The sequence below is a fragment of the Megalobrama amblycephala genome, linkage group LG3 (genome assembly GCF_018812025.1).
Source record: "Megalobrama amblycephala isolate DHTTF-2021 linkage group LG3, ASM1881202v1, whole genome shotgun sequence".
Taxonomy (NCBI): Eukaryota; Metazoa; Chordata; class Actinopteri; order Cypriniformes; family Xenocyprididae; genus Megalobrama; species Megalobrama amblycephala.
In genome coordinates this window covers 11,963,495-12,251,852 of record NC_063046.1, presented here as the reverse complement: position 1 = coordinate 12,251,852, position 288,358 = coordinate 11,963,495, and the positions used below count along the sequence as shown (strand labels likewise).

Sequence of the window (288,358 nt, the reverse complement as noted above, 5' to 3'; positions counted from 1 at the left end):
GAACACACCGCTAAGAACACACACAAAATACTCCCGTTAACCAATAATTCACCACTAATGCAGTGCATATATTTATACTTTATAAATGTATTGCTACAACATCAAAGTACTGCAGGTCAAAAATGTGTTTTGAGGCTTTAGAGAACTTGTATAACTTGTTTTCTTTATCGTGGGGCACTTTGGCATTGTCTTTCTAAGAAAAAGCATAGGAAATAAATTCTTTTATTAATGCATACATTCACACAATGCGTTTCGGGGAGCAACCAGGAAGGTTCATCAAAGGGGACATACCCTGTAATTTAATAGGACTTAAGGATTTGTCGAGACAGATAAAAAACAAAGAGACAAACTACAACCTCAGAATGAGAACCAGCAAGTAAAACCGGTACAGCAAGCACTGCAGGTGAGGTAAATGCACACAATTATAGTTCTGCTGGTGGTGTTCTTAATACGTATAATAAGGTTTCATTTATAGATGTAAAAATATAATGTGTGTGGTATTGTAAATGCGTCCTTGTCCTATATAAGTCATTCCTTATGCAGATGATCACAGAATTGTGAAAGCAAATGCACATCAAAATGATAAATAAAAACTTTCTGTCTTGAGAAAATTAAATTGTTAGTTCACCCAAAAATGAAATTTCTGTCATTTATTACTCACCCTCAAATCCATAAGACCTTCGTTCATCTTCGGAACACAAATTAAGATATTTTTGATGAAATCCGAGGGTATCTGAACCACACATAGGCAGCAACGTCACTTTTCAAGGCCCAGAAAGGTAGCAAAGACATTGTTAAAATAGTCCATGTGACTACAGTGATTCAACCTTAATGTTATGAAGCGACAAATACTTTTTTTGTGCAAAAACATAACAAAAATAACGACTGTATTCAACAATTTAGTCTCTTCCCTGTCATTCTCCTACGCTGTTTATGTTGTAGACGCAGTGCAGCGCTTCCGGGTTCTACTTGAGAACGCCGTCTCAGTATTGGCCGGCTCCTGCGTCAGCATCACACGCATGAGTCATGCTGCTCACGTGTATAGCGTCGACCAATTCTGAGTCGGCATTCCCGGAAGAACCAGGAAGCGCTGCACTGCGTCTACAACATAAACAGCGTTTAGCATTAAGATTGAACCACTGTAGTCAAGTTGACTATTTTAACAATGTCTTTGCTACCTTTCTGGGCCTTGAAAAGTGCAATGACGTTGCTGCCCATGTGCGGTTCAGAAACCCTCGGATTTCATCAAAAATATCTTAATTTGTGTTTCGAATATGAACAAAGGTCTTACGGCTTTAGCACAACATGAGGGTGAGTACTTAATGACAGAAATCAAATTTTTGGGTGAACTATCCCTTTAAAGGTGATAGAGAGGATTTTTTCGTCGACTGAGAATCCAAAGACTGTTACTGAGTTTTTGAAATGAGCGCATGCGTAAGAACAACCCCCCTCCTTCACAGCTCATTTCAAAGGAACGCCTCCCAAAACTCGTAAACACTCGTATTGGAACACGAGTGTTTACCACCGGCATTCGCTGTGTCGTGTTTTTTGGATTCATTATGTCAGACTCACCGCAGGTAACTCATAATCTGCAGTTGTTACTCCTGTCTCCTGACAAAAACATTGCAGGAGATTACTGCATTACTGGAGCGCGCAGCCGCGCACGTCTCTCAAAAGGAACGTCACGGCAGTGATTGACAAGCCAGAGGGCCAATCGTTTACGCGATGATCGCGTAAACGATTGGCTGATGTTTTTAAGGCCCTACCTCGTGCACAGATGATGTATATTAATATTATTACTTTCAGTGCACCTAATAAATAGTCTTTTATCAGTTAGTAAAGACAGTTTCAAGTAATATTGCAAAAATGTATAAAACAAAACATCCTCTTTAGCACCTTTAAGTCAGATAAAAATTCACTATACAAACCAAGATACTGACTTAAATGGTAACAAATAAAATATGTTTGAATATATAAAATAATACATTAAACCTAATTTAAATTCATGAATTAACATGACTGTTTTATTGAAATTAACATTTGTGACATTGTGAGCATGATTTTTTTCTAAAAGTCATTAGGTTTTTAGATTACAATGTATATATTTATATTTATTACTACAACAGAAAGTGTATGTTTTTAGATGCCGGTCAACTTTTTCATGAATTTCATTAACCTATTAAATGTTTTGCAGTTCACTTAAATGTAGTTTGACATCATTATTAAAATATAAATGTTCAATGAAGTCTTAATTAATGTGAGTTCATAAAACTAGAAGTATAATAATTGCTGTATAAAATAATTTTAGATGAAGATCACACCACAGTCACTGCTAAACATGTCATGTCAACTGCCCCTATGCGTTTTCAATAATTGTGTTTTGTTTTACTGCTTGAGCTCCTGGGATCTTCTGGATGTCACTATTAGTGGCCTGTTGTAACAGGTGTTGCCTGGCAACAACATGAGCATGACACAGGATGACCCAGGAGAATGAGCCAAGGCCCCATCCCACCATGAGGCCCTTCTGTCTATAATCACTGTAATCACTCCACTCCACCCTACATTTAAACTCTTAAATTTAATTAGCTTATCATAATGTCTTTAGTTAACAGTGAGAGATGGCATTTTTTACATTTGAACTAAGACTTACGCTAACATGTAAGATCACAGATAGCTTGAGGTAAATGGCAGATGTTTTCTAGGCTCCATTAATTGGCTGTAATTAAACGCTGTGAGGTTATCACTAATTGTCTAATTTGTCTCAACTTGTCAAGACTGAAAAAAGCAGATGATGTTTTTGTAGATTTGTTATCATATTGATTCTGCTGTTCTCCTCATTTGTAAGTCACTTTAGATAAAAGCATCTGCTTAATGATTAAATGTAAAAGCATTACTCATTCAAGATCCACAACGTTAAAGGTTGCGCTGACTAGTCAACTAGTTCTGCTACTAAGCATTATTAATTTGAACACAAACACACACTCTTACCATTGTGGCAGCGTGTGCCCGTCCATCCTGCTGGACATTCACACTGGTATGGAGCGACACAGCGCCCTCCATTGAGACACGGTAGGATGCAGATCGCTGCAAAAAAGAAAAAAGAAAAAAAAGGCACATGCACTATGAAATTGTGTAACATTTGGGTTGAAGAGACAGGAATAAATCAGAATTAGTTCAGTTAACTTTTTAAAACCAAACTTTCAACTTCAGTATGAGACAAAATGTTGTTTCAACCTCTCTACTTTCCATATATTCATGCATGTACAGAAATTCACACCACATAATGAAGGAGTGAAGCCACAGACAGAAATGCAGCTTGGTCTGTGGGATGACTAGCAGCGCTTTTTAAGAAGCTGTTGTGATGCACACTGTTTTTATCCATGACTGCTGTCATGTAGAAATATTAATAATCTCTGTTTGTGTATGCTGTTGTTGTTATTGTGCATGTTTGTGTGTGTACTTACGCTCCTCGCAAAATCGGCCCATCCATCCCTCTGGACAGGAGCAAGTGTTTGGTCTTTGGCACACACCTCCATTTTGACATTGGGCCCAACACACAGCTGTACAAACACATGATTAGTACAATAATGAAATTGACACAATCTTAAAAAAGCAGAAACTGTACACAGTGACACTCTCCAACAGAATTCTAACAGAAAGACATGCAGCATTCAAAGAACTAGATGTTAGCTGTTGCACTGATCAGAGTTCATTTCTGCAAGCACCCAAACCAGTGCCGGTATACACCGGTATGCAGTACTGTCACTTCTATATTTTAAGCTGTAGCATTACCCTCACTTTTTCTTGCGTACTGGCACTTCTCACATGTTGCCGGTACCAGGGGCGTCACTAGGCCTACTTAATTTTTAAATTAAAATGTATTATTGTGAATGTGGCATTAGATTAACATCATGTACAGAAATTATTAAAGACACAATCACACTGTGAAAATGTTTTGTTGAATGTGACATTTATAGCTTTAGTGTAAAGGGATTTGTGGTTTTTGACGTCACTCTGAATTATAGAAGGGGCAAACTGATAGATTCATGTTGGTTAAAAGGAATGTTTTAACATAGGGCAGATTAAACCAATCTAGACAATTACAGTTATATAAGGTTTGTCTATATTCTAAATGAATATTAATTTAGAACTTTCCATTAGTATGAGACAATTAGCATTCACAGACAGAAATGCATCTTGGTTTGTAGGATGACTGTTAATGAGCAGTGCTTTTTAAGAAGCTGTTGTGACGCCTTCCAGCACTGACTCAAAATAACTGAGCTAAAGACTCCAAGACCAAAAGAGAGGCTGAGAAGGGCAAGGTTAAAACATCAACATGCCAAAAATTAAAGCTCTATTTAGTGAATCATTCATGCTTTGTTAAAAAGAGTGACATCCATACCAAAGCCCATCCTTATAATCTCTGTGAGACAACGCTGTTGTTCAATGGCTATTATAAAATAAATTCTGGCCCCGCATTTGTCAATATAGCATTCTAGCTATGCTAAAATAAAGTAACATTTATGACACAAAGTAACAGTTGGCTATACTGCATATCATTGCACAGCACCTAAAACATTATTATTATATACTGTTCATGTCAGATACTATAACTTAAAGACAATTAAAATTATTATAAAATAATATTTTATAAGGAGCTTAAGGGTAATACTATATCCGAAGGCAAAGCCTTATTGCACTCACGTTAAAAAAGTTTGGGGTCAACAAGTTCTTTTGAACTTTCTATTCATCAAAGGAGCCTGACAAAAATGTATCACAGTTTCCACAAAAATATTAGGCAGCACAAATGTTTTCAACTGATGAAAATAAGAAATTTTCTTGAGCACTAAATCAGCATATTATAATGATTTCTGAAGAATCACTGAAGACTGATGTAACTACGGAAGAGGATTAGGGCCAAGTAATAATAAAAAAAAAAAACCATCTCGAGATTAAAGTTGTTAAATTTCGAGAAAAAACTCGTTAAATTTCGAGAAAAAAGCTGAGATAAAATGTTGAGAATAAAGTTATTAAATTAGGAGAAAAAAGTCGTTAGATTATGAGAACAAATTCGTTAAATTAAGAAAAAAAACTCGTTAAATTTCGAGAAAAAACCCGTTAAATTTTGAGAAAAAAGTTGAGATAAAATGTTGAGAATAAAGTCATTAAATTACGAGAAAAAGTTGTTAAATTACGAGAAACAAATTGTTAAATTAAGAAAAAAAGTCGTTAAATTTCGAGAAAAAAAGTCGAGATAAAATGTTGAGAATATCTCTTGAAATTTAACGAGTTTTTTCTCGTAATTTAATGAGTTTATTCTCAAAATTTTATCTCGACCTTTTTCTCGAAATTTAACAAGTTTTTTCTCGAAATTTAACAAGTTTATTCTTAACATTTTATTTCGACTTTTTTCTTGAAATTTAACAACTTTAATTTCGAGATGGTTTTATTTTTTTATTATTGCTTGGCCCTAATCCTCTTCCGTAAGTAACAGCTGCGGAAAATTCAGCTATTGAAAAAAAAAAAAATACAAAACAGTTAGTTAAATTGTTACAGCATCACTATTTTTACTGTATTTTGATCAAATAAATGCAGCCTTGGTGAGCATTAGAGACTTTGCCAGAAATTTAAAAAAAATTCTACCACCCCCAAACTTTTCAATGGTAGGTCAACATGTTAAATATTATCTATTTGCAGTAATGTACAGAAAGGGAATGGGACTTTGCATTTTCTTTGCAATAAATTTAGTGAGACTCTTGTCACCAAAAGTGCACAAACAGGGCTAGTAAATCTCAAGCCATTGACTAGCAGTGTTGCTTAATAGTCATTAGCTATAAAGATACTATAGTCTAAAGGGCCCAGTGCTTGTGTTTATGTGTAAATGTGCAAGACCAGCCAAAAGGAGTGACAGGATTGTGCAAAGGTGCAGAGAAAGGCTGAAGGCAGAAATCCAAGTGGGATTTAAGGGCAGGTCCTTGTGCTACCTTTGCAGGTAGGGGGTGGGGTCCAAGTGCCATTCTCCAAGCACACACTCCTGCTAGAACCCTCCATGGTGTAGCCTGCGTAACATGAGTACACCACCACATCTCCAAACTGGAACACTGCCCCGCGGACTACCCCATTTTCCACGTACAGTGGTGGGCCGCAGGACACCCCTGTGTGTGATTAAAATGGACCGGACCAGTAGGTTAGAAAGGAAGATTCTCAGCAAGGCTGAGCAGTCCATTGAAGAACTAAAGAGAGCTTTCTGGGTCTGGCATTTTCGAGCTCTCTCATTTCAATCTTTTTAGGTAGATGTATTTTCAAATATTTGACAAGTCTTTCATGTAACAGGAAGCATAATTAGTGTTGGGAACATACAAACATAACTACAAAACAGGAGATGGTGCACAAGAAATGCACATTTGAGATGATATAGTATTCTCTAACATCTGATAACAGTAATCCTACAGGCAGTGAGTGAAATTCAACAGGTGTCTCACAGAGAGAAAAGTGAACCTACACACATACTGTTCAGATTCAGGCAATAACCAGTTATAAATGTGCACACAATCCATCATATACATACGCATGTCATATTACAGAGCTAGCATGCAAATTGCCTAAGGATCAAAATATCACAAATAATACAGCGCAAAAAAGGAACATTAACTAACTGTGAGAGAAAAGGCTTGTATTGTTTTGTATGATAACATGCAGAAGCAACGGGGACAGAGGAAAATAGAGGCGAAAATTTCAAACAAAACAGACAATATGAAAGAGATTCCATGCACTGAAAAACGCAATTGTTTACAATCAATGTGACGCATAATGTTCCAAAACCTTGTTAGCTAATGAAATTGATTTTAATAGAGTTTGATGTTAGCATGTTGGTATGCTAATGGTAAAACATTATAGTAACAATCATAAAAATATTGCCACAGCCACACAAATATTGGGTAAACTAATGTCTTTTTAATTACAGATACAGTATTCCACTTAATACTGAAAAGTGTTGATTGATTCAGTTTATTTTATCAATGTTTCTCTCATCTCATCTGCCATCTTGGAATTATTTATTTTTCACTGAACTAACTATAATGTATTCTGAGACTTATAGTTTGGCCAAAACAAGAATCTCAGAAATAGTAAAGATATCTATTTTTGCATCGGGAGCGTGCCTAAAATGCATTAAAATTCTGCTTCTGTAGACAGCTCACTAGGGTTTGGAACAGATCATTTGTCTTCAACACCATTAGCATTTGCACACATATAAGGTATGTGTCTAATAAAACTTTCCACAATTACATTACTGCAGCCTGAATGAGGAACAAATGTCATCTTACTCAAGCTGTTGTAATCAGCAGCTGTGCTTGAGTCAGCACCATTACACAAAGTGGAAGTGCTTAGAGACTAAATTAATAGTGTCTTAACTCATCACAATATGACAAATCTCCAGCTCATCAAATCAGGAAGTCTATTTGCTCTAGATTTTGTTAAATGCAAGTTGTGTGCACAGTATGTGGTTTAGAAATGTTCATGCTCTACATGTTCAGATTTATAATTGGATAATTGGATGTTTTAAAATATGGCCCAAACATCTTGGAAAAGTATTTTAGATTCTGCCTGTGCTGAACAATTTGAGATCGATTTGGGGATAGATTTGCCTCACATTAGGTGCAAAATGCTTTTGGGCATAAAAATAAATTCATATATTAAAGCTATATTTTGTCATTCAATGCAACTAATAAATATTGTAAAGATGGAAATAATGAATGCTTGTACTCACTCTCACACACCGCAGTGATTGGGGTCCAGGTCTGATCACTCCTGCAAGTTAAAGTGGCGATACCTTTTCCCTGGTTACCTTTGAACCGCTGACCTTTAGGACAACTGACTGGTACTGACTGGCCTACCAGGAAAGCCGTCTGAGTAACGTTGACTTTACCTCCAGTCCAGCCAGGAGGAGGGGGGCATGATTTGGCTGTGGGGAGGGGGGGGTTAAGTGATAAGATTTGAGTCATGTATTACTGTAAAGCCTTGCTGATTAAATAAAAAAGCAGACCTATAATGCAGTTAGTAGCATCTTAACTTCTTAGGAATGTAAATTTAGTTTGTATGTTTCTTGGTGGAAGATAGGGTGTTTCGCAATTCTCTCATTGACGAAGGCCTAACAAAAGACTTTTACCGGCTTGGTGGTGAAATTTCTTTCCCCAAAATGTCTGTTGTGCAAAGTCTTGCGAAGTTTGCATACAGAAAGAAATGTCTGTTTTTGAAAGACGTGTGAGTGAACTAAAAACTTCAATAGAGAAATTAACAAATACATAAATCAAATCTTAGAGGGAATTCACTAAAAATAAATGGCACTAAAAAAATAAATAGTGTGCAATGGTGCAGTGCCAACTGCTGGAAGGTACAATCTATAATGAGCCTAATTTTCAAACAATGGAAGTGTGTTTGAGCAGAAAAGAGTTAACTTTAATTTAGTTAACTTCTTATGACTGTATTTTCAGCACATTTAACACCAGGTTTGTGAGTGGTTAGTGAATAAAATGCAAATTTTTTCAGAATCTAAGTCTCTCATCTAGAGAGCTTCCCTTCAAATGTTGTCAGAGTATTTGAAACCATAGTGCTTGACATACGTATACAGACAGGGAAGGGTGAACTCCAGGAGCCGTTTCCCACACACATGATAAGAGACTCTCCCTGCAGTGTGTAGCCTTTGTCACAGTGGAACTCAAGAGCACGCCCACTGGACAGGTTGTGCTCATGCACTTTTCCATTCAATAAATCTGTTATCTTCTCACAGCCTCCTGAAACTGAGAGTTTGTGTATGTGCATTTGTGAAAAAGAGAAAGGAAGAGGAAAGAATGGAAAGAAAAGGTTAGATAGAGAACTTGTGCTGTTTCTTAAAGCTAAAGAGTGACCGTTTATCTGTTCTTACCTTCACACGCTGGTGTAGGTAAGCTCCATGTTCCGTCGGCTTGACAAGTGAGGTTCTGTGAACCAACCAATCTCATCCCTGGATGACACATGTAACTCACAATACTCTGGTATGTCTGACCACTTGACAAAGTAACTGCATGGGGAACCACTGGTGGAGGACCACATGACACTGCTAAACAAAAAAAAGTTTAGAGATAAAGAAGAATGAATGTGTAATAAAAACATCAATAACGGTATAACAAATAACATATTTTTCTTGTTAAGCATAAAACGATCAATAATTTGGTGCTTAATTTTATGAAATTATGCTTACAACAAGAAAAACATGCCTAATCTTGTTAATTATTAAAGATAACCAGAAAAGACGACAAAAAATCTGATTAAAAAAACGTTTTTTTTTTTCTTACCAGCACACACTGCCTGAGTTCCACTCCAGGTTTTATCACCTTGACATATTTGAACAGAGTCCCCCTGGATGATGTAAAATAATAATATAAATATATACATGCTTACTAACTCTAATTCACCAGTATTATAAATTCATTTATTAGGGCAATGATTTGGGGGGAATATGGATTTAGATAATATAAGGACTAATCCCTGTTATTAACTGGGATATTAGAGTGTTTCCCTGCCTATGGCCTGAGACACTGGGATAGGTTTCTGCATCCCTGTGACCCTACACAGGTCAAGTAGTTTAAAAATGGATGGATAAATATGTACCTGTAGTTCAAATCCCGGTAGACAAGTATAGCTAATAATATCTCCATAATTGTAGCTCTTGCCCTCAACCAAACCATTAGGAATGGGGAGAGGCTTCTCACAAATAACAGGGACACAGGACTTGGAAGAGAAAGATGGAGACCATTTGCCCGAGGTCTGGATGAAATAAAAGGAAAATAACATTGAGACATATTTAGAAAATGACAATTTTATCACCAAATGATGCAAGGAGTGTCTACACAGAATGATGATCTTAGCATATCACTTACTGCACACTCAGATAATCCAGGTCCCTCAAGAAAGTACCCTGGTATACAAGAGATTATGACTACGCCCCCTACAGGTGTGAGCTGCTTGCCTGTGACAACTACATTGGTGAGGTTAGCAGGCAGGCTGCAGGGTGAAAGTCGACATCTGACGCCGTGTTTGGACCAGGTGCCATCACTTTCACAGGTAATTGAGTCCGTCTTTGTTGCTAACTCAAATCCTTCTTTACACCTGTGTCAAGTGGAAACTTTCAGTTCAATGCTCCTCAGCATTTTTATGTGTACAATTTAGCTTTTACTGAATGTTTATGTTATGCAATTTTACCTGTACTGAGCTTTGCTGCCATAGGTTAACACCACTCCCGCAGTCTCTGCATTTGGGATGAGAGGAGGCACTCCACAAGAAACGGGTTCACAGCTCAGGTTGGGCTCTCCCCATCTACCCAACCTTCCACAGGAAAGATTGGGGAAACCTTTCAAATGATATCCTGGCCTACAGCGGTAGGTCACTGTATCAATAGAGTAGGCAGCACTGCCTTGTACAACAGCATTAGGCACAGCCGGGGGAGGGCTGGAACATCTCCCTCGGGTGCAGATAGGTACTCCTGGACTCCACACTCCGCCCTTGTCACATATTGCATCTGCTGGGCCAAGAATTTTATAGCCATCATCACATCGAAACCAGATGCTTGCACCACAGGTGTGGTCTCGGCCGAGAATAGTGCCGTACTTCAGAACCGGGGGACTGCAGACACATGGTCGGCATTCTGGAACTTGCCCCAGCCAGACACCCTCGGCAGCACATCGTAAAACCGGACTGCCAACAACCTCATAGCCTGGAAAGCAAATATACTCCACAACATCATCGAAATTAAAGCTTGATCCATTCAGGTACCCATGGCTAATGTCCTCAGGTGGGTCGCATGTGACTATGTCGCACCGTGGAGGAGGGTCATCCCATAGTCCATCAGCTCTGCATATTAGCGTAGGATTTCCAGTCAAGACGTATCCAATGTCACACGCATACCTAACCATACCGTTGTAGCCATAATCCGTGCCTGTTACTCTGCCATTTTCAATTACTGGTGGTTGACCACAGTAGGCTGGTAGGCACTTCGGAGGAGCCTCACTCCAACTGCCATTGGCCGAACAAACACTGGTCGGCGCTCCCTGTAGGATGAAGCCAAGATTGCAGCTGAACAACAACCTTTTACCAAACGTATAGTCGTCTCCTCTTACTAAAACATCCTTTGATACAACAGGGCGCCCACAGGAGACTGCTCTACATGTTGGAGCTTTGTTGTCCCATTTCCCATCAACCTGGCAAGTTCTAGTTTTAACACCCTCAAGGACAAACCCTTTATGGCATTCATAATGAATAAGCATCTTGACGTGAAAGGATTTTCCAACCACCTCACCATTCGCAATGCCTCCAGGATTACCACATGAGATGGGCAAACAGCGAGGAGCATCATCACTCCACTGCTGCCCAGAGATACACTGTCGGATTGTCTGTCCACTGAGCTCGTAACCCTCTTCACAACTGTACTCAGCGAGGCTGCCAAGTGGGCTATTTGTTACCATAACTGATCCATATTCAGGGCTGGGTGGAGTCTCACATTTTGCCGGAGAACACACAGGTGCGGTTCCATTCCACATGCCATCTTCTTGGCACATCAACACGACACCACCTTTTATTTCATACCCGGCATGACAATGATATTGAACCAGGGAACCGTGTAAAAAGCTGTTGTCTACTGGTAAATGTTGGCTTGTAAGTGTGTCATCTTCTGCTGATAGTTCTTTGACCTTCGAGTAGTCACCAAAATCAATGTGCGGAGGCAGGCCGCAGTCAGCAGGAGTACATTTTGGCTCAGAGCTTGACCAGCCATGTTCTTCACAAGTGAGATGATTATTACCCACTAGCAGGAAACCTGGGAAGCAGCTATAGAAAATAGTAACCCCAAACTTGCGGTCCCGTCCTTCTACAAAGCCGTTGTCAATTGGTTTTGGAGGAGAACAGTAAATCTGCACACAAGAAGGAGCCTCTTGGTGCCACTGTCCATTCTCCAGACAGGTGAGGGTTCCTGGGCCTTGTAAGCGGTACCCCCTTTGGCAGGAATATGTAACTGATTGGCTAAACTGTAGCCTGGAGTACCTAACAGAGCCATTGGGAATCTCCTTGGGTGCAGCACACTTAACAGGGTGACATACAGGTATACCTCCTATCCACAGTCCACTTTGACCACAAAGCACTGTGCTGTTACCTACTAAGTCATACCCTGCCTTACAGCTATAGATGGCAGTACTAAGATACATTAGTCCGTGAACATCCACAATTCCATTTGGTATGTCCTCAGGCTGTGGGCATTCAACAGGAATGCACTCAGGATAAGGTTTACTCCAGTTCCCATCTGCCTGGCAACGGACAGAAGCTTCCTTCCGGAGTGTAAAGCCATCCATGCAAGAGTAGGTCACCACACTAGCAAAGTAGGACAGTGTGTCTGATGGGTCACCAAAGGCAACCTCAGGTGGAGGTCCACAAAACACTTGTTTGCAGACAGGGAAAGAATCATTCCACTCTTGGGATGGGGTACAACGAAGAGTTCGTGCTCCATGGAGGACATACCCTTCCTCACAAGAAAGCTCCACAGTGCCCGACTCAGAATCCAATCCACGCAGTACAAGGTGATTCTCCTCTAAAGGTGGTTCAGGGCACTGTACTGGGGAACAACGTGGGGTTACGGTCTTGTCCCAATTTCCAAACTTTAAACAAGTCCATACAGAATCGCCAATGAGTTCATATCCTTCATTGCAGACAAACTCCACCTTGCTGCCAACTTCAAAGGTGGAGCCATGATAACGGCCATTTTTGATATCAGGTGGGGTAGGGCAGGTGAGGAGGACACAAACAGGAGGGTTGTTGTTCGACCACTGCTTATTGGCCATGCATATACGTTCCGGCTTCCCAGTAAGGCGATAACCATCATTGCAAGCATAGGTCACTCTACTGCTGTATACATAGCCATTCTTTCTTATTTGGCCCTATGTAGAGAAAAAAAAAATTGTACATGTTTAATAATGTATGTGAAATGATCAAGGATTACATTGATTTTAGAATTCTATACTGTTTTGTAATATATATACAGTGCACAGCATAAATGAGTACACCCCCTCTGGACAAATACAAAAGATGTATTTTCTTTATGATCACTAATACAATTCATGGAAAGATGGCAAAACTAAAATGTATTAAACATATACATAATAAAAACTGAGAAATATCTGTCATTAATAGCCATAAAATAATTAAATTAGCCAATTTTGTTTAAATTAAGGATTGCAGAAATGAGTACACCCTAGATTTAATTCAACAAATGTATAATATTCTTGTACTTAGTATGCCCTACATAATTTTGAATATACTGCTCTGACCCTTCTTGGCACGGAGTGTACAAGTCCATGACAAATTGTCACATCTGTCCTGTTTAACTCCTGGATGATGAGCTTCTTAAATGCCCTGATCTTTAATAGGGAGTGTTGCTCAACTCGTCTCAACAGAATCCCCCACAGGGGCTCAAGAGTGCTAAGATTGAGTGCAATACATGTCCACAGAAAGTTTTTCACCATGGGAGAATGCATATCCTCATTGTCATGTTGAAAAAATGCCCAACAATGCAGAGAATGAGGAAAGAGTAACATCTTCTGTTCAAGTTTGTGTATTAAATTACACAGTGGTGTGGGAATTCATGACAGCAATGATTAAGCACAACTCCCTCACACCTTCAGCTCTCACACATCAATATATAAGAGCCTTACTACCATTGAACTTTACTGTGGGAACAAGGCACTTCTCACAGTACTCCTCCTCTAGCAAAACCATAACATTTTGGATGCTGTAAGATCCAAAATGATTGATTTGGTCTCATGAGACCAGAGTATTGATTCCCAGAATCTATATTTTGTAAATATGGGCTTTGGAAATGGCTAACTGACTTTATTGTGTTTTGGCAACAGTAGGTAGTTCCAGTGAGAACAACAACCATGCATGTCATTTGTGCAGGCTGCATCTTACTCTGTGAGATAAACAGTCACTCTTTTCATAGCTTTTGCTGGCTGTGAGATACTCACTTGGTATTTCTCCAGATCTTTGTCTGGCAAAAAAATCCCTCACCACTAAATGAAAGCTTTAAATGAAGGCCTGATTATTTCAGGGGACTTGTCACAAGTCCATTGTTTTTGAATTTCTGTGTTACTTTTGCAATATTTTCACAATTGAAACAATGATTTGGTAATCCTCTCGTACCACTGTCCTCTTTTGTGCTAAGAAATAAGTCTCCTGACAGTTCTCTCCCAAGTGGTTCCATTGTTGTCAGCATTAAGTCTGAGAATGATTCAGTGGGCTATATAACACTTTTAATTGTCAAGAAATTACTTCTCTTTAAATGGTTTGGTTCAACATACTTACCTGTTGATCAAACATTGCCTTAAACTTACACCAGAACATTTTTTTTTTTTTTATTTTGTAACTTTTTGGAGGGTGTACTCATTTTTGCTACACAACATTTTATCACCTTGATAAGAAAATCGTATTTTCCTGAATCATTTTGATACGCTTCTTTGGTAATTGACTGGCTGGAACATTGTATCTCTAAAGAACACTAACAAGTCTTCTAATTAATTGAGTAATTGCTGACTTTCAGAAGTTTCAGAGGGTGTGTACTCATTTATGCTGTGCACTGTATAAATGTATATATATATATATTGGTAACATGGTGCCAATATCTCATGCTCCCAGATAGACAGTATTGAATTTACCTGGATGAAACCATTTGCCAAGCGAGGTGGGCTGGGACAGGAAATAGGCTGGCATGTGGGCAAGACACCTCCCCACTCACCGTTGGCTTTACAAATTCTCCTCTTCTCTCCTCGAATGAAATACCCTTTATCACAGCTGTACGCAATTACCGCTCCAAAACTATAATTGCTCCCACTTACATAGCCCTTCTCAATACTGTCTGGCTTTGAGCATCTGACAGGCATACAGCCAATGTCCATAGGCGAGGGTGTCCACTCTCCCCCTATCATGCACTTCAGGGTTCCTGTTGTGTTGAGAACAAAGCCCTCTTCACACTTGTAGTTGACCTCTGTGTTGCTAGCATACTTCTGTTTGTTTATGGAGTCCAGAATGGCATGAGGTAAATCTGGGGGACGCTGGCAGAAGTTGGCAATGCAGTGAGGAATGCCAAAGCCATCTGGAGGTGCCCAAACACCTTGGGCATTACAGAACAGTTTCGTATTGTTACCAGCAGTGTAGCCATCATCGCAGAAATAGATAGCAGTGTCCCCAAAAAGCTGGTGTCCAGTGTCAGGTAGGGCATGGTCAACTTGGGGTGGTGGCCCACAAGACAGAGGCACACACTGGGCAGAATTATGAGTCCAGTTGCCACTTGGGAGGCATTCTTGTGTTTCTGTGCCAAGCAGGGTGTAACTACAATAAAACAGATTTTACAAATCATTGTTGTCAAATCATTACTACAGTGATTGAAAAAGATATTTTAAAGGACATCAAACATCTGTTTTTGCTGAACACCGACAAATATAATTGGATCAAACTCCTTGGCACAAAAGTTTACATAAATGAAGCTAGTTACCCCTCTTTGCAAATATAGATGATTCTGCTACCCAGCGTAAAGTTGTCGCCCTTAATCACAGCGTCCCTCAAAGGAGGAGGTTTGCCACAGTCCACCCTGGCACAGATGGGGGGAGGAGATGCCCACTCTCCTGATGACTCACACTTCAGTTCCATGGCACCCTGCAATCTTTACACACACAAAAAACAAGGTGAGTCAACACATTCTCTGACATCTAGATTGTGTAAAACCAACCATACAATCTAAAAATGTTTTTCTGTACAGTCCCTGCTACAAGAGTCAGTGATGAAAATGTATCAGACTTTACCTGTATCCCTCTATGCAGGTGTAGGTTAACGTGGAGAGGTAGACTTTCCCATTTTGGGTATACTCGGCATAATCCACCACTGGGGGCTCACCACAGGTTACAGGCTTACAAATATGGGGCTCTCTGCTCCACTTCAAATCAGATTGACACTGGCTTTCTACTGGCTCCTGAGGGACATAGCCCTTCTCACAACTGCAGCAGAGCAGAAAATGCAAAGATTAGCTACACACAAAAATACCATTCTTTCCCATTATGTTATTAATTAAAACAGTTAACAATTTCTTATATTCAAATAGGTCTCTTAAAAGTGGCTATACAATACCTCTAGAAACCGACTCTACATCTAACACTGAGAGTGATACCTGAAAGTCACCTTGCTTCCGTATGTGAAGTTTGCCCCTTTTAGGATTCCATATTCTGGAAGAGTGGGATGAGCACAGGAAAGGGCTGTGGGGGGAGGTCATTAGAAGTAGATTACGTTCAATGTTTTCAATGCACTTCAGACTTCAGACTGTAATTGTTTTCGTCATTGCATTAAATTCATTAAAAATCAATGCATCTGGAGACTGTCGGGAATCTGCCAAAGCAAAATGCATGTAAACACTGATTGGCATACAGTAATGTGGGTTTACCAGGCATAAAAGCCTCATAAAAGCTGCTGGCTGAGGTTCAGGATAACGTTCAGTCTGCTGGCAATGCAAAAATACTACAATGGACTGAACAAAGCTGAAGAATTTTTGGATGACCATGTCACTCTTTCAGGTTAAAAAGCCTTTATTACCAGACCCTTAGACCAAACCCTAGGCCACAGAGCATGTTTTATAGCCACAGAGACTATATTTTTCCCAGAGATGCACTCTCTACTATTGGACTTTGTTTAAAGCTGAACAATTGTTTATCAGATAAGATACGTATATATACACAGAATGTCTCTATCAGATCAATTCCCAACCCCAAAACCCAGCAGTAAGATTAATAAATAATGTATCTGCGTTGTATGTGGCTAGATTACACAAACATTTACATATAAATTGGAGGGTCCAACCATTTGGATCCCAATACAAGCTCAAATTAGTTACTATTACAAAATAACATTAGTACATTAATGGAATATTTGCATTAGCTTGCCTCTTTTAATTCTAGTGAAGAATAAAACAAGAATTATGTTCAAATCATTGTTTTGTGTGCTAGCTTTGTTTTCTTATTTTCTACACTACTGTTTTAAAAGTTTGAGGTTTTGAAAGAAGCTTATGCTCACCAAGGCTTCATTTATTTGATTTAAAAATACTACTACTACTAATAATAATAAAGAGATTTGTGAAAATATTACTACAATTTAAAATAATGTTTTTTTTTATTTTAATATATTTTAAAATTGAATTAATTCCTATAATGGCAAGGCTGAATTTTTAGCAGTCCTTACTTCAGGCTTCAGTGCCACATGATCCTTCAGATATCATTATATGCTGATTTGGTGCTCAAGAAACATTTCTTTTTATTATCAATGTTGAAAAAGTTTAGTTGAAAAAGTTGCTGCTTAATATTTTTGTATATATATATGAATACAATTACAATTATTAATTCCTTTAAAAAAAAATCATATTGAGCCCAAACTTTGGAAAGGTAGTGTATGTAGGCAAACAGTAGCACCAATATACAGATCTGAAAGCCAGGCCTACTGTACCTTTGCAGTATGGGACATCCTCCTTCCAAATTCCTTCCTCTGTGCAGGAAAGACGGGATGAGCCAATCAACTCATAGCCTTCCTTACAGGAAAAGACCACCTCACTGCCCATGATGAAATTACTGCCCTCACGATGCCCAAACTCCGGAGCACCTGGATCTTTACATTTTACAGGCTCTTGTGAAAATAAAGAAAAATAAAATTGTCTTCAGTTTATGAATGTATTTGTTAAGTAAAACATATTAGTGATTCTAGAAACTTGTGGTGGACAATATGTTGTCCGATTGGTAAAGGATTGGCAGACTGGGTCCAAAATGCACAACTGCAATAATAATCATGCAACTGTGTGGACTGGCAGTGCACTCATCAAGAGACTGCTACTTGTGGAAACTTATTTGTCCATATAAATTGTCCAAATTATAACGAGATGTTACCTGTGCAGTTTCTTCCATCTCCACTGTAAGGAGGTATGCAGGTGCATATATGAGAGCCATCAGTGTTCTGGCAACTAGCATGTTCATCACATTCAGAGCCCAGAGAACATTCATCCACATCTGTAGTATGAGCACAAACCAACATAAAACAAAGGCATGCAAAATGTAAATGATAAATGAAAGACCAAATGTAAAATGATATTCCAGGTTCCATGTGCACCTGTGCATAGTAGTGTTTGATAACTTAATATAGACCTATTGTCTATTCACTCTGCCTATCTGGTTCTTTCAAACATTTGCTGTGTATCACTTACCCAGACAAGCAGGTGGGTTGCCAATCCATTTGCCATTATTGGTACACAGCAACTTACTCTCTCCGAGGAGATAGAACCCGTGTTTACATTGATAAAGCACTGAGCTCCCAGCATAGAAATCCTCTCCATGATACTGGCCATGCTCCAGATCAGGGGGAGGACCACACTCCACACCTACATATACAGAGAAAAGCCCTGGTACAGATTAATGACGGTTCTGGTACATGGTAATCAGTAACGTTAATATATGCAGTACATGTGAGTGTGTGCACAAAGTGTCTATTTGTGTTATGGCATGTGTTTATTTGCATTTTAAATTGTTAAAGATAAGTTGTATGATTGTATATCAGTACAGTGTAAGTATATTGTGGTATACGTGGCTGTGATGGTAGTTCTGAACGTGTCATTTTTTAAACAGTCAATGTATGCTTTTGTGTCTTTTATTGTTTATCTGTGCATTCACATCACTCACGTTCACATATCGGCTCTGCATGGCTCCACTGGCCTCTGTTTAAGCACTGCTGCACTGGCTCCCCCACCAGATAGAAGCCAGGACTGCAAGAGAACTGCACCTTAGAGCCTGGACTCACAGCTTTACTGGATGAGCGCAGTTGAGGAACAAAAGATTCCACCAGGGGGCAGTCTAACAAAGACCAAAACAGTGGACAACAAATGTTACACTTGAACATGCCTACATGGTTAGGATAATATGTGTTTGGTCGTTACACATCAGGATACATTTGATAATGTGAGTACAGTTGTTGTTATGTAGTAGTATGTAAAATTCACACCAAGACCAGCAGAGAAACAGTTTTGTTCGCCATTGCACACACAGTTGATAGACAATAATAGATCAATTGTTACCAGCGCAGAAAGTGCTCTTGCTGCTGGTCTTTACTCGGCCCGTGACCCCTCCTAAGAAGTCAGGCCAGGCAAACACGTTCCCTTTCTGCAGATCACGTGGACAGCTGCTGGCCAGAGATCGGATCTGACAATAGTTGGAAATATGTTTAGTTTCTGATCTCACAGCCGTTCAGAAAAATAACTTTTTTCAGGCTCAGTGAACTCTATACACTGTTACATGACAGTAAGAGTAAGGAATGTGTATAAAGTGTTACCTGCTGTGGTGATAAAACATAGTTCCATATATTAAGTTGGCTAACAGTGCCCACAAAGGACTCTACTGGGTTGAAGCCATCCCCCCTCTGGTCCTGATCCTGTCCAAGTACCAGAGCGCCCCCTCCTGTTTGATGTATAGAGCAAACATTTCATCAGCTGGATGCACTTTCTCTTTGAAGCACCATAAAGTAATAAAGGTGTCTTAATAAACTGGCAGTGTATTTGAATTGTTTATCAGGTATAAAGATCAACCTGGTATTGTAGTGCCAACTGATAGTCCTTTTCCTCCATCTGAAGGGCTCCCATCAATATAGACTCTCCAATCGCCATCCTTGCTGCGCCATGATACACCAATGTGGTGCCAGAGGCCATCATTTACTGCTGGGCAGTCAGTGATTCGCTCCTTTCCATTAACATACAAGACCCACCTGAAAGTATGAATGTAAGAAAAACAAGGGAAGAGAGACAGAAGAGAATGCAAGAAAAAGAGTGAGGGTTAAACAAGTAAAATCAAACCTTTTTGTTTGGCTTTTATATTTGTTTGAGTGTTGGTAAGATCAGCTTACACAAAATACAGCTTACACAAAGACTTTAAAGAGATAGTTCACCCAGAAATGAAAATTTGATGTTTATCTGCTTACCCCCAGGGCATCCAAGATGTAGGCGACTTTGTTTCTTCAGTAGAACACAAATGATGATTTTTAACTCCAACCATTGCGGTCTGTCAGTCGTATAATGCATGTCAATGGGAACTTCGTCTATAAGAGTAAAAAAAAACATGCACAGACAAATCCAAATTAAACCCTGCGGCTCGTGACGGCACATTGATGTCCTAAGACACGAAACAATCGGTTTGTGCAAGAAACCGAACAGTATTTATATCCATTTTTTACCTCTAAAACACCACCATGTCCAACTGCCGTCCACATCCGATTGGTGAGGTAGGAAAACACGTTCTGATGACAGAAGTGATCTCTCGCGTTTTGCTTCAATGAGTGCGAGAGATCACTTCCGGTGTCAGAGCGCGTTCAGACCTCACTAACCGGATATGCAGGGCAGTTGGACATAGTGGTGTATTAGAGGTAAAATATTATATACATACTGTTCGGTTTCTCGCACAAACCGATCGTTTCGTGTCTTAGGACATCAATCTGTCATCACGAGCCGCAGGGTTTAATTTGGATTTTCCTGTGCATGTTTTTTTTTTACTCTTATAGACAAAGTTCCCACTGACATGCATTATAAGACTGACAGACCGCAACGGCTGGAGTTAAAAATCATCATTTGTGTTCTACTGAAGAAACAAAGTCACCTACATCTTGGATGCCCTGGGGGTAAGCAGATAAACATCAAATTTTCATTTTTGGGTGAACTATCCCTTTAAACAGGTCATAGCATATAAATTGAGGTATGTAAATGAAAACACATCTCTCACCCATTATAGTCGATGAGGAGGAAGGCATTGTCACTTCCTTCTACAGCATAGGAGATGGGAGTTCCATAATTAACAGTGTCTGATGACCTCATCCAGAATGTACACGTGATCTGTGTAAGAGATGGCATCTGACCGTCCATCATCACATAACCATGGATACCAGAAACTTCAAACTCCAGATCAAAAGAGTAGGGCATTTCTGTTTGAAAAAAAAAAAAAAAAGATAACAGATGATACGTGATTATCACTGGGGGTCATAAATGATTTTTAAATATGTCTGAGATGAAATTATAATGTTAATTAGGTTTTAACCCAAATATTATAGAATAAATGTATATAAACAAATATAAATTATATAATTTATCTTTAATGTTAATGTATTCATTTGTGTTTATGTTTTTGTAGCTTAATTCTAATAAATGGTCTTTTTGGACTGGGGAAGAAGTTTGTTGTCACAGTACATCGAACTTTATCTGAAAACATCAATGAAAAAAATTATTCTGTATAACAGGGTGTGAAAATTGACAATCTATTAGTATTATTTTAGATCATTTTAAGTGCTGCTGGGAATTTTCCAAACTTTTCTGGGAACACATCTCAATTAAAGTGTCTCTAACAAGCCTTTTAAAACTTATCTCTATGATGATGGTGATTTCCATGATTTTTTCATCTCTTTCCCTCAATACCTGTCTCACACCTGGTTCCGTTGAACCCAGGAGGGCATCGGCAGCTGAAAGTGGCCACTCCATCCACACAGGTTGCGCCATTCAAACACAAATTCGGATCACAGTCATCTACGTCCACCTGGCACAGTCTGCCTTTGTATCCATTCACACATTCACACCTGATCGCAAATGTGAGACAAAGTCTGTTATCTATTATATGTCTGTGGTTGATTGCATTATAAACATCTTCCTAATGCATATGCATGAACAGTTTCCACAAATGCTTCCTCACTAACCTGAAATCATTGACAGCATCCACACATGTACCTCCATTCAGACAGGGGGCGCTGTAGCACTCATCAACGTCAACCTCACAATTGTCGCCAGTGAAGCCCTGAGGACATGTGCAGAAATACCCACCCTCCAAATCTTTACAAACACCTCCGTTTTGGCACGGGCTGGAAGCACACTCATTTATTTCCAACTCGCAATGTGGACCTAGATGTAAATGACAAAGAAATTCCTTGAAACCCATTGAGTACTGCGTTAGAATTGAAGAGCATTCAGTTCAATGTATTATACTATATCTGACAATATATGCAAGTGAAGAGGTGTGACAGAGGTGAAGTGCTGACCTGTGAATCCATCTGGACAGCTACATGTGAAGCGATTCACTTCATCCACACAGACTCCTTCATTCTGACATGGAGAAGAGCTGCATTCGTTCACCTCTGCCTCACACAGCAAGCCTTCCAGAGACAAAACAGACACATAAACACAAAGACATATGGAACAACCTGATACTTGGGACAATCAACAAGCAACCAACACATTATTATTTCTATTATAATTCATGTTGCCATGTTTTCTATTAAACTAAGTCACATCACAGTCTCTTCGAGATCTTGTGTTAATGTGGCAGGTCCTCCTCTCACTTTTCACCTGTATTCTGCTGTTACACCCTCACATTCATGGCATGCTTTAAGGCCACTTTGAGAACACCATGAGCTCAAGGGAGGCCAAGGAGATGTCTTTATCAGCTGTTGTCACTAGCCAAATTTCCATTCAAGGATTTTTAGTGCATCAAAATGTTTACAGATATAGCCGATAAATGCTAATCGATACAATTGCGACAAAGTGCTGACACAATCTTGGTTTGTTTAACATCAGTGTATAAATTCTATGTTGATTCTTCAAAAACATTTCACTGTATCAGTTTATATAACGGTCCCATTACATGAAAAAGTTTTTTCCCACGTTGTCGATAACAGAACAAAGCAAAAGGTGGATGGAAACTTGACTAATGTTGAGCTCGTATTTCATAATATTTATCATTGTACTTTCTTTTCCAATTTTTCTGTAAAGATGTGTCTCTTTTGCCACCTTGGATAAACACCCGAGACCCATACATAGATTCAGAAAGGAACAAAAATGCTTCAATTCAAATTCACCATATCTAGGGCAGCCACATGCTTAATCACGGCCACGTTTTAAAGAGGAGAGACAATGGCCTGAATGGAAAAGTGTTGTAAGGTTCTGAGAATGAGAGCTTGTGTAGTTTCACTGCCAGACTCGAGAGATTCAGAGACAGCTAAATCCATCACAATAGTGAGACTAAAGGAAACTTTCAACAGAGAGGAATTTTGGGGTTGGGGTTTAATTGCCTCAAACATTTCAATCGTACAACTTGGTTTTTGCAGTTCTTTTGGGATTCCCCAGTGTGAATCTGAGCTGTCAGATTATGTGAGTGGACTTTCTCATACCTACAAACCCAGGCTGACACTGACATTGGAAATCTCCCATGCCATCTCTGCACAAGCCACCATTTTGACAAGGAGCAGAATCACATTCATCAATGTCGCTCTCACACTTGGCTCCTATAAGGCAATGAATTCGGAAAATGGGAAAAGAGTGGACAGTGATTGGCAGTGATTAACTCAACCACAGAGGCTAAGGTAAATCTATCAAAATAGTATAGTGTAATACCAGACACACATTGCAGAACATAGCACAACAGATATTTTGAGACAACAGCAATTAACTATAAAAGTTTAAAATGTTGTTTTCTTTAAGCAAGCTGTTTTTTACATGTGAGCTATGATTATAGAACATGCCAAACCTGTGAATCCCGGAAGACAGGTGCATACATATCCGACCCCGACTTCCTCACAAGTGCCTTGGTTTTGACACGGATTCAGGAGGCATTCATGGAACATCTGCGGGAGAGAATATAGCTACATTTTCAGCTATTTTATTCCAGCCCCCAGGGGATGCTGTGACACCAACAAAAAGTTATAAACGCTATTCACTGAAGTCATGTCATTGCATTAAATAATAAAACAGAAAACCAACTGGCATCTTTAAACAGATGATGCAAGATCTTTCTTTAGGACTAACTATTTAACCACAGTATTAACTATTTAATGGCTTTTATAATGTTAGTTCTTCTAAAGTTCACACAAATATGCTTTTGTTTGATGTTTTGTTTGTGCCATCTTTTTTTTAAAATAAAACACTTGTTATTTGTATTTAGTATAATGGCATTCATACATTTAGTGGTGTGACTTAGGTGTCCAAATACATTTTAGGGTCAATATATGTAATCCAAACACACCAGGAGCACGTTTTAAAGTTCCAAATATTTCCAGATTCAGGTACCAACCGATGAAATTGAGAAAACGACTCACCTGGCTACTGGCTTGATAATCCTTTCTCACGACCACTTCTGGCGCTGTAGTTGCACTTTCCTCTTTAGGCAGAAAACTAGAGCCAAAGCCTGAGTCAGACCAAGAGAAAAGAGGGAAAAAAGTACAACGAGACAGAAATGAGAAAATGAAACAGACAGAATAAGCACAACATACACATAAAAAAGATGTGAAAGAGGAGAATTTCTGCTGTCAAAACTGGAAAACATTTTCCAAAGGCATTCATCATCCTCATCTTTTCCACACTGATGCACTTTTTCCCTGCGTGTACAGAGAATCAGATTCCATTATGTGCATTGGATTCTCATTGCAAATCGTTCACACACCTACCCAGAGCCTGAAAATGGCCCATATATTCCACTGGTGAATGAATGAAGAAACCCTCTGCACACCACTGTCTTGCACAAGCAACACTTTATAACACATTAAAGGTAAAGCGTGTCATTTTTTATGTTAAAATACTTCCTCTAACCAAGTTAGAGTACATAAAATAAGCTAGGTTGGGGGGTCCACATTGGTTGAAAATGCATTCCAGAGACGGGGCGGTCAGAGTACCGGCAACATGTGAGAAGTGGCGGTATGCAAAAAATAGTAAGGGAGAAACAGATTAAAATATAGAAGACCGGCCCATTTCAAGCAATGCTTTGATCAAATAAATGCAGACTTGAGCCTTGTTTGGACAGTTGTTGTTTCTCATGTGGACGTCTGTAAAACTAAATTTGCATGGTACCTCAGTGATAAAACTCATGCTTTCAAATGGCGATTTATTGATTGAGCGTTAATGTTGTATGCTTGTAATAATACGAATAAATTCATACTTATTTTAATAATAGGAAAATAATATCCTATTTATTATAAATCTGTTTTAAATCTCCTGGTTTAGGCCTATATTTTGAATTTATATAACTGTATATGATACATTTTTAAAAAATTTTTAAAAACAGCCCATTTCGAAGGTTTATATGCTGTTTTTCTCTTTCTCCTTTCGCTGAGGTGGAGCAGTGATGAAATATTGTTCCCTGCATTTCAGTAATAAGAGTGTACATATTTAAAATGCATGCAAATTACAGTGTGTCACAGTCATGTTCAGATTGCCTTAGTTTTCATGGACTTTCAGTTTGTTTTCTTTAATCACACGTGTTCCTTTGTTCTATTTTCCCGCCACAATCCGTCACCATGGAGACTGCACCAATCATCACAGCTGTTTGTCATTTGAGTTAATCGTCTGTGTATTTAAGTTTAGTTCTGTTGGTTTGTCTTTGTCTAGTCTCGTTTCGATTACAGTTCTGTTAGATAAGATTGCTTTTTTGTTGGATTGTACCTGTGTGGATTATTAAAGACTACCTGTTTGTTCTCATCTTCATCTTTGTGTGTGTTTACACCACCTGTGTGATACAGAAGACCAGACCTAGAAAAAGATTAGTGGCATGTTTTGTTGAAGCGTTTTTGTTTGTGTTTTGTGATTATGCATTTTTGGTTTCTTTCAGCATTATGGACCACTTTGCAGCAGTCAAACTGTTATGCCTTGAGCATAAGGACCTAACCGCTCCCTTGAGGAACATTTGGAGGAATTCCTCAGCCTTGTGCCAGCTACGTCTTTCCCGGACAACTGCCTTTGCAGCTTCCTGTATGCCGGCCTCAACGCCGCCACCAAAGAGCAGATGTCCAGGGAAGGCCCTTGAGGGAGCTTCGCCAGATGCATAGAGTGGGTGCTGGTGTCCACCCACAGTGGACGTCATCGTCGACGATGACACTAGCCCCACTAGCTACCCAGTGCCCAGCCAACACCACCCAGACTGCGGGGATTGGCAGCATGAGCCCAAAGCAGAATGCGAAAGGGACTTCGCCCTGACGTTCAAGTCAGCGCCAACGAGAGCAGAACATCACCACAGAGCCTGAGAAACGTGGATCTGACAAGGTGTGTGAGCCGGCTGCACCATCTGTTGCCAAGGGAGTGCTAGTGGAATTCGAGGTTATGGAAGTAAGCCCCACCCACCCTCCCTTCACTGAGAGTGAGTTTTTCCCAAACACATGGAGGAACTGTTTTGATTTTGGAGAGGTTAACTTTCTGCCCGTCTTGCTACCATCTGAATCTGACAGTTATGTCTCCAATGGTGGTTTTCCACTGCGTGGTACTACTCAGCTCAGCTCAGTTCGGCACGGCACGGCTCGGCTTGGCTCGGCTCGCTTGCTTTCGGTTTGCTTTTCCACTGCAGTTAGTACCGCTTCAAAATGGGTGGGATTAATAGACTGATCGTTATCGTTGCGCCGCCTTTACTGGCGTGGATCCACTCCTCGTCTACCAACAAGTCTGCACCTCGTCTACTGACCACGATACAGCCATTTCTTTTTTTCAAGTTGCGTGTGACGGCCGTTTAAAGCAAGTCATTTAAACAAAGTCGCATGAACAAATGATACTGCGGTGGTACTGACTACTTAAATCTAGCGGGTTTGGTGTCATGTTTCAAATCCAATGACGCTGGTAGTGACCAATCAGTGATCAGCAGTATTTACACATCACATTTAGTATCGGTACTGCACGCTTCGAACCTCAACTGAGGTGGTACTCTTTAAGCGAGCTGTACCGTTCCATACCGAGCCACCCCATGCAGTGGAAAAGTGCCAAAAAGTGAGCCGAACCATACCATGCAGTGGAAAAGCAGCAAAATACTCTGGTCCTGCCTAACCTCCTTCTCCCACCACCTCTGCAAAATGTTTTCGAGAGCTTATTTTTTGTTGGATTTTTGCATCACTCTCCAAGCTCCTCTCCAGTCCCCAGTCACACCTGCCATCCAGTCATCGCTGCCTCCCATCAGCCCTTCAGTTTAACCTCAGCCTCCGGTGGTATGGATCCACCTCAGGACTGCTGTGAGCCATCTCCTCCTGGGTGTGAAGAGCCCATGGCTCTGCCTCTGGCCTCAGAGTGCTCAACTCCCCCTCAACCCATCGCCCTGGCTCCTACGCCTACACTCCTTCCACCCTTGACATCAGCAGTTACCTTCAGGCATTCGGCCTCGTTGGGCTCCCTTGGCACATCGTCGCTGCGGCTTCGTCGCAATCACCTAGGCCATTGCTGTCCCTTCACTTCATCGGCTGCACGTCATTGTCAACTCCTGTTGTCCCCATGGTGGTGTCACTGAGAACTTCTCCATGGTGCCACCATGGGGCACAGTCTCAGCTGTGGCCTGGGTCAGCGACCATCTTCCTCTGCTCAATGCTCGTCCATGGCTTTCACCACCATCTGCACCACCCTAGACACTTGTGTTCCACCTCTTCCCGGTCGGCCGCCCACCTCCAGCACATCCTTCTGTGTCCTCTACCTGTTTTTGCCTACCCTTTCGGCATCCCCCTCATCCTCTTCATCTCTTTTCTAAGGTGTGAGGTCACGCCTTGCTGGAGGGGGGTGTAATGTCACAGTCATGTTCAGTTTGCCTTAAGGCCAGAACACACCAAGCCGATGCCGACAAACTAGTGGCAACGAAAGCAGACTGTGGGGTTGGATCACGTTGGCAGCGTCTGTGTCCAAAGTTGGCCTGACACACCAAACCGATGCTAAACAGCCGACGGCCAAGTAGCACGTCAGTTCTGCGCATGCGTGAGATGAAATGCCTTTCCGTACCAGTAGGCGGCAGTAGCTGACCAGCCAATCAGAATGATCAGAATGATCCGACGGACCGACGAGCTCCAATGCCGATTCAACATTTCGAATCTGCCGAAAAAAGCAGACGACGACCAACTTCAGCCAACGGTGCAGAACACACTGAGAAAACTTAGTCAGCCGCCGAAGAAAAACTGCCCGACGGCCGACCGTCAGCTTGGTGTGTTCCTGCCTTTAGTTTTCATGGACTTTCAGTTTGTTTTCTTTAATTACATGTGTTCCTTTGTTCTATTTTCCTGCCACAGTACGTCACCATGGACATTGCACTAATCATCACAGCTGTTTGTCATTTGAGTTAATCGTCTGTGCATTTCAGTTCTGTTGTGTCTTTGTCTGGTCATGTTTCGATTACGACTGTGTAGGACAAGATTGCTTCATTGTTGGATTGTACCTGTGTGGATTATTACAGACTACCTGTTTATTCTCATCTTCATCTTTGTGTTTCTACAGCCTGTGTGTTACACAGTGAAGCGCAACAGTTATCATAATGTTCTGTAGTGATCAAAAAGGATTTAAACTGTGAATTTTGACTTGATCTCCTCTTGTAAACTCAGAGATGTGAATTTGAATGGCAATTAAATTACCACACGACCTTGATGCTTGTCAAAAAACATTAGGAAATTTGGCCAGGGATTTTTATGTGGGTGGTGGGAGGAAAAACACTGACATTCTGGCTTCGGATGACAAAATCAGACTAGCCCCTGTAAATGTTGAAAAATACCTTAGGTCCCTATGAGAAACAATTACCAGCCGAATAGGGCTTTGGTGAGCGTAAGCGATGAAATCACTGACCACAAACATTGGTGTACTTAATATAAATAAGAGAACAAAGGAAAAGACACATACTGGAGCACTGTTGGATGGCTTTAGCTCCGGTTATCGTGGTGGTACCGTAAAAGGGGCAGGAGAGGCAATAGGAACGTCCCTCCTCAGGCTGGTAATAATCTCTGGGACATGGGTAACATGGAACCAGACCAGTACGAGAGAAATGACCCGCGGAACATGGTACTGGGAAGACAGAGAGAAAGAGAAACCAAATGTATTCAGAAACCAAATGGAACTATTCCCCTGAATAAGTCTTTTATTTAGTCTTGTATTTTTAAGTAATTCTTAGGTATTTATTCAGTTGTTACATCTCACCACCGCACTCATTGACATCCATAGCCCCTCTGTTGACAGTGGTCGTGGTAGGAGGGCAGGTGAGACAGACCTGAGAGCCGAAACCTGGCTGGTATTCCCCTAGAGGACAGGACTCACACGTCTCCAACCCAGTTAATGACGAGCTGCCAGGCTGGCACTGCGCTGGAAATATGCAGACACATGCAGGTATGCACACATACAAAGACAGAGACACACTTAGAGATCCCATCTATAAGCAGTCTTCTGCTGGAATGGAATAGAGTGACGAGTAGATTGAAGAACAAACATATAGACCGCAAACTGATTACCTTTGCACTCAGCCAGGCTGCGTGAATGGAGGTAAGGAGTGGAGAAGCCATCCGGGCATGACTTACACTCCATCTGGCCCTCCTCATCTTGATATGACCCTCTCCAGCAGCTCTCACACTCAGCATACTCCAGGGAGAAATAGGTCCCTACTGGACATTGCACTATGGGTCAAAATCAACAGGGAGGTCAAAAAGGTGCATTCGTTGCAGCCAATTCATATGCCATTGGCTGGCGCTGTGCAAACCAGTTTTTTTGTGGTAAAACTGCAGTTAATTTGTGGCAAAATTACAGAAAATGCAACAGTTTACCACAAATGTTTTCCAGACGTTCACAGATCTTCACACTAACCCAAAAAAGCTTTAAATGTCTGTCACATCTTTCACTCCTGAATCTGTATCAGATGTGTCCTGTTGAATGTGTATTTCATTTTCAAACTCACCACACACCCTGCCTTTGAGAACAGACCCTGGCCGGCAGTATAGTGCAGCCTTTTTACTTTCCAATGATTTGGGGTCCGCTACGATCATCTCTGATGACACATGGAAGGTAGAGAACGGTTGCTTGCTCAATGTCCGCTTAAGCCGATTGGTTAGCTGCTCAAGTGCCCTCAGTAAACGTTTTTGATTGACCATTTCCGCAGAGTCATTCCTCGACAAGGGCAGTGGGATGCTTGCTGGGAAAAAGGAATGGTGTTGGAAGAAGTTGCAACTGGCTTTGGGAGTAAAACTAAGGCTCCATTTACACTGCAAGCCTGAATGCACAAATCAGATGTTTTGACCTTATGCGTTTTTTTGTTCCTTGAGTTTTGAATGGCCATACTAAAATTATTTATATAATTCACATCGGGTGGCACCACAATTATTTGCCAGCATGGATAAGTTAAAAGCTGTCATGGATGTTTGCTGCGCAAAATCTGACTGAATGGATATAGACCGGAAAATAAAAGCATTTGTTCATTTGTTATTTTATCTATGGCTCGTTAGATCTAGAATTCTGAAGTGAAATAAAGTAGTGCAATAAGATTACATTTATTTGAATGAATTCGAATGAGAGAGAGAGAGAGAGAGAGAGAGAGAGATTGTGAGTGTGAATTACCTCCATGCATTTGTACAGCATCTCTCTGTAATAGTGAAGCTTGTGCGTTTAATTACAAAAACAGTAAAGTTATCACCTCATTGCTGAGAAATATTCACTGGGCAGAGATTGAAAACCAGTTTTTATGCTCCTGAATGTTTCTCAGTTTCTATGCTCCTGAATGTTTCTATGTGTGCACAATTTCTTACCTATACAGGTGCTGGTCATATAATTAGAATATCATCAAAAAGTTATTTTTTTTATTGTAAATTATTTTTAAAAATGAAACTTTCATATATTCTAGATTCCCTATATGTAAAGTTTTTTACAGCTCATGAAAGTCCAAAATCCAGTATCTCAAAATATTAGAATATTTCCTAAGATCAATCAAAAAATGGATTTGCAAAACAGAAAAGTTTAAGTTCTTTAAAGTATGTTCATTTGTACACTCAATACTTGGTCAGCAGCACATATTACAGCAAATGACTTGCTCCTAGCACAAATTACAGCATCAGTGAAGTGTGGCATGGAAGTGATCAGCCTGTGGCACTGCTGAGGCAATACTGAGCCTTCAGATCATCTGTATATTGTTGGATCGACTGTTTCTCATCTTTCTCTTGAAAATATCCCATAGATTCAGGGGTCAGGCATGTTGGCTGGCCAATAAAGCACAGTAATATCATGGTCAGCAAACCACTTGGAAGTGGTTTTTGCACTGTGGGCAGGTGCTAAAGTCCTGCTGGAAAAGGAAATCAGCATCTCCATAAAGCTTGTCAGCAGATGGAAGCATAAAGTGCTCCAAAATCTCGGAAGAAGGCTGCATTGACTTTGCACTTGATAAAACACAATGGACCAACACCAGCAGACGTCACGGCCCCCCAAATCATTACTAACTTCAGAAACTTCCCACTAGACTTCAAGCAGCTTGGATTCTGTGCCTCTCCAGTCTTCCTTCAGACTCTGGGACCATGATTTCAACATGAAATGCAAAATTTACTTTTATCTGTAAAGAGGACTTTCGACCACTGTTCACTGTCCAGTTCTTTTTTTCCTTATCCCAGGTAAGATGCTTCTGACATTGTTTCTGTTTCAGAAGTGGCTTGATAGTCCTTTTCCTGAAGATGTCTGAGTGTGGTGACTCTTGATGCGCTGACTCCGGCTTCATTTGACTCATTGTGAAGCTCTCCCAAGTGTTTGAATCGGCTTTACTTGACAGTATTCTCAAGCTTGCGGTCATCCCTGTTGCTTGTGCACCTTTGCCTACCCAATTTCTTCCTTCCAGTCAACTTTGCATTCAATATGCTTTGATACATCACTCTGTAAACAGCCACCACATTCAGTAATGACCTTCTGTGACTTACTCTCTTTGTGGAGGGTGTCAATGATTGTCTCCTGGACCATTGCCAAGTCAGCAGTCTTCCCCATTAGTGTGGTTTCAAAGAATAAGAGATACCCAGAATTTATACTGTAGGGATGGTCATTTAATGAAACTCAAATGTAAATATTCTAATATTTTGAGATACTGGATTTTGGACTTTCATTAGCTGTACGCTCTAATCAACAAATTAAAAAAAAAAAAAAACTTTTGAAATGTTTTACTTTACATGTAGGGAATCTAGAATATATGAAAGTTTCATTTTTTTAAATAATTTACAATAAAAAAACATTTTCATGATATTCTAATTATATGACCAGCACCTGTATATAAAGTTTCCACCTTAATAAAAAAAAGAATTTTAGTGCGAGTGCATACAGGCACATCTGCTTCATAATACTACTATACTATCTTTGTGGGCAGACGTGTTGTCTTCGCCTTGTGGTGGCATGGAATTCCAAACGGAATTACATTATATATACGTGTTTCGACGTAGGTCAGATGCCCAGATATTGGATATGTATCTGATTTGAAACCACATTTGGAAATGGCTTTCTGTGTTTACACGTGTGCAACAAATTCAGATCTGTATCATATGCAAGAAAAAATGGATTTTTTTGTGCCAGTGTAAATGCAGCCTAATTATCAACAGGTGCAATAACAACACAGGACCTAACTAGCCCAAAAGTTGGTATTTCTCTACCTGTGATGTTGAAATAGATTTGAATTTTCTGCTCTCTGGTAGGGCCAGAGATTTTCCGATGACGTTTGGTCCTCATGTGATAGCCATGCTGTGATGAAGCATCTTGCTGTAAGTGGTGCTCTGGAGCAAAACCAGTGTCAAAATATGCATAGTCCTGACCATTCTGAGAGCCCCAATTACTGCCCCATCCTCCAGGCCCTGAGGAGAAGGGGGAAAAAAAAGGTTTTTCTCTAAACCATTCTACATATTTTTTGCTAATCAGTAGGGATGCACCGATACCAATTTTTACAGTTCAATACTGATATTTTTATTTTTAGTATTGCCGATACGGAGTACTGATAGCTGTATTTTCATTGAATTTTTTAATTTTTAAAAATATTGGGCAAAGAAACCAAAAGAATATGATTCAAATGAATTGGCTTAGCAAATAGATATTTTCTTCAGTTATTTTCATGCCTAATTATGCCTGTTAAAATGTATTGTAGGAGCTACTGTTACTGTTCATATTATTGCTCTATTATATTTTTTCTTTAATTTATTTAGAGCTGCTCCAGCAGGGCTCACCCAGTCAAAAGCAGTGAGTGGTTTTCTCTCTGTCTTTTGTTGTTAGATTAAATTTAATAGGCTATTTGCATGCTGTCTGAGAGGCAGCGTTCTGGGCACGTGCTTTGGATGTTTGCGCACAGAAAACGTCTTGAAAACGTCACGTGATTACTGTACCGCCTTCCTGTAACAATGTAGGGAACCACTCGTTACACATAAATGATGTAACAGTTCATGTTTTTACTTGCACATATGATTTGGTTTTAATTCAAATGTTGCATGTGTGCTGAGAGAACGATCAGCAAGAGTTGTTGGTATCGGAGCATTTTAATGTATGAGTATGAGTACATGAGTGCAGTTTTAGTTTTAGCAATTTATTTAGTGCTCTTCAACTTAAACCTTTTTCAGGTAGTTTCCAAATCAACATTTCTAATTTTTGCTTAAGTTTAAAGTTTTTAATTTAATATTATATTATATTTAATTTTATTTTAGCTTCATTTCAATTACAAAAATTACAGATTTTTAATAGTTTTAGTTTTAGTTAACAATAACAACACTGACTGGTGAAAAAGATAAAGTCACTCCACATTAGCATGTCATTATTTACCAATAGAAAATCCATTTGGATAGTCATAGTTATACTCTAGGCACTGTCCAGGTACATTCATTTCCAGTTTGCAGCTGACATCTCCACCGCAGATGTTAGGGACCTGTGGGATTATGATTATTGTTTAAAATACAATGAGAGTTAACAAGATAAAAATTAAATCATGTGGCTACAGTATATGTGTATGTGTATGTGTCAGATCTCACCATATCTTTAAGAACAGTTGAAAACTCTCCCGTGAAGGACTTTAGCAAGTCAAGATCATCACAGCGGGATGCTTTAAACAGCATCTCAAAGGGCTTAAAGCCATTGTTTGCAATTCTGTTCACTGTACACAGGAGATACATAGAGCAAAATGCTTACAACAAACTCAAAGAAAAGCATAAAAATCAAGAGATTTGTTTGTGCACAGTGTAAGACAGTATGTGTATGAATCCGTGTTGTGAAAAGAGGAAATTATGAACAGTGGAGCAAAAATGAAAGACAAATGTTGAGTAACACTGAAGCAATACTCACGGGAGCAATCAGGTCTGTCTGGTGAGCGGGGCGGCTCCCAGATTCCATTATTGGCACAAAAGTAGCTGTGCACAGCATCCTGAGCAAGACTGTAACCCTGTCTGCATATCAAAGTGCAGTTCATCCCCTCCTCCGTCTTGGCACATGAGAAATCCGCATTCACTGGTACAAATGGCTTCTCACAGGTTGAACCTGAGGTTAGAAACATCCTTCAGTGCCAGTGAATTAACTAGTTTATTTAAATAGGAATAGTGTAATCTGGAAAAATTCACAGCATTTAGCTTAACTGGCTAGACAGATCCGAAGACAGATTATAGCATAGTACACATTCTTTTTTAAGAAAAACTCTTGGCATGAAACAAACTAGATAGAATAATAGATTGTAGCATGCTTTGTGGAATAAACTTTTGAGTCAACAATGAGAAAGTTTATGCAAAGTTCACTCTAACATACCTTGTACAGTAACGATGAGCTCACAAGTACGATTGTTGCCGGAAGGGTCTGTGGCTGTGTAGTAAACTGAAGTTTCTCCCACAGGAAATACATCACCAGATGAGTGAGTACTGGAGATATTCAGATAGCCTCCTGAGAAAGAAAAATAAACAAATAAATAACTTAATATTGGCAAGGAAGCAGCACACTATTATATACACAGTTAAAAAAGTTTGGGGTGAGTGGAATTTTTTTTTTCAAAATAAAAACTTTTATTTAGCAAGGATGCTGAAGTGATCAAAAGTGACAGTAAAGACTTTTAAAAAACCCTATTTCAAATAAATGCTGTTCTTTTAAACTTCCTATTCATTAAAGAATAGAAAGTACCTGAAAAAATGCATCATGGTTTCCACAAAAATATGAGCACCAAATCAGCATATTAGAATAATTATTGAAGGATCATGTGACACTGAACACTGGAGTAATGATGCTGAAAACTCAGCTTTGCACTCAGTGATAAATTGCATTTTAAAATATATTAAAAATAGAAAAAAGTTGTTTAATTGTAATAATATTTCACAATGTATCACTGTACTTTTTGATCAAATAAATGCAGCCTTGGTGAGCATAAGCAACGTCTTTAAAAAAAAAAAAAAAAAAAAAAAAACCTTACTGACCCCAAGACGTTTGGAATAGTAGTGTACAATACATGTCATATAATATAAAAGTAAGAGTACATCAACATGTACTTGTATATTTAATATCAAAACCATCTGTATATTCTCTTTGCAGCTATAACAGCTTACACACTTCTGGGCAGGCTTTCCACTAGATGCTGGAACATGGAAGCAGGATTTGTTCCTATTCAGACACAAGGGTGTCCAAATCACCCCAAAGGAAGTCAGGTCTGGGCTTTGTGCAGGCCAGACAAGTCTTTAAACACTAGACTCAGTAATCAGTTTCTCTGTGGACTTCGCTTTGTGCACTGGAGCATCATAATGCTGGAGCAGAAAAATGCCTCACCTAAATTGTTGCAACAAATTCGGAAGCACACAGTTCTCTAGAAAGTCACTATAATGTTTAGCATAAAGATTTATCTTCACTGGAATTACTAGAACAGCTTAACCTGTTAATTAGAAGTGGCTGTCCACATACTTTTGGCATTGTAGTGTATACTGTATGTCTGCATCTGTTTGCGATATCGCAGACATCGCCTGTGTTGTGCAATCTGGCAGTAGCCAATGATGTAACAGGTATTTTCACAGACATTTACCACAGGGAGCAATGTGGAGCTCCACAAGGACTCGCTTCGGTCAACCACAAAGTCCTACAAAGGGCGATACGCTACTGTACTGCTCCTCATGAGGCCTGGGAATAACAGGCCTTGGTGCCAAAGGAGAGTAATTGCTAGATTGTTTAATGACACAGAACTAAGGGTGCTACACTGCGGTCAGACAATAGACTTTCAAGGATCATACACACTCCACATACTCAAAGACTCTCACACACACACACACACTCACAATTATTTGCATGCGCATATCAGTACCCATAACTATAATGAAACCTTCATACATACATGCACTAAAATAAGGTTTTGTGACCACACTGAGGCTGCTTGTCGACGTCACACCACGCTGCCCCAACGTCAGCATGTTTTGTTTTTCCATGCCCACACCCTGACGCTGGTTTATATTTAGTACAGACAAAACTCCCTCCAAAACCCGCCAGACCCAGACATTTGTCAGACAGTTTGGAATAGCCCTGGAACTTCTCTCTGGAAAAGTGTGTGTGTATTCACGTCTGGAATGGTTAAGAACAAAATGAATTATGAATTTGCAGTACATGCGCATTTGTACAAATGCCTTTGTGTGTATGAATTATTATCTTCAAATACTTATCTTGTTTTATACCAATAATCTCCATACTCACCATATACCTAATTTCTTTCTTTGTTCACTGGATTTGCAGTAAGAGAATAAAACTAAAGCCATTTCACCTGTCTGAGACCAAAAGCCTGATTTCAATCCTTATCGCTGCTTATGGAGCCAATTCAATAAATACTTTTTGTCGGAAAACATTTCCTTCCCAGAGTTCTTAAAATGTCCATAAATCAAACCATTTCCATTCTCTACAGCTACTGTAAAAATTCATTCAACCCTGTTCAACCTCCACAGGTGTTCTGAAGCAAATCCTCTCTGTGATGATTCTACCAAACCTCAATCCCTGAGGAGAATCCCTCCCTTTCCAGAAAGGCCTACATTTTTTCCTGGACCCGTTTAATATTTGATCTTAACACAAAAATAAACTATAAACACGATAAAAGTGTGGCCTAATAATTGGCATTGTTCCTCTTTTTGCTGTCTATATTTATTAAAACAGCAAGAGAACATGTTAAATTATTTTAGTGTGACCTAATTAATATTCATGCGTACCCTTTCTCCTACTAAATGTCAGGGTACTGGTGTGTTCTAGTCACCATAGACGAGGAAATACTGATGCAAAGACTTTATTCTAAATGCAAGAGATAATAGGAGAATCAAACACAAGAGAAAACAGGAGAATCTTGAACACACTCTACATTAAGACAATACAGGACAAAGAACTAACTCAAATTGAGGGCTTATATACAGAGCAGACAAGGGGAGAAACTAACTAGACACACCTGAACTGAGGAATCTAATCACTTACTAACCACAGAAACCAACAGGGAGAGAACAGAGGAGAATTGAACTAATTAACAGACTAGAAGATTAACAGGAAGCACAACATAAAGAAACCTGAATGAAAACAGAACATGCACTACCGTTCAAAAGTTTGGGATCGGAAGATTTTTAATATTTTTAAAAGAAGTTTTGTCTGCTCACCAAGATTGCATTTCTTTAATTAAAAATACAGTAAAAACAGTGATATTGTGAAATATTATTACAATTTAAAATAACTGTTTTCTATTGGAATATAATATAGTGTTTTGGAAAAGCTGAATTTTCAGCATCGTTACTCCAGTCTTCAGTGTCACATGATCCTTCAGAAATCATTTTGATATGATGATTTGCTGCTCAATAAACATTTATGATTATTTTCAATGTTGAAAACAGTTGTGTACTTTTTTTTTCAGGATTCCTTGATGAATAGAAAGTTCAAAAGAACAGCATTTATCTGAAATACAAAGCTTTTGTAACATTATACACTACCGTTCAAAAGTTTGGGGTCAGTAAGAATTTTTTTTTTTTTTTTTTTTTTTAGAAGAATTTAAAGAAATTAATATTTTTTTCAGCAAGGATGCATTAAATCGATCAAAAGTGACAGTAAAGACATTTAAAATGTAACAACAGAAAAAAAAAATATTGTACACAAATATTTTGTACATCTGTACACAATAAATGTTTCTTGAGCAGCAAATCAGCATATTAAAATGATTTCTTAAGGATCATGTGACACTGAAGACTGGAGTAATGATGCTGAAAATTCAGCTTTGCCATCACAAGAATAAGTTTTCAAATATTTTCAAATAGAAAACAGTTATTTTAAATTGTAATAATATTTCACAATATTACTGATTTTACTGTTTTTTTTTAATTAAATAAATGCAGCCTTGGTGAGCAGACGAAACTTCTTTATAAAACATTAAAGGTCCCGTTTTTCGTGGTTTTTTTTAAGCTTTGATTGTGTTTATAGTGTGCAATATAACATGTGTTCATGTTTCGCGTGTAAAAAAACACAGTATTTTTCACATAATTTACTTATCTGTATACCGCTGTTTCCACTGTCATAAAAACGGGCTGATGACTTCCTTGTTCTATGAAGTCCCTCCTTCAGAAATACGTAACGAGTTCTGATTGTGCCAGCGGTTCCTGTGTTGTGATTGTAAACATGTCTTTAATTTTACCCTATCAATTTGAGCCGGAATCAGACCCGGTGATGAAAATAACAGCGTTTCGACGACATGGCGACAAACACACTCTACAAACGCAACTCTTGTGTATTCCTGTGGGCGGAGGTTAGTCAAAAAACTGTTTTAGTGACATCATTAAAGAAGGAAGTAGAGGGATGTAGTCCTGGCCGTTCGATGTAGGCGACTTCTGTTAAATAAAATATCTCGCTTGGCATTGAACTTTGAGCTTTAAAATTTTACAGATTTTATTTATACTCTAACAACAACATTACACACTAACTAAAGTTTGAAACATGGGATCACGAAGAACGGGACCTTTAAAAATGTTACCGATCCCAAATTTTTGAACGGTAGTGTACATGTGACAATAAAACACTTTTTCTCTTTTTCTACTCTCTTTTAAATTAATTTATATGTACCTGAGTTGTCTGAAAACTGAGGTTCTTCCCAGTATACTGCAGTTTTTCTTCCAGAGGCCTTAACAGTGGGTGGAGATCGACATCTGTCAATCAAAGGCGGTTCCGTATCTAAGGAAACAAAGATTTTTTTATAGAGCTTTTTTTTTAAATGTAGCAAAAATAAATGTCTTATTTTTTTCTATTCTGTAAATTCTACAATGTATTAAAAAATGTACAAGAAAGGAAACTGCACAGAAAAATGTTGAATATAGTAAATAAATAATATATTAATTATGTAGTAGTTTTGTTTTTGCAAAACAGTAAATGACCATGTAAATAAATATTAGTTGTACAAAGAAATCCAACCTTACCAACTACAGTAACAGTGAAAGAGCAGTTGGCCTTGTTTCCTGTGCGGTCGGTTGCTGTGTATGTTATGAACTCTGTTCCTATAGGGAAAGGCTGCATGGGGTTTAGAACAGGGGTCACCTGCACCACAACCTGAAGAAGAAAGGCAAGTCCTCATTTTAAAACAACATGCACAAACCTGTGTCTTTAATTCAAAAAGGGGTGGGAAAGCTGATGCAAAACTCACCTCATCTCCAGAATTGTCCCTCAGCATGGGTGCGCTCAGACTGACGTTAGCTGATCTCTGATGTTCATCTGTCTCTGTGATGACATCACCAGGGCACTGAATCCATGGAGGCTCTATATCTACAAAAGAGAAGAAAATAAGTTCAGTGCTCAAAAGTCTCCATAACGTCAACCCTATTACCAATTACTGATTCAATTACTGATGTAAACATGACAATGATGTCACTCATTACCTCCAGCTATCTCATCTTTAATCTTATGCTCTGTGTAAAACATCTGTAGTGTAAAAAGATTTCATCCCTTTTAGAGTTCGACGGCCCCCGGTTACTGTATGTTTTCATTGTACACTGCAAGAAAAATTGTTTTCTTTATCTGTAAAAATCTTGCCATCGGTGAATTCCCACTTTAAGCCAAATTAAAGATTTTTAGGGGTGTTTAGATATTTTTACTATTCACTTAAAGGGTTAGTTCACCAAAAAATGAAAATTCTGTCATTAATTACTCACCCTCATGCCGTTCCACACCTGTAAGACCTTCGTTAATCTTCGGAACACAAATTAAGATATTTTAGTTGAAATCCGATGGCTCTGTGAGGCCTCCATAGGGAGCAATGACATTTCCTCTCTCAAGATCCATAAAGGTACTAAAAACATATTTAAATCAGTTCATGTGAGTACAGTGGTTCAATATTAATATGATAAAGCGACGAGAATATTTTTGGTGCGCCAAAAAAACAAAATAACGACTTATATAGTGATTTCAAAACACTGCTTCAGGAAGATTCGGAGCACAAATGAATCAGTGTTTCGAATCATGATTCAGATCGCGTGTCAAAGTGCCAACGGCTGAAATCATGTGACTTTGGCGCTCTGAACAGCAGATTCGATACACTGATTAATTTGTGCTCCGATGCTTCCTGAAGCAATGTTTTGAAATCGGCGTCGTATCGAAGTCGTATGAATCGAAGTCGTTATTTTGTTTTTTTGGGCGCACCAAAAATATTCTCGTCGCTTTATAATATTAATATTGAGCCACTGTACTCACATGAACCGATTTAAATGTGTTTTTAGTACATTTATGGATCTCAAGAGAGGAAATGTCATTGCTCCCTATGGAGGCCTCACGGAGCCATCGGATTTCAACTAAAATATCTTAATTTGCGCTCCGAAGATGAATTAAAGTCTTACGGGTGTGGAACGGCATGAGGGTGAGTAATAAATTACAGAATTTTCATTTTTGGGTGAACTAAACCTTTAATGTTAATGTTTTTTTGTTTTGGAAAAGGGCAGCGTGAACATACCGCTAAATATCACTATTTGTGATCCTTGGAAAGGATAAAGTCATGCAGGTTTGGAACATGAGGGTGAGTAAATGATGACAGAAATATCACTATCTGTTTGATGATGTGACTCTAGATTCATGTTGAGAAATTGTTGGTGTGTCATTATCACATGCAGCTCAGAGTATAACTTACTAATAACATTGTCTGTGTTTTGTCTATCCAAGCCAAACAAATAGTTCATTGTTACAGTAACTGGGCCAAAAATGAACAAAAATGAAAATTCTGTCACAATTTCCTTACCCTAACATTGTTCCAAACCCATAAGTCTTAATGCGACTCTAGATTCATGTTGAGTCTATGAGCACAGAACAGTTGTTGGTCTTGAGATTTATTGACTGAACTGTCAATTATTATCACATCCAGGTTGGAGTAGACCTTATTAATCACACAGCCTCTGCTGTTCCTCCAAGCTAAACAATTACTTCATCTTTTGACAGCCCCAGAAAGAACCTAGATTAGATGAATATGGTAAATATTCTTTTTTTCCTCTCTGCCCTAATCTCTATAGACACCGATAAGACACAAGCTCACAAAAATACACAAACACAATGTCTCCTCTCATCAGTAAATCATAAAGGTTCAGGTGTGAAAGCCAAAACTAATTGAAGCTTTGTTCAGTTCCAGATTGGAGGGGCAGTTTTTGAGTTTTATGATCTTGGAATCCTTTAGTTTTCCACACTGGACTACTTTCTTCTATCATCTTAAAGATTTTAGAGCGACAAATTTAATGGACCTGTTTTACTGGCAGTACATCTGTCCCATTGCAAAACATCATATTACAGCAGTGAGTGAGGACTAAATACAGATGTTTCAGACACACAGGGTTATGCAATACATATCCTTGCATGTCCTTATAAACACAAACAGAAAACAAATCACCTGTACAGGTTGCTTTATGTAGATTTTCACTCCAGTTTCCAGAAGGCAGACATTTGACTTCAGAGTCACCAAGGAGACGATAACTACGGGGACAGGTTAACTGACACGATGTTCCGGTCTTGACCTCATTCTCCCCACAAGTAGAGGGTGACAGATGGATATGCTTCAAGGTAACAATCGGAGGACAGCGCACCTCTTAGAAAGAGAGGGAAAAAAGGGACAGTAAAACAAAAACAACAAACATTTTCCTCAAAGATAAATCAAAAGAATGAGAGAGCAAGAGAGTGAGAGAAAGCATGCAAAAATATTTCCAGAAAGGGAAATGTAAGAGCGGTTGTTGACCACACTGCTGGACATTCTTGGAAACGACCTCAAAACATGCATACTCGCACAAACAAATGATTTTCAATTTGACATCAGGATCGCCCTGTCCTGCCAAAGCAAGAGAGATTGATGAGCACAGAGTGGAATAGAGTAAAAGAATTACAGTGAAGACAAGAAAACGTCAAACAACTCAAACGGGCAAAAAAAATGGAGTATCAGTTCAAATGGTCCAACTACAAAAGACTGATGAAACCGAGAAGAGCAAAGCAATGCTGACTGAGTGATGGACAGATCAAAATACATAAACAGTTGTTCAAGATGGAAGTTGATAAAATATATAAAAGATTATTTTGGAGGCCATGCTTACAAATGTCTTTTACTTTTATATAGGAAACCAAGCATGACGTAGGTTTGTGGGTAAAAACTAGCAAAGATGCTGCTATAGCTTAGCTGCTGTGTGTATGTTTATGTCTGATGAAGCACAGAGAAAAAACAAAACGCAAAATTATGTATTCAGTTACATCAGACTGATTGACTGTCTTGTAGTGGAGATCAGAGACAGTTACAAAAACAAAGCTTGGGCATTGTTGTGGGACTGATGCCTATGCTATCCGTAGGCGGGCATAAATGGTGCAATTTTATCATTTTGCAAGTTTTTTCTAGTTAAAGGATTAGTTCACTTTAAAATAAAAATTACCACAAGATTTACTCACCATCAAGCTATCCAAAAAAGATTTTGTCTCTTATGCTGAATAAGGCTGCATTTATTTGATCAAAAATACAGTAAAAAGTAATACTGTGAAATATTACAATTTAAAACAACTGTTTTATATTATAATATATTTCAAAGTGTAATTTATTCTATGATGGAAAAGCAATCAAATTTGTCCCATGATTCTTTGATGAATAGAAAGTTCAAAAGAAAAATGTTTGTCTCAACTGGATTTTTTTGAGTAGATATTTTCTTTTTCCAAGAAGATTTTTTTTTTTTTTTTTTTTGCAAAAATGTAAAAGTCTTTACACACATAGATTCTCTATCTTACCGACACACCGGGGCTGTGGTCCACTCCACTGTGAGTTGGCCAGGCAGGTGAGTCTGCCTCTGCCCTGCAGCCTGTAGCCCTGTTCACAGCGCACAGAACACTCCAGCCTGTAGGGGGCAGTACGCTCACTGCAGTTCAGTACCCCGTGATGCGGAGGGGAGAGATCTGGGCAAGAGCGAACTATGGGAAAAATAACACACACACCAGATATGGGTTAGAGCATCGCACAGAAAGTCCAGTCCTATGTCATTAAAACTTCGCTGTATTGGATAAACTTTAAATGATTCCATGGAACAGCACTGAGCTAAAATGAACAGCCAGGGAGAAACAAAATTGGAAAAGATGGACAGACTAGAGAAGAAGAGAGATTTTAACCCTTGTACCGTGTTCGGGTCATTTTGACCCGGAGAAGATTTTCTTTTTTCCGAAAATACTAGTTAATGTTATTGCATTGGACTGAAACTTTGTGACTTTGTTCACACAGGGTATAACTACTTCTCAATTTTTTTTTTGATAATTTTCATGCTTTTTAGTGTCACCTTGTCACACTTGTGGTGTTCCCGGTCAAAAATGACCGGCTTACAAAAAATTGCTTATAAATGTCTCATTATGCTACTTTATCACCAAATATTGGATTCAATCTTTTTGTCAGTTTGTTTTCTTTCATTTAGGACTGTTTTTTTATTTCTTTTTGCATCTGATTAATCGTAGGCACCTCAGATTTTTAATTTTTTTTACAAAAAATCTGAAAAAAATTGCATTGTTTATCACACTAGTTTAAGCAGGAAATGTGTTTTGAAATATATTTTTATTTTGGTTTTTATTTATTACAAAAAGGTATAAAATCACACTCGTGGTGTTCCTGGTCAAAAATGACCGGTCTACAAAAAAAAGCTTATAAATCACTTGTTACGCTATTTTATCACCAAATATTGGATTCAATCTTTTTGTCAACTTGATTTCTTTAAATTAGGACAGGTTTTGTATTTATTTTTGTAGGCCTCATTGATCTGAGCTTATATTGGTCAAAAATGACCGCCCATTGAAAATGAATGGGGGAGAGAAACAATTAGTGTTCAGGAGCGTGTTCATCATGTTCACATATACACATGTGGATGAGCAAAAATAAAGGCCTCGGACCTCTGCATGTGTGGATACATGCATACTCGTGCATCTGTGCACATACACACATGTTAATGTACACAAACAAACTATGTTGAGTATTACAGGCTTTCTTTTACACAGAGATGAACTTTATCCTCAAATCAGTGAGGCTCAGATCGATGAGGCCTACGATCAATCAGTTTCAAAAATGAATACATAGCCTGTCCTAATTTAAAGAAAACAAGTTGACAAAAAGATTGAATCCAATATTTGGTAATAAAGTAGCATAACAAGTGATTTTTCTGCAGGCTGGTCATTTTCGACCGGGAACACCACAAGTGTGATTTTGGGCCATTTTGTAATAAATAAAAACAAAATAAAACCATTTCAAAACAAATTTCCAGCTTAAACATTAGAGCACACTAGTGTGATAAACAGTTCAAATTATTTTCATATTTTGAGCAAAATTGACAAAATTATCCACAAAAAAAAAAACACCTTTTTCACTCAAAAACTGAGGTACATGAGCTCAGATAAATAAGGTCTACGATCGTTCCGTTCCAAAAATAAACACAAAACATGTCCTAACTGAAAGAAAACAAGCTGACAAAAAGATCAAATCCAATATTTCGTGATAAGGTAGCATAACGAGAGATTTATAAGCAATATTTTGCAGGCCGGTCATTTTTGACCGGGAACACCACGCTTGTGATAGGATTTTCAACACAGCACAAGGGTTAAGAGAAAACGGGAAGAAAAGAAAGAAAGAAAAAAAAGAGGGTGGCTGGTAGCTAAGTCTGTGCTTAGGACTTTGAGACCTGTAATTTATTTCCAAACAAAGAAAATCCAAAATATTATTTCAGGGCTGAGGTCACAAGAAGGAAACTCTTCACAGGTCAGCTTGCATACATGCATCTGTCTGAGCGTGTTATTTAGTGTGTGTGTGTGTAGGTGAATATTCATATTGTATTCATTTGTTGGTGTGTTGAAGTGTGCAAGCACTCACATAGTTGGCAAAGCATTCAAGTTTACTTTCCAGCTATCTAAACACACATTAACTCAGAACTCTGCAGGCCGACATGCAGAGAAATAGCTTTATGAGCCCCACTGCATACACGCATACATACTCACAGGCTGCAGTATATTAGCGTTTCTGGGGGTGATGAAACATATGGTGACTAAAAGCCCTTTGAGCTATCAACTGTGTAACACATAAACTGACAATAAAAACAATATGTTTTCCGCTTAGATGGAATCAGAGGCAAAAAATAGCACAAAAGAGTGGGGAGGGGGTGAGTGAACGGAAGAAGGAGTGACAGAAAAGGAAGAGAAAAGAAAAACAACAGATAAATCAGTTTATTTTCAATTTATAGGACTGGTGATGTCATAAACTCCAGGGCCCGGTTGCATGAAAGACCTATAGTTCACCCAAAAATGAAAGTTTGATGTTTATCTGCTTACCCCCAGCGCATCCAAGATGTAGGTGACTTTGTTTCTTCAGTAGAACACAAATGATGATTTTTAACTCCAACCGTTGCCTTCTGTCAGTCAAATAACAGGAGTGAATGGGAACTTGGATCAATAAGAGTCGAAAAACCTTGCATAGACAAATCGAAATTAAACCCTGCGGCTCGAGACGATCGGTTTGTGCGAGAAACCGAACAGTATTTATATCATTTTTTACCTCTAAAACACCACTATGACCAACTGCGTTCAGCACTCGCTTAGTGAGGTCTGATCGCGCTCTGACAACGGCAGTGATGTCTCGCGCATAGACTTCAATGAGTGCCAGACATCACTGCCATCGTCAGAGCGCGATCAGACCTCACTAAGCGAGTGACGGCAGACGGTTGAAGTTAAAAATCATAATTTGTGTTTTACTGAAGAAATAAAGTCACCTACATCTTGGATGCCCTGGGAGTAAGCAGATAAACATCAAATTTTCATTTTTGGGTGAACTATCCCTTTAAGAAAACCCAAAGTTATAAGGTTAAAGGTACCTTTAAGCCAGGTTCACACTGTAAGATTTTGGCCACGATTTGGCCGTCTGAGACTAATTTTGTGAATCCTAAAAGAGGCGTCTTTGATCATTAGTTAGACGTGTTCACCGACAGCTGATTAAAGACCATTGTGATCAAATTTTGCCTCAGATGAAATTCTGGCAGTGTCAAAAGATTTGATGCACAGTTCTGTAGTGTGACTTCTCCCACGACAACCTTCAAATCAAAAACGAATATGAGTGCCAAACCTGATGACACAATTAGTGAGACAACAAAAAACCACCACTTGCTCCATGCATCGTCTTTGTTTTTTTCCCGTTGTCTTTTCAAGAGAAGCCATGATCAAAATAAATGTTAGATTGTTTTTGTTTGCTAGCCACCATTTCAATTCTGCATCTAAAATGCAGCTCATTCAAGTCCAGGGTAATGGGTATACTTAGTTTTTTGACGCATTCGCTGATGTATGTGCACAGTCGAACGCACAGCCTTGCAAAGTATACTTCATTTAACTTGTACGTGTACACAGGCGTTCGATGCATACGCAGTTTTGAACAATCTCTCGCCACAAGTTACAACCCATGTAAACAACTTTGTATTCTTTGTACAAATGAGGGTACTTTCTAAGCTCTTTGCACAATATTTCGTCTATGTAGGCCTCCACTGTTGCTGTAGCTTGCATGCGTTCCCGTCTTTTCTGTTTATGCAGTTTTTCTTTGAAACCTTGTGAATCGAAGCACCCAGGCCATTGCCACCTTGTGGAGAAACTAATTATTGTAACAACAACAACAACAAAAAAAGCACATTTGCGATCTGCATGTAAAAGTATGTGAGGATACAAAAATCCGGCAGTGAGCGTACAGTACGCGCTTACTCATCTGATGACAAAATTCACGTCACACGCACTGTACGCTGACCCTCACATACGAATAAAAAGTGAAGTATACTTTGGGCTTCACTGAACGTGTCACAGATTGTTGATGTAAAACTGCGGACAAGTCTTCTTGACAGTCTGACATTAATAACAACTGAGATCCCTCAGTGTGATATGGCTTACAGCTGGGATCATGTTCGTACAGTCTGATAAGAAATAGTCGTAATGGACTATTATAAATTTTACAGTGTGCACCAGGCTTTAGTGAAACATGGGTTGCAGGAAAAAACCTAATGGTCCACTTAAGGAACCTCAAGGCTGTCATTAAGTATTTTCCCTTAATTACTTAAGTATTCCCTTAAGTTCTGTTATTTGTCCCTTAAGACATCTGCTGACCTCAAACGAGATGGATGGTTTCGTGTTAATTGAGGAGAAGGAAGTACCGATGTTTATTTTTAGCAATCAAAATAAGCCTGTTGAAAGTATGACATGAAATGGAGTGTATTGTCAGAAAAAAAAATTTGGATGAACAATAACATTTTAATATTATTCATCACTTCAACCGCGCTTGAATTAATTAACTCATGCCAGTCTTTCATCTTGTGTGCAAGAGTGACTGATTTTAGTGGCAGGCTTGAGTAGGGTGTTTCCCTATTTTAAAAGAATAGCTTTTTTTGTCCTTGGTCTAGTTTGGATTAGATTTCTTATTTCCAGTACTGTAAAGCCGGTTAGCACACAGGACTATGGTGAGTCGCATCACGGCAAGGACAACAACCACTATTCTGTACTTTCATGCTTAAGTTCAAAGCAGCAAAATCAGTGAATCTAATCACCATATGCCACTTAAGTGGCATCGATGTGTAAGTACAATAACAACAAGTTGGACAAATACATTGTAATTTAATGGAAAACTTGCTCAAAGGATTTTGAGCATCCTCCTATGTCATAGCAGTGTGTGTACACTCGTAGAAAAAATGTGCTCAAATTTTAGGACACTCTGTATCGTTCGTCAGACCCCCTTTAATAATCCCCTTAACTCAAATATTGTAGTACTGCTGTAGTTTAGTAAATGTTTACTGTATTGTTCCGAATATAAGATGGTGTTTTTTTTCTTGGAAATACATCTGACAAAATTTGCTCATCTAGACTTTTACATGTCAATAACAATAGCCTAAAAAGACAGTCTTAAAAATGCTAACAGTCAAAGAAAAGCTTACCGCAGTCCTAAAAGCAGCCACTTCGAATGACAGGCAAGTGTGTCAGTTCATAGCCGAAAAAGAAATGAGGGTCTGCCCATAACCAGAGCTGTCCTCCAGCTGAAGCCAAAAAGACCAAAGAGCTGAACTTACCCACCAGCGAGCCCCTCATGTCTTATTTCAGCTACGTACTGACACACATGCCTGTCAATTTCTTTGAAGCGGCCACTTTAATGCGACGTAACAGTGCGTGTCCACTGGCTCGGAGCAGAGCGAGCGTTTTCAGTTCATTCCTAAGGAAGTTGAGCTTCATGCTCACACGCAATTTATGGTGTGCCAAAAAGTCTTTATTTTTAAATGTGATTGTTTGTACATTTTACCAGTATTTACCATACTTTCAATATAAAAATTTTAAATTAAAATATGAAAAATATGCAATATGAAAATTATTTTTTGAAATACAAGCATTTTCTTTCTAAAAGACAAGATTTGTTCAAGGAACTATAGCAACCGCTTCTCCATTGCCATGTTTTGCCATAAACTATCGCGAAATGCTTAGAATAAACACTTAGGTAAGGGTGGCGGTTAAAGGGTTAGTTCACCCAAAAATTCTGTTATTAATTACTCACCCTCATGTCGTTCCAAACCCATAATACTTTCGTTCATCTTCGGAACACAAATGAAGGCTTTTCGTGAATAAAAGCCTTGGTTTGGAAAGATGTGAGGGTGAGTAATTAATGACAGAATTTTCATTTTTGGGTGAACTAACCCTTGACGTTTGTTGCAACGCTTTTAAATAAATTCCTTCCCTCTGGGATTTCTTCCCCTCAGGGATACCTTTAAATCAAACCACTTAAAGGTGCCCTAGAACTTTTTAAAAGATGTAATATAAGTCTAAGGTGTCCCCTGAATGTGTCTGTGAAGTTTCAGCTCAAAATACCCCATGGATTTTTTTTAATTCATTTTTTTAACTGCCTATTTTGGGGCATCATTAACTATGCACCGATATATAGGTTGCGGCCCCTTTAATTCTCGTGCTCCTCCGCCCCTGAAGCTCGCGCTTGCCTTGAACAGCATAAACACAGTTCACACAGCTAATATAACCCTCAAAATGGATCTTTACAAGATGTTCATCATGCATGCTGCATGCATACATCGGATCATGTGAGTATTGTATTTATTTGGATGTTTACATTTGATTCTGAATGAGTTTGAGGCTATGCTCCGTGGCTAAAGTTGTGTTTATGCATTATACAGACTGCAAGTGTTTAAAAATTAAAATAGTGACGGCTCTTGTTTCCGTGAATACAGTAATAAATGATGGTAACTTTGACCACATTTAACAGTACATTAGCAACATGCTAACGAAACATTTAGAAAGACAATTCACAAATATCACTAAAAATATCATGATATCATGGATCATGTCAGTTATTATTGCTCCATCTGCCATTTTTCGCTATTGTTCTTGCTTGCTTACCTAGTCTGATGATTCAGCTGTGCACATCCAGACGTTCTGCCCTTGTCTAATGGCTTGAACATGAGCTGGCATATGCAAATATTGGGAGCGTACATATTAATGATCCCGACTGTTACGTAAAGGTAAATTCAATATTTAATTCTAGGGCACCTTTAAGAGGTTTCATCACCTCTGCAGCTAGGCAGCTAGGCAGCTAGGCTCTCACCTCTGCAGCTAGGCTGAACTCCTGACCAGGTCCCGTCTGGCTGGCATAGTCTGATTCCATCTCCCTGCAGGTCAAAGCCTGTGAGACAGCGCACCCCACATGCAGAGTTAAACTGATTATTACACACATTCTGGATAAAGAAGCCATTCTCTGGAGGAGAGAGAACTGGACAGACCACCACTGCAGTAGGGAGAATAGAGAACAAGAGAGTAGGAGAGTTAAATGATTATATTTTGTGTTTGAAATAGCATGCATACAGACACATATCTATAAACAAATGTTAACAGATGCATGGTTATAGAAATAATGCGGATAGATCAGCACCTTGGCATGTGTTGTTGAGTGGTCTGAAGCCTTCCATACACACACAGTCTGATACATCTGTACTCCCAGGTCTGGATGTGTGATGAGGATCTGGGCAGGGCAGGCAGGTACTCACACCTCCAGAAACTGATTCAGGTTTATATGTGCCAGAGGGACAAGCTATGAAAAAAAAAGTGAAAGAAAAGGGTAAAAAAGAGTGAGTTTGATATAAATGACTTAAAGTCGGAATGAAATGGAAATTCATCTTTTTAAATTCACATTTTCTAAATGCATGTTACTGATCTTATTCTGAACAATTCATCTATGTTATTCTTTCATTTTTTTGACCTTGTAATGTTAAACCAAAATGTTTTCTCAAATCAAGCAAAGTTATATTAAACGTGCCCTAGATTATGTTTTTAAAAGATGTAATATAAGTCTAAGGTGTCCCCTGAATGTGTCTGTGAAGTTTCAGCTCAAAATACCACAGAGATTTATTTTTATACATTTTTTTAACTGCCTATTTTGGGGCATCATTATAAACGCGCCGATTTATGCTGCGGCCCTTTTAAATCCCGTGCTCTCCACCCACAGAGCTCGCGCTTGCCTTAAACAGTGCCGTAACAAAGTTTACACAGCTAATATATCCCTCAAAATGGATCTTTACAAAGTGTTCGTCATGCATGCGGCATGCATACATCGGATTATGTGAGTATTGTATACTGTTATATTGTTTACATTGATTCTGAATGAGTTTGAGGCTATGCTGCGTGGCTAAAGCTAACATTACACACTGTTGGAGAGATTTATAAAGAATGAAGTTGTGTTTATGAATTATACAGACTGCAAGTGTTTAAAAATGAAAATAGCGACGGCTCTTGTCTCTGTGAATACAGTAAGAAACGATGGTAACTTTAACCACATTTAACAGTACATTAGCAACATGCTAACGAAACATTTAGAAAGACAATTTACAAATATCACTAAAAATATCATGATATCATGGATCATGTCAGTTATTATTGCTCCATCTGCCATTTTTCGCTGTTGTTCTTGCTTGCTTACCTAGTCTGTTGATTCAGACGTTTTGCCCTTGTCTAATGCCTTTCATAATGATAATGTTGGGACCGTGGGCTGGCATATGCAAATATTGGGGCATACATATTAATGATCCCGACTGTTACGTAACAGTCTGTGTTATGTTGAGATTCGCCTGTTCTTCGGCTGTCTTTTAAACAAATGAGATTTATATAAGAAGGAGGAAACAATGGAGTTTGAGACTCACTGTATGTCATTTTCATGTACTGAACTCTTGTTATTTAACTATGGCAAGATAAATTCAATTTTTCATTCGAGGGAACCTTTAAAAATATAACATAAAATGTTTGAAATGTTGAAATTATGCAATAATCTGTTTCTGCAACTATGATTCCAAACCTTTTTTGGTATACATGCCACAAGAAAATTAAGTCAAACACTAGACACAAACCCTTGTGATAAGATGTTGTGTCAGATAACATGTTACTGAAATGGAAGACTCCCCAGCACTAACTTTCCACTTCTTAAATGACATATACAATATGTTTTGGAGGTTAAGACAGGATTCATTAAATTCCAAGAGTATTTTTCAGACTATTTAGAAAAGTAACTGATGTGTTTTTCACTGGAACAATTTTGGCTGAAATACCTAAAAACCTCCCCACATAAGCTCATGTAAAATATCAAAGACACTTCACTTGTGGAGGGAGGAACAACCCAGACACTCTTTATCAATAGATGCTCTACAGTCAGCCAGACATCTCAACTTAGTCAAAGTGGAGAAAAAACACTTTGTTTGGACTCTAGTTGGAGATTAAATTAAGGTATTGGGTCACTTCTTCCATCATTTAAAAATCAGTCACATTCTTTCTCCACTCTCAATCCATCTCTCTTTCTCTTCTTTCAACGGTACCTACTGTCAGAAGTCATCTTGAGAGACGATCTGGTCGATTAAACAACAAAACCCACATCTAACGTAACAAATTTCCATTTATAGGTGTTGCTGATATTAGTAACAGACTCCCGTCCATCACTGAGCTGACATCTCAAGTGGCTAGTCAGACAACTACCATATTGTTTCACTGGTTACATAACATGTAATATGCAAGAGTACTGTAAATAAGGTTTCCACCCAGTATCCTTGGCATCATGTCTACTATTTCATTTTGGTCATTTTTCATGCAAATAACACCCAGCTGCTTTTGAAACAGTTGCAATACTGTGCTATTCTGAGTTTTGATGGGGGAAGACAGTTTCTATAAACTGGTGCTGATGGGTGGTCATCCGCTCTGAAACACTGGGCCTAAAGGACAGGCAGTTGGGCAAAAGGCACAGAGAAAGAAAAACTACCAAACACAAAGACACAAACAGACAAGCAGATGGTGGAATTTATGTAAGGAGAACCGAAATAAACAAAGAGAGATTGACTGTGAAACTGAGACAGGAAGAGAGAAGTAAACAGACAGATGGTGAAAAAGAATGTAAGGCAGGAATACAACCAAAACCAATGAAAAAATGTATGCATCTGTGCTCAAGTGAGAGAAACAGACGTACAGATGGATGGACGGAATAAGTTAGATACAGGGAGAAATCAGAAAGCTGGAAAGATGATTGGTTTCCTTTCTCAAAGAAGTGCTGGGAAAAACGTTGAGCAACTGGTTATTAAATTTCGCCACCTTTACACACATGCCCTGATGTTTTAATGTGTCTACTGAAGACATTTTGTCGCTCATCCAAATTGCTTTTAAGAGCTGTCTGATGGCTGGAATTCCCCAGAATCCAACAGCTGATGAAGTCATTGAGATGGGTGGTGAAGCATCTTCATTGGAAAGTCGAATTGCTTGCGAATACATTCTTCCAGACATTTTACACTGACCTGGTTTAATGAAAATTTTCATAAACGTTATGCGTATGTTACAATAGCTTTCTCTGTATTTTGTCAAATGAAATACACTAGATGGTTTTTGGTTTGGTTTGATTGGTGTAATTTAAAGGGTTAGTTCACCCAAAAATGAAAATTCTGTCATTAATTACTCACCCTCATGTCGTTCCACACCCGTAAGACCTTCGTTCATCTTCGTAAGACAAATTAAGATATTTTTGATAAAATCTGATGGCTCAGTGAGGCCTGCATTGCCAGCAAGACAATTAACACTTTCAATGCCCAGAAAGCTACTAAAGATGTATTTAAAACAGTTCATGTGACTACAGTGGTTCAACCTTATTGTTATAAAGCGTTGAGAATACTTTTTGTGTGCCAGAAAAACAAAATAACGACTTTACTCAACAATATCTAATGATGGGCGATCTCAAAACACTGCTTTGAAGCTTCGAAACTTCATGAATCTTTTGTTTCGAATCAGAGGTTCGGAGCGTGATTTCAGTTAATGAGTTGTTATGTCATAAGTGTTTTGAAACTTCAATGGTTCACGTGACTTTAGCAGTTTGAAACAATTTGTCGAAATCGAAATCGATTTGTGAAGCTTCAAAGCTTCATGAAGCAGTGTTTTGAGATCGCCCATCACTAGATATTGTTAAATAAAGTAGTTATTTTGTTTTTGTGGCACACAAAAAATATTCTAGTCGCTTTATATTAAGGTTGAACCACTGTAGTCACATGAACTGTATTAAATATGTCTTTAGTAGCTTTCTGGGCATTGTAAGTGTTAATTATCTTGCTGGCGATGCAGGCCTCACTGAGCCATCGGATTTTATCAAATATACTTTAAATTGTGTTCTGAAGATGAACAAAGGTCTTCAGGGTGTGGAACGGCATGAGGGTGAGTAATTAATGACAGAATTTTCATTTTTGGGCGAACTAACCCTTTGAAGTGTCAGTTGCATAGCTGTCTATGGAGGGACAGAAAGCTCACAGATTTCATCAAAAAGATCTTCATTTGCATTCCGAAGATGAACGAAAGTCTTACGAGTTTGGAATGACATGAGAGTGAGTAATTAATGACAGAATTTTCATTTTTGGGTAAACTATCCCTTTAAAGGATTTGATTTACCCTCAAGCCACCCTATATCTTCTTTCAGACTAACACAATCAGAGATATATTTAAAAATATCCTTAGTCCTCCAAAGTTTATAATGGTTGTGACTGGTACCCCAAATTCTGTGTAACTCTGTTGTATGTCAGGATAAGCTAGTCTGATAATCATGTGATAGAAACTTGTTGCCAACCTGGAAGCTTTAGCTATTTTTATATTTAGAGTTTTTACACTTTTTAAAATAAGAACTTCACAAGTTCTGTATTGGTGTTAATAAGAAGAGAGAGTGAACTAAGAAGAGGATGAGAGGAGGTTTTACAGTGCTAGCATGTCTTTAGCATGTCAGATGGGTGAGTGGCTATGGAAGGTAGGTTTATTTTGATTTTCTGGTGAAGTTGTGAAAAGTCAAACCCAACTGAAACACCATGCAATTCCTGACAATGCTTTATGTAGCATAAACTATAGCATTTTGCACAAACTATAGCATTTTTGCACAAAGCTACAGCCAAATGGATCTAGCTCATATGACAGACATTTGTCATGATTCTACATGCCCAAAACACAGACAAACTTGTTTAGGAATCAAAGAAAATGTGGACACAGGGTAATTTTAGACTTCAACCACATTACAGACCCCACTAGAATTATTCTGAACAATTTCAATCCTCTCTGCTCTTAGTGGCACAGAGAATAAACAACTTCATCACGCTATGTTGGGCTTCTTGTAAAAGAGACTTTAAAATATAAACGCACTGTACTCAACTCTCTATGGACACACTGAAGCTCAAGTTGCCACTGGTTAGTACATTTTTTATTTTACTTGCCAAATTTTTTTCATGAAATGCAAAACAATGCAAATGAAAAAATTCGACATAAATATATATATCAGGTAGATCTAACAGTAGTTAGATACAAATTAGGTAGATTAGGTACTGAAATTGAATAAAATAATAAAAATAACACTAGTCTTCACTTTATAAATTAAATATAGTTACAAAAGTTATTCAGTCAAGAACACTGAGTGTTTTTTTTGTTGCAGTGAATCTGTTGTTTGATTAAAATTAAAAACACACGCAGCAGCAGGAATATTAGGCTTCTGTCACTTTACGAGCTAATGCACTGATCCAATATACTGATACTATTACACGTGCATTATCTTTCTCGTGTTCATGTTCACTTAAGACTGACTATGTTTTCAAGGATACTTGCCAAGAAGGGCACTCTGACATAATTTTGTGTGAAATTTCCATTCAAGAAAACAAGAAAGAGAGCTCAATTCAGGCTTAAGGTGCTGTCAGACGCGGAAAGAAAGAGTTTGCCCAGGAAGAGTTATCTTTCGCGGATTCTTGCGCTTGAATGTTTAAATTGGCAAGGCTTAAAAATGCATGCAAATGATAAAGTTTCATGACAGTGACAGTTATTTCAACGAGCCCTGCATGTGCTCTCTCCTTCTCTCAGGGTGAGTGCGCGTGTGTGAGAGAAAGCGACAGAGGGCGCTCTCAGCCAAGCGATGGTCCGTAAAGCTCAGCAGGCACTAAAGTGATATCTGCACTAAACTTATTTTTTGCCTCTAACTCAATTACAGGTGACTGCAATCGTACAATTTACTAGCCATTGGCTAATAAACATTTTTTTGTCACCTCTCATGAAATTTGGTTCCATATGTGAGTGATTTACTCGCATTGTAGAGGGTTGGTATTCTAAAAGCAGGACTACATGTCACAAAATTGTAGATGCAATGCAGATGTAAAACCAATAGAATATACAACTGCTTGCACTGCTCATAAGCAGCTTTGAAAAATATTGCACACAGTGACCTCTCTTTACCTGATTGAGCATTTGTGTATGATGCAAGGTTATGGTAATAAACAATAATCCACATCTGCAAACCACAGGATGCAACAGATGCACCTTATAAACTATTGTAAATAACTGTTCTAAATGACATCACCATTCATGCTACCATTGGTTCACCACATTCTCCTGTTTTCAGCCACAAAAATGTCACTCTGCATGTTTATATGGATCTCATTCTTTCCCTTTTGTTTGGGTATTGAACATGAGGTCAACCTCAAATGCAATTGTTTTGCTTTGTGTCATTGTGACAAAAGATTTCCTGTTTCCATCTCAGCTCAGATCTGGATTCTGGAAAAGAGTAATTATCGTTGATGTCATGTGTTGTCTCTCTTGACAACTTTTAATGAATTAGTAAACTTCTGTCATCATTTACTCACTCTTATATCATTCTACATCCCATTTTGGTAAACATCTTCCCAAAAAACTTCTCTCTGGTCAACCTGTGGCAAAGGGTATGAGGTTCAGTTGCAAAGACCTCTATCTGCAGTGAGTTATAGCATGGTCTTGAGAGAGGGGCCTCCTAAAAGCACATGCTTTGATGGACAGAGATGAAGGGGCAAAGAATGTAACGCTCACACTCACTACTCATCTCTTTTGTACTCTCTTTTTTCCTTACACGCACGTGCATAGACACACACTTGCATACCTAGAAGAAGGCACAATTGATCAATTAAAAGGCCACTCCAATGGAAATAGGCAGGAAATAATGAAATGACATTGGGAGAGGTGAAGAGGTGAAACTGACAGAAAAATAAAGAAATAAATAAGACTTAGAGAGAGAAAAATAGGGTTGTTCTTTCATAGTAAGCCTTTAAAGCCAGAGCAGGTATCATAAAACATTTCCAATGGGATTTTTAATGGCAGTGAAGGCGAAATAGAGGGCGAAATAGAGGGCAGAATAACCATTACAGCATACCGGTCCGGTGTGACACTTGCAGGTCATTCTCAAGAATGGAATCAGAGCGGAATTAAATAGGACTGTTTGGACATACTGTAAATCTGTTTTTATAACTGGATACACTGACAAAGTGAGCTACTCTGTAATTGGCAAGGGTAAAGGGGGAAATAAGAAGGAAGAAAAATAGAAAGAGGGGGAAGAACACTTGTAAGGTTCGTTAGGTTCAGCTACTGACTCTTTTCACAAGATCCCATTTGTCACCCCCACCTGCTGTTGGCCCTAATTGCAGCCAGTTTACAGTCAACACACACACACGCACAGCTCCTAACAAGCAAATTTATGGTTATGCACATGCCTCTCGTATGCACAAGTGTCTATTTATGACCCAAAGTAAGAGTTACTTTACAAGATCACACAGTTTCTACAACCTATAAACTTGCCTCCTTTTTCCAAAGGCATTAATCAAGACAGTTTACCACTCAGTGGCAGGCTGAGGAATTCTTAATTTGTCACTGAGGCATTAAGGAGCCACTGACCTCAGTCACTTCAAATATCTAACCATTACTCATTGCCACTGAAAGTGAAAAACGGACATGAGGTCAGCATAACAACGCAATGTCTCAATAACCAAGATGCCTTGTTTAGAAACCTTCACATGTCTGTCTTTCTGGAACAAACCAAAATCTTCACTTTAATCTGATCTAGTTTAAAAAACTGAGGTGAACCCAATTGACTCTGAACCTTTTTGTCCCTTGAGATTCAGAGGCATCTGCACTTTTTGGCCAAGAGATCCTGGAGCAGAGCACACCAGGAGTTGAGCAACCATCCGCCTTTATCTGAAAAAGGACTTTGAAGTAACTGGGTTCAAATGATTTTTTCAGCAGTACATGAGGAGACCAATCATGCATTTTGTATTTATGTAACGCATTTAAAGTAATGTCATTTAAATGAACACAGTTGTTGTATTTCAGGCTGATAACATAGGGGTGTGCGACATGTATCATCTAAGACAATATCGTAATTGTTGTTTTAAGACACTACATTGCCAATATTGTCTGTTTTTGCTCTATTTGTCAACGAAAATAGTTCCAAACAAAGCCGCAACGACTAACTCATTAAGGCTTTTCACCACCAACTGCCGTAATTTAGTTCGATATTTGAATTTTAACAAAAGTAAAAATAATATTGTTCAATATTCAAAATATTATTTTTTAAACATTAATCTCAAAGCAATATTCATGCAATTGTAATTGCAGTGTAAATACATCTAAATGCTGCTCTTGATGCAACATCTGTTCCACTTCTGATTTAGTTGATACTGATTTCATTTAATTTGTAACAGCCTATACTAGAGTGTCATATTATTGTACATCTAATGTTAGAAAAAATTGCCATTGTAATAGTAAAAATTCCCCTGGAAATCAAGTTAAGGTGGCAAATTTCTCCCCTTAAAGTTAATTTCTGTCACTGCTGTGAACTACCCACTGCACAGAATATGAAGAATATAAAATGCTTTGAGAGCCAGCTGTTCACGACAAGCCTAAATCAGTCAAGGTACCAGTACAAAAACACTTAGCAAAATAACATCTAATTATCGCATTTGACAAAATCCTAGAAAATATAAAAAAATATTACCAAATAACAACATTGTATGAATGACAGGCACACGGGCATTGACACAAATTTCATGATTCGATTCGATTCACAAACTTGTGAATTAATTTAATTTTGATTTTAATTCAGGCCTATCAAGTACAGTACATGGGAAATTTCCTCAAGGAAAAAAATATATTTCAACTAATGCTGTAAATAGAAAGCAAAAACAGACAATATTGGCAATATAGTGTCTTAAAACAACAACTATGATATTGTCTTAGATGATAATACACGCACACCCATACAGTATGTTATCAGACTGAAATACATCACTTTAATATTAAAGGTTAAAATTAACTACTTACATTTAAATTAATAATACATAATACATTTAATAAAACATAAGGAAGTTTTTTATAAACTCTCGGGAGTTCATTTTTCTAGCTGACTAATGAGTTTTGAATGGCTTTTAAACATTACGTGACATTGTTTATAAGCTGTTTTTTTGACGTCTTTCGGCGGTTGAAACAATGATTGAGTGATTGCATGTGACATGACATGAATTCGGTAAGTTGGACTGTATCTTTCAGCATATTACCTCCATGTTCATTCATGTTTATTTTGTGCTGTAACTAGTAAAGCGGAAAAAAGATGATCCATTCATGTTCGCTTCAAGCTGCCTTTGCGTTGCAACTAAGGCGCTACATCGTTCTGTCACGCCACATTAAAGAGTGCCAAAATGGTATTTATTGTTAGAATTTTGTAACAGAATTGCCAGAATTTGAAAACTGAGACTTCATATAATAGATAACAAAGCACAAAGCTAATTGGATGGCAGGAGCACTACAAAGTTTTGTTCATCCATCAGCTGAAAACAGTAGACTCAAAGATTGATTCTTGGAATTTAAAAATCGATATAGGTTCTTCAAAATGAGAATCGATTAAAATCGAGAAATCTGTATTTTTAACCCAGCCCTTGTGCTTGTTACTGTAAGTGTAAAGCATGCATAAGCACAAGGCATACTTGTTCTGAATATGAATGATGTGGCTTGGATCTTTTGACCTACCAAACACCTAAGCCACCTTTACAACCACAACACCCTAGCATCATGGCATTTTAGCATAAATGGCAAAAGTCATTGCATTTTCTTCAGAAAACGTAAAAATCTAGCCTAGTTGCAATTTGCATTTAACAGTATACATCAGATAACCAGATGATGCCATGATCTCAACAGTCCAGGTCCAGCATGAGATCAGTGGCCTAAATCGGGCCCTTTTCTTATTAAACTATGCTGATGATACAGTCCAGTCCAGCTAGGATTAAGCAGGATGACTTTATACAAAACAGTTAGGCAAAATCAAACTATGAAAGAAATGAAAAGGGCTGATAAGTCTAACTAATATAACATACTCTATAAACCCGAGGAACAAACACTCAAGAGTAAAAAGGTGGTTGGGGTTTAGGACAAAGTCATTAGTTTCACACTTCATAGAACACCGAGTACTTGGAGTGATAAAACCACACTAAAATCTTTTTCCAGATTGTTTGCTGAAGCCCAGGTTGGCTCTGCACTGCAGCAGAAATAAAAGGTCCCTGAAGCCAAACATGCATTACATCTCTTCTGACTTCATTGCTGGCTCTAAGATATCGAAGCAGGTAGGAAACCAGCACCAGGAGTTTTATTGTGATAAGAAAAATAATGATAAAGGGACAGAGGGGTGAGAGGAGAAAATCTAAAACAAAAGGAGAGACATGGCCATGTGGCATGGAGGTTTGGATAGTGAGAGAGTGATGAGGCATGAAAAATGAGGAATAAGAAAATTATGAGGCCTGGGAGAGCACTGATCCCTTCATCTTGGATTTGTGAGATGGGATGTTCACCCTGTGTCTGGTGTGTGGTATGGAAGAGATCAGAGATACAAATGAAGAAAGAGGAACGAAGGAGGAGATACAAAGTGTAAGATTAAAAGTAGAAGAAGAAGGGGCAAACAGTATCGGAGCACAATGCAGACTAGCTCAGTGGCCACACAACATTTACAAAGAAGGGTTGAAAGTGAAACTGTGCTACTCAGCTGAATAATATCTATGCATAGTGAATCAATTTACTTGCATAATCCAATGAAAGCATGGTTATACATCAGTTCGGGCAGAAATAGTCTGGGACAAAACAGATGTGTCACAATATTGGATCTGTGCATTAGACCGTGAAGTGTTAATGCAGCCAATGTATCTTGAGCATCTTTTTTTTTTAAAGAAATTATTTTATTCAGCAAGGATGCATTAAATTGATCAAAAGTGACAGTAAAGAAGACATTTACAATTTTACAAAAGGTTTATATTTAAAAATAAATGCTGTTCTTTAAAAAAAAAATTGTATTCATTTAAGAGAAAAAAACCGATATGCAGAAAATTCAGCGATCACCACAGGAATAAATTACATTTACATTTTAATATATTAAAATATAAACGTTATTTTGAACTAATAATATTTCACAGTATTACTGTTTTTACTGTATTTTTTGCTCAAATAAATGCAGTCTTGGTGAGCATAAGAGATGTTCAAAAACGGACAACAATAGTGTCGATTATTGCCAAAGCAACTGAGTGAAATAAGACTGATAACTCTGCAGTCCTGTGAAGCTTTATAAAGTGATACAGCCTCATGGGCGTAGCTGGACATCTGAGCTCGGGGGATCAGACCGAGCCAGTCGATTTGGTCAATCACCATTTTAATCGCATTTTAGCTTTTCGTACATTTAACTCCATTAAGCCAATAAAGGAGTGAAAAATTACAAACCCTCTGTTTTAAAACAGACATCCGTTAGCCTGTTATCCGCCAAAATGCAGAATTCATCATCATGTGACATTTGATACTGAAAATATAATTTATTTGTAACCATCCCCTCCCCCCACCCATGTACAACCCATGGCTAAATACAAAGATGTCTACAGCTAGAGATGTGTAAGATTGGTGAGCTGAAAGGATCGTGATATGCGCTTGGAAAATTCTAGAATCAAGACTTGGAGACATATTCGATTTCAGACTTGGAGAGGTATTAGACTGTAGAGTTGTTTACTGGAAGTCTGCCTGTCACCATGTCTGATGAATGTCTTCACTGCGGCCCTCCAGTCTTCCCATCTAATATATCATAACTACTGATGCGTTTCTCGATTTAAAACCAAATGCATGTTATTGCGAGCAAGACCGTAGCTGTCCCATGTGTGCAAATGCATGCACGATTATATGCATAAATATGAACAGACAAAACAACACATTCTGCTTTACAGAAACTAAATCTAGCGAGAGTACATTTTTATTGACTCTAGAGACCATATGGGGGTGTTATTGGTCACAGGGCTGCAGGGGGTGAAAAGGAGGGGGAAATAGACAGAGGGAGCAGGAGGAGGTCAAACACAAAAAAAAAACACGATTGCAACATTTCCTTACACAGTACCTAGCCAACATTTCCCAGATTCCTTCTACTTTCCTCTTTTCTGGAAGTTTTTTTTCCTTGGATAGATTTATGTTTGTATAGGGGCTTGCATGTGGAATCTGGGCCGTTCTGCTGAAGGTAAATATTTACGAGCCCTGATTTAAGGAAATAAAACAGGGTCTCTTCCTCAACTAGCCTTGACCTTTGACATATGACAACCGGTCCTTGTCACACCAGCTGAGATGCATTATGGTGCCTGGTGATGTATTACACTGGCTAGGTTAACCCATAATGTGACACTGGATAAAATGTCAGGTCATTATAGCACCACTGGAATGCTAGAGCCAAAAAAAACGCAACACACATCTTCACAAATGCCGTCATTTATCTTTTCTCTGTATCTGTTCATCCTGTTTTACTTTCAAGAAACAGTGGCAAGAGGTCAGTTGAGGCCAAAATGGCCTTTAGTCTTGTTATTAAGCACTGATTAGACATCAAGACTTTGCAGGCTTTCCAGGAAATTCTAATGATACTCATAGCATCTTTCTTTTTTTAAATCCCTACAGATCAACTAAAGATTAAAAACTTGACCTGTGGGAACAAATTTGATCCAGGCAATAACTTTCTCTCCACAGAAGCAAAACAGCACGTCCGGAAAAATACTGTGACTCAAAAACATGACCTTACCAGGGTCAGCTTATGGTCCTTTTGCTTTTTATGGTATGATATATTGCATTCATTATTAAAACAGCACCCAGATCAGACACAAAAAAACCCTGGCCTTCATTTTGTTTTTCCGGTGGCTTCCATAGAGAGAGCGAACCCCTTCTGGCCTGCTGTGAGTTTGTATTCTGTCATTAATTAAAGCATTCTGCTGTTTATTAACAGCCAGACAGAAGTTAATTGTGAGAAATGCTATTGCCCTAACAATATGTGATTGCAATTCACAACTAAGTTTATGGTCATTGTTATCACATCCAAAATAAATAGGACAAAGGAGAAGCACAATAAAACAGACAACAGAGAAAGATAAAACAGAGAAAGTCTCTTCTGCAAATTTGCCCTGCCTTCTAAATAAAGGAGCCAATTGGTCAAGTCATTGGGTGAGTCCCAATGCACGCACTTACACACTATTCTATGACGTTTTGCAGTATAAATAGTGTGAGTAGTGTGTACACACCGAAAATTCCAAAAACAAAAAGTGCACTTTAAATACCTGGATGATGCACTTAATTAACTGAAAAAACTAAGTAAGGAATGCTGGACACTTCTGTCACAGCTTTAATTACGTAGCGGAGGGGGAGAAGCTATCAGACTCCGATGCTGAATGACTTAATAACCATATAAAGTTCAGACACTACACGGTTGAGTACATAGTGTTTAAGTACATAGTGTATAAGTGCATAGTGTATTGTGCGTCATTTGGGACACAACTATTGCATCACTGCAGCTGCCGTTAGAAGCCCCGATTACTCCAAGGGACTGTAGGGTGTCCCATTCATTAAAGGGATAGTTCACCCAAAAATGAAAATTTTATGTTTATCTGCTTACCCCCAGCGCATCCAAGATGTAGGTGACTTTGTTTCTTCAGTAGAACACAAATGATGATTTTTAACTCCAACCGTTGCCTTCTGTTAGTCTTGTAATGTGGGTCAATGGAAACTTCTTTTATAAGAGTAAATAAAACATGCATAGACAAATCCAAATTAAACCCTGTGGCTCGTGACGACACACTGATGTCCTAAGACACGAAACGATCGGTTTGGGCGAGAAACCGAACAGTATTTATATCATCTTTTACCTCTAATACACCACTATGTCCAACTGCGTTCAGCACTCGCTTAGTGAGGTCTGATCGCGCTCTGACAACGGCAGTCTCGCACGTATACTTCAATGAGTGCCCACATTATAAGACTGACAGACGGCAACGGTTGGAGTTAAAAATCATCATTTGTGTTCTACTGAAGAAACAAAGTCACCTACATCTTGGATGCGCTGGGGGTAAGCAGATAAACATCAAATTTTCATTTTTGGGTGAACTATCCCTTTAATTTAGGTTTCAGAAGGGTGCTCGCGAGCACCCCCTTTGCGGCCACTATGCACCCTCAATGCGCACTTCCGCTGAACCCGCAAGTTTGTGAGCTACGCAGAGAACTTTACCCGGCAGACAAAGCGGCATTAGACTTCAAGGCATTTACACATGACATCTCATGGGGATTGAGTGTCTCTGCTGAGAAAGAGAACGAAATACAGCTGCAAAACGACAAAGTGGGAAAGCAAGCAAGCAATAAAAACATCTGTTGAAAGGTTAGCCCTCCATCATATAAAATCTCTAGTTCACCCTGTGTTTGTACATCTAACACTTTCCTGCCACCTCATTCCTCAGTTTAATTAGTCAGTTTATTATTTTAGAACTGTCTCAATATGAGCTCTTTTTTACCACAGCATGAAAAATAGCTTTAATAGGACTACATTTCATAAACGTAAACAAAAATAGATCTTAATTCAAATGAAGCATTGCTTTTTCTTCAAGCAGTTTTATGAGGTGGGCAAAAAGTAGGGTTGCCAGATTAAGATGAAGTTATGTAAACTGCAAAAAAGTGTTGACATAGCATATTATGTGGTATACTGCAGTGCACAAAGAGTTGATTGTGAATGTGTTAAATCATGTATATGGTTTTCTTATGAAAGCTAAATGGGAGCTAAAGCACCACTTTGGCATTACGCTTCATTGTCCCATCTATTTGTATGCTGTTTTCTCTGTCACTATGGTTATTTGGTGGACATGTTTCTTTTACTTAATTTCAGGAGAGGAATTGGCATTCGATTCACATTTCAGCCTTACACATCCCTAAGCAAATTTATTGAGTAATAAACTGGACTTGTCTAAAGGAACTCATTCCATTCCTTCAAAACTTTTAATCTGAGATGGAAAACCAAACTTTGCATACAGATCACGCCCCTTACCTGTGCACTCATGTTGAAGTCCTTTTCCATAGTATCCCCTCTCACACACACAATCGTACTGTCCTGTGTGTGTACCGCATTTACAGCTGGCCATTATGTCACAACAGTTCTTTCCTTCTTCACACAATGATGAACACTGGGACGGATCTTCCTGAATATAACTTCCAGTTGGTAGATCTGGAAGAGAAAATAGCATTGAATATCAGACTTTGCACTATTCTCTGACGCAAAAGAAAATAATTTATTAGCTTAAAAAATAATTTTGGCCTTACAATGCATCCAATCCTACCATTCTAACTGAAGTCCAAGCTGCTCTGGAAAAGTGAACATGTGTTTCAGTATTGGCATCTTCTGCATTACTAACTATAAAAACCTTCACTTTGGCTGGAGCATTTTGTCTCCCTAAATACAAACAAATGCACTGCTCCAGATGTTGGCATACACAGACAGGCTATGCAGCTGGAGGAGTCTGCACAATCTTGAACAAAGAATACGACAGACATGATATCTCTAAGGGAGGTGAGAACAAACAATGCCACAGGTTTAGTCAGGCCTGCCCTTGCCCAAAGCTAATGAGTGATTCAGAAAAGTTCTTTGTTTTATATCTCTCTGGGTTCAGCGTAGGTGGGTGATATCATTGTGAAGAAAGGGGTCTTTTGAGTTCATGTGGCTGACTGTGCTCAGAGCTCTGTGATAAGAAGAATCTGCAATAGCCAGACAGCCAAAGGAAATAATAACGCTGAAGTATTTTCGTACCAGTTTTCTTTTACACTGGGATTAACAAGGGCTCATATTTGTCAAGCTCAAGAAAAATGAGATGGATTGGCCTTCACTTTGACTTTACAAACATTCACCATGGTAACCATAGTTTCTGTTTTAATATCACAGCTACTATTATTACTAACAGATTGGTATAAGTCACCACTGACATCCAAATAAAGTTTTGAATATGAGTATGACTCATATTCTATTAATTTGCCATGCATGATAACTATAGTATTTAGTGAAAAACTATTATAAAGATTAGTTTTATATAGATTTTATATAAAATAGTACCATAGAGTACTTTATAGCCTTAAAGGGATAGTTCACCCAAAAATGAAAATTTGATGACACGAGACGATCGGTTTGTGCAAGAAACTGAACAGTATTTATATAATTTTTTACCTCTAATACACCATTATGTCTAACTGCCTTGAGCATCTGGTTGGTGAGGTCTGAATGCACTCTAACGCCGGAAGTGATCTCTCGTACTCATTGACGTATACACGCGAGAAATCACTTCCGGCATCAGAACGCATTTTCAGACCTCACACACTGGATGCTAGTGGTGTATTAGAGGTAAAAAATTATATAAATACTGTTCGGTTTCTCACACAAACCGATCGTTTCGTGTCTTAGGACATCAATGTGTCGTCACGAGCCACAGGGTTTAATTTGGATTTGTCTGTGCATGGTTTTTTTTGACTCTTATAGATGGAGTTCCCATTGACATGCATCATAAGACTGACAGCCCGCAACGGTTGGAGTTAAAAATCATCATTTGTGTTCTTCTGAAGAAACAAAGTCACCTACATCTTGGATGCCCTGGGGGTAAGCAGATAAACATCAAATTTTCATTTCTGGGTGAACTATCCCTTTAAGTTCTCACGCTTACCCTTTGGTTTAGGCTACATTTTGACAAGTGTTTTAGCTCCTCACTTTTGATGGTTGTGCTAAAGTAATACAGTGTGAAAGGCAGGGGTGCTAAAATGTGACCGTGAGTTGTGTAGAAAAAGAAAATAACATGCCTATGCCAAAATATTTATACATTTATACAGTCGCAGAAACCTTGACGCTGGTTTAGTATAAATACCTGAGGTAAAATGTACATCAGCGACATCAAACTTGTTACCTGGGGACTTTATATGCAAATAAGAGCGAAGAAACCCAGAACCCAGAAGGAATCGTAAAACAAGATAACCTAGAAATAGTTTTCTCAAGGTTAATGATGACCATATGTTAACATTTTCAGGTCCTATTCTTTGAATATGACTTTGGTCTTTTTGGACTTTATGACAAGGTCGCCTTTGGCTTGCTTAGTTGGGGACACTTGACATTTGACATTTGATAATCAACAGTGCTTGATCTGTACCAGTTATCAATGTAAAGCTGCTTTGACACAATCTACATTGTAAAAAGCGCTATATAAATAAAGTTGACTTGACTTGACTATTCTGAGTTCTCACCTTCATGAAGGGCGCGCCGAGCCAGCGCTTCAAATTCAGCGAAGTTGTGCACTAAGTAGCAGTGCTGATCCTTGGGGTGCGAGGCCATGTCGTGGAGCTCGCGGATGTTTCCCTGCCAGATGCCCAGCGTAAAAATCTCCACACCCCTCTCCCTCAGCGCTGCTGCCACCGGCCGCGGGTCTCCGCCGTTTGAGTAACCGTCAGTGATAAGGAAAATCACCTTCGTGGCGTTCTCCCGCGACTGCCTCAGGATTTGCTGTGAGTTCAAAGACAGAAAGTAAAATGTTGACCCAGTGTGTATCCCCACCATAGTAAAACACGCATATAGTACAATGTATTCCATGCTATGATTTATTTACATTTTATTTTGATAATTCAGTATAGATTATGACATACACAACAATTTAATAATGTCACGATTGAGTTACAAATGATTAAAAATATTGAATATGATTCGACTGTGTGAAGAACAGGTCGATATTTCTCTTTGTGTTGGAGAACCGGGTCATTCCGATACATGAACAAATCGTGCAGAGCAGACTGCTATGTGTGAACTGGATCAACAGATTAATTTAAAGGTGCCCTAGAATCAGAATTTGAATTTACCTCGGCATAGTTGAATAACAAGAGTTCATTACATGGAAAAGACATACATTGAGTTTCAAACCCCATTGTTTCCTTCTTCTTATGTAAATCTCATTTGTTTAAAAGACTTCCGGAAAACACTCGGATCTCAACATAACACCGACTGTTACGTAACATAACGGCTGGATCTGTGCACAGACAAGGTAAGCAACAACTTCATTCTTTATAAATCTCTCCAACAGTGTGTAATGTTAGCTTTAGCCACAGAGCATAGCCTCAAACTCACACAGAATCAAACGTAACCATCTAAATAAATACTTTACTCACATAATTCGAAGCATGCATACAGCATGCATGACGAACATCTTGTAAAGATCCATTTGAGGGTTATATTAGCTGTGTGAACTTTGTTTATGCCATGTATATATAGTCGAGAGCTTGTGGAGCAGAGGGAGCGCATCTCTTAAAGGGGCCGTGCTGAAAAAATCAGTGCATAGTTAATGATGCCCCAAAATAGGCAGTTAAAAAAATTAATAAAAAAAAATCTATGGAGTATTTTGAGCTGAAACTTCACAGACACATTCAGGGGACACCTAGGACTTATATTACATCTTGTAAAAAAACAATCTAGGGCACCTTTAAAGTCCCCCTGTAGTTAATTATTTTATCCCTTAAAACTCATCTTTTATCACAAAAATGACATATTTAAAAAAAAAGTGAAAAAAATGTCTTCATGCCTTAAAATAGCTTCAATGTAACTCTACTACACCCTTGCCTCATTTAATATGCACGGAATAATGAATATGCAAATTAGCCCCACCTCCACTTGCTCACGCCAGCTCGGAGAGTCTATTGTTGCTGTAGTGACGAGCAATTTGTTGTTTGTGTTGTGGATATTTAGGAAAAAAGCTTGCTTCGCTTCGTATATTCATATAAACAACATTAAAAACTTGATTTTAAAGGATTAGTTCACTTTCAAATGGCTCAGGGAGTTAATAAAGTCCTTCTAAAGTGAAGCGATACATTTGGGTAAGAAAAACATTTTTTCTTGTTCGAGAAGCCATTTCTCTCGGATATATGTCACAATAAAGAAGAAAAGGCTATTACAACTTCCATTTCATGGCAACTTTAAATGGGAATAATAGATGATGACAGTTGTTTTTTTTTCCTTAACCACTCCCTCCTATACATCCAAAAATCTAGAAATTCTTCCTGGAATACACAGCTGGCATCACAAAAACACCAAAATAGCAGAAAAAACACAACTACATTTTAACATCACAAGCATGCACATTTGTTTACAGAACTTTTTTTTTTTTTATGTCTAAACATGTAATTAGGAGGCTTGGTTGAGGAACAGAAAGAACATCTGTTCATTTTCTCTAAGGTGCTCTAAGTGGAGCACAATTTACTGTCATTTTGCTTCAGACAGAGAGAGAAGAGGGGCTTGTGAAAGTCAATAGACAAGGCCAATTCAAGGACTGCTTGAAAATGGAGCAGCTTTGCTCTTTATTGTCTAATTGGCTGTGGTTCAAGCATTTCAGACAGCAACAATTATTACAAAGCCTGGAGCCTGACTTGCATCCAATTACACGCACATAGGGATACAGCACACATCTCAAATCTGGAATCTCCTGCATCAGTGCTTTTCAGTCGTTCTCTCTCTCTAACACACACAGACCCAGACACAAATATACAGATGCTGCTGATTGTCACCACAGTGATGTCAACTGTGGTCAGGCCCCAAGGGAGTAGGTCCATGGGTTAAAACAGGGTGTGATTGTGGCCGTTTATGGGGCGGCAGCTCAAAGACACTGAAGGCGTAAGGGGTTTTAGATATGAGTCAGAGGTGGTCATGGTACACAAACATGTCTGCACATCATTAGAGGAGGGTAGACACAACTGTCGGAGATTACAGAAATAGGACAAAGAAAACAGCTACTGACGCACCGAGATGTGTAATTTGACAAACTTATTAGAAGCCACATATACTGTGTTTGTACCCACAGAATTACACACTACTTTAGTCACTCCTACATTATAAACCCACTTGATTTTTATACACAAACACACACACATCTTGTCCCCTATCAAAGCAAAAGTGGTTAATTGCTTACATTAGTGGCTAATCTGATTATCTCAGTTTAAAGGCAGTTTATGACAAAACAAAGTTTACAAGTTATTTAGGCACAATAACAGCATTATGAGTATATATAAGTAAGTATATATGAGTATATACTGTATAAATCACAGTATTATGAGTATATAAACAGCTGTTTGTTTCACTATAGTGCCAAATTGTCTCTCTCAATTTTTTTTAAAGTGTCATGAACTCCCCTCCCCCCATGTTTGGTGCAGGAGAGTGTGTGAAATACAACTATAATAACTTTAAACACACATACTTCAGTCTGTATATGATCAATAATCCACGTGGCGAGTGTTGTTAAACTCATCGCGGAGCTCCGCGCTGAAACCGATCATATGCGCGCTCCACATGTATATAATAACAATCTTATTTTTCATGTGTTTGTATTCAAATTCCAGTTCTGACCACATCGCGGGCAAAATACAAACAACACTCATGTGCTTGCTGTGCTGAGGGAAACATACACACGGCTCATGTGTCCAAACGCAGAGCAGGCAGGTGAATGAGCAGCACTTTTTTGACATTTGAATTCTCCGCTGTAATGCGATCTCATGCCAACATATTTTCCATTTGTGCTGAAAAACAAACCGCCAGTACCAAAACTTCAGCTCTGGTCATGTCGCAGGGAAACGCCGTTTTGTATTGTAGCACTGAGGGAAACAAGCACCTACGACCCATGTCTCTGAATGACCACAATAGGCAATGAGACAGAAGCAACAGAAGTGATACTTCCTCATGCATAATACCACAATTATAATCTTATGCATACTATGGTGCAGGGATTGGACTGAACGAGCTCTTTCTCATGAATAAATGCAGAAAAGTGCTCAGAACCCGGACGAACGCGCAAGCCTATCTACACACTCCTAGGCCCGAATCTAGGTCAGATTTTGTGACGTAGCTTCAACTTTGCTTTTCAAACTGGAAAAATGCAAAAATAACCAATTCCCACTTGTTGATAAACTTTATGAGTGCTATTAGTGTTTTCAGTGACATGCAACCTGTACATATCTGTTCACATCTCAAAAAATGTGTTGTGGGGTTTCATAACCCTTTAAATAGTTTATGCGAGTTTAGGCCAATTGGCAGCCTAAGACACTTTTTAAGTACTGAGGGTCACCTATAAAATTAGTTTCAGGCTCAGACGGTTTAGTCTGTTACTGACCGTCTGATGCATGTTGCTGGAAAGTATTTTCTATGCTTTGATGTGAAGGCTGACTTTCAACTTCTGGGAGTAAGAACACAGGTTTTTTTTAATCAGACCGCCTGGAAACAAAGTTGTGTTTACAAGGTACCATACTTTGAACAGGAAAATCACAAAGTGTGCACATTTTCAGCTGGTCTAATATGTAGTATAGACTATTTTTCACCTTAATGTGGTTGGTCACTTTACATGTCAGTCAGACAGCTTTTCCTGTCTAGACAATCGGTTCTCGAGCAGAATAAGCTGCAGTGTGGACCAGACCTTATGCTGTATGTCAAAGATCAAGCCTCAGCTGTGTGTTTGTATGTATGTCTGAAAATATGGGTGTTTTTATGCAAGTATGATTAAGATGCAGCAGTTCATACTGCTTTGTCTTGGATGTCTTTAAGGTGCCCCTATTATGCCTTTTTTAAGTTTCCTAATATTGTTTTGGGAGTCTCCTACAATAGGCTTACATGCATGCAAGCTCAAAAAACACTTTCTTTTTCTCATAACATACATTTAATTTCACCTCAGTTCTCATTGTTTTGTAAACGATTCATAGAAGCTCTAAACCCCTCCTTTCCGTGAGTCTACTCTGCTCTGATTGGTCAGATGGCCCAATCCTTTGTGATTGGTCTACAGCGCGCACCGCACGCCCATTGCCAAAACTGAATGACAGCTATCAATTCGCAAGACATTGTATACAATGTATGGACCTGGTATGGACGGAAAAGATAGCATCGATTTTACCGTATCAACTCAAGCCCGATTCCGACGATGAAACATCTGAAGTAGTCGATCAACCAGAAACTGATTCCAATTATGACTGCAGTAGGACGTTTCTCTATGGTAAGTGTCACCTTAGTTTGTGTTATTTATAAGATGTGACAGCAGAGTCACTGTTGTAGGTTGTTGTACTTGTTGTACTTTATGTAGGTGCACCTGTGGGAACTTTATCAGAATTCCAAGCGAAGCTGAAAACCTCTAACATAAGCTAAAAATTTTTAGGCCAGATGTGTACACAGACTTTTTCATCATAACATAACAATGTTTACAGAGAAAATACTTCAACTAGTTAGCGCAGACTAGCATCTTAACATCCTATTATAATACAGATAGAGCTCCACTCAACTGTAATAATAAAAATGCAGAGAAAAAAACAGTTTGTTTTACAGTTATGTATGCAAACCGGGCCTACAGCCATGTTGTAAACTCCCACGTTAGCTGAGCACAAACGTGAATATCTGATAATGCATTACACTCTGTAAACAAAAGTCATGCTCCATCCTTGATCATTACTCCAAGTAATAAGACAGACAAGCTGCATTAATCGACACATTTTTAGACAATATTGGACCCACATCTGAATAGCAGAGCTACAGAAATGCGAGTTAGCTGGTTAGCAGGAGACATATACAGACTAGTGTGTACGTTACACAACATAACATACAAAACTACGAATTTTGCTAGAAAATATAAACATCAATTATTAATCATACTTACAGGTTGAGATTCAGAGGAGCAAGCTGGTCCAAATAAACTGGGCATTGATCTGTATTTTAAGCGTTTTCTCCTGAGCTAAAATCCAGAGGTTTGAGAAGCAGTCGTCAGTAAAAGGACGGGATCACAACAAAAGGTATTGTTGAAAAAATGATTTTTCCCTGGCGTCTGCGTGCGCAGTAAGTGGGAGGGCAATATGCTAATGTTTCATTGTGACATCACAGCGAAACGGCTTGGGAATCGTTTTACAAACGACTCGTTTAATTGACTCAGAGTCGACTCTTACTTTTGAGAGACAATAACATTATATATACACATATATATATATTATATTACACTTTCAGATTTAAAACTTTGCAGGATGTTTTCATTCACTACATTCACACACTACATGAAAGGTAATTTTCAAAAATCCATGATAGGGATACTTTAAACATTTCACACTGTATAATGTTGGCCTTCTCACTTCGCGTGATCTAAGTACTAACATGTGTTGTGTATATGTTTTTAGGCATTAAAAGAGGAGCCTCAGCAGCCTGTGAGTCTCTGCTGTGAGAGATAAGAGAAAGTCCAGAGACTTTCTGTGAGATTGTCTATCTACTTTTGATATATCACTGCCGTTCAACAGTTAGGGTCAGTAAGATGTTTTGAAAGAAGTTAATACTTTATACAGCAAGGATGCATATAAAGTAATTGATCAAAAGGGATAGTAAAGACTTTTAAGTTGTTATTTTTAAATTCTTTATGCGTTCTATTCATCAAAGAATCCTGAAGAAATGTTATTTTCAGCATATCAGAATGACTTCTGAAGAATCATTTGACACTGAAGACTGAAGTAATGGCTGAATTCAGCTTTGCCATCACAGGAATAAATTATTAAATTTTAAATTATTTAAATGTATTAAAATGAAAATAGATTGTAATAATATTTCACAATATTATTATTGTTTTTGATCAATTTTACTATTTTTGATCAAATAATCATGACAACCCCAAGCTCTTGAACAGTTGTGTACAATACTACCACGTTACCACTAGATCAGCAAGACATTTAATATATTTGCGGATCCATAATTTTTATCTAGTGACCTACAAAATCCTGAGCTGTGTCTGAAATTGCCCCCATGTAATTAAATAGTTCACTATTTCAAGTGTCAGCCTTTTGTAGTGGTGTCCAAAACCATAATGGAGATTGTATAGTACACATGGTCATTCATTTTTGTAATTATTAAAATTAAAAATTTCATAATTCGCAACTGCAATAAGAAGTGCACAACCCAAGTACACTAAAAGACTAAAGAATGCACATATAACATTGCTTTCTCTGGTGCACAATATTTACAAAAGTGTCTGAACTCGCTCAATCCTGACATTCACTATATAGGGAATAGTGAATGAGGGGAAAGATTTCAGACACGGCTCTGGAACTGATGGCGGCAAATGTAGGGATCAGTAGGGGTCTGTCACGTTCAGTTAGTTTTAGTTTCATTTTCATGGACTCTTATTATATTTCTCTTTGTTGCTGTCTGCCTTTGTTCCTGTTTGCACGTCATTTGTCACTTATCATGGTTTTTCATTATGTTCCTAATTAGTGCACACCTGTTTCTACCTGAGTTTGTCACCTTGTGTATTTAAGTTCCTCTGTCTCTCATGGTCATTGTCCGGTATTGTTTGTGCTAGCCACGCTGTCGCATTGTGTTTGTTACCTTGATTATCTGTTTTGCCTTATTTAATAAAACTGCTCTATTTTAAACCACCTCACTTATCTTCATCATCTGTGTACATTAACATTGCAGGTTCATTTGAGCACTCATTTGGGACAGCAAAAATTCTTTATTAATGACATCTTGTTTTTCGTAAATCATAATATTATTGTTAACATTTAAGTTTTTGTGACTTAGATATGAGCAAACAATCTAGCAATCTCCATGGGGTCAACATGTCTGCACAGAATCTCACTTTCTTTGATCAGTGAGTCTTTTACAACTGTTAATGTAAACATAATCCTCTGTTCAGTTCCTGTTTTGGGTTAATGGGAATGCTTAGTGGACCATGATCATCACACCAGGGTATTCTATTTCAAAACCTTGCAGACATCTTACCATGTTATAAAGCTGATCGAAGGCCAGTAATCTCTAACAAGACCACATTGTTCATAACTAAATGCTGGGATGTTTCCCTCAGCTGCAAGTGTTATTCCAGATTGCTGAGATCAGTGGAATACAGCTGAATATCAAAATTTCTAATTTGTGGAGTTTTGCTTCTAATAGGGTGGTTGAGGAGGTATACCTCCATCTGAAGCATTCCAGAATAGAGTAAGCCTGACCTGAGTGCATTCATGGATGTCTGAGCTGCTTTGACATGTTATGGTTCCAGTGGCAAAGAATACCAGCAACATGAAACTACAAAGCAAAAACAAGCCCACTAGATGGACCCAACCATTTCAAACCATAGTCCTGAGCAGCAGAAACCGCTCCCTGTGCAATTACTAGATATTTTTTTCCCCCAAGTCTGCAATAAATCCTGTAAAAAACATTTGAGGGTAAACATTTTGCTCTGCAAAGCTGATCTGTTGAAATCCTAGATATAAACCACAGTTTGATTTTGCACGTGGGAGACTCCCGTTGCATGCCTGAAATTTATATGCCTCCCACTGTGTGCTAGTATGTTCTCCTTTAGTTCTACTTGAGTGATTGCAATTGATTTAATTTCCTCAACATGTCAGACACACTCGGCCAGCTACACCTCATTTAGAAGGACAGGAGCAGAGAGCTTTGGACTAACGGATGAGGTAGGCCTATACATCTACTGACTGCTGGAAGTCCCTAGGTCCTTATTACAGTTCTCTCTGTCTGTGAAGTGAACTGAAGAGGATGTATAAGTGTGTGTGGATGGATTGAGTTTGATAATAATTGGTCTGGATAAAACACTGGGACTCAGGGTTGGCGGAGTATGGTTAGTTGGTTCCTGTCAAAACACTATTTATCAATCTGAAGACGGACACAGGGGAAATCATTTTTAAAGGTGCCCTAGAATTAAATATTGAATTTATATCGGCATAGTTGAATAACAAGAGTTCAGTACATGGAAATGACATACACTGAGTTTCAAACTCCATTGTTTCCTCCTTATTTAAATCTCATTTGTTTAAAAGACCTCCGAAGAACAGGCGAATCTCAACATAACACCAACTGTTATGTAACAGTCGGGGTGTACACCCCCAATATTTGCATATGCCAGCCCATGATCGAGGCATTACACAAGGGCAGGACGTCTGGATGTGCACAGCTGAATCATCAGACTAGGTAAGCAAGCAAGAACAATTGCGAAAAATGGCAGATGGAGCAATAATAACTGACATGATCCATGATAACATGATATTTTTAGTGATATTTGTGAATTGTCTTTCTAAATGTTTCATTAGCATGTTGCTAATGTACTGTTAAATGTGGTTAAAGTTACCATCGTTTATTACTGTATTCACGGAGACAAGACAGCCGTCACTATTTTCATTTTTAAACACTTGCAGTCTGTATAATTCATAAACACAATTGAGTTTACATTGAGTTTCAAACCCCATTGTTTCCTTCTTCTTATGTAAATCTCATTTGTTTAAAAGACTTCCGGAAAACACTCGGATCTCAACATAACACCGACTGTTACGTAACATAACGGCTGGATCTGTGCACAGACAAGGTAAGCAACAACTTCATTCTTTACAAATCTCTCCAACAGTGTGTAATGTTATCTTTAGCCACGGAGCACTATCAAACTCATTCAGAATCAAATGTAATACATCCAAATAAATACTATACTCACATAATCTGACGCATGCATGCAGCATGCATGACGAACATCTTGTAAAGATCCATTTTGAGGGTTATATTAGCTGTGTTAACTGTTTTTATGCTGTTCAAGGCAAGTGCAAGCTCCAGGGCGGGGGAGCAGGAGATTTAAAGGGGCCGCAACCTATATAACGGTGCATAGTTAATGATGCCCCAAAATAGGCAGTTTAAAAAATGAATTTAAAAAAATCTATGGGGTATTTTGAGCTGAAACTTCACAGACACATTCCGGGGACACCTTAGACTTATATTACATCTTTTAAAAAGAAGTTCTAGGGCACCTTTAAAAGAAAGATGGCCTTGATCATATTTCATATAATGCAATGGCAAATTTGGTCTTTCTGGTCCTCTGATGCTGCCAGCCATGTATTAGGAACTCAATACAAGAAAAAAGTTAGCCAAGAGCAAAAAGAGTCTGGAGTTGGTCTCTTAGATTAAAATTCTGTTATTTTGGATCTTCAGGCCAAAACAGAGACCAAAAAAAATATTAAAAGTGCTTTTTATGAAATGTATTGTGACATTCCCTGTAATTGAAAGCAAATTTGAATGATAGGAGTAAATGCTTGTGAAACCAAACAAGCCTTATTACTATAACTAGACTCTTGGTCTGCTAGATGACAAAAAGGTACATGCCATAATAGACAAAAGCCACCAAATAGATGTCTATGTAGAAGAGAAAAACACTGAAATAAAAACAATTAAAACAAAACGATTCTAAAACAAAAATTGGTGACTGGAGATCTAGGATATTACTGGATTTTTTTATTATTAGGGACCGATGGTGCTCAGCCAATTATTCTTCTCCGAAATGAATCACATTTCTGAGGGCCTAAACATACTCGAAAACTCATGAAACTTTACAGATTCGTCAGAAGTGGTGAAAAATTTACATATGGGTTTCAGAATTAGGGGTGTCAAAATGGCTTGATAGCGGCACCTACAAAATTTCAATTTTGGTGCTACGTTTCACATACAGGTATGAAATTCGGTAGACACATGTAACAGCCCAATACATACCCAACAGGAAGTGAGATATTTAGAATTTTCTCTGCAAAATTTTGGCAGTTTTTGCCATTTCCACACGTTGTACTTTAATGAACTCCTCCTAGAGCTTTAATCAGATCAACATCATTTTTGGTCAGTCTAATCTAAAGGCCTTTGTGATGTTGGGAAGATCTAGAGTTTTCGCTGAAGGGTGTGTCCGTGGCGGCCTGACAAAGTTCGATGTTTCGCCATGAAACAGGAAGTTGTTGTATCTCGGGTATAAAATGTTGGATCTGCCCCAAACTTCACATTTGATAATAGTCCTGGCCTGAAGACATCTACATGGCAATATTCAGTTACGGTCAAAGCGCCAACTGTTGGCAGCAGGAAGTGTGGCACTTTGTAATGAATTTGCCATAATTCTCCTGTATTCACTCACTTACATGCATGTCGCCCACTGTTTTCCTGATGCCAACGGGTGCGGGGGCCCTTTCATCGCTGCTTGCAGCTTTAATTATTATTATTTAACTTTCATTTTTTACTTTGGAGTGGTCTAAATGTGGTTTAAAGAAAATCTATTTAGCATTACTGAGTAAATTGCTTAATCAAACCACAGTGTGATTAAATGAGTGGGGAGTGAAATAACACAAGGGGGTGAAATAAAAGCTCAGTTAATAAGCCAGTAAACAAGCCTTGGCTTTATGGTGTACAGACACTGTCTGTTGATATTAGTTTTTTTTTTTTTTTTTTTGGCCTTATTGTGCTTATACTAAATGCCAAGTTATGAACCTCACATTGAACATTTATGTAACATTTATTATAGATAAAAATGCACTAGTTGAACATGGTTCTAATAACAACAAGGTCATGGGTTCGATTCCCAGAGAATGCACATAATGGTTAAAAAATGTTATTGACATTTTAAGTTGCTTTGTTAATAAGTTGCTTTAAATAAAAAAAATCCACCAAATGCATAAATGTAAGTCCATGTAGATTAAATCTTCCCTCAAATCCTTTTGAACCTTTAGACCCCGTCCTCTGTTTACCTACTCTGTTTACCGTCCACCTACTGTCCATCATTCCTGCCTCCCTTTTTCTGCAAAACCAGAGCTGTTTGAGCTGCAGATGTTCTGCCCTGAGGCTGAGCAGGAGAGTTAAACTCTAATCTGTCCTGTCTATTACAGTGATCCTGTCTCTGTTCTGGGCTTCCCCAACGTTTGCCTTTTTTTTTTGAGCCTTGAGAGCCCAGAGCAGAAGAGTGTCAGCGTTCCTCAATCCACCTCAGCTGGACCTGATTAAAAACACCTGGTTGAGGAGTAGTGATATCACTGATCTTGACTGAGAGGACAGTCTGGTTCTATTTTTTTTTTTTCATGTGGATTGAGTTGGCATAAACAGAATAGGAAGAATCTTTTTAGAAATCAAAATAATTTAATTATTCATTCAATCTAAAATAAAATGCCCATAAAATTTCGGACTGCATGTTCTTCATGGTTTTTGATGGAAGTCATCCAGCAAGTGGAGCCCAGAGAGAGTAGGTTGGTTGAAGAAAATGCTTAAATTACAATTTAGAACACCCATAACTACATGGTTGCCTGTGAATAACAACAGTGCATATTTTGATATTATGTAACTCCACTGTGTATAATTGTGAAACATATGTTTATCTTCATAAAAAAATTGCCTTCCCTTTATGATCATTACTGATGGGCAGACCTGAAGCTACAATTTTACAAAGACAGCTCTACCATAATTTATTATCATAATTTTTGTTGTTGTTTCTTTGATTTAAAAAATGCATGTTACCTACTGATATCAAACGGAAAAAAATGTGTCAAATAGATCATGGCAACAACCAGTACCAAGTACAGCACATGTTGTAATGCATCCTAAAACCATTGCCACTGGTTCTCATCTTCAAAAGCATTGTGAATGTAGTCACTGAAATATCTAGAAATTCACGACGGCACCTAGATAAGATGTTTTCCAGACCGGCGTCTAGGAAACACACAGGTCAATAATGTGAGGCAGTAATAGCACAGTGGGGAGAGCGAGGAATCTATTTTCAGTGAGAACAGACTGTGTGTTGCTGTTGACAGACTGAACTGTTATCCATTTCAACACTTCCTTGGCTTCTTCTCTGTGGTATGTCCTACCCCTCCCCCTCAACACACATGTACACAAGCACATACGTGAATGTTCACAATTGCAGACAATACACAAGTTACACACTAAGTGCTACCTAGAATGTTGTGGGTAGGACTTTTCTTTTTTTCTTTGATTTCTAAAGGGCATAACTGTGTGGTAGCTGTGAGGTATTTTAAGTGAGACTCCTGGAAAGCCTGTACAGAGCTGCCAATTACTGTCCCTCATATCATAGTGTGGTATATAGATCAGGTGCCTTTGAAGAGGGCCCTTTTTAACAAGTTCTGCCTCTGGAATTGTACAGTAGATAATAGTGCTTCTGAAATATTGCATTCTTTAAGAGATTTATTGCATTTACAAATTTAGGCTGCGTCCGAAAGCCGGAAATATGCTGCCTCCACAGGCAGCGTACGGATGTAGGAAGGCAACAAGGCACGTCCGAATCCATTGATCGTGTCACATCCTGTCTGGTGAGATATCTCCATCAGATCAATTTTTCAAGGCAGCATAGATTTTTCCTTCACTGCCTTTGTTATTATGTTGTTCCATTCAGTGACAGTTGAGATAAAAAAATAAATATGGCATCTAAAAGTTCTGGTTTGTGGTCAGTTTATCTGTAAATGTATATTTGTGACTACTTTTTCCGCTTTTGATGTAATTTCTAACAAGAAATTACTATAATAGTAATTAAATAATTGCTATCACCAAAGCTGTCTTTATTTTTTGTAGATCATTAAACTGTTATGCTGCCTCAGAAAGTCTGTCCAAAATCAGTTTCAGGAGGTACCTTCATGCGCAAACGCTGCCTGCAGAGTCACTGTCTGATAAGGCAGCGAGGCAACAAGTCAGCTGCCTAAGCTTTTGGACACAGCCTTATAATGTTTTAGAATAACAATGTAACTAGAACTTTTTAGTCTTTGTAATAATAATAATAGTGCTTATAGTAATTGCACACATTTTGCCATTTAAGATTTACAGGTGCAGGTTCCGAGGTAAACAACACATTTTGCAAGCATTTATAAAAATAATAGGGTATGTGACACCCTTAATTTGCTTTATTTATTTATTTATTTTGTCCAAAAGCGCTATACAAGTACCTAAATAAAAAGTAAAAATCAAAGATAAAAAATCAACATCACAATTTTTTTTTTTCTTCAGGAAAGCCAATGAGATTGCATGCTCATTGGCTTATAAATACTTGGGTATCATTTGCCTTAGCAGTGCAGTTCAGAAACTTCTACCTTTCCACCTTTCCCAGCTCCACCTGTATAGATCTGCTATGGGAAATTCATGTATGCTATATTGTACAGCAGCGGCATGTCTTACTTGCTCACAGCAGCATGTCGTGTATGTATTGGCAGTAGCAAGTCTCGTTCTTGCTCTGCAGCAGCAGCAATAACCTACAGCAATAGCGATCTATTCCACCAAGACCAAACATATCAACATTGTCATACCTATTGGTATAGGTATTGTCATACCTACCTATGTATGTATGTATATATATATATATATATATATATATATATATATATATATATATATATATATATATATATATATATATATATATATATATATATATATAATTTCACTTCAGAGGCCTGTGCCAACAAAATTTATCACTGGCCCTACGAACCTATATTGTATGTTATGAAAGCAAAATTCCTGGATCCACACTCTTAATTTGAAACATTGTCAGACATCACCCGTTGCCATTTATGACTCCCAAAGCCACAGTGGTCTCCTAAAACAAAAATAACATCTGGGAGTTGCAGGTGATTCTGGATGATGAAGTGGGCCTCCACACATATGTTACGCTCTCTTGGTGGTGCATGTTTGCAGCTGGTGGAAAAAAGCATGCTTTCATCTTCGCATGCTTCAGAGCAGAAACGTGACCTCTTGCATTGTAACAGAAATTACCTCATTGTATGGGGCCATTAATAGTGCTAAAATAAACAGCAACTCTGTCTTTAGTCTATTATTTTCTTCTTTTTTTCTCTCAATAATATCATGCATTTCTTGGCAGTGCAGCAGACTGTGCTGTCCTGGTGGTGCATTCAGAATGAGAAACCCCACTGCTCTATATTTGACTTACTCCAGTTACCACTAATCACTGTGCTGAAGCATTTTGCAGTGTGTAAATGTTCCAAAGTGCTTTGCGTGTTTAGATCTCAGGGTGTGGAAAAGGGCACTCCTGGTGTTTTGGTTAATAGTGGTAATAATCTGAGGGCAGACTAAAAGTTTGGCTGAAACTGCAGGCGACACAAATTATTTCAAATTAATATAACTTTTGTGACTATAATTATGTTCTGTCTTAATGTTCCAGTAGCTACAGGGTGTTTGGTTACTAAATGAGCATGTCTCTATAGCAGTAGTTCTTGATCTTTTTGACTCCAAGGCCCCCCCATTGTTCAAAACGTTCCAATGACTTTTCCAGTTGTTTGTGATGTACTGGATAAATGTTAAGGATAAAGATTTTTTTAAATTATTTTTACTCACATTTTCTACTTAATTAAAATATTTTGGTATTTTGGACTTTTTTATGTCTAGAAATCACACTTTTAAAACTTGGCTATATATCCAGTCAGTCATTCCAAATATGTATACATTTATAATAAAAAATATTTAGATTTTTACTTGTTTTAGCTTATTTTAATGTATTATTTTAAATAATTCTAAGTCATTCTGAGGCCCACTTTGAAGTTATCTGAAGCCCCCTAGTGGGCCCTGGGCCCCTTGATTAAAACCATTTGAGAACCAGAGGAAGTCCTCCCATATACATGTTTATAAACCCATATAAAAGTGATGGCCCTGCTTTTTTATTATTTAATTTATTAGGTGGTGATTATATATTTTTTTCGTTATTTTTGCCTACTGTGGACAAAAAAAATAACACATGAGACGTAATTAACACATAACACGTAATTTTACCCAGCTATAAGTGTTCTTGCTTCCCTGCAGTATGGACAATTGATGGATGAAGAACAGATGAAGGTTTTCTCATGCCATCACATTGCATTCATTACATTTTACCATCACATGTGTGTCCCAGACAATAAGCCTCTTTTTATCTTGTCTCATGCATTTATCATGTGTCTGATGATATACAGTAATTGGTGCCATAAAAGAAATTTCTGGGAATGGTAAACGTATAACATATATTAAAGGGATAGTTCACCCAAAAATGAAAATTATGCCATGATTTACTCACCCTCAAGCCATCCTAGGTGTATATGACTATCTTCTTTCAGATGAAAACAATTGGAGATATATTTAAAAATATCCTTAGTCCTCCAACGTTTATAATGGTTGTGAATGGGGGGGCCACGTTTTAAAGGTGCCCTAGATTGTTTTTTTACAAGTCCTATGTAATATAAGTCCTAGGTGTCCCCTGAATGTGTCTGTGAAGTTTCAGCTCAAAATACCCCATAGATTTTTTTTAATAAATTTTTTTAGCTGCCTATTTTGGGGCATCATTAACTATGCACTGATTTTTTCAGCACGGCCCCTTTAAGAGATGCGCTCCATCTGCCACACGAGCTGTCGACTATATTACAGTGCATTTACAAAGTTCACACAGCTAATATAACCCTCAAATGGATCTTTACAAGATGTTCGTCATGCATGCTGTATGCATGCTTCGAATTATGTGAGTAAAGTATTTATTTAGATGGTTACGTTTGATTCTGTGTGAGTTTGAGGCTATGCTCTGTGGCTAAAGCTAACATTACACACTGTTGGAGAGATTTATAAAGAATGAACTTGTGTTTATGCATTATACAGACTGCACGTGTTTAAAAATGAAAATAGCAACGACTCTCGTCTCCGTGAATACAGTAAGAAACGATGGTAACTTTAACCACATTTAACAGTATATTAGCAACATGCTAATGAAACATTTAGAAAGACAATTTACAAATATCACTAAAAATATCATGATATCAGGGATCATGTCAGTTATTATTGCTCCATCTGCCATTTTTCGCTGTTGTTCTTGCTTGCTTACCTTGTCTGTGCACAGATCCAGCCGTTAATACTGCCTTTCTTGTCTAATGCGTCGAATGGGCTGGCATTATGCAAATATTGGGGGCGTACATATTAATGATCCCGACTGTTACGTAACAGTAGGTGTTATGTTGAGATCCGAGTGTTTTCCGGAAGTCTTTTAAACATATGAGATTTACATAAGAAGGAGGAAACAATGGGGTTTGAAACTCAATGTATGTCTTTTCCATGTACTGAACTCGTTATTCAACTATGCAGAGGTAAATTCAATTTCTGATTCTAGGGCACCTTTAAAAATGCATCCATCCATAATCAAAGTAATCCATACGGCTCCAGAGGGTTAATAAAGACCTTTTGAAGCAAAGGGATGTGTTTTTGTAAGAAAAATATCCATATTTAAAAATTTATAAATTCAAATAACTAGCTTTTGGCAGACGACTGTACGCAGAATGCGCAAGTCAACTTGGGCGGAAGAGCAACCTTTGACCCGACGCGATGACGAATGTGGAGGCGCAGAAGAAAGAGCAAAACAAAACACCAGTCATGAATTAGAAGTCTAAAATGAGAAATTTTAAAAGAGAAATGTCAGAGGATTTCGATATATAATTGAAGAGGGGCTTGAGTTTGTTGCACAGCCCTATTAGTTTGAACCGTGAGAGGCGTCTAAGCTTACAATACTCCTACATCCTGCGTCATACATCGCGTCAGAGGATTACTCATTGGCGCAAGTTGACTTGCGCAGTATGTGTACGGTTGTCCGCCAGAAGCTAGTTATTTGAATTTATAAAGTTTTGAATATGGATATTTTACTTACAAAAATGCATCCCTTCACTTTAAAAGGCCTTTATTAACCACTGAAGCTGTATGGATTACTTTGATTATGAATGGATGCATTTTTTTGTTTTTTAAACGTGGCCCCCCCATTCACAACCATTATAAACCTTGGAGGACTAAGGATATTTTTAAATATATCTCTGACTGTGTTTGTCTGAAAGAAGATTGTCATATACACATAGGATGGCTTGAGGGTGAGTAAAGGATTATTTTCATTTTTGGATGAACTATCCCTTTAAAAGGAAAATTGTCAAAAATTGTCATCATTGTCATCACCCTCATGTTGTTTCAAACCTGTATGAGTTTCTTTCTTCTGTTGAACACAAAAGAAGATATTTTAAAGAATATTCTAAACCAGACAGTTGATGGAACCCATTGACTTCCATATGCATCAGTGGCTACCGTCATACTCATGGCTACTGTCAACTGTTTGATTACCAACATTCTTTAGAATTTTGTGTTCAACAGCAGAAAATCTTGGAACATCTTGAGGGTAAGTAATGACAATTTTTATATTTGGATGAGCTATCCTTCAAAGGGGCTATGAGAATTTTCATGTATAAATCACTTTTTTATTGCCAATGTGTGAACAGCTTGTAATGAAACTGAGACCGTTCCCTGACTTCTTAGGTTGTCTATGAAAGCCTGTAGTAGAATGACTTTTATGTGAAGGACTCGGACATTTTTTGCTGGGAAAATCAAAAGGATGTTACTTTTATGTGAGCTCCTGAGTCCTGAGAGCCTCTCTTCTGTTCTATGATACATGAAATTTATGTTTATACAATGTTCAGGTGGTTAATGTTCAATGTGTCATGGAAAGAAGAGTGTGGATGGCATCTGAATGTTCTTTACTATATTGCTGCAAAGGGATTTCCAACATCTTTTTACTTCTAAGCAAAGAATGAAAAAGAACTTCGCCATGAGTATATCAGGGCATTGAATCACGTTCAGTTTTTTATTTGTTATGTGTGCACAAGTGCGAGCACGAGCAGTAAGTTCATTCAACGCCGCCGGTGTCGCTAATAGCAAGGGTTTCTAAATTCAACATATAGCCCCTTTAAGGTACTGTAAAGAATGCAAAGCTATTACAAGCACTCCGTTCCTTCAACACAACTCAGAGTTGCCGTTTAGCCCCAAACTAGGACTGATTCATTGTAAAACATGTTGCCTCTTCAGACAGTTAAAGACCGAATGGCCCTTATCTGGCTGTCTGCAGACATATCTGTGGCTCTCAGGCTGGTTTAAAGGCATTCCTGGCTGTTTTATCAGGGTTCGTGGAGTACAGGCTGTCTCTCATAAGGATCTCCCTAATCAGTCTTAATTAATAAAACAAATACAGCCTTAGGAAGTGCCAGAGTTTCATTAGTGCATGCAAGGCCAAAAAGAGGCTCTCCCTCTCTCTTATTATTACTACTTTATTGGTTTCTCTGGAAAAAAGTGATCTTCTCCAAGTAGACATTAAAATATTGTACCTGTAATGCATTCATAGTGAATTTCCAGGCATTTGTATCAACACCAAACATCACATTTGTGTTTTTTGACATCTGTCCCAGCTCTTTCATTGTGTTTCTTTGCTTTTATGTCCCTGGTTTTTGCACGGCACATTCTGAGGCTTGCTGACAGATGTTTTTGCAGACACAATATGAGATATTTGGACATGCTGATCTGTCTAGACTCGATGACAGTAACGCTGCTGCTGCCATGTGCTTTAAAAAACAGGTCACAGGGGTCAATGGCACTTTAAAGAAACATTCTCTGGAATTTCTGATGAGGGATTGTAGGAGAAAGGGTCATGTAGGGATGAAATAGTAGTAGGGATGTATGCTAACAATAACAATCCCTATCTCACCTCCATACTACTTGCATGAGATAAATTGGCATGAATAGTCAGAAAGAATGACTCTTGATATGTATGTATCTTGGTGTGTGTGTGTGTGTGTGTGTGTGTGTGTTTTCAAATGTGCTTGTAGAATTCCCATAGACTTCCCCTTTTGAATAGAATCCCTGCTGGGAAAAGGAAGAATCCTACTGGAGTCAAGCATTCATCGGAAATAGGAAATTTCAAATCCATTTGGTCAAGGACTTCGATGTAATGACTCCCTATGGAGGCTGATCAGAAAAGCAGGCAAAGAATTTGGAAAGCACTAAAAGCATTTGCTGACATTCAAAAGGACACCAGAAAGAGAGAAAGAAGTTTTATAGATAGCTAGTTCTGCTCTAGTTTGGCAAATGGAATGGAGTTGGGGATCTGGCAACCCAGGATGCCCACTAAGTGCAAACAAACACTGAGGTTAGAGGGAGAAGCAGCAGGAGTATGAGGGGAACCTAAGAGAAATTACATAAGAACAGAAAGATTGCCATATTGTGTTGTGGAAGCGCTGGCTGGCTACCTATCTACCTCTCTCTCTCTCTCTCTAAATGTTGTCAAACCAACATTCAAAGTGTGTCTTGACAAACTTTGCATTATAGTTAAGGTAAACATTGTTAAAAGTTTTTTTCTTTTTTAAGTTTAATTCTTTTTAATTCTGCTTTGTTATTAGGGCCCGAGCACCTACTGTAATTGCTGAGTCAATTCTTCTTCTTCTCCGAAATGAATCATATTTTTTAGGGCCTAAACATGCTTGAAAACTCATGAAACTTTGCACAAGTGTCAGAACTGATGAAAATTTATATCTGATATGGGTTTCTGAGCTAGGTGTGGCAAACTGGCGCTACGTTTCATGTACAGGTATGAAATTCAGTAGACACATGTAACAGCCTAATACCTACAGATAAATTCAAGGGTGCAAAATCTGTAAACCCAACAGGAAGTGAGATATTTTGAATTTTCTTTGCAAAAGACGTTGACATTTCCAGACGTTGACATTGTACGAACTCCTCCTAGAACTTTAATCAGATCAATGTCATATTTAGTCAGTCTAATCTAAAGACCTTGGTGACATTAAATTGCGAAGATCTAGAGTTTTCGTTGAAGGGCGTGTCTGTGGCGGCCTGACAAATATCGACGTTTCGCCATGAAACAGGAAGTTGTTGTAACTCGGACATACAATGTCCGATCTGCCCCAAACTTCACATGTTTTATTAGAGTCCTGGCCTGAAGACATCTATATGGCAATATTCAGCCACCTGTGAGCAACAGGAAATGACATGTTTTACACTGTGATTAACTCCTCATAGAGATTTAACCAGATCAACATCATACTTGTTCTGTCTAATCTTAAGGCCTTAGCAATGTTAACTTGCGAAGATCTTAAATTTTCGTTTAAGGGCGTGTTCGTGGCGGCCAAAGTCTGATGTTTCGCCATGAAAGAGGAAGCTGTTGTAACTCAGGCATACAGGGCCCTATTTTAACGATCTAAGCTCATGGTCTAAAGCGCACGACGCAAGTGCACTTGATAAGAGTCCTGGCCTGAAGACATGTATATGCCAATATTCAGTTAGTCATAGCGCCACCTGCTGGCAACAGGAAATGGTATGCTTTGCACTGTAATTCAGTCCCAGAAAGACATTTGTATATGCTGTGAAGTACCAAACATGCTAGAAAAACGTTAAATCATGCAACACTTGGCTAAGTGCTAATGTATGTGATTCCACTTTTGCTAGTTTAAGGACGGGAAAATGGTCGGTGCGCCCGGTGCATTGTCTGATATGGTTGTCCCTGTTCTCTTAATGAGTAATGTGTGTGTTTTGGACGTAACGCGCAATAAACCAACAAGAGACTCGTCTCCCATTCCCTTTAAAAGCCAGTTGCGCTCACGCCATGGCGTATTCGCTAATTACAAGGTAGAATTTGCAAGCGGAAAAACTAAATGCGTCTATGGTGAGGAAACAGATCTGCTTGTGTGCGAGGTTAAAGCACACGGGCAGACCAATTACGGGAAAAGACGAATTCCACCAAAGCATTTTTATCTTTATACAATAATAATCTTTTACATTGTAATCCTTTTATTTTTAATATTTGGCATGTTTGTGTGCTGCTGTGCGTCCTTGTGTGCATAAGTCAAGTCAAGTCACCTTTATTTATATAGCGCTTTTTACAATGTAGATTGTATCAAAGCAGCTTTACATTGATAACTGGTACATAATTTTGGCTGCACAGCAACTCTTAAAGAATAGTGTCAATGCAGGCAGATCAAAGCACTATTGAATATCAAATGTCAAGTCAAATGTCAAGTGTCCCCAACTAAGCAAGCCAAAGGCGACAGCAGCAAGGAACCCAAACTCCAACAGGTGGCATAACAAGCAGAGGGCGCACAAATGGGTGCAAATACATTTGCTATTTAAACAACGTGGCGCAGGACGTGAAAATGATAACTGCGCCGGGCTGAAACTAACAAAAAACACTTGCATTGCGCCGGGTGTATGATAGGGCCCACAGTGTCTGAACTGCCCCAAACTTCACAGGTTTGATAAGAGTCCTGGCCTGAAGATATGTATATGCCAATATTCAGCTAGTCAGAGCGCCACCTGCTGGCAACAGGAAATGGTATGCTTTGCACTGTAATTCAGTCCCAGAAACACATTTGTATATGCTATGACATACCAAACATGCTAGAAACATGTTAAATCATGCAACACTTGGCTAAGTGCTAATGTATGCGATTAACGCCACGAAACAGGAAGTTGTTGTAACTCAGGGATACAATGTCCGATCTGCTCCAATCTTCACATGTTTGATAATAATCATGGCCTGAAGACATCTACATGGCAATATTCAGTAATAGTCAAAATGCCACCTGCTGGCAGCAGGAACTGTGGTGCTTCAAAATGCCATATTTCTCATCTATTTATCCGCTTAAATGAATATCGCCCACTGTTCAGTTTTTTCTAAGCCCACCTGGTGGCGGTGAGCCCAGGTGCGAGGGCCCTTTCATCACTGCTTGAAGCTTTAATTTCATTTAGAGTCCTATTTGAATGAAATTGTTCCATCCTGTTTGCTTCCTCAATTAAAATTTTTTAATTTATCAGGCTAAATGGTTAAACATCCTGCTGTTTATTAGCATGTTGGGTTTGTGAGACTACACAATGTAGTCTTTATCCATCATCAGCCTTAGAAAATAAATGCATTTAGAGCCAACCCAGCATCTCATTCTCCAAATCAAGTAAAGTAAATGAATTAAAGGCTTGGCAATTGAGGATGTTCTTGCTTAAAGGCAAATCTGATCAGAGAGGGTTGGCCTTTCTGTGCACTTCGGCTGGGCAGCAGAACTGTGGATAAGGCCTTCGACCTCAGCTCTGAAAGATTGAAAATCTGTCTGGTAAAAGCTTCCAGACCTCCACGCCATTTAGACTGAAGGGATGGAGCCAAAAGTCATGAAATATAACAGTTTGACTGCAATGCCAATTAATTGCATACGAACAAAAGCACTTTCCTGCTGTGCTTCCATAACTTAATACATTTGCAGATCAGGGTTAGCGAAACCATTTTTCAAACCACAAATGTCATTCAGGACAAGAAAAATGTCTGAAAACACGGACGTCATAATCATTTGTAACGGAAAAAAGGAGTAGAAGCTGCAGTAGGCTGCAAGACGAGGCAATAAATCATTTTGCAGCAATTTATAGCATTGCTGTTAAGTGAGACAGGGTAAGTTAAAATAAAAATGTGTTTGTCTGATACGAGTCGCCACTGCTGCTATCTTTTGCTTTCAGCTGGATTCTGAAGTTCTCAAATAGTTCCAACCTACATGGCATTAATGTTGTTTGTTTGTTTTTGTTTTTTTACAAAAAAAGAGTGACCTACAGTTCTAGACAGTCCTGCATAGATAGTTGCTCACTGTGGTTATCTTTCCCAGATTATAGTGCACAGGAAACCTTGTGGTGTTAACTTAGAGATGACATCTGGAAGTACCTTATCAGGAATGAAGACTTTTGTGTTGTTCATCCATCATTTCGACTTTGCAGTTCTGTTTCTGCTAAATGTGCTTCAGTGATTTAGATTCAATAGCTATCTATTCATCCGTTTGTTAAAGAACATTAAAGAGCAACTGAAGAATGTAGAATAATTTCAACATAAATCAATGCCTGAACATTCATCAACTCAATCTAGATGATACACTGACCGTTATGGTTCCTTGCAGCTCTTCCCCACCCCCGACTCAATTACTTTCATTATTTCTTCTTTCATTATTGCCTCTAAATATTGTGTTTCATCTAGTACTTAAATTGTTTCTCACATCCATAAACTCAAACAATGTGATTACACAGCTGCTCTTACCGCTGCACGCTGGAAAGCCCCCCTGGTGTAGGTGCCACCTCCTCTGTAGGTGATGGAGGGGATCTCTTTGCTGAAGAGCGAGCACTTGTGCTGGTGGGCTTTGGGTGCGGACACATAGTCCACTCTAGTAACCACATGGCTCTTGGAGCTAAATGTCACCAGCGCTACACGTGTTGCCTCAGGCGCCACCGGAAAATCTGACAGCAGCTTCCTCACAAATCGCAGCTCGCTCCCAAAGTTGGAAGCTCCCACGCTGGACGACTCATCCACGAGGAAGACCAGATCCAGACAACCTCCCCGCTCCCGAAGAAGACGCACGTTCTTTCGGAAAACCTGGCCAAGACGTTCTACTTTGCTCTCTGCACTCTCAGACAGGTTTTGCCGGGTTTGGGCCGCCTGACGCAGAGCCTGTAGGGAAAGCTGCTGAGCCTGGCTCGGCCAGCCGGCACAGCCTGACCAGTACAGAAGCAGTAAGGTGAACCTTAAAGTCAATGTAAGTCTTAGCGTCACCATGTTAATGACACAAACACCAGTGTCCAATAGTGGTGCAAGTTTGTTGCAGTCCTCCTGTTGTTTCTCTTCTTTTGTTTTCTCTATCTCTTCCAAGCAGAGTGAGTCTCCTATTTCTCCGTGGGTCTCAGGCATCTGTGGAGCTCCTGCATTTTAGACACCCTCCAAATACGTCTCCCCTCTCTCTCAAAATCATTTAAGAAGAGCGAGACAGTGAAAAAAAGTTCGGTGAGAACGAGAGAGGGTGTGTGTGCTGGTGTGAGACTGAGGGAAGGAGTGAAAAGGAAGAGGGAGAGAGCAGCGGCGGAGGAGGAAAAAATGGGCAGTCAGAGGCGTGAGTGTCTCTCTCTTTTTCTTCTCGTCCCGTTCGCTTTCTTGTTCCTTACTTGTTCTCCTCTTCTCTCTTTCTTTTTCCTCTGCTTGTCCTGGAGTGCTTGGGTTTGGTTGTGTGTCATTGGAGCACTCCAGACTGTCTGTCAGCCAATGCCTTTGTGAGAGAATAAGTGTGTGTGTGTGTGTGTGTGTGTGTGTGAAGGAGAGAGAGAGAGAGACGTTTGTCTATCGGCCTGTCAACATGCCCAAAGAAAACATCAGCACGGGGCCTGTTGATCAAATCCATATGTCTGGCACTCATCTGCTCTCGGACAAACACTCTCACCAAACCACCAGGCAGATATCAAGAGAGCCATCTGCTAATGAGAATAAATGGCTGGAGCTGTAGACAAAACAAGCATGTAATGGATACAAAAGCATCGCAATTTGACAAGCAGAAAAGCTGTTAACAGGTTTTAAATCGAAGCAACGTTATATTAAGAGTCCACATGTCACGTGAAAGTTTTGTAAGCAGAGCCTCCAGTCTTTATTACTTCCTCTTGTTTTCTCTTGGTGGTCTTGTGGGGAGAGAAATCTCAAGTAGGATCTGACCCCCTTCTCTCTCTCTCTTTTATTCGTTCCTCCTCTCTTTTGTGATTTTTATCTGTAACCAAAACAAAGTCCCAATGCTTAACGCAGTTTTAGGTGGGCTGGCCACATTTTGGCTGTATAACAGAGCATTTTGAGCCAGGCTAAAACTTGTATTTACTAAAGTAATACAAATGAACACCACTTGTGAAGAATCCCAGCTGTCATTGCTTTGACAGGACAAAACAGACAAGGATTTGCAGTATTGTGAGATTATAGCACAGAGAGCTACTGATTCTTGACTGAAACAACATGCTGAGTATTAAGTGTTGTCTATAAAGTTAACTGTGAACTTTGTGACTGACAGCAATAGAGGACATTGGTGTTTGGCTTGCTAAGTCCAAGCAGCTGGTGCTTCCTTCTTACAGGGACACATACATTATATATATGTAAGTATCTGTGTATCTATCTATCTATCTAGATATATGTATTTATTTGTTAATGTATTCAACCTGCATGCCAACATGATATACTGTAGCCTACACACATATTGCTAGTTATACACATGAACCGTAAATCCACCCTGACTGGTAAATAGTGTCCTGTTTCTTCTGTCTTTCATCTGATTGGCAGAAGTGATGTGGTGGTGACACATTCTTGACATCCAAACAAGAGGGACAAAACACTTAATTGCTCATAACATCAGTGTTAAGCAATTTGCTGTTCCATATTTAAATATACAGATCTCAAAAAAAAAAACATATCTATACTTGTTCTGATGCATTTGATTTTAACAGTAGAGTTGCAAGCCCTTTTCCTCAGGCTTGGCAAAGCAAAGTGTCTTATTTAAAAACTTAAAAATTGTAGAATAGTGCCCTCTACAGGTTAATAAAGGGAACTTGTTATTCAGTTGTTTACAGAAATCCAGTGTTTGTCATAAATACCAGTGAAACTATTTTGCAAAACCAATCCTTTGAGTTGGGAACATTGTCAGAGCAGAAGGAAGCTATTTTTCTTCCAGGAAAACCTTGTATGCGGCTTGAGTCATGCATCCTTCACAATGATGGATCTGCCTGATTCCAGTCTTACTGAAGATCCCCCAGATCATCACCAATCAAATTTCACAGTGGGTATGAGACACTGTGGGTTGTAGGCCTCTCCATGTCTCTGTCTAACCATTAGAGGACCATATGTTGGGCAAAGCTGAAAACTGTACTCATCAGAGAAGATCAGAATAAGGCAGGCATTGGCCAGCCCAAACTCCAGACTTGAACCCCATTGAAAGCTCTGGAATGTGATCAAGTGGAATATGAAAGGTCAAAAGCTATCAAACCAAGCCAAGCTGCTTAAATTTTTGCACCAGGAGTGATTTATTAGCACGTGCCCACACAAAAAGGTGTAAAGCTGTCATCCCTTACGGAACAAAAATATATGGGAATATACTGCAAAATATAATGCAATATGTTACATAATACATTTCGATATATGGGAAACTAGTGCTTATATTTTATAATATACTGTAATATATGCATTGACCATATGGCTTTATATTGATACATATAAAATAAATAGAAATGAAGACAAAAATAGCATTACATGTAATATTCATGAAGTTTTATCCTTTAATTAACAATTACCAATTGTAAAAAGCGCTATATAAATAAATTTGACTTGACTTGACTTGACTAATGTGTACATATATTGCACATACATGTTCCCATATAAATGTGAATGTATGTACAAATATACACACATTCACGGAATGAGTTACAGCAGATTTCTAGCTCCCAGCATGCTTTCCTTCTGACTGTTAAAGGAGAGTAAATGTTTAAATTAAGTGTTATTTCATGTTTTGCTCAATATTAATATAGGGGGTGATCTGTTAATGTTTAATAATTTTGGAATTTAAAAGGTTTTCTGGTATGTGTGAGTTTTTGGGGTTACCATTGTGCTGAAAAGTAGAGCCTGTGGTTAGATTGACGATTGGCCGAACATCTTTAAGACAATATATTACTTAATTTAAAAAGTTGTGGCTGTGCTCTCTTCAGCACAGTGAGAGTCTCTTTGCTAAATACTTTAATACATGCAGGCTTGCTAGTGCTATTGTTAAATGAATAAAACATTTATAATAAAATAATTATAAAATATGAAAAATATATTACATTATATATATATATATATATATATATATATATATATATATATATATATATATATATATATATATATATATATATACACACACACACACAAACCCAATTCCAAAAAAGTTGGGACACTGTACAAATTGTGAATAAAAACAGAATGCAATGATGTGGAAGTTTCAAATTTCAATATTTTATTCAGAATACAACATAGATGACATATCAAATGTTTAAACTGAGAAAATGTATCATTTTAAGGGAAAAATAAGTTGATTTTAAATTTCATGGCATCAACACATCTCAAAAAAGTTGGGACAAGGCCATGTTTACCACTGTGTTGTGGCTCCTGACCCGCCATGTCAGCCCACGGCCCCTGACCCGCCATGGCCGCCCTCGTCTCCAGACCCGCCATGGCTGCCCTCGTCTCCAGACCTGCCATGGCGGCTTAGACTCATAGACTCGTCCTGGAGATCTCCGGTCATGTCCGTCCCTCTCCCTGCACCGGCGTGAGGTCTCCAGGACGCCCACCCCCCCTTCCTGGTTGTTACATCTACGGCGCGAGGACACGCCTACCGGGAGGGGGAGGTACTGTCACAGATCCCTTGTCTCCCGGACTCCATTTCCCATCATCCTCCTGTTTCCACACCTGCACTCACTTCCCTCGTCAGTTTTCCACTTTGCCACAGTCCATTTTAACTGAGCCTTTGCCCAGAGTAAATGCCTGCGCTTCTGAATCATGTTTAGATATGGCCTCTTTTTTGACCTATAGAGTTTTAGCCGGCAACGGCGAATGGCACGGTGGGTTGTGTTCACCGACAATTTTTTCTGGAAGTATTTCTGAGCCCATGTTGTGATTTCCATTACAGTAGCATTCCTGTATGTGATGCAGTGCCGTCTAAGGGCCCGAAGATCACGGGCATCCAATATGGTTTTCCAGCCTTGACCCTTACGCACCGAGATTGTTCCAGATTTTCTGAATCTTTGGATGATATTATTTATATTACATTACATTACATTTACATTTAGTCATTTAGCAGACGCTTTTATCCAAAGCGACTTACAAATGAGAATAGTAGAATCAATCAAATCAACATGAGAACAACAGTATATAAGTGCTGTGTGAAGTCACAGTTATGACAGTAAAGTGCTCGTAGCAAGGATTTTTTTTTTTACAATAAATACACAAATAGGTGGGAGAAGAATAGAAATCAAGGTAAGTGCTGCTATAACTGGGTCAAGTGCTGACGAAAAAGATATGTCTTTAGCATTTTTTTGAAAATGGCTAGAGACTCAGCTGCTTGGATAGAGCGTGGCAGGTCATTCCACCAGCCAGGAACAGACCCGGAGAAGGTCCGTGAGAATGATTTTGTGTCCCTTTGTGATGGCACCACAAGTTGTCGTTCACTTGCAGAATGCAAGTTTCTGGAGGGTGCATAAGTCTGAAGTAGCGAATTAAGGTATAACGGTGCAGAGCCAGCGGTCGTTCTGTAGGCAAACATCAGAGCCTTGAATTGGATGCGAGCAGCTACTGGCAGCCAATGCAGACTGATGAAGAGAAGAGTGACGTGCGCTCTCTTCGGTTCGTTGAAGACCAGTCTTGCTGCAGCATTCTGGATCAGTTGTAGAGGCTTGACAGTTCATGCTGGAAGACCAGCCAAGAGAGCATTACAATAGTCCAGTCTAGATAGAACAAGAGCTTGGACAAGGATTTGTGTGGAATGCTCTGATAGGAAGGGTCTAATCTTCCTGATGTTGTACAAGGCAAATCTGCAGGAGCGGGCCGTTGTCGAAACATGATCTGTGAAGCTTAAACAATCATCCATCACCACTCCAAGGTTCCTGGCTGTCCTGGAAGGAGTAATGGTTGACGACCCAAGTTGAATTGAAAGGTTATGATGAAGTGTTGGGTCGGCACCGACCACAAGCAGTTCCATTTTTGCAAGGTTGAGTTGAAGGTGGTGGTCCTTCATCCAGGTAGAAATGGCTGTCAGGCAGGCTGCGATGCGACCAGCAACCGTCGGATCATCTGGTTGGAATGAGAGGTAGAGTTGTGTGTCATCAGCGTAACAGTGATAGGAAAAACCATGATCCTGAATGACAGATCCTAGTGATGACATGTAGATGGAGAAGAGAAGTGGTCCAAGCACGGAGCCCTGAGGTACCCCAGTAGCAAGATGATGTTATTATTATTATGCACTGTAGATGGTGATAACTTCAAACTCTTTGCGATTTTTCTCTGAAAAACTCCTTTCTGATATTGCTCCACTATTTTTTGCCGCAACATTGGGGGAATTGGTGATCCTCTTCCCATCTTGACTTCTGAGAGACACTGCCACTCTGAGAGGCTCTTTTTATACCCAATCATGTTGCCAATTGACCTAATAAGTTGCAAATTGGTCCTCCAGCTGTTCCTTATATGTACATTTAACTTTTCCGGCCTCTTATTGCTACCTGTCCCAACTTTTTTGGAATGTGTAGCTCTCATGAAATCCAAAATGAGCCAATATTTGGCATGACATTTCAAAATGTCTCACTTTCAACATTTGATATGTTATCTATATTCTATTGTGAATAAAATATAAGTTTGTACAGTGTCCAAACTTTTTTGGAATCGGGTTTGTTTATATATATGTTTATATATATATATATATATATATATATATATATATATATATATATATATATATATATATATATATATTGTACATACTGCATGAGTAAATATGTGTGAAATATATTTATACACATGCAGTATCACATCTATATGTTATGAAATGCAGCCTATTGATCATTTATTTATAGGGAAATATATTTCCTTTGCATGAGGGATTGCAAATAGTGCTTATATGTACAGTAGTCTACTGATTCCATCTATTAGAATGAAAAGATGCATGTGTGCAACTCTGACCCCATTAAATTAAAATTGAAGTTTTGTAGCATTTTGTCCATGTTTGTTAGCTTTAAGGCCATGTTTATGCCAATGTGCTCCTAAATAATGACAAAAAAGCAATTTTAGTACTCCATTTCATGCTTTTAAGTACCCCCAAAACAGAATCGAACACTGGTAAAACAATATTTGCCATTTAAATGTTGCATGCAAATTTAATTTACATTTTATATGCTCAATTGGGAAAGAAGCTGTTTAAACCCAGATGTTGTAATTATAGCTTTCACCAGCAGAGGCTGTTGGGGCCATGCTAACCAAGAGTTTACTCACTGCAGAGCCAATAGGTGGAGCTTGACCCCTCTCTGCATGTAATGAGTGGAGCTTGAAGGTCTGGCCACACCATAACCCTATTCCTAAGCCCAATTAGGTCAAGCTCCACCCATTAGGTCCACAGAGGTGGAGGTAGAGCTAGACTAGGTCAATTTCCTCCCATTACACCCAGAGAGGGGGAGCTGTACATCATTTGGCTCTGCAGTAAGCACCACTTGTGTTAACCAGCCATACTGTGCACTGCACAGATACTAATGTCCCTCCCTGCATGCAACCAACAAGCAATTAGCAAATCAATAATTCATGACTGTGAACAAAGCTACTGGCTTTTTAAAGGCTTTGTTTAAATAACACATCATAACATCCTAAAGCTTTATTCATGTTTTTAATAATTATTTGCCTGCTTGAAAGTAAATATTTTACAGTGTATAGGATGTACAGTGACTAGCATTAGCTCAGAACACAACAACTCTGACATTCTGAAATGTTTATTTTCTGTTGAATTTTTTTTATTGTGGTTGTTGTAAAAACAGCATTTAGCATATCATGCGTGTCTGTCCTCAAGCAGTCAGCGCCCACCATAAAGATGTAACGATCGGTGTGGTAGTGCAGGTTCTCAGAGATATTTTTAGCACAACCTCTGACGTAAATATGAATAATTCATGTGCTCTGCGGCTGAATGATGGGCCACGCCATGCTGTGACATCGTAATACATCACTGACGTAAGATTATAACATCTGCAAAAGAAAAGGATGCATTTATCATTAATATTTATCATATTTATCCAGTTATGTTAACGTAAAATAATATAGCATGCAGAGAAGCAAACCACAATATGTGTGTGAAATGTGAAACCGCTGCAATTCTGAGAGAAGGTCTTGGTCATTCCAAGAAATATGGTATAGGGAAACATGTTGCTCCTCTCTCACACACTTATGAAGAGAGAGGAGCACAGAAACAGTTATTTTCCCTTGCTCTAGCATTTAAAAGACAAGCTGACACACAATGACTAAACACATACACTACACAGCCTACAACACAACTCTATATGGTTCCACACTTGTTGACAGAGTAATGTGTTAATATGCTGACTAGAAAAAAAAAATCTCACACACGTGCAAAAACCAGAAGACCGAAGGGGAGCAAAAGTGAATGTCTCAGATGAGACAGCAGTGTTGGAATGAAAACAGCCAGAGAGGAGAGAAAAGGGGGAGAAATCAGAGGAGACTGGATTGAACCAGCGTTCCAAAAACACGATCACGCTGAGGAGAGCGTGAGGAGATGAGTGAAAACAGAGACCACTGGGTAGAAGGGGAGAGACCAAACTGGCAAATAGGGAGAAAGAGGAAAACAGTATTCCAGAAAAGCAAACAAATATAACAGGAAAACAGAATTGTATGGGATAGTAATGAAAGTTCTGTCATTATTTACTCACCCTCATGCTGTTCCAAACCTGTGTATCTTTCTATTATGCAAAAGAAGATACTCTGAAGAGTGTTTTTAACCAAACAATTTTGGTGACTTGCATTGTATTGAAAAATATTTATTTTTTATGTCCCACGGATGAAAGAAACTAGAAAGTCATACAGGTTTGGAACAATAATGATACCATTTTTATATTTGGGTGGATTAAATACAATGGACTAAAGTATAAAAGTATTAAAAACTCAAGATGTGACATGCATGACTAAAGCTTTCGTAATATAATTATCAGATAATGAAAGATGGTGATGATCAGTTTAACAATGATGGTTAAATGAAATTAACACTCTGCTATTGTGCTGATGATGAAAACACTGATCCCAGATCACTTTGATTGATCACTGAAATGCCCACCTTTGATTAAAAACAAAAGACAGCCTCTTACTCCACAAAAAAAAAAGTAAATACACTATAAGGAAACATAGTGGGAAGGATGCAAAACAAAGCCAGTGTGTTGAACCACACATATCAAACTGTACATGTGTGCAGATTAATATTAAAAGGGTAGTTCACCCAAAATGAATATTCAGAAATCATTTACTCAACCTTCACAAAAGAATATATTTTTCACAACAAAAACATTTGCACTCATGGCAATAAGACAGACAAATCATATGATGTAGAACTGAATGTGACACAAACACATATTTATATGTAAATATAGTTTTATTCCTCTGAGTATGTGTTCCGTTACTGGATAAATATCTATGTTCTTGGACATATTATTCTTTGCCACATGTGCTCTCTGTGTATGGTAAACAGACGTATCAAATTACACTTCCTAGAAATACTCAAGCCCCCTCACTACATGCTTCTCGCTTTCTTTTTTCTTCTCTTTCTCTCACTCACACTCTTTCTTATTATCTCTTTCTCTCACACATAACGAAAAAGCACATTCACTTTTTTGATTTCCATATCAGAAATTGCAGTTAGCAAATGTAAATCCATAACTAAGTTCATAATTCTCAGTGTTCACACAAACACAAATGATGCATGTACACGTAAACAGACACACACGGCCATGTGCACATGTACCATATGCAGGTGCAGACATGCTGGTTTAAAATGCAGCACCATCTATCCAGTGTTTCATTTCCTCCATTCCCTCTCTCTATCACAACTAAAGGGAACTTCATCCACATTGCGTAACACTCCTTGTGTCTTGGTAAATAAGGTGGGTGTCCAGGCATCGTTACCAAATGCGGTACGTGTGGCAGAGCATGACTCAACAGCACAGGCCTGCAGCCCTGAGGTCAACAACTCAAAAAAGTGCTGCTGCTCTGTCATGTGTGCCACCTGTTTGAGTGCAGAAGCAATATACAGGAAAGACTGGTCTTTGCTGTCAGTCATAATTTAGCTTGATTTCTAAAGTACTTTTGCAGTCACTAGAAGAAAAAATTGCAGTTATGACATCAGTAGGTCCAAAAAATCTGAGACATTTTAAAGAAGTGTGTTTTATTTTATTTAAACCTCAAAAGAAATAACGTTTTAGGGTTTGGAAAGTTATTAGTTAAAATTAATTGTATTTCTAGGTCACCAGTCTAATATGTAACTGTGTGACATTGAGCATGTGAACTTCTTTGTACAGAAGGTCAGATGTTGCTTGCTCTTTTGAAAATTCACAAATGTGAAATTAAGATTAGATTTTTATTTCATTCATATTATATATCAGTGTTGTTATTGTTAACTAAAGCTAAATCTATTAAAATGTTTTCATTAATTGAAATAAAGCTTAAATAAAATTGTCACGATTCCCTGTCTCTGTGTTCAAGGACTTTTATTTTGATGAAACCCTGACTGAACATGTATGTGCATGACGTCATCATGTTCACAGATATGCGTTTTTGTTGTTTACACAGAGACCGTTTTCAAAAGTTTGCGTTTTCAGGCCACCAAAAAGCCATTATCGTGTAAATGAGTGGCCAAAATGCATAAAAAGTTTTCTGTTTTTAGTTGAAAAAGGTGTTGTGTAAACAGTCCCTTAGTTCCTGTTGCATTGTAATCGTATTAGTATCCATAGAAACCCTTGTTTGTTATCATGCCACTGATCATCTACACCTGTCCTTCACTTAGTGTCTTGTTACCTTTATGTATTTAAACCTCCAGTCATCCTCTGATCATTGTCTTGTGTTAATGTTTTGTGCTGCTGTTTCTCTGTTCCTAGTGATTATTAAATGTGAGTTCATCATCCTTCTGCATCATGCAACTTTGTTGCGGGTTATCAAGTCAAGTCAGTACATGACAAAAATATAAATATTAGAGGAAAAACATACATGAAAATTAGAAATGTTGCTTTGGCAATTAACAGAAATATAGTAAGTTTAACATGTAGAACCAAAAAAAAAAAAAAAAGTTAATTCAAAATATTCATAAATTCTATAATCATATATAAATAAAACTAAAATAACAAGGTTATACACTCAAATTACTATGCTGAGATCATTTGCAATACTTTTTTTTTTTTTTTTTGCATTAGAAAAATGTAAAATAGAAACATTTTACTGAATGTATGAATTTAAGTGATTTACCAGTTTTAATATAACCCTGGGAAAATGAGATGTCACTTGCCATATCCATTGATCTAAAGATATTACTGTGTCAGTATATAAGAACCGGCCATAAAAAGTGTTGCTGCTTAGGCAATATCTATCTATATCCTGCATGGTGCTCTGAATTAGCCTATATCTGAATTAAACTGTCTCTTAAGAAAATTTAAAGCTAAAATCTCTGGGTATTAATTAACCTCATCTCTCTGCAAATCACAGTGGTTTATAGTGCCTCCTTATCACTGAAAAAGTTTGTGTGAAGCATTTGACAAGACAGTGACGGAGAGCCAAAGGGTAATAGTGGCCATATCAACATAAGCAGCCCCTTTATCAGTGTGTTGAAGGCTAAATGTTGCTGACATCTGACAATCAACTGGAGTTTAAACTCAGTATTCTGCCTTTCTCTCCAGCCATGATCGTCCTCTCTGCCTTTTCTTCTTTAGTTTGTATGTTTCAGTCTGAAATGCATCATTCCCGTTGTCTCAGCCCTTTTCTCCCTCCACACATTATAACTTGTAGTTTTGTGTCCTTCAGCATTTTGCACTCTTCACAGGTATCGTTTATCAAACTGATAAGACAGAAAGTCTTCATCAAAACAGCTGTCTGCAACTTCCTCAGGCCTTGTGCTGAACGTGCCACTCACTCATGTGGATTTGACATGTTTATCTGTCCACTGTCTTGCTGATTAAAAGGAGGAGATTGGGTCAGTCCAGACGAGATTAGTGCATTCAAACACATTCACACAGTTTATACAGACAAGTTCACACTTCTGAATGCTTTTAGACAACACCATGATCACCAGATGATTCATGACATCTTTTCTTTATGTCTTTGATGGCAGGTATAATTTATGGGGACAAAAGCAGCAAAAGCATTAAAGTGATGTGTGACATATTTGAATGATTTTAAAATACTGAGTTGCAATATTATATTACATTATAATTATCAGTATTTCTTTTAGCTTTGATATTGTGGTCACCCCATTTTCAAACAGTTTTTCTTGTTTAAAAAGGTTTAATTTTAAACCAAGAAGGAAACATAACTTAATTTCAGTTAGAAACTACTGTGATGTACTGTTGTGAAAATATAACGGCTGAAATATTATGAAAACAACTCTCTTCGTCACATTCATTGAGCTTCATTGCATGAATTAGAGATGAAGAGATATGAGTAAATAGGCTGTGCCAAACTTAAAGAATGAATGTTGATCATGTTGTCAAATTAACTTCGTCTCATTATCAAACCGAATGTCATATTGACCTGTGAAAGCTGCTTTGAGAGCTGCACCCTTGTACTACACGGCTGTCTGGTGTTTGTAAGATGCTATTTAACGGCTGAGTTTGACCCAATGCCCTGCTTCCACTCACTGAGCAAATGAATGAGAAAGGAGACCATCATGAGGGCCGCGTGTGGCTCTGTGTACTGTGTGTGTGTGTGTGTGTGCGTATGAGAGCCATTAAGATATCAAGCAATAGCCCATTTATCTATGACAGCACAGCTGTGCCAACACAGTCCTAGTGTCTTCTTGTCCACTTTGATTCACACCATAATGAATGATGAGATACACTGGCAAAAATGTCACATTTACCTCAACTGCTCTCTTGCTCTCATTTTTTTTCTGTCAATGTTATCTCTTTATTGCTTTCATGAGAATGAAGAACATTTATGACCATAGTATCTCTCTCAAAGAAATGCACTTTGACCAACTAAGACAATTAATGTACATATTTCTTTATGGATGCTGTAAACTGAAAGCTGAAAATGCTGCCTTCATAGTATATGGAGATAGTAAGGCAACAAGACACATCCTATCTATTAAGGTGTCTGGTCAGATTTTGAAGGCAGCACAGATTCGCTGTAGGGGGAGAGAGGGGCACAACCTAACGCTTTTTGACTTTCTCAGTTTGTGTAAGTCTACTTAAATTCAGAGCATTTTTTTCCAAATTAATTTCACACATTTCTGGTACAAATATGTGGCTTTGTTTCATTAATACAGTCTATACTTTTTTCACATTGTAACACAGCCATAGGACAGCTTAAAATATTATCTGATCTAATCAATAAATATACATGACAAACTAAAATATTTTGTCAATAAAAGACAATTATAATTTTTTCAATAATTATTAAAACACCCCCCTCCCTCCACTCACAGCTCTCACAGAGCAGATAAATAGACAAGCCAGTACAAATGCTGTAAATTTCTTGAAATAATATTTTCTAAATGTTCAGGTTAGTTAAATTCAGCATAAATTGGGAAAACTTGTGTTGCTCGCGTTTGTGCACATATTGCGGGGCGGAGCTATGTAATCAGCAGAGACGCATATCTCGTCCTGCTGACTTCTCATGCAACATCGATGCACTGTATACTGATCAGCCTTTTGGTGCTGTTTGTCCCAGGCCCAGTAAAGCAACTTTGAGTGACCATCCACCTGATCTCAGCCTGAATTATTCCATCCAACACACACAGAGTCACATTGGTGCCGTGACCCGGATGGGAGTGAGGTTTAGGGGGTTGAGTGTAACGGAGGCCAGCTAGTAGCCGCTGTGCGAGTAAACCTCACTCCTCTGATCTCAAGAGATGCTCTAGCGACTGATGCTAGAGGTTGCAGTCTTTAGCCTCCTCGTTAGAGCGTCCAACTCCCATGCCGGAGAACCAGGTTCGAGGCCCACACATCGCAGGGCGAGTAGGACCTGGGTAGAGGGGTTTATATATATATATACACACATATATATATATACACATATATATATATATACACATATATATATATATATATATATATATATATATATATATACAGGGTGCGATTTGTAGGGGGGATGGGGGGGATTTCCCCCCTTCTGATCTATGTATGCCTGCCTTTGCTGAATTATTTTTATCCCCAGCGGTGGGGGTAAAAAAATATCCCTCCCGGGTGATGTTACTTCACAAACCACCAACAGAGCATATAGAATATCAAAAATACATATTTTTTTTTAAACATCGCCAAGTAAAATGCTGCGTTTATATAGAACTGTCTCTTTACGAACACAGCAAATGAGACACTTTTCAGATGCGCATTACAAATTCAAAAACTAAATGGGACCAAATGCAATTGAATGTAGAGGCTTGTATCTTGTATTCTATTAAAAAAATCAATACTGATTGATTGAACCTCCACTGGGGTTTATGATTTATTTTCAAGGGGGAAAGACAAAAAAAATTCAAAACATCCCCCCCTCTGTTTTTTTTCACAAATCACACCCTTAATATATATATAAATTCTATCCCCAATACACTAACCCTACCCCTAAACCTTCCCATCTCAGAAAACCGCACATTTTATTTTACATTTTATTATGTTTATTAATACATTTTCCTTGTGAGGACCAGCAAAAAGTCCTCACAAAGTAGGGAATCTCAAGTTTTACAATCCTTGTGGGGACATTTGATCCTCACAAGTAGACCTATAGCTAAACATATAGGGGCGGTTTCCCGGACAGGGTTTAAATAAAGACAGGATAGGCCTTAATCTAGAATAGATTAAAAAATGGCTTTCTGAAACACAGATTAAGTACAGATTACTAAAACCTGGACTATGGAGTCCTGAATTAAAATAAACTAGATTAATTTAAAACCAACTGTGCTAATCTGAATTAGCATGAGAGAGGTTGCCTAGAAAACATGGAATGAAAATTGCATGGAACTAAGAAGCAAATCCAAGGAAAACAATGGCAGCAGAAGAAGACTGCAATAATAATAAAAAACTTTAGTAAACAAGAGACGGTTCTTTTAAAGCAAGCAAAATACATCAGCTGTAGGGGGAAAAAGAAATGCCTGGAAATATTTTTGTAATGAATTCTATTTAAGTACATAGCCCACATAAATACATACATACAGTGTATAGCAATCAATATCGATATATATCCAAGTAATACATGTGTCTTCTTTGAAACAGTGTTAATCTGAAGTTAAACCTGCCTCCTGGAAGGTTTAATTTAAGCCTCAGTTTAGTCCTGGAGTAGATCTAGTCTTCCTACAGGAAATCAGCTTATTAAACTCTGGACTAGACTAAGTCTAGGACTATTTTAAACCATGACAGAGACAGCAGATTTCTGTTAATCTGGTTTAATCCCCCCCCCCCACACACACACCCCCACCCCCCTCACACACACACACACACACACACACACACACACAGACACACACACATACAGTATGTATGATTATTAATTTATTATTAATTTATTTTTTCCTCCATACGTGCGATGTTTCGTAGACGTTTGTTTTGCTGCGCTCAAGCCGTTGTTATGGTTACATCTCCAGCACGCAAATGCGCATTATTGATCTCAAGGGTCTGTTTTGTGGCAGCAGGTGAAAATACGGGCTCCTACTAACTTTTGTAATGACTAAAACGCTTGAAAATCTTGTTGAACCGTGTACATACATAGAAGAGCATTTGTTAAAAAAAAGAAAAAAAAATTACATATGTATTTAAAAGCCCCCAAGCCTTCTTGTGAGAAAGCAGCAAATGTTTTCAGCAATCTTTGAAAGCACTGAGATGTTTAGGTTCAGGTAGGTCATATTCCTTACCGTGCAGTTCAGCTTGCCAACCGCTTGCCAGGGCTTTATGAGGAGGCGTGTAGAGTCGACCACAAAAACAAGAGCAGAGACGTGACGCGGGGGGAAGGGGAGGAGGCGCGACTGTACTTATGGTGCGGGTTGGGAGGGGATTGACATATGGAGTAAATACTACAGTCTGTGGAGGCGCTTGGACCACTGGTGCGTTGGATATCGCTGGAGACGCGGACGGTCTGCAGCGCGCGGACACTGATCTACCTAAGGGCGTTTGGCAAGAATCCATGTGAATGCACGCCTTGTTTTAAGAACCAGGAAGCACCGGTATTTTATAGGTAGGCTACAGGAAATAAAAGGTGAAACCTGTGATTTGGTTTTCGGCGTGTCTAGCGTGGTGTTTGGGTTTAAACGGCAGATTAAACCCTGCGTAAGCTCCATCACGGACGCAACAAACGGACACAATAGCCTAAAAGTTGCGATTGGAGCATAACTGTAGTATTTGTTATGCCCGAAATTAGTGCTTTATGTGGATTTTTGACGCTCGAAAAGGAAATCTAGCATTTCCATGTGTGCTTTGTTTTTAATTGAATTTTATAGACCTCCACGGCAGTAGCTCATCTTGCTCATTGTTACTTTGCCACTAGGCAATAAATAGCCTACTGACACATGCTTTAAAGCAGTCTCACGTAGATAAGAAAGGATAGATAAAGTGCTCATAGCTGCATATTTTGCTCGACATAGTATTCAGGCTGTTTATGTATTAAAGACGCTATCTCAGAACTGAACAGCGGTACACTCTCTAGCATCACCGCTCTATATCGAGGACTGAACATCTCAATTACCAACATGACGGATGGACCGAGACAAAGAGGCAGCGCAGCCCCGAGCACCAGTGAGGATGGAGCAGCAGACGCGGGGAAAGCAGCAGGACAGTCATCGGTGGCGTTGAAGAAGGAGATCGGTCTCGTCAGTGCATGTGGCATCATTGTCGGTGAGTGTTAATTTTGTATCTTTTACAGGTATTTTCATATGGGTTGGTGTGTTTTAAAAGGAAGCATGGTCAGTCGTGCACAGCTTGATTGGATAATGCTGATTGAGAGTCTCTCATACTAATCAGTCATATGAAATGGAAAAGAGGTTATTTAAAAATTTGTTGAAAATATATTATATAGCCTACGCTCAGACCTGTTGTGCTGTTGTTTAGTGGTCCGATAAGGGTTATTCTAATGGTCGATCCCAATATAATGTTGATTTTAGAGATAAGCCAGTAATTGTTTTGGCCTATATTTAAGATATGAATCATCGATTGCTGTTGTTGTTGTTGTATAAAATATTCGTGCACATTCTGTTTTAATTGTTGTAGTCTAATGATTAGGCCCTATTTATCCTTGTGATGATCTGTAAAATATTCAGTAGGCCTATTGTAAAGGACAGGTCATGCAAAACAGTATTGATGATGTCTTGTAGTTAAATATTTTAAATAAAAAATACAATTAAATAATTTAAGTATAACAAACGCTTCGTACAAAAGAACAATTATTTTACCTAAATATTTATTATTAAATAATAACTAAAGAATATTTGAAAATACAAAATGTGCATTATCCATTAACAAGGCTGTCAGCAGATTTGAAAACTGGCCAAATATCAGTCGATTTTTTTTTTGATCTAGTAAACAGAAATGTATTGGTCTAGCTAGCAAACTGCAAAACAACCATGTGCTTTTTTTTCTCAATAGTATTATGGCTTAAAATACAGAAGGTAAATAATAATAAAAATGCACCTGCCTTTCCCATGTTGAATTGGTGTTCTTTTGTCTCTAATATTTTCGCTTCTGGTTTCATAAAGGAAAAAAAATCAGGTCAGAAAGACTTATAGCGGAGACACTGCAAATATAATAGGAAGTGGAGAGAGGAAACGTGACTTAACCCTTGTCAGTTTATTGAGCATGTCACATGGTAGTTTTCATTTATTGCTTTAGGCAGCATTAAGCTATAAAATATAATTAATGTAATGATAAGAGTTAAGGAAAAGTAAAACCCACCCAAGATAATCCCAGCTAACATTTTAACTGCAGCTATATGATAATCCTCTTCGGTAACCTTGATCGGGTCAGGTCACATATTCACATGCTCTCAGTTGCCCCACGTGAACATCATTATCAGGTGATTGTCGCTTCGGATCGCTCAAAGCTTTCCTCAAGCCTTTGTTCTCCATGTACTTCATTAGATTTATCAGAATACTTTATAACTTCTGCCACTCTCATCCTTATCAACCCCTTTGCTGGAACCCTTTGTGAGCTGAAAATGAAGCATGGACCTGAAAGTGAACTTTCTGTGGTTTTTGACTTGCTTAGCCCCATTTTTTGATGTTGAATTTTTGGATTATGGCCTTTAGTAATCTGTAGGGAATGACAGAATGGAAACAGGTGCCAATAACATAGTTTTAGTAGTAGAAGGAGATTGTAAGATGATGCAGGTAAAAAAGTGATCTGTATATATTTTGTTAAGGGCAAACTGGCGATGCTTATGGATTGATTTAAGAACATGATACATCAGTCTGGCTGCAAAGGATTTGATGTGAGCCAAAATAGATGTAACCAGTTAGCAACCCAATAGATATTTAATGGCATTCCATTATTTTTTGTCAGACAGGTTTTTGATCTGATACAGTCATTAAATGTTAGTGATTGGTTAATTCTCCAGTAAGCCGATTAAAATCCTACTGAAAATGTTTGATGTATGTATTGATGTAGAACTTAAAACTGCAAGCTCAGTGTCTAAAGATAAATATCATAGACCTTCATTAGCTGAAAACTAAACCAGTGTTTTTAGTATGGGTTTTTTGATGATCATCCAAAAGATACATGTTAAAGGGTTAGTTCACCCAAAAATGAAAATAATGTAATTTATTACTCACCCTCATGTCATTCTATACCCTGTAAGGCCTTCGTTCATCTTCAGAACACAAATTAAGATATTTTTGATGAAATCCGATGGCTCAGTGAGGCCTGCATTCAGAGCAATGGCATTTCCTCTCTCAAGATCCATAAAGGTACTAAAAACATTTAAAACAGTTCATGTGAGTTCAGTAGTTCTACCTTAATATTATAAAGCAACGAGAATACTTTTTGTGCGCCAAAAAACCCAAAATAATGACTTTTCAACAATAAAGTGATGGGCCGATTTCAAAACACTCGAATCGAATCAGTGACTCGGATCTCCTATCAAACGGCTAAACTGCTGAAATCATGTGACTTTGGGTTTTTGGCGCACAAAAAGTATTCTTGTTGCTTTATAACCTTTATAACTCACATGAACTGTTTTAAATATGTTTTTAGTACCTTTTATGGATCTTGAGAGAGGAAATGTCATTGTTGTGAATGCAGGCCTCACTGAGCCATCGGATTTAATCAAAAATATCTTAATTTGTGTTCCGAAGATGAACGAAGGTCTTACGGGTGTAGAACGACATGAGGGTGAGTAATAAATTTTCATTTTTTGGGTGAACTAACCCTTTACACAACATTTAGCATAATTCTAGTAACTTTTTGTAAATCTATCCACTTACTATTAATTGCAGATCACAGATCACAGTTGAACCCATTTTATTTGATGAAAGGAGACATTGTTATGTGTAAATGACTTGCTTCATTAACCCAAACTCTGATTTTTATATGTGAATTTGTAAAAGGGAAACATCTGGCTATCAAGGCTACAGACCCACAGAAACAGTTTGATCAATGGAGGCATGAAAGAAAATCAATACGACAGTTGAAAGGGATTCGCCTCAGCAAACTGGTTAGCAAGAGTAATAAATAGAAGTACAAGTGAATGTAACATCACTGCGCAATAAATGAGACCCATCTTTGCACAATGATCGACATGCATATATGATAAGATGATAGCAAAGAGTGAACTGACTTTAAGGTGAGTCAGTTCACTGCGGCCACTTCGGTACCACCCTCTGCAGGTATATTCCTATGCAGTAGGTGCTATCGGTCTACTTGAATGGCGATAAACCTAAACCTTGAATAAAAGTGCAGACACATTAGCATTGCAAGTTCATTGTCTATTGTTAATAGTGTAGCAATAAAGCACAGCTCACAAAGAAGTCACTTTTAAACCAAGCAGCTTTCTGTTTAGGCTGAATGCGACAAATTTGCGTAACCAACTTGAACCCATTATAAAATCTGTGCGGGGAAATCTTTCGTGTTCTCACGAGATTTCCTATTGTGTGGATTCCTATTGAAATGTCTGTAATTTGCCAGTGAAAATTCACACCTTAACATTTCAGACATTGACTTGATCTAAAAGCTTAACTGACACTTTGAATAGAAAGGTGGGGCTTCTCTGTAATCCTTCCATCTATGTGTTTGACAAGGCTTAGCACAGTATGATTAGATCAATTTGAGTAGACTGTCAAGCTAGAATGTTAAATCAGGGATTGCTGCTGCATTGCTTGTGATGTTTGTGCAGTGAACACACACAAGGGGAACAAGAGAGGATGCATGAAAAGGAAATCCATCTGCATTAATTCCACAACAGTCAGCAAGACCACTCGATGTACAACTGTGCACAATAATCTGTCAGTCTCTTGAAGGCGTAAAACCTGTTGATTTCCATATTTCCCAGCTGGTTTGCTTAGTCAATTAATACACAAGCTGGCTGAAACCAGATCAATCCCTACATGCTTTGGCAATAGTAAAAGATACCCTTTGATTGTATAAAGTTGTGTAACTTGTACTTTGAGGTCATGGGACATGCTGAAGTTTGTGATAATCATATCTTGACTGAGTTTTTTCACAGCAGAGATTAAGGGAGGGACATGAAGTGGGAGAACAGCCAAAGAAAGAAGCTGAATGCTCAGCTGTAATCATGAAGGTTTATGGATATTCTTTTAGAGCAGATCGTTTTGTGAATACATCATGGCAGCAGTGGCTACAGAGAAGTTTGTACTTGTTTACAGTGACTATGTTCAACAGACATTTGTATCCAAAGTGATTCACAGAACATAATTGCACTGACAATCCCACAGGAAAACCTGGATTAATTTACTCAAGGGCACAGATGTAATAGGGCGTTGATTACCTGAATTTCCACATACAGTTTGTTTTAAAAGCCCAGACATGAAGCACGATCAGGGAAGATAAAAGAATAAACCACAGTTACATGTGTAGAATCACAGTCTGCCTCCCACTTGTACAGTAAGTTCACATTCTAGTTCAGCATTTAGTTCCCAAAGCATCATTTAAGTGTGCTAGTTTTGTTTGTCTACCTTCTATTGTAATAGTTGTGTAGGTCTAAATTAGTTCTTCTGTAAGATCAACAGTTGTTTTGTTGTAGAAATAGTGGTTAACAATTTATGGATGGGTTCCTTGGGATATGTGTGCTAAAATTGACCATGGTTAAAAATAATTCCAACAATGCCTCAGATAAGGGAAATTAGTTTCACACCTGGTTTGATGTTTTTGTATTGAATACAATGAAATTCATAGATTTGTCCAAATAATGTATATCACAAACATGCATGGATCACAAAGTAGTGGTGCACTATTGCACTAAGTGCACACACTGTTGTATGGCTGGACAAATACACACTTCCCCATATATTTGCTGTGTGTACTCACTCCATTAGTCACGCTAAATACCAACTCAGCAAATTATGCTCTCACCACCTACTTTCTCTCTCTTGGTTCTCCCTCTTCCATCTTTTTCTGCCACACTGACATTTTCATTTCCTTGTAATTCATACACTGTCCTGCTTTTCTTTGGTGGTTTTCAATATCGCCCCTTTTCTCTTTGCCATCTCTATATCTCCTGGGTGAATTGTGTCACACTGTCATCGCATCATGCTTTCATATGAGTTTTAGGGAGACATACAATTTAGGGAAGCGCCATATTTTGTTATTTATTTTTGTATTAAATATTATCGGCCATTATTGGATATTTATCAGCTAAAATTGGAAATCTATTCAGCTTTTTTTTTAACATAAACGCAGACGTCATTCACTTCCAGTTATTTTTTATCTGTACAAAATTGCTTATTATGCTACGTGATATTGCAAACTGGTATTTCTTGCCGTATTTTAATATATTATTGTTGCAATCATAAACACACCAGTTTGTAGCCCAAATAGTTTTACCATTTACTGCACTTTCTTATTCTGCTAGTTATCTATCCAATAGCGGCTAATAATCAAAATAAGGTGGTTTTGTTTCTGTCTATTTTAAAGATTAGTGTAGATTAAGACGTTTTATCTTTAAGAGTGCATGTTGGAATGAATTTCTGTGTGCACATAATGATAGTTTTTAGTATGTATTTAATTTACTTTTTTAACAGAGTAGTATAGATTTATAATATTGATCATAACGTGAAAATAATTATCGACATACATGTCGGCTACAATTTCAAAATGTGTATCCCCAATGCATTTCTGTCAAATCTAAAATCTCTTTAAATCCTTTACTCAGGATAAAGTCTGTTTCATTCAAAAGGATTTTAAATTGGAGCACTTTAGTAGATTCATTCAGACATCCAGGTCTGTTATATAATCAGTGCTTTTTTTGGAGATCTTGGTGAGGAGTGAACGCTTATGTGATGGCGTTGGCTTGACAGCTCAACCTCGTTTTTCACACACAATAAATCCTTCTCTTTTTCTGACCTGCTTTCTACATTAATTCCCATTTCTAATATTCAACCTCTCTGTTTTCTCTTTTAAAGGTAACATCATAGGCTCTGGAATCTTTGTCAGTCCAAAGGGAGTATTGGAAAATGCCAGTTCAGTGGGCCTGGCGCTCATCGTATGGATCATCACAGGCCTTATAACAGCAATTGGAGCGCTCTGTTATGCTGAGCTGGGCGTCACTATCCCCAAATCTGGAGGCGACTACTCTTATGTCAAGGACATCTTCGGAGGACTGGCAGGGTGAGGTTTTCAGCCACACATTGGTTTTAATAATACTTCCAGAGTGTTAGTAAATACTGCTAATCAATCAAATCATTATTAAATACTGCTAATCAATCCATATTGTTTCTAAAATCTGTAACCTTTTTCAATTTTTAAGTAGGTGACTTAATTATTGGTAATGCAGAACATGATTGAATTTATCTTGGTGTTCATATAAGTCAGAGATAATAGAATAACAACTCTTCTCACTCCATAGGAAGGAATCCTATATTTTTTCTGTCAAAACACCTGCAATCTCATGTAATAACCATGTAACAGTTTACAGTGACAGTAAACACCTTTCATTGTATGGTAATTAGCTTGTTAACAGCGCTAGCATTGCTGCTGTCTGCTGAAGTACTTGTAGCTCTGATTTAACATTAATCCACTAATAGGTACCCAGCAGTCAATCAAATCTTTCAGCTTTGGCTTTGCTTACATGTCAACAACCTTTGCTTAGCACAGTGACTGCTCTAATGAATGATACTGCCAGAGAACAACCATTAGCTCTTCATTCCCTTGTAAGTCTATCTCACCCCAAACAAATGATGGCAATAAATCTTGTATACACATATTGAGTTTATCCTAAGAATAAAGACTATATAAAGGCAAATAACACAATGTGTATCACTAGCTAAAAATAACCATGGTATTAAAGGATTAGTTCACTTTCAAATAAAAATTTACTAATAATTTACTCACCCCCATGTCATCCAAGATGTTCATGTCTTTCTTTCTTCAGTCGAAAAGAAATTAAGGTTTTTGATGAAAACATTCCAGGATTTTTCTCCTTATAGTGGACTTCAATGGCCTCCAAACGGTTGAAGGTCAAAATGACAGTTTCAGTGCAGCTTCAAAGGGCTTTAAATGAAACCAGCCGAGGAATAAGGGTCTTATCTAGAGAAACAAATGATCGCCTTCCAAGTGGTTCCGCCAAAACCGCACTTTCGTATTCTTCAAAAAGTGTCCTACGCCTTCCCTATTCTACTTACGGAAAAAATTGAACTGGCGCTGCGTTCGTTCCGTAAGTAGAATAGGGAAGGCGTAGGACACACAGTTTAAGCTTTTTGAACAATACGAAAGTGCTGTTTTGGTGGAACCACTTGGAAGGCGAACATTTGTTTATATAAAGCATATACATATGCATTTTTTTTTTTAGAAAATGACCGATCGTTTTGCTAGAAAAGACCCTTATTCCTCGTCTGGTATCGTTTAAAGCCCTTTGAAGCTGCACTGAAACTGTAATTTTGACCCGTTTGGAGGCCATTGAAGTCCACTATAAGGAGAATAATCCTGGAATGTTTTCATCAAACACCTTAATTTCTTTTCGACTGAAGAAAGAAAGACATGAACATCTTAGATGACATGGGGGTGAGCAAATTATCAGGAAAAATTTAATCCTTTAAAAAAAAACTAATCCTTTAACATTAAACTTTGTGTTTTTGTGTTTTTAACATTACATTTTGAGTTATCAAAATACCACTGTATTACCATCTACTGGGTACTTTTTTTGTTGGAAGCATTATAACTTTTTTGAACATTTATATGCTACAGGTTTCTGCGGTTGTGGATTGCTGTGTTGGTGATCTACCCCACTAACCAGGCGGTTATCGCTCTCACCTTCTCTAACTACGTCCTGCAGCCTCTGTTCCCCACCTGCTTCCCCCCAGAGAATGGTCTGCGTCTGCTTGCTGGCATCTGCTTGTGTGAGTACCAGAAGGACTATCAGAGATCTCCTTGTCTTATTATTTAGGGATTTTTGCTGTTGACATGCAGAACTGACAGAGAATGGTAAAAAGAAAAGAGAGCTAAACCGTTATCACGTAAGAGAAGATATTTTAAGGTTTTGAACACTCCTCATAAAATGAAACAAACTGTATATATCTTTACATACATTGTGGACTGTTTTATATTGTTTACCTCACAGATGCAACAACAACTTACATAATCACTATTTCCACATCTGCTTGTGATTCACTTGTGAACACTTGTATATTTTAGACATTTTTCTCTGATAGCGCATGCACACATTGCTGCTGGGAATGGATACTTCATTACAGCCTCTTATGTTTGAATATAAGGTCAAATCACGCTTAAGTGAAAGAACCTTGAAGGCAAGAGCTAGAGAGACAGTGTTTTGGGACTGACAGAAAGAGAAAGATGGATTGATGTGTGAAAGAAGAAGACCAAGGGGTCATACCGTGGTAAAGGGAACAGAAAGTTTGTGGGAAAATGTGCGGAGGATAGAAAGGGATGAGAGTGAAAGAGAGAGGGATATGTGAAGATGAATGGAATAATGTTTTTTGTGGCGTCAAGAAGCCTTGAGCGTGGGCTTACTGCAAACTTCACACTGGAGCTACAAATACTGCAAGCTGTATGTAGACAGGCAAACAACAGAGACCCTAAGAAAAAAGAGAGAGGTCAAGAAGTGAAGATATTTGATGATATCTCACCTTGTTTTGATATTTAAACTGAAAGGTTTCAATTCAAATCCAGATTTGAATTGAAACCTTTCAGTTTAAATATCAAAACAAGGTGAGATATCATCAAATATCTTCACTTCTTGACCTCTCTCTTTAATAGTTATTTAGTTTAATAATTAGATATATTAATTAATCATTAATGTCTTTTTATGGAAAAAAAAAATCTGACCAAAATGTTCTGATGAAATTGAAAGTTGCAATAAGGTTAATTAGTTAACATTAGTTCATGTTAACTAAATGTAGTTAACTAATAATGAACTGCACTTCTAAAGCATTTATTAATCTTTGTTAATGTTAACTTAAAAATTTACTAATACATAATTAACATTAGTTATTGCACTGTGAACTAACATGAACAAACAATGAACAACTGTATTTTCATTAACTAACGTTAACAAAGATTAGTAAATACAGTGACAAATGTATTGCTCATGGTTAGTTCATGTTAGTTAATACATTAACTAATGTTTAACTAATGAACCTCTTATCAGAGTAGTTTTGAACTAACCAGATGTTCTCAAGCAGCCCTAAAGCTTCTTAGCTTTGCTTTTGTTTTGTTTAGAAAACGGCAGGAAGTGAGTGAAAGGCCAAAAGTGGACACTATGGCACAGTTTTACAGGATGTCCCTGTTCTTGCACTCAACTCCTTTATACCTCGTTACCTCCGTTATGTCTTTTCTTCTGAAGCCAGTACTGCAGGGGTCATCAACTATATTTGTCCAAGGGCCAGAATTTTTCACTGCAGACACTGTAAGGGCCAGATACTCGTAATATAAAATAAAATTCGAATTGTATCCTAATACTGTATGTTATTATTTGATACACTAATTCTAATTCCAAATTTATGTTATTTTTTACATATTACCTGTACTGCAGCAAGCCACCAGGGGGCGATAGCGATATTTTAGGCTTCATATTTGTGAGGCTTTCAAGCTGTCCATCACTGTCACGCAATTGTGCGCAAATCCCAGGCAAGGAAAATTTTGACATTTGTGAAAAAATGAGCACGTGAAACAATAAAAGATGTTCAATGAGAGAACGCGTTTATCGTCATTCTTGACTGAAGGCAGGCTATGGCACAAGCTACTTTTCAGAAGGCTTTTTGTTTCGTTAGATTAAAAATAAAAAACGGTTCTCATTCCCCCTTGAATAAGGCCGGCGACACACTGGCTGCGTGAGCGACTCAGCTGCGTGGCGTGTCCGTTTTTATGTCGGCTCCCATATTTAACAGGTTGGAGTTTGCACACTGAGACACGCGTCTCAGGCGCGCTCGAGCCACGCAGAAAACGCGTGCATGCTAGAAATAGAACCGACGCGTGTTCCAGCAACGGGAGTGTTCTCTGGCTAGAGCGCAGAACAGCGGAGTTTGTGCATGTCTGAGCTTGTGTTTTGTTGCTTTGACATTGTGGAAAATAGAATAATAGACTAAATGTATTAGCATTTTTACCCGTTATTATCAATCTAAATTAATCTCGTTTTTAATTTAACTTAATTTCGTTTTTCTTTGTTTAAATTTCTGTGTCAATTTGTTAGTCAGACAATTATTAGACTACCTTAAAAGTATTGCTTAATTTAACAGACCTGTGTGTGTGCGTTTTATATCACTAGTGCAGTGTCCGTTCTCGGAGCATAAGCCCTGCCCGCGTGAGGTGCGCCGCTTCTCGCTCGCGCTGCTCTAACTGTAGTTTACTAAAAGTTTATTAATTCTGAATGTGTCGCGTCTCGCGTGTCCATCTATATTGCACCAAATGCGACACTGCACTCCCCTGTGAAGTCGATTGGATGAACGGTTCTCGAAATAATAAAAATGCAAACGGATATACAGACACAGATTCCTGCCTTTATTAGAGAGAAAAATATGTTCAGCCCCTCTCTCCGAAGCTTCGAATAGTCGATGTTCATCAAAAAATGGTATTCGGACCAGCCCTAAACTTTTTCCTCTTACAAGGCTATTCCTGAATTCAGTATTATTCTGGGGGCCGGATGGAAATCTCTGGCGGGCCGGATTTGGCCCGCGGGCCGCCAGTTGACGTTGCATGCAGTACTGCAATTCTGAGAAAATTCTGTGTGTAAGTGTCTGAATGGCTCTGTACCTAATTTGTTGCTTTAGTAGGCAGCATTTTAAGGGAACATAGGCACACTCTTGACACAAACACTATTCCAAATGGTAGTCAGAATAACTGCTGCCATTTAAGATACCTTCTCATGGCCAAATACCGGCAGCATTGCATGTAAATTTCTCAGAGAAGACAATACCATAAGGAATTAGTTATGTCCCAAATTGCATACTATACACTGTGCACTATGCACTTTACCGTCTAGTGTGAATTTTATGGTGTTATTTGGTCATCCAGCATCATCCAGAGTCCGATAGCCTCTCCTCTTCTGCTACATAAGGAAAGCTATGACAATTGATTGTATTGTAAGTGTCCAACATTTCAAACTTATTTTTTAGTTTTTTTTGTTTCAGTAATTAAGTGCATCATCAGGGTATTTTAAGCACACTTTTTCTTTTTTTCTTTTGAAATTTTCAGTATAAACACTCACACCATTTATACAATAAAATTGCATAAAATATAGTGCATCATTTTTGGGACTCACTGTGACAAGCTCAGCTCTACCAAAAAGTGATACGTGAGACAAATGTTGATTATTAATATAATTATAAATTTGTAAATTATAATAAGATTGTAAATTACTTTAAAGGTTAAATCTACTTAAACATTTGCTGTTTTACCCACATTTTTATGTGCTATTTGTTTTCAAGCTTATTAGAGTATCACATGGTTTGCTTAGCAACATGCTAACTCTTGAAATAAAATGTGTGGTCCCACTTTATATGAACTACTATGTACTTACATTTAAATTAATCATTTGATACAATGCACTTATTGTGTACATACATGTTTTTACATTGTACTTATATTTTAAAAACACATGCATGTTATTACATCTGTAATTAATTTCTGTAATTACATTTATAATTACACTGTTGACCCATCCCTTACACCTTACCCCTACCCTTAAACCTACCCATACCACCAAAGCTTTCCCTAACCTTACCCGTATCCCACCTCAATAGCAGCAAAAGTGTTTTGCAATACTATATGACCCCAATAAGTACATTGTACTTATTTTTTGATGCAAGTACAAAGTAGTTAAGGCCACTTAATATAAAGTGGGACCAAATGTGTTTTTTGAGATGTGCTATTTGTGTTTGGAATCAATTAATTATTGCATTTTAATAAGGATTGTGCCTGTGCAGGCAGTAAAGCACAAAGCAGAATCCACCAGGTTTTAGAACTGATCCCATGAGTATATTATACTCAACAGGCTGTTGAATGTTAGAAAAAAAAATAACACATGATTCTACTTGCATAAAGTCTTAAGATATTAAGGGGATAAGAAATAGAAAGTTAAATGAGTAACGCTGACCTCTGTGTGTGTGACGGTCACTGTAATCAGCTTATTGTAGTAAGATTCCTGTTGTCATAAGAATGTTTCTGCAGGCTTGCATTAGCATGGTGTACTATATAGATTTCACTACCTGCTTATTTTTCAATTCCAAAAGTGTTTCACAAACACTAAACACAAACTCTAAGACGTCCTCTCTGGTCAGTTTCCCAGAATGCACTGCCCTTATCTCAAGACAAGATTGGGCTCAGTTAGAAGCACGTCATTGCTCTGTACAGCGAGGCAGTCCTCTTTTTACACAGAGATAAGACATAAGGATTACACCTCCTCGCCCAAAGCCTTGTCGTGTTTGGGTTTTACTACGTTCCCTTCGCATTATTTGGCAGGGTGGTACTTTGTACTGTCAGAGTATTTGTGTTAACGTAGCCACAAACAGTAATTATCATGGATTTTGTGCAACAAAATACCTTACCCCGCCTAATATCACTTGCATTTTAATGTTGTTACTAGATGCTGCTGCAGGTGTAAATAGTTTCATACTGAATGAGTGCCAAGAACTCTCTGTGTGTTTGGCCATTGTGCATTAACATTCTCAATTCACACCCAGTTCACACTAGTTTTGTGTGTAATTGCTCTGTTGATAAGTTAATCAAACACTATTTTTGTTTAACCAGCTGTTGAGGTGATTGTCTACAAGAATACAAAGAGTATTTTTGAATGAAACAGGACAAAGCTTCACAAAGCTGCATTTTTGCATATCTTGCAAGTTCTCAAAAGTGCATGAGTCAAGACTCAAAGTTTACTTGCACGTCTCTTTGATTTTATGACCAAATATGTCTGTCACATGCCATCAGATGACTGTGTGCATGTGACTATGAGAGTTATTTAACACATTCACTTTTCAACATCAGATTTCTAAGTTAAAATGTATATGAATGTATAAGAAAATATGTTTTTTGTACTCTAATTGGTTACAATGTTAATTTATAATAATATTTTAGCTTTTTGTTGTTCGTTTAAATAATTGTCCAGTCTGTCAAATGATTTTTTTGCAGTGCATTCAAATGTCTATATGTATTAAATAGGTTCACCTGAAGGCCTATTCTGAGCTTGTCATTTGTGTGTCTGATTAATTCCTCATAGCTGAAAGCATTACTTTATAATCCTTTGGCATACTAGACTGCTCAAACAGCAGGATGCCATTAATCTCACTGATGGCTCATTGTATGTGTATTGTGTTTAACCAGCCTTGTAACCTTGTGTTTCAGTGCTGCTGACTTGGGTGAATTGCGCTAGTGTGCGCTGGGCAACACGGGTACAGGATGTCTTCACTGCAGGGAAACTTCTGGCACTCATTCTCATCATCATCATGGGCCTCGTACAAATCTGCAAGGGTAGGCACCATATGTCTATGTATATGTGTGTGTGCATGCTATATGTTACGGGCTGTTCAAAGTCTGTGATGATAAATGGCTACATGCAGTTTTTGTTCTTGTCAGTGCATTTGTAGAAGTCTGCATGCGTGACTCCCCGTCCTCTTGGGCCTCATTGCTTCATCTCTACTAGCTCGGTAAAATCTCCAGAAAAACTAAAAGCACAGCACTTCCCCTCTTTGCCTTGTTGTCTCAGCAGAAGTCACTGGGTTCAAATCCTCTAATAAAGAATAACACAGATAATGCAGCTTTCACAGCTGGCGCGTCAGAGAGGATTGAATAATGATCACACTGCCGACGGCCTGTAAGCTCAGACACTGACCGGATAACATGAGAGTGACAGATGTGATTCTATGCAGAAGCTTTAAAAAAACTGGATTTGGGTTAGTTGACATTGGCTGCTTTTTAATATGGGGTCTTCAGGGTCATTTATGCTCTCAAAGAGAGTTCAAAGAGTACATGTGACCCAAAGACCTGACCCTAGAATTGTGGTATTAATACTATGGCTTAGGGAGCAAAAAGGTTGCAGGCTCATGAAAACCATTCGAAACCAGTTTAAAGTGGTAGCTGTATTTTGGAACATGGTAGCTGGTCTCTAACTGGTTCAGGGTGCCTTATGTGGATTACCGGGCAACACCTTGAACTCTTCATCATGTTCCTCAAACCAATCCTGAACAATGTGCGGCAGGGTGCATTATCCTGCTGAAAGAGGCCTTTGCCTTCAGAGAGTACCTTGAGCTGTGTTTCCACAGGATCTAGGGACTTTGGGGTGGTACTCGATGTGCTTTGACCGCAGGGACCAGGGTCTAAATGAAGTTCTGGGTAAAAATTTCCCCCTCAGACAGTCCCTGCTCGCTAGGTAGTACTTTTTCAAAGTTCAGGTACTTTCAAGGGTGGGACTTGGACGCAGAACATGCTGATTGGTTGAGATCATGCAGCATTTTGATTGGTTGACTTCACGCAGCATTTTATTTCAACCACCATTTTGGTTGTGTGGTATGTAAGAATGCAGTAAGAGTTGTTTGCTATTTAAATCAACAATGGAGTTTATAAATGGACCAACCGATGGGCCGACGATGAGGTTCTGGCTTTATTAAGCTTATATGCGGAGGACGAAATCCATCGGTAACTGGAAAGTCGCGTGCAGTCCTGCGTCACCGGATTAATCTCGCGATGGAAAAGCAGATGGCAACAGGTCTGGGGGAAAAAAAATTTCCAGGTAATTTCGGTGGAAACGAGGCTATTGTCATGAAGAGGCGTACCTAGTTTGCAATGTTTAGGTACGTGGCAAGTGTCAAATTGACATCTCCAATGGCCGGACCCAGGGTTTGTCAACAGAACATTGCCCAGAGCATCACACTCCCTTCACCGGCTTGTTGTCGTCCCACAGTGCATCCTGATATCATCACTTCCCGAGATAAATGGTGCAATTACATGGCCATCCACATGATGCAAAAAAATGGGACTGATAGAACCAGGCTATCTTCCTCCATGGTGAACGTGATTTCACCAAGAACAACATTCCAATCAACCAATTAGATTTGAGGGACAAGTTTACTGTTTTTGTCAAGTTTAGACTTACAACCCGGGTTAGATGCTTCTACATCAGTGTTATTCAACTATCATTTCCCTCTAATTTTAGAAATAAGTTATGGGTAGGATTAGGTTTAGGGATTGGGAAAAGGTTAGGACTAAATGTTTGGATAGGAATGTTGTTCCAGGAACATGTCTTACTTGGCAAAATCACAGTGACCCTTCTTCCACTGCCTTAAGGTCCAGCTCCAACACTTGTGTGCCCATTGTAGGTACTTTTGTTGGTGGACAGGGGTCATCATAGGCACTCTGACCAGTCTGCGGCTACGCAGCCCCATAAGCACTGTGTGTTTTGACACATTCCTCGCATAACCATCATTAAGATTTTCTGTGACTTTTTCTGACCAGACGGGATAGCCTTTGTTGCCCTCCTGCATAGATGAGCCTTGGGCGCCCAACACCCTGGTTTGTCCTTCTTTGGACCACTGTCATTAGGTTCTCACCACTGCTGACCGTGAGCAACCCACTAGCATTACCGTTTCAGAGATTCTCTGACCCATTTGTCTAGCCGTAACAACTTGGCCCTTGTCAAAGTTTCTTATTTTTCCTGCATCCAACACGTTGACTAAGAGAACTGATTGTTTGCTTACAATTAATCAACCCAGACCTTGACATGTGACCTTGTTAGAAGATGATCAACATTTTTCACATCACCTGTGAGTGGTCATAATGTTTTGGCTCATCAGTGTATGTTATTAAGATCCCAATGCCATTTTGGTCTTTGACCAGGAAACTTTAACTTCAGTTGCTCAAGAGGAGCTGTGTTAGCGATTACTCTAAGCTGTTTTGAGTGAAAGCGTTTGCTAAAGGTTAACTAACTAGCTAATAAACAAGAGGCATTTTATAACAAATTACCCATTGATGTTTGATAATTATTTGTACGCTTTTTTCCCTCTCCAGGCGAATATTACTGGTTGGAGCCGGCCAATGCTTTCGAGCCGTTTCAAGACTATGATGTTGGTCTGATCGCTCTGGCATTTCTACAGGGGTCCTTTGCCTACGGTGGCTGGAATTTCCTCAATTATGTCACAGAGGAACTCGTCGACCCCTATGTGTAAGCCAATTCTCATCTAAAGAGCTCACAGTAATTCAACACTGTGTTCTCAGTACTTAATTAGTGTAAATTAGATATATGTTTGTAATATCCAGCAGAGAACCACATAACGGATCAATAGTCATAATGTTCTGCAATTTATTAAACTGCACAAGTAGAAAGAGCCAAAAGAATTGCTGTATAATTTTACACAATGCTCTGAGGAGGAAACTGGAATCTGCCTCAAACTGATTGAAAATTAGTATATGTAGTTCGTTGGCTATAATAATGCAATTTACTATTTCTGACTGAAGTTTTTTGTTTTTTCCCTGTTTCTTGTTTTTATATTTTTCCATACAGAAACCTCCCCCGTGCTATCTACATCTCCATTCCCCTTGTGACTTTTGTGTACGTTTTTGCTAACATTGCCTACGTCACTGCCATGAGCCCTCAGGAGCTGCTGGCTTCTAATGCTGTAGCTGTGGTGAGTGACCAGACACTTTCAGACTGCAAACAGATTGATTGTTTTGCTTTATGCAGGAGATTCTTTGACATATCTACCCAAGTATCAATATTTAAAGTTCTTTAATTGATACTTGGATTGAGCTCTTGATGCCTGCCTGTATACCATTCAAACAGATATATCAGACTCCAGAATCTTCTGCATTCAATTCTAATGAAACAGCTCAGATATTATGGACATGATAATGCATGTATTCAATCAACGTCCTCTTTTCCTCTGCTTGTCTCTCTTTTCTCTCCTTCACCACTCTGTTGCTCTCTCCCAGACGTTTGGTGAGAAGCTGTTGGGAGTGATGTCATGGATCATGCCCATCTCTGTGGCCTTGTCCACATTTGGGGGGGTCAACGGCTCCCTCTTCACCTCCTCTCGGTCAGTCCCTCCATCCATCCATCCATCCATCCATCCATCCATCCATCCATCCATCCATCCATCCATCCATCCATCCATCCATCCATCCATCCATCCACAAGACTTTCATTCATACACAAGACTCATCTATCTATCTATCTATCTATCTATCTATCTATCTATCTATCTATCTATCTATCTATCTATCTATCTATCTATCTATCTATCTATCTATCTATCTATCTATCTATCTGTCCTTCTATCTGTCCCTCTATCTATCTATTGTTCTATCGTTGTATCTTTCTATCTATCATTCTGTCTGTCTGTGTCTTCACATACTCCCTTCTACTGAATATAATGGCATCATAAATAACAGTATTCCTGGATTGTCCTCATGTTGTTCAGGTTGTTCTTCGCGGGTGCACGTGAAGGCCATCTCCCTAGTCTGCTAGCTATGATTCATGTGAAACGCTGCACTCCAATTCCAGCCTTGCTCTTCACTGTGAGTATCATATACAGTGGATATACATCTCTCCCACTTTAAAGGGATAGTTCACTCCAAAATGAAAATTTGATGTTTATCTGCTTACCCCCAGCGCATCCAAGATGTAGGTGACTTTGTTTCTTCAGTAGAACACAAATGATGATTTTTAACTCCAACCGTTGCGGTCTGTCAATTGTATAATGCATATCAATGGGAACTTCGTCTATAAGAGTAAAAAAAAACATGCACAGACAAATCCAAATTAAACCCTGTGGCTCATGACGACACATTGATGTCCTAAGACACGAAACGATCGGTTTGTGTGAGAAACTGAACAGTATTTATATAATTTTTTACCTCTAATATACCACTATGTCCAACTGCACTGAATGCACTCTTGACGCCGGAAGTGATCTCTCGCACTCATTGACATACGCGCGAGAGATCACTTCCGGCATCAGAACGCGTGTTCAGACCTCACCAACCGGATGCTCAAGGCAGTTGGACATAGTGGTGTATTAGAGGTAAAAAAATTATATAAATACTGTTCAGTTTCTCGCACAAACCGAATGTTTTGTGTCTTAGAACATCAATGTGTCGTCACGAGCCGCAGGGTTTAATTTGGATTTTTTTTGTTTTTTTTTACTCTTATCGATGGAGTTCCCATTGACATGCATTATACGACTGACAGACAGCAACGGTTGGAGTTAAAAATCATCATTTGTGTTCTACTGAAGAAACAAAGTCACCTACATCTTGGATGCGCTGGGGGTAAGCAGATAAACATCAAATTTTAATTTTTGGGTGAACTATCTCTTTAAGTACATCTTTACTATTCACTCTCACTTTTGTTGTGCATCATTTAACTCTGCTGGACATTTGCTGAATTTAAGACTTGTTCTGTTGTTTATTTTATGGCCTGCATTCTTCCTTAATCCCAGTATGAATGGTATTCACAATAATATGATATATCAGACAATTCTTATAGATATGCGGAATATGTCATTTCAATTGCTAAATAAAAATCTCTCTCTTGCTCTCTCACAGTGCATCTCAACACTTCTGATGCTGTGCACCAGTGACATGTACACACTCATCAACTATGTGGGTTTCATCAACTACCTCTTCTATGGTGTCACTGTTGCCGGGCAGATTGTGCTGCGGATTAAACAACCAGATATGCACCGGCCAATTAAAGTAAGTCCTAAGAATTACTGAAACCCAGTGTTTGATTTTATGTCATGTTGAATAGAAGTATTTTATTAATTTAGAAATTTCATTGTTATTGTACACAAAAAACATAACCATATGATAAAAATCAATATCAGTTTTTGCTCAGTGATCTCAGTAATTGTTGACTTATAACTTGCCATCTGTTATATATCCAGTATTCTGTTCAGCAAGTGTATTTATATTTTTCTATAACCTTCAGTCATGATGTGCTTGTCCAGTTCTGTACATACCTCTCATATAAGCTGAAACCTTAAGATTATTTTTTTCCTTTTGGCCGCTAACCTCGCTTCTATTATTCACAGATCAGTCTGGTGTGGCCTGTCATCTACCTGCTGTTCTGGGCCTTTCTGCTGATCTTCTCTCTGTACTCTGAGCCTGTGGTGTGTGGCATTGGCTTGGCCATCATGCTTACTGGTGTCCCTGTCTATTTCTTGGGCGTGTACTGGGAAAACAAACCCCAGTGTTTTAATACATTTGTTGGTAAGTGGAATGAAGTTCACAGATATGTGGGGCTTAACGATGACATCACTTCTCTATATTAGATCTGATTAGAGACAAAGATCCCATGCTATTAAATTCAGTTGCTATTTATTTTTAGATTAAAATAATCAAAAATTGTATTTAAAAAAACAAACATGCAAATTGCACACAAGGCAGTTTTTGCTTTAAATTCTAAATCTAATTCTAAAATTATTTTTCAAATTTTTTTCAGTTGAAACACTGGTTGAAAGATTGCACGTAAATATTATATTATATTATATTATATTATATTATATTATATTATATTATATTATATTATATTATATTATATTATATTATATTATATTATATTATATTATTTACTGTACCAGTTTGGTAAAGAAATTAATACTTTTAATCAGCAAGGATGTATTAAATGAATCAAAAGTGACATTTATAATGTTACAAAAGATTTCTATTTCAAATAAATGCTGTTATTTTGAACTTTCTATTAAACAAAGAATCCTGAAAAAATGTATCACAGTTTCTACAAAAATATTAAGCACCACACCTGTTTTCAACATTGGCGACGCAGTATTTCTGTTGCTTTGGTACATTTCTCGAATCATCCTTTACATTTGCAAACCAGTAAGTTAATTTCTCGAAACAATTCGTACAAACAGCACCACACAATGGACTACCTGCAAAAGCCTGTAACTTGCTCAAAATCCTTAGTTCATCTCTCAAAAGTAAGTATTTATGTCAATGAACATATCAGTGCCATCAAAATGACAAGTGCTTGTGTCATTGTTCACAAACAAGACCACATTGGCCACATTGTTGTTAATAAGGTTACTCTGTCAGTATTTTCAGATGTAAACTATAGCTACAATTTTAATGACAATAACTGAAAATGCACAAGACTGCACTTTTACTGTATGGCATATATCAATTTTAATAGTACAAATCCACACATTTCTGTACATGGGAGAATGATTGCAAGAGACTGGACAGGATTCACAGTTACGCTTTTACTGTTGGTCACATATAGACAAGACTATATGTGTATGTGTTATATAGTGTGATATAGTATGTATCTGTATAAAGTTTATGTATTATAAACTGCAAAATGCAAGTGCAATATCCTACTCTAATATGAAGCATTACAGTAAGTATACAGTATTAGAGTACATTGCACATTGTTGAAATGCATACCATGTTCTGTCTACAAAATGCTTGAATGATTGAGGAAACTGCTGTTCTCCAAACATTCAGCTGCACCTTTAGACCCGCATAAGCCATTGCAAGGTCATGATTGAGAACATGGTCCACAATAGTGGTGCTTATTTCATCAGAAACGTGCCTACGTCCTTTGCCTTATCTACATCTTCCTCTGTTTTGCCTCCCTACCCTCCACCACACACCCTTACTCCTCTTCTTCTTCTGTTGAATGCATGTTATACTGTGCTTTCCAATTGAAGATTCATAACATGCATATCTGAGCCATTTTAGAGAACTGGTTGATCATTGGTTGATCTAATGCTTTACAGTACGTTCCCGTTCATTAGTGAAATTCAAGATTCACCTGCACAATTCATCAATTCAGGACACATTTACAAAAAAAGTTTAATAGAAATGTATAGAAAATATACTTGACGCATTATGACAACTAATTCAACCATTTTGCATTTAATGATGCAATGAACTATAACCATATAATACATTTTGAGCAACTTGACATTAGCTATTAATAATGTAAGAAATCGCAGACAACTGTACATAATCAGTTGCATGAATGTACCAAAGAATTTGAATGCTCAAAAGAATTGAAATTCAATTCAATTCACATTTATTTGTATAGCGCTTTTCACGGTACATATCGTTTCAAAGCAGATTTACAGAGAATGCATGTCAACATTACAATTTAGAGAATGCAGTTAGCTAATAATGTAATAATTTAGGCAATTTAATTTACAATCACTGTTAGCAGTTTAATTGAAGGTAGAAGCAATGAGCTCCTGGAAATAATGAATTACATATTAACAATAATTAGGATCTATAGAAATTTGGGAATGTGCATGTTGATCCAGATGTTGCGTCATCTGAAGTCCTCGCAGGAGTTGAAATTGCTTTATGATGTGCACGAGTGACTAGGTGATGTGGAGGTTCAACAAGTAGATTTGAGAATTTCAGTTCTGATCTGAGAAATTGTTCCTTGAGCACCAATTAACATATTAGAAAGGCTTCTAAAGGATTTTATTAAAAATATATTAAACATTAGTTCTTTTAAATTAAAAATAATATTTCACAAAGTTTTTCTAATAATATTTCACAATGTTTTTATTGTATTTTAGATCAAATAAATGCAGCCTTGGTGAGCATATGATTCTTCTTTCAAAAACATTATAAATTCTTACAGACCCCGTAAATTGAATTACTCTCTTTTATGTTCTCAGGCAAGATGACGTACCTGGGTCAGAAGTTTTGTGTAGTGGTCTACCCAATGGAAGACGAGAAGAAAAACGAAGAGTCTGGAGATGAGATCGAAATGAAGGAACAGTCGGTTCCACTGTCAGCGGAAGATGAGGAGACACCGAAATCAGCTGACTGCTGAACAGACACGTGGCGACACACTCATTCACTCACGTACGGGCTGCCGGACCTATTCAGATAGACACTGGAAATCAAACTCAGATTTTTTTTCACATACCACTATATTTTGCCTTTTCATAAAGGGGGGGGGGGGGGGGGTTGCACTGGAGTGCAGTGGCTAAGCTCAGGAGAGAGAAATGAACAGAGACTAGCTGCTCCACAGGTCATGTGGTTCTGCTGTAGTGGTCTTAGAAAATGTTCGACGTTCTCTCTAGTTGCTAGTCTCTTAGCAACTGCTCTCTACTCCATCGACTGTGCGACAGAATTACAACACTAAAATGTGAGATTACAAAAAGCCCTAAAGCTCTAGAATGTTTAGCCTAGGGTCTGCATTTTTTTTTTTAAAAGAACTTTATGAAACAATCTTTTCTATGAGAATTACAATTCCATTTTGATAAAAATGCCTAACTACATCATGGCTTCGCCTGATATGGCAGGGTTTGTTTTATTTATTTATTTATTAGTACATTCTAATGTTCTAATTCTTACCCCCTCTTTATTTCTCCTTTTCAGTTCAGGTCTCTGTTGTAACACTCCCATCAGAAAATGTTTTTTTTTTTTATAAGCCAAAGCTGTATCTTTAATTTGACGTGTTCTCATTTCAAGTGTATTTCATCACACCAAAACACTCAGAAGCATTTCTTTTTTTTATATTTTGATATTTTTGATTGTCTTATTCTAATCATATTCCTTTGTTATTATAAAATTATTATTGTTCTCTTTCCTGAAAGAAAGCTCTGGGATCTTTTTTTAATCATCGTATTTTTAAGGTATATATTAAAGAACCAATTGTGGTGGTTCAGAGTAGTTTTCTACCAGGTTACTCTGGTACTGATACAATTCAAGCTCTTTTATTTGCCTTAAAACTTATACGTAAACTGTATTATAGCTGTTGAAGAGTATTTTGCTTTCTGATATTTTTGAAGATAAAAAAGTGTTCAATGAAAACTTAAAGAGACTTAAAGAGTTGAGTGTTGTAACAGTATCTTACTGACTTCAGACAGTGAATATGGCTCATGTCATAACCCTCAATTTCACAGTTTAATTATTTCAGAAATGCACACACAGATGCAGATTCACAATTGCAGAGTGGTTTGGTTATATGTGGAAAAAAATAAATAAAAACAATAGTGGAGCATAGCTAGTGTTTGTGATGTAGCTGAAAGCCTGTGAGAATGTAATAGTTATATAGTTTTGGTCCTATCATTTATTATGTAAATATACAAAAACTTGAAAAGCTTGTTAAATTAGTCATATAATGCACAATATATCATAATTGTGTTGATGGACGTTAATGTAGGTGCAATACAAGGGACTAGAATCAATCGATCAAGCTAACAAACCTATGATTTATTCATAGTCTGGATGATTACATTTATATACTAAAACTACACACCAAAATGAAACGAGCCTTAAAGATAATATATATATTAATATGTGTAATTAAATGATATATGCTCCGTTCAAGAATACATGACTAAAGTGTTCGGTATGTTTGTGTCACTCATCCATACAATCGCATAAGGCTTTTTAGTGGTCACAGGGTCTGTTCGTTGTGCCTCTGTGTTGATGCTTTTACTTCTACCCACTTGTGAAGACTATAGAAAGTGCCAATTGTTCTTTGTTGTATTTTGTTTTATTACTTTGTTATTTTTTGCATATCTGTAATGTGTAGGTGCTATATAAAAAGCAATATAATATATAGATCACAGTGTAAATCATAGCACATCCATTTTGCATGAGCTTAATCCCCCACATTCCAATCTATAACCTTCACACTTACACAGTAAACACTGCCTTTTGGTTTCTCTGTCCTAATCGTGTGGCGACGATACCTGTCGTTATCATCAATTCATCAAAGACCGTAAACTTTGAACATTGTATGTATCATCAAATGTGCAGAGCGTCTTTGGTTTAGTAATGCTGCTCCTGAGCTGTGTCTGAGTATCCAGCACTGCCTACTGTGTGATAAACACAAACACAATGTAGATTTTCTATGAAACGTGCGACTCTGATTGTGCAGCAATATTGATCTTTCGTATCCACACACACACAGACACACACTATCATACATGCAATACCAAAAGCCATGCAAAATTAATTCTGTTCATTTTCACATAGGCATTTGATCGTCACCATTAGTAACAAATTATTGATGTCGATATTTTGAATGTCCTTGTCACAACTATATAAATCAATAAGAGAGTAACTTTTATAAATTATATTAAGATATGTACAGTCTAAAATGATAAAAGTCAGTAAGGCTCAAATTGCTACTTACACATAACTGGGGTTGAATGGTTTGTAACAGAGTCTTCTTGTTTACTATAGGTTTTGTATTTGTTGAACAGTGTGTATTAAAAGATAAATAAATCTATATGCTGAACCAAGGAAGACTTGTGCTTTTCTCAACTGAAAAATATTGTGCAGGAATAGTGCCACCTACTGTAGGCAGCAAGGGAGGTTATGGTCAGTTTGTACAATAGTTTCACCACTGTCATATCTGTTAAAGGGAATTTCAACTCAGTTTGGAGGTGAGGTATTGATTCACCAAATGGCTTCATATTACAGTTTTTCCTCAATTGCTTTCGCTCCATTTTTGAAACCTAAATCTTAGTTATTGTGTAAGTAAATTAGCTAATGCCACCAAAATGAAATGTTTTTTGGCAGTCAACCCTGGAAATGTTCGTTGAATACAAACTTGTTGACACCGACTACTTTTGTCTAGCTGAATGTTATTGTGTCACGCTGCACTTTTTCAACAACAGGTAAAGATTACCTATAATTCAATAGTACACAGAAAAAGAATATGCACATTTTTATGTATACAGGTGCTGGTCATATATTAGAATATCGTGAAAAAGTTCATTTTTTTATTGTAAATTATTTTAAAAAATGAAACTTTCATTTATACTAGATTCCCTACATGTAAAGTAAAACATTTAAAAAGTTTTTTTTTTTTTTTTTTAATTTGTTGATTAGAGCGTACAGCTCATGAAAGTCCAAAATCCAGTATCTCAAAATATTAGAATATTTACATTTGAGTTTCATTAAATGACCATCCCTACAGTATAAATTTCGGGTATTTCTTGGTCTTTGAAACCACACTAATGGGGAAGACTGCTGACTTGGCAATGGTCCAGGAGACAATCATTGACACCCTCCACAAAGAGAGTAAGTCACAGATGGTCATTACTGAATGGGGTGGCTGTTTACAGAGTGATGTATCAAAGCATATTAAATGCAAAGTTGACTAGAAGGAAGAAATTGGGTAGGCAAAGGTGCACAAGCAACAGGGATGACCACAAGCTTGAGAATACTGTCAAGTAAAGCCGATTCAAACACTTGGGAGAGCTTCACAATGAGTCAAATGAAGCCGGAGTCAGCGCATCAAGAGTCACCACACTCAGACATCTTCAGGAAAAGGACTACCAAGCCACTTCTGAAACAGAAACAACATCAGAAGTATCTTACCTGGGCTAAGGAGAAAAAGAACTGGACAGTGAACAGTGGTCGAAAGTCCTCTTTTCAGATAAAAGTAAATTTTGCATTTCATGTTGAAATCATGGTCCCAGAGTCTGAAGGAAGACTGGAGAGGCACAGAATCCAAGCTGCTTGAAGTCTAGTGGGAAGTTTCTGAAGTTAGTAATGATTTGGGGGGCCGTGACATCTGCTGGTGTTGGTCCATTGTGTTTTATCAAGTGCAAAGTCAATGCAGCCATCTTCCAGGAGATTTTGGAGCACTTTATGCTTCCATCTGCTGACAAGCTTTATGGAGATGCTGATTTCCTTTTCCAGCAGGACTTTAGCACTTGCCCACAGTGCAAAAACCACTTCCAAGTGGTTTGCTGACCATGATATTACTGTGCTTTATTGGCCAGCCAACATGCCTGACCCCTGAATCTATGGGATATTTTCAAGAGAAAGATGAGAAACAGTCGATCCAACAATATACAGATGATCTGAAGGCTCAATAATGCCTCAGCAGTGCCACAGGCTGATCACTTCCATGCCACACTTCACTGATGCTGTCATTTGTGCTAGGAGCAAGTCATTTGCTGTAATATGTGCTGCTGACCAAGTATTGAGTGCACAAATGAACATACTTTAAAGAACTTGAACTTTTCTGTTTTGAAAATCCATTTTTTTATTGATCTTAGGAAATATTCTAATATTTTGAGATACTGGATTTTGGACTTTCATTAGCTGTACGCTCTAATCATCAAAATTAAAAAAAAAAAAAAAAAAAAAACCTTTTGAAATGTTTTACTTTACATGTAGGGAATCTAGAATATATGAAAGTTTCATTTTTAAAAATAATTTACAATAAAAAAATTAACTTTTCCACAATATTCTAATTATATGACCAGCACCTGTACATTTTTTTGTAGCAAAGTGGTTAATGTAAACAAAAAACATTCTGGTGGATCCAAAATGGTCAATAATCATATTCATGCATTTTATTCATATTTCATGTTAATCATTTATGGCTTATGATTTATTAACATTACTTTTGATTTCCTATATTCATGTACTCCTACTCCATATATTAATCCTCATCATATTTTCAAGTCTCTACTCTTTATTGTACTCCTTTATGGTTATTCTTTTTTTTATCTTTAAGAGATGTATGCTTGTTATATTCAATTGTTCTTTAAGTTTTCCAGTGTGACAGGTCATGTTGACATGTTTGTGGTTAGATATTGGACGCCTGCCAAGTACTGAAACGATGATGTTTTCAGAATTAGTTGCTCATTTGAACATGATGTACCTTTGTATGAAAATATGTCTGCTTCCATTTCTGCAGACATGAGATAATGCAAGATCTGCAAAAGGTGTCAAAACAACACCTCATATTTTCATCTATCTTTGACATTTGACCAGTCACTCTGACCTAGCCGTTACACCAACTAAGAGATAATGGATAAGTCTGTTTGACCTTTTTTTATTAGACTAAAACTTAAGTTTGAGTGGGATGTAAGTTTTCCTATGCTTATGGTATAAAACGGACTGGGTCTTTGATAGCTTTTTCTTTGCTCTTTTTGCTTCTCGCATCTCTTCTTCTACCTCTCATTTCATTCTGCAAATGTCTTAATTTTGTTCCTTCTTTCTCTATATTCTGATCTTCATCTATTAGATACAATACTCTGGATTTTATTATAAACAATTAATTCATCAGTTTGTCGCTATAATTTTTACTTAATAAATTTGTTATTCCTTATTCAAATTTGATCTCTGACATAATCACTGATGGACTGCCTGGATCGCATTGCCTCAAGTTTTTGCCTCACATTCCATGTCACAGATATTTATTGAAAAAAACATGTACTTCTAAAAGATTTTGAGAACTGAATGGATCATTTTGCATGTGGTGGCTCACATTAAGATTTTTTTAGAAGTTGCTTAAATTAAGAAGAAGTTCAAATCTGAACTTATTGTTTTAAGGGAAAAAAACCCTGATAACTGAGCTAAAACCTTTGAGTGATGAAAGAATAAACATTGCTTAAACGGTTGCATCAATTTTTATTGACAAACTGATACATCAGTTTTACCTTGATTTCTTACACTTCTTGTAAACTTAACAAGAGCACAATCATGCTCTTAACAAATTAAAGGGGAGTGGCATTAACAGGAAGAAGCTGAATGTTCCAACAAACTTAAGATTATAGCGGCTACCACTCATCAGTCCAGATGGTTCAAATGGTTTCTAGTGACATGTGTGAGTACATTGGATATCTAAGGTGGTCAAGGCAGGACTGGCGGTTACATAGTTAGAAGGAGGCTGCTGAGATGCTGGTGGAGCCGTCCACCTCTTAGCGCAAGAACCAGATGCAGCACCGAGCCACCCTGGATCTTGTAATCAGCTGCCGTTTTCTCATCATTCCTGAGGTGGAAGAAAATGGAGGGTTTAGAATAAAGATACACAAATGTACCAGAGCAGGATAATAGTGCAAGTAAAATGCCTTACATCTGTTTTCCACTGTAGATGAGTCTCTGTTGCTGGGGTGGGATTCCCTCTTTCTCCTCCACTCTCTCTTTTATTCTTTCCACCTGAATAGGATTAAATGAATACACATCAAATGGTCTTTATTGTCAACAATGTAAACTATGAATGACTGACACAGAGCTAAACGTTCATCTTTTAACATTTGCTGTAAATCAATATGAATGTTAGACTATACCTTGTCTGTGGGCTCGATGTCAATCTCGATTTCTTTGCCAGTGAGCGTCTTTAAAAACAATGCATACGATTAACGTTAGTTATTTAGAGATTTCCCTTTGATGGGACTGATGTACATTTTTTTTAAATTACCGTTTGTCTGGTTCGCAATGCCTTGGTATATTTAAAAAAATAATTAAACTAGCTAACGTTAGTGGCGAACTGGACAAGAAGTGTGCTGAATGAAATTCATTATTCTTCGTTCATTCCTTACCTTGACTTTAATTAGCATTGTGGCTTCTCCTTTTCTAGAAATACATGCAGAAAAATTGGAAATATAATTAAATGCAAATATAATTAACTGACGGTGGAATAATTTGAGATTTCTCTAATCAGTTATTTCCACAATTTGTCCACCGTACTCGAAGTTCCTGTGCCACTGAAAAATAATTCCTACCATTCTAGTCTAAGTAGGAAAAGTTCCGAGGCTCTATGAGGAGAATAACAGCATTCGAATTCGAACGACGATTTAGAATTTATAAAATTAACTAATTGTTTTAGAATTTATTATTTAAATATACATATCTTAATGAACTAACACTAAATAAAACAGTAGTTCAGTTGAATCCAAACTGCGTACCCGGAAAAAAAACATACAATTTACGACATTTTTGCGACAGTAAGCAAACGTTTTTTGTAGTTTTTCGCGGAACGTTTGAACTTGAATTCACGCGGGAGCCGTCAGCACGGAGACTACATGCGTAAAACATCCGCCCTCCTAAAATGACCGCCTCCAACCGGAAACCGTTTCATTCTCTCTCATACATCTCTTCAAGGAGGTGCACATCTCCATTTATAGGTAGGATAATGTTTTATTTGGTAAATAAAGTATATGGATAAGGACGCATTTATATTTGTTTGTAATGGACAGCAAAAACATTAGTGTCACGATGACAGAAAATTATGCTCTTATGGCCTAGGGTTGTCTGACAGCTAAGACGTGCAGAACACATAACCAGATGTGATGTAATTAAGAGTCATTTTGTTAGATAATTTTATGATGCACTGGTTAACTCTCATATCTGAAATGGAATAACTATTTGGTATTACAAAGAGTTTAAACATAGTTTTATAATTTTTTAAAAATTAATAGTAAAGTAGTAAAAACTCACACTGTATCACCCTCCCCTTCCTTCCTCAACCCCTGCAGCTCCCATAACTAAAGTGGGAATGTTTTTCTTTCTCTTGTCTTGTGTTTTTACAGACAGTGAGATACAGTCTCAAGGCTATCCTCTTCAGCAGCCATGCCACGTATTGAAAATGATATCAAGCTGGACTTCAAGGACGTGCTGCTTCGACCCAAAAGGAGCACTCTCAAATCTCGCAGTGAGGTTAGTTATTCTTGATACATTTTCAGTTGCATTGTAGATGACATACAAAGTATTAGGTTTGATCTGGCCTCGGTTTATATAAAGTTTCATTGCAGTCACACATGCAATGCAATGTCAACTACATTTTGGGTTCTCTTCTGGCTCTCTTCTGTTTCAGGTGGATCTCATGCGCAGTTTCACTTTCAGAAACTCGAAGGGCAGTTACCGTGGGATTCCCATCATTGCCGCCAACATGGACACGGTGGGGACTTTTGAAATGGCTTTAGCCTTACATCAGGTATGAATGAACTCTTATTTTTTCATACAGCTGAACAGCCTAAACAAATACTTTCATAATGTCAAAAATGAAAATTGATCACAAACGCAATATCATTGGTCTATATTTTATGACTTGATGTGTAGGTGAGTGGTCAAAGTAGACATTGTTCTTTACATTTGTTGTCATGTATCCTGCACCCAGATGAGCATATATCTACAATTTCTTTAATTGAAAAAAATGCATGAAAAACATGTTTGAAATGCATTTTTGGTTTTCTAAGAGGACAAAGAATATTTTTGTGAAGTGTTGATAGCTAGAATTTAGTTCTGACTTGGTACTTTGACCTATGACTTCTCAGGATCTCCCAAGTGCTGATATGTGCGAGAATCTGCTAAATGCAGACCATACACTGAATTTTTTATACCCTTTTGTTTGTTTAAAGGGTTAGTTCACCCAAAAATGAAAATTCTGTCATTTATTACTCACCCTCATGTCGTTCCACACCCGCAAGACCTTCGTTCATCTTCAGAACACAAATTAAGATATTTTTGTTGAAATCCAATGGCTCAGTGAGGCCTTCCTCTCTCAAGATCCATAAAGGTACTAAAAACATATTTAAATCAGTTCATGTGAGTACAGTGGTTCAATATTAATATTATAAAGTGACGAGAATATTTTTGGTGCAACAAAAAAACAAAATAACGACTTTTAGTGATGGCCGATTTCAAAACGCTGCTTCAGGAAGATTCGGAGCGTTATGAATCAGCGTGTCGAATCAGCTGTTCGGAGCACCAAAGTCACGTGATTTCAGCAGTTTGGCTGTTTGACACGCAATCTGAATCATGATTCGACACAAAAGATTCATAACCGAATCTTCCTGAAGCAGTGTTTTGAAATCGTCCATCGCTAAATAAGTCGTTATTTTGTTTTTTTGTTGCACCAAAAATATTCTCGTCGCTTTATAATATTAATATTGAACCACTGTACTCACATGAACTGATTTAAATATGTTTTTAGTACATTAATGGATCTTGAGAGAGGAAATGTCTTTGCTGGCCATTGGATTTCAACAATATTATCTTAATTTGTGTTCTGAAGATGAACGAAGGTCTTACGGGTGTGGAAAGGCATGAGGGTGAGAAATAAATGACATTATTTTCATTTTTAGGTGAACTAACCCTTTAACAGACTGCAGGTGCTTACATATACATTGTATATTATTTGTTGTAATCATTCATTTGTGTGCTTTTTTTTGTAGTTTAGTCTCTTTACAGCCATCCATAAGCATTACTGTGTGGATGACTGGAAGGAGTTTGCAGCCAAGCACCCAGAATGCATACAGGTGAGCTGCATCTTTGCTAGATTTTATAATCTAGTCTCTGGTTCTCTAGATTGTTGATATTTAGATGATCTGTCTCAGACACTCTTTCTTTCTTTCTTCAGAGTGTAGCTGTCAGCACAGGGACGAGTGATGGGGATTTTGAGAGACTGGGGGCCATTATGGCTGCTGTACCTCAAATTCAGTACATTTGTGTGGATGTAGCCAATGGCTACTCCGAACACTTTGTCAACTTTGTGAAAGACGTGAGAAAGATGTTCCCTACGCACACTATCATGGTCAGTTACCTGTCAACATCAACAGATAAACATTTTTTTTACATTGTCTTTTTAGCAATCATCTTAATATTTTTTTGAAATCCGTTTGTGTTTTGTAGGCTGGCAATGTGGTCACAGGAGAGATGGTTGAAGAGCTGATTCTCGCTGGTGCTGACATCATCAAAGTGGGCATTGGACCAGGTGACATCATCAGTCATCTCTCGCCAAAGTTTCAGATGGTGTTCAAATTCATTACACTGTTTTCACACATATTTTCATATGTGTAGGTTCTGTGTGCACCACTCGCAAGAAGACCGGCGTGGGTTATCCTCAGCTGAGTGCTGTCATTGAGTGCGCTGACGCTGCACATGGCCTGGGTGGACACATCATATCTGTGAGACTCTTGTGTTTGAGAGCAAAGTTCTTTCAGTAGAAAGAATAGTAACAGTCCCACCATGCTACTTGCATGCTTTGTGTGAAAAGAATCTTTGATCGTGTATTTGTGGGGCTCATGTGTTTTTTGTCTCTGTAGGATGGGGGATGTACCTGCCCAGGTGACGTCTCCAAGGCATTTGGTGAGTCTTGGGCTGCGTTGTGATCTGATGTTTTTACTCACATTCAACACCGATCGGATATTGAGACATAAATCTGCACAATATCAAATTTATTCTGAGCCACTTCCAAATGCGGTATTAAATCAGATCCGATATCTGGTCTTCTGACCTATGTCTAAACACGTATATCTGATTCCCGTTGGAATTGCAAGCCACCACAAGGCAAGAGAAACACATTTCACCACAAAGATAACTTTTCATATTATGAAGCAGACGTGCCTGTACTCGCACAAGAACTGACAGCTTCTTTTAATTGAGCCAGATATTTTATATTTAGACAAGAGATTGTGATTGAGCTGCTGCCCGTGAATCTTATAAATAAAATAATTTTGCTACAGAAAGCTTACATTATATTTTATATCAAAAAATATATATATAAAAAGGTACATTATATATTATTTTATATTTATATTTTTTCAGTAATTAAACAATGTAGAGATGCAAGTAATTCACACGCACAATCTCTTTCTCTTTCATTCAAATAAATGTAATCTTCATTTCAGTTTAGAATTCTAAATCTAATTATCTGTACATACGATAACTTAACAAATGCTGTTATATTTAATCCATTCTTTTAAATTTTGCACTGCAAACATCAATGACAGCTTTAACTTATCCATGCTGGCTAGTAATCATGGTATAAGTAGGATAATCACATCAGGTTCAAGTCAAGTCACCTTTATTTATATAGTTCTTTATACAAAACGGATTGTTTCAAAGCAACTTCACCGTATTAAACAAGAAAATAACAGTATAAAATAAATGTTGCAATGTTCTTCTATTGTGAAACGAATACAACGTACATAAGCCTCAAAGCAGATCTAAAAAGACAATAGTATCATTACTCAGCTCAATTTTGTTCAATGTTGATTTAGTTTAGTTCAATAAGACAAATTTCTGGCGTGCATTAAAATTATTTCTATATATAATCATTCAAAACCTGAAGGTCAACTGTGTCGCTGAAAACGGATACTAGTCGGATACTAGTTGTGTCTTAACTAGTATTCGACTTAAGTAAACACAATCAGGCGGGACACAAAATCAAATATGGTCAAAAACTTTTAATTGTGCATTAAGCCTTGCAGAGTATTATAATAATAGATAGCATAAAACAAGAATTCAAGAAATTTTAGTAGCCACAGACATTGGATTCGGACATTCCTTGATGCCTTACTACCTGTGAAGGCCACATTTTCAGCTGTTTGTGAAGTGGTAGAAATTCACCTGTAAAATAAAGTCAGGTCACTCAGTGGTAAAAATAAAAAAAGATTTTCCAAAGTGTGTTTCAGAGAGCTAGAAAAGTGAGCTCTAAAATACAGAGTATTTATTATATTGCAAAATCATTCATTTCATTTATCATTGAACAAAGATTAAAAATGTATTGTACAGACAAATTAACAGATTATAATATGGCCTCCTACTTTTCTTTTTTTTTTTTACCACATCTATTTCATCTTCATCCACCTTGGTCTTCCTCAACATCCCATTATATGCCTATCTTATGCATGTAAATATTTTTTTAATTGGAAACATTTTATCTGACTCTAGACTCTTCCCAGGCCTACTGACCTTGACTACAGAAAGAAGTATTTTTCGCTGCTTTTTTTTTCACAATATTTGGCTACAGAAAGCAGATAAGTCTTGAAACATGAGAGAGAGAGACAGAAAACAACAAACAATAAGAAGTACAATTTTCCAAAATATATATTTACACAGTCATTATATGAGTATAAAATATAAAAACAGTATATAAAATCATAAAGCTAGAACCAGTAACACTTTACAATAAGGTTCATTAGTTAAACATTAGTTAATGTATTAACTAACATGAACTAACCATGAGCAATACATTTGTTTCTGTATTTACTAATATTCGTTAACATTGTTCATTGTTTGTTCATTAGTTCAAAGTGCATTAACTAATGTTAACATGATTTTAATAATGTATTAGTAAATGTTGAAATTAACATTAACAAAGATTAATAAATGCTGTAGAAGTGTAGTTCATTATTAGTACATGTTAATTAATGAAGTTAACTAAGGAACCTTATTGTAAAGTGTTACCCTAGAACCTAGATATAAAAAAAAAAACATACTGTGAATGATTAAAAAAAATCCTTCCTCCTTTCTGCACATCCTCCTTTCAGGGACAAAACTGTAGAGTAAGAACTGAGTGCTTATTTCAAAAGCAAAAACACAATGTATATTTCATTTATAAAGTTATGTAAGGTAATCTCTGTGCCTCATGCAAAAGCCATGGTATTGTATAAGCAATGGTATTGATTGAATACATATAGGAAATAATAATGTCTCATTGTGATCTCTTCCAGTCACAATCAGTGCCACATTAGGCTTGTGTTTGATTGGCTAAACTGTGTGACAGGGGCGGGGGCTGACTTTGTGATGCTGGGAGGAATGCTTGCTGGTCATTCTGAGAGTGGGGGCGAAACCATAGAGAAAAACGGCAAAACGTACAAACTGTTCTATGGCATGAGTTCAGACACGGCCATGAAGAGGCATGCAGGAGGTGTAGCAGAGTATAGGTAAGCGCATGAGAGAAGCTCTGAATCATGCTGGAGCTTATGGATAATTTTGTCTAGTGGTTTGTAAATGACATTACATTCATGTTATTTGGTACAATAATGATCATGCAGAAAACAGGCCTGAGTATTAAAGCAAATGGCCAATTTGATTTAAAACCATGTATTCTGGTTTAAAACGATATTCAGATCACTAATATTAGCTGTCATTATTGTGTTTTCAGGGCATCAGAGGGTAAAACCGTTGAAGTGCCTTTCAAAGGGCCTGTGGAGGTGACGGTGAGAGATGTGCTGGGTGGAGTTCGTTCCACCTGCACATACGTGGGTGCTGCTAAGCTGAAAGAGCTGAGTCGTCGTACCACCTTCATTAGGGTGACCCAACAACTCAACACAGTGTTTGGTAATGATAATTGAGCCAGTTCTAAGGTCTAACCAGGTCCATATTGGGCCAGAGTATGCCAAATCCATGCAAAGGTCATTTATTTTTCTCCATAGTCATGCACACATATGCATGTTCACATACACACACACACACACACATTACATTGTCATTTAGTGTTATAAATGAATGTGTATTTGAATTCACCAGATGCTGTATTGGCCACTGCATGGCCTTTGCGGTTTTTTTTTTTTTTTTTTTTTTTGATTAATCAGTCTTTGGAAACTTCTAATTTTGGAAGTTTTGAATTTTTTGAATTATTCAAGGACACTGTAATAATATTGTATGTTTTATGCAGTTTCTGTTTTAGGGGTAACCCAAAATAACCCAAAAATGAAAATTCTGTCATCATTTACTCACCCTCAAGTTGTTCCAAACCTGTAAAAATTTCTTTGTTCTGTTAAACACAAAGGAAGATATTTTGAAGAAAGTTTGTAACCAGGTCACTTTGGGACACCATTGACTTCCATAGTAGGAAAAAAAAAATACTATGGAAGTCAATGGTGCCCCAGAACTGTTCACATTCTTCAAAATATCTTCCTTTGTGTTCAACAGAACAAAGAAATGTATACAAGTTTGGAACAACCTGAGGGTGAGTAAATGATGACAGAAGTTTCATTTTTGGGTGAACTATCCCTTTAAAATCTTGAGTTCATTTTCAGTTAAAATCTTCTGTTCATTTGTCTAAACAACTTTAGACTAGACACTCTATTAGAGCCTTATATTTCATCCAATTCAAGTACTGTTTTAGACTTTGTTGTTAATTTTATCAAACTGTCTATGCCTAATGTCTTACATTCCTGGGATTTTCTGATACTTACTGATTTGATCCCTGGACCAACTCAAATCCTTTAATAAATTATTCCAGTATTAGCGGTCTGTTATACAGTATGCTAAAGACATCTGTTATGTACTTCCATTCTATTGTATAGCATATATTTGAAGACCAAAGCAAGGGTATTTTTTTTTTACCCTTTTAACAGTTTCTCCTGTGTTTGTATGATGCAAATGAAGTGGTATTACACAATCTTTGCAAGTCTTATCAGTTCTTGTCATAGTATTGGCATGATTTTATGCATCTGAGCCTGGTTTGATCATTAGACATACTGCATACTCAAATATTTTCTACTTAACACTTAATTAAACTTAATTTAATTTTTGACTTTTAGTTATTTTACTGTTTATACTATTGATATTCCATTACAGTTAGTGTTCTCACTGAATGTGATGCTGATGCAGATATGAATAAACATTGAAGAAATTAAACCCATTTCCCCACTTAACTAGCACCTGATGATCCCAGATGGCTGAGTGGACGATTTATCATGAAATAAATCATTAAGATAATCATGACTTGTGACTTGTGTTCTTTGCTTTGTAGGTACATAATGTTTAATATCTTAAGCATAAGAAAATATTTGTTTACTATTTGAATACAGATAATTGTGTTTGCCTATGTAAAGCCGTTGATCTGTTTGTCAAGCTGAATGTAAGCGCCCTTCTTTTATTACATTTAAAATCTATAGAGTATTTCATGCAGAACATATTAGATAGTTTATTTCAATGATTTCCCTGTGATTTCCTCTCACAGTGTGCATCTTACTGAGAACATCAGTCAGTCTTAAAATTATACTATGCTACCGCACAATACACCACAATAAAGTCAGTTACAACATAATTGCATGGGAGGGGTTATGAGGTTGTAAAAGAGTATGATGTACGGAACAGGCAGCATTATACAGTCCTTCCAACTGCTGCACTGAGGACACACAGACCTAGAGGTGAGGAAAACTTCTGATTTGTTAGTGAAATGTATTGTTTTCTTGGTGCTTGTTAATTGATGCATCACCCTTGCATTTTTATTATGATTATTTTAAAGTATGAATAATTGTGCAAATGTTTTTATTTTGAAAGCATTTAAAAAAAAAAACTTTCAAATTTTTGTTTGCAATGCAAATTTTTATTGTAATGTTCGTTAAACATTTGTAATGCATTTTTCTTTGACTTTATTGGTATTGTAATGCATTTCACATCCTGTTTCAAAGCCGGTTTGACAGGTTACATTTGTTTAAAAGGGAGGGACAAGCAGAGTGTCTATTTATTTGCTTTGTACAATCATTATTTCTTTTCCCACCAGCAATGGCTTCTTCCAGCAGCTCCCAGGGTGCAGAACAGTGTCTGTGTTCAATATGTCAGGATTTCTTCACTGACCCAGCAACCATTCCGTGCGGACACAACTTCTGCATGGACTGTATCAGTCAACACTGGGACAGCAGTATGGAGACTCGATGCCCTCTTTGCAAGAAAGACTTTCACTTGAGACCAGATCTTGGCATCAATAGAGAGTTCAGAGATCTCATTGAACGACTGAAAAGGGTAGAAAGTCCTGTCCAACCTGGAGTAATACCATGTGATGCCTGTACAAAAATAAAGAGAGGTGCTTTGAAGACTTGCCTGCATTGCGAAGGATCGTTCTGTAAAACACACCTAGAGCCTCATAACACTGTTGCAAAACTAAAGATACACAAACTTATCAACCCTGTGGAGAATCTGGAGAATTATATATGCCCAAAGCATGAGAGACCCCTGGAGCTGTTCTGCAGAGATGATCAGATGTGTGTGTGCCTGTCGTGTATAGATGTACACAAAAACCACAAAACTGTTCCTGTAGAGGAAGAGAGTGAAGAACGGAAGGTGAGATGTTTAATCTTGATCTATTTGTACTTAAATGACTTTATAACTTTTCCTTAAAGGAAGCTTAATTTCTGTCCACAGTCTCAGTTTGGGAGAAAGCAGGCTGAGGTTCATTTGATGATTCAGAGCAGAATGAAGAAAATTGAAGAAATCAAATGCTCAGTACAGCTCAGCAAGGTAAGTCTTGTTGCATGTTCATACAAATTTTTTATGTTATCACAACACAACAATGATTGATCTCTTTAATTATTTACTTAAATTAAATTGCATTGAAGGTATACATTTTATCAGTTCATGCATTCTCTGGGAATCAAACCCATGACCTTGGTGTTGCTTACTGTTTGGGCTATGGGAAGTTCTGCAATTAATGCACACTGGTTCTCAGACTCTATATTCTTATCGATTGGTCGCGTCATTCAGTGGTCAGATATTTCCCCCGTCATCCATAGCAGTTCTTTATATCAGTCAGCTCATCCAGTAACTGAAATATGTTCTGTTGAAGTCTGTTTCCTTATATTTCCTCTTATATTAGTGTCCCCAGTTGCACTGGTGTTTCCACAGTTAGCAATAGAGTGCTACAGAGATTATGTTATTTTTGTAGGCCAAAACCTGGAAACTTCACATTTTAGCACTTTCGGTTCTGTCATCCTGAAGTCAATGGTTAAATGCCTGAAATAAGGTCAGTGTTTAACACATGCTCAAGATATTTTCATGTGTTATCTTACAACATAAAATACATCAGTCATACCCCTTGCGATTTTGTTAAAGCTTTTACATGTCTTAAAAAGGCAGTTGCTAACGAGTGGCTAAATGGGACTATAGAGGTTTTTGTGAACATTAAAGGCATCAGCCGAACAGGTAAATTCATCTACTCACTAGTGTGCTTTGTGTTTGTAAACGTTATGTTTATAATCGTGCTCTTGCAAACTATTATACCTCGACCTTTCAGGGAAAATGTTTTTTTTTTAAATAAAGACTGCAAGATTTGTCAGTAGCATAGTGGTGGTGATGTTGAAATTATGTGACCGTGGTGTAGTTTGTTTATAGCCTACGTTTAGTTTTTTACTTGTGCAGACTGTATGCTTCAAAATTCCTGAAAGTTGTGTTAATTTGTGAAGATTATCATGATGAAAAAAAACCGGTAAGAATCATAAACGTGTTGGTCACAGAACTTATTTTCTGCAATAATCAAAAAGCCAGTGGAAAAATCCTATTAGGTTTTTGTTGCGGGAACCAGGGTAATGCTAACTTCTGGTTTAGCCTGCAAAAATATCGGTGCATTCCAAACGGGATATATCGCCCTCCAAAGGGCACTTCGGAGTGCCCAATCAAAATAATCTTGGCCGCCATATTGAAGGGTCGTTCCAAACCAAAGTGCTCAAAACTGGCCACTTCAAAGGGCCCTTCGGAATGAAGGATTTCGAAGGGTACAACTGATGGACACTTCGGGCCCCCATGATCATTTGCACAGGGAGGTTGTTTGGCGTCACAGAATGGGTACAGGATCAAGGCTCGGAGTTCGATTTTACCTATAAATGTACAGTGCACAGCATAAATGAGTACACCGGCTCTGAAACTTCTGAAAGTCAGCAATTACTCAATTACTTAGAAGACATGTTAGGGTTCTTTAGAGATATAATGTTCCAGCAAGTCTGCCTAACCAAAGAAGCATGTCAAAATTATTCAGGAAAATAAGATTTTCTTATGAAGGTGATAAAATGTTGTGTAGCAAAAATGAGTACACCCTCCTAAAAGTTACTAAATAAAACAAAATAAAATTTTTCTGGTGTAAGTTTAAGGCAATGTTTGATCAACAGGTAAGTATGTTGAACCAAAACATTTAAAGAGAAGTAATTTCTTGACAATTAAGTGTTATATAGCCCACTGAATCATTCTCAGACTTAATGCTGACAACAATGGAACCACTTTGGAGAGAACTGTCAGGAGACTTATTTCTTAGCACAAAAGAGGACAGTGGTACAAGAGGATTACCAAATCATTGTTTTAAGTATGAAAATGTAGCAAAAGTAACACAGAAATTCAAAAACAATGGACTTGTGACAAGGCGCCTGAAATAATCAGGCCTTCATTTTAAGCTTTCATTTAGTGATGAGGGATTTTTTGCTAGACAAAAAGCAGTAGAAATACCAAGCGAGCCAGAAATATCTCAGAGCCAGCAAAAGCTATGAAAAGAGTGACTGTTTATCTCACAGAGTAAGATGCAGCCTGCAGAAATGACATGCATGGTTGTTGTTCTCACTGGAACTACCTACTGTAGCCAAAGCACAATTAAGTCAGTTAGCCATTTCCAAAGCCCATATTTACAAAATATAGATTCTGGGAATCAATACTCTGGTCTCATGAGACCAAATCAATCATTTTGGATCTAACAGCATCCAAAATGTTATGGTGTTGCTAGAGGAGGAGTACAGTGAGAAGTGTCTGGTTCCCACAGTAAAGTTCAGTGGTAGTAAAGCTCTTATATAGGGATGTGTGAGTGCTGAAGGTGTTCCCACACCACTGTGTAATTTAATACACAAACTTGAAACAGACGATGTTACCCTTTCCTCATTCCCTTTATTGTTGGGCATTTTTTCAACATGACAATGAGGATATGCATTCTCCCAAGGTGAAAAACCTCTTGAAAAACCATCTTAACACTCTTGAGGGGGATTCTGTCGAGACGAGTTGAGTAACACTCCCCATTAAAGATCAGGGCAATTAAGGAGCTCATCATCCAGGAGTTAAACAGGACAGATGTGACAATTTGTCATGAACTTGTACACTCTGTGCCAAGAAGGGTCAGAGCAGTATATTCAAAATTATGGAGGGCATACTAAGTACTAGAATATTATTCATTTGTTGAATTAAATCTGGGGTGAACTAATTTCTGCAATCCCTTTATCAGTCCATTCAAATGTTTAAAATACATAGACACAATATACAATATAGAGGAATAATACAAAAATAAATAAATAAACTAACGTTAAACAAAAGGCACAGCTTGCACAATCTACTCCTCCTTGATTGTCTCATTAAAATGATGCAGAAGTGCGTTCCAAAAAAAAAAAGTTTTTTTGACCCCTACACCCTTCGTCCCTTCGAAGTTCTCACTCTGGAGGGTAAGTCCTTTGAAGTGATTAGGGCATAGGGATGAGCCCTTCTGAATGGAATGCAGGGTATGTCGTTGTCGTCGTCGTCGTCTTCTTCTTCTTCTCTTGTTTTTATTGGTGGTTGGCAAACAACTTTCAGGTGCATTTACCGCCACCCACTGATCTGGAGTGTGGACTAATGATCTATACAAACAACCAACTGTTAAGAAATAATAATAATAGTAATTTCTGTAAACATACGTTCCATTATTTTACACATGTGGGATGTCGATGCTATTGGTCTATAATTAGATGGATTAGTGGGATCTTTTTCCTGTTTTCCTGATGGGTACTGTAACTGCTTGTTTCCAATTTCCTGGTAATTTCCCTTCCTGCCAAACCTTGTTATATAAATGTTAAATGACTTCTAACGCTACATCTGACATATGGTCCAACATGGTATAGCAGATTTTATCTTTTTCCAGAGCAGTTAGTCCTGATTTACAGATGGACCTTTTCAATTCCTCTAATGTGAAGGGAGAGTTAATAGCATCATCCCTTTCTTCCTCTCTTTCCAGCAATTCTTTATTTCCCTCACTTGTTTTTTGTCTTCCCCTTTCCCCTCTTCTATTTCCAGAACTGTGAACTTCAACCAACGCTTTAGCTTACATGTCTGCTTTCTCTACATCTTTATTAGCCACCCCCACTCCCCACTACTGTCTTACTCCACTCATTTTCCTTATCATTCCCCAAACTTGATTAATAGTTGTGCTTCTCCCTATTGAGTCACAAAATGTTTTCCAACACTTCCTTTTAGTTTCTTTTAATAGTCTTTCGTACCACTGCCTGCATTCTTTTATATTCTATGAAATGTTGGAAATTGTGAGTGTTTTTTAAAACCTTAAAAGCTTTATTGCGCTTCCTTATTACTTCACTACACTCATCGTTCCACCACAGAACTAACTTCCTCCTTTTCATTCCCTCTTTCCTTATAATTGTTTGCCTGGCAGCCCCAATTATTGCCTCTCTCACATTTTCATTAAATATATTCTATATCCTGCTACAAATTTTTATATTTTTAAAATTGGTTTCACTTATCTCTCTGATTTTATCCCACTGTGCCTTTCCAAATATCTATCTTTCTGATATATCTTCTAATACTACCCTGCTTCCACTACCTACTTTACATATAATGGGGTAATTATCACTTTCAACAGTTGACTGATTCATGACTTCCCACAAACAAATACCTGCCAAGGACTGTGACACTAATGTCAAGTCTAAACTTGACTCATGCCTGTACTACAATTAATCCTCGTAAAACTCCCATCATTTAAACATACAAGTCCCACGGAGTCCATCAAATCCTCCACTATCATACCATTCCTATCAGTCTTTTTCCCTCCCCAAAGAGTGAGCATTAAAGTCACCACACCAAATAATCCTTCTACTATCCAGTCCCTTTATTACCTCCAATGTTTACAATTCTAACATCTGACATGGATTATAGAAATTCACAATGACCATCCTACCATCCCCTAACCAAACTTCAATAACTACATACTCCAGCTCTTTCCCTTTTTCTATTTCTCTATACAAAACACCTTGCCCAACAAAAGTAGCACACCCTCCCCCATTACCCCCTTTTCTATCCCTTCTTATGCACACATATCCTTGAATCACAAAATCTAAATTAGGTTTAAGCCATGTCTCTTGAACACATATTATATCAGGTTTACATTCTAACCCCTCAAGAAATCCTTTAAATTCTTGGCCATTCGACAGTAGACTCCTTGCATTCCACTGAAGAACTAACATGAGTAAAATTAATCTTGTGACCAAGATTCTTTACTTAATTGTTCCTCTTTTTTAAATTCTTCTTGCACCATTTAATGAGTCAAGTCAAGTCACCTTTATTTATATAGCGCTTTTTACAATGCAGATTGTGTCAAAGCAGCTTTACAGTGATAACTGGTATATAATTTTGGCTGCACAGCAGCTCTTAAATAAAGTGGTGTCAATGCAGGCAGATCAAAGCACTGTTGAATATCAAATGTCAAGTGATGAGCAGCAGGTGCTTTGCATCTTCAGGTTTTCGCTGAGAAGTAGAACAGGTTAGGTGGCAGCATCAGCGGGGTACAGCGACTGTGGCGACGGGACGAACATCTCCATTCCCTCCTTCAGGGAATGAGGGTTATGTAACCGAGACGTTCCCTTGTGTAACTGAGACGTTACCATTTATCCGGTACGCCGGACAGACCAACAAATAGGAATCCCTACCAAAGCGCCACAGGTGCTGTCCCCTTCCAGCGCTCTGTTGCAACCCCTTTGCCTAGAGGATGGTGGGACAGGGCTAACACAGAGCGTGTCAATCACTGCCATTCAGTGAGACTTTTGGATAACACTGGGAAAACGTACCCTTTCTCTGGAAAAGGAACGCTGCGGAAGCCACATCCTTCCCCAAAGAAGTTATGTGGAGAAGTACATATGGACTAATCCCGAAGGGCTGTACTACATATGGAAGTACTGGTGTGACTCCAACCTGATGTAAGGTGGGTGGTGAGCGGGCAGGGCACGCCTTGTGCTTGTTAAGCCAAGGCGATGGTGTCCACTATGGGCCATCCACTGCTTGGATACAGCCTTTCCCTTCTGCTGGCCTTCGTAACAGACAAAGAGCTGGTCTGAGGTCCTGAGGCTTTGAGTTCTGTCTATGTACAGTTGCAAAGCGCGAACTGGACCGAGCAAAGCCAGGGCTAGGTCTGCCTCCTCTGGGGGCAGCGCTTGCAGGCTCACTACCTGGTCCCTGAAGGGAGTGGTAGGAACCTTGGGCACATAGCCAGGCCGGGATCTCAGTACCACGTGGCCGTCGCCTGGCCTGAACTCTAGGCATGATTCGTCAACCGAAAATGTCTGCAGGTCCCCTACCCTTTTGATGGAGGCCAATGCAACCAGTGGCAAAGTCTTCATAGACAGAATCTTTAAGTCTGCTGACTTCAAGGTCTCAAAGGAAGCATTCTGGAGTGCTCGAAGCACCAGATCAAGGTCCCAAGAGGGTATGGAGGGGGGTCGAGGAGGATTTAACTGCCTCGCCCCCCTAAGGAACCTGACGACCAGGTCGTGCTTCCCAACAGACTTGCCATCGTCAAAAGAGAATATAAATACAGGGGCTTTTATAGCTCTCTGAGGAGTAGTAGTAGTAGTTGTGTAGTTTTGCTGAAGAAAGAAAGAGCATACAAGCAAGCAGCAAGCGGAAGCCATCGCCAGACCACATTTTGGAAAATATTGATAAATTGGAAGATTGTTTAGCCAATTTGATTGGGGAAAGAGAAGAAGGGGAGATAGATTTGGCAAGAGGAATAGAAGCAGTGATAGTAGGGTATGTTCGGATAGTTAGAGGGTTGAAGTACAGGAATTAACGGGAATAGCAGATGGTAGAAGATAGAAAGCAAATGTGGATTGAAGATGTGGCAAAAACTGTAAAGATTATGATGGAAAAAATAGTACCAATCTGGAGCATGGTAGAGAGCAAACTTAAAATAATAGAAGTACTCCTAGGGAAGCAATGTCAGGAAAAGAATTAGTGGAACTAATGTAGTATGTTGAAATAGGTGGAGAAAATGATGGAGGAGAAATTGGAAGAATGGAAGCAGGAGATGGAGCAAAAGGAAAAGGAGAAAATGGGAAGAATGTACATAGTAAAAGAGGAAAAATTGAAAATTGTTGTAAATGAAGAAAACCCAGAACCCAAAGTAATTGAACAGAGGCAATGTTGGTTATGTGATGAAGAAATAATTTGTTGTCGAAACTCATGGTCCACAGAGATAGGAAAAATTCATCATGAATGTTTAGAAGGGAAATTAGATGTAAAAATTAAAATAAAGAATATTAAACATCAGAAGGTGGTAAATGAAATATCGACCACAATAAAATAAATTTTAGTTAGAGGACTTATGATGAGTGAAAATAGTGTGGAATAGACTTTCAGGGGGTTTCACAGAAAGATATATCATCCATGGGGGTAAAATATTAAAAAGTATAAATGAAAAGAAGGGGATTCCTGAGTATTGGCAGCTGAACTAACAATTCTAAAAATTCAGGTCTAGCATTTGGAGTGCGATCGAGATACACTGGGCAGCAAGATCTGGGTTAATCGTGAAAAATGCACCCTATGCAGAACCTGTCTTAAAAGAGGCCTTACCAGAAAGTGAACCTCTTTGACAAGAGAAGTTGAGATGCCAATCAGCAGGTTAGAATGTGGGGAATGCGAACAAGGCACACCAGACAACGGGATTTGGGTTACTCGTGAAAAACGCATCCTCTGCGGAACCTGTTTGAGAGGAGGACCAGTTGGAAGGTGGTTTCTCATTAATGGAGTAGTTAGGTTGCTAATTGTAAAGGTAGATTTAGACTTTTTATTCAAAATAAAAACAAAATGTTGATTTTTAAGAAGTTTGGCTGGAATACTGAGATGAGACTCCACTGAAGCAAGGAATTGAAGTTGTAACTTGCCAGATGTTAGGAAAATTGTATATTTTATTGAATAAACATACTGGGGAAACTATATTCATTCAAGAAAGAGAAGGGAATCATAGTGGGAAGATCACGCTCCAAGGAAGGGGTGTCAAGAGAAATGGAGTGTTCTCTTCCAAACAATTTGATAAAGATTTTAAAAGATATAATAAACTGAACTTGGAAACTTGGAAGTTTTCATAATGTGACAAACAAAAACATATGCTGTGGGCTCGAGAGTGTATACCACATCCTTTAGAGATGACAAATGTTGCATTATGTGTGTAGGTGAACATGGGTTCTGGGGGATAGAAGCATTGTTGTGTGTAACTGACAAAAATGAAGACAGTTAGGAAATAAATGTCTAGCAAGGTAGAAATCTGATAAAAATGTATAATAAAAAATGTGGGTATTGCTTAAGACATTGACGCAAATAGGAAATGCATTGACGCAAGTAAAAAAAAGGTGATAGACAAGTAACCTAGCAATTAATGCATGCAGGTAATATGTTAATGCAAGTAGAAACCACATGCATAAATGAAGAGATAAAGTGCGTCAAAAGAGAATATAAATACAGGGGCCTTTATAGCTCTCTGAAGAGTAGTAGTAGTTGTGTAGTTTTGCTGAAGAAAGAAAGAGCATACAAGCAAGCAGCAAGCGGAAGCCATCGCTAGACCACAACCCTCAGAAGATCAAAGAAGACACCTGATTAGAAACTCTTAGAAAAGAACATATACTGAATAGAGAAGAGGGTAAGCTTTAAAATGTAATTATTTATCTGGCCCATGGAACTTCCAGCTTAGCTGGCATAGAGTGGTGTATTTAGCTTTTGCCTTTGCAAGAAATAATAAAATGAGAATGAGAACTGCCCTCAAACTCTGATTTACTGTTGTAGAGTGAGAATCCATTTGGGGTATCAGAAGTGACTGTCTACAAAGTCAGACAAATATCCAGACGGACTTTACAAAGTCAGTCAAGGTTGCCAACCAGTTGCAACAGAGTGGGCCGTGGGAGTGCATTAGCAGGCATAGCTGTCCTCTGAGGGTGAAGAGCCAGCTGTGGTGCACTGAACGGAAGGCTAACCCACCCCACCCAGGTAGGCTTGGTTGATATCTGAACCGTAGGCCTAGGAGGTACGGTAGTGATCAGAAGTAGACCCTGAGATAATATAATCTAAGAAGAAAATATTATACGCCTACCTGACTCCTCCTGAATCTATAAAGGTAAACTTTTTACAGGAATTGAGTAATATGAATAGAGGAAGTGGCTCGTTACCAAGATAGTGTTACGTGGTCGCAGCAGAAACCACCCAGGGGGTGACGCGGCACAGCTCCAACCCTTGCTCAGGTCTACCTGAGCCTATCCGAACTCTCTCCAAATCAGCTGGACCACCTGAGGGTGAAGTCACAACTCTCCCGGCAGTGCAGCTCATGAGAGCTTGTCGGCCATACGGTAGAGCACACCGGGGACATAAATGGTGCGAAGCGACCTCATATGCTTCTGACTCCAAAGGAGAAAATGGCGGGCGAGTTGAGACATGCGACGGGAACGCAACAGTTGCAGTGTTGTCCATACAGACCAGCACATGCTTGCCCTGTAATGGCCCTTTCAGGCAGCTCAGGGCAAGGTGTACTGCTAGCAACTCGAGACAGTCGACGTGCCAATGCAGTCGGGGGCCCATCTACACCCCTGATACTGCATGCCCGTTGTACGTGGCACCCCAGCCGGTGGCAGAGGCATATGTGAACACCACAGCATGCCGGGACAACCTGCTCTAGGGGCACTGCTGCCCGAAAAAACAAGGGTTCCGACCATGGGCTGAAGGCATGGTGGCATTCCAGAGTGATTGAGTGTGCTGTGCAACATCTACCTGGTTCCACGGTTGGACAAGAGGGTGCAGGAGAGGCTTTGGTTGCCTTCTCAAACCGCGCGCTGCTGCCTGCTGGCAATAGAAGTAAGGGATGAGAGTGGAGAGTTTTTTCTCCCTTCACTAATCTCCGAGCCCTCTTCGGACCCGGAGATGAAAGAAATGCTCTTTTTAAAAAAAATGTGGGTACCTCTGGCTGTTGAGAACAGAAACATAACGAAACATAGGATTTACCACCCGGCCCTGCTCCGAAGGAGTGGTACAGTCACCATCTCCTGAAGAGCAGTCCCAACCATCTTCGGGTCACCCGTCCTAGGGCCTCTTGCTCTTGGCTTTGCCGCCCTTCTTGGTGGGGGCCTGGATGGGCTGGGCACTCTGCTTGCGGCCGGCTCCACGGCACCGCTTGGATGGGAGCTGCTGCTGCGGCGATGAGCAGACTGAGGCGCTGCTGGCGGCAGATGGGTGGACGCAGCAGCTGACCGCCACAGCAGGATGTGGTTGATGGCCTCAGACTACTTCTGTACAGCCGAGAACTGCTGGGCAAAATTCTCGACCGCGTCGCCAAAGAGGCCGGTCTGGGACACGGGAGAATTAAGAAACCTGACTTTGTTGGTATCCCTCATGTCGGCCAGACACAGCCAGAGATGGCGTTCCTTGACCACCATAGTGGACATCACACGATCCACTGACCGTGTCGTAACCTTTGTTGCACGAAGCACAAGGTCCATTGCGGCACGAAGTTCCTGGAGAACAGGTCCTTCAATGCCTTGGGCTGATAGACCTACAACAACGGCATAGTATAACCCTTCACCGCACAGCACCGCCATCAAGGGTGGTGAGGGAGGAGGACCCAACGGAATGGTTTCGGGCAGTAAAAGGTGCCGTCCACGTACCGATGAGCTCTTCATGCACCTCCAGGAAGAAAGGAACCAGGGTGGGTGGCTGAGAACTAGCACGCGCCACCCCGAGAGACCAATCGTCCAACCGCGAGGGCTCGGGACATGGTGGAGGATTCCACCGTGTCCACCGCTGGTGAGCAGCTGCTGCATATGATTGCATGCCAATGTGCATTGGCTCGTTTAGTTACAGTCAAAGCAGATTGGCCTCTCTAGCGAGATTCCTTTTTGTCGGTCTGTCCGATGTACGTCGAACGTGATCGACTGAATGGGAACCTCCTTTTTTACTAGTAACATTTCTCCATCTTCAATCTTACTGTTTTGTCACAAAGTGTTCAGTTGAAAGTTCCTCTTCTATTTCTTTCCCTTTCTTCTCCACTCTACTCTCCATCTGAACCAACTTTACTGCTTCTGCATAGGATATGTCCTTGTTAATTCTTATCTGCTGTACTTCCACTGCCTTCTTCCTCACTTCACATCTACCATAGGCCACAGTATGTGCAGCTCCACATTTGCCACTGGACTGACATTCCTTATTTCATTTCCTTCCTTGAACCTCAAAATTATTTTAAATCCCTCATATTCAACTTCCCTTCTCCACACCACCCTACCTTTCTTTCTCTCATCTGAATTACTACCTCCTATACTTCTATTATTCCTAACTGATTTATTTCTCTGTACTTCCGTCCAGTCATTTAAATCCATATCCTCATTCACACCCTCACCAATCTCCATCACTACTCCCTGCCATCCTTAGTCCAGTCACAGATCAGTTTATGCTCCGCCACCCAGACTAGGGTTTCACATGGAGAACTCACTGTTTCGGCGTTTTTTCCGTCAGCAGCCACGTGTTTGGGTTTGCAAAATCCACGTCCCAAAAATATGTCATCACTGAAGAGAAGTCACTGACAATTTTGCAACAGGTAGGATTCATTTTACAGCACTCGTTCATTTCTGTGGTATTCGCAAAAAGTGATTAAGGCTGTGTCTGTAATATGAACAAGTCAGCTGCTTAAGCTTTCGGATGCAGCCTCACTGTTGTACAACTCTGAAACAATTAAATAGGGCCTTTCGCACCGGAGGAACCTTTTCATAGTTCCTAGAACTATTGGCTGAAGTAATTGGATATTGCTGTGTTCGCACCGCAGGAACTAGGAACAATTTTAGTTCTAGGAACTCCTTTTAGGGAAACTAAATTAGTAAATGGCTCGCTTTAAGACGCCGCTGTCGGCCACGTCGCAGTTCCTATTTCCAGTGGGAATGCAACCAGGGACATGGCCCAGGGGAGAAATTAGTTCTCGGGGAACTATCCTAGTGGCTAGTTCCTTAGAACTAAGTTCCTATAACTATTCGTTGCGAAAGCCCCTAATGTATCAAAGCCAGTGTTGGGGGTAACAAATTACAAGTAACGCAAGTTACTTAATCAGATTACTTTTTTCAAGTAACTAGTAAAGTAACGTATTACTTTTAAATTTACAACAAAATATCTGAGTTACTTTTTTCAAATAAGTAATGCAAGTTATTTTGTTTTTCCATTTATTGACTGACAACTCTCCTGTCCCCATGTTGAGAGAAAACGTGAGGCGTTGTGTGAACTGTGTAAACATGATGATCATTCTAGACTAGTTCTAGACTAAATGTGAGCATACATTTACTCATTTACTTATTCTCCTGCGTCCTATTCTTCTGTATTCCAGAATGGAAATGAAAGACTTGCTTGTTTGAACTGCGCCCTCTATGTACAGGCATGAATTTGCATTTCCTTCAGCCTGAGGGTTATTCATTTCACTTTTGGTGTGAAAGGGCCTTTACATTTGCCAAAAATATAAGTTTTTTTGTAAAAACAAACAGACCAGCCCAGGTGAGAAAAAGTAACGCAAAAGTAATGTAACCCATTACTTTCCATAAAAAGTAACTAACGCAATTAGTTACTTTTTTAGGGAGTAACGCAATATTGTAATGCCTTACTTTTAAAAGTAACTTTCACATCAGGTTATCTATATATGTATCTGCACAACACCAGGATCGTGACAATAAGACTGACTGTACATTATCCTTTATTTAGCAAAGCTCAGAAAAAGAGAAAGCAGACTGTGTTGAGCTGTTCACGGATCTGATCCGCTCCATTGAGAGATGTCAGTCTGAGCTGCTGGAGGTGATGGAGCAGAAGCAGAAAGCAGCAGAGAAACAGGCTGAAGAGCTCATTAAAGAATTAGAGCAGGAGATCACTGAGCTGAAGAGGAGAAACACTGAGCTGGAGCAGCTCTCACACACTGAGGATCACCTGCACCTCCTACAGGTCAGTGTCTGTCTCTGTGCTCTCCTCACAGCACAACACTCAACATGCTGAGGGATTTCCCTTCTCTTCTGCTGTAGATTTATCCATCCCTGTGCAGCCCGTTAGACACCAAGATCTGGACTGGGATCAGTACTGACACTAATCTGAGGGAGGACGCTCTGAGGAGAGCTCTAACAAAGCATCAAGAATTTCTCAGTGGTGCAATGGTGAAGATTACAGGAACTGGTGAGCTTCTCGCTTTATGATTAGTATGAAAACAGCTTGATTTTTCTGACATTTTTATTCTGAATAAATGTAAATATAACCTATAATCCTGTAAATGTAAATATAATTATGCTTAAAATATGAGACTGTTACTGTTCTACAAATTATTCTACAAATCTTTCATTCTTTGGAGACAATAATAATCAAATGTATAAATTGTTTCTACAGAGCTAAGGAGGATTGAGAAGTTTACAGGTACAAGTGATCTGTGCCATTTCCCTACATTTAAACATGCATACATACACAAACATTTTCACATTTGTAGATAATATTATATGGGTGTTTCTTCAACTATGGGTGGGTACTTTTGACCTTGTGAACTTTTAGAAAAAAATCGTACTTGTTTAATTTGTCTACAAAAAATGTCATGCATTGGATCTCAGAAAAAAATGTACAAAAAATGACATGCATTTCCATCACATCTGTTTTACATTGCTAAAGTATCACAAGTGATATTTGTTTTTCACATCACATGCCTCATATTTTATTTCAAGATCTTCTCTAATACTCTAAAAATTGTGGAACAGCCACCATTTTTAAAAAATAAATAAGGGTCAATGATATATAAGGATTTTCGACAGGCCAATTTTGAAATAATAATTAAAAAAATAATATCTATTGCAGTTGTTCAAACATTAACAATGTCGTGTACTCATAAATTCATATTTAAATGTTAAATTAAGTGATTTTAGTGTTTTTTTTTATTTTAGTTTTTTATCTAGATTAATTGGCCACAGCCTTAAAAAATGCGACCGTGATTTATCTTAAAATTAATTCATTTCCTTAACATGCTTAACATTTTTTAAACAAGTTCTCAGTAATTAAACTGTTTAGAAACAAAGTATTTGCGGTTCATTTGAGATTTTGTAAAGAATGACTTTATATTCTTGCTTTATAACTTCAGAGTTGCCTTCTTAAATATAGTTTAACACTTATTTTTCCTGTAAATCGCATAAAACTGATAAAAATGTTTTAAACATACCATTCACTTAAGCATACTGTATCAGTGATTCATATTTCAACCAAAGAAATTAGATATTTTATTTTTAATTTAATACAGTTATTGCTATTATTGGTTGCACCACAAGATCTGTGGTCGCTCCAAATGACACGAAGACCTTAAATATAATTAAAAATCTATTTAAAGAGCTCAATAAACAATCAGTTTTATACAAAAAATAGATTTAAAGCAGATTTTATTAAAATTTCACAGAATTTTCATGAACACAAATTTTATACGCATCTGTGAAGCGTGTACAACACAACACAACACAACAATTCCTGACAATGAACTGAAAACCAAGAGGAACTTGTAAATACACAGTGATGAACAAGCTGTGATGATTGTCCATGGAAATAATGACTGGCGTGAAACTAGGAACAAAGGAAACAAAAAAACTGACGATAAACAAACTAAAAGTCCATGAAAGAGAAACTAAGACAAACTAAACTGAATCTATACATAAAGGGCATTTGAAAAGTAGAAAATATAAATGATGAACACGTGTAAAACATTTCTAGTAAGTTTTAATGGGAAAAAATATAGCAAAAATAAAAAGTTGATGCAAGACCTGTGTACTGGTTGTATTTTTTATACCATACTACACAGGAATGTTAACAAAAGTTTGCTAATTATGTGTTCTGATCTGTCTTACAGTGAATGTGACTGTGGATCCTGAAACAGCACACCCAAAACTCCTCTTGTCTGAGGATGACAAACAAGTTGGATATGGAGAAACACGACAGATTGTCCTAGACAATCCATGGAGGTTTGATAAATGTCCCAGTGTCCTGGGGAAGGAGGGATTCTCCTCTGGGAAATTTTATTTTGAGGTGCAGGTAGAAGGGAAAACTGAGTGGGATTTAGGTGTGGCGAGAGAGTCTGTTAACAGGAAGGGAATAATCACTCTGAGTCCAAGGAATGGACTCTGGACTCTGTGGTTGAGGAATGGAAGTGAGTACAAGGCCTGTGATTGTCTGTCTGTCTCTCTCTCTCTGAAAGTGAAGCCACAGAAGGTGGGCGTGTTTGTGGATTATGAGGAGGGTCTGGTCTCCTTTTATGATGTGGAGTCCAGGTCTCATATCTACTCTTTCACTGGTCAGTCATTCACTGAGAAACTCTATCCTTACTTCAGCCCAGGCTTTAATAATGGAGATAAAAATTTAGCCCCACTGATCATATCACCTGTCAGTAAGAATAAATGGGTTTTAGTCAATCATAACCATCGGTAGAAAAAAAAAATTAACATTTGTAATAAAAACTGTCATTTGCAATAAAATAATGAAAGTATTTTTTGCTGGTAAAACACAATCTTTTCACAATCACATTGCTATCATTAAAATAACACCTCAAATAAAGATTAATTTAATTGTTTTGTTGTTGATGATTCACCTCAATTTACAAAAAAAAATCACACCATTATCTCTATTATTCTGATCTTTTAAATAAGTCACGCATACCATCATTTCAGCACCCTATTGTTTGTCATGATATGGGCTGTCCAATCACGTTAGTGATAATAAAACAACCAATTTTTAAGCAGCATTAAACCTGTGTTCCTTTTTTATAATAATTTTATGTTTTGTTTTTTTAGAATTTTTTGTTTTTTAGAATTTTTTCCTTCATCAGAATGGTATGAAACTTGTTAAAGGTTTTGGCACTTGCTATGAGAAAAAAGATTAAATCCAGAGGTCTAAAGTACTTGAGTAATTTTACTTGATTACTGTACTTAATTATTATTTTTGGGGATTTTTACTTTACTTGAGTACAATTAAAAATCAATACTTTTACTTTTACTTGATTACATTTTTTAAGAAAATAAAGTACTTTTTACTCCTTACAATTTTATTTACAGTCAAAATTACTTCTTTTTTGGAGATCACTTCATTCTATTTTCCCTTGCTATTACCAAACCAATTGAATTGTGCTGATGCCCAGTTTAATTTAAATGTTATGTATTCTGCCAATGAGATTCGTTTTCACATTCCATGAAATTGGTCAGACATGTTCATTGGTCCTTTGGAAGTGATGTCATGTCGCATCAATTACCACAATGCACAGCACCTTGACCTGCCCTGCATCTCAATCAGCTCCCTAGCTCCCTAGGTTGTGAATCACTATATCATAAATGAATGTGGCCGATTCCCTGATCAGTGCCCTGACTACTGAACTAGGGGGCTGATTGAGACGTACGCCTGGAAATTAGAGAAATTATGACAGTCAATTAGTGGAAGAAAATGGAGGAAGAACGTGATTCAGCTGCGAACACAGTCCAAAATCAGCCACAGGATCAAGAGCACCTGTGGCCAACAGTTCATCTGATGATTTTTTTCTCTTCTTTGAAACAGATGACACATGAAGCCAGCAAAGAGTTGGATGGATATCTGGCCTGTGTTTCAGACACCAGAGAGTCTCTGTTCATGTTCCCTGCTATTTGCAGCCTCTCTATCAAGACTAATACACCTCTTCCTGCATCACCTGCCTGTGAGAGGCTTTTCAGCACTGCAGGATTGCTTTTCAGCCCCAAAAGAGGCTTGACACACAATTTTGAAAATCAGCTTCTGCTCAAGTTAAATCTGAGGTTTTACAACTTTGAGTAGCATGTTGCATACTGGCATTAGTTCGTAGTCTTACAGTTTAATTAAATACAATTATACAAACAGTTCTAAAGCAGGATAAAACCTTGTATGTGGTTCATTCGCTTTTTAGAGATTAAAAACTTAAACAAGAATCTCTAGCTGTTATTTTTGCTTTTTTAATACTCAAGTATAATTTTAATGGTACTTTTTAACTTTTACTCAAGTATGATTCTGGCCAGATACTTTTAATTGAGTAAAATTTTCGCAAACAAAATCTTACTGTGATTTTCTCACAGTTTTAGAGTAAAACATGTTTTGGAAAATATATCAAGCATTCAAGATTTATGACCGTTTAAGTTGGAAATGTAATTTTCAGGTATATGCTCAAAAAGTGATTAATACGGAATAAATGGATCATAACTTTTTCATAAATATAATTTAGTTCCATAAAATCATCATTACTCTAAAACTGTGAGAAAATCACAGTAAGATTTTTTTCAGTAAGATTTTGTTTGGGTGCAGTACCAAACGTTTCCACTAGATGAAATTAACTTCCCATTCGTTTCCAATTGGGTCATTATTACGGAGCCCCTAAAGGGACATGGTGGTAGAAAAAAAAATGGGAAGGAAGGAAATTTTACGTGGTGGTGGAAAAAAATTTGGGATGGGAGGAATTTTTTTTTTTTTTTTTCAAATCTTTTGCGTTCCCTCGCAAAGATGTTTTGCGTTCCCTCGCAAAGATATTTTGCGTTCCCTCGCAAAGATGTTTTGCGTTCCCTCGCAAAGTTATAATCGTTCCCTTGCTGTGAGCTCGGACAAACACTTCCTCTTTAATGTCCCGCTGGCTGGCAGTAGTGTTTCAGTTAGTAACATACGTTAATAATGCACACAAATAATGCGCGGCTCATAGAGTTTGAACTTGTTGGACTCAAAAATGAAGAAATGCAGTCAGTGCTTATGTCAAGCAGTTCAGTTGACAATATATTCACAGATTCGAGCTTCCCGGATTAGTAACTCGTGAGCTAAACGTTAAAAACACAAATTAAGCTACTTCCAATCATAGTAACCTAGACAACAAGCTACAACAACCCAATTTTCCTCAAATGTGTTTTATAATAAATTGGCGGCGGAGATACACGCCTGAAGGGACCGTCTGAAAAGTGCAAAACCCAACACAGTTTGATTTTTTTTTAAAATGCATAACGTTTATGATTATTAATTATTAAATAAAATAATATAATAACTTCACTGTTATTAGTAAAAATATTAAATAAATTGTAATGCCATCAAATCCAGTAAGCCATTATCATGCAAAAGCTGTTGTATGTAAGCTGTGTACCAACATCATTTGTGTAAAGAAGGCCTTTAAGTGCTACTTGCCAAACTAAGTGTTGTAGTACCTATAACCAGCAGGAGAGCAGTGATGTATGAACTGAATTTGGTGCCAGTACAGTGTGTTACAGTGAAGTTATTGAGTATTTTTCGTAATATAAAATGAGCAAAAGGGTTTCGGGTTTTGCACTTTTCAGACGGTCCCTTCAGGCGTGTATCTCCGCCGCCTGCTCATAGAGACCAATTTATTATAAAACACATTTGAGGAAAATTGGGTTGTTGTAGCTTGTTGTCTAGGCTACTATGATTGGATGTAGCTGCATTTGTGTTTTAACAACGTTTAGCTCACGAGTTATTAATCCGGGAAGCTCGAATCTGTGAATATATTACCAACCGAACTGCTTGACATAAGCACTGACTGCATTCATTTTTGAGTCCAACGCAATCTTTGCGAGGGAACGCAAAACATCTTTGCGAGGGAACGCAATCTTTGCGAGGGAACGCAAAACATCTTTGCGAGGGAACGCAATCTTTGTGAGGGAACGCAAAACATCTTTGCGAGGGAACGCAAAAGATTTGAAAAAAAAAAACCCTCCCATCCCAATTTTTTTTCCACCACCAAGTAAAATTTCCTTCCTTCCCATTTTTTTTTTCTACCACCATGTCCCTTTAGGGGCTCCGTACATTTTTCTGTCTTCAGGACCATTTAATCAGAGGTGTAAAAAGTACTCAAAAATGTTACTCAAGTGAAAGTACAAGTACTAAGTGAAATTTTACTTAATGGAACTCACAACAATAATAATAAAATTAAATAATATTTATTAATGTAAAAAGTGCAACTCGCACCAATAAAAAAAAAAAAAAATCAAAATCAAAAATGTACTGTCCCCGTTTTTTAATTAATAGATAACAAATGAGATTTTGGTGGTATTTTGACCACTCAAATTGGAAATGTCCCCGGTTTCCATTTCAGAAATCTGGTCACCTTAATATTGAAAACGTGAATGCCTGAAAATATCCTGACACTGGTTGTTTATCACATTATTTATTAATGTTTTGGTATATTGAACAACACGTCATGCTTCCATATGGATTGAATTTAGACATATAGGTAAATTAATACAGAAAAAATTCACTTAATACAGAACAAATTAGGCTGATCACTTGTGTCGAAGCGGTCCTCCGCTGGGGGTAGTACAGTCTATAGGACAAAACCTTTGGAGAAAGTGAAACTATTAGTCAAACAAACGAGGACATTTTGTCGCTTAGATTTTTTCAGAGGGCTAAAGTTTTATTCGGACATATAACGTTACTCGGAGGTAGGCTATGTTATGAAAGAGTGATTTACCTGAACTGTGATGTTAATTAAAAGCATAGCCTATGCTTTAAATGACAATGCCATAAGCGTCACTTAACAACGAGCTAGTATACCTCGCGTTTACAGATTTTTCAGTTTGCGAACTCAAATCAGTACGCCAAATAGCGATGATTTTTCACAAATGTCTTCCAGATAAATTTTTAATGCATTTTTAAAACAGAACCTTGATGTATTTGGTTATTATATTGATAATCAGCTGTATTTCAAGGCTCATACTGAGTTCGATAACCGTGTTCTTCCGTAATAGTTGCACAACTAATACTTTCTTGCATTAACATTGTTTGCAAATTCAAACAATTCGGTTTGGATTTTATCAAGAACAAAATGAAAAAAAAAAAAAAAAGGTCTACTGGGTACCTGTAACTATTTACAGAACAGCCGGCCGTCTTACTGTTTATTTATTCATTTTTAGTTTATTTTAAACTAAATCTCAAAATCGATTGGTTTTGAATTGATTTATTTTCATGTCTTAGGCTACTTGTTAATGTGTTATTTGGCCGTGTCATTCTTGTAAAAGAGATTTAACTTCACTCATTCCAGGAAGGCCTGGTGACATCCGTTATGTCATAACGTGAATGTAAAAGCTGGTGGATTGTAGGCCTTTAAGAAATGGCAGAACACTTGATACCACCAAACAGCAGACATGGTAGAAGAGAAAGTATTGATTTGCCTCCATGTAAGTGTTTGTGGTCTGAACACATACACTATTACATAATACATTCAATCAGTAAATAAATTATACTTATTTGAATGCACAGCACATTAATTACTAATGTTAAGTTTTACATAATGTTTTGTTGTTGACTATTTTAATGAATGTTAGGATTATTAACATTATTATTTCATTCAAGTAATTTCCCCATTTTTCCAGTTATGGGTCTCTGTAGCGGGTATCTTCTGACAGAGGAGTGCCAGTGTCCAGTGTGTCTGGATGTGCTCAATGATCCAGTCACCACTCCGTGTGGGCACAACTTTTGCAAGACCTGTCTGAAAGAATGCTGGGACAATAGTCCGAAAAAATGCCCACATTGCAAAGAAACATTTAACAAAAGACCTGATCTAAAGAGCAACACAGCTCTTAGGGAAATTGTGCAACTCTTTGCAAAAAACACAACAGGTAGGGGGTATATTTTAAGTTAAAGGATTAGTTAAAAGAAATTAAATTTCTGTCATTAAGCACTCACCCTCATGTCGTCCCAAGCCCGTAAGACCTTTGTTTATCTTTGGAACACAAATTAAGATATTAGGGTTTCTGAACCACACATAGGCATCAATGTCACTGCACCTTTTGAGGTCCAGAAAGACATTTGTTAAAATAGTCAACGTGACTACAGTGGTTCAACCTTAATGTTTTGAAGTGACGAGAAAATAATGACATTTAACAATTTGAACTGTTGTTATACGCAGTTGTCATAACGAGTCGGCATTCACACATAACATGGAAGCCTGCACTGCGTTCACTACGTCAACTTTCAGAAATTTAATTTTTGGGTGAACCAACCCTTCTAAAATTCTAACATGCATCTAACATCTCGTGTGTTTCATAAATGTGCACAAAATTGCATTTGCACAAAACTTACTGTACACAATATTTACTAAAATCAGAACAGAAGATGTGCACCTCAAAAGTGAGAAGTTCCTTAAATTAATACATTTCTTCTGCTTTATATTCTTCTGCCAGTGGGCAGTTATCTGAAGAGCTTCAGTGTGCCATCTGTCTGGATGTATACAATGATCCTGTCACCACTCCATGTGGGCACAACTTCTGTAAGACCTGCCTTGAAAAGTGCTGGGAAAACATTCAGGTCTGCAACTGCCCATATTGTAAAGAAACATTCAACAAATGTCCTGATCTAAAGTGCAACACAGCTCTTAGGGAGATTGTGCAACTCTTTGAGAAAAACACAGGTATATATATATATATTTATATATATTTTTTCCAATGCATTTTTATAATGTGTTTATAGTGTTTATAATTTTTTTTTGCGAGTAACATGCTTTAGTTTGATGAGTAACAAAAGTAAAGTATATGTGATATCATTTTTATGTCCATGAGAAGGCAAATGTGTCTGTTTATTAAGACTTCAAAATTGTTTTGCTAATTTTTTTAAAGGTTACAAGAGAGAACCGATAATGACAGATTATTCACAGCCTTTACAAACAGAAGACCAAGAAGAGACTCTGTACAAACCTTCAAGTGAGTTAGTAATACTTAGATCTTCTATTCCCCACATAAAGATATATATTAAATATAATATAGAGATACTTATATTTAGCATAATATATATTGTTATTTTCGATAAATATTTGAGCAATTATGGATAAATTAGCATCTTTTTTAAACTGTTTGCAGATATTTAAGAAATTAAATAAAATAAAATCAGATATTTAAGAAATGTTTGTTTATGTAAAGTCAGTTTTGTCTTTAGGTTCACATATTTTTGGGTTGTTTTTGTAATGTTTGTGAAGTATTTTATTTTAGTATATATATATATTTTTTTTTTCTTTCAGTAAAGGCTTTCTCAAGCAGTCAGTGCTTAATTTGTCTGGAGCTGTCCACTGATTCCCTGACGACCCCATGTGGACACAACTTCTGTAAGGCCTGTCTAAAGGAATGCTGGGAAAGCAGTCATGATAACAGATGTCCACACTGTAAAGAAAATGTCAGCAAGAGAGAAGATCTTAGAGATCTTGAGCAGCTATGTTCTCAATCTGAAATCCTGATGTGTCAGAGCTCTTACTGTGAGCCTAAAGTGGAGCTTACAAATATAAAGCAGGTCATGATGATTGACCTTATGGAGAATATCAATCCTAAAATATTCCAGAATCATGACAGACCTCTGGAGTTGTTCTGTCAAGATGATTATAGAATTGTGTGTCTGTCCTGTGCTGAGGAAGACCACAAGACTCACAACACTGTTCCTGTTGAAGAGGAGAGTGAAAAGAACAAGGTAATGAAAAATTATAATTTATTCATATCAACAGAAAAAGCTAATTATAAATCTTAAAGCATTCTGGATGACATATAGCATGTCTTTTTCCCTCTCTTCACAGGCCCAGCAGGTGATAATGCACAAGCTTGTGCAGCAGATGATCCAGGACACAATGAAGATCCATTGCTTTAAAATGAAAATGAGCAAAGTGAGTCTTACAACATATTATTAATTATATAAAAACTATCCATCCATTTTCCAAACCACTTGTCCTATGAAAAATGGGGCATTATATTATATTATTCACTGCCTGACCAAAAAGAAAGAAATAAAGAAAGAAAAGGTCACTGTTTGGATTTAAATAGGCAAATGCTTAAGAGTCTATGATTGGATCATTATTGCTGATTATTGTTTCTAGCATGTTATATGTATGGCAACAGTTCTTTTAACCCTAATTGATGAAGTGTGTAGCTTTTAATTTCTGAAACAACGAGATCTTAAATTCATTCTTTGGGATGTACTAGAGGAGACTTTACAGAGTGCTCAACTCTTGCATGGCAAGATCTTGACCAAAAATTGATGCACCTCTTGATGGAAATAAATGTTGTGATGTTATTTCCATCAAGAGGTGCATCAATTATTGGTCTCGGCTCATCATGTGTGAAAAAATGACTCTTCATGCTCCCTCCCAACTATTCTTTCACAATTTGAGCTTGATGAATCTTGTCATCTTGGAAAATGGCCATGATACGACTTTCTACATGGTTGTTTAAGAAATTAAATCTACATACTACATCAGTTAGGGTTAAAAGAACTGTTCCCATACCTACAAGATGCTGAAACATAATAATCACAGCAATAATGATCCAGTCATTGACTAGATTTTTTTTTTTTTTTTTTTTTTTTGTGGCTGGGCAGTGTATTATATTGATGTCTGTGTTTGATCTGATTACATTTTTAATTAGAAAAACAAGGAGAAAGAGGAGGCAGACAGCACTGAGCTCTGCACTGATCTGAATTACTCCACTGAGAGATGTCAGGTACTGAGATCATGTACATGTATTTTTACAGCACTAGGACAAATAAGTCATTGCTAATGTAAACAACACATTTTAATAAATTTATCTGATATCACTATATTGATACCAATTTACTTGATACCTATATATGTTCTAAAGCTAATGTTTGTTATTCATCTTTCACAGATGACACTTCCTGAGCCTGAGTCAAAGACCAGGATGAATTGTTTATTGCCGCTTTCATCCTCTTGGATCTACAAGATGTGCCCTTCACAAAAAGGATAAAAGCACTGTATTGCAAGTTCTTTCAAGCTTGAAGATAAATTCATTAATCTTTCTATTCAACCAATAATCTCATCAATATATAAAGAAAAATAAAAAAATATATCATTACATAAGTATAGTTTAGTTAATCATAGTCTGTAACTGTTTAGTATCATAATCGTAAAGATGAAAACATTTTTTTCTATCTTAATTTCTTGTATTCAGTTTTAATATGCATAAACTATTTTGTTAAACATTTGTAGGTTATCTGAAAGCACTAGCTCTGTGACACTTTCCATTTATTGCGGTTTGTTTGTGGAATAAAAAATATATTGTTATTATTATGGAATAATTGTTCCCAAATAATGGTTGAAGAAGGCAAACAGAAGGAGTGTTTGAGAAACTGATCTGAATTTAGCTTTTTTTTATTTTGCTCTCAACTTACTTAAAGGTGCCCAAGAATGCTTTTTCAAAAGATGTAATATAAGTCTAAGGTGTCTCCTGAATGTGTCTGTGAAGTTTCAGATCAAAATACCCCATAGATTTTTTTAAATAAATTTTTTTAACTGCCTATTTTGGGGCATCATTAACAATGCACTGATTTACACTCGGCGCCGCCCCCTTAAATCGCGTGCTCCCTGCCACACCAGCTGTCGACTATATTACAGCGCATTTACAAAGTTCACACAGCTAATATAACCCTCAAATGGATCTTTACAAGATGTTCGTCATGCATGCTGTATGCATGCTTCGAATTATGTGAGTAAAGTATTTATTTGGATGTTAAAGTTTTATTCTGAGTGAATTTGAGGCTGTCCTCTGTGGCTAACGGCTAATGCTACACTGTTGGAGAGATTTATAAAGAATGAAGTTGTGTTTATGCATTATAGAGACTGCAAGTGTTTAAAAAATGAAAATAGCGACGGCTCTTGTCTCCGTGAATACAGTAAGAAACGATGGTAACGTTAACCACATTTAACAGTACATTAGCAACATGCTAACGAAACATTTAAAAATATCATGCTATCATGGATTATGTCAGTTATTATTGCTCCATCTGCCATTTTTCGCTGTTGTTCTTGCTTACCTAGTCTGATGATTCGGCTGTGTGCAGCTCCAGACGTTAACTGGCTACCCTTGTGTAATCCCTTTCATAATGTTGGGAACATGGGCTGGCATTATGCAAATATTGGGGGCGTACACCCTGACTGTTACGTAACAGTCTGTGTTATGTTGAGATTCACCTGTTCTTCGGAGGTCGTTTAAACAAATGAGATTTACATAAGAAGGAGGAAACAATGGGGTTTGAGACTCACTGTATGTCTTTTCCATGTACTGAACTCTTGTTATTCAACTATGCCAAGGTAAATTCAATTTTTGAATCTAGGGCACCTTTAATATTGTAACCACATAATTTGAAAACTATTGTATTATATCTTGTTGACTAAATAAATTCTGAGAATCATGTTTCTGTTCAGTGACTTTTGTAAGTACACCTGAAAAGATTACAAGACTATGAATAATAGTGACATAATATATATTGATTTCTATATGAATACCTGAATAGACAAGTAGAAAATCTATCTTAGTCCAGAAAACATACATTTTAATTCAATAAAGAACCTTTCTCTGAGTTAAGGAACGTTTATGACCACTGTAAAATCCACTTCACAACTTCTTCATCTTCGTCATAAAAATATTTTATGTATTAATTGTCTCCACAAAATGTTTCATTCAATATTTTTTTAAACCTTTACTATAAAGCATGAGTATTAACCATATATAAATGTTTCAGTTAATTTTTTGTTTTGTTTTGTTTTGAGCTGCCATTAAAAAATGGTTTAGCCTTCCTGAATCTTATTGTCCATGGTGATTCTACCATCAGTTCCTACTGATGCACTGGGTGGGTGACAACGGCGACCTGTATGGAGGCTCATTGGCAGCATGTACTCTGACCCTGGCTGATGAACACTTCCTGTAGATGAGCACTGCAGAAGACAGTAGAGAGAAAGCAGCCATGATGCTCAGCACTGCTGCCACAATGATCTCTTCCTTAGAAACTATGACTGAGGAGAGAAGCATGAGGCTGGGCTGAGGAGTGGCATCTTTCTCTTTCACATCATGATCACTACGATACAGAAAAGATATATTACTTATAGATAGACTCAGCTGAAAAAGAAATACACTGTATTTGGAATTCTGTAACTGCTGACAAATTGTGATGCAGGTAAAACACATAGAAAATCATTTAAGATTCGAAAGTAAAAAAAAACCCCAAAGGATTAGACCCACCTTTCAATGGATGCACCAACGTTAAGAAGGTTATCTGCCTTTTGCCTTGATGTAGGAGGAGCTAAATCAGAATATTTACATAATCTGTTGTCTGGGCAGAAAACTAAACCCTGATAGCCAGACACCTATATAATTTAGAGACAGAGAGTTAAAACAAATCAAAAGGCAGTCCAGTCATGTGAAACAAGTGTTAAATGATTCAGTCATTATAGTTAACCTGTAGATTTTACTTAAAGGTAGGGTAGGCAATTTGTTTTATAAACACTTTTTGTTATACTGGTTGAAAATCTCTTCACACCCTGATAGGAATCAATAATAGAAGTAGTCTAAATATTAAAGGGTTAGTTCACCTAAAAATGAAATAATGTAATTTATTACTCACCCTCATGCCGTTCCACACCCGTAAGACCTTCGTTCTTCTTCAAATTAAGATATTTTTGTTGAAATCCGATGGCTCAGTGAGGCCTGCATTCACAGCAATGACATTTCCTCTCTCAAGATCCATTAATGTACTAAAAACATATTTAAATCAGTTCATGTGAATACAGTGGTTCAATATTAATATTATAAAGCGATTAAAATATGTTTTTAGTACATTAATGGATCTTGAGAAAGGAAATGTCATTGCTGGCTATGGAGGCCTCACTGAGCCATCGGATTTCAACAAAAATATCTTTATTTGCGTTCCGAAGATTAACGAAGGTCTTACAGGTGTGAAACGGCATGAGGGTGAGTAATAAATGACAGAATTTTCATTTTTGGGTGAACTAACCCTTTAAAACATACATATATCTTCCGTGGAAGTCACAGAACCACAAAAAAGTGTTTGTCCAATCATTGCATTTGGTCCGAGGTGTGGCTTTGGAGAGAGCACTGAAAGGAGGGTGTGATCTTATGCTTTCAAAGCTAGTTTGCTATTGCTAGCCTACTCTACTTTTAACGTTTCTAGACATAAATGATGAGTTATCACTAACCTCAACACTCTTTCCTGCTGGGCAATCCAGCCAATCAGAATCCCTTACTTGAATTTGATATTTGTTTCTTCCAGTGCATCTGTGTCTGTAACAATGACCTGCCACTGATGCATGGGAGGATGAATGATTCTAAAAAAAGCAAGGATTTTTTTTTTTTTTTTTTTTACATTAAAACAGCCTTTACTAGTGGTTCTAAGTATCTGAAAACTGTTGCTTTGTCATATTTAAACATTTATAATTTGTACATAAATGGGAGAACATGTGGTACCGGTCTGGTGAGGTTGGATATGAAACAGCGGCTGTCTGAGCCATATATCTCTCCACTTCCTTCATTCATTCCACTCCTCTCATTCTCCTTGTTCCAGCACTCACTCTGATGAAGAAATGTGGCATTACACAGTGATAATCATGTGGGAAGTTTTGTTAAGGTGACAACAAAGTGAGGGAGTGGGCAAAGAGAAAAAGATCTCTAAACAAAGAACGGGAGACTCACAGCATTTGCCAGGGGTTTGAAAATGTGGCAGCCATCCAGGTATGGATCAGTGAGACACTTCCCCTTGTGTAAGTGAAGGTAGTGACAACCCAATGCACTGGGAGGAAGACAGTGGACAGTTTATGTATCACATTTTCTACTCTTCAAAAAAAAAAACTAATAAACTAATAATAATAAGAAGAAATTTTTTAACCAATTTTAGAAAAGCCATTTCAACCTTTTTAACAAGCCCACCATTTAAGCATGCAAAATATAGTTTGCTATAAATCAGTGTCTAAATACCTGTGTTTATTCAAAGATGCATTATTTGTTTTATTACCCGTCTGTGCAAAAGAAAGTTGAAGAATTGTGACAGGTAGAGAGGGACCCAAACTGACTGCCTTCACCTAAAACACACACAGAAACAAACAGCAAGATTGGTAAAAAAGTAAACGGGCAAGTCTGAGGTTTGACTCCAGCTTCAACAAGTGCATAATATGTATCTTTATGTATGTAAACCAGCAAACTGGACTGATTTCCTGGCTCAATAGTGGATGTCTTACCCTCTCCCCACACCAGGCTTTGAGCTTGGCTAAAGTTCACTGAATACCAGCCTGTATCCTGGAGGGCAGCGAGTGTGATGTGATCGATGCGAATTAAAGACGGCTCCACCAGTAAAGCTGCCATAATGGAGCCCTGAAGCACACGGGCCTCCCAGTGTGATGAGAGACCGTCTGAACCAACATCCTGAGAGGAAGAAAGAGCCAGAGGGAGGAAGTGTTTGAGTGTATCATCTGTGTTTTACATTAGGCAGCAGCTATTTACATTAAGAAAGGTAGATGCTATTTACACTGTGCAAAATAGATGCTATTCAAGGTGTAAATAAAGGTAAAATATCAGAGCAATGGTAGACAGTGTCAATATCAATGTAGAGCCATATTTTTTTTTTAATACTTTGGAGTACCATATAAATGCCATTATTTATACTACTATTCAAAAGTTTGTGGTCTATTTAATTTGCTAATGTTTTTGAAAGAAGTCTCTAATGCTCACCAAGGATGCATTTATTTGATGAAAATACATTAAAAACAGTAATATTGTTAAATATTATTATAATTTAAAATAACTGTTTTGTATTTCAATATATTTTAAACTGAACTTTCAGCAGACATTTATAGAAGCCTGTTTGCACCACGGAATAAAAAATACAAAAGGTAAATTGTGATTTCTTATCTCACAATTGTGAGTTTGCATTTTCTTTTTTTCCTCAGAATTTTGAGATATAAACTTGCAATTGTGAGTTATAAAGTCAGAATTCCAAGATATAAACTCGCAATTCTGAGAAATAGTCACAATGCGAGAAAAGTCAGAAAAATCTCACAGTCATTTTTTCTCAGAATTGTGAGATTGCAAATTATAAAGTCCAATTTTGAGAAAAAAAGCTCACGATTCTGACATTTTCTCACAATTCTGACTTTTTTTCTCAAAATTGCAAGATATAAAGTCGCAATTGCGAGAAAATGCCAGAATTGCGAGTTTATATATTTTTTCCTCAGAAATGTGAGATAAAATGTCGCAATTACCTTTTTGATTTTTTTTTTCAGTGGCGGAAGCAAGCTTCCATAGCCATTACTCCAGTCTTCAGTGTCACTCGATCCTTCAGAAATCATTTTAATATGCTGATTTCATGCTCAAGAAACATTTCATATTTTTATCAATGTTGATAAAAATCAATGTTTTTAACAATTTATTTTATTAACAGTTGTGATGCTTTGATTAATAGAAAGCTCGAAAGAACATTATTTGAAATATTATTTTTTGTAACAATGTAAAAGTCTTCACTGCCACTTTTGATCAATTTAATGCATCGACTCAGTATTATTTCAAATACACTGTTTGGAAGTTAGTCGGCTGATACCAACAACAAACGTCTAACCAATCAGCATTAGGGGGCGTATAACTGTTGAGGAGAGAGAACGAGCAAGAGGGAGATTTGAAAATAATAAGAAAAAAAACCTGCAGAACGAGAGATGGGACACAATACAAAAGAGCTCAAAAGAATATCACTGGAATGAAGGTTTATGACTGGGCAAGGACCCACGTTTATATTAGAAAAGCTTTCCAGCACTGGAGAGAGCTGAGTGGGAAGGCCTAAAAACAGAGAGGCTGCTTTGATTCCTTATCATGTGAGTAACACTGGGTTTTGATTGTCTGGAGCTGCTGTTCTGTTGGCGATTATCAACAAAATCTTGTTTGTATTTACTCTTGTGTACTGTATGTTCATTTTTTGTGCTTCTTTGTTGTTCGTTCATCATCTGCGCTTTATTTTTCGTGAAGCATTTTGCTGTGCTAAACAGACATCCACTCGCATTGCGTGTGTAACAGAGGCCAGATAGTGAGAGTTTTGCAGTTAAACTACTGCACACTGACACCCGCTAGAGAATGAGGTGTTAGGCGTCATTGGTTGTGCATTCGCTTTGCATGCCAACAGCGATCGGGCCGGGGTTCGAGACCGACTCAGAGCAGGGTGGTTAGGATTGGAGTGTGAGTTTTGGAGGCGGAGCAATGAAGAGAGGGGTGGGTTTGTTGTTTAGGTTGATTTCAAATATCAAGTGTTCAACAACTAATTTGAGAAATCACATACAGCACCTTTAATTAATTTAACTTAAAAGAAAAAAAATCTTACTGACCTCAAACTTTTGCATGTACTGTATGTGGTAAATGTTCAGTGCTATGGTATATATATCAAATATAACATCACGGTATCATGTCACAGTAGTGTTTTGTACATGGTGGTTACCTTGTTCTCTAATGGAGCTCCAAGGTCAGTGTGGGTAGAGATGAGATGTTTCTGCATTGCTCTGATCACAGTAGGAGAATAGAGTCTAGCCTGCCCCATCTCGTCTGTGCTAATCACCTGACCATGAGACCAGCAGTCTACACCAGCTTCATAATACACACAATGATGACAAGAAATACCAGCAAATGCACAACAGGACTACAATAACCACCATAACTCTAATAGACATTTATTCATTTACATAAAGAAAATTTAAGCTCCGTTACTTACCCTGAGAGGAGAGAGAACAATCCTTCCTTTGGCTGAGGAGATCTTTGCTGAAGCCCAATACATGGAAAAGCTCATGGATCACTGTCTGTACCAAAACAAAGATGACAAATAGTGTGCTGTAGATCAGTTTTTCTCATTGTACTATAAGTGCAGTTCACTTTCCCTTCTCAAACACACTCACTGTCACCTGCACATAGTGTTCATGTGTGTATCTTTCCATATTTAGCGGCTCTCTACAGATGACCATAGTCCCAGCCAGAGGACGCCCCTCTGGATCTGCCTGACAGTGAGCAGCATAAGCCAGTAAACTAGACTGAGAGACAGACATGTAAAAATGTGGCACTATATGACAACCTACATTAACCTCAGTAGATTCATAGCCTCTAGTACCTCTGCTCGGCATTTATCTGTGCTGTGAGCAAACACATAGAGCAGGAAGTCAGTGTCAGGAACTCCCATCCCCTCTGGCTTCAGCACTGTCGGGACTGGATGCTCAGGATGTGGATAAACAGCACAGCCATCTAGGTGCTCATCTGGGATCTGTAAGCAGGACTGAACACTAAGTGCAATGTTTTTGAGTAGTAGTATTAAAGGGTTAGTTCACCCAAAAAAAAAAATTCTGTCATTTATTACTCACGCTCATGCCGTTCCACACCCGTAAGACCTTTGTTAATCTTCGGAATGCAAATTGAGATATATTTGTTGAAATCCGATGGCTCCATGAGGCCCTTATAGGGAGCAATGACATTTCCTCTCTCAAGATCCATTAATGTGCTAAAAATATTTTTAAATCAGTTCATGTGAGTACAGTGGTTCAATATTAATATTATAAAGAAAATAACAAATTATTTAGTGATGGCTGATTTCAAAACACTGCTTCATGAAGCTTCGAAGCGTTATGAATCAGCGTGTCGAATCAGCGGTTCGGAGCGCCAAAGTCACGTGATTTCAGCAGTTTGGCGGTTTGACACGTGATCCGAATCATGATTCGATACGCTGATTCATTATGTTCCAAAGCTTCATGAAGCAATGATTTAAAATCGCCCATCACTAAATAAGTCGTTTTTTTTTTCTTTTTCTTTTTGGCGCACCAAAAATATTCTCGTCGCTTTATAATATTAATATTGAACCACTGTACTCACATGAACTGATTTAGATGTGTTTTTAGTACATTAATGGGTCTTGAGAGAGGAAATGTCATTGCTGGCTATGCAGGCCTCACTGAGCCATTGGATTTCAACAAAAATATCTTAATTTGTGTCCCGAAGATGAACGAAGGTCTTACGGGTGTGGAACGGCATAATGGTGAGCTATAAATGACATTATTTTCATTTTTGGGTGAACTAACCTTTTAATGTAATGAGACTCACATTCACGCCGAAGCAGCTCTCGAATCTGTAGTTCTCTTTGGCTCTGCCACATCTGAGGAGAATGACACTAGTTGACTAATTAAAATACATTTTGAAAATCAGTACAAGTGAAAAGTCAATGAGCAAGTACTACTAACACTACTAGCACAGACCAAACCATTGACAGAGCTAGTGCATTTCAGTAAGAGCAAAGACTATAGAATAACACAAGACATGTCACTCATATTTTTTTGAATGGGAGAAAGTGTAACGCGCAATATGGCGGAATAAGTCCCGCGTTCAAAATAAGAGCCAATCACCGACTGGTAAAGTCATCGCGTCACTTCAGCGTCCGTTAGAAGCACTGGTTTCTATAGAAACAGTCAGACGCGCGCCTCCAAAATGAGGCACAAGAGACGCGCATTTAGGTCTGCGCATGTGCATTAGCTTGAACCAGCCTAAAAAAATATTTTTTTTTGTCATGATTCGAGCGTTTGGGAAAAAAATTATGAGACAGTTGTTGTCAGAATTAATTGGTGATTTCAAATATGAAATTTAATCGAAAGCTTGGTAAACAGCTTTGGAGAATTTGATGTTTCCCCATTCAAAGAGATAGGAGCTGCATGGATGCCCAGGATGCCCGAGAGGCGTTTCAAAGATGGGTGAAATGACTTATCTTAAAGGGACTTTGGTAAGAGTCAGAAAAGAAGTGTAAAATATGTGAAACGTACTTCATGTGGTTAACAGTGCTACTGTTTCTCCAGATGAATTTGCAGTATTTGTTTATGTCTCTGTTCAGCAACAGATTATCTGGAACTCGTCTCACTATGAACAAACATACACAATAATGTTGCTCAAGAAGAAAGGATTGGGTAGAAATTGAAATTTATGTCTCTCAATATTAGTTTTGTCTGTACTGCACTTAAAACAACCACACACCAGACAGTAAACTGGAAACTTCATTCACAGCCTCATCAACTGCGGTCATTAGTCTCTCTCTCTCCCAGTCAGAGAGGGCGGGGCTTTCTGAGGGTATCCAGATCTTGATCCTAATTGGTTGTGGAACCGCCATGGATTCTACATGTCTCTCAGCTCTTTTAGATCTTTGAGGTTTAGGTGCTGGATTCTCCTCTGATGCAGTAACAGGTACGTTGATTGCGGCTTCACCCAAGGGCCAATGAGCAGAGGCGTATTGACCAGTGGGCGGGGACACAACTTTGATTGATTTCTGAACTTGGTCAAAGATGCACTTCCCCCAAGTACATGGAAACCATGGCAACAGTAATATGCCAATACAAACACAAGGCATTATCTAGTTTAGCATAAAACACAAAGAAAAGCACTAATTATTTGAAAAAGGAAGTATTACAAATGTTTTATGGGCAATGAGACTAAATTAAATATATTAAAAATATAAGTAAAAGTGTGCTTTTATAAACTCTAATGTAAAAAAGTTTGTGTTGGAAAGACTTTCTTAAATTTCACCAAAATCAGAGTTTTTTTTTTTTACACAATACAGCAATAATTCTTAACTCAAATAACAATTATCTTATAATGAATTTTTATTGTTTCTGAAAGAAGTCTCCTACGCTCACCAAAGCATTTATTTTATTTTTTTATATTTTATAAACCAGTAATAGTGCGAAATAACTTTTACTTAATACATTTTAAAATTTAACAGTTAATTTATTTCTATGATGACAAATCTGAATTTTCAGCATCATTACTTCAGTGTCACATGATCCTTCAGATATCATTCTAATATACTGATTTGGTGCTCAAGAAACATTTATTATCAATGTTGAAAACAGTTGTGCTTCTTAATATTTTTGTGGAAACATGACTCTTTGGTGAATAGAAAAGTATTAATTAAAAATACTTGCAATACTTGCAAAAAAACTTTTGTAACGCTATAAATATCAAATGTCCTTGCTGATTAAAAGTATCCGTCTCTCTCACACACACACACACACACACAATTACTGACCCCAAATTTTTAACATTAGAACAAATAATAAAAAAAATTCCTTCACACAGAAAAATCAACAGATTTCTTACCAGCATAGTATCAGTCCTTTAGCTTGTATTTGGAAACAGGAAACTGGTTTGTTCCTCTTGTGAGCAGAATGATCCTCCTCCTCAGGATGTAAAGAAACTGAGGCAATGCAGTCTTTGAAGTGCAAATAACACAATCACCTCTCATAGTTTCAGTAGAACTGACGACATAATGCTTCATATTCCCTTCAAAGGGACAGTCACATTCTTCACCTGTAACATTCCATTCTAGATTTTTTGTTTTTAGATCTATGTTGACAGCATAGTTTTTGTTGTTTTTACCTTGCAGAAACCATTCAGCTTTAAATTGTGCAAATAAAGTCTTTTCCATTCTCCATAAACACAAGAAACCAAACCGCAACATTTGAGTTGGCACATGAAATCACACAAGCAAGAATAAAAGTGCAAATCATTTTATTCTTTGTGGATTTTCCAGGTTTAGCAAATATATACAGTGAAATTCATCCTACTATCATCAGTTCATCTAAGAAAGATAATTCCCACCCACGTCTTTCTAATCACCATTCAGCAGATGAGAGTTCAACATCTCTGCATTAAAAATACATAGAATAAAAACAACATCGACAGGGTAAAAGAAGGAGTGAACTGACAGATCTTAACAGCAGCTGAAATCAAGTGACTATAGATATGGCACTACGACTGGTCGCCTATTTATTATCCACTGAGCCAGAAAAGTATGAAATCTAAACTTTTCATTTTGAAAAACATATTCAAGTTATTGTGATACGGTGATGTCATTCAGGTTGGTGGTGCATATGGAGGTGCGAGTGAAACCTCCAAGAAGGATTGTCTCCACTGAGTGGCTTACCACTTTCAGCTAGTTCACTCTCTCTCGTACACACACATTCACTCACTCACAACACACAAGTCTTTATTATTAAGTTATTGCCACAGTTGCCATGCACTACCATATACATAGCGAGGGTGAGTTCTACATCTATGTGTAAACTTTTGTGCAAGTGTGTTTGGCCCTACGTGCAAGCACATACGCAGTCTCATACTGTCTAGTGATGTACAGGAAGCTCAATCAAAGGCACTTCTGAGGAACACACAATAAAATGTGGCCTGTAGCATTATGAGGTAAACTCACATGTATGTACATCACACAACCATGTCTGCAGATAAAAATAAAAGCAATTCTAACTAAAATCAATCATTTTCACCAACATTGCGGATCACAGAGGAACATTTCGTAAGCCAGCTGGGGGAGATTCTTTGTGCAAATGCTCTTCTATCATACTCAACAATTAAGATAAGTGCACAACCGACACACATCTGTACACACGCAGTCGCTTGTCAAATATTTTTGACACACATTAATTCAATACTTTGTCTTTTACGTCAGGAAAACAGATGCTCTAATACAAGTTAAGGCACCAAGCCAGCACAAGAAGCAAACATGGTGACGCTCACGTGCTGAAAAAAGAAAAAAAAGGCAGGGAGAGCGAGAACATGGTGAACAGAGAGGCAGAACTGGAAGGGAAAAGAAAGAATAAGTCACTCATGTCAGCATGGGCACATCATCTTCAGAGGCTGTGTCATCAGAGAGAGGGATCAGCAGCACTTCATCTTCTGAGGATGAAGAGGAAAAAGAGGGGGATGCAGAAAGAGGAAGAGAAGTAGGGGACGGGGAGGGTCTGAAACGAGAAATGCTCCGCCCTAATGTTTGGAAGAGAGATGCTAGGGAAGGGCTGCTCGGGGGGATAGTGATGATGGGTGGGGTCTGAAGTGTTTCAGGTTCTTCAATTGGCTGGACAGAAAATGGCGGTGGGGGAGAAGGAGGACGAGGAGCCTCCGCTTGCTGCTGTGTTTCTGTCTGTTGGGATAAACACAGTTTTTGAGGCAAGGACTGACTTGCAGCCTCTGTAGACACTGAGGAGACTCCAGGACTTGACTGACTGGGTTCAGTGCTAGTATTAGAGGCTTCTGTCTGTTGGGAGGAAGAAGCTGTGGTCTGTGTTGCCCTGGGTGCGGGCCGAGGAAGTAAGCCCCATCTTCGTAGGCGTCGCACTGCTCTGCGGACAAACCGAGGCCTGCGTCTTCGCCGTAGAGAGGAAGCATTGTCTTGTCTGAGGAGCTGTAGTATTCCTCTCAGAGAGAGTGAGACAGTCTGAAAAAAGACAAAAAGCATTGTGGAAACAAAAACATGCAAATGGGACAAACACAAAAATCCACAAACAATAGAACAGAAATTACAAAATATCATATAGCCGGTTAGGGATGGAAGATTTAATGTATTCATTTTTTAAAAATAACTGTTTCTACACTAGAGTATATACTACCATTGAAAAGTTTGGAATAGTTAAGATATTTAAATATTCTCTTATGCTCATTCATGCTGCATTTATTTGATCAGAAATCAAGTATAATAGTAATATTCGGTTGTTAAGTCTGACGTCACGTGGCAGTGCTTACGGGTCCAAACACTCTAACAAATAGTGCAAATATACACACACGATGTGGTGTAAAATTATAATCACAACCTTTATCTCCATACCAAAATCCCAGATGGCCAGACAGCCATTCATCTTTTATAAATCGTTAAAATATTAATGTCATGGAGACTGTTATGTAGACTGTAAGTATTTTAAATGATTAACTTTAAAATGTTAAATGTTTAATATGAATAAATAGCGCTCATAAACGGCCGCGGAGGTGCCATTCTCAAGTGAAACGAGTCGAGGCTTGGACCCAGAAACGGCGTTCCTTACGTCAAGACTTAACAAGCGGATTGTGAAATAATATTACAATTAACTGTTCTCTATTTTAATGTATTTTAAAATATAATTTATTCCTGATATGGCAAAGCTGAATTTTAGTAGCCATTACTCCAGTCTTCAGTGTCACATGATCCATCAGAAATCATTCTGATGTGCTGCTCAAGTAACACTTTTATTATTAACAATGTTGAAAACGTTTGTGCTGCTTAATATTTTTGTGGAAGCCATGATATATTTTTTCAGGACTCTAATAAATAGAAATTCAAATTAACAGCATATAATTGACATATAAATCTTTTGTAACATTATAAATATCTTTATTATCAGTATTGATTATTATGTATAATAATAATAAATATTAAAACAATATATTTAAATGTGATGCATTGCATATTTCTCCTAAACTTGATGCATTAAAACTGTAACAGGAGCTCTTACTTCATTGGGGTTCTCAGTAGGGAAGTCTTCCACTGGTGGAATGATTCCCTGAGCAATCAGCTGACCATAAGAGGGCGGGGCCTGCTGCTGGATCATTTCAGCCTCCTGCCGAGTGATTGGTGCGAACATGCTGGGAAGGCAAAAGAAGTGTACACAAATATTGTCACTAAAAGTCATTATTATAACATAATGTGTCACATAATGATGTCCTGTTTTTTGTCAGGAAAAAAATCACTGACAAAGTTGTAAAATTATTTTCATTTTTCTAGTTAAGATGGTTTTACCTGTATTCTCGAGTGCGTAGTGAGTACAGCTTGCAGGTGCAGCCCATTGCAATGACTAGCAGAAGACCGCAAACTAGGCTTCCAACAGTAGCTGCGGTTATGACCTTTCGAGGCAGGGTCACAGTGCAGTTAAGCTCATCTGTGCCATCCTTGCAGTCCACCTGTCCGTCACAACGCCAGCTCTCAAACACACACCTGCTCAATGAATTAAACATTGGTAGATTTTAAACACAGAAACCAATCATATGGTGGGAAAAATACATACACTACCATTAAAATGTTTCATGTCAGTAAGAAATTAATACTTCCATTCAGAAAGGACGAATCAAATTGGCTGTTCAAAATTGAGAGTAAAGAGTTTTACTTTGATACAAAAAATTATTTAAATAAATGAAAATGATGTTCTTTTGAACTTTCTACTCATCAAACTATCCTAAAAAAATGTGTCACAGTTCTCAATAAAATATTAAACAGCACAACTATTTTCAACAATGATAATAATAAGAAATATTTCTTGAGCCCCAAATCAACATATCAGAATGATTTCTGAAGGGTCATGTGACACTAAAGGATGGCTGCTTAAAAATCAGCTTTGCATCACAGGAATAAATTACATCTTTAAATATATTCAAATAGATAAAGTTGTTTTTATTGCATTTTTGATCAAAAAATGCAGCCTTGATCGTAAGAGTCCTCACTAAAAACATTTTTTTTTAAACTCACCGACCTCAAACATTTGAACAGTAGTGTATACTCGTTTATGAACATATACAAACCTGTCACTGTCGCAGTGAAAGGTCCCAGGTTGGCAGATGGTACATTCTCTTTCATCAGTTCCATCTGCACAGTTAAGCTGGTAGTTGCAGCGCTCGTGAATCGAGAAGCAGACTGGGTGGTCAAGCTGGCGGCCTGCTTTCTTAATTCCTCCCATCCCACAGAGGAAGTGCCCAGCTTCGCAGCCCCAACATCCTTCCTCATCTACGCCTGTTTCAGGACAGTCCCAGTGCCCATCACAACGCTGCTTCGGGGTGTAACAGCCTCCCAGTGATCCCCCACAAAGCTCCTCCCAAGGTAGGCAGTAATCCGTGATGCGATAGGTCGCATTAAATCCCCGCCCTTCAAATGAAGGCTCCATATGGTAGATCAGGGAAAGCAAGCCAGTGTGGGATTCAACATCTACTGCTTTGTTATTGGACACAGAGTTGATCTGTAATATTCAATGAGAGGAGATATAAGACTTATTATTCATAACATCAAAGGCTGGAGTGGTATGACAGTTTAATGAAACAACAAGATTGAAATATATTAATCTGCATCGATCAAGCACAAGCTACATCATCTCGCAGACAAAGAGTAAAACTCACTGTTTTAATGATGTTGCCTGTGCCGTGGGGCTGGTCTGTGATTGTGATCATGTCTTGGGGACCCAGTTCCAGTTGTTGAAGCTCTAATTTGAGTGGTCGTGAATCCTGGGGGTCAACTGTCCACACACAGTCCACCGGTTGTCCCGTTTGTAAAGGGGGAGTGAATGACCCATAAAACGCACGCAAATACCCCCCACATGGCCCTCCTTGGGGCAATAAGTGAAAGTCAGGGATTTTGGGTGGTGGTACATCTGTGCTGGATAATGGGATCGCCAAGGTAGTGGTTTCAGCTGGAGGGAGGTGATTTACATCGTCTATTGGTGGATCAGGGCTAACATAGTCGCATCCGTCCTCGTCAGAGCCAAGTTCATCACCCACACCAAGGCATTCAACTCGTCCGTTACAGCGCCACGATGCCGGGAGACAACGTTCACTGTAACATTCAAACTCGCCTGGAAAACAGGGACCTGAGTCTGGAGAGGTGGGAGAAACACAAACGAACCCTGTTAATAAACTGACACTTACCAAATTATTAAATACTCCAGAAAAGAGTTTTTACAGTCTTCTGGATGAAGTCAGTGAGAGGGCAAGAACTGTGAACATTTCCCTTCAATGTGTTCCACTCTACCTTTAATATATGAAAGACGGAACCCTGTTACTGAGTAGAAACGACTGAGTAAGTGGTGCGTCACTGTAATGTTTCCCCCTGTCATCTCAAATGGTGCTGGAAGCTGGAAACCGCAGAGTTTGAAAGGGCTGCCAGTGAGAGGAACCACGGTCACCCATTCCCGTCCACATCTCATATTAAACTCGGAAAAACTTCAAAAGAGATGGACACAAATTAAATGGCAGATGGAAATGGACTATTTACTGTGTAAGGATCAAAGCAATCTCTCATCTAGTTAACAACAAAAGCCATTTGTATGGCTGACTTACACTTTTAACATTCATATTGTTCATATATGCATAGAAGCTTTAATTTATATATTTTCAACGCTCCAAAAACAAATTTCAATAAAATATTATTGGTACCTGATGATGACACGCTCCCCAATTTTTGAGGTTATCAGCCAACTGCAGTTGAGAGGACGGGAAGACCAGGAATGGTGGGCAGAGTTATGAATCTCTCCTTGTCTTTGTTGTAGTATTTTGGGTGAATGATCACAATGAGCTGAAACAGACAGTTAAAGCAAAAATATCTTTTAAATTGATTGATTGATTATATGCGAAATTATCACAACAAACGGTCAGTGATTTACTAAAATTATTTGTGAACATCATTTTGGACATGAAAGCAGGTGGAATGGCCTTTAAAGCATATAACTAAATAATAATGAGCATTTAAAGCTGCAGTCTGCGATTTTTGGCCCTCTAGAATTTAGTAAACAGAACTGCACGTGTCTTGCGGAAGAACATTGTAGCCGGAGCTACTTTTCTCTGTGTATGTCTATGGCGAGTCACGCAGTTACTGTGATATTCTGTGGCGGGTTCTACCAGTCCGGAATATATACACTAATTATAAGTGTACCATAATAATTCAGGGTAAGACAAAAACACGGTTTGAAAAATGGATTCATGTTGTACATTCTCATTATATAATTTTTGTACATTTTTAAGACAAAAAAGTTACAGACAGCAGCTTTAAGTATATCAAAGACAATACCAAAGAGAAATCCTATGCAGTCAAGCAGGAAGTAAAGGCGCAGTGACATTGGAAAAAAAGGTCCATTGTCCTCTTTTATTAGTGTAGTAATGCACCACTCATAAAAGTAACTTTTAAACCAAGCAGCATTCTGTTGGTAAACGCAACAAATTCACATGAAAAACTTTTCAATGCTGCACTTGTTCTGTTCTGTCTTCCGGTTTGTATTTCCACAGCATGAAGGTAAGATCTTACAGATTTATGAATGAACTGCCCATTTTAAAATCGTCCCGGTCTACTGACATTTGTTATGACATCCGTTTCAAACATTACATTGCTCATGATAACTTTTGTTAACTCTACAATAAGTAAATTCACCAGCTAATTACTCTTCGACAGCCATGCCATAGAATATATAATATAATATAATATACAGAGCTACCACAAAAACTGAAGTTCAAACACAAAATTCTGAAGATGGCTGCGAGCTTGTTTCCCTGGCACAGAGAAGGTCTATAATGTCCTTTCAATATAAAAATGACAGGCACAAGGTACATATTTTTGGACTTTGGATGTGGAGATACCAATAAATTTCATTACACCTATGCCATTGGCGTTTAAAGGCATAGTTCACCCAAAAATAAAAATTCTGTTATCATTTACTCCCCCTCTAGTTGTTCCAAACCTGTATGAATTTCTTTCTTCTGCTGAACACAAAAGAAGATATTTTGAAGAATATGGGTAACCAAACAGTTGATAGGCCCCACTGACTTCCATATTATAGAAAAAAACACTATTGAAGTCAATAGGCCCCTTCAACTGTTTGGTTACCGACATACTTCAAAATATCTTCTTCTGTGTTCAGCAGAAGAAAGAAATTCATACAGGTTTGGAACAACTTGAGCTATCCCTTTAATTTCTAATGCTTTCGTTTTTGGCTTCACCTTTCTCGATGACTATTTTAGTCAGGAATGTTGCATTTTCAATTGGTGCATTGGGTGTGAATTAAAACAAGCATTCAGACTGAGAAACAAAGAGATGTTAAGCTCTTCCTTACCGGCGGCACTGAAGACCAGCTCCAGAGTGCAAGGAACTGTGGGAGGAAAAATACAAAAGTTGATCAAGGAATGCTAAATGTGGCGTATTGCCATTTATCATGATGTAAATACAATCAATTGTATGTTTATGTCACCATAGGTAACCTTTGGTTAAGTCAAAGTCAGTATTTCAATCTATATGAAAGTATAAAACAGTTTGTACCATATCTACGTGACACACAGTCAAGGACAAAATTCATGATATCTTACCTGATAAAAACAAAAGTCCTAAGACGGAAAGGCTGTGGGAAATAGACATTCTAACAAGTCGGTGTTTCATAAAACTAATTAAATTAAAATACAATTTATGTAAAACATATGGTCGGTAGATCCATCAGCTCGCCATAATAAGAGCCGTCACCATCACCAATGTGTCTTGTTGGAAGTGTTTAGCTGTAAAGACAAAAATAAACAACCATTTCAGACAAAGACAACACTGACAACTAGTGCCTGTCCAGCATTTGATTTCAAAAACAACTGCTTCAATTATAAACTCGACAAAAGTCAACATATGAATTCGAACACAAAATAGTCAGTAATTGACTAAAAAAGCGCATGAATGTTTTCGCAAGGATGACTTCCTGTCTCGCTCTCTTCCCAGCAGTGACGCAAATCGGTGTTAGGCAGAGTAGCACTGCAATGTTTATATACGAAACATTCAAACTATTCAGTGACACTTCATGCAGTCAGAACATATATTTCAGGGCATTTCCTTACGTTTCGACTGTAAGAAAGTAAGACGACCAGCGTCTAAACTGACGGATTGTTCCGAAAGTTTCGTTTCCGACTTCTAACCTGCCTTTCTGACTTGTCTGCTTTTTGCTAACGCTAGCTGGCTTCCTGCTTCTTACTTTACTTTATATTTGGACACTATTAAGACTTGATACCACCCTATAAACTATTCCAAATGAGATTCTATGCGTTTTTTCGTATAGTACTGTTTTATGAATTAATCTTTACCATACCTTTTCTCCTTCTCTCTTGTTGACATTCGTTCACAGTCACTTCCGCAAGTTCTGTTTCGTAGGTGGGAGACAACAATGCGCCACCCACCTACGTTTCAGTGACGCTATGCACGCTGCTTTCTGCTTGTAATGTTCGCTTTGCAACACTAGATGTCATAATTTAGCGCTTTATTTTCAGCATTGCTATGGGTTGTTGTAAATACACCACTATTCTCCACAGTGTTACTGTTTTTTAAAGGTGCAATATGTAAGAATTTTGCAGTAAAAATCCAAAAACCACTAGGCCAGTGTTATATATTTTGTTCACTTGAGTACTTACAATATCCCAAATGTTTAAAACTATTTGTAAATCGTGAGAAAATTGCAATTTTAACCAAGGCTCCAGGACGTGTGAGGAGTCGCCTTGTCAATTGCGTCATACCCGCGTTACGGTTTATTTTGTAGAAACCATGGAAACACCAAAGATGCTTTAATATATTACACATTTTAATAGACAAGGGAACAGCTGTTTTGATATATTTATAGACAGAAAACTAATTGTTGTTATATAGCTCAACACGTTTAGTCTTATTGTTTAAATCTAATTTTCTTGATTTTTTGCGAGTACCATGCTTTAACATGCCTCAGAGAAAAACACTATTTTGTGAAGTAGCTGACATAGCATATTCAGATGCAACTTTATCTTTAGTTACAGTAATACAGCATTTTCTCCATCATACAATACGTTTTAAAATTAATTGCATGCCATTTATCAACACAAGCCATCCAGCATTTAATATATTTTAAAATCGATCTATCTTACTGCAGTCAAGTCAAGTCAAGTCAAGTCACCTTTATTTATATAGCGCTTTTTACAATGCAGATTGAAGCAGCTTTACATTGATAACTGGTACATAATTTTTGCTGCACAGCAGCTCTTCAAGAATAGTGTCAATGCAGGCAGATCAAAGCACTGTTGAATAAATGTCAAGAATACTGTTGAATATCAAATGTCAAGTCAAATGTCAAGTGTCCCCAACTAAGCAAGCCAAAGGCGACAGCGGTGGAACAGTGTCTCACAGCAGCCGCCGAGCGAACGCACAGAGTAACCTTGTAACGTCCTTTTCAACACTCTCATATGTATCTAATATTATAAACAGAGCTGTGTTACCTCATACTCATGATCAGAAAAGCGGAAGCGGCGCCGGCGACTGTGTCATAATAAAAGTTCTGCTGCTCGTGAGGAGTGTGTTACGCAATCGCTCCAGCGGCCTCGTTCAGCTCCCACAACACTCGGTCCTGCTCTGCTTCACACTACAGTAACGTTAATAATCACATCCATGAACATGATTTCTTCCCGAGTCCTATCCTTATTCTTTTGCACTGTCCATTGAGGTGAAGACCACATTTCCAAAGATTCCGGCTCAAACTTGCCGTCATCAAGCTACGCCTTTGTTTTGAATAGGCCTCTAGCGGACAGAAAATATTACATATTACACCTTTAAGTAGTTTTTTTTATATATTTACTATGATAATAATTATAATAAGCCATGTATTTCTGCATCAAACGGAATCTTGCCAATCTAATAGGGGTGTGACGAGACAGGTATCTCACGAGAACGAGACGAGACAAGATTTTTACACACTATTTTTAATAAATCCTCAATGGCGAAATACATGACTAGAAAAATATTCTGCAGGTGTATTTTAAATGTTTCAACTAATCATCTTGTTATGAATGTCATTTCAGTTCTACTTTCTGAGTATGAATTATCATATGCAGTAAAAGACAACAATACTCAAGCACTGTAAAAGGTTTTGACACAAACTCAACTGACTGACTTCTCTTCTGTATGATTTCAGTCTCTTCAGACCTTACTGTACATGATTTATGAGCTTCTACAACTTTGACCTCCTAACTGAACTCCTTTCCACAAACTGATCATAGAAATAAAAACAGTATAAATAAAAATGGTAACACTTTACAACAAGGTCTCATTTATTAACATTAATGTATTAACCAACATCAACTAACAATGAGCAATATATTTGCTACAGTATTTATTCATCTTTGTTTATGTTAGCTAATAAAAATCATTGTTAGTTCATGATAGTTCATAGTGCATTAACTAATGTTAACAAATGAAACCTTACTGTTTGTGCTTAATAAATTAAGAGAAAACTGTTATTCATTTTTATGGTAACACATTACAGTAGGTGCAACCATAATCACACTCTCTCAATATTCAAAGTGCAAAAAAGACGAAATTTTTCTTTGATACAGAGCTGGTTACAACTACACTGCCCAGCCTAAAATAGCTTTCATATTGAGAGATATCTGTATTCATCAGGGAGCCGCTTTCAAAATGCGGGTATTGAAATCGCGTTTGAATGCGCGCTCACGTTTACTTTCACTTTCGTACGGTGACATCGCGCGTACTCTGTGAATATGGAGCGGCGGCGAACGTTATCCAACTGAATTAAATGTTTTTTATTTAAATACAAAGCAAAACGACAGTGGAGGCGTAATGTAAACGTAGCGGTGGCATATTCTTTCCTAATCATCCTAACTATCTGTCATGGCAACATCACCAGACTACTTTTCGCCTCGACGAGAAATCTCGTCACATTTTAGTCTCGCGAGATCTCGTGACACGAGATCTCGTCACACCCCTACAATCTAATATATTATAATCACTATTATTAAACTATTCATTTTATTGATAACATTTACAAACCTGATTCCAAAAAAAGTTGGGACACTGTACAAATTGTGAATAAAAAAGGAATGCAATAATTTACAAATCTCATGAACTTATATTTTATTCACGATAGAATATAGATAACATATCAGATGTTGAAAGTGAGACATTTTGAAATGTCATGCCAAATATTGGCTCATTTTGGATTTCATGAGAGCTACACATTCCAAAAAAGTTGGGACAGGAAGCCATAAGAGGCCGGAAAAGTTAAATGTACATGTAAGGAACAGCTGGAGGACCAATTTGCAACTTATTAGATCAATTGGCAACATGATTGGGTATAAACCATAGACAGTAAAAGAAATGGACACAGCGACCCCATTGGAACTCAATTGAGACAAGTGAAGCCCATTTTTAGCGATTTTTAGCACTTCCGTTTCTGACGCGCAGACTCAAACTAAGCTTGATGACGTCAGCAACCTGTCTGACAGATGTAAATCTTCTAGTAGCTGTGTGTGCAAACTGCCATCGTTAATCTTGCAGAGACGGCGAGCTTGAGCGGGGAGTTCTTTGGCGTGAGTGAGCAGGAGTAATTATTCTGATTAATTATTTTGTATAGTATTTTAAAATGTAACGCCAGTACGCCATATTAAGTTAATGCATACTATTGCCTGCGAGCTTCTCCTCCTGTCTGTACGGTAATTTCTCTACTGTGCGACAGAGAGTCGAGTGGTTATGACGCAATCGTTAGCCTATTTTTACAAAAACTGTTTCTACGGGGCCATAATGTAACATAGAAGGTAATGGAGCCCTTTATACATTGTCGTGTATCTTTAGAAATAAATAATGGACAAATTGAGTCTTTAAACGCCTCAGATGTAAAGTTATTTGCTGTCAAAGTGACGCCAAAATGAATGGGAGTCAATGGGATGGCTAACGCAAGTGAAGTTCTGCTACAAGATGGCGGCACGCGGCCGACTTCAACTTCCGGTCGACTTCCTTGGGCACTGGTATAAACAGAGGATCACCAATTCCCCCAATGCTGCGGCGAAAAATAGTGGAGCAATATCAGAAAGGAGTTTCTCAGAGAAAATTTGTTTGAAATTATCATCATCTACAGTGCATAATATCATCCAAAGATTCAGAGAATCTGGAACAATCTCTGTGCGTAAGGGTCAAGGCCGGAAAACCATACTGGATGCCCATGATCTTCGGGCCCTTAGACGGCACTGCATCACATACAGGAATGCTACTGTAATGGAAATCAAAACATGGGCTCAGGAATACTTCCAGAAAACATTGTCGGTGAACACAATCCACTGTGCCATTCGCCATTGCCGGCTAAAACTCTATAGGTCAAAAAAGAAGCCATATCTAAACACGATCCAGAAGTGCAGGCATTTTCTCTGGGCCAAGGCTCATTTAAAATGGACTGTGGCAAAGTGGAAAACTGTTCTGTGGTCAGACGAATCAAGAATTTGAAGTTCTTTTTTGGAAAACTGGGACGCCATGTCATCCGGACTAAAGAGGACAAGGACAACCCAAGTTGTTATCAGCGCTCAGTTCAGAAGCCTGCATCTCTGATGGTATTGGGTTGCATGAGTGCGTGTGGCATGGGCAGCTTACACATCTGGAAAGGCACCATCAATGCTGAAAGGTACATCCAAGTTCTAGAACAACATATGCTCCCATCCAGACGTCGTCTTTTTCAGGGAAGACCTTGCATTTTCCAACATGACAATGCCAGACCACATACTGCATCAATTACAATATCATGGCTGCGTAGAAGAAGGATCCGGGTACTGAAATGACCAGCCTGCAGTCCAGATCTTTCACCCATAGAAAACTAAACTAAATATTGAAATTTGAAACTTCCACATCATTGCATTCTGTTTTTATTCACAATTTGTACAGTGTCCCAACTTTTTTGGAATCGGGTTTGTACAATTAAAGGTGCTAAAGAGGATGTTTTGTTTTATACATTTTTGCAATATACTTGAAACTGTCTTTACTAACTGATAAAAGACTATTTATTAGGCGCACTGAAAGGAATAATATTAATATACATCATCTGTGCACGAGGTAGGGCCTTAAAAACATCAGCCAATCGTTTACACGATCATCGCGTAAACGATTGGCCCTCTGGCTTGTCAATCACTGCCAATACGTTCCTTGTGAAAGACGTGCGCGGATTGGCCCTCTGGCTTGTCAATCACTGCCATGACGTTCCTTGTGCGAGATGTGCGCGGCTGCGCGCTCCAGTAACTTTCCACACTCCACAGGCACCGCATACAGTGTTTTTGTCAGGAGACAGGAGTAACAATTGCAGATTATGAGTTACCTGCGGTGAGTCCGACATAATGAATCCACTAACACGACACAGCGAATGCCGGTGGTAAACACTCGTGTTCCAATACTCGTGCATGAGTTTTGGGAGGCGTTCCCTCGAAATGAGCTGTGAAGGAGGGGGGTTGTTCTTACGCATGCGCTCATTTCAAAAACTCACTAACAGTCTTTGGTTTCTCAGTCGATGAAAAGATCCTCTTTAGCACCTTTAAATGTTGTTTTATTTAAAAAAAAAAACTAAGTAATGTCTAATGAAAAAGTGGATAAGTATTCATACACAGCGCATATCATAATCACCGAGCATGTTTCTAAATAAAGTTGCTTTTTAAATAAAGTTTGAGGAAGCTTGGGGGTAGTGACATTGAAATGCGACCATGGTGTGCTGTAGTCCGTTTATAGCCTACTGTTCGCTTTTTATATCTGACGACTTTATTTAGGCTTTAAAATTTATAAATGTAGTGTTAATTTGTAAAGATTATCTTGATAGGCAAAACGATAGGCACAGCTTATTTGTTTTGTGATTTTCCAAAAGTCTATGGGAAAAATGCATAGGCTTTCGATCGAGGGAACCCGTGCGCCACTAACTTCCGGGTTGGCCTACAAAAACACATCATATCTCTGAGGTACTCTATTGTATGATGGAGAAAATTCTGTATTACTGTTACTAAAAATAAAGCTGCATCTGATTATGCTATGATAGCTACTTGACAAAATAGTGTTTTTCTCTGAGGCATGATAAAGCATGGTACTCGCAAAAAATCAAGAAAATTTGATTTAAACAATAAGACTAAACGTGTTGAGCTATATAACAATATTTAGTTTTCTGTCTATAAATATATCAAATCAGTTCCCTTGTCTATTAAAACATGTAAATATTAAAGCGTCTTTGGTGTTTCCATGGTTTCTACAAAATAAAACCGGAAACCGAGGGTAACGCGGGTATTACGCAATTGACAGGCGACTCCTCACACGTCCCGGACCCTTGGTTAAAATTGCAATTTTCTCACGATTTACAAATAGTTGCAAACATTTGAGATATTGTAAGTACTCAAGTGAAAAAAATATATATAACACTGACCTAGTGGTTTTTGGATATTTTACTGCAAAAATCTTACGTACTGCACCTTTAACTCCTCCCAGTTAGATGCTCCGTAGTGCAGGCAGATACCACAGAGGGAACATAAAAAACAACCACGTCTCCAATCTGACAGTGAAGCCGTCTGTGGAGAGATCAGAGGAGGACAAAAGAAAACTCCAGTGCAAGATGAGAATGTAGCACAGACCTAAGATAAATACATTTCAGATCTGAAGATAGTCTTCGGCTGAAAAGCGTAGGGTCCAGCTTTACTTTTGGTAAAGTTTTTAATAATAATGATCATACATACTTTATAGGTTAGGCATAAGTCAGTTTTTATTCTTTTGGTACTTTGGGAAAACCACCAGGCAGATTTTTAAGGAACGTTTTCACAATTGGAATGGTCTGACTCAGGACAATCTACTGGAGAAAACTTAGAGGAGGAAACTTTAAGAACGGAGTCTAGAGCATTTTTGTGTCCCGAGCTCAGTAGTCTCGCTCATTGAGGAATGTTACCGAAACTCCAGACGTTACCGCGGCTACTGCCGCTCGCCCTCGCAAGCGTCTTCCTGGTGCACAGCGGGACCAGTGACAAAGAAGTCAGACCAGAGGTAAACGCACAGCCAGTGTTGTTCTAGTATTGTGTGTGTGTATATTTACTACATTATGGGGACCAAATGTCCCCACAATAGTAAAATTGTGGGGACATTTAGTAGTAAAAATAGTAAATTAGTAAAAAGCCAGCGGTTTGTGTGTTCCTGTCTTTCCACTGCCTGTCTGTCAAGCCTGTATTGTTGGACACAGATATACTCAGATGTTTCCGCATGTCAGGATTTCCTTCATGAAGTGTATTCATGTACCTCATAACTCACAGCTGAATACAGATGAGAAGTCAGATGAAGTTTTAAGGAGCTGTGTTTTTTCAGACCCCTAAATATCAAGGTAAAACAAAACAGGAGTGAGTCAGAGACTCCAGGACTCCTATTTAGCTAGAGAGGGTTAGTTATTAAAGTGTTGCAATTCTGTGGTTTGTCTGCATCTCTAGATTCACATTTTTTCTTTGTATTTGCTTTGACGGAAAAAAGAAGGCAGATATATCATTAGATATATATCAATTTGTTCATACACCCCGGAGCCGTCCTAATGTTTGTTTCAGAAAGAGGCCTGTGTCTGGTAGACACATAACTGTGAGGGGGAAGAGAGCGAGTGACTGTTTTTCTGGACGTTTTGGCGTCTCTGTCACAAATGCAAGCCAGGAAATCTTAACGGCCTAAAATAAAGAAAACAAGATCAGAGAGAGGATTTAAGACATTTTAATAACTGTCTCTATTTGCATCTCTTCATTCCTTTCTCTCACACTCCTTCACATTTCTGAGATGGTTGAGAGATGTACCCAAGGCTAGTGTGGAAAAAATTCAGCTCTGCAGATTCCACCAAAAGCTTTCGAAGGTTTTCAAAGACAATAACAGTCTCCTCTTGTGAGAGTCGCGTGATCAGAGAGTAAGGTCACGCAAAAGGTTAAATCACAGATGCGCAGTGCTTGTGAAACATCCTTCTTTAGACTTTTGGCTGACGTTTATCACAATATTTCTTAATATGCTTTATCCACATATGCAAGTTTTTTGGTTTTCCTGAGTTGTACAATCCTTTTTTTCCCCAAACTATGCTGTTTTTGTTTTCTTGGAATTCTGAACTTTACTTCTAATGAAATAATTGCTTTACGTTAGGTTTATTATGACTTTGCGCTGCACATTTTCTGTTGTTACAGGTGCTATTGTTTTGAATACTGTACTAAAAAGGCAAAAAAGAAAGACGTTTAGCCATATTCCTTATGGAAAACAGCTGGGTATTGCCCATCCCCCCCCCCCCCCCCCCCCCCCCACCCCTCCAGACCATAGACGAGAGATGATGTATTTGTTTAAGTAGTATTACAGATGCAAAGCATCTGTTAAAACTCAGCTGAATCTTTCAGACCTTCATCACTTGAAGAAGCTTGAAAAAGTGTTCATGTTATTTGGAGTTTAGAAGAATGATGCTTGTTTTGCTTGCATAGAAAAACAATGTAGTTCTGCAGTATATAAATGAGTATGTAGATTATATATGGATGATAATGTCATGTATCTGTAATTCTGTGTTCTCAAATTAATAGAAACAGAGATATTGAAGTTTGCTTTACTTTTTGGATTGTTTTAAACTGGACGTGAGAAATTCCCTGTGTCAGAATTAGTTCAGCTGCTCAGTAAATTGGTCAGTGATCTGATCCTCCACATGAAGATGCGGCGTAAGACACGGGCACTAATGCCTAAAATTTTCTGGTTTTTCCATTGGCACAGACAATGAGGAACAACTGACTCAGTCCTTCTGTTGTGCATTCAGACTCACCTCTGCCCTCCTTTTTTTCTTTTCCTTCTTTTTTCTTCTACCCTTTGTTTTTATATTTCTAACATTTTAAAAAAATCTTTAGGATCTCTCTTAGGTTTTGTTTTTTTCCCTCCAACTTCTTTTTCTCCCTCTTTAGTAATAGTTTGCTTTTTTCCGTCTTTAATGCCTTAGGAGCAGCAGATCAGCTGTTAAAATCATAAATGCTGCTTTTTCCCTCTCTAAGCATGGAAAGTCTGACATTAATATTTTCTGCAGAGAAACTATAAGAATCAGAGATTAGTGTTAAAACTGTGAAAACATACCAGCAAAACAACATGCTCTTCTTACCAACATGGAAACCGATTAATTTTTTTAATTTTTTTTTTTTGAAAAAACGATCTTAGAAAGCATACTTTAAAAGAGGCCATATTATGCCATTTTACAAAGTCTTGATTTTGTTTTAGGGGTGTACTAGAATAGGTTTTCATGCTTGAATGTTTATTGTTTTACAGCACCATCTTCCCGGTTTGTCAGTAACGTTCAGTTTAATTCCTGTGTCTATGAAGCACTCTCTTCCGGAAAGCGCAATGTGCTCTGATTGGTCAGCTGAACCAGTGTATTGTGATTGGTCAACCGCTTTGAGTGTGTTTTTTTAGAAATGTTAAGCCCCTTACCATAACCACGAGTTTCAACACACTACTAACACAGCTCAACCAGGCCTTGCCTTTTTTTGCTTATGCCTTGGGCAAGAATTATTTAAATAAGAATATTGTAATGTGATATGTACGTTCCCAGAAGAAAACTCAAGACTGCAATCGAGGCGTTTCAGGCAGTTCAGAAACAGTGCTTTACTGATATAAAGAACAACTCCCTTTGGAGTGACTTTGTGCTTTGTTACAGGCCTTTTTTCATGCTCAAATATTACACACTAAAGAACATTGAAATGTAAAAAAGCATAATAGGTCTTCTGTGAAGGATTTTAATTTTTGCTGTAGCATGTGTTAACCTTGCTGGCACGTGCGGCAGCGACGTCATAGCGTGTTACACTTAACCTCATGTCTTCTGTACCTGCCATTTACTATCATGTGTGAGTTAATGGTTACTGTTGAAATCTGTTCCCGGATCTGTGTATGATGGCAGCATCTGCCTTGATTACTACATGAGGCTTTCCCAGACAACCCAAGACTCAGTAAACTCAATAAAGTCTACCTGTCTGCATGGTAATAGCTGACGCATTGGCCACACAGTGACTCGCTCTTCCTCAGTCGGGGGAATGGCAGAGGGGTTCTAAATAGAACCTTTGACACCCACCGCTGGGAGTTCCAGGGCAGCGGAGCATGCTGGGATTGCTGGCTGCATTAAGAAGAGACTTGAGGCTTTTCAGGAGGGAGAAGAGTGGCCTTCAGAGGGAGTAAGAGAGAGAGAGAGGGAAACGTTTTCATCCTCATGAGTTAGTGTTTTTACAAAAATGGGGTGCGTCACCACAGCGGAGGCACCACACACAGAAAGCACTCATAAAGAAGGAGGAATTGAATGGCGGACTGAAAAAAAAAGAAAAATGGAGCAAGGGTGACCAGGATAACACTACACTATAGTGCCCTATCCAGATATACACTTCCTCAACCAATATGGTCAGTGTAGACCAGTCCCATCGGAAAATCTACAATGTGAAGGAACCGGTGTGAAAGCACTCACTGTGAAGTGGATGCGGTTTCTTAATCACTGTAGTACTGTAGCTAACATACAGGTTTGTTGTAGTGTTTCGCCCATTTTGAAGAGTATACTGTGTAATAGGAGTAAGCGCCATATTGAGCATTATATACAGATTTTTATCTCAGCTATTAAGTAACACTACTTTGTTTTGTCAATAATATTAAGCCAATAAATTGAGGCGACTACAGATTTCTTGCTCAAAAAAGTTTCAGTTTAATATTATATGTGAAGTGAACTATGCTATCTTTGTTTCTGAAGGCACAATCACCCTAAAAAGTAGAGATCTGGGATATAGTTTTAGAAAGTTGTTCATAGACCTCAACACTTGACACTTGACAACATTTGAGGGCGTTCTGTTGGTCTAACTTGAGTTATATGTAGTTACAAGTAATTTACATTTACTAACAGCTTGCGCCAGTGCAAACCCTCTTTTGGCATTAAAAACAACTACTGTCATAATTTACTAAAGACACACAGTGAAAAATTAGCAATGAAAAGGCATGGACACAGGCCTATTTTGCAGCTGACCTTATTTCATATGCATCTGTAGGAGATTCCCATTCAAGTGCAATGGGATTGGGAGGAGAGTATTTAAATGAATCATGCAACACGATTTACTAAGGTTTGCGCTAGTCAATTTACTGGTATTTGTGCCATTATTTATCGCCCCAAAAAAGCATGCCTTAACCCAGACGCTAATATGTGCTAGATTGCGTTGGTCATTATGGAAATGATCCGGCTGCTTCTGTGTTCTTTAATTTGAGCGTCTTTTGAAATTGCACTCTTACAGTAATTTGCCATGTTTAGAAAATTTGGCCCTTAGTAGGCTATATGTGACTCATATAGTCCCATAACCTGGAAATATGTAATTGCTATTTTTATTTTTACAGTGTAGCTAATGTAATCATGACTTAATTTCAACCATTGTAAGTCTGAACGGTCTCTATGCCATCATGCCCGTCCTTCTCTTTCTCATTTCTTTTTCTTTTTGTAGATACAGATACTGCTTATACTGAGAAAAAAGAAAAGAAAAGAAAAGAAAAGAAAAGAAGAAAGGGAGGCAGTCTGAGGTCACAAGGATTACTGAAAAACTGCTTGTAATTTTTGCTGACACTCTTTGTGGTTGGAATGGAGACACTGGCTGTCTGATCCTTAAAATGAGACATTTACCCTATTTAGTCTAACAGACGGTCACTCCTAAACGTGTAACCTTTGTGTTAACAGCCCAGATCAGAGCATTAGTCTACAACCACCTGCACAGCTATAATCAGGACCATAACTACCATAGACATGAGGCGGACACATCCCTTCAGTATTCAGAATACCGGTTTGTTGTGTAGGATTTTCAGTAACTGATATTTATTTATTTTTTTACTTTTGATCCATTTGCTTCTTTAAAGTTAAAATAAATAAATCAAAAACACGTTTTCTTTGTGTGCAAGTCATAATGAAACACATGAAGATTAAGTTCTTTGAAGCTACATAATTACATTACCATTGCTGCTTGACTAGCTGTACACTATAAGATATATTTAGATTTTATTTGTTTTGTTATTTGTTAGTTTTCCTTTTCCTCTCTTTTCATTTTCTCAGCGGTTATTTCCGTAAGTCGGAAAACAAAGGAACTGTTTTACTTCAAAGTTAGTCTGGTCTGTCTTTACCCAAGTGTGGCTAGCCCTAATCCGATCCCTCAAAGAACATTTAGCTTTTTTAGAAAAAAATAATAAGAAGAAAAAAATTATTTACATTTATGAAGGAGAGGAGGGCGGGGGTTTGGCAGCAAATGTATTCCCAAAGTATAACTAGGTTGGAAACGCATGCATGTACATGTTACAGTTGTGGCCATAAAATCTCTGACACACTTTTACTTACAGTTACAACACACAAGACACAGTTAAAGCCTTTAAAATTCTTGAGTGTCCACACACACTCTCTTACTCACAAAAGTTTAACCAGGACATAAGCACACACACACACACACACATCTTTGTGTTTGCACTGCGGTTCATCACTGATGTTTGTGGACTTTGGCAGGTTTATGTACAATTAGGTTTTATAAATTCAGACAGCATGTCATGTGGATGTGGTGCAGCACTGAGACATTTGGAACAGTGAGTGCACTTCAAAAACATTCAGTCCAACCTTTAATTCACTGAGGTCACCTTAACAGCCATGACGGCAGTACACCTGTGCTATTTCATGCTCTGATATAATTTGTAATGTTTTCCAGAGTAACATTTTTTGTGTGCGTCTTTCATTTATGATTAATTTGGTGTGTTATAATGAAGAATAGTAGTTATGGGACATCTGCATGTTAATGTGTGTCGTGTGTTAATGTGACATTCATTCTCTCTCAGGCATGGCTCCAGCAGTATGGTTATCTTCCTCCTGGCGATGTTCGGGCTCAGGCAATCCGCTCTCCTAAATCCATCACCGCCGCTATATCCGCCATGCAGAAATTCTATGGCCTCACCGTCACCGGCACTATGGATCCAGCTACACTATCGTAAGTCTTGCCCAGTCTCGTTCATCTCTAATTTGTTAATTACAGTGGTGGACAAAGTACAGATACCCTAATAAAATATTACTCCATTAAAAGTAAAAAAGTACTAATTTTCAATATTACTTTAATAAAGTACAAAAGTCATTTTTAATGCACTTAAGTATTAAAAGTAAAAAGCACTGATAAATAACAGTACTAGTCATTTTCCAGTAATAATAAGAAAAATTAGTTCAGACATTTAGAATAAGCAAACACTCCTTATTTTCTAACCAAAAATTACTATACGTTATACTGTTATTACACTTTTACAGCAGATTTTGTTCACAAATAACTGACAGTCATGACCTAAACATTTATATTACTTTTATTAACTATTATTAACTTACTTTTTGTGCTATTCAAGTTGTTAACTCAAAAACAGCTGCAATTGGATCAGTCCAATTCAAGAATGAATCATTCATTGCGATTTGTGAATAAATTCAGTAGGTTCACTGGAAAGAATCGGCACATTCACGAATCGCCATCGCATCTTGGTTTGGGTATCGGGCGGCGATTTCTTAAGCTTGAAATAACAAGGAATGATATGTTTTTATGACATGAAATAAAATGTATGATATTATGCTTTGGAATGTAGTGAAGTAAAAATAAAACCAAAATAAAAGTACAGATAATTGAAAAATGTAACTTTATTACTGTCCACCACTGGTTAATTATGACTATTTAAAGATAATGTGCAATATGTAACTCAATAGTTACATTATTTATGCTAATGACTGATAATCTTTGTCCACAAATGGATAACCTGATTGAGAAATAATCAACTGATTTGCAACCAGTCACGTATAATCGAGTGACTTCATGTCTTGCATTAACATGATGTTGTCAGGGCAATGCAGCGGCCAAGGTGCGGCGTTCCGGATAAATTCGGCTCTGAACTGAAGAGCAACCTACGAAAGAAGCGCTATGTCATCCAGGGCCTAAAATGGGAAAAAAGAGAGGTCACTTTCAGGTATGGAACTGTAATTGACTACATAAAGAGAATTCATTATAGTAGCAATTAATGCATAAAAGCAGAAACAGCCGTTTGTATCCTGAAGGTATGAGACTTCTGGTGTCACCCACTTCCAGCTATTTTTGTTGTACAAAAACAGTCCGTTATGCTGCTTGATATTGCAATCTGATATTTATTATCATATTTGAATTTCTAATCATAATCATAAACACACTGGTTTGTAGCACAAATAGTTTTACTGTATACTGCACTTTGTTATTCTTCTAGTTATTTACCTATAGCGGGCAATGAATCTGAAGTCTCGTGCATTTACAGAAAATAGCTTAGAAAATTGCAAAATAAGGTGGATACACCTGACATTAACATGCATTTTTTTGTATTCAGATAGTATTCTGTTTGGGCAAGCTGGATCGCATTTTCATTTTGTATTCCAATGAACATGAAAATGACGACTAACTTCTTCAGAATATTATTAGCTTGTCTGGTTTTTCTTTTACAGAAGTGAAAATTGACTTAACATATTTATTTAAAAATGACCAGTTTCGTCACTCCCTTCCTGAAAGGAACAGTCAGATATAGCAATTAAGCAGAAATGTTTTTTTTTCTCAGTATCCAGAACTACACTCCTAAAGTAGGCGAGCGCGCCACACATGAGGCCATCAGGAAGGCCTTCAAGGTCTGGGAGGCCGTGACGCCACTCAAGTTCCGTGAAATCCCATACAGTCAAATCAATGGCAAGGTGGACAAGTTTGCAGATATCATGCTTTTCTTCGCGGAAGGCTTTCACGGAGACAGCACCCCATTTGACGGCGAGGGAGGTTTCCTGGCCCACGCGTACTTCCCTGGCCACGGTATCGGAGGCGATACCCATTTTGACTCAGCAGAGCCTTGGACAACAGGCAACGTTGACCAGGGAGGTGAGCAAAGAATAAAAGAATGTGAAAATGTTTGCGTTATGTGTGCATGTAAAGTCTGCGACATTTTATATTCAGAGTAACATCGTTCTGCCTCTCTTTCAGGTAACGATGTGTTCCTGGTTGCAGTGCATGAATTAGGTCATGCTCTTGGCTTGGAACACTCAGGCGATCCCTCTGCCATCATGGCTCCGTTTTACCAGTGGATGGACACAGAGAACTTTGTGCTGCCCGATGATGACAGACGGGGGATCCAGCAAATATATGGTATTTTTCAGTTTTCATTATAAACATATTTATTTTCATTTATTTATTCATAATTTTTTTTTTTTTTTTTTTTTTTACAAGATTCTTATGTATAATGACAGTCTGACTAGATTTTAACACTAGGGGTCCAATTAGATAACATTAACTTACAAAATGAGCAATACATCTTTTCCAGTATTCATTCATCTTTGTTAACATTGGTTAATAATATAATAATTATTAATAATATGAACAGATTAGTGCTGTCAAATTGATTAATCGCGATTAATTGCATCTAACAAAAAAGTTTGTAAATATATACATATACGCACACAAATATATGTTTTCTTTTTTAATAAATCTGCAAAAATGTCAACAATTCTGTGTTTTTCTGTCAATATGGGGTGCTGTGTGTACATTAATGAGGAAAAAAAATGAACTTAAATGATTTTAGCAAATGGCTGCAATATAACAAAGAGTGAAAAATTTAAGGGGGTCTGAATACTTTCCGTACCCACTGTATATATATATATATATATATATATATATATATATATATATATATATATATATATATATATATATATATATATATATATATTATATACTTTTATGTTAGATGCAGTTAATTGATTTGACAGCACTAGAGAAGATCTTGATTTTTGATGTATTAGTTAATGTTGAAATTAATTTTAACTAAGAATAATAAATGCTTTTGAAGTATTTTTCATTGTTAGTTAATGTTAAATAATGTAGCTAACTAATGTTAACAAATGGAACCTTATTGTAAAGTGTTAATCTAAGGCTATCAAAAGGCTATCTAAGGTAAAATAACATACAAGATAAGAATAAAAAAGATAAAAGTATATAACAATTACTAAAAGTCACTAATAAACAACTTACCAAAATGTTGTTTTCAATTGTTGTTTCACATTCTATCTGAAGTATTCCCAGTTAGAATTACAAATACAAAAAAAGCAAATATTTACACGTTTGTGTGTTTAAAACTATAGATATTTAATTTAAAAATAAAAACTGCTAGTACAGTTTCAAAAAGCTGCAAATAATCTACTCAAATTGATGCTCACCTGTGCATTTTAATGCAATGTCCACTGAAAGTTAGCCAAACCAGATACAAAACAAACAGAACTACGACATGACATGAACATGAGCACTTGACTTGAAAAGACTAGAGCGTGGCATAAACAGGCTTCACCAAACTCACCAACAATGGGTTACATAAAACAAAGCTAGACAAGACCCTTTACAAAATGAAAGACATGTAAAACAGACGTGACATGTCTCTTTCGGCAGGTGTTCGTTCTGGAGAAGAGCCTCATCCCCCGGCACCCCGGCCCCCCACTCGCAGGCCAGACCGCCCTTCCTTTGGCCCCGACATATGCGAGGGACACTTTGACACCATCACTTTCCTCAGGGGAGAGATGTTCGTCTTCAAGGTACAACAGAATGCAAAACGTTTTGTGTACATACCATGTATTTTGTGAGTACTTAATATTTACACCCCCTCTGCTTCACAGGAAAAGTGGTTCTGGAGAATGCGTGACGGTAAACCTCAGCAGGGGTATCCCATGCCCATTGGGCACTTCTGGAAGGGACTGCCTCCCTCTATCAACGCAGCCTACGAACGTTCTGATGGAAAATTCGTTTTCTTCAAAGGTGCGCCCGTCTTCTATATTTTTTTGCCTTTTGTGGTAGACATTGCATCTCTGGTTCTAATAGGTGTCACAAATTATGCAATGATGCTTGTTTGTCTGTCCTCTCACTAGGTGATAAGTACTGGGTTTTCAATGAGGCTAAGATGGAGGAAGGTTATCCAAAAACTTTCAAGGAACTTGGCACAGGCCTACCAAGAGACAAGCTGGACGCAGCTGTTTTCTACACACCCACCGGCAACACTTACTTCTTCAGAGGAACCAAGTAAGTTCCCAATTTCACTTACCAATTCTTACTCAGTGTCTGATTCTAAATCCATGTGATTTTGTATCATATGGAGAAAAATGTTTCCTCTTCTTTTTTTTTGTGAACTTCTCCTTTTCTTTTATTGTTTTTCTTTCCCATTCATGCCTTTTCTGTTTTCTCAGGTATTATCGTTTCAATGAGAACAGCAGATCTGTGGATTCAGACTACCCCAAACCCATCAGTGTATGGCAAGGAGTACCAGATAATATCAAAGGGGCCTTCATGAGCGAGGATGGAGGTAAAGAAGCATTTGTCCTTTCATGTGGGTTCTCCACTGTCAAGTCTAACAAAGGGGAAAAAAGCAACAAAAATGATCAAAGAAGATTATCTAATAAAACACACACATCCTATACATATATATTCAGAAGTTCATTTAAAAATTTGAGGTCAAGATTTTTTAGTCTCAGAAAGGATCCATTTACTTGATCAAAATTACAGTAAAACTGGCATTGTCACGGGACCAATATAATTTCATGGTTCTCAGTACCATAGCAAAAACGGTTGGAACTATTTTACTATTTTATTTAACTATTTTAAAATAAAATATGAATTAAATTAAGGTGTTTGTTCTTTGGGATGATAATGGTTATATGTAAATAATACATTTAAACAGCATGTAGCCTTCAAATGTAAACATTGTTAATAAAAAGATCAAGTAAAAGAATTAGTAATAAAATGAAGGACACATCTTATACCCATAGAACAAGTGGCAGGTCTGTTTGCATTTACACTCTGAGACTTAAAGGGTTAGTTCACCCAAAAATGAAAATTCTGTCATTTATTACTCACCCTCATGTCGTTCCAAAACTGTAAGACTTCAGTTCATCTTCAAAACACAAATAAAGATCTTTTTTATTAAATCTGAGAGCTTTCTTGTCCCTCCACAGACAGCTATGCAACTACCACTTTGATGCTTCAAAAAGTTCATAAAGAGATTAAAACTAAAACTAATCCATATGAATTGAGTCCAAATTTTCTGAAGAGACTTGATTGCTGTATATGATGAACGGATTAAGTTTAGGTTTTTATTCACATATAAACATTGATCAGTGAAAATAAACAAAAGCTCGACCGAACCTGCTTGCCGCGCAAGAACAAACCTCTTCCGGAAGCTCAAACATGACGTAACACATGAGAATGAACCTCATTGGTTCTCTCACATCAAGCAAACACGCTTGAGCTTCCATTTACCACAACTGATACATGAGTTGATGAATGTTTATATGTGAATAAAAGCCTAAATTCAATCAATTTATCATATAAAGCGATCAAGTCTCTTCAGAAAATCTAGACTAAACCGCTCAATTCATATGGATTAGTTTTACTTTTTGAAGTGTGAAAGTGTCAGTTGTGTAGCTGTCTATGGAGGGACAGAAAGCTCTCAGATTTCATAAAAAGATCTTCATTTGTGTTCCGAACATGAACGAAATGAGGGTGATTCATTAATGACAGAATTTTCATTTTTGGGTGAACTAACCCTTTAATGCACATCTATTTTGGCATACAATATCAGATTTTTGTCCTGTCAACAATTTTTGTCCTATGGTTATATCACTTTCAATCATTGCAGTTTCAGATTCAATCACTCATTTAAATACACTTGTAAATCCAGAAACTTTAAAGTGTACTGAGCAGCATGAAAAACAAAACTTTTATTCATGTTGTATATGGGTTATAATGAAACAGAAAGAAGAGCGCTCCCTTTATAATCACTGAAGATGTCAATCACTAAGGCTATGTTTAGTGCCTACTCACTGAGATCTACACTCTTTTGATGTTACTTAATCTGACTTGATCTGAATTTAAATTTAAACTTAATCTGATTGACCATTGCTTTCACACACTCAACAGATATATCTATGATTGGCTACAATGATCAATGCTTCAAAAACACATTGTAAATAGAAACCTTTGACGCTCTTCACAGAGTGCTTACATGGATACACATGGGAGCGTTTGAAAGTAGCCGCCTATCAGCATGTACCGAATATATCCGCTATTCGGTACTACTGGTACTTCAGAAATGCTGGTTTCATCACATTCTTTAAATTTCACTACCGACAAATGAATTTTCAGCATCATTACTCCAGTCTTCAGTGTCACATGATCCTTCAGAAATCATTCTAAAATTCTGATTTGGTGCTCAAAAAACATTTCTTATTATTATTGATACTTTTTTTTCAGGATTCTTTGATGAATATAAAGTTCCAAAGAACAACACTTATTTGAAATTGAAATCTTTTGTAACATTATAAATGTCTTTAGTGTCATGTTTGATTAATTTAATGCATCCTTGCTAAATAAAAGTATTAACTTCTTCCAAAAAAAATCTGACCCCAAACTTTTTAACTGTAACGTGTGTGTGTGTGTGTGTGTGTGTGTGTGTATATGTATATATATATATATATATATATATATATATACAGTACAGTCCAAAAGTTTGGAACCACTAAGATTTTGAATGTTTTTAAAAGAAGTTTCGTCTGCTCACCAAGGCTACATTTATTTAATTAAAAATACAGTAAAAAACAGTAATATTGTGAAATATTATTACAATTTAAAATAACTGTGTACTATTTAAATATATTTGACAAAGTAATTTATTCCTGTGATGCAAAGCTGAATTTTCAGCATCGTTACTCCAGTCTTCAGTGTCACATGATCCTTCAGAAATCATTCTAATATGCTGATTTGCTGCTCAATAAACATTTATGATTATTTTCAATGTTGAAAACAGTTGTGTACTTTTTTTTTCAGGATTCCTTGATGAATAGAAGTTCAAAAGAACAGCATTTATCTGAAATACAAAGCTTCTGTAGCATTATACACTACCGTTCAAAAGTTTGGGGTCAGTAAGAATTTTTATTTTTATTTTTTTGAAAAGAAATTAAAGAAATGAATACTTTTATTCAGCAAGGATGCATTAAATCAATCAAAAGTGGCAGTAAAGACATTTATAATGTTACAAAAGATTAGATTTCAGATAAACACTGTTCTTTTGAACTTTCTATTCATCAAATAATCCTGAAAAAAAATATTGTACACAAATTTGTACAATTGTACACATTAAATGTTTCTTGAGCAGCAGATCAGCATATTAGAATGATTTCTGAAGGATCATGTGACACTGAAGACTGGAGTAACGATGCTGAAAATTCAGCTTTGCATCACAGGAATAAATTACTTTGTGAAATATATTCAAATAGAAAACAGTTATTTTAAATTGTAATAATATTTCACAATATTACTGTTTTTTACTGTATTTTTAATTAAATAAATGTAGCCTTGGTGAGCAGACGAAACTTCTTTTAAAAACATTAAAAATCTTAGTGGTTCCAAACTTTTGGACTGTACTGATATATATATATATATATAAGAGATAAGAGATAGAGAGAGAGAGATTTAGAAATTTAAAGCCACTTTTACTGAATGAACTTTTCCCACAATTTTTCAGCCCACACCTACTTCTACAAAGCCAATAAGTACTGGAAGTTTAACAATCAGCAGCTGAAGGTGGAGCCAGGCTTCCCCAAATCTGTCCTGACTGACTGGATGGGCTGTGAAGGTGAGGAGCCCAAGAAGAGGGCCAGCACAGATGAGGAAGTGCTTATCATTGAGATGGACGAGTCAGAGGGCGGAGCCATGGGAAGAGCCGCAACCATCGTCATCCCACTTTTTCTTTTGGCCTGTGTGCTTGTCACTTTGGGGGCTCTGCTGTTCTTCCACCACTATGGTACCCCTCGACGCCTCCTCTACTGTCACCGCTCTCTGCTTGATAAGGTTTAGGGATGAACAAGAAAGGCACGGGAAGAGAAGAGTAAGAGGGATTCAAGTAGATGGCATTTGGAAAAATTGTGTTAGGATGGAGGGAATATGAATGTCAGACAGTAAAGTTTGGTTTACAGGTCTGCAGGCAGGGAGAGATGAAAAGTGAAGGATGTGTATTGTATGTTTTTCTATTTACATGTACTTCTCTGCCATTAATAAGAAATCCGAAACGGAATGGGTGAAAAGAGAGACAGACACGAGCCCTCTTCCATCTCTTACATGGTTACGGTTTATCACTCAGTGAAATGCACTTTTGTTCCTTCAGTCTTCTTTTCAGTATATAATCCCTCCTTTATCCTCTTTGAAAATCTCCCTCTCCAGATCCGAACTTGACTCCAGCCGGCCGGCTGTTTGATTGACATGTTCTATATGCTAACTGATCTTATTTCATTAACTCAGATTTTGCTTTTTACATTGCTGATCCAATGAAAACCTCCTGTACCCCACAAAGTGCCTTTGCCATTGAATTAATAGAATGGAAGGACTATCATAATTGACCTTCCTTGCACCTTTTATTCACCACAAAAGATATTTGCACAAAGTATGGCTCGACTGTAGAGACCTGCTGTACGTGAAAGGTCAAAGGTTAAAGGTCAAAGTTCAGGGAGAGAGAAGCTGAACAGCTTCTGGAGTAGGCCAGTTATTAATTCACTTATAGAGCAGAGCTGTCCATCTGTTTCAACTCAAAATGCTATTGTTATTGCAATGAGTTTGGTATTTACTATGATTAATTATGTCATTAATGATAGGCGTTGTTATTATAACTATGGTTATTGTTATTATTGTTCTCATAGTGTAGTCTTACCTATTTTAAATTGTCATTTCAAGTCCTGCTGGACACAGGCAGAATGTGACTTATTTCAAATTAGCTTCTGATCTTTTAATGTCAGGATTAAGAGGGGGGAAAAAATCAGGTTACTATAATAGAACAGGCTGGAGTTGAGACCTTTTCTCGCTCTCCACCTTCCAGAAACAAATAAAGAATTATTTATGAACAGTAATGGTGCTATGGGTTTTCTGTAACAAGGCTGCATACATCAGTATTAGACATTTCCGAAGTAGTTTTAACAATGATAATGGTAATGATATTTATAATGATAATGATATAGTGTAAATGTAAAGGAATGACATTTTGCCTGTTTCATACTTTTTGTACTTGGAAATGAAAATTAAATAAAGTTCCTTTTTTTTAACATTATTCTCTCTTTCCTGGACCTTAAAAAATAAAATTCTCTCATGAGTGAGTCCCAAATCTACAGAAACATAAAAAAGTGTTCCTATCTATCTATCTATCTATCTATCTATCTATCTATCTATCTATCTACAACCCGAATTCCATTGGGAAAAATGTCAAATCACATGAGCCAATATTTTATTTACAACAGAACATAGATAACATAACAAATGTTTAAAGGGAGAAATTTTACACTTTTATCTACTAAATGAGCTCATTTCAAATTTGATGCCTGCACGGGGAAAACAAATGGCTGAAAAAGCAAGAAATTTTGAAAAGATTCAGCTGGGAGAACATCTTTCAACTAATTAAGTTAATTGATATCAGGTCTGTAACATGATTAGCTATAAAAGGGATGTCTTAGAGAGGCAGAGTCTTTCAGAAGTAAAAATGGGCAGAGCTGTTAAAGAGTGCGTAAAAAGATTGTTGAATACTTTAAAAACAATATTCCTCAATGTCAAATTGCAAAGGCTTTGCAAATCTCATCATCTACAGTGCATAACATCATCAAAAGATTCAGAGAAACTGGAGAAATCTCTGTGCATAAGGGACCAGGCCGAAGACCTTTATTGGATCCCTGTGGTCTTCGGGCCCTCAGACGACACTGCATCACTCACCGGCATGATTGTGTCAATGACATTACTAAATGGGCCCAGGAATACTTCCAGAAATCACTGTCGGTAAACACAATCCGCCGTGCCATCTGCAGATGCCAACTAAACCTCTATCATGTAAAAAGGAAGCCATTTATGAACATGGTTCAGAAGTGCCATTGTGTCCTGTGGGCTCATTTAAAATTGACTGTTTCAAAGTGGAAAAGTGTTCTATGGTCAGACGAGTCCAAATTTCTCAAAATTAAGTTTTTTTAAATTTTTGAAAAATTTCTCAAGTTTAAACATTTGTTATGTTATCTATGTTCTATTGTGAATAAAATATTGGCTCGTGTGATTAGAATGTCTTTTAGTTTTCATTTTATTCAAATTTTAAAAAACGTCCCAACATTTCCGGAATTCGGGTTGTATGTTTGTTTTGTTTTGGACAGAAATCTGATGAGTGTGTTAATGTATCCTCGTATCTGAGATCTAAGACAACAAGGGACCAGACTAGAGAGACATGTGACTGTACTTTGTAGTGAAGGAGGAGCGTTCGCTTTTCTTCGCAGTGTTTTAAAACTGTTCCAGCTGACAAAGTCAGAAAAAATAGCGCTCTGCCATTTCCGCTACCCTCTCGTCTTCTCCCCCTCCCCATTGCTCTACACAGCAAAATTGTTCTCTTTTATGAGGCGTTTTTTAATGAACGGCCCACCACAAACATCTCTGTGCTGGTTTTCCTGTCCCCTCCCTTTCGATTTCCCCACCCCCTCCCTTTAGATTCTCTTTCCCCCTCATCTTTGAATCCCTCTTCACTCTGTTACTTTTTGTATTATTTTTGAATAGGTACAGCAGTGAGAGTGTATTAGTCAGATGGAAAAAAATGCCAGATCAGAATGATAGAGATGACATGAACTGACTTGTGAAATTCTATTTCTTCTCTCTCTGGCATGCAATCCTCTACTGACAAAATGTCTGACAATTTCTTTGCCAGCAAAAAAAAAAAAAAAAAACTGTTTTGATTTTCTTGAAACTGTGGCTGCCATTATTAATTATTAATATGTTCCACAAGTACATTTGTAAAACATAAATAGCCTGTAATTTTTTTCCTCATATTACATATGTAATTTTTTAATCGAAACTGTCATCTTAGAATTTCATCTGTTTACTGGATGGATAGATGAGCTAAGGACAGGACAGGAAGTCTGGCTCTCGTTATGGTGGTGTGGAAGAGCTCAGGCAGTCATGTTTGGTAAGGTTAGTACTCGTCTTATGGGGTGGCCAGGGAAAAAGTACACAAACGCCCACATACACGCTGAGCTGGCGAACAGGACGTGGCCTGGACAGTTGCTTGCAATTTAGTCTGTGTAAATGTGTTCCTGCAGGAGAGGAGCAGGAAAGCAGGTGGCTTAGAGAAGCCCATTGCTATAGTTCAAAGTTGCGTATAATGGAAAAGCAACAAACCATAACACTATATTAGTCATAAATAGTTCTGAATCAGCAGCCACAGGGGGAAAAAAAAGATTTATGCAGACAGCTCGGTTGCACAACCCCCTACCCCTCGCGTGTTTGTTTAGAAAATATTTTGGGTCATTTCAAAATGATTCTACTAATAAGAGAGTTGTACTCTCAGCTCTGTACTTCTCTGCATATTAAAATTTGCCATTTTGCCAAGGTTGACAATATTTCTGGAGCCCACTGTATTTGTGCTACTTTTCAAATTCTTTCTGGTACTTTACCAGGCCTATATATTTGATTGTTTTACTCTTGTCCCGTCCCCAATCATTTAATAAAAAAAATTCATTATGGATTACATGATGTTTAAAAATAAGATGTAAACAAAGAGTGAATTTTTTCCAAAAGTTGGTAACATATTTACCAAGAAGAAATGAGTTGGGTCATACTGAGATGAGATTTGTGAAGAAAATAAAGCGATATCAAAATCTCTTCCTTATACATGTTAAAGGATTAGTCCACTTTTAAAGGTGCCCTCGAATGAAAAATTGAATTTATCTTGGCATAGTTAAATAACAAGATTTCAGTACATGGAAATGACATACGGTGAGTCTCAAACTCCATTGTTTCCTCCAAATCTCATTTGTTTAAAAGACCTCCGAAGAACAGGCGAATCTCAACATAACACCGACTGTTATGTAACAGTTGGGATCATTAATATGTACGCCCCCAATATTTGCATATGCCAGCCCACGTTCCCAACATTATCATTATGAAAGGGATTAGACAAGGGCAGAACGTCTGGATCTGTGCACAGCTGAATCATCAGACTAGGTAAGCAAGCAAGAACAATAGCGAAAAATGGCAGATGGAGCAATAATAACTGACATGATCCATGATAACATGATATTTTTAGTGATATTTGTAAATTGTCTTTCTAAATGTTTCGTTAGCATGTTGCTAATGTACTGTTAAATGCGGTTAAAGTTACCATCGTTTCTTACTGTATTCACGGAGACAAGAGCCATCGCTATTTTCATTTTTAAACACTTGCAGTCTGTATAATGCATAAACACAACTTCATTCTTTATAAATCTCTCCAACAGTGTAGCATTAGCCGTTAGCCACGCAGCATAGCCTCAAACTCATTCACAATCAATGTAAACAATATAACAGTATACAATACTCACATAATCCGACGCATACATGCCGCATGCATGACGAACACTTTGTAAAGATCCATTTTGAGGGTTATATTAGCTGTGTAAACTTTGTTAAGGTACTGTTTAAGGCAAGCGCGAGCTCTGTGGGTGGAGAGCACGAGATTTAAAGGGGCCGCAGCATAAATCGGTGCGTTTATAATGATGCCCCAAAATAGGCAGTTAAGAAAAATTAATTTAAAAAAAATCTATGGGGTATTTTGAGCTGAAACTTCACAGACACATTCAGGGGACACCTTAGACTTATATTACATCTTTTAAAAACATAATCTAGGGCACCTTTAAATAAAATTTTCCTGATAATTTACTCACCCCCATGTCATCCAAGATGTTCATGTCTTTCTTTCTTCAGTCGAAAAGAAATTAATGTTTTTGATGAAAACATTCCAGGATTATTCTTCTTATAGTGGATTTCAATGGCCTCCAAACGGTTGAAGGTCAAAATTACAGTTTCAGTGCAGCTTCAAAGGGCTTTAAACGATACCAGACGGGGAATAAGGGTCTTATCTAGCGAAACGATCGGTCATTTTTGGGAAAAATAAAACTGTATATGCTTTATAAACACAAATTATCATCTTGCACGTGGTTCCGGTTTCCGCATTCTTCAAAAAGCTTACGCTGTATGTCCTACGCCCTCCCTGTTCAACTTACGGTACGAACACGGCGCAGCGCGGTAGGACATACAATTTCTTTTCGACTGACGAAAGAAAGACATGAACATCTTGGATGACATGGGGGTGAGTAAATTATCAGGAAAATTTTATTTAAAAGTGGACTAATCCTTTAAGAAGGAAGTGTATTGCTATATCCAAAACCTCAGGGCAAACACAGTAACCTTAGCTGTGTCATATCCTGTCAGGAACCCCTTCAACATTCATATACCTCTAGCCAACCAATCTGCCATCCTTTTGCTCCATACTCTAATGTTTCTCATCTGCTTTCAACTCTACACCAACTTTTTTCCCTATTTTGTGTCTTTTCCTGTATGTATGTTAAAGGACTGCACATTCACCTCATCTTTCGTCCCTTCCCTACCCTTCCTGTCCTCTGCTCTCCCTCCTCCTGCACTTCATAAAACATCTGGATCTCATTCTGTGGAAAACCAAAACAACATGAGAAAAGCAACAGAGTGAGAGAGATTGAGAAAGGCGGGGAAATGAACAAAGGAAAAAATCTGCTGGTGAAAATCGAACAATATGTTAAAGATGAGTACATAAAAACTTGACTTGATTTGTGTCTGAATGCCTTGAACAGTAATATTTTATGAATTACACAGACCAGGAGACAGAGGAGGATATTGCTTCAATAAAACTTAAATCTATGTATATCGAATATATGTAATCATAACTGTGGTTTAGAAGGATTCTGCTGTGTGAGAGAAACCTTGGGTTTCTGTTGTTTTTATCAGCTTACATCTTAAACAAAATGGTTTCATAGTGCTGACAAAAATGGTTGAATCTGATCCAGGGTCCAGTAAAACACCAGAGGAAAAAATTTGCAGTTCAGCAACTGGAGCCATAATTATAGAGAGAGGCTGCTGAAATCAGCAGGAAGACCTGTGTGTGTATATGTCTCTGGAAGAGAGAGAGAGTTACAGACAGTGACAGTCATGTGTGAGTTTAGATTCATTCTGAAGACCCAAGTATTAGAAAGAGATAAAAGTTCATAAATTAGTGTTTACCCTAAAGGCTACTGTACAGAGAATGATTAACATAAAATTTCCCTATATTTCACCGCCGTACTGATTGATTTTCAAGATTCGTAGGTTCTCTGAAAAGCAAAAAGGCATTTTGCGGCTAATATAAAATAGAGTCACTATAGCAACACCCTTAATTACTTTCTCAGGCAGGAGATGGTATGGCAACAGTCTCATCTCAATGTTAGTCTGTACCTTGGAATCAATCTTTGTTACAGAAAACAACAACAGATGACTGCAAAAGATAAGCTAAAATAATAAAATAAAAAGCACAAAGCAGAAAAAGAGAGTATTTCAGCCTGCATTATGTGCAGGAACATTTTATCCAACCATGTGAGAGACAAGGTCAGAGACAAATGGCTGCCAGAAGATCATCAGAAAGGGATGGAGAAACACTGCCGCCTAGTGGAGCGAGAGAATACGTCAATATAGCATATTTTATATCATATTGTCCAAGTCTGTTTTTAACTATAAGATGTATTGATCAAATGTAATAAACGCAGATTTAGTTTTTTCTCAAAAGAAAATACACTAAATTATCATTCAAAGGTTTGGGGTCAGTAAGATTTTTTTTTTTTAAATAATGCTTTTATTCAGCAAGGATGATTAAAAGTGCACAGTAAAGACATTTATAATGTTACAAAAATTTTCTATTTCAAATAAATCCTGTTCTTTTGAACTTTATATTGATCAAATAATCCAAAAACGCATCATGTTTCCACAAAAATATAAAGCTGATAAAACTGATTTATAAGCAATATTTTTGAATGTTTTCTGAAGGAACTGTTTGCCATCACAGAAGAAATTGCATTTTAAATATATTTAAATAGAAAACATTTATTTTAAATTGTAAAAATATTGAGGTGAGCACAAGTGACATCTATAATAATAAAAAATTATAGATCTAAACAATGCTAAACTTTTTCAGGGTTCCCACTCTTTTTCAGCGATCATTTTCCAGTACTTTTCCAGGACATTTTCAATTTTACTATGGCAGTAATTAAAGACAAGGATCATGCCCTAAAGTAATATATTGCTCCAAGTCTTTAAAAGGCGTACAGTTTATTGCCATGACTTCACTATAAAATCAGTTTTTAATGAGCTCTCAATCATACATTATGTCTATGGAAGCTTGTTTCCCGCATAGAATAAAAATTTTAAAAGTTAATTGCGACTTTTCTCGCAATTGCTTGAGTTTATATCACAATTATGCGATTTATAATTCTGACTTTATAACACAACTGCAACTTTATAACAATTGCAAGTTTATATCATGCAATTCTGACTTTATAACAAAAAATTGTAAGTTTATATCGAGCAATTATGTAAGCCTGCAATTGCAAGAATTTTTTACAATTTTGAGATAAAAAGTTGCAATTACCTTTTTCTTTTTTTTTATTCAGTGGCAGAAACAAGCTTCCATAGTTTGCCATGACTTAACTATAAAATCATTTTTAATATAAGCTCTTAATCATACATTGACAAACTGTTCTCGTTACCAGTGTCCATTTCATAGCAAAAAATATTGGAACTATTTTAATGTTTTGTTTAACAATTTGAAAAAAATATTAGTCAAAGACAAAGTCGATGAATAACAAAGACATCCACAACACGTAATAGAATATGTGGCAGGTCTGTTAGTCTGCATTTACGCAATGCACACATCTATTTTGACATTGTAATTTTCTGTCCCTGTCCCATCACAATGTCAATCAATATAATTTTGGATTCGATCCCGCATTTAAAGGTGCCCTAGAACTTTTTTTAAAAAGATGTAATATAAGTCTAAGGTGTCCCCTGAATGTGTCTGTGAAGTTTCAGCTCAAATACCCCATAGATTTTTTTAAATTCATTTTTTTAACTGCCTATTTTGGGGCATCATTATAAATGAGCCGATTCAGGGCTACTGGCCCTTTAATTCTTGTGCTCCACGCCCACGGAGCTCGCGCTTGCCTTGAACAGTGCATAAACAAAGTTTACACAGCTAATATAACCCTCAAATGGATCTTTACAAAGTGTTTGTCATGCATGCGGCATGCATGCGGCGGATTATGTGAGTATTGTATACTGTTATATTGTTTACATTTGATTCTGAATAAATTTGAGGCTGTGCTCCGTGGCTAATGGCTAATGCTACACTGTTGGAGAGATTTATAAAGAATGAAGTTGTGTTTATGCATTATACAGACTGCAAGTGTTTAATAATGAAAATAGCGATGGCTCTTGTCTCCGTGAATACAGTAATAACCGATGGTAACTTTAACCACATTTAACAGTACATTAGCAACATGCTAACGAAACATTTAGATAGACAATTTACAAATATCACTAAAAATATCATGATATCACGGATCATGTCAGTTGTTATTGCTCCATTCGCTATTGTTCTTGCTTGCTTACCTAGTCTGTTGATTCACCTGTGCAGATCCAGACGTTACTGGCTGCCCTTGTCTAATGCCTTTCATAATGTTGGAAACGTGGGCTGGCATATGCAAATATTGGGGCGTACATATTAATGATCCTGACTGTTACGTAACAGTCGGTGTTATGTTGAGATTCGCCTGTTCTTCGGAGGTCTTTTAAACAAATGAGATTTATTTAAGGAGGAGGAAACAATGGAGTTTGAGACTCACTGTATGTCATTTCCATGTACTGCACTCTTGTTATTTGACTATGCCAAGATAAATTCAATTTTTCATTCGAGGGCACCTTTAAATAAGTCATTCCCAAAACTTTGCAGTGTGTATACTTAGCAGATTTTTTTTTTTTTTTTTTTCAAATTGCAAATGGGTTATGAACAGATTTTCCCTTTTTAATCACTGCAGCTGTCAATCACTTAAGTGGAAACTCACAAAGTTCTGCACTGTTGTGAAAACTCCTGTTATAATCAATCAAGCTGGCACACTGCACAATGAATCTCTTATTGACCTTATATTACATAAAATTAGTTAGCAAGTTACTGAATTAGGTAGCTGCTTACCAATTACTATTTACTGCATACAGTTGAGCAGTTATAGCTAACTGCTGCAAGTGGCAACACAAAACTAAACATCATCATTGAAAATACTACTCTCACGTCAAAACTCATCATTCCTGAACATCGCACTTTAAGCAACTAACAGTAATTGTCTTTGGCCAGTGATAAACTCTTTGTTCTCAGCTGAAGAACTTTCTAAAAAATAATTTTCAAGTACAACAACAAGATTTTCCAGGACATTTTACATTTTCTCTAATTTTCCATGTGTTTTCCAGGACTGGAAAGTTTGTCATCAATTGGGGGATGTGGGAACCCTGTTTTTAATGGTAGTGGACATAAAAGCATCAATGTATTATATGCAATGCAGTAAGTTTTGTTTTACTGTAGTAGTGTTTTTCCAGTTTTGTGCTTTACTTAAAGGTGCTAAAGAGGATGTTTTGTTTTATACATTTTTGCAATATTACTTGAAACTGTCTTTACTAACTGATAAAAGACTATTTATTAGGTGCACTGAAAGTAATAATATTAATATAGACATTATGTAGCTCCGCCCCTTTTCAGCGATGCGCTCGTTGTCTTTTGACTTCCGGTTTGTATTTCCACAGCGATCTTATGTATTTATGAATGAACTGCTCATTTTAAAATCTTCCCGGTCTATTGACATTTGTTAAGACACCCGCTTTAAACATTACAATGCTCATGATAACTTTCATTAACTCTACAACTGGTAAATCCACTTCACCAGCTAATTATTCTGACAGCATTGCCATAGAAATATACAGGGCTACCGCAAAAACGGAAGTTCAAAGACAATATTCTAAAGATGGCGGCGCTCTTGTTTCTCTCTATACATCATCTGTGCACGAGGTAGGGCCTTAAAAACATCAGCCAATCGTTTACGCGATGATTGGCCCTCTGGCTTGTCAATCACTGTCGTGACGTTCCTTGAGAGAGACGTGCGCGGATTGGCCCTCTGGCTTGTCAATCACTGCCGTGACGTTCCTTGTGAGAGACGTGCGCGGCTGCGCGCTACAGTAACTTTCCATACTCCACAGGCGCTGCATGCAATGTTTTTGTCAGGAGACAGGAATAACAACTGCAGATTATGAGTTACCTGCGGTGAGTCCGACATAATGAATCCAAAAAACACGACACAGCGAATGCCGGTGGTAAACACTCGTGTTCCAATACTCGTGCACGAGTTTTGGGAGGCGTTCCTTTGAAATGAGCTGTGAAGGAGGGGGGCTGTTCTTACGCATGCACTCATTTCAAAAACTCAGTAACAGTCTTTGGTTTCTCAGTCGACGAAAAAATCCTCTCTATCACCTTTAACAAAGATCAGTGGGAACAGACTTTGATAAAGATGACAATTGGCAGATTATTGCTGAAGTGAAAAAAGTTATAAAATTTTACCTTTATTGTTATAGAAAATGCACAAAAATACAATTTTACATTTCTTTTATGAAATATATATTTTTCAAACCACATTTTACTGTAAAACTGAGAAAATCAAAGTCATAAACCTAAACAAGTTGTGTTCCAAATTTGAGGTCATCTAAAAAAATTTGCTTTCAGTAAGAATTTTTTTGGGCGCAGTAACAAACGTCTCCAGTGCAGTCATTTTTGACAGCAAAGTGTACAGGTGTGACTGTTTTTTTTTTTTTCAGGACCATTTAACCTTTTCAGATCATGTCCATGTTTTTGTCCATGTCCAAGTTTTGTACCATTCCAATTAAGTAAAAAAAAAATTCTAAAAAACTCAAATTCAAAATAAAACTCAAACTCAAATAGGCACAATGACTATTCATCTACAAAACTACAGGCCAGATCAAAAAAGTATGCAAAACATGAATTCATGTAGGGTTTATCCAATCCAGTGCAAATGTTTGTAGGTTTATGACCTGTAAGCTATCATAATTGTATTCTTGAGCAAAAAAAAAAAAAAAAAGAATATAGAATATAGAAAAAGAAATAGAAATCATGCACAAGATTTTTTTGTCCCCAAGTATCTTTATTTTTTGTTCTTTAATAATAAATTTCCTTTAGGTTTCAACAATAATGATTTCACATGCTCTTCTTTCCGTTTCTCCACTTCCTTTCTTTCATGCCATTGCTTCATCCCTTCATCCACCTCTGCATTGAGATACACTGCTCTTCTCTGAATGGAGACAAATGTAATCATCAAATTTTGTTTCTGAAGTTAAATATAAACAGAAAAAAACCCATAAGAGTCTTACAGCAAACTCCTCTCTTTGCTTTTGTCTGCGGATCTGTCCTTTTAGTGGAGGTGCAGGCCTTCCATCTGAAAATCACATAATAAAGGATACACATCCTTGTCAGATCTCATATTTACATTCCTAGATTCACTATTTTACAACTGATGCACACAATAGAATTGACAAGCACAATATGTCTGTGCTTAACACCACGCTGTTGCTTTTGGCTATCAAGAAAAAGTAAAACAAATTTCACCTGCAAATGACCAGTCAGGTAGATCTGTTAATGGTCCGTACTCTGATCCACTACGTGCTAAACCATTTCTGAAGACAAAAAAGGAGCAGGGCAATGGAGTATGTATTTTGAACAAAACCAAAACACTGGTATCAAGATTAATGCAAACAATGTGATTTAATCTGTTCCCCCCCCAGAATGTATTGTTTGTGGATTTTAAAGCATTTCTCCTTCACGTCATCTCCAATATCCTTAATTGTCATCAAACTAATTGCATTTTTAAATACAATTCATTAATGTCAAACTGCAGAGGAAACTCACTCCAGTCTCCACTTCTTTCCTGCATGGGTCACACATGTCGATGAAAATGGGCGTATAGACTTCCTAGACACTGTTAATGATGTGAAAATAAAAAGTAAAGTTACCCGTTAAGAAAAAAATCATGGTTTTAAAAATTATTACTGCTCACTCATTAGTTATTTTGTGACACAGTTAGGGTTCCAAAGGGGCAGAAACTTTCCACGTGAACTTAACCTGTGGAATTTTGGAAATATTCCAATTTGGAAACTTAACAGGAATTTATGGGAATTTACAGGAATTTATGGGAATTAATTGGAAATTTTGGGAAATTTATATAAATTTATAATATTTATATAAAATATATCATATAAAAACAAAATATAAACATTTTGTTTGGTCATAACATGAAATAGTTATTTTTTGCATTCAATTAATTCTAATTTAGTAAATATGTAAAATAAATATATTTTTATTGCAGCAATTGTTATGTGTTATTTATTTCAGTGTCACATGATCCTTCAGAAATCATTCTAATATGCTGATTTGATACTCAGTTATTATCATTGTTGGAAACAGTTGTGCTGCTGAATATTTTTTGGAACCTGTAATACTATTTTCAGGATTCACTGATTAATAAAAAGTTAAAAAGAACAGAATTTATTCAAAATAGAAATTTTTTCTAACAATATCACTTTAACAGTTTCACACATCCTTGCTAAATAAAAGTATTAATTTCTTTCAAAAAAAAAAAAAAAGAAAGAAAAAAAATTACTGCCCCCCCAAATTTTGAACGGTAGTGTATATTGTTACAAAATATTTATATTTTAAATAAATGCTGTTCTTTAAATTTTTATTCATCAAAGAATCCTAAAAAATGTATCACAGGTTATAAAAAATATTAAGCAGCACAACTGTTTCCAACATTGATAACGGAGTATCAAATTAGCATGTTAGAATGATTTCTGAAGGATCATGTGACACTGAAGACTGGAGTAATGATGCTAAAAATTCAGCTTTGCATTACAGAAATAAATTATATTTTTATGTATATCAAAATAGAAAAACCATTATTTTAAATTGTAGTTATGTTTCACAATATTACAGTTTTTTCCTGTATTTTTGATCAAAAGTGCATGTTATGGACTCTAGGGGAATGCACTGTGCATGCAGGGGGTGTGGCCTCAATAGCCCTGCGCTAAGTAGTGCGCTGTGTGAATGTGATTGAGGAATGTGCAGGGTAAAAATTCAACTAAAATTGCATTAAATCTGGTTGTTTTAACCAAAATTATGCTGCAAGATGTTCTTTTCAACTACATTTAAGTACCCTGTTATAGGCTAACCTGTAATTTTGCAAATTCCCTGTTTATTCCCATTAATTCCCATATATTCCCATTAATTCCCATGGAAAGTTTCCAGCTTTGAAAATTCCCGGAATTTTGCAACCCTAGGCACAGTACCAACACCAACACCGCATTTCGCCCCCTTGGAATTATAAGGTTCTATCTGACATTTTTGTCAAAACTGAGTTATTCACATATTCATATTCTGTGATAACTTAGACACCACGCTAGCCAGCAGCACTATTAAGAGGACAGGTCCGGGTTTTGTAGTCTATTTGCTTATTTCCAGTCACGTCATTGTCATACGAGGGAAAGTTATGTATATATTAGGTTATGTTTTAACCTTGATCCATCCTGTGTACTTGAATTGAGATGTATGTAGCTATAAAGCTCTACACTATGGCACACTGGATTAAAGTGTATAAACTACATTAAGTGAGAAGAAATGTTAAATTTTACATTGTTGCATAGTTGAAGTAATTTAAATATTTTGAATGTGAAATATTTTGAATTATATACAGTCAGTGAAACATTTTTCAATGTTTATTAAACTTTGTTAAACACCTTTGTTAAAGCACTGTCTTGCAGTTTTTTAGTCTTAAAATGTCTTAAATTTTACAATATTAAGCCTTAAAGGTCAAATAGTCAATCACTTAATTGATGGGGTTTTAATTACAACAATAAACGTTAGCATATTATTACAGAAATACTGATGTCTAGAGAGAAAAGCATTTCACCTGTCCCACTTTCTGTGGAATAAAGTCCTGCTCAGATGTATTACAGTAGCTGCTTACTGTCTAAACAAGAGAAACTTAAACTTAAATGGTTCCTTCAATAATGTGTTAAATTACCCATCATGTTCCTATCTAAATTTAACATCTGCACTGGGCAAAAGATTTAGCACTGCCTTTTATGCTCAACTTGAACAAGAAAAAAAATTATTCATTTAAAATATAAAATAAATGTCATAAAAACCATTATATTTAACTTTCTCATGCATGTCAACACAACACCAATTTTGTGTTTTAAAACAAATTATAAGCAAACTGTTTGTGTTTCTTGAAAATTATTGCTTCAATTAATGTTTTGTCAGATAAAACACTTTTCGCTTGGAATTTTAAGGTTATTTTTTAGAATTAGAAGGTTCTATCTGCATTTGACCCGTTCCAAAAATCCACATTACAAATCTGACATTTTCATGTTTGAAAGAAACTTGTTGCCCATACAGTTTTTGCTATATGGAATGCAAAAACTTTAAAACTCAATATCTCAAAACTGCTCAGAACGCAGATAGAACCTTATAATTCCAAGGGGACGATTTATTAACACGCTGGCAAACAGCGAGGTTTTAAAAGAATAACGTTTAGATTTCATTCCTGAGCCTAATCACACAATGCAAAAAAAATGCAAAAAGCATGACATATTCAATAAAATAAACAATATTCTGCTATATCTTGACTAACAAACTGTCTCACCTGCGATACAAAACGTCCTCAAGGATGCCGCCATTTTGGATTATAACAACTACGGCGAGCAAGAGGGACAAAACAAAGACTCCGCATTGGTGTAAGGCGACGTGAATTATTTCAACCAGCAGATGATGCTGTGATCACATTAAATACAACAGACTTTCCTAGTTCACCTGTTGAATAAACTGCAGTTTATTTTCAGCCTTTCTAATCAAAACTTGATCTCAGAAAAGAAAAGATAAGCTAAAATAAAACAAGCGTGTTACAACGTGCAATCTGGGAATTCTTGTTTATGCATACAAATGCTTTCCTTGTGGTGTTTAGAATCGAGTTGTTTATTGATTTATTCACAAATTGATTTAAATTGTTTTCATGCATTTTACAGTCTTAAAGGGATAGTTCACCCAAAAAATGAAATTTCTGTCATCATTTATTCACCCTCAGGTTGTTCCAAACCTGTATAAATGTCTTTGTTCTGTTGAACACAAAGGAAGATATTTTGAAGAAGGTGGGAAACTGAACAGTTCTGGGGCACCATTGACTTCCATAGTATATTTTTTCTACTATGGAAGTGAATGGTGCCCCAAATTAGACATTTTTGGGTGAACTATCCCTTTAAGTTGACAAAACACCTTGTAAAAACACGACACAGAGGCGCCTCTGGAGAATGGCCTTTACACCTTCCGCTTAAATATTAAATTGTCTTTCACCACCGCCGATCCCCTTCATTCCTCCTGCGCATAGGCTCGAGCAGTGCTGAGTAAGCGCTGAAACATTCCCGCGTGCGCTCTCAGACAAGTCCACACTCGCCACGGTGCACGAGCTTGTGCGCGCTCCCACAAAACCGCAGGAGAAGTTGCCGACAAGACCAGAATGGGAGGAGGGAGCTCCGGGGTAGGGAAAAAAAACGAGGTTTTAAACAAAAGATCAGCACTGGGTCTTTTTAGGGTCTCTGTGGGGCTGAATACAGTAACCATACGACAGCAGGTCAGTTGTCACCGGAATTTATGCCACTTGGTAACTATGGAGCAGTGAGAGGCATTTTCCGCGAGGGAAGAAAAGAAAAACAGTTACATTGTTGCGCTCGCGAAAAGCACACACGCAGCCAACTCACGCTGTCCCGAGATATCCCTCCGCACATTCCACAGACGAAAGGCACGGCACGACAAATTAGGCCTTAGGGTTGGAAAAATGGCACAGAAAATATGTAAAGTCTTCGAGCCATTTACATGTTTTTAGGTTTTCGTTTATTTAAACATTGTTTTAAGTCGAATAAACGACACGTTCGATTGTGTAGCCACACAACGTTCTAAACAGTTCGAAAAGTTCTAAACAGAACAATTTGATTCATCACTGCATTTTACTTACGTTTGTCTCATTTACAAATAACTCCCTTAATTATTAATGAAACCAACTTAATATACACGTCTTTTTCATTTAAGAGATTAAAAAAAAAGTGTGGGATTATGTCAAGGTTGTTTGTGTAAATCCAAACAGTAGGATGAACCAATGGGCACAGTCTGTTTAAAGAAGTTAGGCTGTGTGACGAAATAGTGGGATGCTATTCATGCGCGCTGCCCGGGGGAAAGGTGTTCCGGTCGGGGAAAAAAGCCACAGAGGAAGAAGAAAGGGGGAGGAAGGAAAAATTTGGAAAGAAAGAAACTCTACGTTGAACATTTTAGCAGAGTTTTCCGGCGTAGGGTGCGCAGTGCGTGTTTATCTATGCGAATATGTTTGGGTGAGCGATACGCGAACTTCCTCTCTTCGACTCGCTGCAGTGGGATTTTTTTATTGTTACGCGCTTTTGAAGACTTCCACTTTTGGGGGAATAATGGTCATTTTCTTTCAAACTGGACTGGACAAAGCGGAAATTCTACGGGACAACGAGAGGCTTTGATATGCCTTGTACTTTTTTGGCTGAGGAATAAACGCTGTTGAGTTGGTGGATACGCACGACTCATTTATCCGCACGTTTTCAACTTGTCTTTTTGAAAGCCGCTAGTTGAGGCAGGAAGGGGCCGCGGTGTATGTTTAACTCCAATGCAATCAAAGGAAACCGCGCTGGAAATGTATTTAAACTCTTTTGTTCTTTGTTAAACAACCAGCGGTGCCGTTTAGATAAATCCACAGAGACAAAAACCAAGTGGTAATTACAAGACTTGCAACAGTGTTGCGGATGTGACTGCGAGACTCGTCGTTTGAATGGATCAGTTCTGCGCGAGTCTGGGACGAGAATTAAAGACTCTTTGAAGCCTGACGGTTGTTCCCACTCGTTCATTTGCTCACCGCCGAAGACAAGGCCACAAGTAGCTGCAAAAAAGGATCGCAAACAAATGGATCAACATGCTCCTGTTCACACGCATGTCCAGCAAATTCATCACAAGCAAACAGTTTGGAAACAAACTGCTTGTTTTCAAGTCTAACTAGTACGACATGTAGCCTGCAGAAAATGTCATAGTGTTTTTATTTATCTTCAAAGTCAAATATTTATTTTTGTAGCTTATCAGAAAGTATTAGTTTTTAACATTTCTGTATTATTGTTTTGTTATTGATATCTTATCTTTTGGTCTGTTATCTCATCTGCTGTTGAAACACTTGAATGATGTTTGTGTCCACACTGTATTTCACTGTATTTATGTAGTACCCTATTTAAACTGTAGTCGTTTTCAGGTGGCATCTAAGAGAAATTCAATTTGTACTTTATATTTTATATCGTAGTTGAGCTTGTATTAAAACACAATGGATCGACTTAGCAGCAAACTGAAGCAAAAGCTCAAACTGAGTGAATCTGGAAGCGTCAAATTCAGCAAAAAGAAAAATGACTTGGCCAACGCAAATAACAACAGTAATAGCAACAATGCCAATATTGGAACACAGATCAACGCACCCGTGAGCACGTCTCAGTTCCCCCTCTCCTGCTCCACCTCCGTAGAGGTGTGTGGACAGTCAGCCGGAAGACCTGGCAAAGTGGCCGCTTCTCAGAGAATCGCACCCTCAAATACCACCTCGGCTGCGGTACCTGAGGATTGTGGGCCTGGGATCGAACATCACCCGTCTACTCTCGCCCCTCTTCGGCGCCGGTCGCCCCAGCAAAGAGCATCGTGCTACTTGCCTGAAACGGTGGAGGGCCGCAGTATGTGTGACCAGTTGAGACGAGGCGACTCGGCCAGATGCGAAGGTGACCCGCTGGGGGCGTACAGCCCGAATTCTCGTGTGGCCTTGAAGCAGCGCCGTTATTCCCTGGAGCTCCAGCAGCTCGTTCGCCGCCAGCAGCTTCTCTCCCAGCCTCCTCCATTGTCGTCTGTACCACCTCCGTACCCGACGCACAGCTCGGCTCCCCGTTCGTCCGCCATGGAGCCCAGCTTCCTCCACGACTTGGAGCGTCATAAGCGCTTGTCCCTGCAGGAAGCTCTGTTCTACAAGCGTTTGAGTTCGGGTGGCGAACCCTGGGACAGTGGACGCCCTGCTTCCCTTTCTCATCCACCGCAGAGGACCCATGACAGCGGCGTAGGGGGTTTCTTCTTCCCCCCTGCACCAGCGTTGAGCCCCTGCTCTTCTTTCAGCTTACAGGAGTCCGTGCTCGCAAGCCCTCGCTCCAGTTTTGCGAGCAGTACCGCGAGCGGAGGAGGCGGCGGCGGCGGGAGTCCCATGGGAAGTCGGTGCAGTAGTAACCGGACGAGCGGCATCAGTTTGGGCTACGACACCCGCCATACACCTGGACCGCCCCAGCAGCTGCAGCTCTCCTTGACCCAACTCGGTGGCGCCACCTCGGGTCAGGCTTACTCTGTACTGGTATCAGGGAAAACCGGAGTGCCCCCTGTGGAGGTTTGGAGGGACTGTCTCGAAGCGGTTTCGGGAGGAAGCGCGCACGACAGCCGCCACTCGTATCCGCCTGCGCTGAGCACGCACACTGCAACCTTCCACCGAGCAGAACCAGAATGGGGTCCCATTGACCAGCGGGGATCGAGAGGTGACGACATGGGTGAGAGGGCACGACACTCTGACTTGCCAGGAACCCGCTACCATCAGGAGATCACCCGCCTGCTATTGAGAGATGCTGCCCTGGAAGGAGAGGCGTTACTTGGGGGTTTGACGTTAAAAGAACAACCTGTGTCTACCACCATCCTAGCCGGCTCTGCATCTACTCCAGCCACAGCTGGAGTTCCAGGGAAATCCCTGGAAGAACAGTCAGCTGGAAGGGAGTCGTCGATATCTGCGGACAGACAGGAGTACTTCGGTGAGATCACTAACTAACCAATTTGGCTAGTTTATGACTAATGATGTGTCTCTCTGGCAGTAGGTTGTGAATGCGTGTGATGTGGTGAGATGAAAACTGCTTCAGACCTGCTAAAACATGCAAACATTCTCTGAAGCAAAAGCAAGACATAAAACACATCCAGTCAGACTTCAAAAATACATAGTAGCCCTCCTTTTTCAGCCCGTTTCTCTAACTAACCATAATAACTACCTCGCAAGTCACCGAGCGAATATATAACCCCTCCACCCAACGCTACATAGAGTTCTGAACAGACTCCAAAGTCAAAAATAACTTCCTAGAGCGAGCATAGTGATTATGCATGACCCCAAATTACAGGCTCTGTGATACGCTGGTCATACCAAAAGAGCTGTGAGTAATACAGTAGGACAGAGGCTGTGTGTGTGTAAGCGCTCTCGGCTTTTGGCCAGCCACAGTTTGAGCGAGGGTGTGTTCATGTGTGTTAGCGTGCATTAGCGTGTGCTGGCGTGTGCTTGTTTAGCTCAGGTATTTGAGTCCTGAGGGAAGGCTCTCTCACACATTTAATTGTGAGGGTAGGGTGTGTGTTTGTGCCTTCTGTGTGTGTAGTGCTTTGTTGCGACTAGGAAACCTCCCTGTTGTCTGAAAAGCACCTGTGTAAAGTTTAAGACATTACCTCATTCCGACACATTGCAATATCTAACTCCTGTATCCAACAGCCTATTAGCCTTTTTTCAAGTAATGAAGGGGTTGTGGAGCTCAGGTCAGATTTATCGGTGTGTGTGTGTACTGTTACTATAAGGAAACAAACCCACTGGCTGGTATTATGGGACAAGAATGCATGAATCATGCGGCACAGACATGTATTTTTGAGTCCAGACAGCTCTGCCACCATTTATGTAATTGGTATGATTGGATGATGACCTTGCTGTCCTAGATAGAGTTAGAGATTGTTGTGATGCCTCTGATGCATCTGTTTATAGTGTACTCAAACTGTATTTGTGGTTGTATTCTTGCTTTCAGGTACATGTGTGAAATGTGGTAAAGGCGTATATGGTGCAGATAATGCTTGCCAGGCTCTGGACAGCCTGTATCACACCCGCTGCTTCACATGCGTTTCCTGTGGTGAGTTATCAGTCGCCAGGAATCGGTAATGTAACACTTAAGTCATATAACCAAGGCCAGTGTTTCTGTGCCTCTTCATTTGGGTCAGTATCTCCCATGATGGTCTGAACATCTCTTATCTTGTTTTTACTTGTAGGTCGAACTCTCCGAAACAAGGACTTTTACAATGTCAATGGCTCGGTTTACTGTAAGGAGGATTACATGGTAAAGACGACTTCTGACTAAAAAAAAAAAAAAAAAAATTTAGTGATTGTTAAGGGGATGAAGTTAATCTGAAATTTTATATATATATATATATATATATATATATATATATATAAGTGTGTGAAAATAATATATGATTTTTTTTTTTTATCCAAGAGCACACTATATATATATATATATATATATATATATATATATATATATATATGTGTGTGAAAATAATATATGAATTTTTTTTTTATCCAAGAGCGCATCTGGCACCCAAAAAAAGAAACTAAAGAAGCTTTAGTTTTTGTGAGGAAATATCTACTATAATATCTATATATTTTAATATTATATTTAGATTTTAAATGTTATATATTTAATATTTCCTTTAAAAAAATAAAAAAAAAATTCTGTAGAATATATATATATATATATATATATATATATATATATATATATATATATATATATATATATATATATATATATATATATATATATATAAAATTTAAGTAATAAATAATAATGATGTTGAAATTTAGAATATATATTTTATATATTCATAGTAATATATTTTATTTAAATTATTGTACACTGTATTATATTTAATATTTCTTTAAACAGTATTTTTCAATGTTATACTAATAATAATCATGTAAAGAATATTCAATCATTTTCCTAATCTTTTCTTGTCTCCATTAGTTCTCAGGCTTCCAGGAGGCAGCAGAGAAGTGCAGTGTTTGTGGTCACCTCATCTTGGAGCAGGTCTGTGGTTTTTGCGTGAGGTCAGTGTTTGAAGGTTGTATAGGGTGAGTGTTCACAGCTCTCTGTTTATATGTGTAACACAGATTCTGCAGGCTCTAGGGAACTCGTATCACCCAGGATGTTTTCGCTGTACGGTCTGCTCAAAGGCTTTGGACGGAGTGCCATTCACAGTAGACTACCTCAACAACGTCTACTGCGTCTCTGACTACAACAGGTCTGTTAGGCTGAACAGTGTTACAGATGACATAACAAAGCCATATGCAATTTATCTATTTAATTATTAGAATAATTATTAGAAAAATAATTATTATTTTGAATTGATTGAATGTTAATGCATTACATACCATGCATTATTTTTCTATTTACTGACAAAAAAAAAAAAAAAAAAAAAAAATCAATTGAAAATATCTCAATTCCCTGTAACACAGGCTTTGTGGTACAACGTCTATATAATGACAAATAGTGGATGCAAACTACTGTCCAGAGCAAAAATGGGCATGTAGTGGACATACTGCCACTTAATCGGAGAAGAGATGAACTGCCACTTGCATAGAACAAATCATGTAGCATTTACTAAATACTTAATATTTAGTAAGATTTTAAAAGAAATTAATACTTCTTTTCAGAAAGGAATTATATTTCAAATAAATGTCATTTTTAACTGTTCTATACATCAATGAAACCTGAAAAAATGTACCACTGTTTCTACAACAATGTTAAGCAGCACAACCCTTTCCTGTGATAAAAATAGGAAATGTTTCTTGAGCTTCAGATCATCATTTTAAAATTATTTCTGAAGGATCATGTGACACTGAAGACTGGAGTAATGATGCTAAAATTTCAGCTTTGTCATCACAGAAATAAAGTACATTTTAAAATATATTCAAATAGAAAACAGTTATTTTAAATTGCAATAGTATTTCACAATATTACTTTTTTACTGTATTTTTGATCAAATAAAGTTTAGTCTATGGTAAGGATTTTTTTTTTTTGTCTGAAATAACCACAGTCAAATTGATAGTAATTAAATGATTGCATAGCAGTTCATAGTTTTCCCAATTGATTTTAATAACATTTTCACAGTCAGCTGTTAATTCCTGTAGTGTCACCTGGTTGTCGTTGTGTCTGTATGTTCCATCATCACTTGGCATCCCTAAAACATTTGCATTTACCAGCTGTTTATGTGGATTACATTTTTTTAATTTTATTTCTGTCCCTCAGGACATTTGCTCCCAAATGCGCTGCCTGTTTACAACCCATCTTACCTGCTGAGGTAAATGATTCCCTAGTCGTTTAACAGATGCTTTCAGATGAATTCAGGAGAATGTTCAAGATCTTGATTTTTTTGTGTGTGTGTGTGTGTGTGTTTCAGGGCAGTGAGGAGATCCTCAGGGTGGTGTCAATGAACAAAGATTATCACTTTGAGTGTTATCACTGTGAGGTAGGTATTATGGAAAGTGGTTTGGATAAGCTGATTGTTGTCATTTTTAGTCCATATTGTTGCATTTCAGATCAGATCATATCTACATGTTATCGCACAGGCTTGTAATCCTCTCTTCCTCTTCTTCAGGAGTGTGGAAAGCAGCTGTCAGATGAGCCTGGATCTCAGTGCTTCCCTCTGGATTCCCACCTCCTCTGCCACTCTTGCCACATGACCAGGGTGTGCGTCACACATAACCTTCCCCCTCACGACACACACTGAAATGAGAACTAACGCACACTGTAAATTTTTGCCTTTCTAATGTGTCTCTCTTCTATGCCAGCTCTACTTTTGAAGATAGTGAGAGGGGAGGAAACACTCTCCTACTGAGACTTGAGGTCATAGTACATTTCAAATGCAAATCCCAGTACTGGTACAAACTATATCACCCCCTAGTGGCTGGGAAATGCAGCAACTGAATCCTGCTGAACAAAATATTCTCGGAGTTTAAGATTATTGTCGCCTGCTTACTTCATTATTAGAGGGAGTTGAAATATCACAGAACACTGTTTTACTCCCATATCTACTGTTTGCTGTAGGGAAAGAACAAGGGATTTTTTTTTTTGCTTAACATTTTTCTATATTTAATATCACTAGCAAAGATTTTGCACTTAAACATGTTTACCTATTAAGAGATTTTTTTTTAAAATAAAGTGATTGCAAAAGATTAAAAACATTCCTGTATCAGTTTTAATTAATAAATCTCTCTGTGTATGAATGAGTGTTATTTTCTTGTGCATATCACGCATCATAAAACTGATGACCATTATTAATGAGAGAAGGCTCCTATAGACATGGTTTTTCCAGTCAATCATCATTAATGGGTTTTAGATTGTGTCCACTTGTGTGCTATTGGTCTGAATGATTAAACAATTATGTTTAGATTAGAAATGAATCAAAAGACTGACATTTCACACTGGTTTGTATTCAATTTTAAGCCTGTGAAAACACTCAGGATATATAGGCAACAATATTTACAATGTTATATATGAACATTTCAAAGCAAAACTAAAAATCAGTCTGGAAAAAAAAAAATCAGTTGACAAGCTGTAATGAAAATATCTGAACATCATTTTTAGAAAATATCTTTTCCACACCTGGACCTGTAAATGTCACTGCTGACTATCAGTTCATAGTGTAGCATTCACTCCAACTGCTGCTAGTTATTGCCACAATTATTCTTGGCATTAATGCAAAAAACTTCAATACACATCAAAAAAAGCAAACAATTTCCTTCCATTTTTTTTATTATTATTCTTTGTACATTCTGCACATTCATAAAGAAAATAATCCAAAAAGAGAATCTTTAGCAATTTATCTTCAAAACTAAAACATTAAAATAATATTAAAAGGCCTCTTGCTATCTTCTCTACAAAGGTTAAATTTATACCTTGTCTGATTCACAGAGATGAACAGTACATGACTTCATAAGACCAGGGAAAGAAGAGAACAGATGGTGGAGATGAGAATCTAACAAATGAATCTACGGTGTGGTTCATAGCATTGGACATCAGTAGTTACTTTAATAAACTCAGACCTTATGAAAAAAAACTTCAGTGAGATCAGCGTCGACAGCAGGACTGGTTCTGTTAACTCACAATAGTGGCCGAAAACATCTGGATGGGGGACTTTTTATTCCATCCATTTGGAAATATATTAATTGAATCTGGACACAGAATTTAAAGTCCCATAATTATACACTGATTTAACTACCTTCTAGCCTGAAGTGGCACTAGTAAAACTATAAATAAAAATACAAGCGAGGACTCTGGGGTGGAGCGAAGGAAAATATGATTCGTATAGTCTCTTGACTTTGGTGTTTGTGAGCTTTAGACAACACACTGATACACAAACCTAATTATTTCAAAAAACAAACAAAAAAAAAAACTAAACATTCATCAGACCCTTCATTAGTATTAGTCCTGATCCATTTGAGATTTTTGGGAAGACCCAAAAAAAAAAAAAAAAAAAAAAAAAAAAAATCACCTAAAACAGTGTTGAGTGACTGAAGTGTTAAAGGGACAGTTCACTTAAAAGTAAACATTCTGTCATTTACTGCTTGTCATGTTATTTTGTTCCAAACCTTTATGTGGAACAGAACAAGAATTTTTCCATACAATTAAAGTCAATGGGATCGGTCCAATGTTGTTTTTTGGCTTCATCGAATAGAACAATTTTCAAAATATCTTTTGTGTTCTGCAGAGGAAAGTCATACAGGTTTGGAAGAACGTGATGGCGAGTAAATGACAAAACTTTCATTTTTGTGTGGACTATTCCTTTAATGAGTGAAAAAGACTGACATTTATCGTCCTTAGAGCTGTCATCATGCTGACGAGACTGATCTTAAAAAAAAAAAAATCCCTCTCACGCTCCCTCAAACACTCATACTCTCAGTGGCGTCTGTCTCTGGAGGTGCTGCTACGGCTCTGTGAGTGTCTGCTTCCCCCTGCAGTTTTGGAGTCGCTACCGCGGCCTCTGTGGCCGTCTCTCCTCTTTTCTGCCTCTCTGCCCCTTTCTCGCTCTCTTTCCTTGCCTCTGTCTCGCTCTCCCTCAGTTGAACGTCTCACAACACCTGCCCCTGCTCCTCCTGTGTTCCCTCCCTCTCTGTCACGGCCTTTTGCTCTCTCCTTCCATTCTTCTCGTTTTTTTTCCTCTTCATCCTGGAGTTCCTTCCTCCTCTTCTCTCGCTCCTTTTTGCGCTCAGCACGCTCTAGAGCTCGCTGTGTCGCCTGGGGGAAAAAAAGCAAAGACTTATGTAAGCAAACGATGCAAGATGAGGGTTGCGTGTGACTAGAGGAAGTCATGCTGACCTGTTCGTCTGTGAGGGGTAACCAGTATATACAGGGAGCTGCTTTAGTTTTGTGGAACAGGTCATCAAGAAGTTTTACAGGAGGCTCTTCTGGTTTATCTGAAAAAAATCAAATCAAGTCAAAATGGGGGGAAATGAGATCAGTAAACATTTTACCAGATTTAGTTTTCCTCACCTTTCTTTTCCACTCTCTTCTCTTTGCTCTTGCCTCTCTCTCTGCGTCTTCGGTCCCGCGATCGTGACCTTCTTGTTCTGTCGTTTCGGTCATCCCTCCCGAAATCCTTCACTTTATCCCGGTCCCACTCCCGCTCAGAACGAGTCCTCTCTCTTCTCTCCATCGCTCTCTCTCTCTCGGCCCACTGGTCTTTCACAGCTGAAGCCCCTCCGTCTCGCTCCCTTTCTCGTTCCTTCTCTTTTTCGTGATTTGCAGGTGGGAGTGGAGGATGGGCGGCAGGGCGGCCTGAGGCTCCTGAGGCTTGAGGGTCGTGACCTACACCTGCACGGTCACTGGACACGAGACCTTTATGGAAGTCCAACTGGAGACAGAAGAAATCACAAAATGACAAGCATACAACGTTTGATTAATAACATGAGAATGACTAAATAATAATGACAGCAAAAAAGCAAGTGAAGCAATTTTTTTTTGAACCAAACTGTTCAGACCTCATCCTGCTCGCAAAAATCCACCCGTAGTACTTTGGGATTACTCGTAGGCCATTTCACACCATGCAGTGCTTCTCGAGTGGCTGCTGCTTCCTCTATAGAGCAGTACTGAGAGAGAGCATGACAGAAGCGAAGTTAAAAGAAACTAATGCATCAGGTGACAAAATGTAATACCATTAATGAACTATGAGACAACTACTACCCACTATCATTCAGAAGTTTGGTGTCAGCAAGATTTTTATTTGAATAATTTTGTCTAATGCTCACTAAGGCTGCATTTATTTGATCAAATACAGTTAAAAAAAAAAAAAAAAAAAAAAAGTAATATTATGAAATATTAAAAATTAAAAGTAGCTTTTCTATGCAATACATTTGATAATGTAGTTTATTCCTGTGATGGCAAAACTAAAATTTACTCCAGTCTTTAGTGTCACATGACCCTTCAGAAATCATTCTAATATGCTGATTTGGTGTTCAAGAAATATTTCTTTTTACTATCAATGTTGAAAACAGTTTTGCTGCTTAATATTTGAGGAAACAGAGATACATTTTCAGGATTCTTTGTTTAATAGAAAGTTCAAAAGAAAAGTATTTATTTGAAATATTTTTTTTTTTTTTTTGTAAGTGTAAAAGCCTTTAATGTCACTTTTGATCAACTTAATGCATCTCTGCTGAATAAAAGTATTAATGTCTTTACCGTTCAAAAGATTTTTTTTGGAACATCAATGTAATAATAATGATGAGCTTTATTAATAATAATAATAATAATAATAATAATAATAATAATAATAATAATAATAAGAAGAAGAAGAAGAAGAAGAAGAAGAATCTTACTGTGACATAGCAGTGAGATTTGATCTTGTCAATCCAGAAACCCTCCTCCACCAATGTACCGGTCCGATTTAACAACTCCTTCAGCTGCCCTAAGGTGAAAGGTCGCACCTAGAGAAAAAACATTCAGAGCAGGGGTTAAAAGATCAACAAAACTTTTAGTTTCTCCACTATAACACAAAACCAATCTTACCCTCATGTATTATGTTCCTCATAACCGTTAAAGCTTTTAACAGTTCAGTGGCACTATTCACGCACTCCTAAAGGGTTAGTTCACCCAAAAATTAAAATTCTGTCATTTATTACTCACCTTCGTGTCATTCCACATCCATAAGACCTTCGTTCATGTTCGGAACACAAATTAAGATCTTTTTGATGAAGTCTGAGAGGTTTCTGTCTCTCCATAGGGATGCAATGCAACTACCACTCCAAGGTCCAGAAAGGTAGGGGAAAGACATCATTAAAAGTATTCCATGTGACTCCAGTGGCCCAAACTCAATTTTATGAAGCGACCTGAGTGCTTTGTTTGCGCAAAAAAACAATTTACCACTTTACTTATAAAAATATTAACCTGCAACGTGCATTCGAACATGCTTTGGATAATATTATTTTGTTAATAAAGTGGTAAATTATGTTTTTTTTTTTGCACAAACAAAGCAGTCACCTTCACAAAATTGAGTTTAAACCACTGGAGTCACATGGAGTACTTTAATGATATCTTTCCCCTACCTTTCTGGACCTTGGAGTGGTAGTTGCGTTGGATCTTTATGGAGAGACAGAAACCTCTCAGACTTCATCAAAAAGATCTTAATTTGTGTTCTGAAGATGATCGAAGTTCTTATGGATGCGAAACGATACAAGGGTGAGTAATAAATGACAGAATTTTCATTTTTGGGTGAACTAACCCTTTAAAATATTTTACTTGAGATGTCCCTACATGACAGTGAGAGACTGAGTAGTGAAATGAGCAACGCCATCTTGTGCTTACCAGGTTGCATACGTGTATGATTTTGGAAGTTTTTCCACGAGGAGGAGACAGCTGGCGACCCGTCCTTATTGGGTCGTCAATAGTTATGGACACACCTGATTTCTGTTGACTGATGGACCGCCGCACCAAAGAATCATTGGGAGTGACTGAGAGAGGAAAAACAATTATAATCTTGCTTGTTAAAAAAATTAAAAAAAGAGCAAGGGATTTCTTAAAGCATGTTAAGATAAGTAGGAATAAAACTAGCAAATTAAGGAATTACCTTTCTTGGAATCACCTTCCTGTGTTTCTATGCTAGCATGAGGGGAGCTCTCCTGTTTCCTATGCATTTCCTTCTCTCCTCCTGTCCATTTTGTCTCTTCTTCATTATCATCCTCCTCCTCCTCCTCCATTTCTTTCTGCCCATTCTCATGTCCATCAGATGGAACAATCTGAACCAAAGTTTAAAGGTAAAGAATAAAAGTTCACTGAATGGCAGGGACAAAACATGAACTTCAAAAGACAATGATATATGCTTTCCTATTAAAAGATGTCAACAGAGTGTATTTTACCAATAACGATAACAGATAAACTGATTAATTAAATTGATACTAAATGAAAACAAAATTGAAAAGAATGCATAAAAATGACCAGTTGGATATAAACTAATGCAAATCGATTAGGGATGAGCCAATCCAATACTTGTTATCAGCTCTGATACTGCTATTTTTTGCTGAATCGAGTACCGGTCAGACGAGACCGATCTAAATCCGATATTGCGCATATACAATTCTGTGTTATTGTTAAGCCCCACAAAAGGCACTAAAATGTTATTAAAGCACTATAAAGTTTTGTTCACTACAGTCTAAGCCTTCTGAAGCCATTCCATAGTTTTAATGTGAGGTACAGATGAATATTTAAGTCATTAAACTCAAGGTCATGTAAACTCTTCTCTCCACTGTGGCTGTCTGTCATTCTCCATGTCGTGTTCGGTTACGACAGTCAATACGATGAAACTCTCTCCAAGATGATTCAATGTTTCTGTTATTATACTTGATCTGTAGATAAAGGTCTATGGTTTTGTATAAAAGGATTTTACCTTGGAGTTTCTTGGTATTTCTAAATCATGTTATGTTTCTACCGGGTGTCTGTTAGATCACAACACTGGAGTAGAGAGCGCTATGAATTGTTCTTCACACGCACAGTAACTGAAACTTAAAACTGTTTAAAGAAAAATCATTCTGGATGCACTTGAAGCAGGATGTGCATTGGAGCCTTTCATATTCTAATAATTTTATGCAATGAAAGACTATTAATAGCCTTTCTTGTTCTGTCCTATCATGCATTGCTCCCTCTTGCAGAAGCTCAAATGTGCTGCGTAACACACAAGAACAAACCTCATTGGTTACACAGCACATTTGAGCTTCCGGTAGAGGTTTGTTCTCGCGCGTCATTCAGGTACAGTTGAGCTTCTGTTTATGTTCACTGATCAATTTTTATATGCGAGCAAAAGCCTAAATTAAATCTGTTCATCATAAAGTGATCAAGTCTCTTCAGAAAATTTGGACTAAATCACTCAATTCATATGGATTAGTTTTACAATCTCTTTATGAACTTTGTAAAGCATCAAAGTCGCAATTGCACAGCTGTCTATGGAGGGACAGAAAGCTCAGATTTTGTCAAAATGATCTTAATTTGCATTCCAAAGATGATTGAAAATCTTAAAGGTTTGGAACAACATGAGGATGAATATTCATTTTTGGGTAAACTATCCCTTTAATGTTTAAGTTATTTCTGCAGTATTGTGCAGCTGTCTTCAGCACCAGTGTTCTTACTATGCAAAGTCAAACCTTAACATTTTGTTTTGTCAGCTCTCCGTCACAAGCCTGTGCTCACCTGTGTCACTGTGCGTCTGATCTTGAGTCCCTGATCCTCCTCTGGTTCCTCTCGCTCGCGAGGCCCGGATGAGTCCTCATCCACAGAGAGACGCCCCTCATCTGGGTGCAGTTCGACCACCGCCTCCTGTAGGGGCTTGATGTCTGGAATCAGTGTCTGTAAAAGACAATTTCCAAGTCACGTAAAAAAATACTTTTTTGAACACAGAACTGCATCATATTTCAATTCATATCTGTCTAAATATTTAAGCTTTTCATCAAATAAAACCTGAGAAAACTGAAACATTGAAATTATTCAAGCAGCAAGGCTGTCAAAAACAGGAAGTGATTCACTGCGTATCTGATAAGGTAATGTGGGAGTGGTCTTGGATGATTTACCTTCAGTGATTCAGTGGTGATGCTGATTGAAGGCTTCTTGGCAGTGACTGCTGTACTAGACCCCCACCTTCTCTTCCTGCTGGCTCCACCCACAGGCTCTGACTCAGATGATGCAATCTCTGTTTTACCTAGTGCCAAGAAAAATTAATCGCAAAACTGCTCATCCAGATCCAGCTGTAAAAGACTGGCAAAGGAGCACAGCAAACCATATTATTCCTAATACACTCTACAATCCCTTTTCCACTGGAATGGTACTGCAATTAATTTGAGCTTCATTAAGCATGTAAGAGCAGGCTTTACAGAAGCTAAATTAACATTGAACAGATGTAATTATGGCAATCAATTTGTCAAACAATTCAGTTATTTGAACACGGAAACGTATTTCAGATAAAAAGAGATAAGCAATGGCAACTTTGCAGCACAACAACAATTGGAACAAGGTTTATTTCATCATTATGCAAATCATATGATTTTTGTGCAATCCAATTTATTTTCCATCACTCTAGTTGTTTTGAAAATCGTACTTGATGATGACAGTATCCTACCTCTGTTACTGGTTAATGTTCTAGATAAGTAGGTTTAAGTAGACAATTTTTAGTTTTCTTTTGAGAAAATGCACAGAATGGGCTGCAGTAACCTGTCAGTGGACAAGGGGTAAGAATAAGTAACATTCTGACAACACTTACTGCTCAGGGAGATCTTTCGGGCAGCAAACGATTTTGCAGTGGAGCTCTGAAATGAAATAGAAAGGAGGAGAAACAAGATCCCAGTGGATGTGTGGAGGAAGAGACAGACACAATGGACAAAAGAGACATTGGGAAAAGGAGGGGAATGAGAGAAAGGAGAGGGGGAAGAACAGATGCACAGCTATCAGTTACACTAATACTGTTCAATTGGGAATTCCACCATTATTATTATAAACTTTCTGGATTTTAAAGTCCCTTACATTGTTATAGTTTTAGTTTTTACTTTAACATAACTTCAGCTAACACATGCTTGATTAAATTTCCCTATTTTCCCATATGTGCTGTAAAATACTGGATTACTAACACCATCTAACCTCATTGTTAAAGCAAAACACCTTCTTTCCACTTTAAGTTATTTAAAAACAAATACATCTTGGGAAAAAGGGTTTTCCTGGTACCATTGACACCTGATTCCTCTCTGGCTTGGCTATGGCCCAACCGCACAGCAGTGTGCACTGTATCTAGGCAACAAAGGTCCAATCAGAGGAGGCTGAGGAGTGAGGGCGAGATACGATCACAACTGAGTGTGCTGATTGGCCGGCTGACAGGAACTGCACTTTATTTCAATGGCTGATTTTTTTTTTTTTTTGCTCTTGTGGTGGGAATTGTGATTCAAATGGTCTTTGAAAGTCTTTGAAGTTTTTGTTGAGTGTTCAGGAAGCAACGGAAGCCTGGCAAAAAACTCCCGGTGTCCTCACTGGCTGTGGTGGTAGCATCCTCATTACGAACCAACAAGAATCACATGATGTTTGACAAGCCAAAATTCTGGTAACAATCTGTCACAGCATTTTATCATCTGCATAAACTGAAAGTCATTTGTACACATGGTGTGCCATAAAAACACCTGTGACACGTTGGTAAAGATGTCATTTTTCAATGGTTTCCTTTTTTCAAGGGTCTCACGCTGTCCACAAGTTCATCTGGGAATTTTCTTGGAAGGCTGTTTTTATCAGACTGGAGCATAAAGTTCTTTGAAATATCCAGGCAAGTCCATTTGTATTGGAAGTCAATCCTTTAAAAAAAGGATTGCATGGCTGTTGACAAACTGATAAGACCCAAAAACAACAGGAAAAATAGTTGGTAGTAAATCCAGCGGTTAGTCCATAAGCATTGCTTCATTATCTCAGACTGCTTGATTCTCTGAGATTAGTCCACAGGCATGTGAGAAATAGCAAGTGTTTGTGTAATGAGTCTGTGCAGACATCAGTTCATTCAAGTACTGAAATGTGAGAAAAATAGCAGGAGGCGTCAAGACACTTAAACAGCTGTGTTCCCATCATGCTGGTATGAGAAGTCCATCTGATGTTTGTGTTTGGTTAACATAAACACTTCAAAAAAGTCTCTGTTGGTGAGAAGCATTCTTTTCCTCAAATACGACTGACGCCTCCCCATCTCACCAGCTATTTTGGCTTCTCTTAAGCAGTTCCATCAGGAGGCCACATCAGTTTTGTATGACGAGGCAGTGGCCACTGATCCGGCAGGTTCCATCAGGCTAAGTGTGCAGTGGTGACTCTGGGGGCCTAGCTCAGGTACAGCCGAGACGCTTGGGCATAGCGGGGCAGGTGATGGAGGTGGTAGAGGAGAAGAGGTGGTGGCAGTATGCAGGTACCAGTATGAGCAATGGAAGAGGGGAGGGCACCTTCACAACAAAGCAATCAATGGGATTTTAAACCACAAAACAGTCATACTACCAGATCCAGAGATAAAAAGAGAAAGGGAACAAGAGTAAAAGACAGAGTGGCAGAGAGAAAGAAATAGCAGGGAAAAGGGAAGAGAGAAGACAGAGAGAGCCTACATCTCTAACTACATGTTGCCAGGGTCTATCATCTGCTCACTACAACTCAAATACACACTGTGTACTACTTAGACACTTCTGGCACAAAATACGAAAAAGAGGACTGTTTTATAAAAGTGGATGTAACTTTTCAAAGGAGGGTTATCAGATGCATTTTTTAGCACCACTGCTAAAAAAAAATTTTAATGTAAAAAAAAAAATTTTAAAAAAATGTGTTGACCTCAATCAACTAGCTGGTCGATGGACAACTAGTTGACCACTCTAACCCATCTCAACATCTTTTAAGCTACAAAAGGATATACATTTAATAAAAAATGTAAACAGAATATTTACTTATTTAGCCCCTCGCATACACGCAATGACCTCAACTGTTTCTAATTTCACACATTATTAGCCATGCACATCCCCAGACATTGCTACAGCTGCTTCTACTACTGAGTAAGAGGAAAAACAGAAGAGGATAATGGTAACAGCAGTCAAATACCCAATCCTGAACTGAATCTGAAGAAAGATAACAATGAGATTACTTTGGCTCCAAAAGTTTCAGCTAGAACTGCCTCACAAACTTCAATTATCCCCTCATCATATTTCAGGGTTATAGTTTCCACTGGGTCTTCGTTCTGTAGGCCTTCTTACCTCCTCGGGATGGGAGTCGCTTGATTCTGCCCCCTGGTGGTCAGACTGATGCATAGCACTCTCTGAATGCGAGCGGCCCTCCAGCTCCATAGCAACTTGGCCTGCAGGCTCAGAGAGAGCTTCCTGCTTTACCTCCCTAGAGAAAGAGTTAGTGAACAAGAGAAAGAGAGACAGAAAGAGAGTAAGGGGTAAGGTGGCTGAGGCTGCTTGATCTGGGTCACTCCACCTATAAATAACTGCCTGGCTAAATGACTCTCACTGCCAGAATCACACATACATACATAAACAAGATCTTACAACCACAGTCAGAAAACTTGCAGACACTGAGAGGGGAAAAACCAATACTAACACTTCCATAGTGTCATCAACCAAGGCCCGTATACACTCTAAAAATTAAACTGGTGTGAATTATGAGTTCTCTGTACTACTGAATTGTTGTACAGCTAGAGAGGAAATAAAAGTGCAAACAGATGGAATAAAAGAAAGATGGGAAAATAAATTAGCATATACTTGATATAACACGAATGCAGCGGTTAGTCTGAGAAAAAAAAAAAAAAAAAAAGCAATCTGATTCATGACACCGCTAGTAGTCAATGTAGGGCTGGACGATTATGGCCTAAAATTTAAAATCTTGATTAATTGAACATTTTACCTTAATTACAATTAATTAATGATTATTTTGTTTGTTTGTTTTGCCCTCATAGTTCACTGACAAGGTTTGTACTGTAAATATGCTTGACTATTAAAAGGTGGGACTTTTTCCTCCTATTGAAAGAGTGATATGACATAACAGCTCATTTTCAGCAGTTATTTTATCTGTGGTTCCTAACATTTCTTACATATTTCTGCTCGTTGTAAATCAGATAAAGATAAATTAGCACAGTACCAGTACGCAATGAGAGCGATTGCGTGTGTGAATTAGTCATACCGTCTCTCTATCAATTGTGAAGCTGTGGGTTGTAAATAGTTAAAGTTACTATAGCATATATTTTTCTACTTTTGAACTTCAAAAGTAGAAAAATATATGCTATAATAAGTTGAGTTTCTAAGCACGATCTTCACGTTTTGTGCAGCTACTGTTTGTATGAGTGTTCGTGCCACAAGGCAGCTGCGCGAGCACGGTAGCTCGATATAATAATACACATCTGATCGTCTAAAATCGCTTGAATGTCCAAACTGGCAAACATTATAACACATACAACTGACAAAGTTTAGTGAAGACACAAGGCTCACTGCTCGTGTACCATCGCTATGTGTTGACTCTGCGTTCACAGTAAAATGTTTTTAAGGGGGAAGTATTAGCATGATTAAAAAAACTAAATAACCGACATGGGAAAATTACGTTGGTTAGAGGTTCTGAATTTCAGTTTCGATTACTTTTCGATTCATCGTCCAGCCCTAAGTCAGTGCATTTTTAACTATGTCATTGATGCATTAAAATAGTAATGCTAAGCATAGACAGTCCACTCACATTGTTAATACAAGCTCTAATAAAAAAAAATAAAAAAAATCAAGTGAGGGTTCACTTGAGGTTACAGATATTCTGCTTTGTGGCCCTCGAATTTTCCACCAAATAAATGCGCACGCTTTCCCATGAAAACTTCCCAGGGCTTCAAAATCATCATCAAGGGTCATTATTACGGTTTCCACAAAAATATTAAGCAGCATTTTCAACATTGATAATAATAAGAAATATGTTTCCCAAGCAGCAAGTGAGCATATTAGACTGATTTCTGAAGGATCATGTGACACTGAAAATTCAGCTTCGTCATCACAGGAATAAATTACATAAAATATTAAAACAGAAAAGTTTTTTTTAATTGTAACATTAAAGTATTACTGTTTTACTTTTTTTTAATATAATAAACGCAGCCTTGGTGTGCATAACAGACTATCAATAACATTTAAAAAAAATCTTACTGGCCCCAAACTTTTGAACGTTATTGTACTTCTGATGACATACGTGAGCAGCCATCAGCTCTCACAACAATAAACACACATAACAGTGTTCAGACTTGTCCGTATTGTATGCAACACTTTTAATATAACAAATTTAAACCTTGGCAAACAAAGCACTGGCAGGGGAACAGATTAACCGGCAAGCCCGTATCTACAGGGGATTCAATTGCATTTATTGTTCTATGGATAACCAATCCCTCTCTCTCACACATAAACACACACCTGCGCAGCACACCTTGGCACCGTGGTCTCCAGAGACAACACAGCCCTGATGCCATTTGCTCTGAGGAGGGAAAAACTACCTCTGGGTTCTCCAAGCACAAGGCTTTCCCTTTGTATTAAAGCAGTCAACACATGCTGAGGGGAAGGGGGACGGGTAGCTAGATCCCCCGTGGACAAAAAAGCCAAGCGCTTAGAATACTTAACATTTACACATGAATGCAAAGCTGGCAAGCACCAAGAGGAAAACCTGAAAGACCGCCTCAAACTGAACTACAGTGGCTCCAGAGTTCACACTTAATAACAGTTAATGAATAATAATGTATTCAAGTCATATGCATACACAGATTGACATTTTGAAGTTTTATCTCTTAAGCTTAGAACACATTTTAAAATGTGATTTTCCATCATTGCTGCTTACTAGGGTGCATCCCCTTTCCTCCTGAAGACTTTCAATACATGAACACCATGCTTAGGATTTGCTTTCCTTCAAATAAAATAGTTGAAACCTAATACACAGATCTATATGGAAATATTTGGATCACTTAACTCTAGGATCAAGCACCAAGCAACACTTACACTAGGTGTAATTGCTTACATAAATAGCTACACTGTTAAATGGACTTCGCTGAAATGCAAGCTGAGTTAACATTGTTTTATTTATAAGATGAGACGCTGCAATCCTTTTCATAGAGGCCATCGTGGACACGGCTATCTCCATTACTAATTAAACACTACATGCATCTCTCGTGATTAAAAACACTCACATCCTTAATGAACCCAAGTGCCTGAACAAGAACCCCTTCCCCCAACATCATACCGAAAACGCCTACGTTTATAAATCTATAAGCATTTTTGGTAATCATATGCGGCATCTAATTCAAGTCGATCCTTATAATGGCAAAAATGCTGTCTAGGTAGGCAACTCGCTGGGTTTTAAGACACAGCCAAGCCCTCTGCGATTTCGAGATAGCACCCAAGATAAACGATGTTTCGTTTCACATTCAACTGAGATTGGACAAGGACCGCAATCGCTCGATCGATCGATTATGATCATAATATAAATATCTATCAACGATGTGCCAACATATCGCCGTAGGGTATTTCTAGAAACCACCTCTCCCTCTCTCAACCCTTACCCGTTTTTGTTGCCGTCCGACAGCATAATGTCAGGCTGTAACCGGGAGCGCGACGGCCGGTTCGACACCGGTTCTGACAGTCACGGGTGCGTAGGAAGAAATGTGAGAAGCGGACGCGCTTCAAAGCTGTGTTTTTTTTTCTCTTTCTTGTGCAATGCGTCGGTATAGTCACGGCGGCGCTCACAGAGCAGCCATATTGAGCAGAGCTGGGGGAAGTGAGAAGTACAAGCAGGACCCCTCCTCCAAGGCCACGCCGGTTGATAGGCGGTCACATAGAACGCCTGATTAAAAATACAACCGCCCTCACATTTCATATTCAAAAGTCGAATTAACTATTGCTTGAACGAGTTTTAGAATGTATTCATTTGGATAAGACTGTATAGTACATTTCTAACTAATAAACGTTTACGTTTGTGAACCCTTAAAGGGATATTCACAAAAAATCACATTCATGTGGTTCATAGACTGTATGACTTGCTTTCTTCTGAGCTCAGAGCTCAAAATAAGAGATTTTGAAGAATGTTGGTGACCAAACCTTTTTGTCTATTGCATAGACAAAATACACAGGCATTTCTTCTTTAATGTTCCGCAGAAAAAAAAGAAAATCATACAGGTTTTGAACCACATAAGGGTGAGTGAAATCACAGATTTTAGATTTTTTTTTTTTTTTTGGTGAACTATCCCTTTAATATTTATCTATTTCTGCATACATTTTACATTCATTGTTATTGGATTCTAGAACTAGATAAAGAGAATGCAGATAAACAAATAATACACAAATGTTAGCATTTTCCACTTTTTTATTGACCAAAATGATCTCAGATTATTTTATTCATTTATTTTTATTTAAAGCTGACGCTTGCTTGGTTGGAAAACATTGCAAAACTATTTCTAAAGGGTTTTAGGTCCAGCATATTGGGTAAAAATAGATTTCCTATTTAGATAAAATAGTCAGATATTTAATGCAAGGAAGCCCAACAACATCAGAGTTAAGCAGTGTTGTATGGAAGAACTGGACAAAATTCCTCCAAACTGATGATGTGCAGGACTGATCCACAATGGGAATGTGTGGTTGCCATTCTGCTGCTAAAAAGGAGGTTACACCAGATACTGAAAGCAAAGGTTCACATACTTTTCCACTCTCAGATCTTTTTGCTTAATACATAATACATGTTTATTTGTGCTTATTTGTTTATTCAGGTTCTCTTTATTTAGTTATAGGACTTTGATTATTGACAGAAAATGATTTCTAGTGTCACTGCAGAACTCTTGTAATACAACCCTGGGATCTAAAAACATTTCTAGTATACATATATACACACACAATGAGAAGATTATTAGGATGTTGTTTTCATTTCTAATTATCTGTCAGAATTAATGCTTGTAGTCATTCTTAAAAACCTGTGCACAACAATAACCAATAGTCAGTATTTGCTTCTTAAGTTCTCACAGCTCTCCTCACTACATTATTAAAATTATCCAACACATTAACCATACTCAATATAGCATTAAAGGCAGGGTTCCTACACATTTTCCTTTTCAAAATTCCATACTTTTCCAGACTAAAATTTCCTCTCTGTAGATTTTCAAACAATAAATGGTTCATATAGCATTATATGTGGTATATAGTAGTCATCAGTAAATATTTTCTCAGGTTTTTTTTTTTCTTTCATTTTTTCATTGATTTTCTCAAAGTGACACCATACAGAGCCCCTAAAATAAATAAATTGCCTTTGTGCATCACTGCCATCTTACTATGAAGAAAACAAAAGCATGGATGCATATGAATTAATAGAGATCTATCTGCTCAAAAATTGTCTTTCCTTAGTAGTACCTCTAACATCAAGGCCTAATGTCCAATTTAATGCATCCTCTGTGGCGGCGGAGAAACCAAAACACTAAATGGACTGATGGCACAATACGGCTGTGTGCATTGTCCTATTTGCCAAGTTCAAGGGTCTATAAAAAAAAGACTGGTACAGTAAAAAAAAAAAAGTGTTCAAAATTTGGAAACGTTAGGGCAGTACGTCATATTTCAAGGCCTTAGGTCTGCTTTAACGTATACTCTACGGCGGCTAAGAAACCACACCACGGAATAGGCTGATGGCACATTAGGTGGCTCAGTGTGCGGTGTCCTGTGCACTCGAAAGTCTGCATATTTTTAATTTTTCCAAAGGTCCTTTTAGAGGCTCTGTAATTCAGTGCCAAGAATATAATGAGAAGAAACCCAAAACGCAAAAGTCGTGTTTGATAATCACTAAAGAATCACTAAATGATACATTTACTTTCATTAAATTCATAGGGACAATGATCTGGAAATGCAAATAATTTTCCATACTGTTTTTTCCCATACATTTCCAGACCTTGAATTACTCAAATCAAATTTCATACTGCGTAGGAACCCTTTAAAGGGTTAGTTCACCCCAAAATGAAAATGCTGTCATCATTTACTCACCCTCATTTAATTCCAAACCCATGAGACTTTCATTCACCTTCAAAACACAAATTATATTTTAATGAATGCTGAGAGATTTCTGTCCCACCATTGACAGCTCCGCAACTACCACTTCGATGCTTCAAAAAGTTCATAAAGAGATCATAAAACTAATCCATATGAATCGAGCGGCTTAGTCCAAATTTTCTGATGAGACATCACTTTATATGATGAACGGATTACATTTAGATATGGTAAACAGAAGCTGTGAGACGTGTGAGAACCAATGAGGTTCATTCTCATGTTGAGCTTCTGTTCATGTTCGTAGATCAATGTTTAAATGTGAATAAAATCCTAAATTCAGCCTGTTCATCAAATAAAGAGTTCCAATCTCTTAAGAAAATTTGAACTAAACCGCTCAATACATATGGATTTTAACTATATCTTTATGAACTTTTTGAAGTGACAAATTGGTAATTGCATGGACTGTCAATGGAAAGACCGAAATCTGATTTAATATAAAATATTTTAATTTGTGTTTCGAAGATAAACTAAAGTCTTATGGGTTTGGAAAGACATGAGGGTGGGTAAATGACAGTTTTTAAATTTTAAAAACTGTCATTTACCCACCCTCATGTCTTTCCTCATGGGTAAACTAACCCTTTAATTCCACTACATGTCATTAAGAAATAAAGACCAAGTGGGACTCCCATCTGCTGGATGTCCTGGTGGGAAAGCAATGAATGAGAGCAAATGGGCAATCTCACTAAACTATGCATGACAACAGACGGCAGAGTTTGAGCTCATACATTTCTGAGCTCACACATGCTGGGTGGTCCTGCATTTAGACAAAATTCTCTGATTCCAAAGATGGCAAAGGGAAGACAATGGTTATGAAATGTGAAAGACAATAAGGAATGCTTGCAACTTGAATGATGATGATTTCGCACTGTTTGAACAATGAATTTCTGTAAATTTCCAGTTATTTGAGCTTGATGGAAATAACTTTAAAAATCATTACATAGAGATTGAATATGTAGAGGATACCTACAAAAACATTCTTCATAAAATATTTTCCTGGTTTTGCATGATCATGGGAATCATGGAGTCATTTTTTTAACATTACATTCTGTAAATACTTCAAAAAAGAGATACAACAGGAAGAGAAAGACTAAAAAAAAAAAAAAAGTAATACTCTGTCTGAGAATGCATTTTAAAGTGCCCCTATTATGGATTTTTGAAAATTACCTTTCATGCAGTATGTAATGTAGCTGTATGTAAACTTGAACCCCTCTCAAACACTGTAGCTCGTTCGTGTGGATAACATGTCGACAAGATATTGTGCTCTGCTCTGTGAAAGGAAATTCGGATTATTTTCACCTCCAAAGGATGAGGCTGTGAAGAATCAGTGGTTAAAGATGGGACAGTATCTGCTTTATTTGGACCAACTTGCCCCTCAGAATCACAACCTGTAAATGTGATTAATTATTGATGTATTTTATACAGAGTGTTCAAAATACATAATTTTCTGTTTTAGCTATATAGTGCATGTCTCTGGCTAACTGGCTTACTCACGTTATTACCAAAGCCCCTGAAAGGCAAGCCTGCAACCTACAAAGTGTAACGGCTGTGGCAGTACGCAGGAAAGGAGACCAGAGGCCATTACACGATAGGCCGAGAGGTGCCGCACACCATTAAGTTAGCCGTTAAGCTTTCTCTAATGGCAAAAGATATGGACCCTCTCATCTCCCTATAATATACAATCTCTGTTATTACAGTCTTACTGAAATACTTCTGCTAATCAGCTGTGGGCCACTATTACCCAAAACTGTGTTCATTAACGCAGACTGTCTGTCGTTCTTACTTTGAGTAATGATAAAGGATGGAGCAAGATTTGTTTTCCAAACTTTAACGTTACATCAGTCATTCACGTTAGTGCTCGGCTAACGTTAGCACTGTAATTGATACAGTTAATGTTACAGTTCCCACATGTGCACCGTAATAAATTAGAAATATACACATCGGTTTGTTGATGTACGTACACTTGTTAATGTTGATGGTGAGGAATTACAATTGCAATATCTCATGAACGTCAAACCGAGCAACTTAGCGGATCACTGAGAAACTCATGCTCAAGTTGTCCTTGCGACGGAGGTTTGGATTGAACAGCTAGTTCTTCCAATATTTCATCATCGGACTCGCCCTCGGATTGATGTAGTAAAATCGACGACTTTGTTACTGTCTTTACATTGTGTACAATCGCTGAGCTTTAGGAAGCTTCGTAGCTGTAAGTGGTAGACCAATCACAACAGACTGCAGAGCAGAGCAGGCTCACGGAAAGGAGGGGTTTAGAGAGACTGAGTCATCCGATGAGTCGTTTCACTATCATTGAAAAATGTGGTGATATGCAATGTATATATTATAAGATAATGAAAGCGTTAGGTTGTAGGAGACCTCCTAAACAGAATTAGGAACCTTTCAAATACCATAATAGGGGCACTTTAATGGTTTCATTTTATTATGTTTATTGTTTAAAACTCATTAATAAATAATATTAATTTTTGCATTGTGTACAATGCAATGTAGTGTGTCTATGAAATACTTTGCTGACCTGAAAGACTGAGCCTTATTTTCTTCTTCATCTGCTCTTCTGTTCTTTTTCTCATCCTAGTTTGAGTAAAGAAAGACAGTTTCATCAAAGATCATATTTACAGTGAATTCATCCCATTATGTACTTTTTTATTGTTTATTTGAACAAATCTCCTTTGTGTTTGCCCTCAGATCACACTACAAGTGTGAGAAGTTGTGCTGAACTCATGTACACCCAGAGAGACACAGTCAGACTGGTGCATCAGTATTAGCATGGCAGGCTCATCATCAGAACACACCAAAGGCGACAAAATTAAAAACCTTAGGTCTGATTTGTGAATTACTCACCTTCTTTTGGCTGGGTAGGCGGGATTTCTCCTGGGAAGGAGAACTTGAACGAGAGGATGATGATTCTGAATCTGTGTCAGATGATGATGTCTGACTTGATGTTGATGAGCGTCGTCCAGGAGATTTTTCTCTCAGTGAACTTTTTCTTGTTTTTTCCATTTCGCCTCCTCCAGTAGCGTGTGGTGATTTTAGGGCTTTTTTACTTTCTTCTGCTGGTTTAGGTGACTGCTCAGGAGCCTCTTTCTCTAGAACCTTCACTTCTTTGTCCTCCTCGTGTTTTGATTCAGCCATTGCTTTAGAGGCCTCTGTCTCCATAGCGATGTCTTCAGAGCACTTCGGCCCTGTGGTGAGGACTGACATCTGCTCAGGTTTGGAGGGTGACTTAAGTGACTCAGGTGGTGGGACCTCGGAGAAGATTTGTTTTCTCCTAGGTGGGAGAGTTGTGGCTGATGTCAAATGGAATGGTGCAGAGGTCTCATCTGCTTTCTCATTTTCTTTCTCCTCACTTCTTTTTTCCTCCTCTCTCTCTTTCTCCAACTCGGAGTCTTGAGCATCTTGTTGAGCAGGGGCCACTGTGGGTACTGACATGGACACCTCTGACCCGAAAAGCTGCTGAGCCGAGCCTTGTGCTGCTGGTTCACCATCCTCCTGCTCTTCAACTTCCATCTCTCCTTCTCCCTCCATCCCTTCCTTCTGTGCACCAAACACGCCCTCAGACTCCATTTTTCGGACCAGCAGGCTAAGGGGACCAGGTCTCCGTGTGGATGGTGGTTCTGGGCTGCTGGATCTAGAACTGGAGCTGGACTCTTGTCTTTTGAGGGATGGAGGAGAGACCATGCCAGCCCCTGGAGCAGCATCTTCTGCTATGCCGGCTGGCTCATCTTGGTCATGCGGGCTCTGTTTGGGAGTGTCAGGCAGTGGGAAAGAGAGCTCTGGAGGTGGTGATGGGGGAGGAGTAGGCTGACGGAGTTGCAGAGGCGGCTGGTGGACTGGTTGAGGCTGGGGAGGGATGTGTTGTGGGGGCTGAAGCTTTCGACGGGATCGTTGGGGGGCTGCAACTGGTGGAGGGTGCACCGGAGGAGCACGGACGTCCTTTTTCCCATGTGAGGAAGGGCCCCATTCATCATCATCTTCACTGTCATCATCATCATCATCCTCATCATCGTCGCTATCAACTTGAGAACAAGCTGCGGCCCCTGCAGAACGGCTGAGCTGCAACACGGAATGGGCAAGACCTGCTTCAACTGGCGCCGTTCCCTCTCTCTCTTGGGAACGGGGCATCATGATTGGCAGGCCTTGACGCTCTGGTTGTCCAACCACGCGCACAGACAAGGAGGCAACTGCTCGTGGAGGGGAGGGTGTTGCAACCTCCTCGTGGCCGGGGAGGAACGAAGGATGCCAGATCCTCCCAGCTTTAGTGTCAGGTGATTCTTGAGACACAGGAACAGGACCTGTATCCAACCTGTGTGATCCCATTAACCCGGGGTCCTGCGGCAACCCTCCTCCACCCGGCTGGGTTACAGTCAGATGAGAGTGTACGATGTGATGCTGGAAAACATTGTAAATGAAAGATTAAACACAAACATAGGCACAATATGTAAGTATTTATGCAGAAGTAATACTGTAATCTAATAATTAAACCAAATATGATTACTTGACCATAAATGAAAGCTGCTTATTATTTCCTCAGAGCACACTGCAAGTGTGAGAAGTTCTGAACTCACTTACACCCAGAGAGACAGAGTCAGACTCTGGTGCATCAGTATTAGCATGGCAGGCTCATCATTGGAAGCACAATAGATATATTACAATAGAAATCATTTGTAACATTATCTCCTAGATTCACAGACAAGGCTTAAGCCTAGTCCCAGACTAAAATGCATGCTTGAACTGTTTTAACTGAAAGCAACTTGCACTGACACTGGGGGAAGGGGCTAATGATCTTAGGCTGCCTAAATGCGTTATAACATATTGTGAACAGCCTGAATGACGGCACTTATGTGAACATTAATTGTAAAAAGTCTACATTGTATGCGAAACAATGTGTTCTTCTTCTGTTGACTGAGTTGATTGACAGCTTTTAGGTGCGTAACATTTTAAGATAATAATCGCACAACCCATTTGATATTTTATAATTAAATCAACTAATCGAATATTAGAAAACCGTGACATCCCTTGTGCGTACTCACCTTCTCTGGCAGAAAGGAAGTGCTACCCTTGGTAGAAATGAGGTCATCCTCCTCAGGGTCAACAGGACCTGAAAGCAGCATATTGCAAAGGTCATGAATATTGCTTTTCAAAGAGAAAACAATTATCTTACAACCTAAAGAGTCTAAAATAAAATAAGATTACAAGCTTAGGTGAAAATCCAAGTCCCTATGAAAGCTGTAAGTGCAGAGCAACAATAATGCACAGGTGAAGAAAAGTAATCTAAAAAGCAAACAAAGAGTATTACTGTTTAATGGCACTAAAAATCACCTTGCATTTCCTCAGAGCACACTGCAAGTGTGAGAAGTCAAGTTAACTCACGTACACCCAGACAAACACTGGTGTATCAGTATTAGCATGGCAGGCTCATCATTGGAAACACTAAATGAGCGTACAAGGCTTCAAACATTATGAATCACTGTATGTTGAGAGTGCCCGCACAGATGGTGTAGTCAAGTCAGTGTTATAACCTGTGTGTATATGTTGGTGTGGGTCTGCTTACCATCTGCCTCAGTGGCCTCCCGGGCTTCTCTCTCCAGTCTCTGTCGGAGGAGCTCCTGCTGTTTTGCCAGGTACTGCTTTATAAAGCTGTTCTGACTCATCTCCTCTCCAATCTGAAATACACAGAGAAAGCACACTCCAATCATCAAGGTCATCTCATTTACAACTGCTGAATCCAATAAGCATGACAAACTTCCAGTAAGCATGTAACAGATGCTTTATATGACATATTATTGTAGGTTAAAACTCAATTTATCTGATGCTCTGATGGCAGTCTCACTAATTACATATTGCATTTTTTATTACTCAACATACTTCCTTAGCATATATTAAAGGGTTAGTTCACCCAAAAATGAAAATAAAGTCATTTATTACTCACCCTCATGTTGTTCCACACCCATAAGACCTTCGTTAATCTTCGGAACACAAATTAGGATATTTTTGTTGAAATCCAATGGCTCAGTGAGGCCTGCATAGGGAGCAATGACATTTTCTCTCTCAAGATCCATTAATGTACTAAAAACACATCTAAATCAGTTCATGTGAGTACAGTGGTTCAATATTAATATTATAAAGCGACAAGAATATTTTTGGTGCACCAAAAAAAAAAAAAAAAACCAAAATAATGACATATAGTGCTGGCCGATTTCAAAACACTGCTTCAGGAAGCTTCGGAGCATTGTGAATCTTTTGTGTTGAATCATGATTTGGATCAAACTGCTGAAATCACGTGACTTTGGCGCTCCGAACCGTTGATTCGACACGATTCATAACACTCTGAAGCTTCATGAAGCATTGTTTTGAAAACGCCCTTCACTATATAAGTCGTTATTTGCTTTTTTTTGGTGCACAAAAATTATTCTTGTAGCTTTATAATATTAATATTGAACCACTGAACTCACATGAACTGATTTAAATATGTTTTTAGTACATTTATGGATTTTGAGAGAGGAAATGTCATTGCTGACTATGGAGGTCTCACCGAGTCATTGGATTTCAACAAAAATATCTTAATTTGTGTTCCGAAGATTAATGAAGGTCTTACGGGTGTGGAACGACATGAGGGTGAGTAATAAATGAAATTATTATTTTTGGGTGAACTAACAATTTAAGGATAGTTCATCCAAAAATGAAAATTGTGTCATAATTTACTCACCCTCAAGTTGTTCCAAACCTGTATGAATTTCTTTCTTCTGCTGAACACAAAAGAAGATATTTTGAAGAATATGGATAACCAAACAGTTGATGGACCCAACTGACTTCCATATATTTTTTTTTCATACTATGAAAGTCAACTGTTTAGTTAAAAATATCTTCTTTTGTGTTCAGCAGAAGAAAGAAATTCATACAGGTTTGGAACAACTTGAGGGTGAGTAAATTATGACACAATTTTCATTTTTGGGTGAACTGTAAAGCCTTACATATGAAATAATTGTCAAAAAATCTGTTTTTGTGTGTGTGCATTTTTTCTTTTTAATGGAGCAGTTCATTTAATGCATCAGGCTTTTATTTTCCATAAAATATGATATAAAGTGAGAATATGGAGCTTACACTCAAAGAGGAAAAATGCCTACATTTTATTCAGTGGCCAAAGCTAAACAATATGTTTTTATTTATATGAAAAAAATTCTAATAGTTGTAATGTCCATCAATTAAACTTTTTATAGCAGTATAACAGATTACTTGCATGAATTGTCTAAAACAAAATATGTATAGATAATCAAGTTGCTTCAGACCAGTAGCTAAATGTTCTTGAAATTACTTATTAGCTATATAGAAGTTATATAAAAACCATTAAAGATTTCACTGCAAAAAGATATGTACACAAAACTTTCTAAAAAGTATCAATCAGACAGCAGAAATGTTTTTAGACTTGATCATGTTGATAATTTAGACATAAATCTATAAATAAAGCAAATGAAGTGGGAAAAAGTAAAAACAAACTCCTACCTGTGAGTTGGGCTGAAGACCAATGTGATGGGTCGATGTTCGCTGGAGGTTCTCCAACATAAGAGCCTTCACAAAGACAACAGAATATGCACATTTACAATACAGCACAGAAAACATGCCAGGCACACCACACCTAATAAACAAAGGAACTGCTTTTTATGGCAAACACTGGGTTTAGGTCCTAAAGCAGATCAAGCGTGTTGCATGAAATACAAACCTATTTAATGCAATGTGCATATACAGAAAAGGTCCGACAGCTCCCATAAATATCTCACTTACCCGACCAGCACAACATGACCGCTTGCGACTTGATACAAATGAGTGTTTGGTGTCGCTGAATGAAGTGTTTATATTACGGGTGGGAGTGGCATTAGCCTTTCAAATTATTCACTACATTAGCAAATACTTTGCAGATGACTCAGTTAATCGGGCACTTTACCGGTCGTTATGCTAATTGTCGATGGAAAACAGGAACTAAAAGAAAAAAAAAAAACTCACGTTGATGCGATTTTGTAAGAGTGAAAAAAAGTGTGAAATAGCCTATAATCCGACCCCCTAAACGCGCTTTTTAAAACCAAATTAGTTGTGTGATTTACATAGAAATAGCCCATGTGAATGGCCCAAACTGAATTAATTTCACCTTGTAACTAGAAACAAATGGCTATTTCTACTATATTTATAAATGTTGTGCAAGTTTCCACGCGCATCCATCACATGAGAATGACAAGCGCGCGCCCCCAACTACAAACATACGACGCGCGGGCACGATGTCAACTCTGAGACCTCGGCTTGTCATGACCCAGACTGTTTAGAAAATACCCGTATGAATGTATAATTTAAATTACGTGTTATAACTGCATAAAATATGGAAAACAACTGCTGTGCGAAGCGGAAAACGATCGAAACTCTCCATATGCACTCGACAAACATTCCCGCTCTCGATGCACCGATACTTGGCCTGCCTGTCGCCTCTCGTCTTCTGCTCAACTTGACAGCAAGCGCACGGTATTAAAAGCCCGCCCTTTGACCAAACTCACCCCTTTCAGCCTTTTAATAAGTGCATTTTTCTGTCCACTTTTGGCGAGCCCTCTTTGCTCCAGGGCAGCTTTTAAATCCGCCACGCGAAGCGAATGAAGCGGTTTGCCGTCTAACGTAACATCCTCGAGTTCCGCCATTTTGCTTCACCCGAGCGCTCGAACTTCTGGGGCTGTGCACGAGCGCACTGCGCGTCACCGCTCGCTGATCTCCGGAAGAGAGAGCCAGGCAGACATAAAAACATATGCATATACATATACATAAAGAACTGGCATAAACGAAGATTTCAGGTATTCCCCTTGCAGTCTGCATCCTGAATATTACAACACAGCAACAGTTTAACATTATAAGGTAGAGTCCTTCACAAGTTACTACGAGAAGTGTCTAATTCTGTTCATAAAACCACCCAAAAATGGTTTGCTGATCTACCAGGATGGTCTGTTTGCTGGTTTTTGAGTGTTTTTGGTTGGTTAGTCTGGGAAACCAATCTGTAGACCAGTTAAACCTTAAATTGGCCAGGCTGGGAGGCTAGCTAGATCAGCAAAGGCTGGTTATCATTAAAAGCATATACATTTTAAGCAAGCAAGACATGATCCGGGACAAAACAACTGAAATAACCACAACTGTCTGTGTTCAGTAACAAAAATGTATTTTGAAGAATTTCACCATTTGACAAGTACCAAAGACTCCCTATATGCAAAGTACCTGTGGAGCGTTTTACAAACAAAATGCCAAAATGAACATTAACAGTGTAAAGAAGCACAAAATATGCATGTCAAAAATACATTCTGGTACCAAATGAAAAGAAAAATCACATTCTTAAAGCAAACTTTGAATTATTAATGCAAAGTTGCATGAAACCTCCCTGGTTATATGTGCATATATTTCTTTAATAAGCAACTTAAAGCCATGCAGACATTTGATTAACAAAATCAAATAAATATAACTATATAGGGCCATCAAATCTAAGCATTACTATAAGCACTTATTTTAAGAACTTAAGACAAACAAGATAAGTGAGCCTTTTTAGAGGAAAGTTTGCTTGTTGAGGACTACTGGATAATTGCAGTGTTTATATATATACATATTTTGTACAGAAGAGCTCCTTCAAAAGCAAAAATTCTGTAGTTTAGACCATCTACCAGAAAATGTTTAAAATTAAAGTACCTGTTGAGGTTCGTTGCATTCTTTTTTCTCTCTCTCTCTCTCTCTCTTTTTTTTTTTACTTATCCAAGTAGGTTGTGTAGTAATACTGATAAAGCCCACTAGATGGCACTTTGAGTCAACTAACACACCAACACCAGGGTAAACCACCTAAAACCACCTCAAAACTTAATCCACTCAATTGGAATTTTCAACACTTTTTAACACCAAGTCCACTGCATCCATTGTGATAGGACCCCAGGTGAAAAAATGTACATTTCTATAATATACTTAAAGTGCTCTATTTTCATGCACTAATTTTGTACTTAATATACTAAAAATTCTTCTTTAGATCATCTTAAGAAACATCTAAGTGTGCTATTTTAAGACAGCATGAAATATGAACTAAAATGTGCTTTTAATATACTATCTCTGTATTTAAAAAAATATATTTAGCTACCACTTGTAGTACACTATGGGTTCAAATGTACTATAAATGGTAACTAAAAATATATTTTTAAATACAGATAGTATATTAAAAGCACATTTTAGTTCATATATCATGGTGTCTCAAAAGAGCACACTTAGATGTTCTTAAGATGATCTAAAGAAGTACTAAAGAAGAATTTTTAGTATGTTAAGTACAAAATTAGTGCACGAAAATAGAGCACTTTAAGTATATTATAGCAATGTACTTTTTTTTCACCTGGGCTGACAAAATATGTAAAAACTAAAAAGGCCACTTTTTTCCTTTTTTTTTTAAATTTTTTTTATAAAGGCAGTAATATAGAGAAGGCTACTTGAGATTTAAACTGATATTTTTATGGCTGAATCATTCAATTGCAAGAGTTTTATTTCATATTGATCACTGTAATGAACCAAATGAACCAGTCAAACCAAACTAGAGTCGAACAGCAAGAATAACACTGATAGCATTGTACCGGTGGCAAACATGTAAACCCTGAATATAAAATGAAGAGACGTGGGTATTTACAGACAGATACGGGAGAAGGGGCAGAAAGAGAGAGAGCAGATGGAGGAATGGACTCTGAGGTACAGACTATGAGGGCGTCTTGTAAACATGAGTGTACATTTATGACACTGACTTGATTTTTCTAGACAGGAGGGAAACAGGTGCATGTTTCAACCTGTTAAATGGGTAAGATACACAAAGCTCAGTCTCGCTAGAACTAAGCCTGTTCACATATGAATTATTGTAAGCACCAGCATTTTGACTGCCACTCTGGAAGCTAACATATATATATTGCTGTTTTCAGAAATGCTGCATAGCATATTTCAAAACAAAAACCCTGTATTATATTAGTTTAGCAAGAGTTGCTGCTTCACCCTTAAGCTGCCTTTGTGAGCATGTGCAGAAACTGACTGCGGGAGTGTGAGAATTACAGGAAGAAAAAAAAGAAAACAAAAGGGTGTGAAAAAAAGGTTGAGTGGACCTGACAGACAGGTTTATTTCTGAATCAGCGTTGTGGGAAAATACTTTATATCTCTCCAAAAAAAAATTCAATTAAATATTGAATCTCTCATTCAAAATGTACTGTGCTTCAAGTCTGTTTAAATAATCAAGCATTCCTTCTTGTTCAACTTCTGAAACTAAGTTAGCTTTATCTGTTTTGGTTACATTTGCAGCACAACTGAAACCTCCTGGGCTGTCAAATTAGTCACTTCGATCTCTGTAACACCAAGGCCACTTCACATTTACAAACAAACTGAATAATTAGACCAGTTTACAAGAGCACCCTTAAATAGAGAAAATCACTTTTACCTTATTGATATCAATATGGTTAAGGGGACAACATAAAGCTATTAAAATGTGCCTGAGGTTGCAAACATCTTCAAACATCCATCAATAAGTTATTAAAACATTTTAAGTGTGCTTGGCACAAAAAAAAAAAAAAAAAAAATGAAATGGAGAAACACCCGTCTAAAGTGTCAAAACCTACACAGGCAAGCAGTTACACTCCAACACATACTGTCTGATCACCATTTATCACAGTTGAACCGATTCAAGCAGTGACACGCTTTTGATACCTCCTCAAACGCAAGTGATTATGAAATATATATATTAAAAAAAATAACAAAAACAATAAGGCATTCCACTGTGAAAAGTAAAACAAATCCCGCACAAATAACATCAAGATATCTCAGCTAATCGCTGCAAAAGCCCAGAGAACCCAGCTGCATGCTGGGATAGGTCAGCTACTCTGTCCACCATTTCTTGCGTAGCAGGGACTGAAGGATAATTCTGGGCTGCACCCTTGGTTGCCACGACAACAGCCTTTAGAGCTTGGCAGAGGCGTCCGCTGGAGGTGGTGACCTGAGGAGACAAACAGCGGTTGTGTTTAAATAATGTCACCTGTTTATAATAAGCGCATTGCTGGAAACTGACCCGTCAACATGTTTACCCACACGGACTGTTCTCGTTGAGTTATCAATCATGACTCACAATTTGATTTGCTGGGGCATGAATCATTAAGCACATTCCCTTGTAATCAAGAATTTGTATAATAATACAGAAACAAAACCTCTCATAACACTTCTAACCAGAGTATCCGTGTCCTTACCTTTGCTCTGAGGTCTGAAGAGCTGAGAAGCCGTGCAAGTGTATCTCCAATAAAGACAAGTTTGTGTGCGGTCACAATGAGACTTTTCCCCCTGGAAACGAAGACTCGGGGTGGTTGGTTCCCTTGGACGCTTGTGAACAGGGAGTCTATGGCATCGGCCAAGCAAGAAAGATGAGAGAGACTTTGGGAGGAATAGAAGGAGAGCAGCTCTGAATCCTCCAGAGAGAGAGAGACTGGGGGTGAAGGAGTCAACTGGTGAGGAACAGAGAATAAGATTATTTATATAAAACACACAATATACTGTATATAAAGATGCAGAACAGACACAAGCACCCTATAAAATATCTAAAAATGCATATTTAGAGGCCTACAGCATATGTTCATCTCAGAGCGGTCCTCTTAAACTTTATAAACTTTCATTAGGCTAAGTTGAAAATCATTCAGAGTAGCTTATCTTTGACTCAATGAAAGGGTTCTGTTGTGTGTTGAATTTCTGAAATTTGGGGTTTAAAGGTGCCCTAGATTCAAAAATTGAATTTACCTCGGCATAGTTAAATAACAAGAGTTCAGTACATGGAAATGACATACAGTGAGTCTCAAACACCATTGTTTCCTCCTCCTTATATAAATCTCATTTGTTTAAAAGACCTCCGAAGAACAGGCGAATCTCAACATAACACCGACTGTTACGCAACAGTCGGGATCATTAATATGTACGCCCCCAATATTTGCATATGCCAGCTCATGATCGAGGCATTACACAAGGGCAGCCAGTATTAACGTCTGGATCTGTGCACAGCCGAATCATCAGACTAGGTAAGCAAGCAAGAACAATAGCAAAAAATGGCAGATGGAGCAATAATAACTGACATGATCCATGATATCATGATATTTTTAGTGATATTTGTGAATTGTCTTTCTAAATGTTTCGTTAGCATGTTGCTAATGTACTGTTAAATGTGGTTAAAGTTACCATCGTTTCTTACTGTATTCACGGAGACAAGAGAGCCGTCGCTATTTTCATTTTAATACACTTGCAGTCTGTATAATTCATAAACACAACTTCATTCTTTATAAATCTCTCCAACAGTGTAGCATTAGCCGTTAGCCACGGAGCACAGCCTCAAACTCATTCAGAATCAATGTAAACATCAAAATAAACACTGCACTTACGCGATTAGACATGCTGCATGAAGAACATTTTGTAAAGATCCATTTTGAGGGTTATATTAGCTGTTTGAACTTTTTTTATGTTGTTTAAGGCAAGTGCGAGCTCTTGGGGTGTGGAGCACGAGAATTAAAGGGCCACACACCTTGAATCGGCTCATTTCTAATATGCCCCAAAATAGGCAGTTAAAAAAATGAATTAAAAAAAATCTATGGGGTATTTTGAGCTGAAACTTCACAGACACATTCAGGGGACACCTTAGACTTATATTACATCTTTTAAAAAAAAGTTTTTTTTTAGAAGTTTTTGAAAGAACTTTTATAAGTCAGCACTTATTTGATACAAAATACACTAAAAACAGTACTTTTGTGCAACATTAATACAATTTATACAGTAATTTCTATTCAATACAGTTTTCTATTTGAATATATTTTAAAATGTAATTTATTCCTTTGTTGGCAACACTGAATTTTCAACAGTCATTACTCATTACAGTCTTCAGTGTCACATGGCATGATCCTTCAGAAATCGTTCTATTACGCTGATCTGGTGCTCAAGAAACATTTTTATAATTATTGTTATCACAGATGTGCTGCTTAATATTTTTGTGTAGAAACTGATACATTTTTTTTAGGATTCTTTGATAAAAAAAGTTTAAAATTAATTTTTTTTGTACGAATAATGTCCTATTTGATTAGTTGAACTCATTCTTGCTGAATAAAAGTATTAATTTCTTTAAAAAACAAAATATTACTGACCCCAAACATTTGAATGATATTGCATTTATGAGATATTTGGTTTAAACCACATCAGTCAGCTATGGCGTCAGTAGGCAGTGACCATGTTTTGTGACTTTGGCATTCAACATGCAAATATTTTCTTCCCAAAATTGTTGCCATGTTGCATTTCAGAGTGTGAGTGGGCTGTTATTTGCAGTTTAAAACCCATATTCTCTTTCTAGGTATAAATTTGGGTTTTATTATAGTGTTGCAATTTTGGGAGCTGTGTTTAGCTAAATGCAATGCAACAGACAAAGATGTCACTCTGAAACGTATACATCCACCAACAATTAAATAATAATCGGAATGCAAAAACACCTTCTGTATGATTGATCCTCTAGTATGTGTGTGTGTGTGTGTTTGTTTTGGGGGCATATCAGAAAATCAAAGACTTACTTTATTATCAGTTGTGGTGATAAGCTGTGAAGAATTGTGCTCTGTATGGGTGTCTGGTGGAGGCTCTGGCTTCCCCTAATTCAGAACAACAAAAAAATGTAAATGTCCACAAAAAGAGAACTGCAGACCACAGAATGTTTCAACAGAGGCGACTACAGCCATCAAAACATGAACAGAGAGTGAAAAGAGAAGTAAATGTCTGACTGAATGAACAAGACAAAAAGAAAAATTGTGAGAAAATCTAAATATTAAGTTGTCATGAAAGTTGTTTGTTAACTGATGTTATTGTTCCAACTTGTACAATTTTTGAAACCCTCTGCCTGATGAACACATAAAATTTGGAACAAGAACATCAGTGTTTGGACATTTAATCCTTTTTGTTTGTTTCCGCCATACATACTCCACTATTTCTCTATAAAACAGGTGTCTAACCTGCAGTTTGACGTATCCCACACTATCACCTACAGGATATGAAGGCAGCGGAGCGGGAGTTAGGCCGATTCCTGCATACTCATTCCCTTGTTCCTCATCCTCCATCCTTCCCACAGTAGGGGCTAAAGAAACTGGTGCTGGGGGCAATGGGAAAGCTGTGGGTGGCGGGGGCGGCAGTGGTCGTTCCTGGATCCAGCTGCCCTTCCGTGACCCCATGTCCCCTGTAATCGGTTTGACCTCCGCCACCGGCAAAGCAGGTAGAGGTCTCCGGGAAAGAGACTCCTGGGAAGGTAGACGAGGTCGTGCTTGACTCTGTAAAAGGGAAGCGGAGTCTTCGAGAGCGCAGCGGACCATCGTGAGCAGACCATCAGCTGGAGGGGCAGTACCACACACAGAGAGGGCAGGAAGCAGGTCGGAGAGACGGGACCAAGCCTGCTGGAGAACTGGAGGAACATCACCAACATGCCCAGCCTTCCAGACGGAAAGGATCTCAGCCAATGCCGCGGCGAGGTCTCGGGAGGGGGTGGTGGTGAGAGAGGTGGAGGTCAGAGCAGACTGAACAAGAGCAGAGAGAGACGCCTTCCACTGGATGTCCCCGGAGCCGGTGCTTGATACAGACAAACGGCGTGTTGGGATTTCCAGAGTGAGGGCAGGCATGTCATAGATGCCTCCGTCAGGTTCTGACACATCCTCAGAGATTAAGTCTTGCTTTCTTGGACTGGAAATTGAATAGCTACGTCCATTTCCAGTGGTTTCTGCAGTTAAACCAGACATCTCGCTCGCCTCCATGGGTAACCCAGGAAGACTGGGAACACTGTACACATCCTCATCCTCTGCATCTCCAGCCACACCAGCTGATCCCGGAATATTGTAGGTTTGCTGCTGATGGTCAGAAGAGGAATTCAGGGCCAGAGTGGGAACATCATAAATCTGAAAGATATGAGAGACAAAAACATAGTTACTCAGTGTTTGTTTTTTTTTTCTAAAGAGTTAAAACCAAACTCTATTCACTTACACACTATAGTAATTACAAATGTCATTGTGCAAATTGTGCCATTATGCAGGAATCATGTTGTTTATTTAACTGTTGTGGAAACAAAGTCTTGGCTACTGTTCAACTTAAAGGGTTAGTTCACCCAAAAATGAAAATTATGTCATTAATGACTCACCCTCATGTCGTTCCAAACCCGTAAGACCTTCGTTCATCTTCAGAACACAGTTTAAGATATTTTAGATTTCGTCCGAGAGCTTTCTGTCCCTCCATTGAAAATGTATGTACGGTATACTGTCCATGTCCAGAAAGGTAATAAAAACATCATCAAAGTAGTCCATGTGACATCAGTGGGTCAGTTAGAATTTGTTGAAGCATCGAAAATACATTTTGGTCCAAAAATAACAAAAACTACGACTTTATTCAGCATTGTCTTCTCTTCCGGAATCTTTTCCATTGAATTGATTCCATTAAATCCTTTCATCTGTTGCCGTTGGTAATGCACTTTTACGTCACCGTGGTTGTTTCTGGCGATTAGGACATCTGCGACATTTTGAAGCATCGAAAATACACTTTGGTCCAAAAATAACAAAAACTACGACTTTATTCAGCATTGTATTCTCTTCCAGGTCTGTTGTCAATTCGCGTTCACGACTTCTTTCCTGTTTTACGGTGGTTGGCATCCAGCTTATTGGTGCATTACCGCCCCCTTCTGCTCCGGACAGTGACACTGCTGATGTGTTATCTAGTGCGCCTGAGCTTCGTTTACAGTCTGAGGGAGACGCACGCTGTATTCAAGCTATTCTACATTGTTTGTATTTTGGTATTGCTATATTTTTTAAAATGGTGTGTAACTGTGCATGTCGCGGATGTCCTAATCGCGTCACTGTCCGGAGTAGAAGGGGGCGGTAACGCACCAATAAGCTGGATGCCAACTGCCGAAGAAGCAGCGTCACTGTGAAAGCAGATATACAACAGACCCGGAAGAGAATACAATGCTGAATAAAGTCGTAGTTTTTGTTATTTTTGGACCAAAATGTATTTTAGATGCTTCAAAAACTTCTAACTAACCCACTGATGTCACATGGACTACTTTGATGATGTTTTTATTACCTTTCTGGACATGGACAGTCTACCGTACATACATTTTCAGTGTTCCAAAGATGAACGGAGGTCTTATGGGTTTGGAACGACATGAGGGTGAGTCATTAATGACATAATTTTCATTTTTGGGTGAACTAACCCTTTAAGGCTGGAATACACTACAGAGATTTTTGAATTTTAAAACGCTAGGCATCATACACTTGCCGACTTTGTAAACAATTACAGAGAATAACTGGGCATCATACACTAAACGAATGAGGATCACCCACTAACAGATTCATTCCAAATCATTCCGAACATACTCTCACAGAAGCCTGCGCCTCGTTGCTAGGAGATGCATGACAAATGAAAACAATATGTGTTCCAAAATCAGCTTAAAAGGTCAAACATGTCCAATATCCTCCAACTGGATGGAATTATAATCTGAAGTTTAAAAAAAATCAGATTTTCTCTGAAATCTGTAAAGTGACTGCCCAAAATCTGTAGACTGGCTCTGACTTTCAACAGCTAATGTCAACTCCTCCAGACTGCAATAAGCAGCAAAAACTGGGCAAAATTTGTGTAGTGTATTCTAGCCTTTAGTAATGTTCCCTAATAGTGCAGAGTTTAATGACTTTAGAATGTTTCTTGTGTGTCTCCACCATCAATATGTAACTAGAGCATTGGTAAGATTAATTTGCCATGTGACATGTTCCACTTTGACACTGACTAACAATAACATCTATGGATTAAGAACAAAAATCCCTTAACAAAAGACATAATTATATGGTTGCTATGTTTATTTACAGTTGATCTCTGTGTAAAGCACAAAAATCCACAGCTGAGCATTCAGTAGGGATTAATAGGAAAAATAAGAGAGGAAAGAGGAGAGAAAGATTGTGGGTGGAGGGCTGAAGAGAGCCGCATGGGTCTGGCTGATCTACCCAGGCCAACAGGCGGCTGTGACTTGTGTGAACAAGAAAAAAGTGTTAGATGGGATTAGCTCATAGCAGAAAAAAGGTGTGGTTTAAAAACAAAGAAATAGGAGAGGAGTGAGAAATGAGAAACAACTAGAAAAACAGTGAGAGAAAAACAAGAGGAGGAATTGTGTGTAAATGTAATGAAAAATTAAGATCCACTCACATCAAAATATAAGCCAAAAAGCTCAGCTCACAACAGATTATCATGCAGAGGCCACAAATGGATTAAAGTGGAATGTGCAGCATAAATATTGAGGTTATACATAAATGTCCAAAACCTCTGATATTTAAAAGTTGATGAATTTTCAGCAAATAAACATTCTGTCATCATTTACTCACCCTTTCACTAAAAATAGTACCATGTACTGAAACTCAAATCTTATTTGCATTCATGTACAGTACCGCAAAAAAATTTGGGGCCAGCAAGAAAAAAAAATAAATGAATCACTTTAATTTTAATTTAATTTCAATTTAATTAAATTGATTGAAAATGACAGTAAATACATTTATAATGTTACCATTTCATAATAGAAGATTTCTATTTCAAATAAATGCTGTTCTTCTGAACTTTCTATTCATCAAAGAATTCTGAAAAAAAAAAAAAAAATGTATGATGGATTTTTCAAAATTATTAAGCAGCACAACCGATTTCAACTGTGATGATGATAAGAAATGTTTTTTGAGTACCAAATCAGCATATTTCTGAAGGATCATGTGACGCTAAAAACTGGAGTAATGGCTACTGAAAAATGAAAATTCAGCTTTGCCATCACAGGAATAAATTACATTTTAAAATATATTAAAATAGAAAACGATTATTTAAAAATGTAATAATATTTTACAATATTACTGTTTTGACTGAATTTTTGATCAAATAAATGCAGCCTTGGTGAACATAACAGACATTTTTCAAAAACATTTTACCAACGGCAAAATTATAACAGCAGTGCATATTAAAATTTGCAATGTGAAGACATGTTGCATTAGCTTTTGATGCCAATCACCCTAATGACCACTGGAAGTTGTTTGGCTAATGACTGATTGCAATGTACTAATCTGAATATGACACAGTTTAAAAGAGAAATGAGAGCTGTGGAAGAATGCAAGATTTTCAGTGAATAAATGTTTAAATTCCAGTCTGTTCCTCACACAAAGCTATCATATGGCTTCAAAAGACATTGCATGGATTACTTTTATGGTGCTTTTTGTCTCTTTTTGGAACATGGCCCACATTAATTTTCACTGTACGGACAAAAGCAGAATCAACTCCCTAGCATTTCCATTTGTGTTTGATTTCTTACCTCAGAGGCCTGGTCAGTGTGTAGGGGTAGAGCACGAGGGGTGTTATAGATCCCATCATCCTCCTCAGAAGGCACAGCAGAAACTGGATGTTGCCACCTATTAGTGGGTGGTGTATCATATACCTGAAGAACAAGGATAAGCATTAAAAATCTCATTGGCGATCTCTACCATTTCTGCAGAACTACAATCGCTTTCCTATCCCCAAACAAGTTCTCATTTATCTCACCTCTTCAATGAGTTTCTCATCCTGAGAACTTGCACTCTCCCTCTTTGTCACCATTTCACTGTTCTTCTTCATCTCTTCTGCTTGAGTGTAAACATTTTTACTTCCCTGTCGCTCTTCCTCCAACATGTTTGTCTGTGGGGGTGCAGGGTTTGCCTGAAGAACAGGTTTACTGGGTGGAATTGAGTTAGACTGCAGTAAATCCTTCCTGGTTACACTTCTAACAGGAGGTGCTGGCGGAGGGGGTTTGCGGCCAAGGTTTGGGGACCCTGGTACTCCAGACTTTCCCATCCTCGCGAGCAGAGGCGATTCTCTGAGGACACCCTGGGCCAGTTTTCCTCGACCAGCAGGAGGAGTTGAAATAGTACTCTTCTGGGATCCTCGGGCAGTAGGAGGTGTCTGCTTAAGATTCTGGCCTGGGGTTGAGGCACCAGACACTCCTACAGTTCCAGCGGGGTGTTTGCGCTCAGATTGAGGGGTCCTTGATATGGCTCCCCCAGGTGGGGTTGGGGTTTGGTACATCCCTGGAGAATCCTGGTCAGTCTTACTCTGAGAAGGACTAATGGAAGACGACGAGTTGCTTTTGGGTGCAATCCCATCCGTAATTCTTGAAGTCATTCCTGGTACACACTGCCCTGCCACTGGGGCACCACTTGTAGGCGTCTGATATAAATTCTCACTTGTCAACGCAGTGACAGCTGGTCTAGGCACCAAGTAGCATCCATCGGAATGCCCGGCCCCTCCATCTCGTGGACTTAAATATCTTGCCTCCCCTGCTGTCTCTGCTGCAGACCTGGGAACAGCAGTTGGAGTCAGGTACAATGAGTCTGATGCCAGTGCACCTTGTGATCTGTGTTGTGCCGCCAGTGGTGCAGGCAAGGTGGGTGTCTGGTAGAGGGTCCCTGACTCGCCACCCCTTCCTCTAAGTGAGGGCGAGCGGGGTCGTCCCGCCACACCCACATCCCCCCAGTCAGGACGAGGCCTGGTTCCAGAACTAGAATGCGATCGTGGTCTTCCTGCATCAGGGTGATGCAGCTCTCCAGATCTGACTGGGGCAGGAGCAGCCCCAGGGCTCTGGTACACCCCTTCAGCTAAGCTGGGTGGTGAGAGATATACCCCATCTGAATCTTCAGAGCTCAATCCATTAACCCTGGCCTGCTGGCTAGAGTCCACACTAGTAGCCCGTCGGGTATCTGTACCTGAAGCAGGAGTAGGAGCAGTTTGAAGAAGGCGTAATCGGTTGGCGGGGGCAATGCCTTGGCGTCCATGTAGAGAGCAAAGCCACCACCCTGGTCCTCCATCCTGCTCCTGGTCCAGAACCATCAAGATATCACCTTTGCGGAACGCCAACTCCTCTGGACTTTCAGCGGCATTGTCAAAAAGTGCCTTTGCAAGCACCGTCTACAAGACAATAAAAAACAAGACAATACTAGGAGGAGAAGGAACCAAACAAAAGGTTTTAAATAAAACATATCAAGACATAAATTACCTCTGCACTGGGTTGTTTCCTAGCCTAGCTTTCAAATAAACCTGGCATTGTACTCTATGAATTGTTGGCTCTGTGACAAATTGCTTATGCTCCTCTACTATAAGTCACTTTGGATAAAAGTGTCTGCTAAATACGTAAATGCAAATAAAACAAAATCAGCACAAAAAAAATAATACAATTTTGCATAAATAAAAAAAACAAGACAAAGAGGAAAAAACTCATTAAAGGGTTAGTTCACCCAAAAATTATAATTCTACTTGTGTATATATATATATAGTATAATTCTACTTCAACACAAATAAAGATGTTTTTGATGAAATCAGAGAGGTTTCTGTCCCTCCATAGACAGCTATGCAATTGAAACTTTGACGCTTCAAAAAGTTCATAAAGAGATCAGAAAACTAATCCATATGAATTGAGTGGTTTAGTCCAAATTTTCTGAAGGGACTCGATCACTTTTTATGATGAACCGATTTAATTTAGGCTTTAACTCGCATATAAACATTGATCAGCGAACATAAGCAGAAGCTCAACCGAACCTGAATGACTTGAGAACTAAACCATTCAATTCATATTAGTTTTCTGATCTCTTTATGAACTTTTTGAAGCGTCAAAGTTTCAATTGCACAGGCTGTCAATAGAGGAACAGAAAGCTCTCAGATCTCACCAGAAAGATCTTCATTTGTGTTCCGAAAATGAAAGAGAGTTTGGAACGACATGAGGATGAGTATTTAATGACAGAATTTTCATTTTTGGGTGGACTAACCCTTTAACATGGTCCATGGGAAGGACAGCAATAGTGCAGTAGAAATGCTAGATTTCAGCTAGACTGCGAGCAACAACGTAATTCAATTGTTGTTTAAATTCAATGTACTCAGCTAAAATGATTTTTTTAGCCTTCAGCTGACTCTACTTTGGTAGCATTTGGGCCCCATTATGTTAGTAAGGGAAGTCCAAAAAAATAAAAAATAAGAGGAAACAACAGAGCCACTTCAACCAGGTTCATCAACCTGTGTAACCAGGAATCCAGTGGGCATAAATCAATTGGTTTTCCCATTTACTTAAACAGAACTAGCATATCACCACGACATGTGTGAACACTAAACATCCCAAATGAGTCTCACAGTTGACTCAAACATTTAAAGAAGACACAAATATAGCTTAGATTAAGTAGCACATAGCAATGAAATTGCTGACCTAGATTCTTTGCATACATAATAATAATAATAACCTTTAATTTCTATAGCACCTTTAAATGTATATCTCAAAGCGCCACCACAAAGATAAACTATAAAATAAGCAAAATAAACTATAAAATAAGCACAATGAAAAATTATTCAATTAAAAAATGCCAAGAGATTTAGCTTGCCTTATCTCAATCAGTAAAGAATTCCAAAGTTTTGGAGCTAATGAAGAAAAAGTCCCATCTCCCATCAATCTTAAACGAGTTAAAGGAACAGTTAAAAGACCAGTTTCAGAAGAACAAAGATCATGAGTTTGAGTATAGGGAATTAAAAGCTCAGTCAAATATTGAGGAGCCAACCTATGTACGGCCATGTAAGTAAGCATCAAAATTTTAAAGTCTACCCTAAACCTAATGGGGAGCCAGTGCAAAGACTCCAAAATGGGAGTAATATGATCTCTTATCCTAGTTCCAGTAAGGATTCTAGCAGCTGAATTTTGCACTACCTGCAATTTGTTTAAGGTCTGTAATGCCTACAGAAAAACTGCTCTTTTAAATGCCTCTGAATAAGGACACATGAGCTGAACAGTTCGAGTGACGTTATGAATGTAATGGGATGGCCTTAAGGTCTTTTGTATTCAGAACACCACGCTACTGCCTTCATGGGTAAATCAATATTGATAGAGAGAATGCATAAGTAAGGGCAGAGGTCTGTGATTATGGGAGAGAGAAAATTAGTGATTAAGGGAAAGAGGCGCCGAGTTGATGATAATGAGGATAACTCGTGGGGGAGGGGCTCAACATCTGTCCCTCAGTTTTAGGTCCTTTTGTCACCCCCTTCTATACCTCTAAATTTCCCTCTCATTCTCTCATTCCCCCCAGGGGATGTGGTGCTCTGAGGCAAGCTGAGCTCCAGTTCCCCCTCCTCCATACTAGCAATGGATATGAATATTACAGATGGGACAGCAGAGAGTTTTACAGAGGTGACTTACACACTTACCGAAAGGGACATGATTGAAGCTGGTTCTCCAACAGTTTTTGGATGTTAATTCCACATGGGCTCTCCACAGAAGCTGTATCCCATTCACACGTGCACTGCGTGACTCATCTGCATGTTTTGCAGATCTGGTTTTCCATTAACCCGAACCGTGCAGTGGTGGTAAATACGATGGCCTTTATATCCAGAAAGATCAATTTCTCAAAACCATGATCGTTGTGCTTTGCAGTCTGTGACTTTCATCACATCAGACAGTTGCTGCACATATTGCACCTGGAGGATTCAAGATAAACACATTTTATTGTTAAATCTTAATAAGATAGTGGTGTGTCAGTAATACAGAATTTACTTTGTTAAACTCTTAAGAAACAGTCAGCTGTAACGGTTAAACTAGTCAGACCAGTCGTGGGGCTTCACTGGTGCAGTTCAGACAGAAAAATATCTTATTTCATGGGAATTTGGCTGATAACATTGTTAAGTACAGCTGTAATTTGGTATTTAATTTGGCTATATGATATCATAACTTAGTAATTATGGGTTAATATAGGATGAGAGTTGTTCTCTATTTGTTCATTAAAGTATATATATATATATATATATATATATATATATATATATATATATATATATATATATAAATAAAAACACTCTACAATAATGTTCATTAGTTAGGTAAACATTAGTTAATGTATTAACTACCACGAACTAACCATGAGCAATACATTTGTTACCGTATTTACTAATCTTCGTTAACGTTAGTTAATGAAAATACAGTTGTTCATTGTTTGTTCATGTTAGTTCACAGTGCATTAACTAATGTTAACAAGATTTTAATAATGCATTAGTAAATGTTGAAATTCACATTAACAAAGATGAATAAATGCTGTATAAGTGCAGTTCATTATTAGTTCATGTTAACTAATGTAGTTAACTAATGTTAACTAATGAACCTTATTGTAAAGTGTTACCATATTATATATATATATATATATATATATATAAAATCACTTCAGCAGATGTGGCACAACACCCTACGAAAGGCAAGGACACTGGCCTTTTGAGACAAGAGTCCATAGGATAAAATGTATATATTATTTTATTTAATAATAAAAAGACGAATTATAATCATGCTTTCCAAGCCTTTCAAGTCTTTTTGATAGGTTAAACTGCACTAGGCTGCATCAGAAGAAAAAAAATCACAGTACTAAGCCACGTTTCCTTTTCCATCAAGACATCTCAAGCTTTCTTTTATGCAGTAGAGCCCCAATGAGACAAATAGAGGACTAAAAAACGGAGAAATAAAATAAAGAAAACAAGCAAAAGCTCCCATTCCCCGGATAAACCAGTGCCAAATGCATTAGACATATGAATAGCGTTCTTTCAAAATACGGGATGCATTTAATTTCAGTCACAAAGACGCAAACAAGCGGCGAGCAGCCAATGTAAATGTTAACTAAACAAGCAATTCTCGTCTTACCGTTCAGATGTCTGGAAATAGCATCTGGAAATACACAAGTAGAGTCAAATCTCGCAAATCATATCTTCTCAAAAGACTGCAACGCACGGCTGTTGTTTTTCTTTTCTTTCTTTGGGGATACGCGTCTCGCTCCGCCAGGCTTCGCCCTACCCTGGCCTGCTTGGTTTTGAATTACAGTTGAGCGCATATGGTCGCTCCCCCTCATTGTGCCCGACAGATTGATACAGTGCATCACGCCATCTAGCGGATCTTATTTTTGTCTACTTATGGAATTTTTAAAATGTCTGAAGGCTGCAGCTGCGCCTCTAATGTAACCTTATAGGACATAAGGGGAAATTAAAGTTTATGAATGTACTTTTAGTTTTTGTGTTTATAGAAAAATTTATTAAAAGAGTGGTATTTAAATAAATATTTAAAACATATTTAAATCAGTTCATGTGAGTTCAGTGGTTCAATATTAATATTATAAAGCGATGAGAATACTTTTAGTGAGCCAAAAAAACAAAAAATAACAACTTTTCAACAATATAGTGATGGGCCGATTTCAAAACACTGCTTCGGAACTTCAAATTCAAAGATTCGGAGCGCCAAAGTCACGTGATTTTAGCCGTTTGATAGGAGATCCGAGTCACTGATTTGATTCGTAAAGAAGCAGTGTTTTGAAATCGGCCCATCACTATATTGTTGAAAAGTTGTTATTTTGGGGTTTTTTTGGCGCACAAAAAGTATTCTCGTCGCTTTATAATATTAATATTGAACCACTGAACTCACATGAACTGATTTAAATATGTTTTTAGTACATTAATGGATCTTGAGAGAGGAAATGTCATTGCTGTGAATGCAGGCCTCACCGAGCCATCGGATTTCATCAAAAATATCTTAATTTGTGTTCCGAAGATGAACGAAGGCGGTGTAGAACGACATGAGGGTGAGTAATAAATGACATTATTTTCATTTTTGGGTGAACTAACCCTTTAACTGAGCTAATAGGTTCCACACGGTAACCTTACTTAGTTAAACGTCATACTGAAAACATATGTAACATACAAACATGAGGAATTGTTCATTGTTAACAGGAACTGCATGCTGAATAAACACAAAGCTTTGTTATAGAACAAAAGATAGGGTCGCTGCCAAGGTATTTGATAATGCTGTCCTCACAAGGTGCAACTGGTTAAGAAAGACTGAACTTTTCTGTTCAAATCCAACCCTACACTCATATTTTTACCAAAAGCAGTACAGTCAAACCAAAAATTATTCATTTTTGATATATTTTTACTAGTGGGTGCAGGACACTATAGTTCATTTATGTAAGTGAGGATATCAAAATAAAGTAAACTGTGACATATAATAACCAAAAATTCTTCATACAGTGGACTACCAGTAAAACTGATAAAAATCTGGAACCAAAAATTATTCAGACACTTTGACCTGACCGTGTTTTGCTCATAGACTGTAAAAGTTTGCTTAAGTGTTATCTGACATAATTAAGATTAATTTTTTCTGACACGGTTTAACTCTGAGATGGTGTCATATTTTATTACCATTATAGTGAATAAACTGTATTAATTAATGAAATGTTCAAGGTGTCTGAATAAATTTTGGTTTGACTGTATAAATCTAATGCAATCTAATTTAAATTTAGAAAGACATTTTAAATAAGTTTACTTTAATTTAAATAAAATGTTTTACTCATTTATTACCTATAAGAGAATGGATAACTATAACTTTAAATAATACAAGGAACTACTGTTTATCCACAAGCCGGCTCACAGTCATTAAAGGGTTAGTTCACCCAAAAATGAAAATTCTGTCATCATTTACTCACCCTCAAGTTGTTCCTAACCTGTATGAATTTCTTTCTTAGTCTGAACACAAAAGAAGATATTTTAAATAACCAGTTCCATCTTCCATAGTATGGAAAAAAATACTTTGGAAGTCAATGGGGTCCATCAAATGTTTGGTTTCCGACATTCTTCAAAATATCTTCTTTTGTGTTCAGCAGAAGAAAGAAATTCATACAGGTTTGGAACAACTTGAGGGTGAGTAAATGATGACAATTTTCATTTTTTGGGTGAACTATAACTTTAAAGGGATACTTCACCCAAAAATGAAAATTTGATGTTTAACTTATGGAACGAATGCGGCGCCAGTTCCGTTTTTTTCCGTAAGTTGAATAGGAAAGGCGTAGGACATACAGCATAAGCTTTTTGAAGAATACGGAAAGCAGAGGCACGTGCAGGGCGAGCATTTGCGTTTATAAAGCATATACATTTGTATTTTTTTAGAAAATGACCGATCGTTTCACTAGATTAGACCCTTATTCCTCGTCTGGTATCGTTTAAAGCCCTTTGAAGCTGCACTGAAACTGTAATTTTGACCTTTCACCATTTGGAGACCATTGAAGTCCACTATAAGGAGAATAATCCTGGAATGTTTTCATCAAAAACCTTAATTTCTTCTCGACCAAAGAAAGAAAGACATGAACATCTTGGATGACATGGGGGTGAGTAAATTATCAGGAAAATTTTATTTGAAAGTGGACTAATCCTTTAAATAGGCTAATATTCCTTGAAACTAAATCGCATCTTCCTCCAGAGGGCGCTTGTGGGCTCAGAAAGTTGAATCCTCCATTGCCTTATTTAAAAGTCTAGACTTTTTTTGTTGTTGTTACATTTGTACTAAAATATATAATAATTTAATCAGTTAATTTCAACTACTAATACCTGACATACAAATTAAAATCTGGCCAATCAATCTTCATAAAATTATATGTAAGAATTTCCAGTAAATTGTACAGTAATCACAATGATCTGTGATTGGTCCGTCTTGATCAGCGCTGTAAAAAGTTACAGATACCATAAAACAATCGCAGCAACAAGCCAGCGCTCTGTGCAATAGTTTACACCTAATTAATGACACCAGCGAAATGTTAGTGTAGCAATCGAATCGAAGTGCACATAATTAGGAAAAAGAAACTGAATAATTATTATTAAGAAGCATCTTACCAGACCAATTAGAGACAACTTCCGCACCGTTTATCACCGCCCTTTGTCGGACACAAATACACAGTCTACCAGTTTATAATATTTTTACGCCAACGACGTAGAGAGAGACGTAGAGATCACTTGCAAAGTGCTAACAGACCTTCTCAGCGCGCAGGTAAGCTTTATTTCTTGTTATTAAGCTATGCTTTCATTAATCACAATTTATCAAAACATTTAAAACACCTTCCTTTGATTCGCTCTTGGCTTAACTCAAACATGCCATGTTGTGCAGTTACCTCCGTTTAACGTTAACTTTAAGCAGGATAACTTGAAATAAGTCACAGAAACTCTTTCTCACTTTCTTGACAGGATATGTAATCATTTTATTAATGTTAATGTAAATCTATTTTGTGTACCTCTGACTTTTACCCTAGATGACCTTTAACCCACTGTCCTACTTAATGCTGTAGCAAATAGTTACCAGTTATTATGCAGACTCTCTTTCTGTCTGTCTGACTGTCTGTCTGTCTCAAGGCAATGTTGAAGGCTGTAACCAGGTGCCTTTGCTCAAATCCTGTTGCTGGAAGAAGAATGCTGTCCCATCACATATCACCGAATTTGGCAGGAAAAGTTGCTATAGTTACTGCATCCACAGATGGGTATGATGTTTGATTTCCTTTGAGTTCTTAAAACAAAAGAGCTGACACACCAATGGCCCTCTGGTAATAACTGATAAAACTACTAAAACACATGTAAATATAAATGTAAAAATGTATTCTCAATACTTGCATAACATACTGATAGTCTCTTGTACTCACCGATCTCCTCAGGATTGGGCTCGCAGCCGCAGAGGCCTTGGGTCAGAGGGGAGCGCATGTGGTGGTGAGCAGTCGACATCAAACCAATGTTGACAAGGCGGTTTCACTCCTGCGCAGCAAAAATATACAAGTAATAGGTACTACATGCAATGTGGGGAAGGCAGAAGACAGAGAGAAGCTCATTAACATGGTGAGGAATGACTTTTCTTGACTTTTCTTGTTCAAGAAGCAGTTTTACTTGCATAGAAGTCACAATAGAGAAGAAAACACTATCGCAAATTCAATTTCCATGTTGCTGTTTATTTTATTGCAGACAGTCGAGCAGTGTGGCGGTGTGGACATACTGGTGTCTAATGCAGCAGTGAACCCATTTTTTGGGAACATATTAGATTCCACAGAAGAAGTCTGGGACAAAGTATGACAAAGTTATTAAGCCTTAAAGGGATAGTTCACACAAAAATGAAATTTCTGTCATTAAAGGATTAGTCCACTTTTAAATGCACTTTTCCTGATAAATTTACTCACCCCCATGTCATCCAAGATGTTCATGTCTTTCTTTCGTCAGTCGAGTTCAAGTTACGGAAAAAAACGAAACTGGCGCCACGTTCGTTCCGTAAGTAGAATAGGGAAGGCATAGAACATTCCGCGTAAGCGTTATGAAGAATGCGGAAGCAGAAAGTACGTTCAATGCGATATTTTGTTTATAAAGCATAAACGGTTGTATTTTTTTCGAAAATGACCGATCGATTCACTAGATAAGACCCTTATTTCTCATCTGGGATCGTTCAAAGCCCTTGAAGCTGCACTGAAACTGTAATTTTGACCTTCAATCTGTTGGTAGCCATTGAAATCCACTGTAAGGAGAAAAATCCTGGAATGTTTTCATCAGAAACCTTCATTTCTTTTCGACTGACGAAAGAAAGACATGAACATCTTGGATGACATGGGGGTGAGTAAATTTATCAGGAAAAGTGTATTTAAAAGTGGACTAATCCTTTAATTACTCACCCTCATGTCGTCCCAAACCCGTTAGACCTTCGTTTATTTTTGGAACACAAATTAAGATATTTTTAATGAAATTCAAGAGTTTTTTTTTATCCCCCATAGAAAGTAACATAATTATCATCATTCAAGGTCCAGAAAGGTAGTAAAGACGTTGTTAAAATAGTCCATGTGACTGCAGCCGTTCAACCTTAATGTCATGAAGCGACGAGAATACTTTTAGTGCGCAAAAACAAAACAAAATACCGACTTTATTTAACAATTTCCTCTCTACCCTGTCTTTTCCGTATTTACATCCAAACACCGGCTCAGTATTGGCCGGCTCCTGCGTCAGCATCACACGCATGCATTGTGGTGCTCACATAACCAGCGTCGGCCAATATCTTAATTTGTGTTCCTAAGATGAACAAAGGTCTTGAGGGTGAATAATTAAGGACAGGAATTTCGTCTTTGGGTGAACTCTTTAAAAAAAGAAATTATGCACAAATAAAAAAACTCAGTAGTATCCATATTATATTAAAATAATATATAATGTTGTATTATAATGTGCTGTCAAATGGATTAAATCGAATCTAACATAAAAGTTTGTTTGCATAATATATGTGTGTGTAATATATAGTAGTCAACATTTGAAGTGGTTCAAAACCTTCTTCTTAGGATAACTTGGTTCTTAGGACAACTTTGATTAACTTTTTTGATCCACTTCAAATGGTGACTACTGTATATATATGTATATATATATATGCATGAATTTCTTAGACACAAACACACACATATATGTATAAATGTGTATACGCATATTATATATATATATAGATACACATGCACATATGTAAACAAACTTTTTTGTTAGATGCGATTAATCATGATTAATCGATTTGACAGCACTAATTATAAAAATCAAAATTTTACTGACATTTTATTGACATGCACTTTATGTTTGCAGATACTTGGAGTTAATGTGAAGGCTTCTTTCCTTCTTACAAAACTTGTTGTGCCTCACATGGAGAAAAGAGGGTGAGACAAAAGTTTAAAAAAATGGGGGTTTGGGGTTGAGTGGAAGACAGAAGTATTTAAAAATAAACTTTATATCTGAGAATACCCTTTCGTTTTCAGAGGTGGGTCAGTTGTGATCGTGTCTTCAGTCGCAGGATACCAGCCCATGCCAGTATGAAGACTTATATGTTTACTTGCTGTAATGTAAAGTTTAATCATGCAACAGACTTCAGCCTTGTCAATTCAGATAGAACTTAAGTGGTTTGTAGACTTTATCATGTGTTACTTGTTTAGCAATAGTTGAGAGTTCACCTTTATGTCACTCTTAGGGTCTGGGCCCCTATAGTGTGAGTAAGACCGCCCTGCTTGGTTTAACTCGAGCTCTTGCTCCTGACCTTGCCCAGAGTAACATCCGGGTCAACTGCGTTGCTCCTGGCATCATCAAGACACGTTTCAGTTCTGCTGTAAGTATTCAGCAAACACTCGACAGCTTTCACTTTCAGAGCTGCTGGGAGAGCCATCTTTTCATCTAATTATAATTTGACAAAGGAGGCATCGGTTATAGTCTTTTCAACATTCAGCTGTATAACTCTTTGCTTCTGTTCTTCTGTAGCTGTGGGAAAATGAGGGTGTGCTGGAAGAGTTCTTGAAACAGACAAGCATAAAAAGGTCCGTACATTTGCTGTCAAGACAAAGAATGAAATGAAACAGTGGAGGTGGAGCTTGAATAATCATCCATAGGGGACACAAGAAAAGTTTACTGAGACTACATTACCGCATGAGTAGGAAATGTACTGAATTGACACTAGAATTTTGCTTCACAAATATATTACATATCGAACACATTCAGCATCACTTTAATAGTTAAAGCCTATGAATGCATGATAAATGTTTTAAAAAAAATTCCCATTACCTGTAAGACTTGTAGACTTGCAGCAATTGTCCAAAAAAATACCCATCCTTTTCCTGAGCTTTTGTACATATCAGGTAACCTGATTCTTACGTTATGTCTTGATCTCTTAGACTCGGACAGCCAGAGGATATAGGTGGCGTGATTGCGTTCCTGTGCTCAGACGAAGCCTCGTACATCACCGGAGAGACCATCACTGTAACCGGAGGCATGAACTGCAGACTGTAAGAGGACTGGCATACAGGCAGTAAAACTTCTCATGAACTTGCACATCAGAGGGAAACCTTCTAATTCAATGACACATGTGTAACAGTTGATATAGAAATGCATTATACATTTAAAAATGTTTAATTGTATTAAAATGATTTTTGATGATTTTTTTGCATTCATTTAGTCTTTTGATGTAAAACTTGGGATTCGTACATCTTTCAACCAGACTTTTCCAGTCATTTGGGATCACTGGTATTAAATTTAACTATTTAACTAATAACTATTTTAGATTTTAAAGTAAAAAAAAGATTAGACTAATAACCAATTTAGCTTGTGATACAAAGAAACTAGAAATAGAAACGTTCATGACTTAGAATTTTAAGAATGTTTAGAATATGTCCAAGTTTTCTATTATTAATTTCCTTCAAAGAGTACAAAACAGATCTAGCACTGGACAAAATTCTTTATTGTAATATATTTCTTTACATAACAACAACAACAACATAATCCTACATGATCAAGATACATAGATTAAAAATAAAATTAGATTATTTTAATAATAAATGCGCACACTTCCTAAAAAAGCAGGTAGGTTTCTGTGGTTACAAACATAAAACAAAGTAAGGACCTTATGTCTCTTGATAAAATATGAGACTTGTACTGTCTATAACAGCAAAAACTGCAGCATTAAAGTATTTAAGCAAGAATTTCTGCATCAATGTCTGCTTCCAGGAGACAATGGGAAACAAAACACAGGATTCCAGAACTCCCGGAGAGTGGGCACATATGTACCATTCTTTGTTTTGCAATACTGCTGATTGAATACCTAAAAAGAAATTTACAAAAAAAAGGCAAGATCAGATCGAAATAACCACAGTTCAGGCAGAAATTAAACCTAGTCTTAAAATAAGTATTCTTAAAGGAATAGATCCCCCAAAAATAAATTCTGTTGTCATTTACTCACCCTCAAGTTGTTCCAAACCTGCTGAAGACAAGAGATATCTTGAAGAATGTCTGTGACTAAACCAGTTGATGGGCCCCACTGACTTCCATAGTATGGAAAATAAAATACTATTTAAGTCAATGGGGCCCATCAACTGTTAGGTTACCGACATTCTTCATAATATCACCATGTGTTCAGCAGAAGAAAGAAATACATACAGGTTTGGAACAACTTGAGGTTGAGTAAATGATGACAGAAATTTCATTTTTTGGGTGAACTATAACTTTAAAAGGGCCATTTTGGTTTAAGATAATTCACATATTGTTCAGGAATTAATTAATGCAATATCCTAGTGCATGTAAACTGCAAATTTGAATTTTTCTTCAATATGCACTATGCCATTTTAACACTACATGGGGCCACATACACACTGCAAAAATTTGAGGATGAAAACCGCTTTAATAAGCATGAGTGAATCCCCTAAATTTTGTGGTGTCTGTAAAGAAAATGTCTGAACTTGCCATAGCTGCCAATATTATGTTAATAACTGAAGGCATAATATTGTCTGGCAATTGTTCAAAAACCATTGTTGTGTTTAAGCACGTAAAATTGCAACTTATAAACATCTCTCTGTATTGCATCGTAGGGCTGGTGGGAGAAACTAAGGTGTAGAGACAGATTTAAAAGAGACATACCTCCTTCTCTGTGATTTGCTAACACCACTCCTGGAGAAGAGAGACACACATTGCAGACTCGCTTTCAGAGTCCAAAAGAATGACTTCACAGCATTAACACTAACTTGCTCAGTTTGGTTTTGTACAACAGTACAAGGCTTTAATTGTGATAACCAAACTCCTGTGTGTACAGAACACAAATAAAGCACTCAGAAGTGCGACAATTGAATTTAGCTGCGGTGTGTATGTGGCCACAGGATCCTGCTGTAAGTACTGTACAACACTCTTGAGAAGCTCTGGACATTGAATTAAATGACTGAACCTTCACTCTAGTCGCTGGTTCTACATAACGTAAAACATAATTGGTTGTTTGAGTCATTTAGGTGGAGTTACAAACCTTTCTCTTCACATTGTCTATTGTGTCATCATCAGAATCACCTATGATGTCATCTGATGACTTAACTGAGGGAGATGGTGTTTCTACAATAGATGAAAAATCAAAAGTTAAAGTTTTTAGAAAACCCCCCACCCTATATTAACCATGTATGAAAAATTAAAATTGATAGTTACCTGGAATACCGATTGGAAGACGCACAAGTGGAATACACGGGGAGCATGAAGAAGTTCTTAAAAGAACAAGCAATTTAGACAAGAATGAATTAGACAACATAACATTAACTACAATAAATAAATTATATTATTAAATAAATTGGTGTTCTTACAACTGATTGACTGATAAAGTCAGGTGTTTTTCAGGCGTTGAACTCGAATCAATATGTTTCCTTTTCCGCAGCTTAGAGACACCGTTTCCCACTCTTTCTTTTGAAGTAGGCTGGCCTGGAGACCTTGTATTTTGCTTCTCAGCAGGTGGATGATTCAGGTGGACAGGAAGATCGGCATTGCTGATGTTTAATCTGGGAAGGACGACTCTCAGTTGACGCTTCACACAGGAAATGCGGAGTGCTTCTTCCTGTGACTCGATGGCCTCAAAGTTTCTCTTGGTGGAGCATTTCCTGGCAACATTACCACCTCTTTCTTCATTTATGTTCTTAACTCCAGTCTTTTTGGGTAGTTTGTTTGCCCTCTCATTACTCTCCTCCTCTTTGTTGCTGCCCTCTTCCTCCTCCTCCTCTTCTACTTCACTGCTAGATGACTGACTGATCACTGTGACCAACATATTCCCGACAAAATTGTCCTGTTCTGGATCCTTCTCTAAAATCTGTTTTTTAGAACATAAACTTAGTTTGCTCCTGGTATTTCTGGATATATCCGAAGACGATTTGACTTCTTGTCCCAAACTGGATGCTACTTTCTCATTGTTTTTTTGGAGATCGTCATTGGAAATGGACCCAATCACAGGTGTGACCTGTGACTGGGCTTCTTTTGCTGTTCTGCGAGTGGCTCTGGCCGGAGTTGTGACTCTGTTGGATGTGGAAGTGGGTTCTGACTGAATAGTCTGCAGCACTCTACCCGAAAGAGGGAGGGAAAGAGAAGTCAGGATCACGTCACCAGTGGATGACAGAAGAGATGCTGAAACAAAGAAAGAACAACAAAAAAAAGGATGACAATATAGATATTGGGAAGGGAAGACAGAGTACATCTAAATTCAATCTTGATATGCAATTACTTGATCATTTCAGCTCCCAGACATACCTGAGCCGAGGTGTCCGACGCATCTTTCGTGCTGCAGCAGAGTCCTGAGGAGTTGGGGCTGCGAGGCAGAGCGCGCGCACTCCTCCAGAACAGCAGGGGCACCACTGAGCCATGAGACTGTCTGAAACAGACAGCACAATACAGAACAGTGAGCAGAAACAAAATATGGACTCTGACTGGCATCATCAGCACTTGCTGTAGTGTATGACCAAGCTTAAGGGACCTAGTCATATACTTCAAATACTTCAATTAGCCGATTAACTTCTTTACTTTGGCAAATTATTATAAGCAAATACTGTGTAAAGGACCATACTTACAACTTACACTTGAATATCTTTATTAAACAATTAAAACATTACAAAATTTAACAAAAAAGTTCACATATTAATATTTAGGCAGTGTGTGCAATACAGTATTTCTTCCTTTTCAAATATTTTAGACAATTTTATTGTACAATTCCTCTCTGAAACAACAATAAAGGCTTAGAATGTACAATTTTCAAGAAAAAAAAAAAATATTCAATCAAAACTCACATCTAATTATTTTTCTTTACTATATGCCATGATGACTTGAGTAGATTAAACTACAATAACAAACAATAAACTCTTATAGCACTGTAAGAAAAAAAAAATGATTTTCTCAAAATGAAACATAAGGTTTTTGTCCTGAACTAAATTATGAATTATACCTGAGCCAGATCTGGAACAGGTAATAGCTTATCCACTCGGATTATAAACTCCCACATTAGCTTCTCTAAACTGGCCGCATAGTTTTCTCCATAGTGAAGATGGAATTCCTCCTGGAGTCAAAGACAAAATGTCAGCGTACATAAATCAGAGGTTGCATTTTCAGGCATTTACCCAATTTTATAAACATTGATGGATTATTTAAAACTACTAATAGGCATTTGGGAAGCTAATAGTAATTAAAAGGAAACAAAAACTATCAATTAAAATCAAGTTTTGAAGTGCCCCTCTTATGCTTTTTTGGATGCTACCTTTTACGTAGTTTGTAAGATAGCTGTTTGTGAATGTATAAGGTCATAAATGGAGTTATTGCCTGAAACTAGTTGTTAATTGTAGTCTCGCTTCCTGCATGAAGTTACATAGGTTTGTAACAAATTTGCATAATGCCAGCCTATGGTTGTCATTGGCTGCCCGTGAACGACGTCTACTTTGACCCGTCCTCAAACACTGTAGTTGTAGCTGAGGCCTGGAAGGGTTTGGTTCGTGTTGTTGCTGTTTTCTGCCCTGCGAAAGTAAATCCACTTTGCATGCACTTCCAAAGAATGAGAACTCAGGCTCGAATTGATAAGGAAAGTAACAATGGCATCGGTTTTACCATATCACAAGGGTTAGTTCACCCAAAAATGACACTTCTGTCATTAATTACTCACCCTCATGACGTTCCAAACCCGCAAGACCTTCGTTCATCTTCGGAAAACAAATTAAGATATTTTTGATGAAGTCCGAGAGGTTTCTTATCTCCCATAGAAATCAACGAAATTACCACATTCAAGGTCCAGAAAAGTAGTAAAGACATCGTTAAAATAGTCAACATGACTGCAGCGGTTAAACCTTAATTTTATGATCAAAAACAAAACAAAAATAAGGACTTTATTCAACAATTTTTCCTCTTCCCTGTCAGTCTCCTACACAGTGAACGCAGTGCAGAGCTTCCATGTTTATGTCAGAGCGCCGGCTCGGTATTGGCCGACGCTGTTCACGTGAGCACCACGATGCACGCGTGTGATGCTGACGCAGGATCTGGCCAATAAAGAGTCGGCATTTGGACATAAACACGGAAGCTCTGCACTGCGTCATCTGCTTATGAGACTGACAGGGAAGAGCAAAAATAGTTGAATAAAGTCATGATTTTTGTTTTGTTTTTACGCACAAAAAGTATTCTCGTCGGTTCATAACATTAAGGTTGAACCACTGTAGTCACGTTGACTATTTTAAAAATGTCTTTACTACTTCTCTGGACCTTGAATGTGGTCATTTCATTTCTATGGGAAATAAAAACCTTTCGGATTTCATCAAAAATACCTTAATTTGTGTTCCAAACATGAACGAAGGTCTTGCGGGTTTGGAACAACATGAAGGTGAGTAATTAATGACAGAAATGTAATTTTTTTGTGAACCAACCCTTTAAGACTAAGGAAGCCTCTGGAGCTGAAATTCAGATTGGTAATGGCCGTTTAGTTTCCAACACGCACTGTAAGTGGTCGACCAATCACAGCAGACCGGGCCATATAAACAATCAGAGCCGAGTAGGCTCTCGGAAACGAGGGGTTAAGACAGACCAGATCCTTCAATGAAACCGTTTCAGACATTGTGAGAAAAGAGGTGATGCTGCAATGTATATTATGAGAAAATGAAAGTGACCTTGGATGCATGTAAACCTGTTGTAGGAGACCTCAAAAACAAAATTAGGAGCCTTCAAAATAGCATAATAGGAGCACTCTCATCAAAAAGTATCTGGTGAGTGAGGATTTGTATTTTTTTGTTTTACCTTGAAGAATTGTTTTCTGGCTGCTGTGTTCTTCAGGAGAGATTGCACCAGGGTTTGGAAGTTGTCTTTAGCTTCCTCCACCTTTTGATCCTTTCTCTGAGGATAAAAGAATGTACAGCGCTTGCTGATGCATCCAACTCTTGTGAATCAACATGCAAGAACAATCATTTGAACTTCTATATGAGCTAGATGGGACAGAATGAAACTAGAAAAATAAGATGAGAAACAGTCAAGGACTGCACCAATGTCTAGGCCAAACTGACCCTTCCGTTGAGATTGGAGGAAACCTGCAGCTTGTGCAGCTCCTCAAGAACATGCTGAGCATCAGGAGGATCAGACTGACGAAGCTCCTCTAAGATCATCTGCAGATTAACAAAGAATTGTCTATTTGCAAACTAAAAAAATCTTAGAAAACAAGCGTTAAATATAGGACCAAAGGGTACTTCACTGAATCACACTTAGCTTAAACTGTAATGTACAATGCATGTGTACATTACTAAGAATGACATAAACGATGAAAATATATAAAAAAGGATGAGCTGTTGGTTTCTATTTAGGTTCTTATTTTTTTGGTTTTGTGACAGTATTTTTCAGTAATCTTACCAGTGCCCGCAAACCCATTGTCAGCCTGGCCTGATGTCTGTAATGGAGCAACCCAGGTACAGTCTCACAGAGTGATGTTACGATCTCCTCCAGTTTCCCATAATACACCACTTCCCTCTTCACCATCACCTTCCACATGGCTGCAGACATCAGCCGCAGTGGTGGAGCTATAATCTGCAGCGCTGACAGGGGTAGAGGTGCATCTGTTGAAAAAAAGATCTCAAACAATTAAATCAAGCAAACTGTATCTCTGTATATATATATATATATATATATATATATATATATATATATATATATACACACACAGATAAACACACACACACACACATATATATATATATGTGTGTGTGTGTGTGTGTGTGTATATCTGTGTATATATATATATATATATATATATATATATATATACATACATACATATATATACATATATACATACATACATATATATATATATATATATATATATATATATATATATATATATCTCAATTCACACCTGTCTATATAATGTGTGTGTGTGTAGTACAGTGCAGTATGTCAACTACCCATACAGAGATTTGATGATTAGTTCTAGATATTTACAGCTCTGACATGCACATCTGTATATAACTGGATGTAATTCTTAATTGACATCAGCTGGAACTAAATGTAAATAGGAAATATCTTGCATCTAATGACAGCAAATGCACCAAAATGTAATAATAAACCCGATTACATTTCTTTTATTAGTAGATTATTTCGTGCTACATTGCATAGACCCACCTTTATCCATGGAGTTAGTTGTTGTTTTCATTGTCTTGTCCGTCCTGAAAACAAACAACTCTGATGTTTTGCAAATCGTTAACTTGATTTCTAAAATTACAACAACAAAAAAAAACTTTAAATAGCTTAAACAGTCATCTGCAAAGAGTAAAGGACGATTGGACAACACTGTGATAACGGTAAGGCTTTCTGTCGTATGATCTACATTTAATAAAACAACTGATGATTCATATGGAGATAAAGTTGGCCGCAGCAAGAAAATACACTTCACGCGCCAAAATGACGAAATACTGTTTCCGGTGTGAAGTATGCCAAGAAGAGAGTTTAAAACAAACAACAACAAAAAAAAAAAACATGTGCGCCCAAATGTTTTGTAGGCAGCTGTGTTTAAATTAATGATATTATAATTCTTGACAATATGCAATACTATTTTATTTTTAATAAAAGTTATGTCCATGTTTCTTTGCTTTTTTTATGTTTTTTTAATTATTATTATGACGTGTAGTTGCGTCTGTTGCTTTGTCTTTCAAAATAAAAGTCTTGCCAGTTCAAGTACTGTGGACATTAAAATAGATGCTGCCACCACAATGTTATGAGCACTAGGTTTGTTCATTGACCTTAATTAAGTTCATTAAAGGGTTAGTTCACCCAAAAATTAAAATTATGTCATTAATTACTCACCTTAATGCCGTTCCTCACCCGTAAGACCTTCGTTAATCTTCGGAACACAAATTAAGATATTTCTGTTGAAATCCGATGGCTCCGTGAGGCCTGCATAGGGAGCAATGACATTTCCTCTCTCAAGATCCATAAAGGTACTAAAAACATATTTAAATCGGTTCATGTGTACAGTGGTTCAAAATTAATATTATAAAGCGACGAGAATATTTTGGTGCGCCAAAAAACAAAAAAAAACAAAATAACGACTTATTTAGTGACGGCCGATTTCAAAACACTCAGAACGTTATGAATCAGCGTGTCGAATCTGCTGTTCGGAGAGCCAAAGTCACGTGATTTCAGCCGTTGTCAGTTTGACACGCGATCCGAATCATGATTCGACACAAAAGATTCATAACGCTCTGAAGCTTCATGAAGCAGTGTTTTGAAATCGGCCATCACTATATAAGTTGTTATTTTGTTTTTTTTGGCGCACCAAAAATATTCTCGTCACTTTATAATATTAGTATTGAACCACTGTACTCACATGAACCGATTTAAATATGTTTTTAGTACATTAATGGATCTTGAGAGAGGAAGTGTCGTTGCTGGCTATCACTGAGCCATCGGATTTCAACTAAAGTATCAACTAAAAAATATTTTTTGTTCCGAAGATTAAATTAACGAAGTTCTTACGGGTGTGGAACGGCATGAGGGTGAGTATTAAAGACAGAATTTTCATTTTTTGGGGTGAACTAACCCTGTAACATCCTCAGAATAACATAGATATTTTACATTCTGGTCATGTTAAAACCTCAGGTTTCAAAAGAGCAGAGTTTAAAACTCTGAAATAAATCCTAATAAGAAGATAAATAGAATACCTAAAAAAGTTTATTAACAAAGAAAAATCAAATGTTTATGTTTTCTATAAGAGTTGTGAGGTAGACTGTAACAACAGCATTCGTTTATAGAGTACAGGGAGTTGTACGTTTCAAAATAACTTTGTAACGGATGTGTGGAAATTATTTCAAAGTTTCAGATGTATAGCGCACACAGACAGCATTAAATGTTACAACACTTCCCAGTCTCCCCTGCTTACATCATACACACCTTGGCTCCTAAACAGTAAAATCAAGAGACCTTGCCCAATGACATATGCTATCAGACTAAATCATCCTGCAATGTCAAAGTCCACTTGGCTAAAATCACAGTACACATTATTCTCAAAAAGATATTGTTCACCAGCTGTGACTCAGTAGCACCAGATTACTTCAAACTGTGAGGCACAAAGGACTGTAAACAACTGAATTTGAGGTAACAGACAGAGGACCTCGATCACAGAACATACCATAATGGAAACAACGACTTCCCTTTTCAGGTAAGTTTTTATAACATTCATTTGTTGACATTCAATACTGTTATTTACAACATACCTTCAGAAGTTTGCTTTAAAAAGCATGTACATAGGCCTACATTTGACCAAAGTTGATGGTAAATAGATACAATACATATTTATATTTTTTATTTTAAAAAGTTTTATCATTGTTTTTCCCTAAGTTTTGAAACATTGGACTTTAACTGTTGGTCTCACATTACATTTGTTTTACTCCATTAACAGCTCTTTAGATAAGAGAGTATCTGATTACAGCCATGTGCTGTCTCTGCTTGCCCCACTTTTAAAGGAGACATTGATTATTAAAGGAAAAATTCTGCCATTTTTTACACATCCTCGTGTTGTTCCCAACCTCTATGGCTTTTTTGGTCGCTCTTGTCCATATTTGGACTGTTGGTTTTAAAATTAAAGGGATAGTTCAGCTAAAAATGAAACTTCTGTCATCATTTACTCACCCTCAAGCTGTTCCAAGCCTGTACGTATTTCTTTCTTCTGCTGAATACAAAAGAAGATATTTTGAAGAATGTCGTTAACACACAGTTGATGGGCAAGTCAATGTGGTCCATCAACTGTTTGGTTACCCATATTCTTCAAAAATCTTTTGTGTTAAGCAGAAGAAAGAAATTCATACAGGTTTGGAACAACTTCAGGGTATTAAAAACATTATTTAAATGATATTTTAGTGATAATCTTCCATTTCAAGTGTGCTGTAATCAGATCAGTGAGTCAGTTGAACTCGAGAACAAGATTAGTCTGATTTGTCAGCAAATGACTTAGTATAGGCTTTGTGAACTAGATGATTCAATGATCAATTAAAAAGAACAATTTGGCATCATGTAAATGCCAAGAACAGCTAAGAAGGATGTCCAGATTTTCAACGAATATCAAATTTCATTCAGTTCCTCACACAAAGTTGTCGTATGGCTTCAGAAGACTACAGTTCATCCAAATCCTTTACACAGAAGAAAGAACGTCATACTGAGGATGTTGAAATGGACAAATGGGAATTTTAGTTTCTGGGCAAATTGTTCCTTTTCTTAAATGATTCTTGACAAAAACAACTTTGCCAACCTTTCACTTTCTTGATCTCTTATACTATTCTGTCTTTGACTCCTCATTTCCAATCTCTCTTTCTGTCAGGTCAGTGTCTCGGCGGGTTTGGTCGCCCCCTCAGCGTCCGTTCAGAGTGTGTTCCTGGAACAGAGA

At 37.9% G+C, this 288,358-nt stretch overlaps 16 protein-coding genes, 1 long non-coding RNA gene and 3 other non-coding genes across 32 annotated transcripts in view; 8 read left to right on the top strand and 12 right to left on the bottom strand.

Moving 5' to 3' along the window:
* Positions 1–91,898, bottom strand: part of svep1 (sushi, von Willebrand factor type A, EGF and pentraxin domain containing 1) — a 93,197-nt gene extending 1,299 nt beyond the window's left edge. Inside the window, exons 1-48 of one of the 3 annotated variants that reach the window (XM_048183900.1) lie at positions 90,682–91,898; positions 67,235–67,490; positions 65,007–65,183; positions 50,244–50,402; positions 49,920–50,099; positions 43,064–43,243; positions 41,697–41,891; positions 39,477–39,595; positions 39,253–39,382; positions 38,903–39,010; positions 34,610–34,741; positions 34,157–34,348; positions 33,847–33,968; positions 33,641–33,743; positions 32,491–32,688; positions 29,778–30,011; positions 29,338–29,499; positions 29,030–29,191; positions 28,736–28,897; positions 24,214–24,302; positions 23,646–23,742; positions 23,290–23,403; positions 22,162–22,275; positions 21,823–22,024; positions 21,548–21,705; positions 20,862–21,060; positions 19,679–19,854; positions 19,426–19,550; positions 19,172–19,295; positions 18,780–18,950; positions 18,308–18,481; positions 17,994–18,113; positions 17,560–17,736; positions 16,238–16,322; positions 15,876–16,067; positions 15,569–15,736; positions 14,733–15,405; positions 10,240–12,959; positions 9,918–10,146; positions 9,649–9,804; positions 9,333–9,396; positions 8,924–9,094; positions 8,622–8,798; positions 7,769–7,963; positions 5,985–6,155; positions 3,465–3,560; positions 2,989–3,084; positions 1–10 (exon numbers count right to left, since the gene is read on the bottom strand). The exon at positions 1–10 is cut by the window's left edge and continues 84 nt beyond it. In XM_048183900.1, the coding sequence (XP_048039857.1) occupies positions 1–10; positions 2,989–3,084; positions 3,465–3,560; positions 5,985–6,155; positions 7,769–7,963; positions 8,622–8,798; positions 8,924–9,094; positions 9,333–9,396; positions 9,649–9,804; positions 9,918–10,146; positions 10,240–12,959; positions 14,733–15,405; positions 15,569–15,736; positions 15,876–16,067; positions 16,238–16,322; positions 17,560–17,736; positions 17,994–18,113; positions 18,308–18,481; positions 18,780–18,950; positions 19,172–19,295; positions 19,426–19,550; positions 19,679–19,854; positions 20,862–21,060; positions 21,548–21,705; positions 21,823–22,024; positions 22,162–22,275; positions 23,290–23,403; positions 23,646–23,742; positions 24,214–24,302; positions 28,736–28,897; positions 29,030–29,191; positions 29,338–29,499; positions 29,778–30,011; positions 32,491–32,688; positions 33,641–33,743; positions 33,847–33,968; positions 34,157–34,348; positions 34,610–34,741; positions 38,903–39,010; positions 39,253–39,382; positions 39,477–39,595; positions 41,697–41,891; positions 43,064–43,243; positions 49,920–50,099; positions 50,244–50,402; positions 65,007–65,183; positions 67,235–67,490; positions 90,682–91,326 (10,859 nt within the window). In that variant the 5' untranslated portion in view covers positions 91,327–91,898. Of the gene's footprint in view, positions 11–2,988; positions 3,085–3,464; positions 3,561–5,984; positions 6,156–7,768; positions 7,964–8,621; positions 8,799–8,923; positions 9,098–9,332; positions 9,397–9,648; positions 9,805–9,917; positions 10,147–10,239; positions 12,960–14,732; positions 15,406–15,568; positions 15,737–15,875; positions 16,068–16,237; positions 16,323–17,559; positions 17,737–17,993; positions 18,114–18,307; positions 18,482–18,779; positions 18,951–19,171; positions 19,296–19,425; positions 19,551–19,678; positions 19,855–20,861; positions 21,061–21,547; positions 21,706–21,822; positions 22,025–22,161; positions 22,276–23,289; positions 23,404–23,645; positions 23,743–24,213; positions 24,303–28,735; positions 28,898–29,029; positions 29,192–29,337; positions 29,500–29,777; positions 30,012–32,490; positions 32,689–33,640; positions 33,744–33,846; positions 33,969–34,156; positions 34,349–34,609; positions 34,742–38,902; positions 39,011–39,252; positions 39,383–39,476; positions 39,596–41,696; positions 41,892–43,063; positions 43,244–49,919; positions 50,100–50,243; positions 50,403–65,006; positions 65,184–67,234; positions 67,491–90,681 lie in introns of all 3 variants that reach the window. The other 2 variants (XM_048183899.1, XM_048183901.1) reach the window with 2 other exon arrangements.
* Positions 91,899–97,823: 5,925 nt separating this feature from the next.
* On the bottom strand, positions 97,824–106,318 carry LOC125264528. 2 transcript variants are annotated; one of them, XR_007184093.1, is made up of 2 exons: positions 106,058–106,318; positions 97,824–98,190 (listed from the first exon to the last, which is right to left on the bottom strand). It is a non-coding gene; the product is annotated as an uncharacterized LOC125264528 (long non-coding RNA). The 2 variants fall into 2 exon arrangements; XR_007184094.1 differs by lacking the exon at positions 97,824–98,190 and adding an exon at positions 98,619–104,175 and having other exon boundaries at positions 106,058–106,131.
* slc7a8a (solute carrier family 7 member 8a) lies at positions 106,226–131,035 on the top strand. Of its 2 annotated transcripts, XM_048183868.1 has the most exons (12): positions 106,226–106,377; positions 106,846–107,033; positions 112,766–112,970; positions 114,546–114,697; positions 120,156–120,281; positions 122,814–122,967; positions 123,307–123,430; positions 123,735–123,838; positions 124,223–124,319; positions 125,349–125,498; positions 125,837–126,014; positions 128,450–131,035. In XM_048183868.1, the coding sequence occupies exons 2-12, from the start codon at positions 106,889–106,891 to the stop codon at positions 128,605–128,607; spliced, it is 1,593 nt and encodes a 530-aa protein (XP_048039825.1). In that variant the 5' UTR covers positions 106,226–106,377; positions 106,846–106,888; the 3' UTR covers positions 128,608–131,035. The 2 variants fall into 2 exon arrangements, with proteins under 2 accessions (XP_048039825.1, XP_048039824.1); XM_048183867.1 differs by having other exon boundaries at positions 106,226–107,033.
* Positions 131,036–134,148: 3,113 nt separating this feature from the next.
* On the bottom strand, positions 134,149–135,270 carry nedd8 (NEDD8 ubiquitin like modifier). The gene is made up of 4 exons (XM_048183895.1): positions 135,080–135,270; positions 134,828–134,875; positions 134,614–134,696; positions 134,149–134,529 (listed from the first exon to the last, which is right to left on the bottom strand). The coding sequence occupies exons 1-4, from the start codon at positions 135,095–135,097 to the stop codon at positions 134,409–134,411; spliced, it is 270 nt and encodes an 89-aa protein (XP_048039852.1). The 5' UTR covers positions 135,098–135,270; the 3' UTR covers positions 134,149–134,408.
* Positions 135,271–135,517: 247 nt separating this feature from the next.
* Positions 135,518–142,031, top strand: gmpr2 (guanosine monophosphate reductase 2). Its single transcript, XM_048183878.1, has 10 exons — positions 135,518–135,664; positions 136,070–136,196; positions 136,354–136,473; positions 137,714–137,797; positions 137,899–138,072; positions 138,171–138,252; positions 138,339–138,445; positions 138,584–138,626; positions 141,049–141,208; positions 141,430–142,031. The coding sequence occupies exons 2-10, from the start codon at positions 136,110–136,112 to the stop codon at positions 141,617–141,619; spliced, it is 1,047 nt and encodes a 348-aa protein (XP_048039835.1). The 5' UTR covers positions 135,518–135,664; positions 136,070–136,109; the 3' UTR covers positions 141,620–142,031.
* A 1,289-nt stretch (positions 142,032–143,320) lies between these two features.
* Positions 143,321–164,564, top strand: LOC125264499 (E3 ubiquitin-protein ligase TRIM39-like). Of its 3 annotated transcripts, XR_007184088.1 has the most exons (9): positions 143,321–143,425; positions 143,782–144,338; positions 144,420–144,515; positions 156,768–157,001; positions 157,079–157,226; positions 157,434–157,460; positions 158,923–159,363; positions 164,095–164,230; positions 164,426–164,564. XR_007184088.1 is itself a non-coding variant. In XM_048183865.1 (8 exons), the coding sequence occupies exons 2-8, from the start codon at positions 143,784–143,786 to the stop codon at positions 160,622–160,624; spliced, it is 1,512 nt and encodes a 503-aa protein (XP_048039822.1). In that variant the 5' UTR covers positions 143,321–143,425; positions 143,782–143,783; the 3' UTR covers positions 160,625–161,420. The 3 variants fall into 3 exon arrangements, 2 of the variants coding, with proteins under 2 accessions (XP_048039822.1, XP_048039821.1); XM_048183865.1 differs by lacking the exons at positions 164,095–164,230; positions 164,426–164,564 and adding an exon at positions 160,614–161,420; XM_048183864.1 differs by lacking the exons at positions 164,095–164,230; positions 164,426–164,564 and having other exon boundaries at positions 158,923–159,815.
* Positions 162,852–168,119, top strand: LOC125264514 (E3 ubiquitin-protein ligase TRIM39-like). Its single transcript, XM_048183885.1, has 7 exons — positions 162,852–163,495; positions 165,236–165,462; positions 165,668–165,751; positions 166,066–166,505; positions 166,609–166,695; positions 167,453–167,527; positions 167,693–168,119. The coding sequence occupies exons 3-7, from the start codon at positions 165,688–165,690 to the stop codon at positions 167,789–167,791; spliced, it is 765 nt and encodes a 254-aa protein (XP_048039842.1). The 5' UTR covers positions 162,852–163,495; positions 165,236–165,462; positions 165,668–165,687; the 3' UTR covers positions 167,792–168,119.
* Positions 168,120–169,454: 1,335 nt separating this feature from the next.
* On the bottom strand, positions 169,455–178,228 carry LOC125264495 (leishmanolysin-like peptidase 2). The gene is made up of 15 exons (XM_048183856.1): positions 177,986–178,228; positions 176,867–177,239; positions 176,659–176,752; positions 175,949–176,000; positions 174,969–175,118; positions 174,766–174,891; positions 174,579–174,663; positions 174,309–174,454; positions 172,072–172,255; positions 171,849–171,915; positions 171,530–171,626; positions 171,305–171,409; positions 171,037–171,165; positions 170,063–170,187; positions 169,455–169,898 (listed from the first exon to the last, which is right to left on the bottom strand). The coding sequence occupies exons 1-15, from the start codon at positions 177,989–177,991 to the stop codon at positions 169,652–169,654; spliced, it is 1,986 nt and encodes a 661-aa protein (XP_048039813.1). The 5' UTR covers positions 177,992–178,228; the 3' UTR covers positions 169,455–169,651.
* Positions 178,229–178,379: 151 nt separating this feature from the next.
* On the bottom strand, positions 178,380–186,671 carry lrp10 (low density lipoprotein receptor-related protein 10). Of its 2 annotated transcripts, none has more exons than XM_048183846.1 (10): positions 186,514–186,671; positions 185,759–185,941; positions 185,509–185,544; positions 183,842–183,980; positions 183,438–183,628; positions 182,810–183,282; positions 182,222–182,652; positions 181,446–181,640; positions 181,162–181,291; positions 178,380–180,113 (listed from the first exon to the last, which is right to left on the bottom strand). In XM_048183846.1, exons 2-10 carry the CDS (start codon positions 185,826–185,828, stop codon positions 179,505–179,507), a joined length of 2,274 nt encoding a protein of 757 aa, XP_048039803.1. In that variant the 5' UTR covers positions 185,829–185,941; positions 186,514–186,671; the 3' UTR covers positions 178,380–179,504. The 2 variants fall into 2 exon arrangements, with proteins under 2 accessions (XP_048039803.1, XP_048039804.1); XM_048183847.1 differs by lacking the exon at positions 186,514–186,671 and adding an exon at positions 186,266–186,412.
* Positions 186,672–192,703: 6,032 nt separating this feature from the next.
* On the top strand, positions 192,704–208,365 carry mmp14a (matrix metallopeptidase 14a (membrane-inserted)). The gene is made up of 10 exons (XM_048183863.1): positions 192,704–193,226; positions 199,047–199,195; positions 200,079–200,201; positions 200,814–201,121; positions 201,224–201,385; positions 202,679–202,821; positions 202,903–203,041; positions 203,152–203,302; positions 203,467–203,582; positions 206,799–208,365. The coding sequence occupies exons 1-10, from the start codon at positions 193,125–193,127 to the stop codon at positions 207,128–207,130; spliced, it is 1,725 nt and encodes a 574-aa protein (XP_048039820.1). The 5' UTR covers positions 192,704–193,124; the 3' UTR covers positions 207,131–208,365.
* Positions 208,366–218,334: 9,969 nt separating this feature from the next.
* Positions 218,335–222,132, bottom strand: mrpl52 (mitochondrial ribosomal protein L52). The gene is made up of 5 exons (XM_048183893.1): positions 221,911–222,132; positions 219,117–219,186; positions 218,817–218,884; positions 218,582–218,646; positions 218,335–218,502 (listed from the first exon to the last, which is right to left on the bottom strand). Exons 1-5 carry the CDS (start codon positions 221,942–221,944, stop codon positions 218,356–218,358), a joined length of 384 nt encoding a protein of 127 aa, XP_048039850.1. The 5' UTR covers positions 221,945–222,132; the 3' UTR covers positions 218,335–218,355.
* Positions 222,133–222,592: 460 nt separating this feature from the next.
* ajuba (ajuba LIM protein) lies at positions 222,593–230,799 on the top strand. 5 transcript variants are annotated; one of them, XM_048183854.1, is made up of 9 exons: positions 222,593–226,141; positions 227,162–227,263; positions 227,400–227,467; positions 228,155–228,217; positions 228,301–228,431; positions 229,439–229,490; positions 229,590–229,658; positions 229,788–229,877; positions 229,981–230,799. In XM_048183854.1, exons 1-9 carry the CDS (start codon positions 224,644–224,646, stop codon positions 229,990–229,992), a joined length of 2,085 nt encoding a protein of 694 aa, XP_048039811.1. In that variant the 5' UTR covers positions 222,593–224,643; the 3' UTR covers positions 229,993–230,799. The 5 variants fall into 5 exon arrangements, with proteins under 5 accessions (XP_048039811.1, XP_048039810.1, XP_048039808.1 ...); XM_048183853.1 differs by having other exon boundaries at positions 222,594–222,798; positions 224,623–226,141; positions 229,788–230,799; XM_048183851.1 differs by having other exon boundaries at positions 222,594–222,891; positions 224,623–226,141; positions 229,788–230,799.
* Positions 230,800–230,926: 127 nt separating this feature from the next.
* On the bottom strand, positions 230,927–254,979 carry acin1b (apoptotic chromatin condensation inducer 1b). Its single transcript, XM_048183838.1, has 17 exons — positions 254,802–254,979; positions 253,765–253,830; positions 251,816–251,927; positions 251,295–251,362; positions 249,106–250,653; positions 248,780–248,835; positions 240,418–240,553; positions 237,927–237,972; positions 237,241–237,368; positions 236,864–237,019; positions 235,251–235,419; positions 234,989–235,134; positions 234,004–234,111; positions 233,170–233,277; positions 232,682–233,042; positions 232,508–232,605; positions 230,927–232,426 (listed from the first exon to the last, which is right to left on the bottom strand). The coding sequence occupies exons 1-17, from the start codon at positions 254,937–254,939 to the stop codon at positions 232,088–232,090; spliced, it is 3,783 nt and encodes a 1,260-aa protein (XP_048039795.1). The 5' UTR covers positions 254,940–254,979; the 3' UTR covers positions 230,927–232,087.
* LOC125265949 lies at positions 248,941–249,051 on the bottom strand. The gene has a single exon (XR_007184382.1). It is a non-coding gene; the product is annotated as a small nucleolar RNA U6-53/MBII-28 (small nucleolar RNA).
* On the bottom strand, positions 250,787–250,896 carry LOC125265947. The gene has a single exon (XR_007184380.1). It is a non-coding gene; the product is annotated as a small nucleolar RNA U6-53/MBII-28 (small nucleolar RNA).
* LOC125265948 lies at positions 251,590–251,691 on the bottom strand. The gene has a single exon (XR_007184381.1). It is a non-coding gene; the product is annotated as a small nucleolar RNA U6-53/MBII-28 (small nucleolar RNA).
* Positions 254,980–256,742: 1,763 nt separating the features above from the next.
* On the bottom strand, positions 256,743–271,231 carry efs (embryonal Fyn-associated substrate). 2 transcript variants are annotated; one of them, XM_048183844.1, is made up of 8 exons: positions 271,025–271,231; positions 269,551–269,820; positions 265,882–267,279; positions 265,655–265,777; positions 261,333–262,229; positions 260,868–260,942; positions 258,525–258,776; positions 256,743–258,277 (listed from the first exon to the last, which is right to left on the bottom strand). In XM_048183844.1, exons 2-8 carry the CDS (start codon positions 269,560–269,562, stop codon positions 258,095–258,097), a joined length of 2,940 nt encoding a protein of 979 aa, XP_048039801.1. In that variant the 5' UTR covers positions 269,563–269,820; positions 271,025–271,231; the 3' UTR covers positions 256,743–258,094. The 2 variants fall into 2 exon arrangements, with proteins under 2 accessions (XP_048039801.1, XP_048039799.1); XM_048183842.1 differs by having other exon boundaries at positions 261,300–262,229; positions 271,025–271,230.
* Positions 271,232–273,938: 2,707 nt separating this feature from the next.
* Positions 273,939–278,112, top strand: dhrs4 (dehydrogenase/reductase (SDR family) member 4). The gene is made up of 9 exons (XM_048183884.1): positions 273,939–274,186; positions 274,546–274,670; positions 274,842–275,019; positions 275,143–275,244; positions 276,778–276,848; positions 276,948–276,999; positions 277,157–277,291; positions 277,441–277,496; positions 277,851–278,112. The coding sequence occupies exons 2-9, from the start codon at positions 274,549–274,551 to the stop codon at positions 277,963–277,965; spliced, it is 831 nt and encodes a 276-aa protein (XP_048039841.1). The 5' UTR covers positions 273,939–274,186; positions 274,546–274,548; the 3' UTR covers positions 277,966–278,112.
* A 280-nt stretch (positions 278,113–278,392) lies between these two features.
* tinf2 (TERF1 (TRF1)-interacting nuclear factor 2) lies at positions 278,393–285,419 on the bottom strand. The gene is made up of 10 exons (XM_048183849.1): positions 285,103–285,419; positions 284,335–284,537; positions 283,995–284,093; positions 283,732–283,827; positions 281,906–282,016; positions 281,218–281,338; positions 280,287–281,094; positions 280,135–280,190; positions 279,962–280,044; positions 278,393–278,773 (listed from the first exon to the last, which is right to left on the bottom strand). Exons 1-10 carry the CDS (start codon positions 285,131–285,133, stop codon positions 278,663–278,665), a joined length of 1,719 nt encoding a protein of 572 aa, XP_048039806.1. The 5' UTR covers positions 285,134–285,419; the 3' UTR covers positions 278,393–278,662.
* A 1,563-nt stretch (positions 285,420–286,982) lies between these two features.
* The window catches only part of cideb (cell death inducing DFFA like effector b), a 3,468-nt gene continuing 2,092 nt past the window's right edge, over positions 286,983–288,358 (top strand). Inside the window, exons 1-2 of the mRNA XM_048183890.1 lie at positions 286,983–287,137; positions 288,293–288,358. The exon at positions 288,293–288,358 is cut by the window's right edge and continues 49 nt beyond it. Of these exons, the coding sequence (XP_048039847.1) occupies positions 287,112–287,137; positions 288,293–288,358 (92 nt within the window). The 5' untranslated portion in view covers positions 286,983–287,111. The remainder of the gene's footprint in view (positions 287,138–288,292) is intronic.

Coding starts and splice junctions, on each gene's coding strand:
- slc7a8a (XM_048183868.1), top strand. CDS start 106,889: ATGACGGATGGACCGAGACAAAGAGGCAGCGCAGCCCCGAGCACCAGT. Junction 123,839..124,222: donor TCCCTCTTCACCTCCTCTCG/GTCAGTCCCTCC, acceptor CATGTTGTTCAG/GTTGTTCTTCGCGGGTGCAC. Junction 126,015..128,449: donor GTGTTTTAATACATTTGTTG/GTAAGTGGAATG, acceptor TTATGTTCTCAG/GCAAGATGACGTACCTGGGT.
- nedd8 (XM_048183895.1), bottom strand. Junction 134,697..134,827: donor ACATCGAGCCCACAGACAAG/GTATAGTCTAAC, acceptor AATCCTATTCAG/GTGGAAAGAATAAAAGAGAG. Junction 134,530..134,613: donor ATCTACAGTGGAAAACAGAT/GTAAGGCATTTT, acceptor CTTCCACCTCAG/GAATGATGAGAAAACGGCAG.
- gmpr2 (XM_048183878.1), top strand. CDS start 136,110: ATGCCACGTATTGAAAATGATATCAAGCTGGACTTCAAGGACGTGCTG. Junction 136,474..137,713: donor TGGCTTTAGCCTTACATCAG/GTATGAATGAAC, acceptor TTTTTTTTGTAG/TTTAGTCTCTTTACAGCCAT. Junction 141,209..141,429: donor GGAGGTGTAGCAGAGTATAG/GTAAGCGCATGA, acceptor TTGTGTTTTCAG/GGCATCAGAGGGTAAAACCG.
- LOC125264499 (XM_048183864.1), top strand. CDS start 143,784: ATGGCTTCTTCCAGCAGCTCCCAGGGTGCAGAACAGTGTCTGTGTTCA. Junction 144,339..144,419: donor AAGAGAGTGAAGAACGGAAG/GTGAGATGTTTA, acceptor TTCTGTCCACAG/TCTCAGTTTGGGAGAAAGCA. Junction 144,516..156,767: donor GCTCAGTACAGCTCAGCAAG/GTAAGTCTTGTT, acceptor TCCTTTATTTAG/CAAAGCTCAGAAAAAGAGAA.
- LOC125264514 (XM_048183885.1), top strand. CDS start 165,688: ATGACAGATTATTCACAGCCTTTACAAACAGAAGACCAAGAAGAGACT. Junction 165,752..166,065: donor GACTCTGTACAAACCTTCAA/GTGAGTTAGTAA, acceptor TTTTTCTTTCAG/TAAAGGCTTTCTCAAGCAGT. Junction 167,528..167,692: donor ACTCCACTGAGAGATGTCAG/GTACTGAGATCA, acceptor CATCTTTCACAG/ATGACACTTCCTGAGCCTGA.
- LOC125264495 (XM_048183856.1), bottom strand. Junction 176,001..176,658: donor AGCACTGTTAACCACATGAA/GTACGTTTCACA, acceptor CATTCTCCTCAG/ATGTGGCAGAGCCAAAGAGA. Junction 174,664..174,765: donor CACATGAACACTATGTGCAG/GTGACAGTGAGT, acceptor GTTTTGGTACAG/ACAGTGATCCATGAGCTTTT.
- lrp10 (XM_048183846.1), bottom strand. CDS start 185,828: ATGAAACACCGACTTGTTAGAATGTCTATTTCCCACAGCCTTTCCGTC. Junction 181,641..182,221: donor TTTCACTGCGACAGTGACAG/GTTTGTATATGT, acceptor TTCATTGAGCAG/GTGTGTGTTTGAGAGCTGGC. Junction 180,114..181,161: donor CTACTGAGAACCCCAATGAA/GTAAGAGCTCCT, acceptor GTCTTTTTTCAG/ACTGTCTCACTCTCTCTGAG.
- mmp14a (XM_048183863.1), top strand. CDS start 193,125: ATGTTACCGAAACTCCAGACGTTACCGCGGCTACTGCCGCTCGCCCTC. Junction 199,196..200,078: donor ATGGATCCAGCTACACTATC/GTAAGTCTTGCC, acceptor TGATGTTGTCAG/GGCAATGCAGCGGCCAAGGT. Junction 201,386..202,678: donor GGGGATCCAGCAAATATATG/GTATTTTTCAGT, acceptor CTCTTTCGGCAG/GTGTTCGTTCTGGAGAAGAG.
- mrpl52 (XM_048183893.1), bottom strand. CDS start 221,944: ATGGCGGCATCCTTGAGGACGTTTTGTATCGCAG. Junction 219,187..221,910: donor GAGGACGTTTTGTATCGCAG/GTGAGACAGTTT, acceptor CATCATTAACAG/TGTCTAGGAAGTCTATACGC. Junction 218,503..218,581: donor AGCAAAGAGAGGAGTTTGCT/GTAAGACTCTTA, acceptor GTCTCCATTCAG/AGAAGAGCAGTGTATCTCAA.
- ajuba (XM_048183853.1), top strand. CDS start 224,644: ATGGATCGACTTAGCAGCAAACTGAAGCAAAAGCTCAAACTGAGTGAA. Junction 227,468..228,154: donor ACTGTAAGGAGGATTACATG/GTAAAGACGACT, acceptor TGTCTCCATTAG/TTCTCAGGCTTCCAGGAGGC. Junction 229,659..229,787: donor TTGAGTGTTATCACTGTGAG/GTAGGTATTATG, acceptor CCTCTTCTTCAG/GAGTGTGGAAAGCAGCTGTC.
- acin1b (XM_048183838.1), bottom strand. CDS start 254,939: ATGGCGGAACTCGAGGATGTTACGTTAGACGGCAAACCGCTTCATTCG. Junction 237,973..240,417: donor GCGACTCCCATCCCGAGGAG/GTAAGAAGGCCT, acceptor ATTTCATTTCAG/AGCTCCACTGCAAAATCGTT. Junction 237,020..237,240: donor TCACCACTGAATCACTGAAG/GTAAATCATCCA, acceptor TGTCTTTTACAG/ACACTGATTCCAGACATCAA.
- efs (XM_048183842.1), bottom strand. Junction 265,778..265,881: donor ATGAGAAACTCATTGAAGAG/GTGAGATAAATG, acceptor CTTGTTCTTCAG/GTATATGATACACCACCCAC. Junction 258,777..260,867: donor TCACCACAACTGATAATAAA/GTAAGTCTTTGA, acceptor GTTCCTCACCAG/TTGACTCCTTCACCCCCAGT.
- dhrs4 (XM_048183884.1), top strand. CDS start 274,549: ATGTTGAAGGCTGTAACCAGGTGCCTTTGCTCAAATCCTGTTGCTGGA. Junction 277,000..277,156: donor CAGGATACCAGCCCATGCCA/GTATGAAGACTT, acceptor TGTCACTCTTAG/GGTCTGGGCCCCTATAGTGT. Junction 277,497..277,850: donor AAACAGACAAGCATAAAAAG/GTCCGTACATTT, acceptor TTGATCTCTTAG/ACTCGGACAGCCAGAGGATA.
- tinf2 (XM_048183849.1), bottom strand. CDS start 285,133: ATGAAAACAACAACTAACTCCATGGATAAAG. Junction 284,094..284,334: donor CAATGGGTTTGCGGGCACTG/GTAAGATTACTG, acceptor GTTAATCTGCAG/ATGATCTTAGAGGAGCTTCG. Junction 280,045..280,134: donor TCTTCCAATCGGTATTCCAG/GTAACTATCAAT, acceptor CATCTATTGTAG/AAACACCATCTCCCTCAGTT.